The sequence below is a fragment of the Prionailurus viverrinus genome, chromosome B1, assembly GCF_022837055.1.
Source record: "Prionailurus viverrinus isolate Anna chromosome B1, UM_Priviv_1.0, whole genome shotgun sequence".
NCBI classification, from domain to species: domain Eukaryota; kingdom Metazoa; phylum Chordata; class Mammalia; order Carnivora; family Felidae; genus Prionailurus; species Prionailurus viverrinus.
The window spans coordinates 194,280,512-194,568,869 of NC_062564.1; the positions used below are offsets into that span (position 1 = coordinate 194,280,512).

A 288,358-nucleotide genomic window follows, 5' to 3' on the forward strand; every position below is an offset into this window, starting at 1 on the left:
AAATACTTTTTTTTTTTTTTTAATACTGAAGACTGCCAATTGTCCATCAGAATCTGTTCTGCTCCATGGACACAGAGTTACAGCTGGGCACGTAGCTGGCGGCAGTTGGGGACTACAATCCCAAGTCCTTCTTGCTGTTACTTGGGGCCTAGTGGCATTCTCACCAAGGGATGTAAGTCAAGGGATATGTGCCATTATGGACTCCCCTCCACCTTCTCTTCCCTTCCCACCGACTGGAGCCCAGAGAAGGTGTGACTTTGCCCCAACCAAGCAGGTCAACACGGTGCCCACAGGACGGCAGAGCCACGGGAGGGACGGATTCCGGGCCCCTGAATGCCTCTGTGGAGTAGAGCCGCCTGTCCACTAGGAACACTCAGCTTAGACCGTACATGAGAGAGAAATAAATGCCTTTGTTCCTAAGCCACTGAATCCAGAAGGTCAATGTCACAGCCCAAATTAACACACTAAGAAATCTGGAAGGGTCTATTTAGAGATCTTTACACAAATGGAGTGAGGTCTAAGACCTCGAAAACACACACTTCTGAAAACACTCTGGATTCTCATATGTACTCTGTTGTTTGTAGGGAAAAGATAAAGATGACTACGTCCCCCTCATTCAGAGGTGGCTCTCCCAGCACCCTTGGCCATCTCGAACTCAACTTTAAATTTGCTCATCAGTTGCGAAGTCCTGTTTGCTCATATACTCTACCGAACAGATATGCGTTGTCCCTTATCTCTCAGGAAATCGTGTACAGGAAGAGTAGATGATGAGTATAGTCTAACAGCACGGAGAAGTGGAGGCAAAGGAGTGAATATATCAAGAGAGCGGCAAAAATACGATCATCTGGGGCCAGTTTGAGGCAAATGGTTCCGTGCAAGTGATTGCTCAAAATATCCCTGTGTTCTGCTTCAGCATGATGTGTGTGGCATTCATGAGTGCCGGAGACATCTGGGACGGTTTCGCTTATGTCGAATCTGATCCGGTAGAAACGTCTACAGTTGAGGCGGAAGGGGTTAAAGAAATTGGCATTCGAAGGGAGTTTTCATGATCTGAAAAGTCTGCGTATAGGGAACACCTGATATTCAGCAGTGGGCCTTGCTGTCCTAAATTTCAGTAAGAAAAGATCATTAACACATATGCACAAGTCAGTAAAACTCATGTTTTGACGTCATGTAGTAAGGTTGTATTTGAAGTTCGATATTTGATGAAAAAAAAAGGGAGGTAGGCATCCACACAACATATTTCACTGTCAGCTTGCATCTCTTTTTGGCAGTGGGAAGGTAAGGGTGGTGGGGGGAGGAGGGTCCTGGAGTGCATGAGGCACCTCTTAAAAAAGATTGGATCGGGGATTATAGAATGTCTAAGCTCTTGAAGGGTGGCTTGCCTGCAATCGTTTTTGAAACTGCCGTTATTTTTAATAAGCATATTCTCATTTCATCTTAGATGTGTCTATGTAAGAATGTAAACACTGGGAAATTGCTGCAATGTCAAGGTTATTAACCAGATAAAGTGAGATAGAAGAAAAATGCATAAATATCTCGTAGGGCTTGATTTAACACATTAATTGCACAGTCACTGTGGAAAGCACAGAAGTGGATAAGCGCTGATCACAGAGCTCATCGAAGGTCTAGTGGGCAGACAGATGGTTGAACTGACTTGGCAGTTACAGTCCCATGAGTCAAGTGCTACCATAAACATGGGGACTGGCTGCTGCAGAGCTTCTCATTCAGATGGGGTCCCGCTGGGGCCCTAGCATCTATCTTGTATGATTCCCGGCACGTGCAGGTGGCCAATAAACATTGGATGAATAAACATGGGACTCTTTGTGGACAATGTGCACGGAAACTATCTTAAAAAGAGAGAAGGAATTAGATGGATAGGAAAGGAAGGGCAAGCCAGACACGGACGAAGGAGGAAAGCACACATGACAGCACAGGCTGCGTCCACTCACTGGGTGCATGTCTGAGTGCCTGTCGAGCGCCAACTGTCGCACTCAGAATACGAGAAGGAACAGCTTTGCTCCAGGGGGCAGTTGGAGAAGGAGGCAGGGTCTCGATCTGGAGAACTTTGAATGCCTTACAAAGAGTCTTGGGCTTGATCCTGCAGGCAACGGGGCTTACTTGGGATCTCACACTGGATCGTGGGAATTCTCAGAGAGGATAAATGGGGAACAAAAAGCTACTTGTAAACCGTAAAGAGTTAGGTAACCTGTCCAAGGTCACATGCGTAGCGCATATCAGAGCAGAAAGCCGAACCCCTTCCCGGAGAAGCCTGTGCCCTCTACCTCTGGGCTCTCTGCTGCTTGTGAGAGGAGAGAGAAGCAGAAACCACGAGACCCTTAAGAGGGCCACCACGGTCCTTCCTGCCAGAGGAACAGGACCTACAGGATGTGGCGACCTTTGGGATGTTGGGTGTTTGCCCCTCCGGGAAGTTCAGGGAGAGCCAACCGACTGCGTGGGGTTGGAGTCAGAGGGTTGTTCCGTGACACTGCACACCTGCTTAGCTGTCGATCGGGCTTGGTAACACGCACTTCTCAGGGTCGCTGGGAGGAATGAGAGGGTGTCTGACACTCGGTTTGTAAATGATGCGGCACTGTGCGAATCGAAGCTGTTCACTGTCGTCGCCCAAGTCCTCGTAGCCTAGATTATTGGCCCTCAAGGTGTGGTCCCCAACCTGCAGCATCCATCACCTGGGGACATGTTAGAAGTACAGATTCTTGGGGCGTCTGGGTGGCTCAGTCGGTTAAGCTTCGGCTCAGGTCATGATCTCACGGTTCGTGAGTTCCAGCCTGGTGTCGGGTCCTGTGCTGACAGCTCAGAGCCCGGAGCCTGCTTCCGATTCTGTGTCTCTCTCTCTCTCTGCCCCTCCCCCCTTGTGCTCTGTCTCCCTTTCTCTCTCAAAACTAAACATTTTTTAAAAATGTTTTTAATAAAAGAAAGGGTGGGTTTGCTTTCTTGAAATTGGACAGTCTGGGAAGACCTCTGTGTCAGCTGCAGCCTGAGCGAGAAGGAATGTCATGGAGGCAGACAGCCACAAGTTCAAAGCTGCTGGCATGAGAGCAAGCAGCGTGTATTCTACCAGCAGAAGGAAGTTGGGCAGAGTCGGAGGCCACGGGGGGGTGGGGTCCAGGCCGTCCAAGCCCAGGGACAGGAGTTAGGGTATTGCTGGTCCGAGGGCCAGGGAAGGAGTTAGGATGTTGCTTTTCTCTGACCTTGTGGAGACTGGGTCACAGAGCAGCTAACGAGCGGAATCAGGGAGACCGGTGACGGGACTGTTTCGAAGGGAGTTCACTGGGCTCAGGCCGGCCTGGAATCACACCAGGGCCGGGCCCGGAGTCCCCCAGACTGACCTGGCCCTGTCTGCACCCGGGAAAGGCAAACCATTGGCGCCTCTGCAGGAACCTCTAAACCTCCACTGGCAGTGCAGTCACAGAACAGAGGGCTCCACCTGGACCTGATCCCCTCGTTTCTTCCACGAGGACACAAAATCCGCTTTTGTCGGACTTCCTCGCTGGATGGGCGTGGTCACGAGCAGCCTCCGGAGGTGCTGCTCTGTAGAAATAATTCCCCGGGGCAGGCCGGGCTGCTCCCTGGCCCGAGACAGAAACCACGTTTCCTGAAGATAGTGGAAGGAAGCAGCGAGGGCCCATGCTGAGTAGCAGGCAACTGGGCTCAGCCCTCCCGCCTTGGACCCAGGCAGGGAAGAAGCCGTTGGCAAGTGAAATAAAGCCATGCACTTTCAGATTCTGTCCATCTTTAATTGCAAAACACAGCAGGAAAGAACATGACTTTCCCTTGTGAGTATAATGGGTTTCTCCTGCACCCCTGATAGGTTGTCATCTAGCTGGGATGGGAAATACCTATAGTAAGTCTCCCATTCTGCAGATGTGGAAACCGAGGCTACGAGGCTCCTTTCTCAAGTCACCCAGCTGGAGAGGAACGGGACCGAGATTTAAAGCCCGGCCCCTGTGATGGCAGAATGTCAGCTTGTCACCGAGGCACGGAGCCCAACACACACACGGTCTTTTTTCCTTGCATCCAGGAGTTCTCTAACAAAAGCATGCGTAGTTAACAAACTTTCCACCCCCTCTGACCTCCTTCGGTTCACCTTTCCCAGACTCTCATATGATTCTAATGCTCCGCAGATTGGCGCGGCTGAGTGTTATTTTTAGAATTTGGATTCTGAATGGACTGTTCTGGTTCTCTTTATTAGCGAATCACCTTTTTTCTCCCTACTGAATCATGACGAGGCATAACAACACGGATTTATGTGACGCCTGGCACTTTTCAAATAGTCTCTCCTTGGCTTCTTATTCACCCCTGCAAGGTGGGTACAATAGAGATCGAGATGTCCATGTGCCGACCAGGAAACCAGGGCCCTGAGTTTCCAGCTGCTTGGATGTGGTGCCTGGTCCAGACAGGAGGACTTCCCACCCAACACAGGGCACAAGGTCACTCAACACATGGTCATAACACGCCTAGCACTGCAGGCCCCAGACTAAGGAGGGAGCACTGGGAGAGCATATCCTTCCTGGCTGGGACAGTGGCGAATGCCACACATTTGAAGCTTGTATTAGTTTTGATCCTCAAGTAATATGTGTTCATTGTTGGAAAATCAGAAAGCCGTTAAGAAAAAGGTGGGGGTGAAAGGAGGAATTTCAGCATTTAATTTGATGCATATTCTTTCCAACTGTTCCTGCCACTATATACACAGGTACGGGTTTGTACACGTAAATATGTGTCAGTGACATTCTACGTGCTGATTTTCGGCACGCTTCATTTCCTTTACACGTGGAGGGAATTTTTCCGTGTCAACAGTATACAATACTTTCAATGCGTGCATAGAATTCCATGTACGGCCATATGACAATTTATCTGATCAATTCCTTCTTGTTGTACATTTGTCTGGTTATTTCTTTGGGATACATTCCTAGAGCTGGAATTGGGCAAAGGCTCCAAACCACCTTTGATGTGTTGCTCCAAAATCACCTTCCAGAGGCACAGAGTGTATGAACGCTCTCACCAGCCCTGGGCCGGGTAACTGTCCTCACCCTGGCCAATTTGACAAGTGGCTTAAAAAGGGGACCTAGTTTTATGAGTCTGATTAGATATTTTTAATATATTTATGAAATATTTTTCATTTTAGTGACATGCATATTTGTATCTTTAATATTTCTTCTCAGTGGTAGCTGGAAATAGGACAAAGAAATGGGGACCTGAGGACCTACTGATCGCCCTAGACCCGCGTTTTTCAACATTTTGGATAGAGACCCGTAGTAGGAAGACCCAAATAGGAAGGAGACCCATAATATATTTTACATCAAAACCCAGTGGACACACACATACATACCTGAAAAGTAAACTTTTACCAAACAATGCCTATCTTTACTCTGATTTTTTCAAATATTGTCTCTCTATATCTATTTTTTAACTTATTTAAATTCAAGTTAGTTAACATACAATGTAGTAATAGTTTCAAGAGTAGAATTTAGTGATTCCCCACTTAGATATGACACCCAGTGCTCATCCCAACAAGCGCCCTCCTTAACGCCCATCCCCCATTTAGCCCACCCCCCCACCCGCCTCCCCTCTAGCAACCCTCAGTTTGTTCTCCGTATTTAAAAGTCTGGTATGGTTTGCCTCCCTCTCTGTTTTTATCTTATTTTTCCTTCCCTTCCTCTGTGTTCATCTGTTGTGTTTCTTAAATTCCACAAATGAGTGAAATCGTATGATATCTGTCTTTCTCTGACTGACTTATTTCATTTTGCAGAATACACCCTACTTCCATTGGTGCAAAGGGCAAGATTTCATTCTTTTTGGTCACTGAATCGTATTCCATTGTATATATATATATATATATATATATATATATATATATACCACATTTTCTTTATCCATTCACTAGTTGATGGGGATTAGGGCTCTTTCCATACTTTGGCTATTGTTGAAAGTGCTGCTATAAACATTGGGGTGCATGTGTCCCTTCGAAACGGCACACCTGTATCCCTTGGATAAATGCCTAGTAGTGCAATTGCTGGGTCGTAGGGTAGTTCTATTTATATTTTTTAAACGCTAGTCATTACATATTAAATTGAGTCCATAATCTTGCCATGGATTGTGTCCCATAGTTTGAAAAACACTGGCTTAGACCCAACAGCGTCAGCTGCCTGAACATATTGGCCCTGAACAAAGTCAGGGTCTTATTAGCAAAGGATAAGAGGGAGGTAGACATCAAGCAGACATGTAACAGTCACCCTCAGACCTTAAAGGGTGGGCCGGGTGTAGGCAGGTGAAGACTGGGAGAGCCCCGGTGAGAGAGAGGAGGTCGGAGCAGGGAAAGTGTGCGTGTGCCCGGCACCACGCCAGCTGAGCTCTGGGATGTGTGGAAGGAGGCTCGCTGGGAAAGTTGGTTGAGCCCTGCCTGCCACAGAGGACCTTGGCTGCCAGGCTCCAGGAGAGCCTCTTGAGGGAGTGACTTAGTGCGGGCGCCATAATCAACACCACAGACTGGAGTTCAGGAGGCTGCAAGTGTCGGCAGGCCCGATAACTGGTGAGCACCCTCTTCCTGGTTTGCGGATGGCCGGCTTCTCGTGTCCTGGCATGGTGGAGCGCAGAGGGAGAGAAAGCAAGTTCTCTGCTGCCTGTTGATAAGGGAACTGTGATGGTCCATTTCACTCGTCAGCCTGGCTGGGCTCTGGGACCCAGGTAGCTGGGAAAGCATTATTTCTGGCGTGTCTGTGAGGGCCTTTCTGGAAGCCATCAGTGTTTGAGTCAGTGGGCTGAGGACAGATGTGGATGGGCATCACCTAATCCACGCAGAACCCAACTGGAACAAAACAGTGAAGGAAGGGTGAATTCTCTGTCCCTGAGCTTCGGTGTCCGTTTTCTCTCACCCTCAGAGCCCGGAGCTCCTGGTTCTTTTGGGCCGTCAGCCTCAGGGACTTAAAACCAGCAACTTCTTCAGTCCTCCGGCCTCAGTCTCAGACCGAATGATACCCTCGGCTCCCCAGGTTGTCCAGCTCACAGACCAGACTGTGGGGCTTCCTGCCCTCCATTCCCAGGTGAACCAAAGCCCAGAGTAGGCCTCCTCTTCTGGTAACTATGTATCTCCTACTGGTTCTCTTTTTCTGGAGAACCCCGACGAAGCCAGGCACTAATCCCATTCATGGGGCTCTACCCTCATGACCTAATCACCTCCCCAAGGCCCCACCTTCGGGGGTAAGATTTTGACATATGAATTTGGGATGGGGGAACACATTCAAGCCCTAACAGAGAGGGTTATCCCTGGGCAGGGATGCTCAGATGCCTGGCGGCCCTTCTTCCCAGGACTCATTTCTCTTAACAACAGGCTGACCCCGCTCGGGGCTGCTCTCCAGGTGCACTCAGGTTGGAACTCATTTGGTGAGTTATTTTTTTTTCACGTGAAATACATTTTCTTAATGTCTTTTCAACTGTACAGTCATTACAAAGGCTCCCCCGAAGTCTTCTTTAAACTCATCATCTGGCTGTTTCCCTAAGTGGCTTTGGACAACCCCGCGTCATCCAGAACATGTGTCACCTGCGATGGGACCCGCGGCACCGGGAGCCACGGCGCCCAGAGCGTCTGATGAACCACACCGGCCTCTGGGACGTGGCGCTCAGCGTTCTCTCACTGCCCCTCACTGTTGTTGCCCCGGCAGGCTGAGGACCCAGCAACTGGGTACGAAGTGATCCCCATGCTGTCTAGACGGCTTACCAAATTCCCTTCCCCCCAAAAGGGCTCTGCTCAGTTTCCTTCGTGTTCAGAAATAAAGCATCTTTGTTTTTACCAGTGATTCTTTCCCATTCTGTTGGACTAATGCTTCACCAGATCTTTTTTTTTTTAATGTTTATTTATTTTTGAGAGAGAGTGTGAGTGGGGCAGGGGCAGAGAGAGACGGAGACACAGAATCCGAAGCAGGCTCCAGTCTCCGAGCTGTCAGCACAGAGCCCGACATGGGGCTCGAACTCACAAACTATGAGATCATGACCTGAGCAGAAGGCGGATGCTTAACTGACTGAGCCACCTAGGCGCCCCTTCACCAGATCTTTGTTCTGATACTCACCAGAGTATCAGAAACTCACCAGAGTATCAGAGTATCCAAACGGCTCCCGTCCGTTTGGAGTGTCAGTTTCTTCATCATATAGGTGATGGCCAATGATGGCAGACAGAAAAGGGATGCCATTCCCATGATGCCTCTGTGACTGGCTTACGCTTAGAAGACAGAGGTTATCCAACTGGTTATCATGGACTGCAACAGTATGAGCAGACGTACCTCACTCGACTGCACTTTGCTTCACAGATACTGTGTCTTTTTGCAAATTGAAGGTTCGTGGCAATTGTGCCTGGAGCAAGCCTATCAGCGCCATTCCTCCAACAGTGTTTGCTCGCTTTGTGTCTCTGTGTCACATTTTGGTAGTCCTTGCACTATTTCAAACGTTTTCATCATGACTATTTGATACGGTGATGCGATTATGACTTAACCGAAAGCTCAGATGATATTAGCATTTTTTAGCCATAAAATATTTTTGAATCAAGGTATGTACACTTTTTAGACATAATGCAATTGCACGCCTAATAAACTACAGCATAGTGCAAATAGAACTTTCGTATGCATTGGGAAACCAAAAAAATAATAATAGTTTGACTTGCTTTATTGTGATACTCACTTTACTGCAGTGGTCTGGAACGAAACCTACAGCCTTTATGAAATATGCCTATATCCCTGTACAAAGGAATCTTACTAAAAGCTAATCTCAACTCATTGTTTTCCATTCATTCATTCATTCCTTCAACACAGCAAGTGGGAAGAAGATTCCCAAATAATCACTTTTTCTGCACTGTCTCACCTGTAAGAAACAGCCTCCTGAAACCCACTCGGGCATTTGTAGGAATGATGCTGTGTGTACTCCCTGTTTCTATGTGCCGCTTCAAGTCCTTGTTGGAAAATGGTGGTCAACAAAGAATGAAGGAACACAGAGACAAACGTCACCCCTCTCTGGTAACGCTGGGCTCCCCTGGACTGGTGACGAGAGAAATGGCGGCAACGGGATGGACTTAATACTTTCTGCAGTGAGTTCCCGGGTTTAATGGTTTAATGGTTAAATAGGTTTAATTGTACTCATTTTTCAGCGTAGGAAAAAGAAGACCAGCAAAGGTTGGAGAGCCTGACCTGGGTGCTCAGATGTGGCTGGTGATGGAGACAGCCACCCAAATTAGGTCTCTGACCTGCAGCTCTGACCTGTGTCCCTCTACACCCCTGCAGAGAGCACCCTACTGCCACTACAAATTAAATTCCTGTCAGTCCCTAATTAAAATGGCATTAATTAGCTGTCACTTTAACATAGATGACCCGATAGTGAAGTAGTCTTTCCTCCACTTTGCACATGTCCTTTTACTTCCAACTATTTAATTAGGCAGCAGGATCATCCCCCCTAGCAAGCTGCTGACCCGATTCAAAAAGCCGAGGCTGCATCTCAGTGTGGAAACAGTATCCCAACTGGGAATTAGATTCTTCTCTCTGTGCACTCATGAACTCGGTCCAGACTCGCAAGGCAGACTCCCAAGCCCTGGGTTTCATCCTGGAGTTGGCCCTTTTCCCTCTTCTGCTGTTTTGACCAAAAGGCAACAAGCTTTTATTTTTAAATAGCCATTTACAATTCCCCAGGAGCCCACATGCCATTATCTCGTGGGACGTTCGGGGCAGCCCCGAGAGATTATGCCCTATAGTGCCAGTTTGGGTTCGTGGGTGCTTTGTACCACATCTGGACATCTACTAAAGTAGAGCCCTGGGACGTTCACGCTGCACGTATTTTTTTTTTGACTGGGTACCGTTGCAGCCTAGTCCCAGCAGGTGAGACTCAGACTTACAGAGGAGACGCAAGTTCAAAGGAGTACAGTAAGGGGCAGGCAGAAGCAGGATTCGAACCCGGGCAGTCTGCCTCCAGACCCCACTGGGACCCACAATGCCACTCGGCTCTAACTGTAGCGTTTCCGCACACCGGGCCCATATTTGCCGGTTGGATCATGGTCCTGTCCACGGCGCAGACAGGGCCAGCAGAGCAGCGGACGGTCAGAGCATCGTACCCTCCTAGGGGCCCCTCCAGATGGCAGGGACATCAGTTGGTGAGCACAGGGAGCCAAGGGGGCAGAGAATGAAACCCGCTTCTGTTGATGACCTACTCAATGCCTGCAAGAGGGCGGAGCACTTGCCCCACACCATCTGGACCCTCACAGCAAAGAGGAAAGACTTATCTCAGGTTTATAACTGAGGAGTCTGTGGTCCACAGAGACCCCGTGAGCCCCTAGGATCACTCAGCAGCTGTGGAAATGTCAAACCACCTTGGCTGACCCCGAAGACCATGCCTTTGAGGCTGAATGAAAAACGGCAGCAGAGAAAACAATCCTGCCAGGCCTGGTGCTGATCATGAACGACAGTTAAGGAGCCTGTTGCCAGCTGAGGAGACTCCCAGTATAAATGGGGCTCAGCCAGGAGTCAGAGGTTCCTGAGTAAAACTTCAATAGTGCCAAGGCTTTTGCTTCTCCAGGCTCGGGGTCCAACACACACAGTGGACGGATACGCCTTCCTTAAGGGAGGCGAGATGTGGCTGTTTTCAAGAAAGATCGATGCTCACGTTGACCATGTTTCCTTCTGAGGCAGAAGCGTGGAACTCGGCCAGCTCTGTCCCACAGGGAGACTGAACCTGGTTCAGAGGGACCCACCCAGGAGACCTGGGCGCCCAGCAAAACCAGGCTATAGACCACACAATGGGGGGGGGGGGGCGGGGAGAAAGCGTCTCCCACGCAAAGAGGGCGGAGTTGCCGGTGGGGCTGGAGTGCTGGAAGAGGTGGTGATGTCAGAGACACCCCTCCCCAGAAGCACCCCCTCATGAGGTATGGAAGCAGTGGGGATGCGGGAACAAAGGTGGCAGGTAGAAGTTCCCACCTCTGTCCCAGCAGCCTACCTGGGGCACCCCGTGACCTTCCCAGAGGAGTAGTGGGGACAGCAGGTCTGCAGGTTCCCGAGAAGGGGTAGCCACCCTTGCGGAGGGGAATGGGAGGGTCCCCAGAGATCCCCCACCCCTGTGCCAGAGCCGAGCCCCCGCGCCCCGGGAGACCCTAGTAATTCCCTTCCCATCCTCCATTGGGTGAGAGGGACATCCCCAAAAGATCAAAGCAAGGGAGGCCCAGGAGCTGGTGGCAATTCTTTATCCTCTAGCAGGATGTTTTAAACTCTTCTCCAGAGCTCTGGGTCCCCCCTTCTCCTGTAGGAAGTGAGGGTGATGCAGGACGTCCAGGCACAAGAGTCTCATCTGAGAATCTGTAGCAGGCAGATCTCCCCTGGGGACTGCTCCTGGAGGGACCCCTCCTGGACCCGCTGTCACGTCCCCGCAGTCCAGCCACTCAAGGGCAGCAGCATCTGGCACAGCTAAGGCCTGAGTCTGTTCTGATGAGTGGGTGCCCGTGCCTTTGGTTTGTGAAATATTTCACATATCACCCTTGGTACTGATTGAAATTCTTTAAAATAATTTTTTTTTTACCTCTCTGATCTCAGCCGAAGCAATTTCTTACTCGACACATCTCCAAAGGCAAGGGAATTAAAAGCAAAAATGAACTATCAGGACCTCATGAAGATAAAAAGCTTCTGCACTGCAAAGGAAACAGTCAACATCACTAAAAGGCAACCGACAGAATGGGAAAAGATATTTGCAGATGACCTATTGGACAAAGGGCTAGTGTCCAAAAATCTATAAAGAACTCACCAAACTCCGCACCTGAAAAACAAATAATCCAGTGATGAAATGGGCAGAAAACATGAATAGACACTTCTCCAAAGAAGACATCCAGACGACCAACAGGCACACGAAAAGATGCTCAACGTCACTCCTCATCAGGGAAATACAATCAAAACTCAGATACTACCTCACGCCATTCAGAGTGGCTAAAATGAGCAAATCAGGAGACTATAGATGCTGGCGAAGATGTGGAGAAAGAGGATCTCTTTTGCATCGTTGGTGGGAATGCAAACTGTTGCAGCCACTCTGGAAAACACTGTGGAGGTTCCTCAAAAAATTAAAGATAGATCTACCCAATGACCCAGCAGTAGCACTGCTAGGAATTTACCCAAGGGATACAGGAGTACTGATGCATAGGGGCACAGTACCCCAATGTTTATAGCAGCACTTTCAACAACAGCCAAATTATGGAAAGAGACTAAATGTCCATCAACTGATGAATGGATAAAGACATTGTGGTTTATATACACAATGGAATACTACGTGGCAATGAGAAAGGATGAAACATGGCCCTTTGTAGCAACATGGATGGAACTGGAGGGTGTTATGCTAAGTGAAATATGTCATACAGAGAAAGACAGATACCATATGTTTTCACTCTTATGTGGATCCTGAGAAACTTAACAGAAGACCATGGGGGAGGGGAAGGAAAAAAAAAATAAAAAGAGGTTAGAGTGGGAGAGAGCCAAAGCATAAGAGACTCTTAAAAACTGAGAACAAACTGAGGGTTGATGGGGGGTGGGAGGGTGGGGAGGGTGGGTGATGGGTATTGAGGAGGGCACCTTTTGGGATGAGCACTGGGTGTTGTATGGAAACCAATTTGACAATAAATTCCATATCAAAAAATATTTTTAATGTTGATTTATTTTTGACAGAAGAGAGAGCACAAGAGGGGGAGGGGCATAGAGAGAGGGAGACACAGAATCCAAAGCAGGCTCCAGGCTCTGAGCTGTCAGCACAGAGCCCCATGCAGGGTTCGAACTCACAAAACACGAGATCCATGACCTGAGCCTAAATCGGACACTTAATGGACTGAGCCACCCAGGCGCCCCAGGACTGAAGGCAACTCTATCTAACAAAACGTTTCTACTGCCTTGAAACAATTGAAAACGTTTCTATTCCACCAACCCATCTCCGTCTACGCCCAAGGTTCTAACTGGGGCCCACAGTTGGTTTTCATCTACAAGTGTTTTCAGTTGCAGCCGTCAAAAGGTGTTTGAAAAATCCAAAAGTTTTGCCTAAACATGTGGTTTCGGGTTTTTAACTTCCTCCAGTCCCATCCTCCACTCTCCAGCTCAACAGTAGCCTTGAAAAGTAAGTCCACGTTCCCCGTATTGGATGGAGCAGAAGGGAGCTGGAATTCTCCCAAAATGTCATTCCCAAAAGCATGTCATTGTTTGACCTGACTGCTGGTTCCCTTGAAAACCCACTCAAAAGGATTGTCTTTATTTCAACTGACTCTGAGTTCATCCAGTAGAGAAGTCTCTCCCACGAGGATGGCTGTTACAAAAATAAATAAACCTTAGGAGTAAGTGTTGGCAGAGATGTGGGGAAATCGGACCCCTCGCAGGTTGCTGGTGCGAATGAAAAATAGTGCAGGTGTTGGGGAAAACAGTCTAACAGGTGCCCAGAACATGAAACACAGAGTTACCCAATGGTGCAGCAACTCTACTGGCCGTCTACACAAGAGAAATGAAAACATGGGTCTGCATAAAAATTTGTACATGGGAAAACCTGGGTGGGTTAGTCAGTGAAGCCTCCAACTTCGGCTCAGGTCATGATCTCGTAGTCTGTGAGTTCGAGCCCCTTGTTGGGCTCTGTGCTGACAACTCAGAGCCTGGAGCCTGCTTCGGATTCTGTGTCTCCCTCTCTCTCTGCCCCTCCTCCGCTCGTGCTTTGTCTCTCTCTCTCTCTCAAAAAAAAATAAATGAACACTAAAAAATAATAATAATAGGGGCACCTGCATGGCTCAGTTGGTTCGAGTGTCAAACTCTTGATTTCAGCTCAGGTCATGAGACTGAGCCCCATGTCAGGCTCCATGTGTGGAGACTGCTTACAATTCCCTCTCTCCCTGTCTCTCTGTCTCTCTCTCCCTCTGCTCATCTGCCCCTCTCACGAGCTCTCTCTCTCTCTCTCTCTCTCAAAAATAAATAAACAGATAAGACACTGAGAAATAAAGATCTGTTTTGGGGTGCCTGGGTGGCTCAGTCGTTCAAAGCGTCTGACTTCGGTTCAGGTCATGATCTCATAGTCTGTGAGTTCAAGCCCCACGTCAGGCTCTGTGCTGACAGCTCAGAGCCTGGAGCCTGCTCCAGATTCTGTGGCTCCCTCTCTCTCTGGCCCTCCCCCACTCACACTTTGTCTCTCTCTCTCAAAAAAAAAAAAATTAAAAAAATAAAACTTGTACATGGATTTTCATAGCAGCATTCTCCATAACAGCCAAAATTTGGAAACAACCAAATGTCCATCCATATTAAATGGATAGACAGCATTGCATAGGATGGAATATTATTCAGCCACAAAAAACAAATGATGTACTGACATGTGCCAGGCACAGGTGGATGAACCTGAAAAACATTAGGCTAAGTGAAAGAAGCAAAATCCAAAGACCACATAATGCAGGATTCCATTTCTAGGAAATGTCCAGCATGGGTTAATCCATACAGACAGTCGATTAGTGGTTGCCACGGCTGGACTGGGGGGTTTGGGGAATGGCCACTAATGGGTATGGAGTTTCTGGAGCCATGAGAAGTTTCTGAAATTAGAAAGTGGGGAGGGTGATACAGCCTTGGGAATATAATGAAAACCACTGAAACTGACACTTCTAAATGGTGAATTTTATAGTATGTGAAATATCTTAATGAAAAAAAAACAGTTAGCAAATAAATGAGGAGGACTCTGCTGTGATGTGTGCTGTATTCTGCTCCAAATTTCATTTCTGAGAGAGAGAGAGAGAGAGAGAGAGAGAGAGAGAGAGAACTAGCAGGGTAGAGGCAGAGAGAGTATTTATTTTCTCTGCACCAAATTTCAGCTCCAAATTTTTGTTACTGGCCTTCTATATCTGACATGTTTTCCGACCTTCTGTGACAGAGGGCAGAGAATATGGATATTTACTCTGGATTTGATCTCAGAGAAAGTAAAAGCAGGGATGGACTTTAAAGCATTTCAGGAGGCGCCTCTGAGGCTGGGTCGGCTTTCTGGTCTGTGGGGCTATTGCCCCCGTCTCGTGCCTAGAGGGGTTAGTAAGGGGTTGCTTTCAAAGTTCAACCCTAGAATTTCAATGAACAAATAATGGAAATTGTCAATGGAATTGTCAATAAAAAAGCATGAAGTGTGAAAAACATTTGGAAAGTACATGACAGCTGGGATATGGCTAAGCAAATCAATGCAAAGAAGATAAATGGCCCATTGAAAGAGAACAAAGGCACATGAAAAATCGATTCTTGAGAAAATAAATACATATAGCCAATAAGTATCAAAATAGACAATCTCTCAAGTAACAAAAATGATAAATCGAAGGGCGCCTGGGTGGCTCAGTCGGTTAAGCATCTGACTCTTGATTTCAGCTCAGGTCATGATCTTGCAATCGGGAGATGGAACCCGGCGTCAGGCTCCGTGCTGACTGTGGAGCCTGCTTGGGATTCTCTCTCTCTCCCTCTCTCTCTGTCCCCCACCGCCCCCCCCCAAAATAAATAAGTAAATAAATAAACTTTCAAAATACAAATTGAAACAAGAGCCCATTTGTTGGCCTATCAGATTAACGCACATACTACAAAGAACTGTAACACAAGCGTGGGTGGGGGTTGTGAGCACTTTCCTGCATTTTTCGTGGGGAGTATAGATTAGCATGAATTTTCTTGAGGGCTCTTTAACAAAAGGTATGGAAAGGATTAAAGATACAGGAACTGATTTGGTATGTTTAGGCATCAGAAATTATTAACGAGAATCAGATAAACCTAGGCAGCCTCGATCATTTGCTAGCTGTTTACCAGGCAAGTCGTTTCCTATATCCAACACCAGCTGCTCTACCTGTAAAATGAGACTAATTATAGGACTTGCCTTCTGGGGTTCTCTGAGAGTTCCTGAATCCAGACATTTGTGAAGGACTCAGTCACTGGCTCTTACTAACCACTCAACAAATATTCGTTATTTCATTGTCATTAAAAATTTACTCTGGGGTGCCTGGGTGGCTCAGTGGGTTGGGCATCCGACTTCCGCTCAGGTCATGATCTCACTGTCCGTGGGTTCGAGCCCCGCATTGGGCTCTCTGCTGACAGCCCAGAGCCTGGAGCCTGCTTCAGATTCTGTGTCTCCCTCTCTCTCTCTGCCCCTCCCCCAACTCGTACTCTGTCTCTCTCGCCCTCAAAAATAAAATGAAAACGTTAAAAAAAACTTAAAAATTTACTCTAAGAACATGTGATGTTTATCACAGTGTATTTATACTAACACAAATTAAGATGATGTCTGAGAATGTGGAGTGTTTAAATAAATTGTAGTTCATCTACATAATGGATTTACATGCAGATATCATAAAATGTAATAAAGTCTTTTTTGACCTAGAAAAATGTTTACAGCATGTTGCTGAGTGAAGAAAAACAGGCTAAAACCCTATAGCATGAAACTATTTATATAAGAAGTTTCTGTTTACAGAAACTGCATGCATATGGTCAGACTGCTGAGTGATCACGTATGTGTGATCAGACTCTGATTTCTTTCCCTTATGTGATTTTTAAATTTTTTTTACGTTTATTTATTTTTGATAGAGAGAGACAGAGCACAAGTGGGGGAGGGGCAGAGAAAGAAGGAGACACAGAATCCGAAGCAGGCTCCAGGCTCCGAGCTGTCAGCACAGACCCCGACGTGGGGCTCGAACTCACAAAGCAGGAGATCATGACCTGAGCCGAAGTCGGACGCTTAACCGACCGAGCCACCCAGGTGCCCCTCCCTTATGTGATTTTTTTTAAATCTTTTTTTTCAACGTTTATTTATTTTTGGGACAGAGAGAGACAGAGCATGAACGGGGGAGGGGCAGAGAGAGAGAGAGACACAGAATCGGAAACAGGCTCCAGGCTCCGAGCCATCAGCCCAGAGCCTGACGCGGGGCTCGACTCACGGACCGCGAGATCGTGACCTGGCTGAAGTCGGACGCTTAACCGACTGCGCCACCCAGGCGCCCCTAGAAACATTTAAAATAATGCAACTGTCAAACTCTGGGAGGGCCCTGCACCAACGATTTTCTGTCCTTTCTTTGAGTGCTCCTTTCCTTCCCCAGGAAGCAGTTAAGAGAGGACAGAATAAAAGCCCTTATGTGATTTTTAAAATATAGGCCTTAATTTTTTTCTATTCATGTATCTTCCCTTTACTTTTATTTTTTTATTCAGGTATAATTAGCACACACTGTTATACTTTCAGGGGTAAATATGATTCTATACATTACTCAGTGCTCATAATGATAAATGTACTCTTGATCTGTTCACCTATTTCACCCACCCCCTCACCCACCTCGCCTCTGTCAACCACCAACTTGTTCTCAGTATTTAAGAGTCTGTCTTTTGGGGGGCACCTGGGTGGCTCAGTCAGTTGAGCATCCAACTCTTGGTTTCTTCACTCTCTTGGGCTCACGAGTTTCCTTGCGGCCTTCTGTTTCCTTGCCTTCCAGAAGGTTACAGAAGCCATTCCTCATCCAATCGGTCAGTTCTACAGAAATAAAGAAAGCCCTCCTGTATTAATTAAATCATTTTATTCTGTGTTCCTGATGCTTTGACATCGTGGCCCTGGAGGACCATTCCTCCCCAGCATAGCTAATTCCTGGAAATATGAAATGGCTGACTTGTAAAAAAAAAAAAAAAAAAGTCTTTCCTGTGCAAACCAACCAATCCAGAGCCCCTACCACAACCACCTTCTCAATAAGGTCTCACCTCAGCCACAATCTACTTGACTTAATCACCAGAGGGCCAGGTACAGACAACAAGGGTCAGCACCCATGCCCCAGAGTCCGCTGAAATTATGCACCCTAGCCAATCCCAAGCCTGCTTGTCCTGTAGCACATTTCTTCCCTGCAAACTATGAGAAGGGTTCTTGTCCACACTTCCACTTGCTCACTCTACCTCCCTACGGACCCAGACACTTCCCTCTGTGGCCCCGCATAGCGTGCTGCAGGGCTCTGTGATGATAACACGCTTCTTCCTCCATGACAGTCCCTTCTATGCCCGTATGTCTCACCATACTTGATCGAAACAAATCCCAGCTACTCTTTAAACGCTCCTGGAGACCCAGTCTAGAACCCCTCACTCCTCAACAGCCTTCAGACGATTTTGTAAGCACTCAATTCCCTGTACAAAGTCTCTTTTTGCTTAGAAACCACTAGATGGTTTTTTAACCATCAGCTAATCCTGACAGTAAAGGCACTTACCCAGACTGCACAACTGGCCAGGAACAAAGCCCCACGCCATCCGCCTCGAACACCCAAGCCCTCACGCCAGAAGACTTGCTTGTTTACACTGGCATTTCTGTCACTATCTGCCATCTCACAGGTTTTCCCCCCTGAAAGCACTTCCCTGCCCCAGAGTGTCGCCCTGGCCAGTACATGACGTTTGTTGGCCAGCCTCCAGGTGAAGCAGTTGCCTGAGCAAGTGTTTGGCCATCCCTTGAGGTCTGGATCGTTTCCCTGCAGTGACCTGGGCTCTAGGTTAGGTTTCAGCTCTCGGAGTGGAGGAATCCAAGACTTCTGTGAAGCTGAACTGAGGAGGGTTCCTTCCATTTATGGAAAAGCCCAAGGAATGGCAGAGAATCCCAGAAAACTTTTGGCTGCCTCTCGCAGTCTGCTGGAGACAACTTCGGCACCCGTGGAGGCTTGGGGCCCATCCGCTATTTCTGTGTGTTTCCTGTGGGTTCTTTCCTAGTCCTGGCTCCTTGAGGCAGCTTCCCACATTAAGGTGGATCCTATGGCTTGTTCTGGTCATGTTCAGGTAGCAAAAAAAGATTCCAGTCCAACTTAAGCCAGAAATTTCTTTTCCTTTTTTTTTTCATCTCACATCTCATTCAAAGCAGTGCCTCTCCCGCCAGCTCAGGCAGAAGAGCAGCGGAAATGGAGCAGGGGGGTGTCCTTCGGCTCATCTGTTTCCTTTCTTCTCCCCACTCTGCCTTGTTATTCGGCTTCTCTGGAATTAGGGGAGAAGGGTAGTCAGGGGGACAGAAGATGTGAAGACAAGCCAGTCCTGCTGGACTCCTGTCGGATATTCCTCTGGCCACCGACACCTGCTGGGGTGGATCCCCAAAGGCTGGTCCTTATGTTAATTTCCTAGGGCTGCCATAACTAATTACCACAATCTGGCTTAATCAACAGAACAATCTGGCTTAAATCAACAGAGCTTTATTCTTTCACAGTTCTGCAGGCTAGAGATCCAAAATCAAGGTTTGGGCAAAGCCACGCTCCCCCTAAAATCTCTAGGGGAGGATCCTTCCTTGCCTCTTCCAGCTTCTGGTGGCTCCAGCCTCCCTTGGCTTGTGGCCATATCACTCCAGTCCCTGCTTCTGTCTTCAAATGCCCTGTTCCTCTCTGAGTGTCCAAATTTCCCTCTTCCTATAAGGATACAGTGGATTAAGGGTCTGCCCTACTCCAGTATGACCACATCTTAACTAATTACATTAGCCATAACCTCATTCCCAAATTAGGTCATGTTCACAGGTACTGGAGGGTTGTGGACTTCATCATATCTATTGGAGGGACACAGGTCAACCCGTACATAACAGCCCTCTTTGTCCTCTGTCTTTTAGGGAGTGCTTTTGTGGGTTCAAAGATACCCACCTGCTCACTCCCATCCCTGCACCCCCAGGACCCCTTGGCATGGAAGATACATCCCCTGAAGTTCACCATGGAGGTCCCCTGCCTCAGCAAGCAGCCCCCAGGGCAGTGTCTTCTCCAGGGTGACTCTGGTCTGGGTCCTTCCTTGGCAATTGCTTGGCCACAAGAAGACTCCCATGATTCTGGCCCCACTAGCCTCTCGGAATGCAGGACGCTCTCTTTGCTGCCCTCACTGTTCCTTGTGCATCCAGGGAAGGGGTGCCACTTGTCACCACACTGCGCTCTGGTCTTGTGGTGGCCCCTGGCCTGCTCTCCAGCAGCTCAGGAGACATTCAGTGCTGAGTCCAGCGATGCCAGACAGGCCCACGTGCACCCTTCACCTCTCCCAGCGTTTCTCCTCCCGTCCCCTGCCCCCTTTTGGGATGAGGAGCTTGCCTGTTTCTTTTTTCTTTGGGAGAGAAGGAGAAACACACATTCTCCACATCTGTGAATTTGCTTTAAGGGACAGACTGTGAGGGGCGCCTGAGTGTCTCAGTCAATTAAGCATCTGACTCTTGGTTTCAGCTCACATCATGATCTCACACTTTGTGAGTTCAAGCCCCGTGTGGGGCTCTGTGCTGACAGTGCAGAGCCTGCTTGGTATTCTCTCCCTCTGTCCTCTCTCTCTCTCTCTCTCTCTTTCAATAAATAAATAAACATTTTAAACATTAGGAAAAAAAAAAGGATAGCCTTTGATCAATCTCTGAATTGCTCACCCAGGAGGAGCATGGTGAGCCAGGGTCACAGGTTTTTGCAGATATGGGCATTCCTAGGGGGAATGTGCCTACCACCCCCTTACAGGACATGTGAGAACCCATTACCTCCAATTGGAGAAGTTCAGGAAACCTCTCCAGACAGTAGAAGTCTTATCTAGCATGCTGGAAGATGGATATAGTGCCTCGTTCACACTACTCAATAACAGGCAGTCTTAAATGTCCAAATTCCAGCATCTTCCATACCACTACTACCGTTTCATTTCTCATTGCTGTGCAGACATTTGCAGCCACAAAGGCTCCCCAAAAGCTGTATTCCTATGCATGCTCTATAAAAGACAAGCTACCAAATTTTTACTTTCTCCGAGGTTCCATAATATTGCCTACCAGCCTCCTGGGCTTGGATAGGTGGGGGTCTGTGTGTGTGGGATTGACATGAGCCAACCACCATCCCTCTCATTGCATTGCATCCTCCAAGAAGACTCCTCCAACTACTTTATTTTGAAGAGATCACCCCCCGCCCCTGGATCATCTCTGCCCCTTTACCCTTCCCAAGTACGCTTCAGAGTGGTTCTATCAGAAATTACATTAAATTGTAGTTTGTTTGTTTACCTCTCCCCCACCAGAATACAAACTTTGTGAAGCCGCACTTCCTGCTGTATCCAAGGTTTAGACAGGGTTAGAGTGTGTCACGTGGTAGGTATACTGGGTTGAATGGTGCACACCCTCCCACCACCCCCCAAAAAGATATGCCCACCAGAAACTATGTGTGTGGCCTTATTTGGAGAAAAGGTTTTTGGAGATATAATTAAGTTAAGGATCTTGGAATGAGATGATCCCAGATTAAGGTGGGCCCTAGGGGGCCCCTGGGTGGCTCCACTGGTTGAGCATTTGACTTCGGCTCGGGTCATGATCTCACAGTTGGTGAGTTCGAGTCCTGCATCAGGCTCTGCACTGACGGTGCAGAGGCTGCTTGGGATTTTCTCTCTCTTTCCCTCTGCCTCTCCCCTCTCTCACTCTCTCTCAAAACAAATAAACATTTAAAAAAATAGTGGGCCCTAAAACCATGGCACATGTCTTACAAGAGAAAGGAAGGAGACACGGACGAGATGGCCACATCAAGACAGACGCGGTTCAGACACATGCAACTATAAGCCAAGAACATTGGGAAGCAGCATAACCTGGAAGACACAGGGAAGGAGTCTCCCAGGGATCCCCCTCAGAGGGAACACGGCTCTGTGAGCACCTTGATTTTGGACTTCTTGCCTCCAGAACTGCACAAGAATAAATTTCCATTACTCTAAGACACCAAGTTTGTGATAATTTGTGATGGTAGCTCTGGGAAAAGAACACAGTAGACATTCAGTGTCTACTGAACGAATGCATGTATGCACCATCCACTGCAGGGGTACCCAGCCCCTTTCTATGAGATCCTGGAGAGCCCACTGCCTCCAACTGTCATGCCTAAAGGAGGACTAGGCGTCAGGAACATCAACTTTAAGTCCCAGCTCTGCTGCTAAATGTAAGTTCCCAGTTGTGGCCTCGGTCTCCCCAGTGGGAAGAGATGGGTCTCAGAGATGCCAGCGTTTTCTCGGATCCAACAGAGCGTTGCAGAGACCAGGAAGCCTCTATGCAAGCAGCTCTCTCCAGGCAACCCTGCATGCCCCGGGTCTGAGGCCTCAGCTGGCGGAAGGCCCGCGGGAGTCCCTCCAGAGCAGGACACAGGCTGTGTGCCCAGCCGTGGCAGCTGCTGTGTGTCTGCATCTGCCCACCCTTGGGGCTTTGTGGTTACCTTAGTGATCGTCTCTCTCCCAGGGCTCCACGCTGCAGATAGGACCAGCTGGCGGTAGGGCTGGGGGGGAATTGCCCTCCTGGCTAGGAAACAAATCTTGTGCTTCACAAAGGACTTTCACCTCTGGGTCAGGGTGGGGGACGAGTGGCTCAGGGAAGTCACCTAGTTGCTAAAGGCTTGTTTTCCATTCAGTGGATGTAGGATGCCCCCTGGTATTGCCATGTCTCCCAGGAAGACTGGCCAGCTTCCCCAACATAGAAAAGGGAGATTATTTTTGGAAACTTGTAAATATCTACAGAAATTTATCCACAAACTGCCTCTATACTCTCCTGAGAACACCAGTGGATGGCCAAGCCTTGGTTAATTTCAGCAGGCTTAGATGCGTTTTGAAACATTCACATCCTCTGGGAATGCAAGCTGGTGCAACCACTCTGGAGAACAGTATGGAGGTTCCTCAAAAAGTTAAAAACAGAACTACCCTACGACCCAGCAATTGCACTACTAGGTATTTATCCAAGGGATATAGGTATGCTGTTTTGAAGGGACACATGCACCCCCATGTTTATAGCAGCACTTTCAACAATAGCCAAAGTATGGAAGGAGCCCAAACGTCCATCGATGGATGAATGGGTAAAGAAGATGTGGTGTATATGTACAATGGAGTATTACTCAGCAATCAAAAAGGATGAAATCTTGCCATTTGCAACTACATGGATGGAACTGGAGGGTATTATGCTAAGTGAAATTATTCAGTCAGAGAAAGACAAATATCATATGACTTTGCTCATATGAGGACTTTAAGATACAAACAGATGAACATAAGGGAAGGGAAACAAAAATAATATAAAAACAAGGAGGGGGACAAAACATAAGAGACTCATAAATATGGAAAACAAATAGAGGGTTATTGGAGGGGGTGTGGGCGGGATGGGCTAAAGGGGTAAGGGGCATTAAGGAATCTATTCCTGAAATCATTTTTGCACTATATGCTAACTAATTTGGATGTAAATTTAAAAAAATTAATAAAAAAATAAAAATAAGTTAAGAAAAAAGAAAAATTCACATCCTCAAATATTTGAGGTGAATTTCAGATGACCTCCATCTCCTGACCTTTCCAGTGACTGATTCTTCTTGGAGTAATTCCTTCTTCGTGGAGTAATTCCTGCCCCTGGGCCTCTAGGTGCAGCCAAAAGGACATGGGGCTAGGTCACCCGACATGACGCCTCAGAACGATCTGCGCGACTTTGGGTCCGTCTGGGCCTCAGCTGAGTCATCTGGGAAACAGAGATCACAGCACCGGCTATGCTTACCTCAGGAGGCATCTAGAAGATCCAGGCAGCTAGATCCAGGGGCACCTGGAGAAATAGATGGGAAAGCTGGGGACCGCGTGGTGTGCAGTAACTAACCTTGCCCAGAGAAGGGTGTAGCCTTTGCCTCTAGCTCCTGGGAGGTAACCACTAAGCCCTTGGGATGTTCTGCTTGATAAGAAGGTCTTTATTTCCTGGGGGGCTCTTGAGCCGTGCCAGATGGTCTACATTAATACTGTGAACTCTGCCGGGGCCTCGGGCCACACAGTATCGGCTCAGCCTCCGGAGGGACTGGTTACTAAAGTCAGTCTTGTGGGCAGGGCAGTCAGCTGTGTCGACATGGTGAACACTCATAGAAACTCTGGCCACCAAGACTTGGGTGAGTGCCCTTGGCGTCAATACTCAGAGCATAGAATTGTCACACACGGTTGGTGGGAGAAGTAAAGGCTGCCCATAACTCCCGTGGGAGATGACAAGGGGAAGCTTGCTCCTGGAGCCCTCCTGGCCCCTCCACTGGGCTCCTCTTCTTAGTGATGATTTTAATCTATGAGCTTTCACGGTAGAAAAGTGTCAACGTGAGTATGTCCGCATTGCTGAACCTGAGGGTGGCCTTGGGGACTCTCCTGAACTTACATGTTGGAAAAGGGGCGACAGGAAGGAGTGGTCAGTAGCAGGGAATCCAAGAGCAGCTCCCAGCGAAACGTGGGATGGGACACTATCCCTGGTTCCCGCTGGACACTCACCTCTGCTCCATCTGGATCCTCGCCTCTGCCCCGGCCTCTTGATTCTGCCACTGCCACAGAGAAGCATCTCTGGGAGTCCTGCACCTTAAGAGTAATGCAAAAAAATTGAAATCCCTTGAGGAAGCATCTGATGAGCTAAGCTTGGATCACGTGTGTCCTTGGATCCCTGGTGTCCTGGGGGCTGGGAGAAGGTTTTCATGGTGGAGGGGCCATGCCTTCCACCTGCACCAATTCAGTGGGGGAATCCCTCCATCCCCCAGACAAGAGGGGTGGTCTAATACTGAACAGCAAAAAAAAAGCTATCCACTCCAAATGACTTGGATGGGGTAGAGCATCTCGAAGATTCTCTCTGAAATTAGAGGAGGAAACTGCTCGGAAGCAGGCGGGCTTCACCGGGCGTGCAACCTGTGCAGTCACACAGTACTTCACACATGTTCCAATGCTCCGCTGTCACCATCTTGAAATTCTTAGTCATTTTTAAGCAGGGACCCACATTTTGATTTCTCGTCAGGCCCTACAAATTATGTCGCCTGTCCTGCCCGGAAGGCACCAAGCATCATGCAAATGTAAGGGCTGGTTATAACCTTTGTTTTACTAGCAAATGGTCCAATCCATCAAAGTTATTTTCACAGCTGCCATTTATTTATTTATTTATTTATTTATTTATTTATTTTTACTGTTTATTTTGACTTAGACTTAGTGAAACCACCATCTGTCCCACTTGTAATAGCCCCTGAGCAACACCCTCGCCTGAATACCAGACCTACCCCCCTGCTCTGCTGCTGCCAGCCCCACTTGACTGACTTCTTGGTGCTTCCACTCCATTTCTCCTTCCCCCCAGACCTGTTCCTGCCCTTGAACATCTTACAATGCCCCGTTTGCCCTTCCTCAGGCTGCTTTCTTCTTCGTCTCTTCCATTGACTGAATCTCTCTGCTTCCTCTCTGCCCTTCAACCCAAGATGTGTTCCAGGGTGAGTTCCCTCTTGGGGCTGCCCTCCTTTGTAGATTCACCAGCTTCCTCTCATGCCTTCAAGCAAAACTCCCTGAGGAGGCTTCTGAGATGGCTGCTCTACCGGCTGCTGGGCATCACCACGTGGATGCCATCAGCTCGGACCATCCACCTCCCCTTCTTGTCCTCCTGACTCTGCCCATGTCACCATCAGCCTTCCAGCATAATTCGTCTCAAGTTCTTTGCTGCCTCCACATTGTTATCACATCTAACGCATGTCCAACGGTGACATCGTTCCTATAATTATTTCAGATAGGATGGGGGGGTTGTATTAGAATCTGAGTAGGAGGCTGGGCTGGAAAATTATGCAAAGTTACTGAAAGCTCCCTGGAGATTGCGCTCAGTGCCCCCAAATAGGGCGTGGCTCTCCAGTTCCAACCCCCAATCTTCCAGTTTAGATGCATTATCCATCTGTGTACGTTGTGATATTTGTTCAGCTGCTACAAGGGTCAAAAGAACAAAATCGGAGTTTATGTCTCTCTCAAAAGAAAACAGTCTGCTTGGATGCAAACCAAATCTTGTAGAGCTGTTCTAGGATTGTCAAGGACCTAGACTCCTTCTGTATTGTTGCTTCACACCCTTAATATATAGCTTCCACCCCATGGTCCAACATGCCTTCTGAGCTCTAGCAAACATTTCTGCATTCTAGCCAGCAGGAGAAGGAAGGAGGAAGAAAGGCATGCTCCTGTCCTTAAGGATACTTTCTAAATGTTAGACATGACAGTCTGTCTCCTTTCCATTGGCTAGATGTCTGAGATAGCTTTTATTTCACACAATTATGAACCCCGCTAAAAATGGGGATGTTCTGTTTCTAAGGAGGTTAGTGTTCGTGGACAAGAAGCATCTCTACAGCCATAACACAAACAAAAGTCTTATGTGGAACTTCCGAGAAGGCTCAGTACAAGGAAGAGAGTGTACCCTTTTGCTTCTTCTATTGTGCCTTGTTCTGGCCTCTGAACAGTCCGTCTCTAGGGTCCATTTACATAAGGAAGAGGTAAACATCTGTCTTGTTTAGACCACTGTCAATTAATGGTCTGGTCACATGTAGGGAGGCTAATCCTAAGGCCTAAATGATACAAATGTGAGATGAGTCACAGACATTGCAGGCGAGCTCCCGTTGTGATTTCCCTGTCTTTCTATGAACCAAAGGAGGGGTGGGTTTACACAGCCACCGAAAGTGCTGGAGGATACTTGCAAGAGAATTAAAAAGAGGGGTGGGATTTTGGCAAAACAAGTCAGATTCAAGACTTAAGCTACCGAGTAGAGTCCCGGGGACCTGAAAATAATTGGGAAGCTAATATTTGAGGTTCATTACGACCCAGTTACTATGCACTTTAAGGTAAGAAAGGCCCAGAATGTAAATGTAGACAAAAGCACTCCTTGCAAACCATAGAGATTATCGTCAGTGGGATCGTAAGTACAGCCTGGTGAGACTTGAAGACCTTGAGATAATGAGGGGGGTGTGTGTGTTCAAGTGTGTGCATTTTTGAGGCACAGTGATTAGGTATTTGACCAAATTATTTTATTATTATTATTATTATTATTATTATTTATTTTCGGGAGAGCACAAGTGGGGGGAGGGGCAGAGAGAAGGGGACAGAGGATCTGAGGCAGGCTCTGTGCTGACAGGCTGACAACAGCAAGCCAACATGGGGCTCGAACTCAAAAGATCAGGACCTGAGCTGAAGTCAGACACTCAACTGACTGAGCCACTCAGGTACCCCTGTATTTGGCCGAATTCTTAATTGTAAAATGGTAAAAATCAGTCTTTGGTAAAGCAAAAGCTGAACATTACACTCATAGTAGAATAAAATCAGGCAATAAAAAATAAATCTGATATTTTATCCAAAATACATTAATTTTAGGAGTGCCGGGGTGGCTCAGTCAGTTAAACGTCCAACTTCGGCCCAGGTCATGATCTCCCAGTTCATGGGTTTGAGCCCCACATTGAGCTCTGTGCTGACAGCTCGGAGCCTGGAGCCTGCTTCAGATTCTGTGTCTCCCTCTCTCTCTGCCCCTCCCCCGCTCATGCTCTGTCTCTCTCTCTCTCAAAAATAAATAAACATTAAAAATTTTTTTTGAAAACTAAAAAAAACAATGTTACATTTTTGTTAGTAAAACAACTTCGGAGTCAAGGAAGATGTGGGGCTCAAACTCGGGGGCAGTGAGATCATGCTTAGGCCTAAGACAGACACTTAACCAACTGAGCCACCAAGGTGCCCCACAACTTAGTAGTCAATTTTAAAGCTTGAAATGGTAGTGTAGGAACTCTGTATCATCACCCCCAGCTGCTGTGCAGCTGCTAAGTCACTATCCCGCACATTTGTTATACAAAATAAATGCTCACTTTCCACTATTGAGAAAGGAAGATATGTTAGGCCAACTCCGTCGGGAGAAGTATGGCTGACGTTGCCAGCAAATTAATTACCAGGCTTTTCCCAAACTCTGAGAGTAGCGATTAAAATATAGATTTATCATCTTTTCACCTACTTGAGTTGAGAGCTTGGTTTCTGATGCTCAGGCAACTTCACAGAAGCAATTTCACAAACCAAAGCTTTAGGCACTCAAAGAAGATACTCCCTCACAAATTTGATAACTTAGATGAAACAGACCAATTCCTTGAAAGAAACAGATATCAAAACTCACATAGGAAAATGGTAACCTTCATATCTTTATATTAAAGAAATCGAACTGATAATTAAAGCTCTTCCAGAAAAAGAAAACACTAGAATTTCACTGGTGAGTTCTATCAAACATTTAAGAAAAAAACATTACCAGTTCTCTACAAATTTTTGTTCAGAAAACTTCCACTCTCATTTTTAGAGAGCAGAATTACCCGAATACCAAAAGCAGATAAAAACATTACAGTAAATGAAAACTGTGGACCAATTATCTCTCATGAATATGAATGCAAAAGTTCTTAACAAAATATTGACAAATAGAACCCAGCAATATATAAAAAGGATAACACATTACAACCAAGTGTGATTCAGGAATCAGGAATACAAGCCTGATTCAACAGTCATAAATCAATGTAGTTTTTAAAAAAATTTTTAATGTTTTTTATTTATTCTTGACAGAGGGAGAGAGAGAGAGAGAGAGAGAGAAAGAGAGAGCATGAGTGGGGGAGGGGCAGCGTGATAGAGGGACACAGAATTGGAAGCAGGCTCCAGACTCTGAGCTGTCAGCACAGAGCCCAACGCAGGGCTTGAACTCACAAGCCATGAGATCGTGACCTGAGCTGAAGTCGGACGCTTTATGGACTGAGCCACCCAGGTGCCCCTCAATCAATATAATTTTAACAGACTTCAGAAAAAAACCCATACAATCGTGTAATAATGAAAACTCTTAAAAATCTAGGAATAGAAGGGAACTTCTTTAATACAATAAGGGAATATGAAAAAACCCTAGAGCTAACATCTTATTTGATGATGAGAAACTGAACTGTTTCCCCCTAAGACTGGAAACAAGACAAAGAAGTCCTCACTCACCTTTGCTGTTTAACATTGTACCAGAAGTTCCACCTAAGTGCAACATGACAAGAATAAGAAATTAAAGGCCTACAGATGAGGACCAAAGAAAGAAGATGCTTCATTAATATTTGCAGAGGTGCCCTTAAGGTTATTGCCTTTCTTGCAATTTCATTTGGGGGTGTACTTACTGCTTTACATCATCCTTTGAAAAAAATGTGTTCTCAAATTTTGGATCTAGGAATGTGGTAATGGAGCAATATTTTTTGCTCTCGAGGGAATAAAATCACACCTGATTGTCCAGCACACCTCCGTTTTCATTGCATGCACACAAATTTAGCCTTTTCTTCGTGTAGAAGGATAAAATGCATCTTTAAACAAGCTCAGAGATGCCAGATATGACGAAGACGTAGACACTTGGCTATTTAGCCTCCCAAAGGGCAAGGCCAAATGTAATCATATATGTGAACAAACACTGAGAACAAAGTCAAACTTCGTGACCCCTTTAGTGTTTCCCCAGGTATTCCCAAATTGCCTCAATCTACGAGAAAAATCTCCCCTTAAATAGCCAGGGTAAGGTCATGCCCCAAATAATCCATTTAGCAGGATACAGGGTTTCAATAGGTTCCCACCCAGAGGTCCCAGAGGGAGACAAGCGTGTTTCAAAACCTGCCCTACATGTCCCTTGTCACTTCCTCTCCCAACAACCTCTCCGAATCTAGCTCATTCCCTAGAGATATCCCTACTATTTTGTAACCGCTGCCTTCCCAAGCATGACTACTTCCTCCCTAATCCCCAGACCACCGCTGAGACCAGGCTCAGATAGTTAATAAATTATTCCTGTAGACAACATTCTCAGAAAGCAATCAAAACAAAAAAGAAATCACTTAAACAAGATACAAAATATTATGGCTCCAGAGATCCAGAGGCCAAGTCCTACCTGGAGGGATCCCTCGAGGGATCCTACCTCTTACCAGCTTGGTCTCCGAAATAGGATGACAGCCTTTGCCATTTCTCCCTGCTAGATCCAGGGATCTTTCATCTTCAACGCCAAAGAAAGGATCAAATGTGGATTTCCAAAAAAAATACAACACTGCCTTCCATGGACACATCTACCCATGTCACTTTGCAACCAGTGGGCTCCAACAACTTGCTCAGAATTCCTTCAGTTCAGAAGAGATTCTGACCTTTTCTGTTGGATGACAGGAGACTTATTACAGGGTCCTTGCAAAATCAATGTGCGGTCTTTGCCAAAAGATGAAGTCTGCCCTAGGGCGATAGGAAGACTTCAGCTTTTAGGCAAAAATAGTGGTTTGTTCCCACTTCTGTGCATCGAAGTTTCAAAAGTACTAGGTCCAATCTCAGAGCATCTTATTACACATATAGATTATGATAGGTATGGCTGGTGGCCTTCTCAGCATCTTTTCTCCCCTCCTTCCTTCCTTCTAACTATCTATTTAAGCCCTATATTGGTATATGTAGTCAAACCCATTCTTGTGTGTGTGTGTGTGTGTGTGTGTGTGTGTGTTTAGCAAAATTAACTTGATTAAACAAGTTTCCATTTCTGGAGAGTGTGATAAGGTGGATCTTTCTGCCACGAGGCTACCTCTCCCAGAACACCCGACCCACCTGGAGTCGAACTGTCCAGATGCCACCTCCTAACTAGAACAGACTCAACATTATCAGTGACATTCCCCGAGCCACACAGCAGGGCCAACACATTTTTGCTGAGGAAATAAACGAATTAAATGTTTCTTGCTGTCAGGGTCCATATTACCTAGTGGGGGAGGTAATAATCAGTATTTATAAGCTACAGAGTCAAATAAGAGCTATCATCACAGGGACCACATTTTCAGGATCAAACTCTGCAGAAAGAATTCTGATAAAGCAGTCTCTTCTGAGTTTTAAACATGTTTATATGGAAATCTTACAATGGTATCTGAATCTAAACACATCCAACTGCTTTCCACAACCCTCATGCCTCCCACCTGATGGGAGCCATATCGTCTTCAGCCTAGATATGACTGTCTCCCCCGTGATTCTCCCTGTTTCCATTCTTAGGGGGTGCAGGAGGTTATGTGCAGGCACTGGGCAAAAGTAACCCTCTCCTCTGGAGTCCCAATCCAGTGTCATGGGATGGGAGCCTTGGGTAGCCGGTGGTCAGGTTCTCTGCTACCTGAAGGAAGCTGGCCAGCAGTTAAGAATAAAATGAAAGAGACCAACAACACAATATGAGCCACCGGATTCAGCTGTTCCTAGGTTCGCCCCTATTCTGTCTAGATACCTGAGTCAACAACTTTCCCTTTGTGCTTAAACTCCTTTGGAACCAGGTTTCCGTCACTCGCAAATAAAAGGGCTCTGGAAAACGTAAGTTTCTAAGCTTCGGTTTCCCCCTTCTGCAAAATCAGCTGCCTCCTAGGCCTGTGGTGAGGATCAAATGAACTAGGATCGCATCAGAGCTTTGCAAGTCGGAAGCAAAAGTATCCATTGTCACGTACCCTCCAAAAGCACTTAGCAGCCAGGATGGTTTGGGTTGCAAGAAGTCAAGCGTGCAATTTAAATTAGTTTAAGCCGTGGCTACTTCAAGTGTGGTTCCTGGACCAACATCAGTATCACTAGACGTTAGAAATGCAAATTCATGGGCCTCACTCCAGCCCCATTGAGTCAGAATTTCTGTGTTATAACAAACTCCTTGAGTGATCCTTACACACACTGAAGTTTGGAAATCAATGGCTTCGGCAACAAAGGATTTGTTATCTAGGATAACAAGTAGTACAAAGATGGCTGGGAGCAGGTTGTTTAGTTTTGAGAGGTCAAGGGTGTGGGTACTTCCTATACCACTGCCACTAGTGCCACTAGTGCCACTTCCTATACCACTAGTGAGATAGTTGTGGCAACTATCTCACTGCCACAAGATGTGGCTTCGGCCTCCAATAGCTTATCTTTATAGAATCACGTCCAAGAACAGGAAGGGCGATTTCTCCTCACATCCTTTTCATCAGGGAGGAAACTCTTTCCCCCAAATCTCCAAAGGACCCCTCCTTTCACGCCAGAAGCTAGGATCGCCTCCCATGCCGGTGCCTAAATGATCATGGTCACGGGAAATGAAATGACCACAACTGGCTTAGACTTGGTCACCTTCATCACCTGTGGCCACAGAGGGGCCGGCTCCCCTGGACACATGTAACAGTGAATACCAGACCCAGTCAGAGCTTTGTCACCAAGGGAAGTGTGTGGACAGCCGTGGAATACAACCAGGAAGGTGTGCCACACGTATAATAGGAGTAGAGTCTGGAGTAGGGAGCAACTGTGGTCACTCTGATGCCTCAGTCAAAGTAAAGTCAAAGTTCTGGAAGTTTCTCCATGTCTTGGGGAGCCTCACCCATGGGTCATGAATGATGGAGATTTGTCAAGGTGTATCAGGTGAGTTTTTCATTAGCTCAGAAAGGCCCAGGAAAGAGGTCAGGTGGACAGAGACCACCTGAGGCATCGCACGCCCCTCATGTCTATCTGGTGTGGACATTCCAAGCCTTTCCCTGTGTCAAGACCACACCCATTACACCAACAGTGTTCCATACACATTTAGCCACCTCATCATCTAGTGGGTGCTTGACATTCCCAACGGATACATTCCAAGGCTTCTGTAACTTCTAAATTCAGGAACACAATAGCATGTAAATGCCCCCCACAAAATGCACCAAGTACATTTCATATCAGGTATGACCACAGGTGTAGAGAGGGGTGAACTGAGATGTGGGTGCCGGGCAGGCAGGCTGGCTCACTCACTTGTGGGTGATTCTTTCTGCACACAGAGTGGAAAAAAGATCATGGACACAGAAGGTTTTAAAATAAAACTTTAGTTATCTCATAAAAAGTCTGTGTGCCGGAAGAAGTGAGGGCTTTATCCAGTAGCGAGAGCCAAGTGACTATCCCTCAGTTTTATAGGTTCTGTTTTTCCCATGAGCAGGGCTCAAATTCTACATATCCTATGCCCTCCCCACACATGCACCTTTCCAGAAAGCTTTTCGTTGTGTTGAATTCGGGGACACACAGGGAAGGGCCTGGTACTTACAAGGGAATAGACGAATGGCTCACGTTTGACAAGCACTGTGAGCCTCTATTTTGAAAACAGGAGGAATAATGGTACACAAGGTAAGATATACATCTGAAAAGAGATTTGAATACACACTTTGAAAACCAGGGGAAAATGCATAGTGAACAGAAGAAAGCAAGGAAGATCAGGTTCCTGTCCGAGAAGGATGGAGTCGTGGTATTTGTTCACTGTGACGTCAAACTATTTTGATGGGTCTCTCTCATCACCACAGTTCAGTTCTTAGCTCAGAAAAAACAGGGAACTGGGGCGCCTGGGGGGCTCAGTTGGTTGAACGTCCAACTCTTGATTTTGGCCCAGGCAGGTCATGATCCTAGGGTCGTGGGATGGAGCCCTTCGTCGGGCTCTGTGCTGAATGTGGCGCCTGCTTCAGATTCTCTCTCTCTCGGCCCCTCCCCTTCTCTCTCAAAAAGAAGAAAAAAATACAGCAAGCTAACACATGAACTGCTGAATGCTCTGACACAAGGATGGAGTCTGTCTAGTCCAGGGTGAGGAAGAGGCAGGAGAGGGCGTGTTGAGCTCGCGAATCAAGTCCCCCACGGCCACCCACAGTTAAGAGACTCATGCCAGAAACTCAGCCCTGGCATTAGTTTATCCACAGATTCCGCTGTCAGCTGTGGTGTCTCCTGTGCTCCCTTCTCTTCATCTGACGTGGCTTTGGAACTAAACATCCTTGCCTCCTCCTCCTCACGAGCCTCTCATTTCTTCTCCCAACCGCCGAGCGTGGCTCCATAAGCCATCCCGTGACCAGCAGATCAATGCAGACTTGGACCTTCATGAAGACTGTGGGCTCTGGCCTCACCACCACCCCTGTGTGCTCTTGGGCACACAGCCATGAACCCCGGCTGGTCTCTCTGGAAGGTGAGGGTCACGAGAGTGTTCCCCTCATGAGTGCAGGGGACGGTGACGTGCTGGTCACTTAGGGAATGCCTGGCCCCAAACGGTGACAGTGGAAAGTGCAGAAGAGGCTTTCCTCTGGCACCTCTCGCCCTGACCTCCTAGGATCCCAGGGTGATGTGACAGCTGCCAGCTGGGTTCCACTGAGGTGGAGAGCGGGGCCCGCGGCCCCCCGGCAGTGCCAGCCAGGCTCCTGGGACTCTACTAGGAAGAGGTAGTAACGTCAGGAGGCTGGTGTCAGAAGGGTTCACCTGTGGGCGCTCTGGGAATCAGAAACCAGAAGGCCTACATGAGTCCAGGCCAAGCCCCAAACTGGAGGGCGCTTGAAACACCATCAGGGGGAGGGACATCCTTCCTCCAGATTCAGCTCCCGTTTGGCAGCTATAGGCGGACCGGGCAGCACCCCCAGATGGGGCTCAGTGGCCACGCCCAGGTGCCATGGGCTGCCAGGACCAAGGCGGCCGTGCAGGCCTCTCATCCAGGGTTCCCCACGAGGCAGGGCAGCTCCCACCGGTGTACGCTGTCCTCTCTGGGGCATGTGAACCAGGACTGCGAGCTCTGGAGGGATTTGAGCAGCCGTGTGAACCCTGGTCCCCATGCTCCTCCAAGTTGAATTATTTATGCTGCTGCATTGGTCGACTTGCAGTTTTAATTAGCATCCTGGGAAAAGGCTGCAGCCTCGCCATCCTCCTGTGGAATCTCAGGGAAAGCTCCACGGCCCATCGGCTTGCTTTGGCAACAGGATCCAATACCTACCACGGCGAGCCGGTGTTGTCGCTGGACAAGAAGCCAAGCCCGAGACATCTTCCTTGCTTTTCCGGGCCTGAGGCTCCTTTCCCTCTTGCTTCTGAAGGCTTCCCCTTCTCCAGGGAGTCGGGAGACTTTGATGAGATGGCGCGAGTAAAGGCAGGCCAGGTGCCTGGCCCCAAGCAGGCAGCAGCCAGGGTTTCTGGGCAAGGCATCACCCGAGGGCCTTGTACGGTCTCCGAGCAGTACCCGGCCAGCTTCAGCGGCAGAAACCCAGTGACTGGAAAGCCTGCTTCCTCAGCTCTGCTTTTTGGAAGCACTGCATGAGTGTCTCCAGTCACAGCCAGATGACGAGGGCGACAAGCCAGGCGGGAAGCCCACAGCAGCCCTGTGAAGCCAGGAAGGCGGAATTAGATGCTTGGAACCGCACAGAGGTGAGGGGACTTGACCGTGTGATTCTAAACCCCAGATTAGGGGCCTCTGATACACGGGATGTGACCCTGGGGCCAGATAGAGGAACGCCCAAGGCCTTCAGCCTAACTAGCTGTGTGACATCCGGAACACTTAACCGCTCAGGGCCTCAATTTCCTCCTCCGTGAAATGGAGCAGTGATGATGACTTAGCAAACATAGGCACTCAAAAAAAATATATACATATTTGCTTTCTTTTGGCAAGTTCTTTTGGCTCTCCCTTCCACAGATATGATACTTCCCATGTCCCTACATTGGGAAAAACATAACGGCTGAAGTGTAGGCATTGACTGAGCATTTATTCTGTGGCTCACCCCACTTTCCCTCCACCTGTAGTGTTCACTCGTTCCTCCTCTCAATAAACCCGTGAAGGAGGTACTGTCTCATCTGCATTTTACAAGTGAGGACATGAGACCGAGAGGTTAAGCCCAAGGGTCACAACCGGGCAAGCGGCCCAGATGTTCCTCAACATTTGCACGGGGGTAACATAGAAGGCTTTTCTCTGAGATACTAGCATCCCGATTGTGAAAGACGGGAGGAGGAGAGGCTCTTGTCAACGTCCAGGGTTTGCACCATGAAAAGCATCACTTCTGCACACACACAAAAGTCTCAACAAAGGTTGGGATCTATCAAAAGGAAAACCACGGTTCAACCGCCCTCAGCCTGATGCCCTGTAGGCCGTGGTACAATTCCATGCATATGAAATATCAGAACAGGTAGATCCGCAGAGACAGGTGCGGACTGCTGGTCGCCAGGGGCTGGGAGGGGGTAATGGGGGAAATGAGCTTTGTTCTGAAGAGGTTCTGGAACCAGGGACAGGGGTACCTGCACAGCGCTGCGAATGTGCTAAGTGCCGTGAATTGTACACTTTAAAATGGTTAATATTATGTTATGTGAATTTAACCTCAAGTTAAAAAAAAAAGGGGGAGAGTGGGATCATACATGTAGCCCGTTCCTGTCCAATAGCTGAATTTGCTGGAATGACCCTCCCTCTTCTCATCAAGGCAGGAGCTTCAGCTGAAAATTCCTTCTCCCGAAGCTTTTTGGGACCTCTTGGGGAGAGGCCAGCGCCCCTGTAATGGGCCCTGCTGCCCCTGGCGGGGCAGGAGGCATTTGACAGGCCTTTTGGAGTCTGGAGAGTCTTTCCTAGATGACAACCTTGTCCTCCCCACTTTGTTAAAACTGCCCCACGATGTGGCCCCCATTGGTCCTGGTGCAGCACCCCCCATGGCTGGCGGTGACGGGGGGCCGGGGGGGTGGTGGTGGTGTGGTACTGATTGAGTGCTGGGGCCTGCTCTGGACTTAATCATTGTTCTTTACCTCTGATGTAGTTATTCAAGGTAAATCCTTTTTGCCCATAAGCACCCTCTTCCTTTGAATCCGACTCCCTGGGTCCCCCTGAAGCACAAAACTGGAAACTTGATTTCACAGGATTAACAAGACAGAAATGCAGTGGTAGAATTTAGTAGCCCCCAAGCAATCTTATAACCTGGAGTTTTCTCCCTGCTCAGCTGCCTCTCGGAAGATAGTTCTGCAAAAGGATGGTGGTCGCACTGGACTTGCTTGGTGGTCTTGGGGGCCTCAGTGGCCAGACCGATGTGATCCCTGCTTTTGGCAACGGCTGGGAAACCCAGTTAGTGAGAGGGCCCTTAAGGAGAAAGGGCTCAGAGGAGCCAATTCCAGACAGTCTAGAAGGGCTGGCTGTGTTTACATTCTTCCTTCTTCCCTCGTACAAATAACAAGCGCTCAGTAATGATCTCCTGATGAATTCTATAGAGAGACAACACAAGCTTGAATCTCTGCTCTGGACACTAACTAGCTGGGTGCCTTTGGGCCGTTTCTCTGCTTCCTGGAACCTTAGTTTCCTTAAAAGCGGCCTGTGCCTCCCTCCTCAGGGTGTTCCCCCATCCCAGCCTGTCCATACCTGGAGGAGTTCAGTTAAATCAGAGCCTCGAGATGAAGACAACAGCCTGGGACAGGGGACAGCCGCCCACAGCCACCCATTTCACTTTCAAAAATTTCCTGTAGTCACCATATTTACTTTCCCAAGATAAGGCTCCTGGGTTTAGAATAAGGAAATACGCTGCTGGGCCTTTCTTCCCCCTGGCTGCCAGGAATCAGATTGCTTCAGAGAAACAGGAAATGAACAGTCCTACCCGGGGCACCCCAGGAGATCTCTGGTACCATTGTTACGCAACCACAGAAGGGCAGCGAATAATCATAATTACAGACAGAACCATCTCTGCTTACAGCACTAGGGTGCAGCTTGTTCCGGGTGTGGGAAAACCCCAGCCCACCTGAACCCCCCCACTGCCCTGACCAAAGCAGCTCTCACTGGGTGGTTTCCTACCATATTCCAGACAATTCCAAGTACACTCTTTGATGGACACGGGTCATGAGTTCAGCATAAAATGTCACAGTGGCCCAGAAACCTGGTTCCGTGAATCCTTCCAGACCTTATTTTCTCTTCCTCGACCTTCAGGCCTCTTTGCTTGCCAAGCCATCGAGTGTGGTGGTCAAAACCCCAAGCCCGGAGGCAAGGGTGGTCTGCCTTCCAACAACCCCCCTCACCGCCCCCCCCCCCATTCCCCAGCAATGGCATTTGCTCATGTCTCTTCACCCAGGGAATCAAGAAAATGAATCTCTACGTCTGGGGTATAATACGATCTTGAATCCAGTCTCTCAAGGTCAGATATATGCAATATCACTATACGCACCTGTGTTACAAGGCTTGGCATTTTTTTAGTCTTTTTTTCCCTGGCGGCCTCTCTGGGCCCCATTCTTTTTGTGTCCCATTTGAATTTGGACAACAGCTCTGGACCATTTGCTTTAGTACTTATGCTGTAAACAGGGTAAGACCTCCTCAGCCAGAGGCATGATGGTTGCAAGGAGTCATGTTCCCCACCCTCCCGAGACTCCTTCAGGACGTCCCCAGTGAGCCCACCACGACCACCACCAAAGACCCAGCTTCTGCTCAGGGAGGGCTGAGCCCCTGCCAGGCTCCCCGGCCTCCTCTGTGCTGGGCTGGTGGGTCGAGATGACCAGGCGGGGATTCCTGCCCCAAGCAGCTCAGGGGACCGAGTGCAGGTACAGCGGGTGGGGCTGTGAGGAGTCCCTCCCACAGGAATATCAGAGACCTTTGAATGACACTGAAGGGACAGTGCTCTGATGGGGATAAGCGGGGCTTCAAGCCTCTGGGGGCGGGGGGCAGGTCTCCCAGATGAGAGTGGACAATTCTGATGTCAGTGGGGCGGGGGTTGGGGGGTGGGGGAGAGAAGGATGCTGGGACAGGAAGTGGCTTGGAAGGCGGGTCTTAAACTGGTGAGGAACTGCCACCTTCTTGTCTGTGGGCCCCTCTGTGGGGACGTGGGCTCCGGGGGTGGGAAGGAGGGGTGCCAAGGGCTGAAGCATGGCAGCAGCTGCCCGGGAAGAGGCTGGGCCAGGCAGGGCTCAATGTGGATGGCCTCGAGGGTTCTGAAAGCAGTCATGTTGGTAGTAGTTGTCAGTTACTCTGTTTACGCCCTTTCGGTGCTCCAAAGACTCCCTATAAAATCTTGCTAAACAGCCCAGCCCCATCGCAGCTGGGCTGGGGAAAACTGAGGGAAAGTTCTGTGTTCAGGGTTGGGTCAGAGGGCGTAAAGAAGCAGGGCCTTGGACATCAGGGGTGTGATGACACCAGGCGGACCCCGGAGGGAAAGGGGAGTCTCAGAGGCAAGACTGACACGGCCCTCCTATGGTGAGAACCTCTCACCTGCTACCTACCTTGCAGAATCAAGGTGAGAATTTGCTGAGGACACTGGTGGGGGAGGCGCCCTTCTCTGTGGGCTTCCTTTCCCGAGACTGGCATCCAGGCCTGTGTGCGGTGGCCACATGTGGGTCAGGGGTTCCTGTCAGGACAGAGGGAGCCAGCAGGGGCCAGGAGAGCCTGTCCTGGAAAGCCCAAGCAGGGCCTTAAATTCAGGGAGAACCAAGCTCAGAGGGTCAGAACAGGATGAGGGTGAGTTAGAAAGCTTCATCTGTGCCTTCATACCTCTCTGGTCCCGTTTTCTAGCACTGCATTGAAATCACCCAGGCTCCTTACTGTTCCGTTAGCACACGAAGCAACTCCATATCCGGGCCTTTGCACATGCCCTACTTCTCCCAAAAACCTTTTGCCTGCAAGGACTCACTCGGGTCTCAGCTCGCGTATCACCTCAGAGAGACGCCCCTGACCACCCCTTAGAAAACAGCAACTCTTGTCTCTCCCTACACCTTCTTACTTCACAGCACTCCTTCCCTAAAATTATGCTCTACAAGATGTGTATTTGTTCATCTGATTACCATCTGTTTGCCCTGGTAGAATGTACTCTTGCCATGGAGGCAAGAACTGTATTTTTGCTCACCGGTGACTCCCAAGGACCTCAGGGCCTGGCACATAGTCAACACTCGATAAATACTTGCTGAGTGAATGATCAAAGGTGATAAATGTCTACTGAGGGGCGCCTGAGGGGGTACAGTCGGTTGGGCATCCGGCCCTTTGATTTTGGCTCAGATCATGATCTCACGGTTCGTGAGATAGAGTCTCCCCCAGTCACGGCGTGGAGCCTGCTTGGGATTCTCTCTCTCTCTGCCCCGCCCCCACTTGCGTGTGTGTGCGCTCTCTCTCTCTCTCTCTCTCTCTCAAAATAAATAAATAAACATTTTTTTTAAAGAAATGTTTTCTAAAAACCAGTTTTCACAGGTCTGGAGTAATTAGGACACAAACAGGTCTCTGCCCTCCTCATGAGACAGTGAGATCCTTAAAGCTGCGGAACAGGGTGTTGGCATCTCTCATACTTTCCCTGTAAGTGCTCAGTTAATGTTTGCCTAATGGAAAAAAGTTGGGATTGTCCTCTGACAATTGGCTGGAGAAAAGAAAGTAGATTTAAATATGCACTGTGTGCTATGCACTGTGCTAATAAATGCCATCACGTAGTTTATTTTCCAAAGTCCTTATTTCCAAAGCACAACCGTTTTACTGAATCTATTTTACTATCTCTGTTTTATAAGTGAGGGTCAGAGAAGTTGTGTGAGCTGCCCTGAGTCACACAGCTAGTAAGATATAGAACCAGGGTTTAAAGTCAGACTTATTTATTAAAAGACAAAATGGCTTTGGGGCACCTGGGTGGCTCAGTCAGTTAAACGTCCAACTTCAGCTCAGTTCATGACCTTGTGGTTGGTGGGTTTGAGCCCCATGTTGGGCTCTGTGCTGACAGCTCAGAGCCAGGAGTCTGCTTCGGATTCTGTGTGTGTGTGTGTGTGTGTGTGTGTCTCTCTCTCTCTCTCTCTCTCTCTCTCTCAAACACAAATAAAGATGTAAAATTTTGGGGAAAAAAAAAGACAAGATGGCTTATATTCAGTTAAATTATTTTAATCCTTATAAATTCATAGAATTCTGGAAGATGATGTAACTAGACACAAAGAGGCATGGGTTTGTACACCTGATTCTAACGTGCCAAAAAGTAAATAAAAACAGTGTGTCCTTTTTACACAAGGATGAAAATAACTTGAAATTGTCTTCTTTTTGTGTGAGGAGATTCTGAACTACACAGACACCTGCCCTAGATGAATCAAAGCAGTTGGCTTACAGTGAGGTCCCATAAATTGGTGATGCCTAATTCATAGTTTTCCAGAGGCCAGAACAGCTACTGTAGGCTCACTCAGGGCTTGAAAAGGCAAGACGGGTATTTATAGCAACAGTAACAGCTGATTGTGAGAATTTGGCAATTAAATTTATTCTAGGAAATCTTATAATTACTGAGTTCAGTAGCTATCACATGGGTTCATCAGCTGAAGCCACTGTTTAAAACTGATATTTTTAAAATCCCCATTGAAGCTAATAATAGAAAGATAAGAGAGTGGCCCTAAGTGGTATCATGGGGGCAAAGTTAGCTCACTGAATTTAGTTCAGTCCCTGAAGAAATAAATCTTTACAAGAGATTAAATGAAAAAAAAAAAAGCTATCCATAAAAAAGGTATGTTTCCAACCAATGCGCTCTGACGTTCATTGAAATTTATAAGAACATGACGATTGTCCTTTAAACCATTTCCATGAACTTCTTAAACTAAATACTTCCAGTGTGAAAGCTAATGAATTTTTTAACTTTCATGCTTTTTCCAGAAGAGCAGATTTCCAAAATGTATCACCCACAAACTTGAACGGTAAAAAAATTTTAAGAACCCCAAAAAATAATAAAAGAAGGATGGAATGGAGATATTTTGATACAATTGGAGTGATTTTTTTTCCTTCAGAGAACTCTTTATTCTTTTAATGATTAAAAAAAAAAAGAAAAAACAGAAAAAAGATTTTCTTTAATAGAAAATGTGGAAAAATTTTAAGAAGACTAGAAAAAAAAAAAGACTTTTGTCACACTCTTCCCTGAGACAATCATGGCTCACATGTTGGTATATTTCCTTTTGCTCTGCTCTGGTTTTTTTTGTTTTTTTTTTAAGCTAAGTTTTCATTGTTTCTGCGTTTGCTGTTGCTTATCTGACTCTTGTTTCGTCCTCAACAGTACTGGTGACCTGGGAAATGGAGGTCCCGGGGGCAGCAGGAGACTGAGTTTGCCATTCACACTGTGACTGTAGGTGAGTTCTTTCTCATCTCCAGGCCGGATGTTTATACAGGTGGGTTTTGAGAAGCTAAAATTGCAACAAAGCCTCTCTCGACAGAAACTAGACAGAAACTCGTATGAAAGTTCGGTACCCATGTCCAAACCCCTTAGCCAGCTGGGAGCCTCAGAGGCAACACTCCTGAAATAGGTGATTTTAAAGGCCGCCCCTGGCAGCTTACAGCTCATGCCCCCGTATATTTATTTACACCCCCCCCATGAGTTCTGAGTAGGAAGCAAAGGAGGGGAGAGCCTTTCCAGGACACTGCCTGGGCCTCCCCACCACAGATGGCCATCTCTGTGAACCTTGCCGTTGGGGTGCGGCAGGGGACTTTCCCCTCGTGATCCCGTGTCCACACTGCTGGGGTCACAGCCTATTTGTGTCAAGGGCAGAAGAAAAGAAGCCATCAGTCAAGGCTTAAGGAAGTGCTTTGTGTTTTCTGTGCCTGCAAAACACGCCCTGGCATGCATCTGATGCCGCCCAAGTATGATGGCCTCAGCCAAGCTCTGACCGCATAGGTCCAGGACAATGAATAGTTCTGAGCGGCCAGCCTCCACCCCCCCGTCAGCCTCCATGTGTGGTAACTGTGACACATCCCATTTCCTCTAGGGACACAGCCAAGCCAGCGTTGGGCAGCACAGAACGGGCAGGGCAGTCGGGGACGGAGCCTAGTGCTGGCAGGCAGAAAGAGGATCCAGGGGCAACTGGGGGCCCAGGGGTAAACGGCGCCCTGGGAAGGACTTCTAACTGGGGGTCTGGAAGGAGAGGGAATGGGGTAGAAAGAAAGAAGGAAGCTGCCACTAGCTAAGTCCTTGTTGCTCCCAGTACTACATATACAGCAATTCTGTTATTCGAGCTTCTCAGTGACCCCGCGAGATCAGTCTTGCTCAGCCATTTACTCACAAATATCATGGGCTGGCAGCTCTGTGTCAGACCCTGGGGAGAAGGCAGCAAGAAGATGCCCCCCACCCTGTGGAGCTTGCCCTCTAACGGGGGGAGCACACAAGATAGAATTGCGCGCACAAGTACAGGAGATGACAGGTGAAAGTGTCCCAAAGAAAACCTGAGCCACCTCAAGGGACAGCGAGGGGTGTCGTCAGCGAAGGTCTCAGAACCATGTGGGTGTCTGGGGCTGAGACCCTAGGCAGAGAGCTCAGTCCATGCACAGCCCAGAGGGGAAGTGCTCCCTGCATGCCTGGGGCAGGAGGGAAGACTGGGGGAGGTGGTCGAGGATTATAGGCGATAGGTCTAGGTCCCACTGGGCACTTCGGACGTGGTTCTGAGCACAGGTTGGGATGGGGACCACCGGGGATGCTTGACCAGAGGAGTGATGGGATCTGGCTTCCACTGTGAAAGCTTCACTCTGGCCCTACTGTGGGGAATTAGCCCATAAGTGGGCAAGAGAGAGAGCAGAAGGGGCAAGTTATGACCCGCATGTCCAGATGAAGATTCAGAGGCTCAAGAACGTCTCAAAAACCTGATGGCACCATGACCGTCTGAAATCTTTGAGTGACTTCCCTTTGCCTTTATAATAGAGCTCATGCATGCAGATGAGATCCCACATGGTCTGCCTCAGCCTCCTTCCCCAGCTCCCTCATGGCCATCATCTTTGGACTTGTCTCTTTGAGTCCTCAAGAGGCCCGAGTTTAGGTATTTCCCTGGCCTTTTTTTTAAATCTTTCCTGGTACCTGCAGTGCCCTCCTCCCACTTGCTCACCTGGCTAAGTCCTGCTCATCCTCTGAACCCTTAACCACAGCTGATCCTGTCTCCACAGACCAAGCCACGTGGGCTGGGTACCTCGGCAGGGTCCCCTCCACTTTGGCTGCAGTCCTCACCTTTGAGAGCCCCACTCTTTGTTGGTCTCCCCTCTGGGCTCCAGAGCACCCAAGTGCAGGCTAGCTTCTCTCTTGTTCACTCATCAGCACTTAAGCCAGGCACACGACCTGGCACCTAGTGTGAACACTTGCTAATTAATACTCTCAGAGTTGAATAGAAAATTTGCCCAAGATCACACAGCTAAAAAGCAGGAAGATCAGGGTTCAAATTTCTCTCCAACTTCCTGTGGCTTCAGAACTTGAACTCAAGTCTTGACTTTTTTTAGTGCCAGCTCCTGATGGCTCATGAAAGAGCCATTTCATTTTTCTGGTCCTCGATTTTCCAACGTTACAAAGAGAGCATCAGACATTGAGTGTCTTTCCGACTTCATGCCCTTCTGGTGTTCCCCAGATTCATCTGACCACAAGAAGCTCCAGGGCACTGGGCACTTCTTACGAACACGGATTTCTGGTCTCACACCAGCCGACAGAATCACGACTCCAAGATAGCCTTGGAATCCTGGTTCTGTGTGTTCGTCAGTTTAATCAAGAGCCCTAAGTGATTCTTATCACCACGTAAGTCTTGGAAACACATTTCACTGAGACTCTTTCTCAGAGAAGTCCCCAAAAAAGAAAGGTCAAAGAGGACATAAAAACACAATCACAGTGACTCTTTCAACTCTAATAACAGTTCCTTCTCAAATATCTCCTCTCTTTTATAAAAAGAAGCTGCAACTGAAGCCTGATATTTATTTATGTGAATTATTTTGGGGGCCTAACAGAAGGTTCCTGAATTTCCACTGAGAGTGTAATTTCCTGGACAACCTTAAATAGCACTTCTTTGATGAGCTTTGGCCAAGTCTGAATGACTCAAAAGGAACACAAGCAAAGGGGAAGCTCTCAACGGCCCAGCTCATCCGAAAATACACAGTGGGTAGGTGGTAGAGATGGAACCAGACCCAGAGCTCTGCACCCCTGGCCAGTATTTTCCCTTCTGAACCACAAGACTATGCCAGGGCAACGTGGGTTCTTTACAGAAAACTGTGATGTTCATACTTCAGGGCAACAGGTGCCCCAAAGACATCAGTGATGACAAACCACAAGGACAGCGCACGGCCCATAGGATACACAAGATAGATAGGGGTTCACTGATTGACCAACCCCACCCTCTTATCAATCCTGACCTGGAAACAGGGTACTTTCCAGACTATTTCATTCTCTGCCTCGTTGGAGTATATCTATGGAATACTTTAGACGGGTTCCCACTAGTCAAACAGATATAGACCTGATGACGAAAAAAATAATCAGTGCATGATCAAGGGAGGCAGCCTGAATTTTACTCTGCCATTTCCTTACCTCTCAGAACCTCGGTCTCCTCATCTGGAAGATGGGCATGATGCCAAAATCATTGCATTATTAGTGAAGACTAGGTGAGATGCTGCATAGTGCCTGCACAGCATCGGTCAGCGTTGGCTATATGAAAGGACAAATGAGTGGGGCTGGGGGAAGTGGCTTGTTCTGCTCTGGATTTGGAATTTGTTCCCCTTCCTCCCAGACTCTTGCTCTCTGTAACAAGTGTGTGGCACCTGTAGCTGGGCCTTTCCTGAACGAAATCTGGGGCTGGGGGAGAGCGTAAATCCAAACACACTAAACAGAAAATGAATGGCAATTAAAGAAGCCCCCACAGGACCCATCATCTTCCACTGAGTGTGGTATATTTGCATTTTCTTAGTTAAGAGGAAGTTTGGCTAGCATCACAGTAACCTAAGCCTTCTTAGGGTCTTTATTTATTTGTCAGTCATGATCACGGTGGCAGAGGGAAGCCAGTGCAGGGCTGGACTGATGCTCCGCTCTTGTTCCTGGGCCGTGCATGGCTTCTATTTTCAAGGTCAACTCATGGTCCAAGATGGCTGCTGGATTCCAACCATCAGTGCAAATTCTGGCCACCAGGTAGAAGGAAGAAATGAAAGAGGCTTCTTCTCCCTCTGTGATGGTTAACATTATGTGTCAACCTGACTGGCTGCCGGTGCCCAGATTAAACTGTTTCTGGGTGTGTCTGTGAGAATGTTTCCAGATGAGATTAGTCTTTGAATCCATGGACTCAGTAAATGAAGCTGCCTTCCCCATGTGGTGGGGCATTGGCCAATCTGTTGAGGGCTTGAATAAAACAAAAAGGTTTTTTTTCCTGCTTGAGCTGGGACATTTCATTTCATCTTCTCCTGCCCTGGGAGAATCTCCTGGACTGGGATTTGTGTCATTGGTCCTCCTGGTTCTCAGGCCTTCGGACTCGGCCCAAGTTCACCGCTGATTTTCCTGGGGCTACATCTTGCACGTGGCAGACTGTGGGACTTCGTGGCCTCCAAACCACGTGAGCCAGCTCCTGCTAATACCTCTTAGACATCCTATTCATTCTGTTTCTCTGGAAAATCCTGAGTAACACAACCTCTAAGGACCCTTTCCCAAGATTTCACACACCACTACTGCATAATTCCGTTTGATCAGAATTAGTCATATGGGCATGCCAGCTCCAAGGAGGGCTGCGAAACATATCTTTCCTCAAGGAGGCCGTGTATGCTGCTTAGTTCACGATCTCCGGGTGGAAGAAGGAGGGGAAGTGGAAATTGATGGAGGAAGAGAAGTCTGGGCTACATCCTCATTATTTGCATACTGCTTGAATACTCATCAAGGCCAGGGCTTTTCTTAGGCCTACCTTTTTTAAATGTTGAAAATGTTGAATTGAGGCTGAGAGAATAGAATGCTTTTTCTTAAGTGGGAATTGTATTCAGTAACCTAATACGTGTAACTGACGTCTGGGCATTTGCTGTCCTTGAAACAGGCCTTGGGAGTCTGGGGGACGTCCAGGCAAAGTCTAGGGCTCCATGTATCACAGGCAGAAAGCCACACTCTCAGACCGGAAGTCCTTAGAGACAAGGCTTTTGGTAACGAAGGCATAAATAGACTTTTATCGAGTGCTAGCTTTGTAAGACGCACATCCCTGTCATGCTCTGTTTTGCGGAGCAGAACCGAGGCTCCGAGAGGGCAAATCCCTTGTGCCGGGTCACAGAGCCAGCGGGCCCCAGACGAATACACCTTTCCATCCCCCAAGCTGCCCCCTCAGGCCATGATGAAGGGGCCCAGTGTGGTCTCTCCCCATATTCTGCTGTCCCCTATAGGATACCTCAGCCGAGGAACCCAGACTCTCGGTAGTCATCTTCTAGTAATTCTCTAGCTCTCGCCTCCTGACTCCTGCTGCTTCTGTGCCAGCACCAGAGCCACGTGACCGGGGAGTCCATGGAAAGCAGAGCTGGGGGGGAGATCTGAGCGATGCTTTGCAGGACGAGGAGGGCAGGGCACTACAAGGAAGGTCTGCGGGCAGACCCTTGCTGGGCAATGTTCCAGCATCCCTCAGGAGACGGCCACGATCACCACACAGGGCATTTTGGAGGCAGATATATAAGTGGGTATTGTGCCTAGAACGCCAGGGCGTGTTCAGGCAGGCCTAAAGAGGCAGGAAGTTCCAAGTTTATTTGGGTTACAATGGGTTGAATGGGGAAACCCCAGGCCCAGCTCTCAGTGATGGATGGGCCAGAGTTTGAGGACCAGGGGCCAGGTGTTTTCTGGGAGTCCTGTGGCCTTATTTACTCTATCCTGAGCAACTAGGGTGCCCGGAGCCAGGAGGCCCACAGGGGAGAACAATGTCCCGGGTTCTCCTCATTAACAGGAATGGTTCTGCAGCAATGGGGGCCTCCACAGCTTCCACTTGACTCTGAAGTCAGAGGCCCAGGGATTCCTTAAACTACATCTGGGAAACAAGAGTAGCTGAGCCCAAGCTCAGCACTGACCCTGAGAAGAGGGAGGGCATGCTTGATGTGTTTCAAGTCTTCCTTTCTTTCTCTGGCCTGAAAAGATGGAGGCACATGTGTCCCAGGCAAAGCGGTGGTTCTGAGTCTGAGAGCCCCAAGATTTAATCACTCACCCCTCCGGTGATCAGCACTGTGACCTTGGAGAAGATACCATCTAACACACGGCAGATTCGCAGTAAATATTTGCTGAGTAATACTATATGTCAGCCCTGTGCAAGTTCTTTGTCACCAAAACCTCACAATCTGACGCCATATAAGGTGCTAGTCTTAGCTACGACTTACAGACCAGGAAACTGTAGCACCAAGGGGGTTCCACAGGGTGTCCAGCAGACGTGGGCAGTAAATACCCAGCAGTTGGCCTCCAGAATGTCAGCACTGAACCCTTCTGATGGAAAAAGCCGAATGAGCAGTCTCTGGGAGTCTCAGTGTCCTCTTGTGTGGGTGGCTGCTGCGGTTGGGGGCATTTGCAGTGCTGGGACAGGATGAGTGCGGGCTGGCCAGTGAGGTGGTGGGAATGTCCCTGGGAGGCAGTGGCTGGAGGGTCAAGGCCTCCCCAGGAGGTAACTCAGACTTGGGATGGGGAGCCATGGGAGACAAGGTGGGCGGAGCGGTAGTCCCAGACAAGGATTGGACTGCTGGCTCTGTGGTCTTCTTCTTTGTTCCGTCCTGCCCAGTATCTTGTGGCCTCAGGTCTGCATCTCCAGAGAGGGGATTGAGAGGTAGAAACAAAAGGAACATTTCCCCCAATTGTCTTCAGGAGAAAGATATGCAGTGCTAGCCTGGGGCCCCTTTAACAGAGGGTTCAGAGGGTCACATCAAGGTGCCCCCAAGTCTCTGGATACCTTAAAGCTTGTAAGCAACCCTCACGGGCCCCAGGAAGTGACAGGGTGAGGCTGGCAATTCTTAGCCCACCTAGTCTCCCTGGGCAGGAAGGGAGGGATGCCAACCACCAGGTGCTGGGCCCCAACCATGGCCAGACCTTGCAGGGGAGCCGGGGACACACGATGGGGTGTCATGAGCACCTGATGAGATCACAGTGAGAAAGTCTGAACCTGAGCAATTTGGGGGAAATTAACTCAGGTTCATGGCTGTAGCCCTTTCGCCGAGGGTCTCCCCAGGGAGACAGAGGTGGTCCCCAGGTGTCTGAATGCCTTGGGCACTCATGCTGAACAGAAGGAGAAAGAGGGAGAGGCAGAGCTTGCTAAGCTGGGGTGGAGGGTGGAGAAAGCAGAGGAGTGGCAGAGCACCCCAAGAACACCACAGAGGTGCAGGCACCCAGAGGAGGCCCACAGGAAGTATCTATGGGCGTCACTGCGTCCTTTCATAAAACCCTTGTAGTAACTGTGAAATAAGCATCATTATTCCCATTTTGTCCGCAGTCAAACGAATTCTGAGAGATCGGAAGACATGCCAAAACCACACCAAAGGCCTTGCACGTAGTCTGTCTGGTCAAAGCCCACAGTTTTCCTCCCATGCCTACTTCCCGTTCTCACCTAGAACTGATCCTGCAGGGAACAGGTTCGTCATATCAAAGGGTTTCTGGAGCCCGTGTCACAGAGCAGTGGCTCCCAGAGCGCACGTTTACTCTAAACGTCTTTGAAACACCACGATCAAAGTCACCTCTAGTGTAGGGTGCTCTGAGGGGTGTCCGGAAACCTGGACGAGAATACAAGCTGGTTCAAGCAGATGTGAATGTAGGAAGCTCAGAATAAGCTCTTATATGCCTCTTAATGGTATCCACAGTCACACTGAGGGTCACCATGGGATTCCTGGCTTAAGTTTAAAACTCAGGATTGGGGGATGCCTGGGTGTCCTTGTTGGTTAAGTGTCTGACTTAGTTTTGGCTCAGGTCATGATCTCTTGTTTGTGAATTCGAGCCCCACATCGGGTTCTGCACTGACAGCAAAGGGCCTGCTTGGGATTCTCTTTCTCCCTCTCCCCCAGCCCACACACTCTCTCTCTCTCTCCCTCTCTCTAAATCAATCAATAAATAAGTAAACATTTTTGTAAATTTTTTAACATTTATTTATTTTTGAGAGACAGAGAGAGGCCTACCATGAGCAGGGGAGGGGGAGAGAGAGAGAGAGAAAGAGAGAGAGAGAGACAGAATCTGAAGCAGGCTCCAGGCTCCGAGCTGTCAGCACAGAGCCCGACGCGGGGCTCGAACTCACAAACTGTGAGACCATGACCTGAGCTGAAGTCGGACGCTCAACCGACTGAGCCACCCAGGTGCCCCATAAGTAAACATTTTTTTAAAGATCCCTTTAAAAAAATAAAATAAAATGAAACTCAGGATGGACCGAGGAAGCTGCCAAGCAGCAAGACAGCGTGTCTATTAAGTAATTTAACAGTCATTTCCTAAATTAAAATATTAAGCTCCCTACAAATCACAAACTGGCTCAGACACAGTGCTGGACTTGGGGAGAACAATGAATCACGGAAGTATTTGACCGTGGGAAGAAAGAACCTCAGAGACTCTGCACCTGGATGAGGAAACAGAGGGCCCCCAGCACTAGGTACTTCTCTAAGTCCGACGGACCATCAGGTCCAGAACTCCCAGCTCTTGACCCCAGTCAGCACGTAGCTTTGGTCCGTAAGCCCAGGGCAAAAGAAATTTCTACCCAAATTAAAATCTGGACATGGCTTCAGAAAAACTGCCCCCTCACCTCCGTGGTCAATTACTTCATTCAGTATGACTTTCTCTGTAGTTCTTAAGACCGTCTGAAATGGTCCACTTGGTTGATTTGTGTACAGATTTTTCTGTGTGTCTCAGAAACTAGACAGTAACCTTTGACCCTTTTCTGTCGTGGTTCCTGCCATGTCTTTGGGGCAATGCCTGGCACGTATAGAAGGCACTCAATAAATATTTGTAGGAGAAAGGGTGGAAGGGGAAAGGAAGAAGGAAAGGAATTTAGCATCTGTTAGGTGCCAAGCACTCTCTATATTGAATTTTCTTTGTGTATGTATTAGTTTACAATCTTTTTATTTTTAAAAATACCTTTATTTTTAAAATACCTGGAGGAATGTCTAAGCACTGGCAGGCCCATTTCCAATGAGGACGCTTAGGTTGGAGAGGTGAAATGATTAGTCTAAAGGGACTCAGCCAACATGTAGCAAAGCACATCTGAAGCCAGGTTAGGGTGCTTATACTAAACACTTTCAATAGAGGCATATTTATGGAGCTCCTACTCTGTGCCAGGCACAGTTTTAGGCTCATGGGATATTTGAGTGAACAAAGCTTACAGAGCTTACAGGTCATGGAAACCTATAACTTCGGTGATGTGTAACAGAGGAAGGGACAGCAGGCCTTGATGCGGCATCTGAAGGACATTGGCCTTCCAAGGCCACCTTCCTGGGCTGGGCTCCGCACTGGCTGTCTCAGGCTTCACCTTGAGAAGTAGGAAGCTGGAGCCCTGGAGGGCGATGGAAGAGGTGTCCTGGAGCCTCTTCCCTGCATCTAATTTCCTGCTTGGGGAGGGGAGAAAGTGGGGCAGGGCATGGAGTTTCTAACTGTGACCTAAGTGTAAATGAAAGTTTATTGTGTAGACCCAAGATGTTGAGGCCTGCAGACATTTGCTACACATAATAATTGCATTTTTTTTTTAATCAGCACTTGGAAGGAGAAAGGCAGCACAAGATGTTAGAGCTAATGGATTCTTCCAAAGGCCAGAGCCCTTCAACTTATAGGAAAAGGCTGGACTCCTTAATAGGACACCGAGGCTCTCACGAACCAGTCCCTGAGCACCCCCCAACCCAGGCAGTCTCCTGCCAGGCTCATCTGTCTGCACGCCGCACAGTTTTCTCCTCCCCAGTCCTCCTTCCGGGCTCACCTTCCTGAAACTAACATAACACCATTACCCCTCTACTTTACCACCTCACATGGCTCCCCCCCATTGCCTTCACATGGTCCAAATCCCTTGGTATGGCAATCTGACCCCTTCCATTCTCCTGCTCTAGATTTATCTCTCCTTATTCATTTTCTCCAACACTATGTTCCAGGCACATTACAATCCAGCCTCACGATATCATTGGCTGAGTCTGAACACACCTGGGGAGGTTACTCTTCTGCTCAGAATGTCTTCCTTATTCTCCACCTGATGAACATCTCATTCCAAAGGATTAGCTTAAGTACCAGAGCCCATGGTCAGAAACTTTTCCTGACCCACTCAGGGCTGAACTCAGTATTCACTGCTATCTTTAGGCCCATATTTACCTCATCCTCTCCCTCTGTCGGGCCACCTAGAATTCAGAGAGCCCTGGATTTGTTTCCCCCACAAGATGGTGACATTTTTGAGGGCTGGATTCGGTGTTAATCATCTCTGCACGCGTACAGCCTAGTATAATGGGGTGCAGAGCAGAACCCTAAAGAATTTTTTTAGTGAATGAAGGGAAATGTATAGGTGAACTCTGGTCTTGACCAGTATTGCATAGAGCCATGTAAAGGCTGGCACAAAATATAAGGAGGTGCCCCCAGAGCTCATTAATTAAGATAAATAATATTTTAATACAATATTTTCTAAAACTCCAATATCTATGCCCAACTCCATGATGAAAAAAATCAGTATGTTAAGAAAAGATGGGATCTGATCCTGCACCTTAGGAGACATTCACCTCCCCTGAGTCCTGGCCTAAACAATTTGCTCAGAGGGAATGACTGCCAACATACGTGCACAGTGGCTGAGTTAGCAACTGCCACCGTGAGACTGGCGAGAAGGACGTGGGTTAGAAAGTAAGGTGAAGGCGAAGGAGATAGTGGAGGTGGTGTATTCATCCATCAGACATCAGCAGGAAGCAATCCTGGCCAATCTTAGCCAGAGAAGGAATGTACTGGCAATGTATTGGGTGATTCTTGGCCTTGTCAGGAGGCTGGAGAGCAGAATCAGAACCAAGGACAGTGGGGACAGCCTGGTTAGGATGTGGCTGTTGGCTGGCACCTGCTACCCACCCGCACCACCATCACTGCTACCTTCTGTTGGTCTGATTGGCCCTATTTGCCATCTCACACATCCAAGAGTCAAAGTCACAGGTAAGAGTAGCCAACTGACCAGGCCTGGATAAGACAATGCCTTGGGTGCATGACAGGTCAATGGGAGGAAAATCTTTTGGCTTTTGTGGTGGAGATGTTGGACTGTAGCCCACTACTACCCCCACGGAGGGATGTCTGTTTCAGCTGGAAAAGAAATTGAGCGTTGGACAACTCTACAAATGGCAAATACTAAATACGGCTAAGGTTGAATTTCTCCCGAGAGATTGCGTAGAGCCATTAATTAAGATAGAAAACTCTGGCAAAGGGAAAAATACTAAATTGGTTTTACTTTCAGATATGTGTTCTGGTTCTACTTCACACATAGGTGAGGGCCAGTAGGACACATTTGGATTCTTTTCCATGGTGGTGAAAAGCTGTGGGGATGGGTGGCCCTCTTACACCTTCTAGTATGGTTTTAGTGAGCAGCTGCCTTCTTGCAGTGGGGATTAGGAGTGGGGCATCAGAGCCATCCTATGATCTGTAGCTCCCGTGTCTTTTTGATATCACTTTATCCAGTTAATCCAACCAGCCACAGACCCATGGGATGGGAAAAAGCAAGGTAGAGTAAAGAAGGATCATTGTTCTGCCCTAGATATAATCGGGGGTGGAGTGGTCAGGAGGAAAGGACCAGCTCTCCTTGGAACTCTCCGATGTGCAGATCTCCTTTAATGCTCTCAAACCCCAGTGGTACTACCGGTGTTAACTCCATTTTTCAGGTGCGGTAAACCAAGGCTCAGAGGAGTTAGGTGATACGTCCGAGGCAACACATGGACTTAGTGTGCCAGAGCCAGACTCAAACCCAGCCTGGTCTATTCCATGGTCCACTATTCCAGAATCCATGTCACTCCCTGGTTCATAACCAAGCGTGAGCAATTTGCATCCATCACTGCCCCTTATTTATTAAACTTCCCAGGCATTTGCCACATTCCCTCCATAAGAACTAATGTGTCAAAAGTAGCCAAGATGAGACCGATCTCTCCTAGCCTGCTGGCTGCACTTTCACCCCACATTCAACTCAGCCCCGGCAGCCATCTCATTCTCACTGAAGTTCAAGGACGGGCCCCAGGGCCCCTTCCTATTGGCCAATATTCCAGCCATTGACTTTTTTTTTTTTTTACCTTATTATAGTGGAAAATTTCAAACTGGCATGAAACAGAACCCCGGATACCTATTACTGAGCTTCAGAAATTTTACTGACTTAAATTCTACTTCAGTGCACGCTTCCAAAGTTCATTAGTGTTCCCTGAATCACTAGGTCTCCTTACCGGGGGACTTTTCCTTAGGATTCAAGCTTAATTTTACTTTTCTGGTTGCCTCCAGCCCCCACTTCTTCAAATGAGGTGCCTCGAAAAGCAGTAAACCCTCTTTTTGGTCTTATGCATCTTAGCACTTTTAGACAGGGTTAAGTGGCTTCTGAAATGCTTTGCAGAATGACCCCCATGCAGATATTTCTTTCCGCACGTCTGTAATTCTGTCTTTTGTCCCAGTTAAACTCTCAAATCCCCTAACCCCAGCTCAGTTTTTTCCAAGGCCCTGCTTCCCCAGGCTTATCATCATTGTTTTGTTGTATTGCAACAGATTCCAGGATTTTGTTGTTGTTCCTCTTACACCTTCTTTTTACATTATCTTTCTATCACCACTGTTATTTGCCGTGTGATAGAGTTTAATTACGTAACTACAGTATTTGGGCAGCCGGGTCCAAGCAAATTGTTTCTCATTGGGAAGGGGTTGAAGTCACCTCTGTGTCCCTACATTTCAACCTGTCCCTTGGCTGGCACAGGTTAGATGTTTATTTAAAGCTCACTGAGAAAATGTCTTTATTTTGGCCCTAGGTCTGAAAGCTGCCATCTGTATTTTTGTGGTAAGAGCTTCCAACTGGGAGAGGGAAGGTGGGAATTTGAAATGAATCATCCCACCTGTAAGTATTTGTTCATGTCTTTTTTCTCTCCTATACTATACACTTGATGAGGGCAGGGACTGTCTGCTCTCATGCCCCCGCTACGTAGCACCATGCTGGCACATCGTGTTCAATAGACTTTTGTTTAATATGCTTGGACAATACCTGCTTCCTGTGATTATCATAAATATTAAATGAGATAATGAGAGTAATCGTTACTTTGATAAATGGTAACTGTTACTCTTATTATGAAACCAATAAAACGCAGTCTTGGTTGGTGTGCCTTGATTCCTGGGAAGATAGGGGTAATAATACCCCCTTAGGAGAGTTCATTAGATAAGGGAATGAATGGAAAGTACTTTGCTCAGTGCTGGATAGATAGTACTTAGTTAATAAGTGACAATGAGTACACACACTGGATATGCTTTTTCTACCTTACAGCATCGTCTTGCAGTTACTATATTTATTTGTCTTCTTATGATGGGGTAATAGTTTCACCTGTTCCTCATGTTTTTCCCTAAGATTTATTGAAGCCCTGTAATGTGCCAGGCAGGCCCTTTCTCATTAAATCATGGCTAATATCATTTACAGTCCGATTCCCTTTTTTTGGATGCTTCTCTGCTCCAAGTTATAAGTAAAATGTTGAGTTTCTCCAAGCTAGGTTATACTCAGAACAAGCACCCAGTACCCAGCCCCCAGCGTGGGACATTTCTGAATGTCTCCGGGAGGAATACAAATAGGCAAACTGCTTTCCTGAAATGTCTCACATTGCAACTCCTCCAGGGCAGGTGTAGAGGTGATGTGAAGTCAACACAGGAGCTGGTTCTGCAGGGCCAGGTAGATAATATGAGTGGTTAAGTGACCTGGGTGCTGAATATGCTTCCGTTTATGTCCCAGATCCTTAGCATTTGCCAAATCTGCTACCAGGAGTCCTTCTTTAATGTACCTGATAAAATTCTGTCCAGACTCAATACTTTTTCCTATGCCTTAAAAAAAAAATCGAACTCTAGGTGTTGAATACTTGTGGGTGTCACAGCTGGGAGAAGGGTGCTACTTTTACCTGGCGGGCAGAAGTCAGACATCCCGTCGAACGTCCTGCACACCCAGGACCGACCGTGACAAAGAATTAGCCAGTTCGAAATGTTGAGAGGAACAAAGTTATAAAAAACCCTCATCTAGAACAATTTTCTCACTTTGTAATTTTTCCTCCTTCCATAATGAAAATTATTCTGGAATTCTCTCCCAGATTTTACCCATTGGAAGGGATTATCCCATCTCCAAGCATGGTTCCTGCACATACTCCAGTCCTTCATCCACATTCCCTGATCTTCCGTGGTTGAGGTGTCCACTTGAGTTCTGAGAATGGACCAAAGAACCTCATTTGTAAACATTTGAAACTTTGAAACTGCTTCCCAGCCACTTTCCTTGATCTTTAAGAACCATAAACCTATTGGGGCACCTGGGTGGCTCAGTCAGTTAAGTGTCCAACTCTTGATTTCACTCAGGTCATGATCTCACAGTTCATGGGATCAAGCCCCACTTCAGGCTCTACGCTGACAGCATGGAGCCTTCTTGGGATCCTCTCTCTCTCTCTCTCTCTCTCTCTCTCTCTCTCTCTTTCTCCCCCTCCCCTCCTTAAACCTATTAATTAAAAAACAAATTATTCTGTGTTCTCAGCTATCAGAGTTTATTGAAATCTTTTTGAAATCTTTCCCTTTGTCCCTAGCAATTTCTTGGAGTGTTGGGTCAAAGGCTGCTCTAAATGAGTTGGCTGTAGGGAGGCTTTGGGAGACAAGTTGGCAGGAACTTTAGTGTGACACTTACAGCATCTCTGTCCCACTGAAGAGGCTGTTACAATATTAGAACCTATGCAAAGATTTAGAGTTTCACCTTTCCGGCATATATTCAAATTTTAATTAACAGAATTAATTATTGTTAAAATTTGCCAGTTGCTACAGACCATAAGCTCCATTGGGGCTTCTAAATTGTAACTTTCGAGGAATTAAAAACATGATTGTCATGTAAATGTATAGTGGACACATACCAAAGATTGTACTCAACTCAGTAATTACTGAGGGGACTAGTAAGATGTTATGACTGGTTCCGAGGACACGTTGAAGAGCAGACATTTACACAGGCAATCAGCAACACTGAAATGAATATTTTCCAGTAGTTGCAAAACATGTCACTAGATGCTTACAGACTTGTAATATGACCCAGTCCATAGAAATACAAATAAAGGTATACACATCTATAGAAGCCGCAAGTTCCCTGAACGTCCCTTAGATCATGCCCCTCGCCACACCGACAAAATGCCAGTCATCTGCATTGCCCATTTCCATGTGTTGGACAACTTCTTCTGCAGGGCAGAGATTTGAATATGTCCTCAACATATTTTTTTCTGGTGTGAATCCTTGCCAATCTTTGGGATGAAATAGGTGAGTATCTGTGGGGTGAACATTTAGCTTGTGTATCCCACAGCCTCACTCTCCTAAGCTATGAAATTGGAAATGAAAAGGGGGTAGGGGTGAGAGAGAGAGTTTGACAAAGAAATAGAAAGAGCGGATAGAAGGGCACCTGGGTGGCTCAGTCAGGTCATGATCTTGCAGCTGGTGGGATCGAGTCCTGTTCCAGGCTCCGTGCTGAGCATAGGGCCTGCTTAAGATTCTCTCTTTCTTTTTCCCTCTGTCCCTCTCTCCTGTTCAAGCATTCTCTCTCTTTCTCTCTCTCTCTCTCTCTCAAAAAAGAGCAGATATAATAACTACCATTTATTGCCTACTCTGTGCCAAGGATGTTACATATGTCAGCTCACTTAATCTTCGCAAACCCCTCTATTTTGTACGTAAGGACACTGAAGTTCACAGAGGTTAAGTAACTTACTCAAGGGTATGCAGTGAACATGCTTATTGATTTGGTGGCTTCCATGTTTCATGTTGTCTCTAAGGGAGTGAGCTCTGGGAGGGCAAGGGCTTACCCCTTTGTTTTATTCTCTGCCATATCTTGCTCAGTCTGGCCCCCAGAAGGGGCTCAGTCAATATCCATTGAATGCATGGATAAGCGATGTATGAGCGAATGAATGAATGGATGAATGAGTGAATGAATTAAAGAGCAGAGCAAGGACTCATTCCCGTATCTGTTCAAACACCACATCCCATAAGTTCTCCACTATACTACATCACAAAAAACAGCTGTTCTTCTTCACTCCGTGGAGTAAGTAGCTGGATGGAACTATAATTTTTTTTAAGTTTACTTATTTATATGTAAAGAGAGAGAGAGAGCATGCATGCACAGGCAGACATTTATATAGGCAATCAGGAATGCGGAGAGAGAGAGATAGAGAGAGCGAGGGAGGGAGAGAGAGGTTCCCAAGCAGGACGCAAACTCATGAACCATGAGATCATGACCTGAGCTGAAATCAAGAGTTAGATGCTTAATCGACTGAGCCATGCAGGCGCCCCAGAGCTATAATATTTTATATTGTATTTCATAGTTTTTGTTTTATTTTGTTTTCCAGTTTTACTGAGAAAATTCTTTTTCCTTGTGATGAGAACTTTTAAGATGTAGTCACTTGGCAACTTTCAAATATACAAAACAGTATTGTTGAGTATAGTCGCCATGCTGTACATTACATCCCCAGAACTAATTTATCTCATAAACGAAAGGTGGTGCCTTTTGACCACCTTCCCCCTTTCCCCCACTCCCCAACCTCTCTGCCCCTGGCCACCACAAATCTGATCTCCATTTCTATGAATTGGTTTTATTAGATTCCATATATAAGTGAGATCACACGGTATTTGTTTTTTCTCTTCTCTGACTTATTTCACTTGGCTTCATGCCTTCAAGGCATTAAGGTGGGTGGGACTATAACATTTTAGTTACTCTGGCAAAAATGAATGTTTTAATGAGCAGACAGTTTATTGTGCTTAAAATAAATACCTGATTACAGCTCAAGTGGCAGATAAAGTATGAAGCAAAGGAGAATGATGTTTTAAAAGCCCCACAATGAATTAAAAAAAAAAGTGGGGTGCCTGGGTGGCTCAGTCAGTTGGGTGTCCGACTTCGGCTCAGGTCATGATCTCACGGTCTGTGAGTTCGAGCCCCACGTCGGCCTCTGTGCTGACAGCTCAGAGCCTGGAGCCCGCTTCGGATTCTGTGTCTCCCTCTCTCTCTGCCCCTCCCCCGCTCATGCTCTGTCTCTCTCCCTCTGTCAAAAATAAGTAAGCATTTAAAAATAAATGAATAAAAGTCTCACAATGAGAGAAATATACAAGGGGTAAATAAGAGGAGAGATAGCATTTGATAAAAGTTTTATTTTTTTTCCCCCAAGAATGTTCTGGATCAAAGGAAGTGGAATCTCTAGCTCCTGACCTATATGGTAGGTGCTGCATAAAAATTACTGAATGAGTGACTAACAAATGCCTTAAGGAATGCTTTCATATGATGGGCGGAGAAGTGCCAATTCTTAGAAGGAAGTAATAGTAGCAATTATTCCCAGAGGGGTAAAACACTTCTTAGCGTAGAGGTCAGTTTTACTGTTGGATGAATTACATGTCCCTGGGTGAGCCTTTTAGGGGATATGATAAAAACTGACAACTATAGAACCAGAAGTTGTGGAACTTTCTTGCCTACCCCCTTCCTCAATCTCAGTCCAAGCATTGAGACGAAGGCACCTCGCCCTCCTTGAGAAAATGAGATCAAGTATCCTAACGCTTTGTAATTCTCTGCCCTGTGCTGCTCGTTTTTTCCCATATGGTGACAAAAGGCAAATTATGAAGCCCCGTCTGAGTTAGTGTGCGTTAAAAACGATGTCGGCACAGATGAAAGCCAGCCCTAGAGATGAAGCATTTATTTGAAACCGTTACTGGAAGACAGATTCAGCACATAAAATATAAAACCACCCCACGCTGGCCCCCAGTGAAGGGGATGGGGTTTTCCAAATTCCCAAGTTCAGAATCCAAGCGCTGAGACACTGGTCTTGGCCCTGTTCTGGCCCTCGCTCTGTCTTTCCTCCTCTTTGTCCAAACTGAGGTGAAGTTTTCTTCCTCTGCCTTTGAATTCGTACACAATGGGCTTGATGAATGAGTTACAGATCTTACCTGAAGGTTCTTGAGGTTCAAGAAGAATGTTTTTTTGGCTTTGGGTTATTAAACATCAGCAATGCTATTTTTGGTTTCTAAGCCCAGAGGCAAGGGGAGAAAAAGCAAGATGAACGAACAGGAAAGTATGAGGTAAAACGTTTATGGGAGAACTCTGGCTTGCATGAAGCCATTCCTTTGAAAACGAGTGGCATTTCTATTTGGAACAATCAGTTTCTCTCTTTCTCTCTCCCCACAACTCCCACCTCCTGCCCCCGGCCAACTTCTCCCTCTCTCCTTAGCCGTCTCTTACACAAATTTCAGTCTTAAGACAGGGCAGCAGATGTTGAAATGACACAAACTTGTTTTCCTAAAGGGTCATACACTGTCATGTTTGTTGGTCATGCAAACACATTATTGGGGAGGGACATAGTTATTTATAGAATTAGAATAATTAGAATAATTATTAATTAGAATTAATCAGAATAATTAATTAGAATTATTAATTAGAACATTATACTGATTATTAGTATTAATTAGAATAATTAGAATAATATACTCACTAACCTATTTTATTTCAGTCTTGGGTGATTCAGAGAAGGCTATCCAAAGTCTTTGATAAGGAATGGCTTGTCAAAGATTGAGGAATGTTGAATGGCCAAGCGTTGTATACTCTCACAGTAATTAATGTCAACACTTCATTTCTAATGCCACAGAACCCTGATCATTTCCATGGAAACTTAAGTTTCTTATCCCATCCTGTTGTCATTTTTGCTTTATTACGGTTCACTATTTAAACCAATGCCATCCATTAGACCTTCCTGTGCTGATGAAAATGTCCCCGATCTCCGATCTCCAGGGTCCCAAATGGCAGCCTCGAGCCTTATATGGTCACTGAGCAAAGCTATTGGACAGATGAGGAATGTGAAGCCCAGGGCGGTTACATGACTTCCCAGGGACGACATTGGCAGTGAGTGACAGAACCTGAATGAATCTCCTGGCTCTCTCCAGCTGCCACGATGCCTCATGTTTTGATTTCATTTGGGCAGGAAAAATGAGGGGCGATTTCAGAAAGGAAGGCCTAATTTTTGCACCTAACGACTGGGTGGAAAAATGCGAATAATATTACCTCTCCCAGCCAGAGAAATTCACTTGTGCTAGAATTTCTAATTCGAGATTAGAAGACTAGCATGAGGACTCCAAGCTGAATTGAACAGAACAAATCATTAAGTCCTGCATTACCATCTGCCTAAGGCTGCTCAGAACCGATCTTAATATTGTGTTCTATGTATTACATATTCATTTAATTATTGAACCCCTGCAATGGTCCACATAGAGTAGGTGCTGGGGGGTGGGGGGAGAGTGTAGGAAAATGGATACAAACAGTTGAAGCATTCAGTGCCTACAGGAAGACAGATGGCCAACCATTTCAATGAGGTGCTAGAATGCCATGCCACATTGTCAATCAGGGGAGCACCGGTCAGAGGGTTTTATGTTATCTTCTGGTATACTGGGGTTAGGGCAATGATGGGCTCTGGAAGCCAGATCTGGGTTTAAATTCAGCGCTTCGCTTAGCACCTCCGTGACCTCGGGCAAATTACTGAACCTGTGTTTAGCCTTATCTTTAAGATGGAGATAATAGGCTGTCTTTGTCACTGAGATTATACAAAATAATGCACTTGAAGCACCTGGCCTAGTGCCTTGTTCAGGGCGAACATTCATTAGGTGTTAGCGCTCACTTCTACTACTGTCGTCATTGTTATTTTTACTATTATTGGTAAGAATAAACATGAGCCCTGTGAGGCATAATTGTCTTTATTTTGCAGACAAGGAAACTGAGGCTTGGGGGGACTAAGCAGCCAAAGTGACAGTGATAAAAAGGGACAGGGTCAAGGTTTTAGGCAAGTCAGAGATGGCTGCTGGCAGGAAGGGAGGACTCCCCTCTGGGCCCAGCCCTGTGAGGGCTGCCTTTGAGCAGAGGTGTTGGGAGGCCTCTGACCAGTAGGAGCTTCAGAGAGAAAACCTCAGGCCTGATCAGAAGACTTAAACTACCGCCTAAACGGGCTATGCCTGTAGTGTCATTTTCAGAAATGTCCTGAACTAGCACTTGTCGTCCTAGAAATATGCACATTCAAGATCAGTTTAAACTTTAAATCAAACAAACAATGCTCCTGCCAGCAGCGGTTTTATGCTAGATCCTGGGGTAAGGGCGAGCTACATTGGGAATGTTCCTGTCCATTCTTCCCTCCATCCGTATCGCAAACATTAAACTTCTATCGGCAACTATCCGGTAGCATCCCCATGGTGCTAGTCTTCCCTAAATCTTACCTTTCCTACAAGGGTATCTCAATTCGAGACAGGAAGTGGTGAGTGAGGCGTGAGGTGCCCGTTGGTGAGAGCAGTTAGGGGCGGGAGGGAGTGCCGAGGGCCGGTTTCCACCCGCTGCAGCTCGGGGACGAGGGGATGTCAGGGGACTCTCCGCCCCGCATCTGAAAAGAGCAATTACATCCTGCTTCGTGCTACAGCAGATGCCTAGACGCGTACAAGAGAGCAAGGACAGCTTTAGGCGGGTTTTCCAGGCTTTGTGATCCGTACAGACTAACGCACCAAACGATTTGGGTTGGGTTTTGTTTGGGTAAATTAGAAAAGAGGTCTGTTGGGGGTCGGCAATCGAAGATCTAAAGCTGGGGGCGGGGTCAACCGAGGTCCACCGAGCTGGGGCCAGAGAGGGGAGGAGTTTTCCGCGGGGTGGGTGCATTCCACCCGGAGGCTCGGCCCAGGTGAAGGGGGCGTGGGTACTGTGCGAGGGGCGTGCGCGGCCGAGCAGGACTCCCGCCTCAGGAAATGCACGCAGTCCTGGGCCGGTGGGTGCCTCGGGGCGTCGCGGCGAAGCCGCCCTGCCGACCCAGTCCGGGGCGCGTCCAGAACCCCAGGCTTAGTTAGCTACCTTTAAAATCCCGAGCCGGTCCCGGACCGGGAACCGGGCCGCCAGCTCAGCTCTCCCGCTTGGGGGGTGAGTACGCTCAAAATAGCACTGCCATTCCCGAGGCTCCATCCGCCAGTGCCCGCCTGGGAGCAGGGGGAGGCCGCAACAGGTCCCCGCGGACCCCGCGGGCCTCGCTCGCGCGCCTCCAGGGCCGGCGCCTTTCCCGGCGCGCCGCGTCCCGGGGACTGACCGGCGCTCGGGGCGGCCAGGCGGCCACTCCGGAAGCCGTCCCGGTGGTCCCCCAAGCGGCTCATAAATCATTCATGAGCCAGAGTCGGGCGAGCCCCGCCGCAGGGGGGAGGGCGTGCGGCGCTGGGGCCGAAACGGGAGCAGGACCCGGCGCACGGTGAGTAGCGGCGCCCTCATCCCGGAGCCCGGGAGGCGTCTGCGGAGACGTTGGGGGCCCGAGCGCACCCCCGGCCAGAAGGCTGGGGGCAGGAAATCGGGACCGGAGAGGCTCGCTGTGCGCCCTCCTCTTCCCGCTGGCCCGGCGGCAGGTAGTAGGAGCCCCCCCCCACCCCCCCCACCGAGAGCGGCCGGGAAGCCCGGGGGCTGCAAAGTGGGCGAGGTGGTCCGGGCGCCGGGGCCAGCGGGAGTTCCGGGCAGAGGGCGGACGCGCGCAAACTTTGCCGGGTGGCTGTGTGGCGGGTCTTCTTTCCATCCCCTGGAGGGGAGCCGGCGGCTGCGGCGCGCCAGGTTCCAGGGCACACGCCAGCGGGACCGGGACCCCCGAGGCCGGGGGCTCGCTCTCAGAGAGTGCGGAGGACCGAGGGGAGGCTCGTCAGGGAGTTGGGGAGCTGTTCTGCGGCGAGTGGAGTGCTGGGGGTGGCCAGGAGGTCGCGGGGCACGGAGCCTTCCCTGCTGGGGATGGAAAGGGGTCACCTCCCTCTGGCTTTTCCAAATGGAGTACGCGGTGCAAAGGACCGCAGCAAGAGGGGGACCCTGGGGGAGCAATGAGAGGCCGTCTCCCCGCGCCCATGGGAGAGCGCACGCACCCCTGGCTTGACGCAGCCCCCTGCCCCCTTGGGTGCACAGCTCGGGCACCTTCGGCGTTTGCCGCGTGGAGGACTGGGTGCTGCGTGCTCCGGGCGCACCTCGCCAGTACGGCGCCGGCTGGGACAACAAAGGGAAGCGTGGACAGAGGAAGGAGCTTCGAGGTGCGGGAGAGGCGGGGCCCGAGGTCAGTTTCCCCGAAAGCCCGCGCCGAGAGGGAGGGGATCCGATGGGGTGGCACACCGCCCCGGACCCCTTCCTCCGAGGCGACCCCGATGCAGCCTCCCCGGGGCGGCGGCGGGGAACCCGCGCGGACGCGCTCCGGCAGCCAAGTTACTCCGGCAACCCCCTCCCCCAAGCGGCGGCGGATTCCTTGACTCTCCTCGCTTCCCGCGCCAGCCCTGCAGCCCATTCTTTTGTGTCCCGCAGCCCGGGAGAGCCTCCTGCGGCGGAGGAAGAGAGGGCAGGAGGGGGCCCGGCCTGGCGGTGGGTTGGAGAGCAAGACTGGGGGAGCCGGCGCCCCAGGCTTCCTGCAGCAACAGGTTGAGCCTTAGCCCCAGGCGGCTCGCTGACCCTTCTCCCGCCCGGGCTCCCGGATCCCGAGAGGCTTTCCAGGCCGCCTGTGGGCTGCGGCTGAGTTTGTGAAGACACGCAGGTGAATGATTGGGGTCCTTGAACGCCCCACTGGAGACTCAAGCATATGCTTTTACATGTCAGGTTGAACCTTGCGAAATGGAGCCGTTTTTGTGGCTCAAAGACTTTCTCACTCTTTTTAGAGTATCCTCGGAGCTGTCCTGTCAATCAGGGTGAGCCCAGGGCCGCCGTGGGGTTTGTGGGATTGATCCTGGCAATGGCAGTAGGGACCCTTTATTGACTAGCAGCTGTGTGCCGGGGGGCTGTACCCATTCGGGGTCTCACCCTCCAACAACCTTCAAAACCCCACTTTACAGATGAGCAAAGCAAAGCACTGAGAAGGTAAGCAACTTCTCATGGCAAGGTTAGTGAGGGGAACTAGAGACTGCTGCCCTGTCTCAAGTGAGGCCTGTTGTCACTTCAGCAATGACCTTTAGTTTTGTTTTGTTTTCTTGATATGCCCCATAATTTTTTTTAAATGAACTTCTTTATGATTTCTGCCGTGGACTATTTCTGTGCATTCCCCGCACGGTGAACCAAACAAGTGTATCAAAGGACAAGTGTATCAAAATAATAAGGCTTTAAACCAAGTATTATTTTATTGGTACCATTTCAAATATGAAGGTTTTGCAGGGGACCAAGAGCTACCTCAGATATGTTAAGGGGCAGGATGCTTTGTTGCAAGTGACGGAAGCCCACTCTTGGTAATTTTAGCAGAAATGGGACTGAGGACTGGGTAGCTTAGAGAAGTGACAAGGAGGCTGGCTAGCCGGGCTCAGGAGCTCATGCGGGACATACAACAGGACCCCTGATTGCTGTGTGGCCACGGATGCCACCAAGGCCCTGGATATGGCTGCTGACACTGTGCCATCGTGTCTAGAATGAATTAGAAACTGCCCCTGCGTGAGTGTGCGCTCCAGGCACAAGCCCAGGAGTAAGCATCTGCTTGGTGAGTCTGAGGCACCCCCCCAGGGCACAATTTGGGCACCTCAACTGACCCCACCATGAAACCCAGGGGTGTTGCCCATAGGACTCACAAAGGTGGAGTCTGAAGTTGAGCAGCTCATCCCTCCCCCAAATCCCAGATGACCAGTTCCTACTACAAAGCTCCTTTTGAAGGAAACTCCATCAAAAGAAGAAGAAATGAAGGTGGATGGCCACCATATTTGTTTTTCAAACAGTCTTTGTGGAAGCGCCATCCTCCGGGCTCCAAGCTCACAATCATGTGAAATACTTGCTCCAACTTCGCATTCTTGGGGCCCCTTTCCAGTTTGAACTCAGTGTATTTGCAGTGGACACCAGGAATCTGCACCCCATAAATCAGAAAAATGGTGAATTCGACTTCTTGATTGGTCCAGTGCCCGTGTGAGGAGGTAGCCCCCGAGGGAACAGTTTCCAAGGCTTGCAAAGTTGAGGGTCCCAGCAGAAGGCACTGGATGGTAGACCAGTTGCTGTGCGATGGGTGAATCCAGCAAGGAGACAATCTGCTGCATATATTGTGGGAATAGCGACAAACACCCCGACACCTCCCTTCCAGAGGCTTTGGGACCACCGATAAACACTTGATACAATTTTGAAATAGGTAAAAATGACCACGTCATGTCAGTTCTCCCTCTACCCCTCACCACTGGATTTCAGCAATCCTTACTGAGTGCCTACTGTGTGCCCGACTCCGAGGTACAGAGATGAGTAAATCAGGGGCCCCACACAGCAGCTGGGATGGATCAGCTCAATGCAATAGAAGAAGGGCATTTGGGGAAGGCGTCATTGCCAACTGGCATGAGTTAGGTGAGGAAGCGCGCGGGAACAGTGCTGGTTCTCAAACTTCAGTTGTGCTGAGAATCAGTCACCGGGAAGAGTGTTAGAAGTGCAGATTAATGCACTTGGTGTGTGGCCACAGGTGCCACCACAAGGCCCTGGATATGGCTGCTGCCCAATAATTAGCATTTTATATAAATACCCCATTTTATGGGGATGCTGCTCTGGGGCCGGGAGAGCTGGCCTCCGTGTGTTCGGGCAGTTCCAGGAGCTGCCCTGAGATGCCCTGGCTGCCCCCTGAGCTTAACAGGTGAGGTCCCTGCCGAGATGCCTTTCGCCTTGTCTTTTATTAATTATCTGGGGTTTCCTAAGTCGTGAGATTTTAGTATTTTCCTCACATTCAGCCCACACTTAAGGGGGATGGCACGACACTTTGGAGCAAAGGGTGAAGAAATCTGGACGGTAGCCGCGGTCCTGGCTGGCTTGATTGGTGCTTCCAGCCTCACAGCAGTGAGTGGGGCCGCCTCTCATGTGCGATTTGCCTTCCCCCGCTTTTTCAGGAGGAAGGTTGAGACTGTTTCTTCCAAGCTCTCCCTCGGGCCTCCTGCCGTCTCTCTCCTTCCCTGGCTGAGGCCCGGTGGTGGCCTTGCCAGGAAGTCAGCTTTTCTTACCCGATGAGCCTCTAATCCTTCCAGCTGCTGTGCTCCCTGCCCCTCCCTTAGCTGCAAACAAGATAAGATGGGCGTGTGGTGAGTGTGTGTGCTGTGCGTGTGTAAGTTTCGGGCATGTATGGAGCGTGTTAGTGTGTGTGGTAGGCGTATGTGTGGTGTGTGAATGTGTAGTGTATCAGTGTGTGGTGTATCTGTGTGTTAGTGTGTGTTATGTGGATGTTTTGTGTAGTGTGTGTGTGTGTGTGTGTGTGTGTGTGCGCATGCCTGCCCGCTGGTCTATAGGACGGCGGCCAGCCTGAATAACACACACCGTCTCCTCTCCCCTCTCTCTCCCGCGTGGGGTGGCCCCGGAGACCCGCCCAGAGTGACCTGCAGAGGCCAGCTTGCTTCGTGTCTTTCTCATCTGTCCTCTCTGGAGACGATGGGAAGGTAGCACAGAGCAGGCCCGTGTTTGAGCGTACACACGGGTGGCTTCCAGTCAGGACCAGTGAAATGCTAGAGCCTGCAGCGCCGAGGACGGGGCGCCTGCAGCGCCGAGGACGGGGCGCCTGCAGCAGCCAGGCCTGGAAGGGCCAGTGCAAAGTCACCAGGGTCCTGGTGTACCCGTGGGTGCGATGGAGCGCAGACGCGGAAGCCCATACGGGGTTAACCCTGTTGGTGCCGGGAGCCAGAGGGACTGAGCAGCCCGTGATTAGATAGAGAGAGTGTTCGGGGTCATTCTGTTGGGAGCTCTGTGCAGAAGTAACTGGAGTGGGACGGGGCTTAGAAGATGAGGCAACATCCAGGGGATTAAATTCGAATTAACATCTTTCAGGAACACTCAGAGAGTTCCTGAAATCCCACCTTTGTTTGGAGCTTTCTTTGACTTGGGGGAATGCAGGCAGTGGGGCCTCCGGCCCCTTGTGCAACGCGTCACTGTCTGGACCCCCCTTCCACCCTCTCACGGTGTTTCAGGAGCACCCTGCCCTTACTCTGAAAGTTACTAAGTGTGTATCTAATGTACTAAATGGTACGCGATCAGGGCGTTCCTGACCCCAGTTCAGAGAGTACGAGCACCGCATCCCAGGTCTTCTGGTAGGTTCTGTTCTGGTGCTCCTAGTTCCTCGCAGTGGCACCAGCCACACCATCATTTTGATTTACATCCTGCAGCACTTACTGCATCTGACTCTGTGCCCTGTCCCGCGTTCACCGTTGGGGACAGAAACACAAAGGGACAGGGTCCACTTTGGAGACCTTCTAGGTCTCGTGCCCTCACGAGACACTGGCTTGGTAGCTGCTTCTAGAATTCCTGTTCATTTCTCCCGCCGACCCTTGGGGCGGGTGCCCTGTCTCTCATCACTGGGACCCCCAATTTCCAGGTAGTGACTTGGCGGCAGAAGTTTCCATCACGATTACCCAGTGGACGTGTTAGAAAGATAGATTCCAGTGTCATCCAGCCTTAGAGAGTTTGGTTCCTGCCCTTGAGGCCTTCTAGTTTGGGTTGAGGGTGGGGTGGAGAGGGGGATGCCTGAAATAAGGTCAGTGAGCAAAGGAGTAGAATAAAAGGCAGAGAAAATGAATCTCCAGAGGTACGGACAGCAACAGCAGCCTGCAGAAAAACAGTCTATGGCAGGAGGCCTCTGGACCCCTGAGACACAGGGCTCTTTAGGAAAGGTGTCCTGGTGTCCTGCTCAGAGCTTGGGCTTTCAAGGCAAAGTCCTGGTTTTGAACCGTGGCCCCACCGTTAAAACAGCCATCACCTTGGGCAAGTCCCCGGGAAGTCCTCTCTGTGGTTGTTTCCTTATCTGTAAATGGGGTCCAGCCAGCACAGCATGTAGAACATTGTCCAGAACAGAGTAAATGGCCGGTGTCAGTTTCTAAGCCTTCTCTACACCATAGGGTGTTTCTTGAACCCATAAAGGTCTGTGTTCTGCGTCTGGCCCCTGGGGAGGGACCTTCTGGCTTTCTTGCCCCAGCAGTGCTAAGCAGGCTCTGCGTTTGCCTCCCACACAGCGGATTAGGCAGAGTGCTGGCTCTAAAGCTTTGCAGGGAAGGTCCTGGGGCGGGCAGGCTGCATGCCAAGTCACTGCTGCCCTTCTCTCCCACCAGGGATGGTGCCTTGAGCCACGGAGCCAGACCCACACCCACAGAAGGCCCTTGGACGCTGTTCACTGCATGCCAGCCCAGCCAGGAAAGGGAGGACTCCTCACACCCCAGGCTCTCCGCACAGGAAAAGGAACGCAGACTCCTGTCTCACCCAAGGCTTCCAGAATCTCTGAGACAGGAGGCCACCAGCTCCACCTCATGCGTGGGGGACCTTGCTAGCGATGGCCCTCCTCCTCGGCTTCCTGCTGCTGCTGCTGGAGCTCTGCGGGAATACCCTCTCCCTGGGATCACGGTCATCTACAGAGGGTACGGAGGTCTTGGAATTGGAATTGCCTGCCACGAACTATGAGACCAAAGACTCCTACAAAGCTGGGCCCATTGGCGGTCTCTTTCAAATCGTGCACATCTTCCTCCGCGTGGTGCAGCCCAATGATTTCCCCGAAGGTGAGTGCCCGTTGCATAGAACAGAGAGGACTTGTCCCCAAATACGCTGCCGTGTGCGCACACGATATTGTTTGTTAATAACGATATAGTAAGTGTGTAATATACTTAGCATTTTAAAGCACGAGATTCAAAGTGATTGGACTGCACAGGAGCAGAAAGTATTGAGACAGAAGTTAAGAAAACTTGCACCAGCTTAAATAGACTGTCAGGAATGTGATTATAAGAAATGAAATCAAACTATGTTGCTAAGTTGGTTTTCCAATTCTTGATCTTTCTTCCCTCCCTCTTTTTTTTTTTCCTTCCTGGTTAGAGCAATGACTTACTCTCAGGTGCAAACTGCAGGTAAAAATGAGGGTAAAAATGCAAATTCTTTGACATCAAATAAGTTAATAATTACCTCTGGTGGCTAGACCTGCACTTACAAATTGGCCTCTCCTCTACCCACCACAAAGTGCAATTTCACATTGCTTAGGACAAAGACAGGCCTGGCCCAGTGTGTTTACCTGAGTAACTGTTTGCTTCAGTTCCAAGACCTTACGTGTGAGGAAAGGAGGGATGGCTCCTTGTTGGAGCCTTGATGGCATGGTGCCTCACACTTCGTGAGGACCGCTGTGTTTGTCCTACTCCCTGTACTCAGAAATCTCCGGGTATGTGTTTTCAGGAATGAGATTATGAAGATTTAAATGGTCTATGGGAAGTATGTGCTATTAGGGTTTGGCAGTCTAAATATTTATTGACTTAATATTAGATCTCTTCTAGGCTTGTTTTTTAAACTAAGAAGATTTGAACACTATTATTACCACAATATACAAATTAAAAATTTGTGGTAATCATTATCATCTTCCTTAACTGGCTAGCTGTTCATAAGAGAATTGTGTGTGTGTGTGTGTGTGTGTGTGTGTGTGTGTGTGTGTGTGTGAAAGAGAGAGACAGAGACAGAAAGACGGAGAGAGGGTGAGAGGGAAAGAGAATGTATTTAGTGGACTTTAACACTTGTTTGTATTATGGGCATTGGTAGATTTTCATTAAGACACATTTATATTGGAATTGTTTTGGATTGGGGCACCTGGGTGGCTCAGTTGGTTAAGCATCCGACTTCAGGTCAGGTCATGATCTCTCAGTTCACAAGTTCCAGCCCCGCGTTGGGCTCTGTGCTGACAGCTCGGAGCCTGGAGCCTGCTTCGGATTCTGTGTCTCCCTCTCTCTCTGCCCCTCCCCTGCTCATGCTCGCTCTCTCTCTCAAAGATAAATACAAACACTAAAATTTTTTTAAATAAAAAAAAGAAAATTTTTTCATTTATTTTTCTTAGATTAAGCAACTGAAACAGTTCGAAGTGTAGTTCTTAATTTTTTGTTAGTTTAAGTTTTAATTCAATGAAACAAATCACTCTGGGCCCTATCGTCATTGAAGAGAATCCTAAACAAATACTACTTACTATTTATGTGCCTGCTTAAGAAACTAAATCTGGAAATCCAAAAGACAGAAGTAGAAAATAAACAGTTTATTTATTAATATTGGATACAAGTTCACTATTCTTAGTAGATACCTTTTCATTTATTTGTAGCGTTGGTGTAAATATTATTGAATAAACAAATACCTACTAGCGTTTTTAGTCTTAGCTTCTTTGCTTTTTATGCAAAAGGAATAGAATTCAGTTATTTCATATGAATTTATAGTGACGTCTTCAAAAAGATTGTGAAGCATCCATGTGTTATTAAGGCATATCATGTAACTAGTTAATCCTATAATCTCTTTCCATATGTTGCTTTATTTTGCTTCCTCTAGATTTCATAGGGCAGCTTCCTCGCACTTAGTTTACAAGGGAAAGCCATATTTTTTAAAGTCTTCATTCAAACAATCAGGTCAAATGGCATTTTGCTTCCAATGCATTCTAAGATTTTGAACTCCAGCATCATTATTAGTCTGGAAGGAGGCGTCTGAAGAATTTAAATCCTGCTGTAATCTGAGGGTGTTAGCCTTGCTTGTCCCTTGGCCTTCATCAATACTTATTACTTTGGAAGAAGAAATTCCCAAAAGTCTCAACAGGAGATCAGAGCAGACCAGCAGTGCCCCTTTCAAAAAACAAAACAAAACAAAACGAAACAAAACTCATTAGGTTCCTTAAAGAATATTATATTGAATTTCACAGGTGACATCATGGAGTGTTGGTTTTTTCCCACCACCTCATTATTTAAATTTTTTCATCTAGTTACTAGATTTCATAATGGTCTCAAAGTGTCCATTAGGTGCTTTGTCACATAAAGGAAAAATACGAGACACATTTTTTCCTGCTGGGGCCAGCGCATTGCATGAGCACCAGATCTTAAGCAGGTGTCTTCATAATTGAAGATATAAAACAACAACAGTGGGAGAAAGAGAGAGAGATAGAGAGAGAAAAGGAATCCTATTTAGTAGCTTAACTAATGCAAGGCATTAACTGAAACAGATGACTTCAGGACAGGTCTTCTATAAAATAACATCCTCGCAGAAAAAATTATCCCCTAGGTATACTCTTTCATTCGGAAGAGTAGAGTGATTTATTTTTTATTTATTTAAAAATTTTTTTTTTAATATTTATTTTTGAGAGAGAGAGCACCAGCAGAGGAAGGGCAGAGAGAGAGGGAGACACAGAATTTGAAGCAGGCTCCAGACTCTGAGCTGTCAGCATAGAGCCTGACGTGGGGTTCGAACTCACAAACCGTGAGATCATGACCTGAGTCGAAGTCAGACGCTTAACCAACTGAGCCACCCAGGCACCCAAGAACAGAGTGATTTAGATTCAGAGTCGGGGTCCAGTGCAGGAGTGGGAGAGAAAGGAGGACCTTCCAGCCTGGGCTCCCTTTTTTCATGCCATTGGACTGGGAAGTTTTCCACTTTACCTCCTGTGTCCGAGCAAAACAGCATACCACATTTTGCATTTGTAACTCTCTAAAGCGAAGCCTGGGTTGTAGCCTTATAAATACAAGATGGAAGGTCTTGTTTAGCTGGGACTTGAGACAAAGGCCTACTTAACTTTCTGGGCAGACCAGAAATACAGGTAACTGCCATATGCCACAACAGAATATGCCCAAGAACCTGGTGTGGGTACTTCATAAATACCTGCCCTGGTCTGAAGCTTCAAGAAGGATACTGAGTCTTGGGCTTGAACTCACTAAGAAGAGAACGATGGCTTACATTTGGGAGGAGTCACTTGTCCATTCATTCAACTTAGAAAGGGTGTCAATGGCAGGATGACCAGGGGGAGTTGAGGGAAGGGTGTTCTAGCCATGGGGAATAGCATGCCCAGGGAGTGGCGGAGATAGTGGTTCATGGGGGACCCATGAGGTGGGTATTCATGGAATAAGTCTGCGAAGGTCAGAGAGCCAGAGCTAGAGGACCCTGACTGGCAGGCTGGGGAGTTTTGTAGAGAGAAGGAACCTAAATCAGCATGAGCAAAGGTTTCACTCATTTGGCAAGCATTTATTGAGAGCCCCTCCTTTCTGTTATATACCTACTAAGGGTTGTGAGCCAGGGTAGAAGGGGAATTGAGTTTTGGGAAAAGAATCTGATAGTGGCTGGTAGGTGACGTATTAGGGAGGTAGAGGTCCAGAAGGAGGTAATAATGGACTAACTTAGCACAAGGCAAAGGTAATGGGGGAAACAGAGGCAGGATCCATTTCATGGATTTCATTTCAAAGGACTTTGGTTCAAACATACTCTTGCCTATTACCTACCGAATGACCTTGGCCAAGTTAATGTTCAGAACCTCTGTTGTCATAGATGTATTATGACTGTAATCATACCTTGCTTTATAGCTTTGTGAGGCCGTATGTAAAGCCTATGTTTAAAACTGTGGCTGAAAGGCATAGATACAAATCCTCAATCAGTGTAGCTGCTATTAATATTATTTGAGAGGAAGAATTGACCAAATTTAATGCCAAGATTGGTGTCGAAAAGAGACGTGGGAAAAGGATGTCTCCAGGAGGGATCATTAAAATGTCCTTGCTGCTGCTCTATCAGGAATATTCTCCATGGAGTTGCCTTGTAAGAATTAGTTCCGTTACTTTTGAAGTTTAGCGGGCTGTGTCTCCTGGTAAAGCCCCACAGTAGCAGAATGGGGTCTAGAAGGCAGGGCTTGGGTGCAGTGCTTGTCTACTGAGTGGTCTTTACTCCTCCACAAAAACACTCACATCTGGTTTTGTTTCTTTGTTCTTCCCTGCTGTCCCCAGTATCTGCTGTAAGGAGTACTTTGCTAAGTGTTAGCTCATTTGACTCTCCCAACAACTTTGGGAGGTAGATGATGGTGGTAGCTGGTGGTCCTATTTCTATTCTATTCTATTCTATTCTATTCTATTCTATTCTATTCTATTCTATTTCTATTTCTATTTCTATTTCTATTTCTATCTCTATCTCTATCTCTATCTCTATTTCTATTTCTATTTTTTTTTCTATTTCTATTTCTATTATACCCACCGTTAGAGATTGGAAAGCTTAAGTCAGAAGGAGATGATATATTCAAGGTACACAACCATCCTCTGGCAGATGGAGAAACCCCTGTCTCCAGGAGTAGTTATTTCTCCTATATTCCACAGCCTACCTTGTGGGTAATTTATTTCCCTTTTACTTTACCAAAGTGCTTTAAAAGTGTCTGCGGGTCACTATAAAAAATGGTAATTTTTACACACTAAAAGCGTGTGCTGCAGAAGATCATCTGGTGTGGATGCTGACTAGTGCCTTTTCAGTTTCATGTGTCTGTGATGAATTTGGCATAAATCATGACCCAGATCAGAGCTATTCTATTGGAGCAAGTGGGAAAAAAAAAAGCATTCTCTGCTTTTATTTTTATAGAAAGTCTCTAAAATTATTCTCTGCTCTGTTTTGGTGTATTTTTAAATGAGACTTTAGGCCGGTTGACCTGTTTCTAACAGCGTTCTGGGCTAATCTGATTTGAGCCTGGGATTTGGTGCGTGCCCGACTGGAGCTGGGTGAGCAGGAGGCACGGGAGGAGGGAAGAGTGCATCTGAGATCCGGCAGGTTGTTCTAGTGAATGGGAGTTCCCTCCATTCCAGGTAACAGAAACCTGTTAGTTGAAGGAGTCAAAAAAGAGTTTATCACCAGGACTCCAGGTTTCTTCGTGGCACCTAGCCACCAAAGACTAGGTGTCACCTGGGGCCTCCTTGCCTCCCACTTGACTCTTCTCTGCACACAGCCACTTCATACTTCGCCTTCCCATCCCCCTCCCTCTGGGTTCTTCCACTCTTGCCCTACTCGTGGCAGAGAACCAGGATGCCAGCATCATAGATTTCAGGCCAACTTCCTGGAGAATGATTGGGAGTTCTTCTCTTTAAGTCCCCAGCCCCAATTCCAGTCCTGCCTGGGCCAGTGACCAACCGTGGACCCACTGAATAACAGTGGCCAGCCAGCATCACAGCTCATGGTCCTGTGCTGTGGGCCGTCAATTTACCCGTGGCATCACAGGTAGGGTGGTGCTTCCTGGGAAAGAGGATGGCTGGGTGGACGGCCCAATAGTTGTGTCTTGGCCAAAGTCCACTGGGAATCAGGATGTTGTATTATATCCAACACCTGTGTGTTCTTAGTTAATTCAGACAAAGCTGGCATTGTCTTCTTTCGATCACATGACTTGTATCGGCAACGGGCATGGCCATAAAAAAAGGTCATTGAGGGAAAGAACTAATATCTAGTGATCCTTCCTTCCTGGCGTCATTCAATACATTGGGCAGTCTACAACTGTCGTCGCTTTCCATCCTAACGTTTATAAGAGCAAACAGCTATGATGTGCCCACTTTCCGGGATTCGAACAACTCAGTAACTCTGTGAGCTAGGTACTCTTCTCATTTTACAGAAAAGAGAGCTGGGGTCCAGAGAATAACTGACTTGTCCAGCATCACACAACTAGTCAGTGGCAGAGTGAGATTGGAATCCAGGTAGGCTGGCTTTATTGTCCAGGCTCATAGTCACTGCCTGTATTTGCTGAACAGCAACTCAGGAGACTCAGGGACTGTCCCAAGGTTACACACATTGATAGGTAAGTGGTTAACCCAGGATTTGACCCAGGGCTCATGACTTGTCCCCCTCCCCCTGCCTGCCACCTCACCGTGCTGCACCCTGTCGCCTCTGTGGAGGAGCTCTGCTGTACAGATTGCATTTACATGTCCCCAGTGACCTGTGGGGCAGGGTTTGGGTGGGAGGCGACACGTCCATAGACTATCATGGGCACGACTCTAATCCATTCTACACGTCTTCTACTTCATAGAACAGCTTTTGCGCGAACCTGAAAATCTAGTCTGGTTGACTATATATTCCTGTAACCTTGTCTACAAAGTGCTGCTGGAACGTGCTGCTGACTTTCTGTGTGTAAACAGAAGAGGCAGGCTCTGCTCTTCGGGGAAATGTGTGCCAGTCCCACAAAAGACACAAGAAGAAAATCTTCCTACACTTCTGGTCTCTAGCGATGATGTCCTTTTAGGAAGCCTTCAAGTACATGCAGGAAATGAGAGCTTAAGTATGAATGTAAATAAAGATAGGCCACCCCAGCAGCTGCTGGATGAAGCTGGTGCGGTATTAAATACCACTTGTCCACAGGCATTGAGTGGGAGAGAAGTCCTAAAGTTTGCACTTGGAGGAGCAGCTGTAAAGTGCGGCCTGTGCTGGGAAGTCAGTGCCGGGTCAGAATCGCAGAGCAGGACGGACGTTAGCAGCAGAGACGAGAGGCCCAGCAGGCCTGCCATGTATCCTCTGCTTGATGGGGATCTAGATTCGGAAAGGAGCCCTACACTTGAGCCGTGGTGAAGAACTCTCATCCTGGAGCCACTGCCTGGGTTTGAATCCTGGCTCCACTGTTTACTAGCTCTGTAACCTTGGGCCAGTTACTGAAACTCTCTGTTCCTTAGTCTTCCCTCTGTAAAAGGGAGAGAATAATCAAGGTACTTTTGGGGGCAACATAATTCCTAAATGAATCATGTTTGTGAAGCAATTAGGACAGTGTCTCATACACAGTAAGTGCTAGGTGTGTGTCGAATAAGACAGGAGTGTATAAAATTCATATTCATTAAAAGCTTTTAAGTTAATGTCAGATTTGGGGTGGTCACATGGACAAAAGAACAAGTATTTATTTGACCCCCAACTGTATTGGTTTCCTAAAGCTGCCATAACAGATTATCACAAACTTGGTGGCTTAAAACAACAGAAATTTATTCTCTCATACTTCTGAGGGCCAGAAGTCCAAAGTCAAGGTATCGGCAGGACCACGCTGTCTCTGAAGGCTCCAGGGGAGAATCCTTCTTGCTTCTTTCGGCTTCTGGTGGCTCTAGGTGTTCTAATCTCTGCCTGTCTTCACATGGCCCCCTTCTGTGTCACTGGCTCCCTCTTTCCTTCTCTTATATGGACACCTGTCATTGGCTTTAGGGATCACCCTATATCTAGGATGATATCATCTCAAGATCCTGAACTTAATTAGGTCGGCAAAGACCCTTTTTCCAAATAAGGTCGCTTTCACAGATTCCTGGGGTCGAGAGTTGGACATGTCTTTTTCGAAGGCTACCTTCGAAATACACACACCCATGACAGACTTCTTTAGTCCTCCCCAAAGTCTCAGCAATATCAAGTAATGTGGCCAAGGTCATATTTCTGAAAAATGGAACCAGATTCAAACCTGACTGTTTGATTTCAAGTGCTCACATTCTAATCCTGCAGATAGGTAGTGAGCTCCTACTCGAGGCCACGCCTGGTGCTGTTTGGCAGAGATGGTGTAGACTGGGTTTCTCTGTTCTCAAAAGACTAACATTGAGTGAGGAGACCACCATCTGTTGTTATGCAGGGCATGCTTGTCCTCGATCAGTGTCAAGTGTCAACAGTGGGCTCTTGGCTGTCCAGAGGAAGACTTAGTCACGATGGGGCCAACGGAAGGCTTCATGGAGGAAGTGGCATTTGAACTGAGCCGTAAGGGTGTGGAAGGTTCAAGAAGCAGAGGACAACGTCCCAGGTGTATAAGCAGAGGCCTGAGTGATGCAGGTTGAGACGGGGCTCATAGGATGTGGCCTGGATATGAGGCTAGAGCTCTGTTTGCCTGAGAGATGGCCAAGCCATCAGCCTGGGGAGATGCCAACACATCTGCATGGGGATCTGCTGACAGTGAAGGGTGAGCATCGCTCAGTAAACCTGTCCCCCTGACCTAAGCTACAGGAAGGAAGCCATGGGGAGGATGCATTGTCCACTGAGCCTGTTCTTGGAAATTCTCAGCTACACTTGGACACTAGTGGCCTAGCTTAGTGCTACCCAAGGCATGGCACTTGGAACAAGAGCCTCCATATCGCCTGGGAGCTTATTAGAAACGCCAATTCCTAGGTCCCACCCCATATCTAGCAAATCAAAATCTTTCTTTTAATTCAAAAATTACTGAAAACATTTTTTGTGTTGAAGCGTAATATGCATACAGAAAAGCGCCCCTAAATCTACACCTTGATGACTTTTCACAGACTGCATACATTGGTGTAATTAACACCCAGATCAAGGAAAAGAACAAGGTCCCAGAAGAACCCTGTCTTGTTTCCTGCTCATTGTCCCCCAACTCATCCCAAGTGTAACCCCTCTTCTGCCTGTCAGTAGCATAGATTAGTTATGCCTGATGCAACACAGTATGGCCACTTGGTTTTTGGTTTCTTCAGCTCAACATTTTATTTGTAAGATTCACCCAGATTGTTACATGTAGTTGTAAATATTATTCTTGCTTTTGTATACTATTCTATCACATGAACAAACAGTTTTCCAAGGTGATCTAACAGTCAAATCTTCTTTTCTTAATTAATTAATTAATTATTTTTGAGACAGAGCGAGTTGGGGAGGGGCAGAGAGAGAGAGAGAGAGACAGAGACAGAGACAGAGACAGAGACAGAGGATACAAAGCAGGCTCCGCACTGTGAACGCAGAGCCCGATGCAGGGCTCGAACTCACGAATGGTGAGATCATGATTGGAGCTGAAATCAAGAGTCAGCCACTTAACCAACTAAGCCACCCAGGCTCCCCTCCTTCTGTCTCTTTTGAATTTATAGGATACTCCTCTGTGTCTTTTTCTTCCTTGCAGTTTGTTTGCTGAAGAACCTAGTTACTTTTCCTTTAGTATTTCTTACAGGTTGAACTTGACTGGTTCCATTTTCATTGGTGTTCTTAACATGTTTCTCTGTCCTCTTCATTTCCTGTAAACCAGTATTCATAAAGATCAGATACAAGTTCATTTGGGGCACAAAAGCAATTTATAGATGATATTGTATGGATATGGATACTATCTGTCTGATTGTCTTTCTTTTTATGATGTTAACAGCATTGATGATCACTGTCTGGTTTCATTCATTCATTCATTCATTCATTCATTCATTCATAATGGGTCCAGCCCTTTGAGTAGTATTTGCAAACATGCTCTCAAGTATCAAAAGTTTTGATACTATTAACTATCAAAACTCTTAAGAAACAAAATGGAATACCTTGCATATTCTGTAACTGCACATTTTCACTTAATATATTTCATGGACATCTTTCCATACCTGTTCCTGTTTGGGTGTTGCCCAAACTTGAAAGGTTTTTTAAACAAGGAACTGGAAACATTTATTCTCCAACCTTTTGATGTAGAGCCAAGACTGAAAAAAATTTTTTTTTATCATGAGTTAATTGTTTGAAGTTTCCTGATTAGTGTTTCTGATATAAATAGCAGCCAAAATGTATCCTCCATAATTTTTGGTTTCTTTGTTTTGATTTCTTTGAATTCAGAGAAAACACTTAGAGTTCATAGTTGTGTATTTTTAGTTTGTTTTTTCTTCCCAGACTTTTAAAGTTTACTCACACATAATTTCATCCAATTGAATGGTCTTTATTAAGTCTTTATAGAACATTTAGTTTTCTATGCTCAATTCTTTTTATGTGTATATTTTCTCAGTTTGTATAATATTTAATACACGTTGAACTTATTACACGTATAAAGAGGTAGAAAGAAGCTTGGGAACAAACTGGGTGTTATGGGTTGAATGTTCCCCCTGCCCCAAAGTGATATGTTGAAGTCCTAACCCCTGGTACCTCAGAATGTGACCGCATTTGGAGATAAGGTTCCTGCAGATGCCAGGAGTTAAGATGAGCCTCTAAAGTTATATGACTAGTGTCCTGAGGAGGGGAAACTTGGACACAGATATAGACAGAGGGAGGGTGTCATGTGAGGACCAGAGGGATGCTGCCACAAGCCAAGAGACCACCAGAATCTAGGAGAGATGGAGAACAGACCCTTCCCTAGAGCCTTCAGAAGGAGCATACTCTTGTCCGCTCTTTGATCTTAGACTTCCGGCCCCCAGAACTGTGAAACAAAACATTCCTGTGGTTTAAGCCACTCCATTTGTGGTATTTTGTTGCAACAGGCCTAGCCAACGTATCCACCCAGGAAGTAGATGAGTGAACTGGTGTTGGGTGGGTGGGGGGGCAGGGTACCCAGCAGAGGTGGTCACTTCACGGTGAAGGACAGCAAACAGCCATGTTTTTGAGGAAAGGAACTGATGGCAAGGTAATCTGGTCAGCTGGAAAGGAGAAGTTAGCTCCGCGAGTCTCTACTGTGCGTTTATATGTACATCTGAGTCACTTTAATTCATGAAGATTCAACAATATGTTCTGCAAAGGAACAAAAGGTCGAAATGTTTGTGTCTCTCCACCAATCTACAACCACATCACGTAGTTTTCACCTGAAGGACTTACTGCCTCCATCAGCGCTTAAAAGAAAAACTGGCATTGATGGTTGAGGCCAGAGATTTAAGGGATTTTCAGAGATAATTCCTCTCTATCTGCTTTTTGTTCACTGGTGTCCCTGCCTGATTCGAGGCCCCAAGCCCCTTCAAGATCAGATACCTCATTCTCTCCCCTCCCACCCTCCACATGCCTCCAAGCAAAGTCCTGTTTTTTCTTTAAAAACCTTCCCCACATGATTTGTATTCTGGAAATCTGGAACCTCTGACCTCATTATTTTGTCTGTACTATCTCTGTATGACTTTCTCACTGTGTTACGTGTTTAACACTGCCTTGTGATCGTTTGCAGTCCTAGATGATAAACTTATTGATGTCAGCAGTGCCTGGCATATCAGAGATCCTTCATCATATCTTGCTTTTTGTTCTGGGATTTCTGAATTTAAAAAAAGATTATACTTTTCCTTCCCTACCAAGTTTATTTACCTGACAAAGGTTGAGTATTTGCTATGTGTAGTTTCTTGAAATACTGGTGTCATGATGATACTGCTGAGCTATTATTATACAGTAAAACCCTCAGGGCCATGTGTCTTTCTAGAGTGTGTTGCTCACCTTTGAAATTTTCTTCTATAACTTCCCTTACTGTCAGGTTTGCAACTTTCTTCTTCTTCTTCTTCTTCTTCTTCTTCTTCTTCTTCTTCTTCTTAACATTTATTCATTTTTGAGAGTGAGAGAGACAGAGCATGAGCGGGGGAGGGGCAGAGAGAAAGAGGGAGACACAGAATCCGAAGCAGGCTCCAGGCTCCGAGCTGTCAGCACAGGGCCCGACGTGGGGCTCAAACTCACGGACTGAGAGATCATGACCAGAGCTGAAGTTGGATGCTCAACCGACTGAGCCACCCAGGTGCCCCATGCCACTTTTTCTTTTGTTTTTGCATTATCAGCTGTTAATGCAGCTCTGCTTTCTAGAATCCTAATGCTTCACTTTATACACTTGAGTTGCAGTGGGTGACTCCATTTTTCCTGTAGAATTCAAGGTGCATGGGCTTTATGATAGCTATATATATTTCGGAGACTTAATACTTTATTTCCAAGGTTATTGCTTTTTTGCTTGTTTGGGAAAACTCAAGTTTATAATGTTTTAGCCAACAGGATTTTCAAACTTAACAGGAATTAAGTATCTGTGAAGGCCTTGAGGTTGAGGAACATCATATGTGATTCAGACTAAAGGTGACAAGGAGTCCTGGAGATACTTGAACTGAGAAGGAATAAATATTGAATTAAATCTAAATCGCTACATGGGGCCAATTATATTCATTACTGTCAGGCCCAGTATTTGTTAAAATAATTTAAAGCTGAATTTATTTTTAAATGTAAAGGCAATATATACACATAAAAAGCAAATAATATTCAAATGTTAACAAGTTTTGTATGCAGCTGTTCATTCATTCAGTCAGTCAGTCAGTCAGTCAGTGTGTATTTTATGAGTGCTTATCAAGTACGAGGCTGTGTTATGCACTCTGGAAATAAACATCCAAAAAATGTTTTACACACACACACAGTTTCTTAAAGGAATTATTCAACATTTTCTTAGCCCCTTGCTTTTTCAACTTAACATAGCTGATGGATTATTCTAGACATCCATTTCATTTCTCTTTAACTTCACAAAATGCAGGAAAGTACAGAAAAAAAATCATGAAACATTGGTAGTTTTCTTATGCTCCCAGATTGAATAAGTAGTCAGATTGTTTTGAATAAAAGAAAGAAAACATAATTGACACAATCGGAATCCCCTTTACGTATCGTCGCTGATCCCATTCCCCTCCTGCTTTCCCTCCTTTGCTTCTCCACGGAGACTCGTTTCCTCTCAATGCATGGTTTTATGTTACTCACTCCACATACCCAGAGAGTTTTGTTTTGTGTGTGTCTTGTTTTGTGTCTGCTTATTTTTTTTTTGGGGGGGGGTGTTTTTTGTTTGTTTTTGTTTTAATTTTTTTTAATCTTTATTTTTGAGAGAGAGAAAGAGACAGAGTGCGGGTAGGGGAGGAATAGAGAGAGAGAGAGACAGACACACAGAATCTGAAGCAGGCTGCAGGCTCCGAGCTGTCAGCACAGAGCCCAACGCAGGGCTCGAACTCACAAACCACGAGTTCATGATCTGAGTTGAAGTCGGACGCTCAACCGACTGAGCCACCCAGGCGCCGCTGTTTTTGTTTTTGTTTTTACCCACTGTTAAGTTTTGGGTTTCTCTTCACGTTGAAACCCATCGATTCTAATGCATTCATTTGAGCTGTGCAGACGTCCCATTGAATGAGTAAGCCACGTTGTGTTTATTCTGTCCTCTGGTGATAGTTTTTAGTCTCTTCCTCATCCTTGTAACTGCTGTAGTGCTCTACTGATTAGACAGTGCGTTTCACTGTTCTTGGTGGATGCTTGGGTTATCGGGTCTTTTTGCTACTCCAAACGCTGCTACAAAGACTACTTTTGAATGTTTCGCTTTATGTTCCTGAGCAAGTAAATCCAACAGGAGGAACCTCTAGATGAGGAGTTACTGTGGCAAATGGTATGTGTATTTAAAATTTTGAGGGGCGCCTGGGTGGCTCAGTTGGTTGAGCTTCCAACTTCGGCTCAGGTCATGATCTCGCGGTTTGTGGGTTTGAGCCCCGCGTTGGGCTCTGTGCTGACAGCTCAGAGCCTGGAGCTTGTTTCAGATTCTGTGTCTCCCTCTCTCTCTGACCCTCCCCCACTCAGGCTCTGTCGCTCTCTGTCTCAAAAATAAATAAACATTAAAAAAATTTTTTTTGACTGATATTACCAAATTGTTCTCTAATTTGCATACCCATTTGCACTCCCAGTATTAGGACAAGAAAGTGCTTGGTTACCCACACATTTTCCAACTGTGGTTATTAAACCTTTTCTCATAACAAGTGTGACACGTTATAGGAAAAAAACATGATTCAGTTTGTGTCTCTCTAATCACTGGTGAGTCATAGCCTTTTATACATTTTTTATTCCATTTTTCAAAGAACTTCCTGTTTTTGCCTTTGCTTCTTTTTCTTTTTCTTTTTTTTTTTTTTTTACATTTATTTATTTTTGATAGACAGAGAGAGACAGAGAGCAAGCAGGGGAGAGGCAGAGAGAGAGGGAGACACAGAATCCGAAGCAGGCTCCAGGCTCCGAGCTTCAAGCACAGAGCCCGACGCGGGGCTCGAACTCACGAACCGTGAGATCATGGCCTGAGCCGAAGTCGGACGCATAACCGACTGAGCCATCCAGGTGCCCCTGCCTTTGCTTATTTTTCAGTTCAATTACTGGTGTTTTCCGCTTTGCTTTGTCCCAGTATCTCACTGAATTTTAAAAATACTTAATTTTTTGAATAGGTAACATATTTATATGGCTCAAAACGTCAAAGTACAAAAAGATACACAATGTGAGGCTTCTGTCCCCTTCTTGATTGTCAGCCACCCAGTTAGCTTCTTTACAGGCAATCGCTGGTCTCACTCTTATGTGTCTATTCGTGTGACTGTGTCTTTTTCAGATTTATTTTCTACCTATACAAGCCAAAAAGGACATTTGTGTCTTTTCTTCACAAATGATAACATATCATTAGGCACCTCGCTTTTTTTAGGTTTATTCATTTATTTATTTTGAGAGAGAGAAAGAGAGAGAGCAGGGGAGGGACAAAGAGAGAGGAAGAACAGGGATCCCAAGTAGGCTCCCCATTCTTGGTGCAGAGCCTGCCACAGGGCTCAGTCCCACAAACCATCAGAACACGACCTGAGTCAAGAGTTGGACACTGGGGCGCCTGGGTGGCTCAGTCGGTTAAGCGTCCGACTTCAGCTCAGGTCACGATCTCGTGGTCCATGAGTTCGAGCCCCGCGTCGGGCTCTGTCCTGACAGCTTGGAGCCTGGAGCCTGCTTTCGATTCTGTGTCTCCCTCTCTCTCTGCCCCTCCCCCATTCATGCTCTGTCTCTCTCTGTCTCAAAAATAAATAAACGTTAAAAAAAAAAAAAGAGTTGGACACTTAACTGACTGAGCCACCCAGGAGCCCCAATGCTTTCTTCTTAAACATACATCTTGGTCATTATTTTATATTAGTATATGAAGATCTAATTCTTCATCCTTTTTTTTTTTATTAATTTTTTTTTTCAACGTTTATTTATTTTTGCGACAGAGAGAGACAGAGCATGAATGGGGGAGGAGCTGAGAGAGAGGGAGACACAGAATCCGAAACAGGCTCCAGGCTCTGAGCCATCAGCCCAGAGCCTGATGCGGGGCTCGAACTCACGAACCGTGAGATCGTGACCTGGCTGAAGTCGGACGCTTAACCGACTGCGCCACCCAGGCGCCCCGCTTCATCCTTTTTTTATTGCTGTAAAAATAGACCAGTGCTTATTAGCTCATTTCCACCATTTGGCTACCACAAACACTGTTGTATGTCACTTTAATTACTTCATAAATGTGCAAGTATGTATGGAGGATGTACTTCTAGAAATGGAAGTGCCAAGTCAACATGATATTATGAATTTTTGCTTACAATAGATGTTGCCTAATTGCACCCCAAAAAGGTTGGTCCCGTTCAAACCTACACTGGTAATGCAAAAAAAAAAAAAAAATCTTACTGATGTTGTCTAGTGTCTTATAAGGTGGACATCACCTCTGTATTACATATGTGCAAATAGAGGCTCCAAGAGAGGAACTCACTTAGCCAGGATCACACAGCTTGTGAGTGGGCAGAGCAGGGGTGTGGACTCAGATCTGTCGGGCTTCAGGATCTTACTCTTCTTTAAAAAATTTTTTTTAATGTTTTTATTTATTTTTGAGACAGAGACAGAGCATGAGCAGGGGAGGGGCAGAGAGAGAGGGAGACACAGAATCGGAAGCAGGCTCCAGGCTCTGAGCCGTCAGCCCAGAGCCCGACGCGGGGCTCGAACTCACGGACCGCGAGATCGTGACCTGAGCCGAAGTCGGGACGCTCAACCGGCTGCGCCACCCAGGCGCCCCATCTGCTCTTCTCATCTTGCTTTTAGGCGAAGCTATTGCATGATACCTTTCCGTGGGATCAAACAGTGCACCTCACGGAAAATGTTCCGTACGTTCTACTTGCAAGAAGTCTAGAAAGGATAAGAAGTAGGATGACTTCAACTTTTGATATGAAAGTTCGGCCCAGTTATCACTCCTGGATGTGGGAACATTTCCAGGTGCCTTTTCAGACACCGCACAGCTTGTTTTCCACATCAGTCTTCCCTGCCGCAACAGGAATAAACTTCAAAACTAAGGACGGGTCTTAGCCGGCTCCCTGCGTGTTTTTTCAATGAAAAATGGGGGGGTCACCTGGGTGGTTTGGTTAGCTAAGTGTCCGACCCTCGGTTCCAGCTCAACTCACGGTCCAGGAGTTCAAGCCCGGTGTCAGGCTCTGCATTGGTGGCATGGAGCCTGCTTGGGATTCTCTCTCTCCCTCTCTCTCTGCCCCTCCCCCCTCAAAATAAATACATAAACATTACAATAAATAAACAATTATGTTTATTTTGTTCAATCTATTTTTAGTAATTCTTCCCTTCTGCATTGGGAAGTCTCCTTAATTTTCTAATTTAACTTAAAAAAATTTTTTTAAATTTTTATTCATTTTTGAGGGACAGAGAGAGACAGAGCACAAGCTGGGGAGGGGCAGAGAGAGAGGGAGACACAGAATCTGAGGCAGGCTCCAGGCCCTGAGCTGTCAGCACAGAGCCCAACGCGGGGCTGGAACCTACAAACCATGAGATCATGACCTGACCTAAAGTCAGACGCTTAATGGACTGAGCCACCCAGGTACACTTCTTCTTTACCTTTTTGACTTAAACATTTCGTTATGTCATTTTTATTCTCATTTCCTAACAGATACATTCAAATCTATTAAAGATAGTTTCAGCTGTATCCTGTGATTTGAAATATAGATGGTCATTTTAAATTTCTAATAATTATCTTCTGAGTTCCTCTTTTATCCCATTGGACTCATGTCAGTTGAGTACATTTTATGTTTTTGAAAAGGCATAAAGGACAAAGGCTACGTGCGAGTTGTTCTGGTCCGTTTATTTTTAAATGCTCCAATGGTACCTTCTGCCGCTGCCTGGGCTCTGTTCTGAGCTGTGAGCTGTGCCCTCTGATGGCTGGTGGTGAGCGCTCCTCTCACACATCTCTGCTCTTTGCTTTCTGGAACTTTCTGGCATTTCTTTGGTTACCAGCTACCGTCAGGATGTTGTTTAGGCAGCTGTTGATGGTGTCTCAGCGTTTCCTTTTGGTGAGAGCACGTGGGGGAAAAACCTGCTTTCTAGGCTTGAGTTTTTCCCGAACAACTGGTCTAGGTGATTGCAGGTGGCTTCTGGGCATTCTAGAACAGTGGCTCTGCCTCTGGCCACTGGTACAAGAGCCTCCCGTGTGCCCTTTGCCTCACGTCATCCTTTTCCACGAATGCCAAAAGCACGTGGGGGATGGAACCACTGGTCAGAACGTCTCTGTCCACAGGGAGCTAAGGAGTTTAGGCTTCTGTCCCTGGCCTGGTTCCTCTTTGTTCTTATTCATGCTGTTTTATAGGCCAAATAAGAAACCCTAAAGGCCAAATTTTTGTTGAGTGGGATTAAGAAAAATAAGAACTACCTCATTTAAAACTAGAGGAGGAGGGTTGGAGAAGACCTCCAGGGCAGCAGCTTAAGTGAAAGAAGTCTCTAGAGCTTTGCAGGGAGAGTGGTGGTTAGCTTCCAGATTGCAGCTTGAGAGACAAGGTGTCTGTGTATTCATTCTGTGGGGAGGAAGCTTTGTAGTCCACACTGAGAGCCGAAAGGTGGTGACAGAACTGTTTATGTTTGTCTGGCCTTTCTTTAGCAGTTTTACATCAGGCAGGAACCAGTGAGTTCTTGAATTTTAATTTTAAAATATTTTAATTTGATGGGGTCGCTGATTCAATGGCACAGGTTTATTAATTGAGAGGAAGGCTCCCTTCAAACCTGATTTGGAATTAAATAGCCTCGTATATCCTGGGGAAGAGGGGGTTGTATGTTGTAATATCCTCTTGGAAATTGGCTGACCCAGAAACTCAGCCTAATGAGATTTGGACAGCAGGCTGCTCGGAGAGGAATTATTGTGACATGCTGTGTTTAATGCCGCCACATCTCCAAAATGACTGGATGCCCTGGGTGCCTATGTTGCAAGGAATGACATTTCTCTAGAGTCAGTCCAGGTATAACTCATGCAGTAGGAGTAAAGCTAAGTAGAAATGAGTATCTACTGTGAATGTCAAGTCAATAGCTGACTTCAGAAGTGAGTGCCTCTTAAGTATCCCATTACAATAACAGGGACAGACCGGTCTTCTTGAAGACCGGTCTGTTCGCTGGTAAAGCCAGATGTTCTACTGTGAACTTATGTGTCGAATCTGTCCACTTCTCTGTGTCAGCACGGTGCTTCCCTAGCTGAGGCCACACATCACTGGGACCATTGCAGTGGCCTCCCGACCACTCTTCGGCATGGCTTGTTATTCACATCACTCAGGGCTTTGCTCAATTTCATCCCCTTGAAGAGATTGTCCCTGGTCAGCTCCCCACTCCCTTATCTTGCTTCATTTTTCTTTGTAACACGGATCTTGGTATTATAGTAAATCCTGGTTTATCTTGCTTATTAGCCTCTAAACATCTTCACGGAGGGGATGTTATTTTGTTCACCTCTTCAACACTGTATCCCCAGAGCCTGGGACAGCGCGTAGGATGTAAATCTTGGTTGCGTGCGTCAGTGGATTCGCTCTCGCATGGCCCACCTGTTCACTGTGTTGCAGTCACACTGGCCTAGACGGTTCCTACAGACAAGTTACTTTGTGACACCAGTGCCCTTGCACCTGCTGTACCTCCCACCTGCGTGCTCTACATCCTGTTTCTAGGAGGCCAGTTCCTTTGTATCTTCGCGATCTCTGCCCGTGGTTCCTCCTCAGTGGTGGTCCCCCGACACAACACGGCAAGCCTCCTCCTCAATTATTCTTCTCTGACTCTACACCCCCAGTTTCACTCTGAGAGCTCCTCACCTTCACTCTGTGAGCACCCACTGCCCTGCGTTGTGGACGCCCCCTTCCCCCCCGCCCGCCACCTTGATTCTCTTCCTACACAATTCCAAACCTGGATGCGCCATTTTCTCAGGCTGCTGTCAGAGCCGTTCGCTGTGCCTGCTGGGCTCACTTTAAATGTACGTTCGAGAGCACGTTCCCATTTCCCACTTACCTACTTTCTCTGCTCTTCTCCAGTTTCTACCCTACACCCTCCTCCACCAGCCAGTGACCTCAGACTCCATGGAGAAAATGGATGGAATCACATAGAAACTAATTCCTCCCTCCCTACTTTTATTTCCAGTTTTTCACTCAGGGTTATCCAGGCATTTAGAATTCTTTGCCCCAAGAAGAATGATTATTAGTGGAAAGATCTGATCATTTTCAGTTTTAGAAAGAATTACCAGAAGGTCCTGTGATGGTTTATGCCACCACCCGTAACGTGTTGGGCATTTTTTTTTTAATTTTTTTTTCAATGTTTATTTATTTTTGGGACAGAGAGAGACAGAGCATGAACAGGGGAGGGGCAGAGAGAGAGGGAGACACAGAATCGGAAACAGGCTCCAGGCTCTGAGCCATCAGCCCAGAGCCTGACGCGGGCGGGGCTCGAACTCACGGACCTCGAGATCGTGACCTGGCTGAAGTCGGACGCTTAACTGACTGCGCCACCCAGGCGCCCCAACGTGTTGGGCATTTTTAAGAATGAATTAATTGCAATGGATGTAGCATGTTAGTACTTTAATATTTATTTCTGACTACTAGTGAGATGGATGGTGTTCCTATGTGTTTGTTTCCTTTTGGAGGAGTTTTTCCGTGAAATGCAGAGTTCGTCCTTTTAGTATTGATTCCACGACATCAGAAACCCTTTGCCCAATCTGTCTACTGGTAATTGCCATTAGACCATTTGGAATTATAGAATTTGTCATGTGGGGAACATCATCTGATCAGAAAGCATCATCCAACCTATTACTTCCATTGTACGGATGAGAACACTGAGGCCCGGACATAGGAAGCTTGGTTGTTTAAGCCGGTACAGCCAATGAGAGCTGGTAGGATCAGCAAGCAGGAAAGGGGACAGGGATGTTGTTGCCTGGGATGGTTCTCAGCACGCGGGGAGGGGGAGGAAGTGCTGTCTTTGTTGTTCAAAACAGATTCCTAGTTCTTGGAGCACAGCCGGAGCTCTCATTGAATGACTGTGCTTCTTTGACTTAAGTAAGCAAATTGCATAATTATTTGCGATGTCATTCATTGCTAATGCAACAGACACACCTGTATTTATTTCCATCTTGCAGGTAGAATACATTCATACAGAGTACACAGAAACAGAAATAAAACAAGTATTCATTCTCCCATCCAAAGATAACCTCTGTTTACATTTTGGTCTAATGTTTTCAGACTTTTTTTTTCCTAGGCAAAGATTTTTTTTGTTGTTATTGTTTTATATAGCTAAAGTCACATTTTACCCCATATAGGATGGAAGCATGAAGTTATGACCTAGAAGAAAAACAGAAAGGGGTGCCTGGGTGGCTCAGTCAGTTAAGCGTCCGACTCTTGGTTTCGGCTCAGGTCATGGTCTCGTGGTTAGTGAGTTCGAGCCCCACATCCGTCTCTGTGCTGATGGCATGGAGCCTGCTTGGGATTCTCTCTCTCTCCCCCTCTCTTTCTCTCTCTCTTCTCTCTCTCTCTGCCCTTCCTCTGCTCGTGCTTTCTCTCTCTCTCTCTCAAAATAAATAAATAAACTTAAAAAAAAGATGAAAAATAGATATTTAGATCATCTGGTTTCAAACCGTTTACCCGTTGGTCTCTTGCGTATGCAGATTACCAACCTGACTGTGCTTGAGGGTTTAATAATTCTTTTATTAAGATAAATGAGACTTAAAAAATAGGTTGCACATTTAAAAACTAGACTGAATTAAGCACTTAGAGCTGCAGGGAAATCATATTTTGTCTGATGTTTTATGTACCATTGGAAGGACTGGGGTTTTTAAAGTTCAACAATAATGGGGGTTTGGAATTGTGTTTTAGTTTGTAGCAAGTCTTTGATTTTCCATCCCCACCCCCTTTGGGACTTAATCAAAAAGGAACTTCTTTAAATTTTTTTTTTTTTTTTTTTTTTTTTTTTTTTTAGTTTTCATTTTAGAGCGAGAGCGCTCGCAGGGGAGAGGGGCAAAAGGAAAGAGAGAGAACATCTTAAGCAGGCTCCACACTCAGAATGGAGACTCACACGAGGCTCATTTCCACGACCTTGGGATCATGACCTGAGCCAAAATCAAGAGTCAGATGCTCAACTTCTTATGAATGCTACCATGACTGTATGTGTAGATTCTTTTTTCAAGGAAAATATTCTTCCTAGAAGGATGTCAGCTTCTTGGGTCTCATTTAGGTGTCTCGTTTAGGGCATATAAGTTTTACTGAGCTCTTGCCACAGGTGCATAGCACCGGGTTAGGGGTCACAGGATCTATGTGGGAGAGAGAACTTTCCTGCTTTAAGGAAAGAATGGTTTGTAATTGAGGAGACAAATATATTTACAGAGAATAAATAGTCCAGGGAACACATAAGCTGGTAGATCATTAAAGGTCACAAGTGAGTGATGAGTTGTAGGTATTTAGCGATGAGGAAAGTCGGCTGAGAACCTCAAATTTTAACCTTAAAGGAGGGTTTTTGTAAGCGGAGAAATAGCATCAAGAAGACTCAAGGGGTCATGAGGAAGGCTCATTTTGGTTTGGGCACCAAGAAGAAATCTGGCTGGATTAAGGGCATCTTGTTTGGAGGGAGATATAATGATATCAACTGCCTATTGATTGCTTGATATGTGCTGGGCATCCTGTTCAGGGCTTTTTGTGTATTAGTTTTCAACAATGAGAGAATTGAGGGTCAAGAATATTAAGTGGATCGTGCAGCATTAAGTATCAGATCTTGAATTTGAACTTAGGATCACTCGATTTGGGTGACATTCAGTTTATCATTTAAGCCAGGGTATTTGAAGAGTCAAAAGGGAACACTGGTAATGATTAGTCAGGGCCATAAGTGTGAACCAGGACTGTCTGGGCAAACCAAGAACTATGTTTGGCCACCTTGTCTCCAAAGACTGTGCTTACTTTGATTTTAATTGGAAGGATAGGGTGACATAATGGATAGCTCTAAAGATAATTAATGGAGGCCACATAAAGGAGGTTATAGACTGATTCATCTGACGGCACTGTGTGGAATGGAATGGAGAGAAGAGAGATAGAGCCCAAAGGAGTAATTAGTCACTAAAAGCTTCACTGAAAGTGGGTTAGGTGTGTGATGAAGGGCTGGGATACCGGAGAGCGAGAGGAGTAAGATTTCCTGTACATTGTTTATAATGAAAAATTTCAAACCTACCCCAGACTGGAAAGAATGATACAATGAATCACCCGACCAATTGCCCAGATGAAAAATTATCTGATTTTCACATGTTTGCTTTATCTAATCCTTTTTTCTTTCCATTTTTTCTTTGCTGGAACATTTAAAGCAAACGTGGACATAATATCATTTCACTTCGCATCTCAATGTGCATTTCTAAAAAAATATAGGCATTTCTTACTATCCACAGCATGATTACCAACCGACAAAAATTAATAAGAATTTTTAATTTTTTATTATTAATTCTCATTAAGTTGAATATCCACATTCTTCCAACTGGCTTGTTACTGATTCCTTTCTTCCCTTGAGTCAGAATCCCAACAAGAAATAAAACATTGCTACTCTCTGAAACCATCAAAACCTCTGAGCTTAGTAAATAGGAAAATAGGTTAACTGGCTCACCGACTATTGGAAACAGTTTAGTAAAGGGAAAGTGATTATAGAGAATGATGGGATGAGATCTAGGGATGTTTCTCCTTCCAGATTTTTATTTTGAATAATTTCAAACCTTTGGAACTGTTATAAGAATCCTACAAACAAGCACCTGTAGAGCCCTTACCTAGATTCATCAGTTGCTAATATTTTGCCACACCGCTCAATACTCCAGAAGAAAAAGCCATTCTCCTGGGGGCACCTGCGTGGCTCAGTTGGTTAAGCATCTGACTCTGGACTTCGACTCAGTTCATGATCTCGTGAGCCTTGCCTCAGGCTCTGCTCTGACAGTGTGGAGACTGCTTGGGATTCTCTCTCTCCCTCTCTCTCTGCCCCTTCCTTGCTTGAGTGCTCTCTCTCTCTAAATAAATGAATAAACATTTAAAAAGATAAAATAGAGGAAGTTATGTAACAAGGATTTGAAACAAATAAGTATATGTTGTGCTTGTCTTGGGGTTTGGAGAGTTGTCTTTGGGGGCCACCGGGTTCCTGCTAATCCCAGGACTCTGGCCTCATGCCTGCCGTGAGGAGGAACTGGAAGTGTTCACGTGCAGGGCTCGCTAAGCCAGGGTCAGAGGTTGGGTCCTCACTGTGTCCTTTCTCCCTGAAGTTCCTTCCTTCCACTTAATACATGTCTACTTCTCTTTTAAGCCACAGTTCAAATATCGTCTGCTCGGGTAAATCTTTGTTTAGTCCCCACAGGCCCCTCCCCCGCACCTAGCCTGTTGACTTTGAACCTCCTAGGACCACATCTTAGCACCCCCATTTCATCTGATTCACTTCCATATCTTCCCAACAGACTGTGAGCCCATTAACAGGGTGGATTACATCTTTTCATCTCTGTATCCTTAGCACCCAGAACAGGGTCTGGGACATGTTCATTCCTGTTAAGTCTCTTTGTGAATATAGGGCGATCATGTCAATATGAGAAAACTGAGGGCCCGAGGCAGGTAAGGAACTTGCCCAGTGTGGAGCCTGTTTGGGATTCTCTTTCCCCTCCTCTCTCTGCCCTTCCCCCACTTGTACTGTCTCTGTCACTCTCAAAATAGGTAAACAAACAAACAAAAAACTTATATTAAAAAAAAAGAAAGAAAAGACAAGAAAAGCCCAGAGGTCTATCTTTTCATAAACTACCACTAGACCTACTGCTTCCTCCCCTACCACGGCCGCCATCACCGCCATCACCACCACTATTTGGGGGCATTTATTTTGTGTCAGGTACCATTTCCAAGTGCTTTACACATACCATTTACCTTGCTTAGGATAGTCGAGCAAGGTAAGTATGATTCCCCATTTCACAGATGAGAACATGGGAGCATAGAGAACTGAAGCCAGTGGCCTGAGTCAGTCTACGTGCCCTTGGGCAGCAAGGCCAGCCCTGGACTCTGAAGCTGCCCAGAGTTGTGTAGTGGAAAGTGATCCTGAGTTTGAATTCCTGCCCCACTGAGTGATGTAATGCAACCCACGCAGCCTTCCTAAGGCCCGGCTTCCCCATTTGGGAATAGGAATGGTGTCCCATCCCCTTCTACATTTGCTGGAAGGTGAGACGGCCACCTTGAGTCGTTCATGATCTCTTTGATAAGGTCACGAGTAGTTGCCGTCTGTCCATTTTACAGGTGCAGAAGTTGAGACCCAGAGAGTTTTTGTAATTTGGTCCACGTTCAAGCCAGCCACAGAGCTTCTAAGTGCTGGAGGCAGACCTTGAAGCCAGCTCCGGCTGATGCCAAGTCCCCGCGCTTCCTGCTCTGCCACATGGCCCAAAGCACTTAGCTCAGTGGGTAATTCATGGTGACAGCTAATATTCTCCTCTCATCGCCCTCTCTTTCTTCCAAGGCACACTGAGAAACTTAGAAGATAGAGTAGGGGAATACAATCCATAGGTTAGAGACTCGGATAGAGCAGGACAGGTTATCATAATTCCTATAGAATTGCCACTAGGGCTGATTTGTGGTAAAAAAAAAAAATCAAGACTAATTTAGGGAGAGTAGAACCCTCTTGTTCAACAATATAACTGGTAGTTAGTTGGTTAAAGTTGGTAAATATTGGGAATCCTAAACATTTTACACACTTTCCTGAAACATTTTATTTTACCCTGAGGTATAAATGTAAATTCCCCCCAACAACCTATGTTTAACTTCCTGTCAGAAAGTTCTCTACCATCTGAATGATCTCTGGGTCCGAATCTCTCTTGACAGTGGGTCATTTGTTTTTCTTTCTTGTGTGTGTGTCTTGTAATTTTTCACTGAATGCTGGACATCCTGTGTAGACTGGTAGAAAGTGGGGTGAGTTGTCTTTACCCATGGATGTGGACATGATTTCCATCCCATCAGGCTGTTGTGTGGGGGACTGAGTCCTTCTGGTTAGGAGTTGAGCTGGCCTGAGTCAGTTTGTTACTGCCATCACCTCCAATGGGCCACAGGCTTTAAATTCCTCACCTTGTGTGTGGTGTGGGGCCTGGTGTGCTGGAGGGTGTCACTCAGTGTTCTTGCTTCACCCTCAGCTTTCAACAGTCACTGCTTACCTGTGGCACAGAGAGCCCTGCTTTTTCTCCCATGGTGGAGGTGCCTGTCACTTGGTGCCAGGCTCATGGCAGGTCTCTGTTGAACTGGTCCAGCTTCAGGCATAGGCAGGCCATTGTGCCACTAAGCCTGGGGAGTGGGGCTTTCTCTTTGTTCCTGTACCTTCTCCCATGACAGCCAAACTCCTACTTGGAATCTGTACTGGTCTGGGGAGGAGCATGTTTTTGCCCTGGTCCCAAAAGTAGTGTGCCTCAGAGTGGTTTCATCCCCAGGCACAGAGGGGCTTTGCTTCTGCCCTGTCCCCCAGCAGCAATAAGCCTTTACCTGTATCCTATAGGTGGGAGGGTTTCCAGCCTCTTCCCCACAAGCAGATGAGTTTTACTCTTACCCCCATCCTAGGAACAATGGAGTTTTGCCTTGGCCATAGGACTGAGAGAGTTCCCTGCCTCTTACTCAGTGGCTCTAAATCTTTTGCTTTGTTGGAGAGAAAGGCCTAGGGAAGTATGCGGGCTCCGCGCCTGTCCTCAGCTGCAGCCCTCCACTTCCTGTATACCTATGCCACCAGGGAGACTTTCTCCTGTCACTTGCCCTGCCCCAGTCGCTCTCAAGAGCACTCACTGGGGCTCGCAAGCAAATGGAAATTCCTCATTATTTCTGAGCCTTCTGGGCCCACAGTGGACATGCCAGCCACACTCAGCCTTAAGAGCTTGTCAGCATTTTCAGTGATTTCTTTTCACCAGACCACCAAAAGGGAAACAGGTTGTGTATCCCTTGTCTCTCCTCAGAGGGGCTTGGCGCTCTGTGTGGAATTGACTGCTTTGCAGGCTCAGCTGTCTGGGGGGGGCCCATGAAAAGCCATAACAGGGGTTCTTGGGTGACTCAGTCTGTTAAACGTCCAACTTCGGCTCAGGTCATGATCTCACGGTTCATGGATTCGAGCCCCATGTCAGGCTGTGTGCTGACAGCTCAGAGCCTGGAGCCTGCTTTGGATTCTGTGTCTCCCTCTCTCTCTGCCCCTCCCCTGCGTGCTCTCTCTCTCTCTCAAAAATAAGTAAACATTAAAAAAATTATTTTTAAAGCCATAACATCGTCTTTCATCTAGCTAGTTCTTGCTGGTGGGAGGGACACTGCTTTGCAGATTCCTACATCCTTAATATCAGGTGAGTGTGAGTCTCCCGATTGGAATTTCCCTGTCAACACAACTTTTATGATTTCCAGTCTGGATTGTATTCAAGTAACGAGAATTTACGGTGTAGACTCAGTGCTGATATTTTTTCCCCTAGATTTTTGCTGGTTTTCACGCTGAGCTTTTTCAGTTATGTCCCCTACGTTGAATGCAACAGATCTTTTCTTTCTAAGACCCCTCTTCTTTACTGAGCTTTTAAAAACATTCAACTTAGAATTTATATAAACAGCAACGTTTGCTCTTTATAGTCATTCTTTATCTGTTTACATAATATTCAGTTAAGTGATGCAATTGCATCAAGGACAACTAGCAGAAAGCGCTCTGGGGACAAAGACAAGAGCGTCTTGGAGAACCTACAGCCTCACTGCACAAGCAGAGGGGGTGGACACACAACCACAAAAAAAGTTGGTTCTGGTACATTATTTTTTTTATTTTTTTATTTTTTATTTAAAAATAATTTTTTTTTAAATTTTTTTTTTCAACGTTTATTTATTTTTGGGACAGAGAGAGACAGAGCATGAACGGAGGAGGGGCAGAGAGAGAGGGAGACACAGAATCGGAAACAGGCTCCAGGCTCTGAGCCATCGGCCCAGAGCCCGACGCGGGGCTCGAACTCACGGAGCGCGAGATCGTGACCTGGCTGAAGTCGGACGCTTAACCAACTGCGCCACCCAGGCGCCCAAAAAATAATTTTTTTTTAACATTTATTTATTTTTGAGACAGAGAGAGACAGAGCATGAACGGGGGAGGGGCAGAGAGAGAGGGAGACACAGAATGGGAAACAGGCTCCAGGCTCTGAGCCATCAGCCCAGAGCCTGACGCGGGGCTCGAACTCACGGACCGCGAGATCGTGACCTGGCTGAAGTCGGACGCTTAACCGACTGCGCCACCCAGGCGCCCGGGTTCTGGTACATTATTAACAAAACAGTAGAAGAGTGTATGTTGCCTGAACCAAACACTTATCGGGACAAAATTGGGCTTCTCTAGATCTTGAATATCTCATTATTACTTTTCCAAAGACTATTTATTGGGAAGCATGGACAATTTTGCGGATTTCAGCCTCATTTCTTTTCCAGTTTTTTGGTGACAAACTGTATGTGTTTGAAATGCTGTAGAAGTGGCCCCAGGCTATACGAGATAACGGTAAAATCTGACTTACATTTACAGGAAGTAGCATGTTTAACTTGATAGTGTTAAGAATTATGGGTTTTTTTTTTAAGTTTATTTATTTATTTTTGAGAGAGGGAGGGAGCAGCAGAGAAAGAGGAGAGACAGAATCCCAAGCAGTTTCCACGCTGTCAGCACAGAGCCCGACGTGGGTGGGGCTCCATCCCATGAACCATGACATCATGACCTGAGCTGAAATCAAGAGTTGGGCACTCCACCGACTGAACCACCCAGGCACCCTAACAATTGTGTTTTTTAATGTCATTTTTGAGGGAGAAGGGGGTAGAAGAGCCTGTAAGTAAGAGTACTTTGTTTAAAAAATTGCTAAATATTCTCTCAGAAATTCCAGGGAGCTCAAAAAACCTTCGGGAAAACAAAAGTCCCCCTCTGCTCTGCCCCTAGTCCCTCTCTGTCCCCAGTCGGGAAGACTCCATTGCCAACAGCTGAGCCTTCTGTCACAAGGCAGGACAAAGTGGGGTTTAGCAGACCCACGTTCTCACGGGCGTGTATGTGAGATTATGAGGGCCCCGGTGCAGAACAAAAGATTTCAAGCACGTTGTGTTCCTTTCCAAGATTCTTGAGGCAAACTTTCCCCAACAAACAGCAGAGACAAAGGCGGCGAATGGAATTACGCTTTCCAGGAATGTCTCAGGGAAGGAAACGAACCAAAAAACTTCAGGAATCGACAGAGATTTTGACCATGTTCCCTGCTCCCCTCCCTGGATTCACGGGTGGTGGCAACACAGCCCCTAGTCCATCCCGGGAACAGAGACCCCTCCCCACACCCCTCCCAGCACTGAGGCCGGGGACCCACATGCAGCTTTATCGAGGGCCCTGGGCCCCAGGAGACCCCAGAAGTTTCCCTCCACCTGTGTGACCGGAGCTCCCACCTCCTCTAAAGGAATTCAAGGTGATTTAAGGGCAGGCCGGGCCACATGCTAAGGGTTAAGACGGAACCCCAGTGCACAATCAGTGTGAGCACATAGGGAGAAAGCTGCAGGGGCCAGAATGGTCCCAGATGTTTTCCCAAGAATAGCTTCCCGGGCAGCACTTTTCCCAAGCTCTTTTCTTGGAGCCTGAGTCAGTGCCATCAAATTCTACTGCAAGCCAACGTGCCTCATTGCTTCTGCGAGAAGCCACTCCAGTCAATTAAAGGAGAACCACACAGAGTCTTGTGTTGACAGCTGTAATGAAGGAAATAGCAAAGCAAGGGTGTTCACACTGTATTTTAAACAAAGGAAAAGGGGACTCACCTTCTGGAAAACTTGATTATGTACTCGGAGGCAGGGGGAGTACATTTAATAAGTTCCAATTGACCCCGCGGCTTGGCTCCCAAATTTCTGAAGCATCAATCCCCGTGTTAGAAACCAAACCAGAGTCTCGTCTTGTTGCCGGAGGACTGGAACCATATAATGAAGTGCTCCATGCAATTGAAAAGTACAGGACGGTTGCTGCACGAAGTGATTCTTCAAATGCATATCCCTGGAGCACTAAATTCAGACAGGCTCTTGGCAGCCATTCCAGAAGGAAGTGTGCTTCATTCGGGGGATCTGATGAACTCCCAGACCAGAGGCACTTGCATTGTTTAGGTCCCCAGATCACTTCTTTAGGCTCAGCCTCGCTCACATCAGCCACAGGAAGACGTGAGCCAAGCTCTGGGCAGAGGGTGTTCATCTCAGTGTCAGAGGACAGCAAACACATAAAAGCGACCAGGGCTTCAGGAAGATGGGCCTTGCTAGGTACACTCTTCAGGGAAGCAATTCACCATGCAAGTGCCAGACAGATTTCGTTCCGCTCCTTTTGATGGACATCTTTTCAAATGGCATTTATTTGCCTGCCTCGTAGTTTAGCGCACACCAACTTAAGTCAGTGTGGGGGCTGGTTAAGGAAAATCATTCAGGGTCAGTTGTCCTCTGAGACTACATGTGATCCCCTGTCCTTGCTCTCACTGGGCCCCCGATTGCGGTCCTTTGGCACATCTTGTCAGTAGTTGGCGTTAGTGACAGTGAGTCCCCCTGCTCTGTAAGAGGGCTGCTCAGATACGCTCGGTTCCGATACAGCTCTGGGGCGGGACCCTTCTATGGCTAACACAGCTGGCTGGGGCAGGGCTGGGGTCTTCTGGGTCCACTCGGCTGGGCTCTGGGACCCAGCGATTTAATGAAACCCTAATCGAGGTATTGCCATAAAAGTATTTCATTGATGTGATTAACACCTGCAATAAGTTGATTTTAAGTGAAGGAGATTACCCTCCATAATGTGGGGGGGGCCTCCTCCAATCAGCTGAAAGGTCTTAAGAGCAAAAATAAGATTTCCCCAAGAGGAAGAAATTCTGCTTTGAGACTGTAACATGAACCCCTGTCTGAGTTCCCAACCTGCTCTAAAGATTGCAAACTGTCTGCCCCCCATAATCTCTTTAAAAAAACCCCTCGGGGCGCCTGGGTGGCTCAGCCAGTTAAGAATCCGACTTCGGCTCAGGTCACGATCTCACAGTTCATGAGTTCGAGCCCCACGTCGGGCTCTGTGCTGACAGCTCGGAGCCTGAAGCCTGCTTCCGATTCTGTGTCTCCCTCTCTCTCTCTGCCCCCTGCCCTGCTCACACTCTGTCTCTCTCAAAAAGTGGATAAACATTCACCAAAAGATTAAATACATAAATAAATAAATAAATATCCTCCTCTCTCTCTATCTCTATCTCCTTGCTCATTGATGCTGTTTCTTTGGCGAACCCCGACTGACACAGGCAATCATTTTCAATGTCTGGGGACTGGGGGGCAGGGAATGTGTAGCTGGGGTAAAGCCTACCCCTCCACTCCCCATTTCAGTCACTGAAGAATCGAATCAGCCAGGTTCCCCCCTGACCCCCATATCTTGAGGCAGAGTCTGTGATCACCAAGTGCTTTCTCTGGAAGACCCACACTATGTGTAGGTGGTGTAATTTTGTGAGACAATGACTCCTCCTCATGTACCCTAAGGGTACAGTTTGGAGATGGAGTGGTTGGCATGAGTCTACCTTGAAATAAGAGAGGAGCTTTCTTTTACCGTAACTCATCTCCATTCTGGCCAGTGGACTCATACTCAAAAATGGACCTTGGCTTCACATCCAATTGGTATTCATGTGCCTTAAGTTAAAACATCTAAGGCATGATTATCCTGCTTTGTCTCTTTCGACCAACCTATCGGATATCAGAACTGATCATACTTACTGTGCTGGCTTAATGTATTTTTAAACATATTTCATGCAATGAGTTGTCTCCTTAAACATTTTTCTTGATAAAAGGTGAACTGAACCAAATAATCCAAATAACCAGAAAATTTCCGATTTGTTCACATTGAAATATTTCCCTGACACGAGAAGAAATAAATGTTCATTCATTGGAACTCTGAATGGAAGTTCTAAAACACAAAAACAAAACCCAGCAAGTTGAGCCCAGTGAGGGAGGACAAGATTCAACCACAGTGAGTTTCCTGTCTGTAGTCTAAAGACCCCTTCATGTGGGAGCTCTGGAGAAAGTGCAGGGGCCGCGTAGGAACCACATAAATGTTCACAGTTTCACCAGCTAACTTGTCATCTTGATGACAATCTGCCTTCTGCTCCAGAAAGAGCAGCCTGGCCCTGGGAGCTGGTGGTCTCAACCCATCTAAGCAGCCATGTTGTGCCCATGACTCTTGGAGATGGTCCCAAGATCTTAAGCCAACTTAGTCGTAACTCCTTTTCGATGCAAACTTCCCAGGATCACACTGTAACCTGAGAGCATTTTCCTTAAATATTTTGGCGGTAGACACACGCCTGAATCAGCGTGTTTTGAACATGTGTTTTGTAGATTAGGAAAATTCAGTTGGTAGTGAAGCTGTTGAAGGGCGTATGGAGATTTAAGGCAGGGCTGTGGATGTTTTCCAGAGCTTTTGTAGACCCACAGATGAGAAGCAGTTAGAAAGATGCTGTATCTGAGCTACCTTGTACCACGTTTTATAGTGATATTTCTGGGTTTGAATGCCTTGCCACGCATTCTCTTTTATAAACACAGAAAGCTCAACCTTTTAATGAAGATGTCTTTTGAAATCTGTCTCCATTAGTGCCAACATAATGGCTTCACCAAACCTCAGTCTGCTGTGTTATGTGTATGTGTACCTGCTCCTGAGAAAAACGAATTAACCTTTGTTTCGTCAAAGCTGGCAAGACAGGGAACAGGTAGAGGATGCCTGCAGCACAAATATGTTGGGAGTCTTCATTGGCTAAGGCTTTTTTCAGTTAGGGAAACTGACACCATTTTTTATAACAAACAAGCCCAAATTTTGATGAAAAATGCTCTCTGTCTAATGGTCTGATATAGAAGTGATGGAGTGGAGATGTCCTAGGACTCTGGCTCCCTCCATCTAATGGGCCTTCTATTACCATGGGCTTCAGGATTCTCTACTAGATCCTTCATATTTGGCTGGGAGACGGGTAAAGAGGGTGTGCATGCAAACCTCTTGTGGGAGGTTTTGGAGGCTGGGTCTGGAAGCGTTGTGCCCGCACACCTGCCCATGTTCCATTGGCCAGGACTCAAGTCATGTGTCCCATCTAAGTGCTTGGGGGCTGGGGAATGTAGTCAAGCAGTGGGCCAAGGAAAATGAGGTGACACATGGGTTCTTCTGGGCATTCATATTCTGTACCACAAGCTGAAGGACAGGAAAAGGCAGAGCATGAAAAGGTACAGAATGGAAGTAGGAGATGCTAATGTTTCCATGTTAGTGGATCATATACAAACACCATACTGAACATTTCTCATAGGGCAGAATGCCTCTGTCTCTTCCACACCTTGCGTAATACCAGCACATCTGTGAAGTTAATACTTTTGAACTGTCCAGGGTTGTGTTTTATCTGCACTTGTCAGGCATTCCACTTGGTGCCTACCTGCCTCTTGTCCCCTCAGGAATTTAGTCTAGAGTTGGGGGGGGGCAAGTTGTCAAATTGATGTTTAAGAGCTTACAGAGGGGCACATGAGTGGTCAGTCAGTTAGGCGTCCCACTCTAGATTTCAGCTCAGGTCCTGATCTCACAGTTAATGGGATCTAGCCCCACGTCGGGCTCTGCACTGTCAGCACAGAGACTGCTTGGGGTTCTCTCTTTCCCTCCCCCCCTCTCATCCTCTCTCTCTCTCTCTCTCTCTCTCTCTTTCTCAAAAATAAATAAATAAACTTAAAAAAGATTTAAGAGCCTGCAGAAAGTCTTTCGTGCCTGGAAAGAAATGACTAAAGTTTTAATTAACACTTAATCATGAAAGTTTTACAGTCACAAACTTAACTTTTGTAGGTTTCTAAGTTGAACTTGAATATCATTTTATGCTACTTTTAGTAAAAACTTGAACAATCTCTTTCAATTTGACAGTGTTGATTTCATGCACAAAATACTAGATTAAGTCACTCTTAATAGAGAGCCCCACACACTACTGGAGTTTGAGACAATGCCACTGGAGGTCAAAGAGGGACACTGTGGTGTCTCCACAAGGGAACATTTCACACTGTCTATGCCCTTAGTTATTCACATTTCCAAGAAAACACTTCAAGTGCCTGAAAGAGAGCTTACTTTGTGTGTGTGTGTGTGTGTGTGTGTGTGTGTGTGCGTGCGCGCGCAGCGCGCGCGCGCGCGCGCGCGCGCTCGCGGGCGTGAGTTTAATTTTCATTAATAAGAGTTCTGAGTACAAATACATCTAACTTGACATTTAGAAAAAAATGAGTCAGGGGCATCTGGGTGGCTCAGTCAGTTGAGCGTCCAACTTTGGCTCAGATCATGATCTCACAGCTCATGAGTTTGAGTCCTGCACGGGGCTCTGCGGTGACAGTTCAGAGCCTGGAGCCTGCTTTGGATTCTGTGTCTCTGTCTCCCTCTACCCCTCCCCCACTTGTGCTCTGTCTCTCTCAAAAATAAATAAACATTCTTTTTAAAAATTTAAAAAAGAAAAGGAAAAAAAAGGGTCATTTTTCTAAGATTTGTCCGCAAAGAAAAACCTGTTCTGTATGTTTTAATCTCTCAATTTTGATGTTTAACACCATAGTGCTTCTAAGTTTACCACTTAATTTTTGGTTTCATTTAAAAAATTCTAGTTAAAGAGACTAGAAAACATCAGGTAGAGAGGAGCAAAAGACTAATTAAAATGACCTGCACATAAAACTTTACTAAACTTTTTTAAAAGGCTTTAAAATAAAACAAGCCAAGATTAGAATACTTTGGCAAAAAATTACCAGCTATGAACAAAATAACATTCCAAAATATATTTTCTCAAGAACTGCATTACAAATAATATTGTTTTACATAGATTAAGAATGGCTTGCCATATACTAAATGTTTATTTATATCAGACATAAAAATCTCTTTAAAAAACTTTTAAATATAATTTAGCACCTTTGAGAGATTCTGTTCCCAGTAAATGGCAGGAACACACTTTAGAAGCTATCAGGTAGCGTATCTTTTTAATTAGAGACCTAGCCAGGTAAGTCTCATTAAATAGATAGCAACGAGATCTTTGTGAGAGCACGTAAGTTCGTCACAAATCTGACGAATCAACTGACAACAGCAGGTTTGGGGTTTTTTTGTTTGTTTGTTTGTTTTATGTTGTCTATCCAAGGGTGCCTGGGTGGCTCAGTTGGTTAAGCATCTGACTTTGGTTCAGGTCATGATCTTGCAGTCCGTGAGTTCGAGCCCCGTGTCCAGCTCTGTGCTGACAGCTCAAAGCCTGGAGTCTGCTTTGGATTCTGTCTCCCTCTCTTTGAACCTTCCCCACTAGCACTCTGTCTCTCTTTCTCTCCCAAAAATAGACATTAAAAAAAAATTGTCTATCCATTTTACAAGAGAACGTTCCAAGAGTAGAATTTTATTTTGCCTAGCTTGGACCAGAACCTACATGTGTATTAAAAGAAGCCCAGTTAGGAAACAGAAATATCTTAGTCAAAGATGTGTTTCAACTAAGATAAGGAAGATGGATTTTTTAATATATGGATCCTGCACAAGGCACTTTTCTTATTTTATCTTACTTGTATGGCTTCAGACATCAAAAAAAATTCATAGAGAAATTATTCATACACACACACAGCAAAAAACCACACAACCAACCAACCACACCCAAGCAACTTACTTTCTAAGTTGATGGTGTGACACAAGAGGTCAGAATTAGCCCTGGCTGCTACCTTTCTTAATTTCCATCATCACACGAAATTTAAAATTAAGTCCCAGGTAAGAGGGCATTGCACCATCTAAGAGTTGAATGAAGAGAGGCTCATAGCCACCATCATTCTGGAAAGACCCACAGAGCCCCTTTATGGGACCAGATACTGAGAAACAATCTACCATGACAAGAGCTTCTTCGTTCACTGGAGTCCATATTTCCCTCCTGCTATATCTTAAGAGACAGCTGTTATGTTGTGAAAAGAGCATGGGATTTCTATAGTGGAAAATGAATTGCCACATGGGAAAGGTGGCCAGATAACTCCCTGAGTTCAGGGCAGGGAGAATCTTTCCTTGGCCTCTGGGAGTTGTCTGGCCCATGCTAAGTGCCTATCAGGCTCTGTCAGAACAGACCCTCCCTCGGTTTAGGAAGGACAAGGTGGCCATTGTTGTCCACACTGAGGTCTCACAGAGGTCAGGATAACACTGTAGTGATCCAAATGCTACTGGCTACCTCGCTCACCAGGCGATACGAGGAACTAGTCACAGACCTCAGGGATCCCGTCTGATCTACAAAAAGGAGGCAACACTTTTTTTTGGATAATGTTATGTTTCTGCAGCATCAGTACCACAAACGGTGCTGGATCCCTGGAACTTTCTGGGAATGTAGGAGATCCAGAGGTAGAGATTGGTTCCATTGGAAGCTGGCCAGGAGGACAGAGACAAAGACAAAGGATTGTAGTGCAGCCAGACCCCCAAGCAGGGGTGGCGGGGGGTGGGTGGGTAGGGGAGCAGAAGTGGGACCCTGGGTCTTCCACACGCTTTCTGAGATGGACCATAATCGATTAAAAGTTCTCAACAGTGACGAACGTGTTAGAACTGAGATGGAGTTTCCTAGTGGCGGGGGGGGGGGGGGGGGGCTCATGAGTTCCCGCATGAGACGTGAACAGCAGAGTTAATGCCAAGACCTCACAAATGAAGATGCTGGGCTGCATCCTACAGGCCTTGTGCTGATGTTCATTTACCTGGATTGAGAGCCACTTAGAGATCCACAGGGAAGGCAAAGGAAAAATGGATATGGTGGATGCTCATTTTGTGTTCTTGTGACAGGGTACACTGTCACAGGGAGGGAGGGAGGATGAGCAAAAGGACTGAGGCCTCCAAGGTCGATGACCTACAGCCTCTAACCCCGTGCTGTCCAGTACAGAGGCCATGGCCACGTGTGGCCCCTGAGCACCTGAATTATAGCTAGTCTGAACTAAGATGTACTGAGCACATCTATACCAGACCTGAATACTTAGTGACTGTAAAACAGCTCGTTAATATTTTTATATTGATGGCATACAGAAATGACAGTGTATTGCATATATCTGGATTAAGGGCAGCATATTATTAAAATTAATGTAAAATAAACTAATCATCCATTTCTTTTCACTTTTTAAATGTGGCTACTAGGAAATTTGAAATTACTTGTATGGCTTGTAATATATTTCTATTAGGCAGCGCTGCTCTAAACCAGGGGGAGGGAGAACATTCCTGCCCCCAAATCTCAGATGGGTGCTTGGTCCTCACGGCAAAGATCAGTTTGGCAGAGAGATGGGGCCAGCTGGCAGACAAAGGGCAGGGGTCAGTTGTCAGCAAGGAGTGTCATTTGGTGTAGCTGGGACCCTTCTTCAGCACCCGGGACCACCGGAATCCCGGGTACTTGGGAAGGGCTGGGGATCTTCTGGCAAATGCTGGGAGCATCTGTTTTGGCACTGGAAGACTGGCACTGTCTCATTGGGGCCGCGGCCAACGTGTGATCCATGTGTCCCATATTCACTGGCCTCCACATAGTCTGTTAGAGACGCACCTGCTTCATGTGTTCAAGTGTGGTGAGAACGATGCGGTAAAATCCCACGTCTGTCAACCCCATGGAAGCAGATTTTGCAAAATTCTAATTTTTGCTTAAATGCTCTAATTTTATCATTGGCAACAAGTCCTGTGAGTCGCCCTCTCGAAGCTGTGGGCTCCACTCCCTCCATTTTAAGGAAAGTGTCTCCAAAATCCTCAAGTCTGAATAACCGTGGTTTGTCTCTCTTTCTTCTGCGTGAAAATCGCGCTCCGTGAGAAATGTGGTGAGTTTAGCTCCCAACTCAAGACCAGCACCCAGTGCTCTTTCTGGAGTCAGCTGGAAACGGGTGTGCAACAAAAGCACCTTACGCACACTGCCATTTCCTCGCACAGAATAATAAAAAGATGGCTGCTCACAGATTGAAGTTTAATTCAATTACGAGTTTTTAATGCTCCATCAAGATTATTCTCTTTTTAAAAAAAAATGTTTAGTTTTGAGAGAGAGAGTGCAAGCGAGTGAGCTGGGGAGGGGCAGAGAGAGTCGGGGACAGAGAATGTGAAGCGGGCTCTGCACTGACAGCAGAGAGCCCAAGGCGGGGCTCGAACCCACAAACTGTGACATCATGACCTGAGCTGAAGTCGGATGCTATGATTGTAATAATCATCGAGATCATTCTTGTGACTTGGGCTTCTAGTTCCCATGAGTTGATGGCAGCGAAGAATACAATGGATGCTATGTGGTTCCTGCTAAATCACAGCAGTCTTTGCCACCGTTGTTTTTGCAGCCTGAGTACAAATATCAACACCGTGGAAAGGCGGATCACATCTTCTGCTTCCTCCTCGTGGGCACCCTGAACATATCTTGACGATTCCAAGGGGTCCGCGGACCACATTCAGAGATGTGCCCACTGAGGCCAGTGGGGGATGCCCACCGCTTACCTGGTCAGTGTGACCTGAGAGGAAGGAGGGGGCGGCTCCCCGGAAGAGATTCAAAGTTCTCATTTGGGTTTTTTTTTTTAATTTTTTTTTTTCTCCGTTTTTGGGACAGAGAGAGACAGAGCATGAACGGGGGAGGGGCAGAGAGAGAGGGAGACACAGAATCGGAAACAGGCTCCAGGCTCTGAGCCATCAGCCCAGAGCCTGACGCGGGGCTCGAACTCATGGACCGCGAGATCGTGACCTGGCTGAAGTCAGACGCTTAACCGACTGCGCCACCCAGGCGCCCCACATTTGGGTTTTATAAAGATGAGCCAAGTGAATGCATAGTCCGTGGCCGCAAGAACCCCTTCCATGCCATACTTACCTTGCGTACTGCTCTGCAGCAGACATTTCCTAAAACCCTTTCACAGAACAGTGAAGGGCCCGCTGTGTGCCAGGCCCTGTACCGTTTTTCTTCGTCTGCACGATCTCACTTAACCCGAAGTGGTCCTTTGAGGGTGGAGACTAATATCAACCCGATTGGCAGATGAGGATACTTGTGGCAGGTAATTCTTCACCCAGGAGGAGACACCGTGGAAAGTAGCGGAGCTTGGACTCCATCCCAACTCTTAACTAGATCACGATCCCAAAATGCCACACAGGAACGTCACCTGTGTCATTAAATATATTGAAATAAACGGATGATTCTCAATTAAAAAAAAAATCATCGGTGGACATTTTCATCCAATGAAATCTAGAACAGAAGCCTAATCTGTACAACAAACCAAAGCAAAGTGGCTAGCTCAAGGCTGGAGGAGATCTGCGGGGTTGAGCAGACTCAGGTTTCTCCCGTCCTTGGGTCTCCCTGACGTCCCTTGGAGGAATGAATAACTAGGACTCCCAGTACCCTAGGGATAGGGTAAGCATCCCAAACCTACGAGTTTGATCCCTGCTCCTACAGCACACCTTTTAAAGATCTGCTCCATTTAGTTTGCAGGTCGTTGCATTTAGTCTGTGCAGGTCGGAAGTTGTTTTCCAAAAAGCCCTGCGGGGAGGTGGCCAGCATGTAAATCTATACTCCTTGCTTTAAATAAGCATTCACAACAAGTTTTCCTTTGCGCCCCTTGTAGTACACTTTAGAAGTGATGTATACAGGATACAGCCACAGCATTCCAGAAGCTCATTCCCAGGGTGAATTACAATGTGCAGCGTGGGAAGGACCCTGGGGCAGAAAAATGACGACCCGCCTGGGCCTTGGTCTGGCCTCCTCACACATCCCAGATTTTAGACAAGTTATTCTCTCTGTCTGGGCATCAGTCATGGCATATCATTGCTAGATTGGTGAGTCAGGATAAGAGGTGAATCCTAACCTATATGAGAATTTGGAAATGCCCAAAATGAACATGGCGGGGAAAATACCATTTTGCATGTTATTTCAGGTTTTCATGCACTGCTTGGATTAATTGTAAGGTTCTTTTTATTTGTAAAATATTATGTAAATGTAGAATTACCAAAGAATAAGTTGCATTTGTGGTTCCAAAAAATTAAGAGTGAGCAATTTCGGTGTAACGTTTTATCAGTAATTATTAATGGCCTATACGCTGGTAAATATCAAGGTGTCTTGTGAGAAACTGAAAACTCAAAAATGGCAACTGTCTGATTCCACCACTGCTAAATAGTAAGTCAAAAATATTTGCCCTCCATTCTTTGCTTCTGTTTAGAGCCTCATTAGCTTAATTATTTACCTACCTTAAGAAATAGAAATAAAATGATAAGAATACTACATAGAGGTACAATAATTTGTAAGCATATATAAAATTTATTTTCTAAACATATATGTTGTGTTTTTACTGTAAAAGTAACCTTGCTATTCTTTTGTGACTTTTTCCCCCAGATATTTTAAGAAAAATTCTACAGAAGAAGTTTGACCTCTCAACCGATTATGAGAAGGTAATTTTTATTGATACATTTGTTAGTAAAAATAAGTGTGAACAAAATTTTGGTTGACTTGAAAGTAAATCTTTAAGCAATCAGTTCACCTGTGAACTTTATAATTTTCTTTGACTAAGAACTTTTATGGAATATTGAAACATCTTATAAATCCCCTTTGATTTCTAAAGCAGAAATTCCAAAAGTAGCATTTGAAAAAACATTCACCTTTTAAGCTGGATGTATTTCTGTATTTAAAAACTGAAACTTCCTGGGGCGCCTGGGTGGCGCAGTCGGTTAAGCGTCGGACTTCAGCCAGGTCACGATCTCGAGGTCCGTGAGTTTGAGCCCCGCGTCAGGCTCTGGGCTGATGGCTCAGAGCCTGGAGCCTGTTTCCGATTCTGTGTCTCCCTCTCTCTCTGCCCCTCCCCCGTTCATGCTCTGTCTCTCGCTGTCCCAAAAATAAATAAACGTTGAAAAAAAAAAAACAAAAAAAAAAACAAAACTGAAATTTCCTTAAGGGAAGTAATGGGGTAGGGTTTTTTTAGCTAAGGAAGGAGAGAACTCCCAGACTAAGTAGAATTGTTTGACCATTTCTAGAAACAGGGATGTGTAATTTGTTTCAAAATACAGTTTGGTAGGGGTGCCTGGGTGGCTCAGTCGGTTGAGCTTCCGACTTTAGCTCAGGTCACGATCTCACGCTCATGAGTTCGAGCCCCGCGTCGGGCTCTGTGCTGACAGCTCAGAGCCTGGAGCCTGCTTCAGCTTCTGTGTGTCCCTCTCTCTCTCTTCCCCTCTCCCACTCGTTCTGTCTCTCTCTCAAAAATAAATAAAAACATTTAAAATTTTTTAAAAAATAAAATGCAGTTTGGTAAAAAGCAGCTTCACATTGGAACAGGTGTATTGAGAGCTCTGTGTGTGCACTTGCCTGGGCTAAGGATAAGGAAAATCACCCTTGATCTCGGGAGGCAAAGAGCCAGATGGCAGAGACCATACCTGATTGTTTAAAGAAGTAGAAGGAGAAGAAGGAAATAAGTAGATTTATAAGTAACAGGAAGAGGAACGTAGGTGAAAAAAACGTAATTCTGCCCAGGAGTTCTTGCATAAAAGGTGATTGGGGGGCCTGTTGTAAAAAAAGAAGAAGGAGGGGCGCCTGGGTGGCGCAGTCGGTTAAGCGTCCGACTTCAGCCAGGTCACGATCTCGCGGTCCGGGAGTTCAAGCCCCGCGTCAGGCTCTGGGCTGATGGCTCGGAGCCTGGAGCCTGTTTCCGATTCTGTGTCTCCCTCTCTCTCTGCCCCTCCCCCGTTCATGCTCTGTCTCTCTCTGTCCCAAAAATAAATAAACGTTGAAAAAAAAAAAAAAGAAGAAGGAGAAGCAGGGCTAGAGCAGGTGGGGAGGTGGCTTTGCTGGCATCCGAGGCTTCGGGGACCACGGGAGCCACCAGGACAAGGTGTGAAAGAGTGGAGAGGAAGGAAAGGCGGCCTGGGACCCTGAACGCTCGCTAATATGAGCAGATGGTATTTTCAGAAAGTATTAAAGGACCTTGCGTGCCTCTGCTGAATACCAAGGTGTTGCGCATTCATTCTGTTTGCATCTGTGATGGATTACCCAAACGCAAGAGTGCCCTTTGCTTTTGGTTTACGATGAGTGCAGGTTGCCAGTGAAATAAACAGATGTGTGTTGTACTGAAAGTTAGGATAATTAAAAAAAAAAAAAATAGTTGAATCTGTCAGGCTCTTAGTCCTGAAGGATTAAGTACTTTGTCCTCTCCTGAAAGTGGTTATCAAGAGAACAATAAAAGCAGACACACGGGGGACATTCTTGAATGGCCAGCACAGCAAACGTGAATGACAGCGTCCCAGTGTGGTGGGGGCAATGTATGGGGAGGGCGGTGATCTCTCGCCCAGTGAATGGTCACCTCAGATGCTGTGGTGACAGTGCCTCATATTCTCAGTTTGCAATAAAGTGATACCCAAGAGAAAACAAATACAGATGCCAAAGAGGAAAGCCTTATCTGAAGACCATTTACACGAATTAGTTTCTCTCTAGCGCTCACAGCCTTCCCTAGTACCGTGAAAAACATTTTCGTTATGAAATGCCCGTGGCTTCCTATGTCTCCCAAACGTGGTTGCTGATGTCTGCCTGCATCCCTGGGCAGAACAAAATGACCGTTGCTTGTATATTGATATCGAAAAATGGCATGCCATTAGCAGCCTGGCCTGAGTGCCAGCTAGTTCTGCCAAAGAATGGGTGGGGGTTGCGCTTCACCTGGTCCAGGCCTCGGAGGATGGGGTCCTGAGACCTTGAGGTGACTCTGGGCACCTCAGCCACTACCCGTGGCGAGATTCTTAGTTGGGCCAGTCCTTTATGGCTGGCTTGGTATTAGATTTGGAGCTCCTGTGAAATTGGGGATCTCCCTGGTGCCTGATTTCCTCTCCACCTCAGGTGCCTTTGCAAATGGACCAACACCATTGGCATGGGGGACAAGTGCACCGAGTCCTCATGCATGACCTGAATTCCCCCTTCACGTGGGATCGGGTCACGTTTTCCACTGTTGTCCAAGAAAGAGGGATTTGGTTAGGGAGAGACACTGGAGAAGCCAGACACCTCAGGAGGGGGGCTCTCTGATTGCTCGTAGTCTGACGTATGCCGGCTGTGTTGGGTTGGAGTCCTCTGAAGCAGACCCTGAGTCAAGGCCTCGCGGTCACGTCATTGGTTTGGGAGGTGCAGGGGACACTGGCGGGGAAGTGGAGAGGTAACACGAGGGAGAGAGGGCAGCCTGGAAAGGGTGTGGCATTAAGCCACCGGCCACAGGGGACGGCTGAAGCTTCATCCTGCAGAATTGCCGGGGCAATGGTGTAAAACCCCAGTGTCCAAATTAGTCCCTGGGAAGTGTGAGGGAGCTGAGGTTTCCAGACACCGAGACTGAAGGGGCACAGGTTAGGGGCGGTGTGGGGGCGGGGGACTGTGTTAAGCCCTAAGCACTTCTGACCTGCCGTGGTACCGGAAAAGGCCGTCAAGCACAGAGTGAAAGATGCCCGTAGCTAGAAGCTTGAGGAGGTACATGGAGATGATTGAGGCCTGAGAGATGTGGGAGCCCCAGCAGCGTCTTCTACACTGACCAGTGCCCACTTGCCTTGTAATTACTGCACTCGCAGTAAGGTCTGTCCAGGTGAGGGGCCCTGGGGAGTCTTTTCAGCTTTTGTCCTGAGTCGAGCATTTCCTCTTCTGGTGAGTTCTCAGGTGGCGGAGGAGCCTGGGCCGCGGGGTCAGTGACTTTCCAGCTGGGTGTTCTTTTAGTGAACTCTCTTCAGAAGGAGGTTCAGAAACATTCAGCTGACCTTTTGCTCCAAGCGCTGGGCCCGACTTTGGGAGGGAATTAGGACTCCTTTTCACAGAACTGCCTCCTCTTTATACTTGAGCTGAAAGTTAAGGGTAATATTTTAAGATCCTTGGCCCCTTCTCCTCCTTGACATTTTTTTATGTACTTCTCTCTTTCATGTATTCATTTTACAGAGTGCTGGCTAGGAGCAGTGCGTCGCAGGGGACAGACTTGCGAAAGTGTGGCCATTACTCCGCCAACTCTCAGCTGGTGGAAGGGAGGTTATGGGATTAGAAATACGCATGGATGTTATGGGCTGAATTGTGCCCCAAATTCATCCGTTGAGGTCGTAATCCCAGCACCTCGGAGAGGGATCGTATGAGACATAGTGTCACTACAAGGGTAATTAACTTAAAATGGGGTGATTAGTGAGTCCTAAGCCAGTCTGACTGGCATCCTTATAAGAAGAGGAGATTAGGACACAGACACACACAAAGAAAAGGCCGTGTGGGGACACAGGGAGGAGACGGCCATCTGCAAGCCAAGGAGGCCTCAGAAGAAACCAGACCTTCCCACACCTTGATCTCAGACTCCCAGGCCCTAGACCTTTCTGTTGTTTCAACACTCTGGTCTGCGGCACTTTGTGAAGGCAGCCACAGCAGACTAATGCAGTCCACAGCTGGACCGTAAGGTGGAGGGGGACACACATCACGCGAGAAGTTCTGATAGAGGGCCGTGAACGAGAACGTTCCGAGGAGGGAGAGTGGTTTTGCACCTGGGATGCATGTAAACTGAGACTTCATTAGGGCCCCTGGGTGACTCAGCCCCTTGAGCGTCTGACTCTTGATTCCGGCTCAGGTCATGATCCCAGGGTTGTGGGACCGAGCCCCACATCAGCCTCCACGCTGAGCGCAGACCCTGCTTGAGATTCTCTCTTTATATCCCTCTGCCCCTCTCCCCCGCTTATGCTGTCTCTAAAAACAATTTTTTAAATATTAAACAAATAAACGAACTGAGACCTCAAGGCATGTAGCGCAAACGAGAGCTACAGCCTTTCTTTATGAGCATGAGGCTCGAAGCACAAAGCTTCTCCACTGCCTCTGAAACTTACACTGGGTCATCGTCCTCTCTGTAATGACAACAGCCACTGTTTCTTGTCCACCTTGGGCCAACACTGGCTTATGAGCTGACATCGTTTCTTTTTTTTTTTTTTTTTTTTTAACGTTTATTTATTTTTGAGATAGAGAGAGAGAGCACAAACAGGGGAGGGTCAGAGAAAGAGGGAGACACAGAATCTGAAACAGGCTCCAGGCTCTGAGCTGTCAGCACAGAGTCCGACGCAGGGCTTGAACCCATGGACCTCGAGATCATGACCTGAGCCGAAGTCGGATGCTTAACGGACCGAGCCACCCAGGCGCCCCAACTTCACATCGTTTCCAACCCCCACAATGACACCTGTCCGAGGCAGAAGTATTTCTGCGCTGCACGTACAAGAAAATCCTGCCCTCGGAGAGGCTGGGGAACTTGCCCAAGGTCACCCAGTGACTAAGTGGTGAAGGTGGGATCCTTCCTGGGACCGGTCTGACTCCAAACCAACACACGCGCGGCCAACAAAAATTCAGCTCAACCCGGGCCACTGTACTGGAGTCCTAACGTGACTAATTTGGAAGCAGCTCACGTTGAGTATTCTGAGCTGTGTGAAAAGACCGTCACAGCCTCAGTGCCGTGCCTTTTATTTATTAAACCATAAAATGTTACAGTGGGTAATTAACCCTGGGAAGGGAAATGAGGGAAACAGAGGACCGGGCAGACGAAGCCGCGGAAATCCAAGGAACGGCTCTAATAACCGCCGGTTTCTAGCGTCTCTACAGCACGCACAGTGAGGCAGGTACCCCCGGTCATGATTTACGAGTATTAACCCGTTTAGACTTTACAGGAGTGGTCTGTCTTCACTCGAGGTGTTAAGGTAGAGATGACACGGGCAACTCATCTGTCCACTCAGCGTGTGCCAAGCGCCGTGCTCCAGATACAACCTGAGCCGCGCCAAGCCCCTGGGTGTCATTCCCTCGGGGATCAGAGTGCAGGCGGACCCCTTCCCGGGTTCTCTGAGCGCCGGCTGATGGAAACCCAGGGAAAACAGCATGACCTCCCCCTCCTCCAAGCTCACGTGGAGTTTCTGCAGAGAGAGCCCCTCAGCCTAGCTTGTTGGGTGGTGACCCCCCCCCCCAAGGAAATAAAAGGACACAATTCCTGTCTTCAAAGGATGCGTAGTGTGGAGTGTAGGCGGATGGCTTCCCATCGCTTCCCACCAGCAACCCCTAAGTGCCACCTGCACCTCTAGAAACCTTTCCAGGGAACAGTTGTCCCAGCAACACCCGTCACCTCCATCTTTTGATTCTGCACATCCCGGTCCGTCGGAATGGACGGCTTCTTTGCAATGACCTCCTGGATTTGTTTCCTTGTGGCCACAGTCCATCCCCACTCCTGCCTCTTGGTTGGCTGCCTCTTGGTTGGCTGGTTTGTATCTTCATCCTTCATTTCATTCCTCGGTTATTACCTTTCCCTTTCTTTTAATTTTTTTTTTACATTTATTTTTTTGAGAGAAATAGAGCACAAGTTGGGGAGGGGCAGAGAGAGGGAGACACAGAATCCGAAGCAGGCTCCAGGCTCTGAGCTGTCAGCACAGAGGCCGACGTGGGGCTCGAACCCATGAACCGTGAGATCATGACTTGAGCTGAAGTCGGATGCTTAACCGACTGAGCCACCCACCCACACGCCCCTATTTTTTTTTAACTTTTTAATGTTTATTTATTTTTGAGAGAGACAGAAACAGAGACAGAGACAGAGTGTGAGCAGGGGAGGGGCAGAGAGAGGCAGAGAGAGAGGGAGACACAGAATCCGAAGCAGGCTCCAGGCTCTGAGCTGTCAGCACAGAGCCCGATGCAGAGCTCGAACTCATGAGTTGTGAGATCATGGCCTGAGCCAAAGTGGGATGCTTACCTGACTGAGCCGCCCAGGCTCACCTTTCCCTTTCTTGAAGCTTCCTCTGGGGGCAGGTGCTGGGCCTGGGCCTCATCCCTGCTGCTTTTCTTGACCTCACCAGTGCTGACAGTCACTGGATATCGATTTGGCACTTAGGAAACGTCAGGTCATTATTCCAGATGGGTTTGTGGTGTTTGGAGCCCACCCTGCATGTCCGCGAAAGGTAAGTGAATGAGTTCCCTGTTTCCTGCCCTCCAGGAGAGCGAGGCATGCTGCCTGGAAGAGCACACTCCCCTTTCCCGGCAAGAGAAGCACCTTCCAGAGATCTCGGAAGCATTTAGAGAGCAAGCAGTGCACGGCAGTCTGTGCCCAGGATCATATCTGGGGCTTGCTGGAGCAGAGGGATGGGAATAATGCTACCGTGCGTTGATCGTTACATCTTCTTGTTAAACATCATCTTCCTGATGGTGATGACGATTGATTGAGCATGACCCTGGGACACCTGGGTCTGAGCACTTCACATGTATTAACTCACCTCGTATACATTAAAGCGTTTAGAACAGAATAAGGCACTGAGCATGTTGCTTCTCACTGTTTTCTCTTGTTGTCTCTGAAAAACTGCATAAAATAGAGTCTCTGCTGATCTAGATTCCATCAGTAAGGTAACCAAGGCTCAGAGTAGCATTGGCAACAAGGCCTAGGCCCGTCCCCCAGGGATTCTGATGTAATGGGTCAGGGCTGGCTGGTTATTGATATTTTTCAAAAGGTCCCCGGGAGACGATGATGGGTAATTAAGTGGAGTGGGGGGGTCGCTGACGCAAAGCGGCATAGCCGGATTCAAACTGCTGCACCACACGGTAATTACCTCATACTGTGTGATAGCCGGCACGAACAGGAGAAAGATGAAGATTCACCCAGCTCCAGCGGTGGGGGGGCGGTTGTTGGCACCCCATCAAATACATCAAACCAGACTGACTCCTGGGTGGGAATATTAAGTACCAAAGAATCAGCTGATTGTTGTAGCTTACAGGTGCTTCTGCTCTGGCCTTAGCCCAGCACCATCTGCCCTTGGAGCTGAGAGCAGGTGTCCCAAACCCACCTGATTAGGCCATGACACCAGGGTTGGTTTAAAGACAGGTTCCTGGTTTTACCCAAATCTCCTGATACCCGCTCTAGGGGAGGAGCCTGAAGTCAGTGTTTTTCACACGTTTATGGTGGTAAGTTGGGGAGACTGTGGGGCCCAGGCCCAGGAAGGGAGTCCGGGGTCATTCAAGATGCCCCATGTGACCCTGGGGGCATGTGTACCTGAACTGCCCACTCCAACACTTTGGATGCCTCATTTAACAGGTACTAATATCACAAACATTGTTCTCCCACCTCTGTGAAAATCTGCCATCTAAAGCGATAGTTTCCAAACTTTTGGATTTCCCAGAGCACACAGTTGCAAGAAAGTAACCCAGGGAACGACACAGAGTCTAACGTTTATTTTGCCACCCAAGGACATTTAACACCCATCATAACAACAACACCGTATTAACTTTGTCCCCTCTCACGCACATACCACCCCCCTCTCCCCACCAAAAGGATAAACTGAACAAATTTCACCTCATGGGAAACTCGCTGCACCCTACTTTTTCTGTCTTCCTTGCAGGGTGGCCCATCCCCATCACTGGACCACCGTTGAGGGAACTCCCTCGGTTCACCAGTTTACCTGCTTCCGACTGGGCACCTGTTGCATGCCGGGTCCCCGGGTGGGTGCTTGCCAGAGAACGGTGGGCGTGACCTCATGGTTCCTGCTCTCCAGGAGCAAACAACGCCGCTCAGGCAGGGCTCCTGTGGGAGCAGATGCTGACAACGGGCAAGTGTGGGCTCCAAGGCAGCATGAAGGAGGGATGAAAGCACACCCAGACCTGGTTATCAAGACAGATTTCCAGGAGGAGGCAACATCCAGGCAGACTTGAGTCCCATGAGCAGAGGAGTGAAGGGAATAACGTTCTGGGCAAGGAGGCATTGCCAGGGAGCTCGAGGCAGGAAGGGGGAACATGAGGCTTCTTCTTAGGACTAGAATGGCCAAGAAGAACAAGGCATGGGGCCAGGATTAAATAACAGGACCACATTAAGAGGTTGGAATTAAACATGATGGGAATCCAGGAAATGCAGGTAAGCAAGAGATGACCCCATCCGATTCTCAGTTTAGAAAGGACACTTTGGAAACTGTTGCCTTCGGCTGGGGTTCAGCGGCTGATCCTCTACTGTGTAAAGACCACACGTTTCGTGTGTCAAGCCTGTGTCACTTTCCCTCTAATTTCCCCCGTTCTGTCCACACCTGATTAGCATCCTGATAAGAACCTTTCAGGAAATCCAAATATATGTTCCAAATGTAAATTCCAGTTGTTTCTCTAATAAACACTCAAGTTTTATGTTCCTGGCTTGTGTGGATCAACCTCTCACTTGATTTGCGCTGTATGGAATGTTAATGTTCTCAGTTGTGGTTAATCACTCATGTAACTTTTTCTGTTTTCTTGATGCATGCTGCCTCTGCCTTACTCTCCTCAACTCCTCCACTGCCTTGACTTCCACAGCCAGAAAATGTAGTCTTGACCCTGAAGGTAAAGTCCTTGTTTGCTGTTTCTCGTGACTCTGTCTAAAGCCAAGGGGTATGAGATGCTTCTGCCAGAACTTCCTGTCCTTCCACTGTCGTCTCCGTTGTGATGGTGTTTTAAATAGCTCCTTTCATTTTTGTTTATGGAATCGTCATCAGTCTTCTCTTCCAGTTTTAGTAGTTCACCAAAGAATAGCGACCCACCTCAGCAACTTTCCATCTTGATCTTCTCCTCATAATCCACAGTGTTCTGGAGATCCTGGCATATCAGAAACTCAGGTCTTTGCCAGACCTTGGCCAGACTTCACCCAGAAGTGAACTCTTGAGATGACATATACCTTGACCCTGATACTGTTTGACATAATATTGAGTCAGTAACGTTGGAGAGGTTGTGTATAAAGTGTGAAAATTGTACTTGGAGGTAAACATAGTGCATTTAGAACATTTTGAAAACACCTTCTCTCCTGCATTTGTGTTCAGTGTCTTCTGGACTCAGAAAGGATTTTAAATCCCTTTTAAAATAGTAAATAATTGGGACACCTGGGTGGCTCAGTCAGTTAAGCATCCAACTTCGGCTCAGGTCATGATCTCACCGCTCGTGGGTCCGAGCCCCGCGTCAGGCTCTGTGCTGACAGCTCGGAGCCTGGAGCCCACTTCAGATTCTGTGTCTCCCCATCTCTCTCTGCCCCTCCCCCGCTGATGCTCTGTCTCTCTCTCTCTCAAAAATAAATAAATGTTAAAAAAATATTTTCAAAATAGTAAATAATTTAGATCATTTTCTGGGAAATGATAGGGAAATAGAGAAATAAGAGTTTGGAGTATCTCAATTGGCCGATGATGTGGGTCCTCAAGGGCAGGTTACAAGCACCAGTAGGTAATGACTCTCTGTGGCCATAGGGTAGGGCTTGGTTTAAGCGGGAGCATGTATTTGATGAATGAATGAAAAATTCAACCACTTTTTTTTTTTAGCATTTTATCCTTAATCTCAAAGTACATAATATTCAGGTGTCATGTGCACCTCGGTCCTCTTAGGCATTTGTCCACAGACTTAATTACTATTGACTGAATATTTGCTGTGTGCTGGGCACTTGGCTGGCTGTTTTCACATTCAATCGTTTAATTATCTGACCCTCACAATATGCTTTTGACCTTAATGCTAATTCCGGTTTAGGGAACCAGAAGCCCTCCCCCGCCCCTACCCCGTGTAATTTAAAGCAGGTCTTCTGACTCTCAGTTCAGTGTTAAGACTTCACATTTGTTTCTAGGAACAACACTTGTGTCTTCTTTTACTTCGCTCAGCTTGGCTTCAGAATCTGTTGTTAGCGAGCCAGTCCATTAGTTGTAAACAGCCAGCCTATAATTGTCATTCTTTAAAAAATGTCTTGCTTTATGGAAACATGAGTTGCAGTAAGCTCTAGTTTTGTCATCCAGGGGCATTAATTTTTTTTTTATCCCAGAATAAAGCCAGCAGTGATTATAAAAATATATTTAGGTCACATGATTGTATCCAGAAGCCGTGCTAGTTCCTAGGAACGTAGGGAACTGTCTGAGACACGGGCCGACAAGCCCAGCCTCACCCACACGGCACGAAAAGACCATTTATTAAGTGTCTGCTCTGGGCCACATACTTCCCCTGACACGTTATCACTGATCAGACACTATCTGTAATGTTCACAATGACCTTACAAGATGCGTATTATTACTCCCAGCATACGGATACGGAAACAAAGTGAGTGGCCAGTGATTAACATATCTGACTCAGAAAGTCTGAGCTTTTTTCCTAAATTTAGATATATTCCAGATTCTTTTGTAACTGTGGGTTTGTCATTAATTGATCTGATCTGAACTCCTTTGAATTCTTAATAACTTCTACTGTTCCTGTCTTTCTGGTGAAAAGCATCCTGTCATGTAGATTATTCATAATGCAAGTATTTCTGCCAAAATTTGTTACACCATTTAAACACAAACAAAATATCTTTGGGGTTTAAAGTAAGTCATTTGCAACTTGACCCTGCATTTGGACATTTTACTGTGAGTTGAAAGAAGATAGTAATGACTTGTTTACACATTCTGATAACTCCAATCTCTGTTACTCCTTTTTTTTGAATAAAAATATTTAATGTTTATTTCTGAGAGAAGAGAGAGACAGAACATGAGCAGGGGAGGGGTAGAGAGAGAGAGAGGGAGACACAGAATCTGAAGCAGATTCCAGGCTCTGAGCTGTCTGCACAGAGCCTGACATGGGGCTCGAACTCGCAAATGGTGAGATCATGACCTGAGCTGAAGTTAGACGCTTAACTGCTTAACCGACTGAGCCACCCAGGTACCACTCTGTTACTTCTGTTTCAAGAAGGAGCATCAAAATGGAAGCACACACACACACACACACACACACACACACACACACACACATTAAGATTCAACTCATGGTGGCAAGTAGGTTAAAAAAAACGAAACAGGTACACTGTGGAATGTTCTACTTGTTATTTTGTGTTAGAGGACATGCTGTTTCTTTTGTTTGACTTGCAGATTATCTACTATGAAATCGGGGTCATCATCTGTGCTGTCCTGGGACTGCTCTTTGTCATTCTGATGCCCCTGGTAGGGTTCTGCTTCGGTCTGTGTCGTTGCTGTAACAAGTGCGGTGGAGAGATGCACCAGCGTCAGAAGAAGAATGGGCCCTTCCTGAGGAAGTGCTTTGCGGTCTCCCTCTTGGTGATTTCTATATTTATAAGGCGAGTAGAATCTTGGGGGACAGCTGATTGTGTTTTGAACTGTTCAGCCCATGCCTTTAATACAAAACAACAACCACCACAACACAGCCATAAAACAGAAGAAGACAAAAATGCTTGTCCGGGGTGGTTCAAAACAATGTTACCATAACCAGAAGTTAGGGTTGTCATCAGGGTGCCAAGCCAACCCTTCGGTGCTTGTTTGTGTCGAAGACGAGCTGATAAATCTTGGCCTGCAGAAAGCCTTTACCCCGCAGAACAATAGCTCCTTCCTTTAAAAAAAAAAAAATTTAATGTTTATTAATTTTTGAGACAGAGAGAACACGAGCGGGGGAGGGGCAGACAGAGAGGGAGACACAGAATCTGAAGCAGGCTCCAGGCTCTGAGCTGTCAGCACGGAGTCCGCCGTGGTGCTCGAACTCATGAACCATGAGATCATGAGCTGAGCCGAAGTCGGACGCCCAGCCGACTGAGTCACCCAGGCTCCCCAGCAGCTCCTTCCTTAAATAGCTGTTTGGAGACAGGCGGCCTGCAGAAGGCAGAGAATTTGCTTGTTGATTTGTGCATCCAAAGGGATCCTGAAGGATGGGTGCAGTCCCTGAATCGGGGAATGTGAGAACACTGTAGAACAGAATTAACTTTCTAATAATAAACCCACTTTTCCTGAATTTGCAGTTAAGCTGCTACCCTCTGCGGAGGCCTGGAACACACTTCATAATTTAGGATGTGTTTCTTCTACGGTCCCTTCTGCTCCGTCAGCTTTCCAACTGCCTGACAGATCAGGAGTACACTGCTCTTAAGACAGTAGCATTTTGCCGAGTCCAAATCAGAATCCTCAGCTGAGGAATGTGCTGCACGTTAGGGGTCCCCTGGTTGCGATATTTGGTCATAGTTCCACATTTCCTCATTCATTCAGCCAATGAATGTCATGACATTTAGCGACAGAAGTAAAGTGCTTATGACGTGAATAGTGCTAGGCCCCAAGGAGGCACAGAGACCGTGAGGACTGGCATTCAGCCTCCTCCTCGCTGTCTCCTCCAAGCACCGTGTTTGCTCGGTAGCTGTAAGATTTTTCTGGTTTCACTAAATAACTGATGTTCGGGAATTTAAGCAGAAAACAGGATTAATCAGAACAATTTAAGCTGGCCTACCAGCTGAAGTTTTAGATGGAAATCAAGAAGAAAAGTTCTTCAATTGTGGCTATTAGTGGGATCCTGGTAAGACCTACGCTTTGGGGTGATCATTCATTGGAAGGCGGTATACCTAGGGATGCCTGGGTGGTTCAGTTGATTAAGCGTTGGACTTCAGCTCAGGTCATGGTCTCGTGGTTCGTGGGTTCGAGTCCTGCGTCAGGCTCCATGCTGACAGTGCAGGGCCTGCTTGGGATTCTCTCTGGCTCTCTCTTCCTCTCTCCCTGCCCCTCCCCCACTCACGCTTTCTCTTTCAAAATAAATAAATAAACTTAAAAAAAAAAAAAAAGGAAGGCAGTATTGGAAGGGACTGGACTGATCCCGAAGTGCTGATACGAACCAGTCCCCAAGAGAGATGAATTGACAGAAGCAACTAGCAGACCATGTATATATACAACATGGTCCCTACGACAAAAACAAAAAGGAGAGAGACACAAACACTTGGTTATATTTACACAGAGCCTCTGTAGTAGGCTTGCCAAGACCCTGACGCAGTGGTTGCCCCTGGGAAGGAACTATGGTGGTTGTGGAGGGTAGGAAGGAAATCACATCTCACAGCATATAGATTTTTTTTTTTTGTCTCTTTTGAATTACCTACCATGCCTCAGGTATTACCTACCGACTTCATTGCACCAAAAATTAAACTTGAACAACCAAACAAAATCTTCACAAAAAGCTTAAAAGGCAGTGCATTCCACTGACTCCAGGGCAATCGTTTTTTTTTGGAACAAAGACACACTGTTGCTGCAAATAGTTAAATAATAGACCTTAACGGTCTATGTGCAAACAGGACCCAAGTGAATGCATTGCTAATTTCATGCACCCTTGTTTGACCACCAGGGAGTTATTTTTGTTTTCTCTGTCTCTCTGTCTGTCTCTCTACTTCTGTCTGTAAATAATTTGTTTCTGCACATTGAATTCTGAAGAGCGGCTTGAGATCAGGTCAATGGTGATTTCAGATGTCCCTGTCTCTCTGCTTTGTGTTTGAAGTCTTTTCAGGAATGCACGGATCTTACAGCTATGGAAGTGGTTACCTCCTCCCAGCTACCAGGAAAGTGTTAGTTGCAGTCCAAAGAGAAGTCAGACCCAGCAGAGATCATTGTGCATTTCTTTTAAGCCTAAAACTTCCATCTTTCATTCATCCAGAGACTTGGACAGCCATGCTTCTCCCTCTGTAGAGGCATACCCTGAACATCCAAAATGAGGCCCACATGACAAAGTGTCATCTAAAAATACTCGCCATTAGGGCTTCTTGTTCACATGATTACTTAATAGTTAATAGTTTTCACTTGATATAAATACATGTGATATAATTTCAGGAAAAGTCTTTGTTGCATGTAGTTAACCTATTTACCCAGATAAATGTTTACATATGTAATAATGGACTTCCCAGGTTTTTTTTGAATGAAACACATATTCTATATTGGGTTTCTATTTTTATTTTTATTTTTTAAATTTAAATCCAACTCAGTTAACATATAGCGTATTAACGGTTACAGGAGTAGAATTTAGTGATTCATCACTTCCATATAATACCCAGTGCTCATCTTAACAAGTGCCCTCTTCAGTGCCCATCACCCATTTAGCTCATCCCCCGCCCACCTGCCCTCCAGCAGCCGTCAGTCTGTTCTCTGTATTTAAGAGTCTCTTATGGTGTGCCTCCCTCTCTGTTTTTGTCTTATTTTTCCTTCCCTGGGTTTCTACTTTTAAATTGGGCTTTTATTTACATTACGTATAATTATGTGTCACATATGTCATACTTCCCCCGGAACTGTTTGAATTATTTATATTATGTTTAAAATACCAAAATATAATTAACAATAAAGCTACAAAGTTGGAAATAAACTTGACTTTCATTTATATGTGAAATGAAGGTGACAGGTTTTTTTTTTCTTCAGAACTCAGATCCATCAAACAAATTTAGATAAGTGGTTTTTTTCTCCCCAGGGATATTTTAGTTTAAAAAATTCTTTTAAAAAATACATGCTGTGATTCTACAGCCTTGTATACATTCAGTTTAGATATTTTTCCCCACTCAAGTAAAACTTACTAAGTTAAAACCCATAACTTCAAATTTCAATATAATTAAAACAAAATTGATCACCTATTTGAGGCTAAGTGACAAATCTAAAACGAATTTTACATAATACATTGAATTTATATATGAATTATAGACAGCTCTAAAAAGGAGTGCCATTTGAGATTACTTAGTTTACTTTAAATTCACACTAGAAGTTTAAACTTCTTGGCTGGAAGTGTAAAACTTAGAATCACTATCATGATGTCTTTTGAAACCTCTATTTGTTCACAAGTATTTTCAACATCATGAGTCAAATACTAGCTGTATATTCTTTGCAAAGTAATCAGAACTAGCCAAAGAGGTTAAAGACCAAGGGAAAGTGAAGATTTCTGTTACAATTCGATAGAAAGGAGAGTAAGAGTATGTCCACGAAATCATAGGAGATAAAAATAATAGGGGAAAGAATGTCAATAAAGCTAGGAGGCAGAAAGAGAAGAAAAAGGAGATATTTGCTTCTGGCTTACACGGACCTCAGCAGAGATCGGGTCCTATTGATAAATAATCTTTGGATACGATTTTTTTAATTTTTAAATTTTTTTTTTTGATATGATTTTTTTGTAAACCCAGAGCAGTCTGCTTGCCTTTTATCAGGCTCAATTTCATTTTGTGGCATTCCACTACATCACAATTAATACTGACGTTGGTTTTTATTTTTTTTATTTATTTTTTTTATTTAAATTTTTTTTTTTTTACGTTTATTTATTTTTGAGACAGAGAGAACAGAGCATGGACGGGGGAGGGGCAGAGAGAGAGGGAGACACAGAATCGGAAGCAGACTCCAGGCTCTGAGCCATCAGCCCAGACCTCAACGCGGGGCTCGAACTCACGGACCGCGAGATCGTGACCTGAGCTGAAGTCAGACGCTCAACCGACTGAGCCACCCAGGCGCCCCCCGACGTTGGTTTTTAAATGCATCTTCAGTCCTCTTATTTTTCATCCATCCTTTTTTTTTTATTATTTAAAACAAATTAAATCTTTTTTTTTAATTGAGAAAGGCATAGGTGTTAAGGGGAAAGGTCCCCTAGTACATATGGAATATATGTGGTCATGTTCTCTCTCTGAGCTTTACCAGAGGCAGCTGTGGAATGTTAGAATTCATAGACGTTGACATATGTTTGTGTAAGTCTTTTTGACCATCAGCAGAATTGAATTTCCATCTCTCACTGTAGACTGTTGAAGCAGATGTGTGTTACTCCAGAAAAAGCCAAGTTTCCTCTCCCTTCTTTCTTTTACACTTTGTCATCGCTGCATTTTTTAGAATTCCAAAAGGTTATGGACAGTAACAAAAGAGGAACAAATAGCCATATTTATTTTTCCAGTATATTTCTAAGTTTCTGACTACAGCAAACCAGCTTTTCCAGTTGCCATGGTGAAAATTGAATTCCAGTCTCTTTCAGGAAGATGGCTGTTTTCAAAATTCATTTTTTTAATTAGGATTGTGATGGTCAATTCCTGGCATGGAGGCCACAAGGTTCTAGAAAAGAAACTGAGCATGCCTGAAAATCATGAGATTTTTCAAGATGTGAATGAGAGAGAGAGTTATTTAAAATTAAAATTAGGGGCGCCTGGGTGGCGCAGTCGGTTAAGCGTCCGACTTCAACCAGGTCATGATCTCGTGGTCCGTGAGTTCGAGCCCCGCGTCAGGCTCTGGGCTGATGGCTCAGAGCCTGGAGCCTGTTTCTGATTCTGTGTCTCCCTCTCTCTCTCTGCCCCTCCCCCGTTCATACTCTGTCTCTCTCTGTCCCAAAAATAAATAAACGTTGAAAACAAAAAAAAATTAAAAAAAAAAAAATAAATGTTTAAAAAAAAAAAAAATAAAATAAAATTAAAATTAAAAAACTATGTTTAAAAAACAAGAGATCAGTTATAGACTGAGAGCATTTATTTGGCAATTATTGGCTAATTTCATCAAGTCAGTGGAAATTGGTAAAAAAAATTGCTACAAAATTTTACAGGGTTAACCTCAGTTTTTAAAACTTTTAAGTTCACTTTTAAGTGTATATGCGAGAAGATTGGTCTGTCCATTAAAAAATAAAAATTAAAATTCCTATATTTGCCTAAAAAGTTCAGGAGATCTTGTTGTACCACATAAAAGCATATGTTCTTAATATTTTTTATGTCAAATGCCAGATTCCCCTTTTTGTGTGAGACCGTTCCCTCAGTGTTCTCCTATTCTAATAGTTGGCTGACACATGTGATTTTTTTTCTGCTTAAAAAATATATTGAGGGGGCACCTGGATGGCTTAGTCAGCGCGTGACCGACTCTAGATTTCAGCTCAGGTCATGATCCCAGGATCGTGGGTTCAAACCCCGCATTGGGCTCCGAACTGAGCACGGAGCCTGCTTATGAGTCTCTCTCTGCCCCTCCCCACTCGCACACACGTGCTCTCTCTCAAAACAGAACACTAGACAAAAAAAAGAAAACAAAACATATTGCGTAATAGGATTTTCTAAATCAAGGGCAACAAGAAGCATAACTTCTTTATTCTCTATTTGTGTTTAAATGAGAGTTTTAAATTAGAGATTGCAAATGGAGACTGTCAGTTGGTCTGCTTAGTATTTAGAGGTTTTTTTTTTTCCCTTAGTAGGTAAAATTTTATCTTTTTAATAAAGTCTTTTTATTTATTTTGAGAGACACAGAGACAGTGCAAGTGGGGGAGGGGCAGAGAGAGGGAGGGGAGAGCAGCCAAGGCAGGCTCTGAGCTGAGTGCAGAACCCCACTCAGGTCTCGAACTCACGAACCGTGAGATCATGACTTGAACCCAAACCAAGAGTGGGACACTTAACCGACTGAGCCACCCAGGCATCCTTTAGTTGGTAATATTTTAAAGGGGGAAATTTTACATAAGAATACAGATTTCTGGATTTTTGGAATGAGTGGAAAGTCTGGCAGTGCAGAGCATTTGCCCCCACCCCCACCTGCCACCTCCCAGCTCAAAGCGGTTTTGCCCTTTGTGGTTTCTGTGCAGGCATTTGAATTTGCCATCCTTCATATAAGATTTACAATGTGTTATGGGTCTGAAAATCAGCTCTGAAAGCTGCTGAATTTTATTCCAGAATTCTGTGTAGGACAGTTTGGTTTTTCAAAAAAAGATCAATGCTTTCATTTTAATTGGATTCATAACTGATTGGCAGAAATGTGGGTCTTTTTAAATATGTTGCATTGAAATTCAGTATTGTTTTGCAGAGTTGTATTGCATTTCATTTTACTGATTGATGATCTTTTGAGTAAAGGCATCTATCCAGTAAAGGAACACAGTTTATGACCAAGACTCTCCAAACATAAGGCTAATCTTCTAAATGGATCAAGTGAAATAAAGCCCAGTCTTTAAACCCACTTTCACTGAGCACCCCCCCTCCCCCCCACCCCGTGGACTAGAGACCCATCGTGCACCTAAAGTTGACAAAGAAGCAGTTCCCACCTCTTTCTAGGGAAATTAAATACAAGTAGAAATAAAGACAAAATAGAGTATGAAGTGAGCAATGGCCCATGAGAATTTCAGAGAGAGCGCTCTGGGAGTTCGGGGCCAGGAGGTTCTTCTTCCGTCTAGGGGGTTCGGTGAAAGCCAAGTGGACTTGGACCTGTGTGTTTCTCAAGTTCGTTCTACCTTCTTACATGACAAAATCGGTCTGGAGCATGATGGGTGACCATGTGGACACGCGGGGGAGAGGGAGAGAGAGCAAGGGGCCCCAGCGTGAAATGCTGGGGTGGGCAGGTATACTCAGGTGTTAGCACTGACTCGTCATGGGATGGAATGTTTGAAACTGGACCTGGTGCGTTGCTACAACCCAACTCTTTCCTTTATTTTTCTGTTCACACTACTCCAAAGTCCTTGCTTTGGGTCATTTGGCCTCATTTGGCATGGGTGCATCATTTGATAACTATTACTTTTATGCTATATTGCCTGCCTCATGAGTACAAAGGTAGACTTAAGACTGGCAAAGATGGATTGTAAGGTGATCGTTCCAAATGGCACAGATTATTGTTAATATGCTTTTTTTTTTAAATTACCATCCGCATGAACCCAAACCTTAGAAAAAATCCTGGAGGGGTGCCTGGGTGACTCAGTCGGTTAAGCATCCAACTTCGGCTCAGGTCATGATCTCACAGTCCGTGGGTTCAAGCCCCGCGTCGGGCTCTATGCTGACAGCTCAGAGCCTGGAGCCTGCTTCAGATTCTGTGTCTCGCTCTCTCTCTGACCCTCCCCCGTTCATGCTCTGTCTCCCTCTGTCTCAAAAATAAATAAACATTAAAAAAAAAAAAAAGTCCTGGAGAGCTTGTGGACATCCATTACCCCTCTCCTTTGCAACAAGAGAAGTACTTATCCAGTTTAATTTTCAGTTTTGCAGTACTGGCTGAAACTCAGAGAAGGAAAGTGACTTCCCCAAGCTCCCACGGTGTAAGTTAGTGGCAGTAGACGGACCAGAACCCGAGTCTCATGTTCCTACTCCAGTACACGTTCCACGGCAACTTGTTAACCGTAAGAAATACTTTTCAACACTGTGTATTCTTACAGACTTTTTTTGGCTTCATTTGGCAAACGTAATGTACCTGTGTCATACTGCTCAGGGCAAATACGTTTTTTGCGAGACCAGCAATGAACCAATGCTGTTTGGAATGAATCGTGACTATATATAGGGTGAATGATTATCCCCATTTCCCAAGATGGAGAAGTTGCCTGAGAACATGGGACTCTGGGTGCAAAAAAACAGGCACTTGGCCACAGTGTTTGTCTGTTACTTACAAAACTTTGTTCTGGAAACATATCCACATCTTCCACTGGATAGTTACAAACAAAAGATTTGTTGTACATTTCTGTAGGTTTACTGTTCTGTTAGGAGTTTGTGTAATTCCTTGCTGCCATCTAGTGGTGAAATGCACAAGAGCCTTAGTAATTCCCAATTTTCAATGTAACATTTTAATGTTGGAAGGCTCCAACACAAAAACCAGCTGGTCAAATTAACTTAAGTCAGGAGATTGTTAGTAACTAGTTAGCATTAAGAACGCTTAAAGTGATCAAATGCAGACATCTTAGATGAATTGAAAACTCTGTTTTTAATTTTCATGTCCAGTAGCTTTCCATGAGCAATGCCTTTCATAGTGTTTTTTAAACTCTTTTATTTAAGTCTATTTTACATAGACTGGAGCATCCATATCATAAGTACGTAGGCGTCAACTTCCATGTCGTGAACGTGCAGATGATGTCATTAGCCACCCCTCCCCAAACAGAACCACTGAGTTTTAGCACCATCATTTTCTCGAGGTGGTACATTATATAAAATAGAACGATACAGTATGTATGCTTTGTTTACAGCTTCTCATGTGGCATTTTAATACTAAAGTAACTCATGTTTCTTTTTAACCTGTAAAATAAAACTAATAGAGACAATTAGAGAGATCCCTGCCTTTGGAGGGAGCAGAGGTATGCATGGGAGGTGCGTTTATGCGTGCACTGTGCAGGAGGATGCGCCGCCATATTCACATGTGTGCAGGAATGGGACTCTGACGCGCTCTGTCTTATAACCTTTGTTCCTTCTGTTTCCTCCACAATTTCTTGGGAACATTGTTCCATTTATAAGATTTCCTATTCAACAGAACAGCATATCTTAAACAGGTATGTGCCTCCTCCAAGAGGACCGAGTCCTGTTTTGTGGCCCACGTGTTGGATTATGGGATCTTGGCAGGAAGGCTGTGGCAGGGGAAAAGCGCCTGGTGGGGAGGAGGGTCCCGCCGTCGTGGGGCCTCTGCTCAGAAGCCCTGCTCCCCTCCCATCTACAGAGCTGCTCTGTGCCTGGACAGGTGCCACGGGTCACACACTGAATGCTCTCCCCTTCTCTTCTTCATTTCCTGCAGCATTGGTATCATCTATGGTTTTGTGGCAAACCACCACCTGAGGGCCCAGATCGAAAAGACTCGGAAACTGGCAGACAGCAACTTCAGAGACTTGAGAACTCTCCTGAACGGAGCTCCAGCGGTAAAAACCACACTTGTGCATCCGTGATGCTTTGTGTTTGGGCCTCTCAGAGTCCCTGTATGTATCTGGGAGCCCCTTTGGATGTCTAGAGACCCAGTAAATCAGCATAGACAGGTGCTATCCTCATCTTATAGATGAGGAAATAAAGGCCCAGCAAGTGATTTTCAAAAGAGTATAAAAGCATAATTGCAGAACTGGTGTCATTATTTTGTTATTTTATTTATTTTACTTTATTTTAAGGTACAACAGGGGATCCTGGGTGGCTCAGTCGGTTAAGCATCTGATTCTTGGTTTTGGCTCAGATCGTGATCTCATGGTTTTGTGGGTTCAAGCCCCACATTGCACTCTGTGCAGACAGTGCAGAGGCTGCTTGGGATTCTCTCTCTCCCTCTCTCTCTGCCCCTCTCCCACTCACACTGTCTCTGTCTCTCCCAAAATAAATAAATAAACTTTAAAAAAGTTTTTAATTATTTTAAGGTATAACATAAGATTATAATACTTATTGTAAAACTGCTTAACTATCTTAAGGGTCTCGTGATTTTTTTTATTATTTATTTATTTATTTATTTATTTATTTATTTTTTAAACGTTTATTTTTGAGACACAGAGAGACAGAGCATGAACGGGGGAGGATCAGAGAGAGGGAGACACAGAATCTGAAACAGGCTCCAGGCTCTGAGCTGTCAGCACAGAGCCCGACGCGGGGCTCGAATTCACGGACTGCGAGATCATGACCTGAGCCGAAGTCAGCCGGTTAACTGACTGAGCCACCCAGGCGCCCTAGTGATTTTTTTAAAAAGAAAAATCTGGGTGCTATTGTCCTTTCCTTTGGGAATACCTGCCATTTGTGTGCAGTTACTCTTGTCATGAAAATTTTCTGCTTTATAAATACCCATTTGCTAGTATCTGTACAGTTGTGTAGAATTCCTCGGGAAGGGGACACTGAGACACATGCATGCACACACACACACGCATGCGCATGCACACACATGCACACACACACGCATGCACACACACATACACGCACACTCAGAAGTTGTTTTGGGGAGAAGGGGAACAGGATGGCTGGAGGGCACATTTTTTTCTGTATCCCAGAAGCATGTTAATGTCTTGCCTGTACAAAATACTGTTTTTAAAGATATCTGAGCAGAAAGCAGCTTAAATAATTGATGCTGAGCTGATGGGTACCAGAATGTGCAGAAGGATGCCTTCCTGTTGAATTCACTAATCAGAGCCCACTAGGATCTTTTTCACACAGAAATGCACTCTTCTAAGTTTATTCTACCAAAACAATACTAACACATTAAATATTGTATCGGTTTTTTAAAATGTGGTTGGAACTAGGGGCGCCTGCGTGGCTCAGTCAGTTAAGCGGCCGACTTCAGCTCAGGTCATGATCTCACGCTTCGTGAGTTCGAGTCCCACGTCGGGCTCTGTGCTGACAGCTCAGAGCCTGGAGCCTGCTTCGGATTCTGTGTCTCCCTCTCTCTCTGCCCCTCCCCCGCCCTGCACTCTGTCTCTCTCAAAAATAAATAAACATAAAAAAAAAAAAAAAGAGAGAGAGGTGGATCTGTTTCCAACCCCTTGAATCTGGTCTGTGCCTGTGACTTGCCATGGCAAGAAGAACGCAGTGCACGTGACCCTGGCCTCAAGCTCCCAGAGACTTTGCAGTGTTCACTCTCGTTCCCTTGCTGCCAGGACCATCATGTGAAAACACCCAGACTGGCCACTTGGAAGATGAGAGGCCATGTCAGGAGAGGGGCCCATTTGTCCCCAGGGGAGCCAGCCCCGCCCAGACTCTCAGAATCAGGAGAAAGTATAAATCATGCTTCCTGAGCCAAGAAGTTTTGGAGTGTTATTAGGAAGTCTGGGTATCAGAACATATAAGCGTCTTTAAGAACCTGCTTTATTTTTTTTTAATGTTTGGATTCAGGATAGTTTTTGTATGTTAAATCTCTTTTTACTGTGGCTTTGAACTTTAGAAGAGGTCTCATGCAATTTTACTTTATTTTATTTTATTTTTTTAGGAAATCAGCTATATCCTGAGCCAGTACACCACCACTAAGGAAAAGGCATTCTCAGATCTGGATAGTGAGTAAGACTTAAAATTGCCTCAAATTCATTTGTTTGTTTGTTTGTTTGTTTTGGCTAGAAGATGCGATGACCATCTCCCATAAAACATGGGCTAAGGGATAAAGTGTGCGATGTCTACAATGTCTTCATGAAAGTTGGAGCAAAAGAGAACAATTCCCGAGAGTGACAGTTTGCAGTTTGTTACCTGATGAGTAAAGCCCAGCTTTTATTGTAAAAATGCTTTTGCTTTCTTTAGTCAGAAGTGTTTGTTCTTCATTTCCCTTGTGACAGAGGAGATGCGTCTCTGTCAGGTCCCCTGTTACAGACAGCAGTGGGCTCCCCAGAGAAACTAGTGGGCTTCAGAAATCGAGGGGCAGGCAGTGCTGGTCCCTGCGGGTCCAGGAGGAGTTCACACACAGCCTGGCTCATTGGTTCTCAACCAGGAGCTGGTTTGCCCTCCAGGCGACATGTGGCAACATCTGGAGACATTCTGGTTGTCCCTACAGTGAGGGTGGGGACAGAGCTACTGGCACCTGTTGGTAGCAGCCGGGGATGCATCCAGACACCCTAGGACACACAGGACAGCCCCCACAACCAATTATCCAGCTCAAGACATTGATAGTGCCAATGTTGGGAACCCCGGGCCTTGCTGGAAAGATTAGAGATAACGGTTGCAGCTCAACTTCATCAACATTGTGTTTCCAGGACAGGTCCCGCCCCCACCCGCGCTAACCGCTAACCGAATGCTGAGCATTCCTGTGAATACTTTTATAAACCAAAAATGGCGTAAAGCAAAGAAACAATTACCGTTAATGTATACGGGAAATGTTTTGAGCGTTCCCAGACCCCCAAAATCACCTCTCTTAGGCCTTCCTGATACCATGGGGCACATCTTGCTAACGGATGCATACGACTGATGGAGTTACAGCCCAGATGCTCACAGACAGGGCTCCGAGCTCTGGTGCTTGCGCCTGAGATGCTGGGTGTGGTTCCCGCGGAAGACGCTGGGGGGCGCCACTCTTGCTGTCTCTGATTGGGCTCATCTCGCTGCAAAACCAGCAATGAGCGATGCTTTCATCCAAGCAAAAATCCTTTACCTTAGTGAAAACTGGTACTAACGTAGGTCTTTCATAAAGGCTAAACATGCATAATCTGAACTTCCGGAGAGCCGGGGACACCTGCGCGTTTAAATGCCGAGTCCGCAGGGATGGGAACTGCGGGTGTGGGAACTTTGAATAGCGTGAAGAAAATCTCGGCAAGAATCAGCACTTAGCGGGGGTGGAGGACGAAAAAAAGGGGCCTTCGGGGCAGGCGAGACCACAGATGGATGACTTTCTAGGAAAGGAAGTCCCACAGGGGGAGGAGAATGCAGGTAAGGGGTGGGGGGCAGAAATTCGTGGATCCTACCCTCATAGCCCCTTCTGCTTCTTGGGATTTAGATGTTAAATCATTGCTAGGAGGCGGAATTCACGAACAGCTGAGACCTAAAGTGATCCCCGCGCTTGATGACATCAAAGCCATGGCAGAAGGTAAGCACCGTGCCGGAAATGGGCGAGAGAATATCCCCCCTGGAGGTCTCCGGCTTCCCAGGAACCCGCTCCCCCTTTCTCGTTTTTCCTGGATGCGGACATGCCCACGGGCCACGTCTAGACACACGCCGTGGCAATGGTGTGGCTTGTTGGTTTGTTTGCTTAAAAAGCTTGTGCCTGAGAAGTTGTACTCATTATCTCAAAGTCCTTTGAAATAACAACAGCAGAATCCGATAGGAGCCTGCCACCTCTTTTCGTAAATACAGTTCTAGAAAGGCAGCCCCGCTCCTCTGGTGAGGTGGCATCTAAGGTGGCTTTCACACTGCGGCTGACAGCAGAGTTGAACATTGGCGGGACCCCGTGGACCACAAAGTCTAACTATCTATTCTCTGCCCCTTTACACAAAAAGCTTGTGGGCTTTTGCTATAGAAGATGAGCAGCCTAGAGAATTTTAGGTCTGGGGTGGGGGTGGGGTCTATTGGTTACTCTTTCCTTTTCCCTGGAAAAAAACACCTTTGGGAAGAAGAATCTGCACACGTTTTAAGACACCACAGACAGTGATATAAGTGAGCAGATGTGCGGATTTGAAGAAACTACATATTCAATTGCAGTGAGTCAAAGCTCTCCTAGACGCTTCCAAATGTTGAGGAGATGTCTGCGCTTAGTATTTCATAGAGAGGACAATGTCACCTACTTGCCACATTCGTCATTCAGCCACCGTGAATGTGGCTGTCATGAGCCAGTATTCCTGAGAAGACTGGCCACAAAGGAAGGAACAGGGTAGAAGTGAGAAAATTATGCCCGCTCGTTTTGGCGTTCCTCCCTGACACCCCCCACTTAAGAGTTCAAAGACTCAGGTGATGTATGGAAACAGGGTGATGTGCAGAACAGGCCAGGAGTTGGTAAGATTACTTTTAACCAACTGATCAGTCTTTCCTTGCTCTCTCCTTGGCCCTGCAAAAGGTCTACCTGCAACTGAAGGTGTGACCTCTGCTGTTGATGCCTTAGATGCTCCCCCCCCCCACCGCCCAACACCTGTTCTCCGCATCACCAACCATGTCCTACCAATGCAAGGAAACTGAGGCCCAGAGAAGGGATGTGACTGCAAGCATCCATGCCTCCTGCCTTCCTTTCTTAGAGTTTTACATGTAGCCCCTTCCTTCCTCCCTCCCACCTTCCCTCCCTTCCTGCCTTCCTTCCAAACCTGGCCCCTGCCTATCATTCCAATCATTTTTTGTCTCAACCCTCCAGCCCCCAAACCTTCCATTCCAAGCCATGAACCTCAGTGTTATTCTTCTGTGGGTCTCCAAAGGCATCATTCCCTCCCAGACCCTTTTACTGCGTGTACTTTCTCTGTGTGAAGTGCCACAGGACCTTCCCAACATCTTCTTACTACATACCAAACCACAGCTAAGTGTTCTGTTCTCTGCACGCTTCACCTCATGTCTCGTTTTCCCGGCCCAGAGCATGACAGCCTCCTAATTTCTGCTCCTTACCTTGTGACCCTAAACGTACAGCTCATTTGTGGTATTTACAGCACCGCCCCCTACCCGCCCACCCCCCACCTTTGATAGGCAACGAGCTCCTTAAGGGCAAGACGTGTTGATATCGCTCATGTCTCTATTCCCCTAACTTGTGTCTGGGGACAGCCCAGCAGAGTGTCTGGCCTGGAGTAGGTTCTCATTTCTGGAACGTATAAAGAAAGGCCTGAAGCCCTTACCTTCATTTTCCAAGTTTGGAATCCTGTAACTTCACTGGTTATAGAGTAGAAAATGGATTATATTCTTTCGTAGTCCTGCCTCAGTTGCGAGGCAACTCCTTTTGACTTCATGAGCTTCCTGATCTTTTACTTTTAATGTCTGTAATCATTTGATTTTTTTTAGTTGCTTTATGCAACTATGTGCCTTATGGATATATCTATTTATTCAAATCAGGGTACAGTTGTTTTCATTTGCTTTGGGAACTTTGCTGACAGTTCTTATACTTAGAGATCTTTGGGAGGTGCCATTGATGTGCTATCAATGCCAAAGATCGTTGAAGTGGCTTAAACAACAGGAAGCCTATCACACAGGACAAGATATTGCAGGTATGGCAGTTCCAAAGTTGGTGGATTCGGGGGTTCAGCATTGTCAAGGAGCCTTCATGCTCTTGCCCCGTCCTGTGGTTAGTAGGAAATATTACATCACCACCAGGATCAGACTACGGAAGGAGGTAAGGATCTATTGGCTCCTCATTTCCTCACTGGGAGAACCATCACTCCTGGAAAATGCCAACCTTCCACTGCCCACATCTCTGGCATTGCTCTTGCTGATGATCTGCCACACCCCCTCATTATAGCCTTGTATGTCTTCACCAATGGATTGAAGATGATGTGGGCTGGCTCTGTGACGTTGACAATCAGATGACTCCAGTCATCTCTCTTGTCTTATTTTAATATCTCTTCAGTAACTATGTGCCATTTCCCTGACACATATAGAACATCTGTCTCTATCTGGCTTCGAAGTAAGTGGATTATTTGCTCATGTAACTGATATCTGGCTTCAGGTAAGGCTTGATCTAGTGGTGAGATTCTCACCACCCAGCTGTTCTCTATAACGCCTGTATCATTCTAATGCAAACTCCCCCTGTAGTTGCAAGAGGGCTGACACCAGCCTCATCACTACTCCTCCTCAACCAGATTTCCCTCCAGTTGGGCCATCTGGGTTTCTACGGCCATCTGTGGACCAGTGCTACACAGAGGAAGTGGTTTGGCTAGAGGTAGTCAGGCCCCACTCCTTAAGCCAGAGGTGGGACCCATGTTATTGAAACACAAGTCTGCTGCAGCACAGGAGACAGGTGACATGGTTTCCGAGATGCCAACCACCAAAGTCCACAGCAAGTTTTTGTAGAAATGATTGGCTATAAAGTAGTATTTAGAAAGCTTTTGAGTGTTAAGGGCCTGCCACATTAGCAGGTACTTTTCCTAAACCCTCTTAGTGCTCCCAAGAGCTCTGTGCAATGGGTAGAGTCACCTCCATCGTACCAACTCAAGACAGTAAGGTTCAGAGATGATGTAACTTGTCCAAGACCAGGTACCTAGGAAATGGTGGACTGGGATTCAGATGCGGGTCTGCCTATAAAGCCTGTGTTGCCTGGTCTGCACTAGATGGTATTTGGGTACATTTGAGAGTGTTAAGATGTAGGGTGTTTCTGTGCTGTCCATGTAGGGTATTTCTGTGCACAGAGTAACTTTGGGAGAGGAGTTAGAAATCTGGAGTTCGAGTGTGCTGTGGCCACAGGATGATGCCAGGCATTTGGAAAATTGGTCTTCCAAGATCTCCTCCAGCTCCAAAATTATGTGATGGTAAATTCTGTGCAAAAATATATGAATGATGTAATGTGCTTGGCATGTACCTTTACTTGTGGCCCATCATTTGCCCAATCTTCAATGTTTGAATTAGAATTCTCTTTGGATTAAAGGCAATTAAAGCGGATTTTATTTTTCTCTTCAGTGCTTCCTGCAATAGGGTTAAAGTTTTATTTGTCTTTAAGACAGCCTGAGTAAATTACAGTTCAGCTTCTGGTGTTGCCAGAGCTTTTAAAAGTATGCTTAATAAACTGCTTTGACAATATATTTTTGTCCTTGAGGGGTCACTCTCCTGGAGGTAATGCAGGACCAGGTCAATGTATGGAGTAGACAGAGGAGACCCTTCTTCAATCTCCCTGCTCTAAAAATCCATTTAATCTATTACCCTCGGACAGGGGACATATCTGATACGAAGCTTCTAAGAACAGATACTACGCTGGATCTTAGCCAAAAGGCTGAGAAGCGATGCTTTGACAATTTTTTTGCTTAAAATTCTTTGCAGCTTTCCGTGTTTAGTGGCTTTGCAGAGAGCAGAAACATGCATATTGATTTGTGTAAATCTTATTTGAGCTTCAGATCAGGACCTACAAAGGAAATGTGCTATGAGCTGGTAAAATGCTAATTAACCAAGATTGAGAATCTGAAATATCTTTCCAGTGACTTCAGATGCATAATATACGTGGTCTTGCTAGGTCTGGAATGACTCCCGGATCCAGTAGATACTTTATGGACATAAAATGCTTCGAAGCCTTTGGGGAAAAACATATATTTATTACCTCTGAGTCTTTCTCGGGTCTGACAGAATAGTGCCCATAACCCAGAATGTCTATAGACCTCATTTCAATGGACACACATATTCTGGACCATCAATTTATTTTATTATCCATCATTTTAGGTTATTGTTTATTTCTTGCCTTAAAAATTTACCTTACCTCTAAATGGAAAGGACTATGAGGGGTAAACCACATTAAAATGTGAGGTATGTGTTGTGTGATGTGCAGTGTGTTTTGCCATACTCTTTTGCACGGCCATGAATACAGAGCTACACAGCTCAGAAAAACCAGGATAGCAAACAGTTATCAAGGATTTCCTAACGCAAGCACGTGTCCTAGGCTGTGAGGCTGCCCACATAGAACCGATGGACTCACTGCCATGGAGGAGCTCCTTCTGATCGATCCGACCCCCACCTTTCATGATGACTGTGGTGGTGGTTTCACCATTTTCAGATGAGGAGATTGCTAAAGAACATTCAGGATTCAGTTTCCGGTGACCAGAAAATAGCAAAGCTGGGATCTGCACCTACACCCGCCTGAATCCAAAACCACGTTCTTGAACTATTGCTCTGTGTTTGATTCCAGCTATTTGAATATTCCTAGCAAAGCTAGGTCTGGGCGTGATCAGTGTTTATGTGTGTTAAAACTGCTCGGGGCTGAAGATGCCATCTTGTTGGGGCTACAGCCCCTTTTCCTGCCGTTACTGCTCCTGTGCAGGCCACTTAATGCTACACCTACATGCCCTGTTGTGTCCCTGAGTTGGTTCTTGCTCTGTCTTTTTGTCTGAAAAGCGTGCAGGCGGGAAAGCTGAGCTGGTTGGAGTTGCTGGCTGAGAAAGCCAAGCATGTCCCTATATTCCCCTCTTAGGCTCCTCTGGTTGCCTTCCAGTGTCATCTAGAAGTTTGCCTCAAGTTCCTTTAGGGTACTTGGTAGATGAGAAGGAATTTTGCCATTGGCAGCCTAGTGGGTGCCTCTGTTCTAAAGCAAGGTGTGTTCCTACAGCAATCAAAGAGACCAAAGAAGCCCTATTGAATGTGAACAATACCTTAAAGGAGCTGAAAAAATCAAGCGCACAACTGAACACCAGCCTCAGTGACGTTAAAAGGGACCTGGAACAATCACTCAATGACCCCATGTGCTCTGTACCTCCAGTGGCTACCACTTGCAACAACATCAGAACGTCTCTAAGCCAGCTGGATGACAACACCAACATGGATCAGGTGAGGAGGTGACTCTGCTACAGAGCAGTGTCATTGGGACAACTGTGCAGGACTCAGTGTGGGTACACCTGTCCAGTGGACAGTGGCCTGGGTGTCTGTCAGCCTGTCCTGGTTATCTGATCGCCACATGGGCATGGCTGCAGCAGGAGAGGAAGGATAATGGGAAACCCCTTTTAAGTGTTCTCTGCAATAGATTTGATGGAAGCTACCAGAATGAATTCAGCTTTAAATGGAAAAAAGAGGGGCACCTGGGTGGCTCAGTCGGTTAGGCATCCGACTTCGACTCAAGTCATGATCTCACAGCTTGTGGGTTCGTGCCACACATCAGGCTCTGTGCTTGCAGCTCAGAGCCTAGAGCCTGCTTTGGATTCTGTGTCTCCCTCTCTCTCTGCCCCTCTCCTGCTCCCGCTCTCTCTCTCTCTCTCTCTCTCTCTCTCTCTTTCTCTCTCAAAAATAAATAGGCATTAAAAGAAAGAAAGAAAGAAAGAAAGAAAGAAAGAAAGAAAGAAAGAAAGAAAAAAAGAAAGAAACATGTGTTTTTGTAGACTTCTAAAAATTAAAATATATTTTCAAAGGGCATGCCTCCTACATTAACCATTTATATCTAAATAGAAGTAATTCTCCTATTCCAAAGAGAAAATTAGGGGGAAAAAAAGAATTTGGAGCATCTTGAAAATATAAAGTCCCAAGATACAGATAAAAGAATCACACCTACTCGTGATTTTTAATTTATCGAGATAGCGGTATATACATGCCACATTTTTTCTAAAATAATATTTTAATATATATAATCTACTCTTCTCACCTTCCTATTTCATGGGCCAATACTACGCAGACTCTTCATCTTCAGCCTCTGTGTCTACATATCTACCACCATCACTGTGGTCACCATTGAATAGCTTTTCAGAGACTGGGATTTTCACTTGCATTGAAATTGTTTGAACTCAAGTCTTTTGGGGAGGGAGGTAACTTTTTATTCTGTTGTCTTTTTAAACATGCAGAAAATTTGCAAGGATGGTAAGAAGAACTTCTTCACCCTTTACTCTGACTTGCCAATTGCCACCATTTTGCTTCATTTGCTTCCTTATATTTTCTTTGTTTCTCCATTTGTGTATCTACCGTCTACTCATTATCATGTATACATATAAACTATGATGCATGTTGTGTTTTTCTCAATCATCTGGCGATAAGTTGTGGACAATATGTCCTTTTACCCCTAACTATTTCCGTGCATTTCCTAAACGTACACAACCTTTTGGACAGTTATCAAAATTAGGACATGTAATGCTGACCCAAGACTCCTGACTAGTCCATGGTTTATATTCAAATTTTGTGGATGTTTTTAAAAAACTGACAGCTGTTTTTCTTTATCCCGTCTAGACACCGGTCCAGAGTCACACCTGGTCTTTACTTGTCATGTCTGTTTAGGCCCTTCAATCTTAGACAGTCCCCAGCCTATCTTCTTCTTTTTTAACACTGACATTTTTGAAGACCACAGGCCATTTGTTTTATGGAAGGACCCATGATTTAAGTTTATCTGGTGTTCCCCCGTGATTAGATTTGAGTTATGCATGTTTCCCGGGGGTATCACAAGAGTGATATTGTGTCCTTCTTGGTACATTGTGTCAGAAGATCCATGATGTTTGTCTCAGTGTTGGCAAGAGACAGAACACTTTAAACCCAGGTATGATGCTATAATGGAAACTTCATTCCAGACCACTCACCAGTATAACTATTGCCCATATTATTTACTACTTTGTTCAACAGTATTCGGTACCTGAAATTGTGAGGGCATCCACATTCACTCTGTTAAATTTCTTTCCTGCATTTTGAGCTAACTGCAACAGAAACCCACCAAACATCTAAAACTTGATGCTTGTAGAGGCCACCCTGAGCTAAATGTATCCCCCCCAATAAATATTCTATTGTTCAAAAGCAAGTTAAATATAGAGATTTGGGGACTTAAGAGACTTAAGAGACTTAAGTCTCTTAAGAGACTATAGAGACTTTGGATATAAGATGACTCCCTTTTTATGACACACAATGTTGGGAGTAACCACTTTGCCTTATGTTTTGTTTTACAAATTTCAGCTCCCATCTTTGGATAAGCCAATTGATAAGATTAATGATATTCTTCAAACAAATTTGTCCAGCCTGGTTCAACAGGTATGTATTGTGGGGGGAAAAACATACAGTAGTTTATACTGTAGTTTATTTTACATCACTTTAAAGAGTAGACAAGTACATAAGAAAATACGTAACCACAAAAAAGCAGTGAAACTTTGGAAAGGGGTTTGCCAAGAAGGACATAACTGTTATCTTCCAGATAATTATGCTCATTTCACTTCGAGAAATTGGGATTAAGCATCTGTTGTGTGCACAGCACCATGCTGGAGGTAGAAAGCAAAACCTGATCTCGCCTTCCTGGGATTCAGAATTTGCTAGGGGTGGTGCTGAACCCCATACTGACTCTGAGGCAAGGTCCCTCCCACTGTGCCGGGAGTCGCTCCCCTTGCTTTTGTCTCCTCCCCCTTCTGCACAGTTGCACATGCTGTGAGCTATGCCCACCATTCTCTCCTTTCTCCCTCCCCTTCACCAAACTACTTATGCTACTAAATACTAACTACTTAAAGCATTCAGTATCTCTTTCTTTTATTATGTTTTTAATGTTTATTTATTTTTGAGAAAGCAAGAGACAGAGTGCGAGTGGGGGAGGGGTAGAGAAAGAGGGAGACACAGAATCCAAAGCAGGCTCCAGGCTCTGAACTGTCCGCACAGAGCCCAACCCGGGGCTCCAATTCCTGAACCATGAGATCGTGACCTGAGTCCAAGTCGGGCGGACACTTAACCAACTGAGCCACCCAGGCACCCCTCGGTATCGCTTTCTTAATGAGACCTTTCCTGCGCATCTTGACCAAGTCAAACCCTTTTTAATACGTTCCTACGGTACAGCAGATATTCTCTGTTAACATCCTCCTGACTGTGATTATTGCTTTAATGTTTCTATTGTCCCACTGGAGTGTAAACCCTGAAAATGGCAGGGACCACGTTGGTCTAGGGCATCATCATTTCCCTGGTAGCCTATCAATTATTGCTGTTTATTCATCCTATATATTGAGCGCACAATAGATTGTAGATTATGATTCAACAAGAGTGCTGGGGCCTGCAGGAAAGGCAGAGAACAGTTTTATTCTTGCCTCTATGTCTTTTAGCAGGGGGTATAAAAAGATCATCAGGTATCTGTTAAATACTCATCTACTGACAAAGTTAAGTGTCCCCTTAAACAAGTCATTAAAAACTCTTGGTCATTTGTCCCGGTGTCCCCTCATTTGTTAAATGAGGGAATTGAACCAGGAGATCTGTAAGGCCCTCTCTGGCCGTAAAACCTCTTCCAGTGGGGGGCCTCCACAAGTCCAACTGCAGATAAATGTCGAAGGTCAGGTGGACAGTAATCCAAACGGGCTGCGAACTTAGTCACCGTCGAGGAAACAGAAGTGGTAGATGTTCTTCTTACGGCATTCGTGTTTCTAGACTAAACTGGAAACTTGCTGGCACCATAAATCTTATAAAGTCTGTCACTTACGCTGGACTGCTGTAAGAGAATATCATAGGCTGGTTGGCTTCTAAACAAGAGAAATTTATTTCTCACAGTTCTGGCAGCTAGATGTCCAAGATCAGGGGGCCGGCATGATCGAGTTCTGGTGAGAGACCCTTCCAGGTTGCAGACGGCTGTTTTCTCTCTCATTGCATCTTCATGTGGTGAAGACAGCTGTCTGAGGTCCCTTTTATAAAGGCACTAATCCCATCCATGGGGCTTCATCCTCATGATTGAATCACCTCCCCAAAGCCCCACCCCCTAATACCATTACTTACTTTGGGGGGTTAGGATTTCAACATACGATGCTAACTGTCGGGGGAGGTGGACACAGACATTCAGTCCATGATAAGTTGTAATCGATACCGTATTCCCTAGCATTTGGCTAAATACACCAGCAGACAGTAAAGAAACACAAATTAAACCTCTTCCAGAGGAAAAGCTGTATATTTAGTTGAGCTGCTTGGAGGGAAGTAATGACCTCTTCCTGTCACAGATCTAGCCCCAAAATGACAGAGCTTGGCATTGCTGTTTTTGTTTTCACTGGAGCCTCACTATAATTTATATTCTCTATAAGCTGTGTTTTGGGGCATTATTGTTTTCTGTAAGACGAGATCTCTAGTTTTGCTTCGTAATTGCATTGGAAATTACGATTCCAGTTCTGGAAGTTCACGTTATATCTGCACATGGTACACTGTACAGATCAGGTGTTTCTTAACCTCAGCACTATTAACACTTGGAGCTGGATAATTCTCTGTTATGGGGCTGTCCTGTGCGTGGTAGGGGACCCTGCTCACACAGTGCCACAGTTGCGATAACCAGAATGTCTCCAGACATTGCCATATGTCCCCTGGAGGACAAAATTTCCCACCATTGAGAAATGCTAATATAGATAAGTTAAAAGCTTAAAAGTAAAAAACTTTTGGGGCACCTGGCTGGCTCAGTCGGCTGGGCGTCCGACTTTAGCTCAGGTCATGATCTCACATGTGAGTTCGAGCCCCACATCGGTCTCTATGCTGACAGCTTAGAGCCTGGAGCCTGCTTCAGATTCTGTGTCTCCCTCTCTCTCTGCCCCTCCCCTGCCCATGGTCTGTCTCTGTCTTTCTCTCTCTCTCAAAAATAAACATTAAAAAGTTTTTTATAATTTTTTTTAATGTTTTTATTTATTTTTGAGATATAGAGAGACAGAGCATGAGCAGGGGAGGGGCAGAGAGAGAGAGGGAGACACAGAATCTGAAGCAGGCTCCAGGCTCTGAGCTGTCAGCACAGAGCCCCACACGGGGCTTGAACTCACGGACTGTGAGATCATGACCTGAGCTGAAGTCGGACGCTCAACCGACTGAGCCACCCAGGCGCCCCTAAAAAGTTTTTTTTAAGTAACAAACTTTTCATGGGAACTTCAGTGGATACAATTTAAAGAAAATCTTCTTTAAAGGGGAACTTTTTTGTAGTCTTTTAATGACCATATAGTGATCATTTCCTCCTTAAGATGACTGTTTCATTTTTAGTTTGCTTCTCTACTCCAAACTAAGCTAGAAAATGGGTACTTGTTAACTGCCCTCCCATTCACTATGTCCATCAATCTACTTTGAATTATTTTCTAGGGCTATAAATCCTTTAATGATATTCCTGAGATGGTGAAAAATCAAACCACAGACATCATATCAGGTGAGTCAGAGTTTGAAGTCCTTTTTTTTTTTCCTCTCTGTTAAGAAACGGATGATCAGGGCAAAAAAATGTATTGTTAAGAACTGTATTATTTTTCTCTCTTAAAAAAATCCTCTCACTGATCTTGAAAAGTAAATGAGAATCAGAGCTTTTTAATTGTGCCACTTTAACACCACAATTTTGATCTTAAGAACTAGGGGCGCCTGGGTGGCGCAGTCGGTTAAGCGTCCGACTTCAGCCAGGTCACGATCTCGCGGTCCGTGAGTTCGAGCCCCGCGTCAGGCTCTGGGCTGATGGCTCAGAGCCTGGAGCCTGTTTCCCATTCTGTGTCTCCCTCTCTCTCTGCCCCTCCCCCGTTCATGCTCTGTCTCTCTCTGTCCCAAAAATAAATAAAAACGTTGAAAAAAAATTTTTAAAGAAATAATAACCCTATTGAACGCTGATTAAGATGGTCCTGCTGGCCAGAGGCTGCAAGGTTGAGGACCACACTGTAATGATGAGCCCTCATCGTGAACTGTCAGCGCTAAAGACAGCTATTGTTTGGAAAGTCACATTTTGACTGGTTTCACTAGGGAAAAACTGTAGAGTATTATATGTTCTAAAAGAACATAAAATCAATTTTTTTCCAGAATTACTATGTTTAAGGATTGATTTTGTCTTTTTAGGAAGATGTACATCTGCCTTCTGATGCTGCTATAAATGTGTTTTAGGCTCGTAAGGTTGTTTACGATTTTGGAAAGACAACTGATATTGAGAGAATTCCGCTAGTCTTAAATGATTGAAGTATGTTGTATTCAGGTCATGGTATTTGGGGTGAAGGTACAGAGAAACAGTGCAGTATATGTAGTTTTGGGGGCAGTGATGGCAATAAATGTGGGTTCTTTGCTTAAAGAAGAAATCTCTGAAGCTATGTAAGATCTTCTTTTAAATCATCTTCTCTGTGCTTCTTTTTATCTGTTGACCAAGTGATTTTAAGATGTTGTGCTAGAAGTACTTGATTTTTCCCCCCAATAGTGTTCTTTCAACCCATTAAGACTTTGGGTAAAAAGTACTTTATCCTATTACATAATGCTTTAGATGTTTTGTGGGTTCCTTTTTGTTTAATCTAAGATTCTACTTGAAAATACTGATACTAAAGACAAAGTTCACGCTTTCCTGTGCTAGCGTCTGAAGGCTAACACATGCTGTACATCTAATAGCCACCTGCTTACTAATTTCTGTGTTTACTTTTTCTGTTCCCCCTTTCTGGACCTCTTCTGCCAATACATGCAGCCCTCCCTTGTAAGTCTGGCAAAGCGAGGTGTGCAGTATGTGTGAGCGAGGCCCATCACACATGGTGTCATTGCCTAAACACAAGCCAGAGTTTTCCCGGGTCTGGGAGAATATCACTCCATCAGCCTGAATATTAATTGCTTAGATTCATGCCCTTCCAAAACGAGTAAAAACCCTTACCTCCCACATTTTGATCATCCGGTCCCACCCTGCACACCTATTTTGAGTGCCTACTGTGTGCCAGGCTCTGCTGGGCTCTGGGAATGGGAGACGAATAAAGCGTGAGCCCCGCCTACCGCTCAGCAGGGCATGTTTACAGATGCCAGTTATCACACTCTGGTAACATGACGGGATACGTGCAAGAGATCCAAGGTGGGAGAGGGTAGCAGAAGGCTTCCTGGAGGAAGCAACATCAAAACTGAGGTCCGAGGGAAGCATTCAGTGAGAGAGGATGCCAGCCACATACAGAGTCACCCAAGCTGGCAAAGCCAGGGAGCCATGTTGTGTGGGAGGGCAGGACAGCCTGAGAAGCAGAAGGAACCCCATTCTGAGTTTCGGGAAGTGTTCAGAGGAGGAATCTGCAGACCACATCCCTACAAACTCCCAGAAATCCCAGAGTTAAGTATGAGACCCACCGAGTCACCTTGTTGAGGATCTTGAGGCCTTTGGGTGCACAATCCACTTGGAGGAGAACTGAGCCACTGTGGATAACGGCCTCCTCCTAGTAGCTCTGTCTCAACGTATCTGTGTGAACAGCACGCTTTGAAAAAGATTCCCACCCTTTTATGTAACTCCATCATGGGTCATGCTACCCGGTACCCAAAGTTCACCAGGAGCCCTGGGATCACACTGTGAGAACAGCTAACCTTGCCTTTGCTGCTGCAAAGAGGTTTATCTCCCTTCCAGGACCAGTGGATATTTAACTGATTAGCATGTTCTTAGTACATCCATGTCGAAAATCACACTTTGAGATAACACCAGCTTCAGACCTGGGTGAGCATTAAATGAAGTGACACCCGTGTCCTGAGTATCTTTGATCCCAGGACCTGTCACAAGGGACAAACACTTTTCAAAAATTGGAACTTACCTTCTCTCAGAAAGGTTAGGGTAGATATTAATAGAAACTCTTTGACCACTGGGAATAAATTGCTCTCTGCATATGAGATACACAGATGTACTTTAACAAGTCTCAATTTGTATGAGTCAAATAAAATTTTAAGAAAAATATCCCCTGGGGTCACTTGTTCAAAAAATTGGTCCTGGTGAATTACTGCATTCCTGAATGCTATTTCTTATTAAATTATTTTTTCCAAAATCACTGAACAGAAGTTTTGGAGTTAGATGAACCCAAGGTTAAATTTCATTTCTAGTGCTTTCTGGAAAAAAAAGACCTATGGGAAAGTAATTTAACCTCTATGGGCCTCAGGGTCACTGTTGGTAAAATGGGAATAAGAATATCTATTTCAGTGGAATAAATTAGTTAACCTTTATATAAAAGTGCGTGGCCCATGGTAGGCGCACCATAAGTTTTAATCATCAGATTCATTTTATTTTTTAGTGAAGTAAGAGAAGAAAACTCTGGCTTGAATTCAGCACCATATCATTAAAGTCAGCGCTCATAGCTTGCTGTTTCGTTGAGTAATTGCTTTCTGATGGTCTTGGCTACATTCGTGCTTGTTGTAGAACCTTTTCATGTTTTAACCACATACATAACATGGGGAAAACTAAAAGTGGTTGAAGCTTTTCATTTTGGCTCCAAAACAAAGTGTCTGTTTTCCCTGGGTTTGAAAATGCATAACCTGGGTATCTTTGTTTTCAGATGTCAAAAGTACCTTGAATTCCATTGGTTCAGATATTGAAAGTATAGGCAAACAGATTCCTATTCAGGATCAGCTATCGAATTTCATGGGTTACATTAATGACACTGAAACTTACATCCGCCGCAATTTACCCACGTTGGAAGAGTATGATTCGTACAGGTGAGTGCCCCCCTTGAGCTAGCAAACTAGAGAGTGAGCCTTGATCTAGAACAGGGTAGAAATCTGACATGATAAGCAGGATCATCTTGTGGGAGAAAATTGTACAAAGAAGCCGTAACCGGATATGTGTTAATCCTAGTTTATGTTTATTTAAAAAGTTGGAGTGCTCACTCTGGCAGCACATATACTAAAATTGGAACTATACAGGGAAGATTAGCATCGCTGCACAAGGATGGCATGCAAAATCATGGAGTATTATGTATGTTTTTTTTAATTGGAGATTGTAAGTTCTTGAGCCAAGTGGTCAATACTTTGCAATTTTTATGTCATTAATGGCTTCTATAATCTTAGTTATAATTATCTAACACATGGAAAAGGATTTTAAAGCCTTAAAGTAATTAAGGAGGGCATTTGGATAATATTCTTCTTTTCGTTGGCTTATAAAATAAACACACAGAGGTTGGTTCTTACAGAAAAACATCCTTGAAATAAGGAACTTGCTGGAAACCTCAGGTAAGCAGCTCTAGACCCCAGCTGTTGATTGCCCCATTAGACAATGTTAGTGATGGGGTCTGGGCCCTGGAGATGACAGTGGACATCTCAGGGAACAATAGGCTTGCAGACTTGAGTTATTCGACGACCATGCGAGATATAAGATGTGCTGTCGTCTCTGAAACACTCAGCCCCATGCCCTACCACTTTGAGTGGTAACGTTCCTTTGAGAGGAATCGTTCTTACTGTCCAAACTCATGGAGATTCCAGAGAGTTCCAGTCCTGCTTGGTTATTTATTATGCAAGAACTCAAGGTAAATAATAAAATAATAATAAATAATAAAATAATAATAAATAATAAAATAATAACTGCCAGCATTTCAGGAACAGTTACAATGTGCCCTCCAAGTGCTATACGTGTGACTTCTCATTTAATACTAAAAAAAAAAAAGAAAGAAAGAAAAGAAAAGAGAAGAAAAAAACTCCAGGGTTGTGTTCTATTTGTAATCTTGTTTCATAGACAAGGAAATTGAGGCTCGGGGGAGTAGAATGACCTACAAAAGGCCAACAACAGTGTGGCAGAGGTGGGTTTTCAATCCCCATCTGACTATACTCTTAATTATTGCCCTGTAATTAGTAAGCCATTTTCCTACCGTGTGGCTGGGACACTCTAGCAGGTATCAGGGCAAACATAAGACGGACCCTTTCTCTGGGGCACCCGGGTGGCTCAGTCAGTTAAGGGTCCAACTCTTGGTTTCAGCTCAGCTCATGATCTCATGGTTTCATGAGTTCAAGCCCCACGTCAACTCTGTGCTGGTAGCACGGAGCCTACTTGGGATTCTCTCTCTCTCTCCCTCTCCCTCTGCCCCTCCCCCACTCACTCTGTCTCTGATTCTCTCAAAAATAAATAAATGAACTTAAAAAAAAAAGACAGACCGTTTCTCAATGAATTCACAATCTCTTAAGAGGTTAGAGTTTCACAAATGGAAAGAATGATACAACTACTATCTACACGTCCACTCCCATTGCCCTGAGACTAGAAGGTTACTTTTAAAGGAAATCTAACTAAGCAGATGAAGCATGCATTCACTGTAAAAGATTTCTGAGGCCAGGTTCCATGGCTTGTTTAATTTGGCATCCCCAGTATCTGGAATAAAATGCCACAGAAAGGGTGCAGGTGGCCATTACAATTAGTGAAATTGCTCTTAATTTAATGAAAAGCTTCAGAAGCAGCTTTTGTCGCAGAAGTAAACGCTTTATTTTTTAGTGTTTTAATGGTTGGGCAGCATTTCTACCCTTGAATGCTCCTCGGCTGCTGGAAAAGGTTGTTGTACCTTCCGGGAATGCCAGTAAGACCTAATTGAGGCTCCATTATCCTAAAATGTCTCGCAGGACCATTACGAAATTGAGATTTGCGTTCTGCAGGCACTTGATTTAGGATGCTCATAAATTCCAAGATATGCAGCACGTTCCCCATGTAGAGTTTCTGGTTCAGCAAAGAACGCAAGGTCCCCTCCCAAATATTCCCATAACCACAGAGCATTTTAGAGGAAGACCCGGGAAAAGAGCTTGGTATTTCTGTATCTGTTGTCAGATCATGACCTGTCCGCCTGTTGTCATCAATGTTGCAATAAGCGCTCGCAGCAGCAGGAAACTTGACAGAACTTCCAAGTCTTAAACGGGTATTGTTATAAGTAGCTTTGGAGAATGGAGCAAGGGCCCTGCTTAGGACCCCTACAGAAATGAAGCAAGGGAAGGAAGCCATAGTGTCTCCTGACCAGTGAGCGAGCTAGATCTCTTCAAAACCAAGATAAAAATTAAGGTTTCCTGCTGGCTGGGGTGGAGGACTAGGGGTGGGAAGAGATCTTTTCACTACAACGTCACCCTCTGAGGAATCAGCGGGCCAATCAGATATTTGATTGCCAAGTATTACTCAATCGCCCCAGCCCCAGTCCGATAGCTGTTGCGTTATTGTGAGGCCACCTCTTTTATGTATGATAACACTGTGCTTGCTTCACCAGGTGGCTGGGTGGCCTGGTTGTCTGCTGTTTGCTGACACTCGTCGTGATTTTTTATTACCTGGGCTTGCTGTGTGGCACCTGTGGCTATGACCGGAATGCCACCCCGACCAGACGAGGCTGCATCTCAAACACCGGAGGCATCTTCCTCATGGTGTGAGTGTTTGCTCTTCCTTGCCACGTGGGGGGTGGAAATGAGGGGAGAAGAGCAGACTGATGACACGAATCTGGTGGCCTCTGGGCTGCACATTATGGATTATTATCCATCCATCCATCCATCCATCCATCCATTTATTCACCAGAAACTTGCTGAGGATTGGCCTGGTATCAGACACTGTTCTCTGTGGTCACCAGTTTCTTCAGCTTGTTTGCTTTGAAACTCTGGAAACTTGACTTAGAAAAGAGATTGTCAAGGCACGTGGGTGGCGTAGTCAGTTAAGCGTCCAACTGTTGTTTCCCGCCCAAGTCATGAACTCACAGTTCATGAGTTCAAGCCCCGCGTGCAGAGCCTGCTTGGGATTTTTCTTTCTCTCTGTCCATCCCCCACTCGCACCCTCTCTTTCTTTCTCAAAATAAATACATAAACTTTAAGGGGCGCCTGTTGGTGGCTCTGTTGGTTGAGGATAGCACAACAAGCCAAGAAAGGCCCATAAATCAAGGCACAAGAGTTTTACAAATAACTTTAAAACTAACAACACGGGAGCCTGCCAGATTTAGACTTCAGCTCAGGTCATGATCTCATGGTTCATGAGTTTGAGCCCTACATTAGGCTCTGTGCTGACAGCTCAGAGCCTGGAGCCTGCTTTGGATTCTGTGTCTCCCTCTCTTTCTGTTCCTCCCCCTCCCCCCGCTCACACTCTGCCTTTCTCTCGGTCTCTCAAAAATAAAGAGTAAAAAAAATTTTTTTAAAGAATTGACGCTTTAACAAAAAACAAATAAATAAACTTAAAAAAAAAAAACAAATAAACGTAAAAAATCTTTACTAGGGTGTGACGAGCGCAGAGGGCACCAACTGGGTGTGACCACACTTGGAGCCAGAAACATAAACCCGGAGGCAGAGGTTAAAGCTTTGAATGCTCCCCAGAGAGGAAGCTGTGTGGGTTGCAAACTGATATTTCCTTTTCCAATAAGTACATCAAGAATCGGCAGCAGGGAGTGTGATGGGTTTGGAGAGCAAGGTAAAGATTTGGAACAAGTCCTTGGAGCCATGGAGAATCAACACCTCAGCCATGGCTGTCATTGCTTATGTCACTAGTACCAGGCTGGGGGAAGCTGCAAGCCACTGTCATGCACTAACGTGCCTTTTCAAACATTGGGTCACCACAATAATGAATCAGACTTATGAGCTCTGATTGTAAAGCTTTGCCCTGAAACCTTTCAGCTCCAGGATAGCACAACAAGCCAAGAAAGGCACATAAATCAAGGCACAATAGTTTTATAAATAACTTTAAAACTAACAACACAGGAGTCTGCCAGATTTAGACAAAGTTGAACAGAACTCCGTGCACGGAAAAGCCTATTTGCTCACATGGCTACGCTTAAGAAATTCATGCAGCAAGGAAGAGTATATTGCCCCTCCTTTTGGTTTCAATGTATGCAGCTACAGATAGAAAATGAGTTAAATGTTCAGGATTTACTAATCCTGGGACTTGGCTGTTTTGTCAGTGTTTTGATGGTGGTTCTATAGATCACATCTTTTTAACTGCTTGATGGGAGGGCTTAAATTGTTCTGAAAATGTGCACTTTTCATAACATTCTATTTCAACATTTTTAAGGGACAAAACCAAAATATGTGCTGTCCCATTTCAAAGAAAACGGAAACAGGGGAGTCATGAGCAATTTGATGGAGGCTAAAATTACTTCAGTTTGGATATAATTTTTACCTCTGCAGAGGAAGGAATCTCCGAAGAGACAAAGTCACATGCAAGCATGTGGCTTGGGAACAAGGGGATTTATCACCCGATAGGAAACAAACTGGTGGCTGTGGGGTCTGTATTGTTGCCACCCATGGCTCAACATGGAAATCTTGCTTGGCAGGAGCTTCCATCTCTTGAGACATCTGGTAAACAACTCGAGAGTTGTAAAGGGGAAAGCATGATACAACTCATTAGAAGACTGTAATTTCTTAAAAATCATTTATTTACTTGTAGAAACAAGAAAGTATATTTTGTTCAGCTGCAACCACAACACCACCTGCCTTTAAAAACAGTAACACCATCCGTTGATGTTGACGTTGAAGAGTGTGGTCTCTTCAGAAACCAAGCAAGAATCCTTATCTCCCAGGGGGATCCTATCAGAAGGTCTAGGGGGAGGAAAGACAGAGACCCCTGGCTCTGCTCTGATCCTGTGTCTTCTGAGGGTCCAGGGGGCATTATGGGGGCCAAAGAGGATACAGTGAGGAATGTACATCTGTCTCAGGGGCACATAGGTTTCCCTGGAGGTAAGGACACCTAAACAAGGCAGCAAGAAAACAGTCTTGTACTGAAGCCCACTCTGAAACTTCTAGTTTTAGTTCTTGAAAACCATGCTCCAATTACCCAGAGCTTTGAAGAAAGACTAATACCCAGTATAGCCATGGGGTCACAAAATGGGTGCCCTTACATGACCAGTGGCCGTTCAGTGGTTACAAATATTTCAGAAAGCATTTTGTCATGCTGTAGCAGGGGCCATAAAGAGACAGTAATCTCCTTGGCCAAGTCATTCAATTTTAGGGGATCAGTTTTAAAGAAGTAGGACCCAACTATGGACAAAGTATCACAAGCAGAGAAATGTTTTTGCAGCTTTAGTTATAATAGTGAGGCATTGGAAATGACACAAACATCAGCCACCAAGGAGTGGGACATTCTGCGGCCAGTGAAATGTAACTAGGTTGGCTACCCTGGATTGTTGACCAAAGTCGCTAAGATGTTCAACAAGGGCTCACAAGACTATCGCGTATGGTCCTCACAGCTGTGTAGCTCGGGCAGGAGTCAGCACACGTTTCTGTAAAGGTCCAGATAATAGATATGTTCACTTCGGCCAGCCACATACGGTCTTTGTCACACGTTATTTTTCTTGTTCTTATTTTACTTCTCCTTTTCCTTTACAACACTTTCAACACACATTGGCCATTCTTATCTGAGTGACCTTACAAAAACAGGCCTCTGGCAGTGCTGCGTTCCTTGTCTAGATATAGGCATATTTAAGAAATAAAGGCTGGACATAAGCTCTTTAAGATTAGCAGTGTTGTTTTGAAATGCTCTATCAAAGTTTTCCAATTTTTTTTTATAACTCTAATATACACACATGCTCATGCACACGGTTCAAACCATGGTGACTAGCATATGCTTCCCACGTGTTCCCCTTCTTCACGCGCAAAAGCCTTTTAGGTCAGAGAAGTTCAGGCTGACAGAGGCCCCTCCAGTGGGCACATCTTGTTATTTATTTCAGCCAAACCAGGCAAATATTCGAAATTGTTCCTTAATGGTGTCCACTGGGCAGAATCATGCCCTTAGGAAGGGATGTCATTGTTACTAAGTACATCAGCCTAGTACACACTTCTGAGGGTCCTTCCTGTTTGCACCAGTGACGGTGCAATCATCAGTGATGATCTGGCTACTCCACCTAGACTGATTCAAGAGTTTGCTCTGTCTGTGTCTACACCAGAGTAACTGAGCACTCTAGAGAGAAGTCATGCAGTGGGCACATTGGTATCCCTACAAAATTATGATCCCCACCTCAAATGGATCCTTCACAGCCCTATAAGTTTCTTCCTTCCCTCCCTCCCTTCCTTCCTTCCTTCCTTCCTTCCTTCCTTCCTTCCCTCCTTCCCTCCTTCCTCTGCTCAGCAATGGCTTTTTCCACACTGATACATCCATCTCCTTATTCCTCCCTCGCTTAGCAGCTGGCTCTACCTCCTTCTTCACAAAGGAAATAAAAGCCATCATACAACTTCCCATCACCAAAACTCCAGTGCACCTGCATTCACACGTGTGCAGGGTCGAGTGCAGAGCAATCCCTCTCTTCTGGGCCCATCCCACCTTCCTTTCCCAATCTCAATCCCTGCGCACAGCCCAAGGGTGTCACGGATGAGCCCTTTCCTCTCCTGTGTCCTCAATCTCTTCTCCTCTCCAAGACTTGCTTCTCAATGCTTACCCGTGTTCTCTTCTCTCCTCTCTTTCACCATGAAAACCGAAAACCTCTCCCAACACCACTCCTTCCCTTCACAGACATCAAAAGTAATGATGCTTGCTGCCAGTTTCCTCACCTCCACGTCCTGGGCAAGGCCACGCCCCTTCCCTCAGGTCAGCAGCAGCCTCTTTGCCTCCAGCCATTGGACTGGCTTCAGATCCCCTGGAGTGTGCCCTGTCTGCAGTGTTTGGGACGGCTTCCCGCCCCCTCTTCCTGCAGACACGCCTTTGTTTCCCCAGCAGCAGCGCTACTGGTTTCCTTCCTACTTTATGAGTCTTCCTAGCGGTCTCATCCTCTGGCTGCCCTTCTGCCACCTGCTCCTCAAATGGCGAAGTCCCTAGGCCCGACCCCGGGCTGCTTCTCTCTCCAGTCTCAGCTCCGGGGACCGGTGGTCACTTCTAAGCAGCCGATTGCCTCGTGCAGGCCCGCAGCCCAGCTACGTGTGCTCCAGACGCAGCTGACTGCCCGCAGCGTCTCCACCGCCACGTCTCCCGGCAGCGGGACCAGATCCCGCCTTCTCTTCCCTTCCTCAGCACCCAGTGTCTCCTTTCCCTGCTGACAAGCCCTGGCTTCACCCTGGGCCCCTCCTTGCCTCCTCCTCCCGTGCAGCGTCCTCAGCACATCCCGTGTCTTTTCCGTCGGCTGACTTCTCACCACTGCCTCCGGCCACGTCGGGCCACCACCCCAGGATGACAGCCTCATCAGCCGTAGCCCCGTCCACGTGGGCATCTTTCCATCCCATCCTCGGGCTCTGCCTAGAGTGTTCTTCCTCAGAGAGAAACTGGGCTGTGTTCCTCCTGTGCGTCAAGGCCCTCAGCAGCCTCCCCTTACTGGACCAGCCAGACCCCCTCTCATGCACCCCGGCCTGCCTCTCGAGCTGTAGCCGTGCCGCTCACGGCCCTCCTTCCCCGAACCAGGCTGGCCCCCTTCGGACTCCCAGTGGTACCTCTCCTGCCTCAGAACCTCCCCACTCACTGTGTGCCCTGCGGAAGGCTAGGTTCACTCAAGCGACCCCGGAGGCTGTGTCTGCACCAAAGTACTGTGCTGCAGGGAGACCAGAGACCTAAGTCGAAGGACTCCCTCACTCTATGCCTGGGACCAAAGAGTCAACAGTGCTTGCTTACTGCTGTCTGTCTCCACTCCTGAGCCAATCGGCTCACTTAACCTGTACAAAGCGAAGACTCTAGGTCCATTTCCTACGTTGCATACATAGAATTAGTAAGTACTGGTAGGTAATATGGGAAGTGTAGTTTTTTTTTTTTTTTTAAGTAATCTCTACACCCAACGTGGGGCTCGAACTCAAGATCCTGAGATCAAGGGTCACATGCTCTACCGACTGAGCGCCAGACACCCCCAAATATTGAATAATCTACCATAGAAGTCTTAATTTTATGTCTGTTTTTCCTTTTTTTCCAGTGGGGCTGGAGTCAGCTTCCTGATTTGTTGGATATTGATGACCATCGTGGTTCTCACTTTTGTCGTTGGTGCAAATGTGGAAAAACTGCTCTGTGAGCCTTACCAAAACAGGAAGTTATTCCAGGTACGTATGCTTTCAGGGTCTGTTATGGAAAGGCTTGACTAGAAACTTTGATTTCCCCATATCTTGTGGGTGCAAAAAAAGATGAGCAGTTTGGTTTTCATTCAGTAAGTTAAGATCCCTTCACTTTGTCAGAGCAAAAAAAAAATAATAATATGGTGGTATTTTCTTTCTTTTTTAATTTTTTTAAATGTTTATTTATTTTTGAGAGAGAGACAGACAAAGCGTGAGTGGGGGAGGAGCAGAGAGAGGGAGACACAGAATCTGAAACAGGCTCCAGACTCTGAGCTGTCAGCACAGAGCCCGACTCGGGGCTCGAACTCAGGAATGGCCAGATCATGACCTGAGCCAAAGTTGAACCACCCAGGCGCCCCCATGGTGGTATTATTTGTCAAATGTCAGGTGAAATCAGCACCAGGAGTTAAGGCCTCTTCATCAATGTGGTTTGTAATAAGCTGGAGGAGAAAATTCCCAAGTTGGGGTACCCCAGGAGGTTTCTGACATTTTAAAGAGTTTCTCAAATGACAGTTGCCCACACAGATGGTTTTGAGGCCCTAAATTTGTAGTGAAAAACACCAAAAAATTCCACACCTTGTGGCCCAGTGTTGCCCCTGGTAGACGTCTGACGAGGCTGTTGGGACATGAATTCAGGCTTCACTTTCTCCCTCTGAAACCAAGTCTTGTGGACTCTAGGGACCTGTTCTCTGTTCAGCTTCACTAATTAATGAGGAAATTTTGGCCCTTGTTTGGGTCTTGTCACTCTGGCTTTTCAGTGCTTTTCTCCAGATGCTGTTTTTTAAGATATATTCTCTTTGGGGTGCCTGGGTGGCTCAGTCGGTTTAGCGTCCGACTTCAGCTCATGGGTCATGAGTTCAAGCCCTACATCAGGCTCTGTGCTGACAGCTCAGAGCCTAGAGCCTGCTTTGGATTCTGTGTCTTCCTCTCTCTCTCTCTGCCCCTCCCCTGCTCCCGCTGTCTCTCAAAAAGAAACATTTAAAAATAATTTTTTTAAGATATATTTCTGTTTTCTTGTTTTATTGCATATATATTTTTTTTGCCTCAAATCTGTTATGAAATCTGGTGAGTAGATACTAAGGTAACAAGTTGTCATGGTGTTCTATTTATTCAGCTGGTTGAGGAAAATTAAGTTGAGAGTGTCAATTTGTCAAATTTTGTCCATTTGGCCTCTTAATGAAAAATTATAGTGATACATCAAGCCAGACTTCATTATCTTCCATGCCGTATTAAATTGCTGAAAAGAACTTCTTTAAAAATAGGGGATATTTTGACACCCTTTATGTTCCTCAAGCATGTACGTGATCATGTACTAATGAGCCCATCTTATTATATATAACATATTACATTACATATGTTAGCCATCTTAAATATATGATATGAAGTGAGAGAGTATGAAAGTTTTAATTCATTTTATCTATAGAGAAGTAGTAGTGAAAAGGTGGGCCAGCTGCTTTATGGCTTTCTATTAGCTATTCTGAATCAAGTTGTCTATTCTTTGACAATTTCTTATGAGTTTATCTTACTAAGAGAAGTGCTCTCCAAAAAAAAAAAAAAAAGCAATTTGAGTCATTCTTATTGATGTTACCCAGTGGTCAGTCAGTTTTTTCCAATCATAGTCTTATTTTCTGGTTTTAAGTTGGAAATCAATGAGGAAAACCATGATCTGAAAAATCCCTGAAATATGTTTAACAGAATATTTTATTACATGCATGTATATTAGTGTAAAAGTATCTTTTTTTAAAAAAATAAGAGTCTTTTTTTTAACTTGTTCTAGGTTTTGGACACGCCGTATTTACTAAATGAGAATTGGAAACACTATCTCTCTGGCATGGTATTTAACAAACCGGATATTAATCTCACTTTTGAACAAGTTTACAGGTATACATAATTGCATTATGCATTTTTTGCTACCAAAATGTTGTTGTTCCAGAATGAGAATTTTACTTTCAAAGTGTCTTTGATAAGACTCGATAAGACTTTCCAGTTTCAGAATTAAGCTGTTCTCTAGTCTTGGCAAAGAGAGTAGAAATAAGACCAGAAAGAGAATCCTTCCCCCGAAAACCTGCTAGACTTCGGTGTGGTGATGTCTCAAAGTCCCTTTGTCCAGTAGGCACTAGACCTCACTGCTTAAGGTGACCCTAAGATGCATTAATGAGACCCTCTGAAAACTCCTGTACAGAAATCACCCTGCCCCAAGTGAATACCATGTATAACAAGAACTCAGCAATGGGTCCAAATCTCAGACACTCTGATCGTGAAGCAGCTGAAGGGCCAGGCTCTGCGGTCAGGCTGCCTGGGCTCCAGTCTTGACTCTGCCACCAGGGAGCAGGCCTTGGTGATCTTGGGCAGTTTCACGTCCTCTCTGTTCAATAGGGTTCAAAGGCTCCCCAGCTCCTCTAGCAGAGATAGCAAATGAGTAGCTCATGTGCCCACCCATTGCACCTGACCCTCGTGGTAGACATTGGTAGTCAGCTATGGTCTTGTCCATAGCCTGGAGAGTCTCAGAATCCTTCTCCACAACATGCAGGCGGACATTATCAAGCGATTGGAGATTCTACACACCATTGAACCTGGGCTGAAAGGACAAAACCAAGCTTCTTGGCCTGGCCTGCCAGCTCTTTGTGACTCTGGCTCCTGCAGAGTCTTACCTCTGCTGGTTCGTGTATTAAGCTTTCTGTTCCAACACCACCAGCCTACTCGGGGTTCCCTGGAGAGGAGTATCACATCTCCCAGGGATGTGGGAAAGTTGCGTCTCCCAGGCATCCCTCTTCTAGAGGGCTCTGGCTGCTGAACATGAAAGAGGCATTCCCAGGAAGTGGCTGTGTCAGCAACAGGGATATGCATCAGATAAGGCCGCCCTTCTTAGTTCAGTCGAGGAGGAATTTTGCACATGTTAGAGAAGCACAGAGAGGTGAGGTCAAGCTAGGTGTCCTCACCATCTGGGTATTTGTGGCCCCCTTCCCTGTCTCCATCCTGCCATTAGAATATACATCCAACCATATGTTAAGAGAGTGAAGCTCAACCGTGAAAATATGGAGGCAGATGGTCTGGCAGGGGTTTGATTGAAACTTATCCTAAACCCCATGATATGCTTTGTAACACACCTCTTTCTAGCAGGTGTTGCTCTTTGCTGTTTGTTTTTTATGAGAACTGATGTCTTCCCAATCTGTGAACTTGTTATCACTCATGGCTTTTTCCAAAGGCACAAAGGAGACAGACAGAAGGCTGATTTACCAGTTTTATTGTATCGGTTCCAAAGATGGGACATTTAGCGAAGTAGGGAACGAAGTTAGGAATGGGAGGCTCCCCGGGGCGGGGGGGTCCACTGGTGACCGCCTCCCACGTCGGCACTTAGAAGCTGCTTCTCTGCTCACAGATTGAAATCAAAGATAAACCGTGAACCTTTCTCTCCATCCTTAGCAGTGGACAGAGGCAGCCACAGCTGCCTTTCTAGATCATGATTTCTCTGTTTATTCCCACAGTGATTGCAAAGAAAATAAAGGCATTTATGGCACACTTAAGCTAGAGAATAGCTATAATATCAGTGAACATCTCAATATTCAAGAGGTAAGGACTTGGAATGAATCATGAAATTGACATATTTATTTACTAAATCCATTTATCTTTCATTTTTTTCAGAAATACTTTTTAAAAGTTTTTTTAATGTTTGTTTTTGAAAGAAGGAGAGAGACAAAGACAGAGCATGAGTGGGGGAGGGGCAGAGAGAAGGGGAGACACAGAATCCGAAGCAAGCTCCAGGCTCTGAGCTGTCAGCACAGAGCCTAACGCAAGACTCAAACTCATGAACCAAACCATGAGATCATGACCTGAGCTGAAGTCGAATGCTCAACTTACTGAGCCACCTGGAGGCCCCTTTCATTTTTTTTTTTATGGAGATAAAATTCATATAAGATAAAATTCACCATTTTCTTTTTTTTTTTAATGTTTATTTTGAGAGAGAGAGATACAGTGCGAATGGGAGGTGGGGGCAGAGGGAGAGGAGAGAGAGAATTCCAAGCAGGCCCCACACTGTCAGTGCAGAGCCTGACGTGGGGCTCGAGCCCACGAACCATGAGATCATGACCTGAGCCAAACCCAAGAGTCCGACACTTAACCAACTGAGCCACCCAGATTCCCCAAAATTCACTATTTGAAAGTGACATTTAGTACACTCACAAGATCGTGCAAACCTCACATCTGTCAAATTCCAAAACATTTTCGTCACCCCCAGCCAGTTGTCTTTATGGACGTATGAGTTTCTCTAGTCGACCGCACAATGCTCAAGAGGGGTCTTGCTGTGGGCACTACATAAGAAGATTTTATATTGCTGTGTGTCGCTGCTCCTAGAGGGACAAACCCAGGGGACATTGGCGTTCCAACACTGGCCAGCCTCTTCTGCCGGGTCCCTGAAGAGGGAACGAGGCACCGAGAACTCTGGTCCACACAGTCGTGGCCCCTCGTGACTCATGGCTGTGGCCCCTGGACTCCATGTGGCCTCTGCTGAGCTCTGCTGGCCCTCAGCAAGACAGCATGGCCACAATGATGGAAGCAGACAGAGTGGAATGATTTCCTCTTCTCCTTTGCCCAAGCCCACGCTCTAGTCTTGAGCCTTAAGACTCTGAGGAGAGGCTACTCCACAGCACACTTGACAGACGAAAGAGCGAGAGAGTTTCAGCTGCCCAGGCCTAGGGTGCCTTCAGACTGCACTGTCCGCCTCCCCACATCTGGAGGCCTTCTGGCCTTCTTGTAGGAAAGAACTTAAGGAGACTTCTTTCTTCTGGGCTTCGAAATGGAAGCAGATACCAAGAGATACCGAGGAAAGAGGTGATTCCCCAAACACCACAGCTTGCCACTGAGGCATCACAGAAGGCTTCCAGAAGCACCATGAAACCATGATGGCCTGGCAGTTTTCAGATATGAAGAGGTTTATTAAAAGCTGAATACAGGGGCACCTGGGTGGCTCAGTGGTTGAGCATCTGGCTCTTGATATCGGCTCAGGTCATGATCCCAGGGTCATGGGATGGAGCCCGGAGTCAGGTTCTGTGCTAAGCATGATGTCTGCTTAAGATATTCTCTCTCTCTCGGGGCACCTGGGTGGCTCAGTCAGCCGAGCATCTGACTTCGGCTCAGGTCATGATCTCACAGCTCGTGAATTCGAGCCCTGCGTCGGGCTCTGTGCTGACAGCTCAGAGCCTGGATCCTGCTTCGGATTCTGTCTCCCTCTCTCTGCCCCTACCCTGTTCACACTCTGTCTTTCTCTCTCTCTCTCTCTCTCTCAAAAATAAACATTAAAAAAAATTTTTTTAAGATATTCTCTCTCTCTCTTTCCCTCTCCCTCTCTTTGCCCCTCTCCCTCACTTGTGCTCTCTCTATGTATAATAAAAAGAAAAAAAAGCTGGATACAAAATTTTGTATTGCATTGTATTTTCTATTGTATTGATTATCCTTCTTAAATATTCCTTGCATGTATACATAAATAAAATATCTAGCCCTAACTAGATACCCTCTACTCATCTGACATCATGCCATGTTTCATTTTCTCTGTGGACCAGAGACAGAGCACTAGGGACACTCAGGCACTACACGCTGCCTAAAACTACTGACTGCCGCTTAGGACAACCCCAAGTCATCAACCGTGTCCCCATGATCTCAAGTGTCCCCCACCACCCAAGTCCAGTGTGTGCTTCCTCCTTCCCCTGGGATGCAGCCTGCCTGGCCCCTTTCAGCATCTGTATTTGCCAAGACTCATTCAGAAGCCACCTCCTCTCTGGTGTCCTCTCCTGTCCCCTACCTTTGAAGACTGTCTCCTGCGCCTGGTGTCCTGATGCAGTTCATGTGGCTTTATTATGACACTGCCTCTTCCTTTGAGGACTTTGAGGGTGGAGATGGAATATTATTTTGATTTGCCTCCGACCTCCTCACATAGTGCGTGGTGTGGGGCATAAGGAAGGAGCCAGGGAAGGGGTGGAAGGGAAGAGAAGGTTACCGGGAAGAAATGTCAGTCAGGGGCATGTCTGTGTATTTTGTCCCTTGTCATTTTACTGCTCTTTTAAAGCTCTAAGTATGTGACTATCTTGAAGAATGGACTTATTTATAACTTTTCTTTTTATCATGCAGCATGCTGGAAACATAAGCAATGACTTTCAAAATATGAAAGTAAATATTGACAATATCGTTCTGCTGGATGAAGCAGGAAGAAAAAACCTTATGGATTTCAGCTTTTCAGGAATAGACGCCATAAATTATAACATCTACTTGGCTGAGGTGAGACCATGAGTTCATGCTTGATCTTTTGGGGAAAATCACAGCAGATACCCGTGGGTTGGTTTTGTTTTGTTTTTCTGTTTTTCTTTTGTTTGTTTGTTTTTAATTTGGGCGTTTTTTTTTTAAGCTGAGATGAAATTTATATAACACAAATGAACTCTTTTAAGGTGAATAATTCATTAGTATATAGTATAATCACAGTGTTACACAACTACCATTTCCACCCAGCTCCAAAACATCTCCGTCACTCCAAAAGAAAGCCCCATTCCCATTACACAATTGTGCCCCATTCCACACACCCCCACCCCCCAGCCCTGGTAACCACCCATCTATTTACCTATTCTGAATATTTCATTTGAATGGAATCTGAATGGAATCCTAAGGCATGTGACCTTTTGTGTCTGATGGCCTTAAAAGGCCCCCTTTCACGTAGCCTAAAGTTTTTGAGATCCATCCCCATTATAGCACGGATCAGCACTTGATTTCTTCTTATGGCTGGATGTGGTTGGATAAAAATAATCCGGTTTTATATGTATAAATAAGAATGTAGCCGGAGTCTCCTGTGTAAGAGTTTCCAGCCTTTATGGCCATGGACGATAGTTCACTATGTTGTCTATCAGATTCCGTTAAGGCTTAAAAATCCCACGTTGATGACGCGGTTCTTTTCCCCTCTTTTGCAGCTGAGTAAAGCCCCCACCAAAGCGAACCTTTTATCCTTTGCAGATGATCTAGAAGTAAAAGCCAACCATCTGGTGAGTTCGAACATTCCGGTTTTAAATGCTGTAATCACTACAGGTGTCAAATGTCAGTACTATTCTTCGCTCCCGTACACAAGTAAGCTTTGGTTAAAGATGTGTCTCGTGTGCACGTCAAGACTTCCCACCAGCAGCCATTGCCGTGGCGCCCGGAAGTCGGTGAGCACATGGACGTTTCCAGGGTGGCATCAGGGTGCCCGCGCCTGCTCCCGACCTCTGCTGGTGGCGCGGGTGCCCTCACTGTTTAGCACCAGCTCTGTTTTCACCCCATCAACCCCTCTGCCACCAAACACATGTGCAAGTGCACGCATGCGTGCCATTTTTCTTGCAGTGTAGGGAATGGAAACTGAGGGCACGGGAGGGGGATTTCCATTTGGTGCTTTGCATCGCCAGTGACAGGTGGATAACGGAAGGCAAAGACGCCACCCAAGCCCCTAGGCTTCCCTTCCTCACTTCCCCTGCTGACCAGTGACTAAATGGCTATCATGAACGGAACAGCAGAGCATGGCCATGAGGAACCTGGGCTCAGGAGGAAGACTGGGATTTAAATCCTGGCCCAGCCACTTCCTAATTATGGGTACTTGGACAAGATGTTTCGCTCCTCCGTGCCTTAGTTTCCTCATCTGTAAAACGGAAGCAGTAAAGTTGCTCATTAATGTATTCATGAGCCCATTAATATGTCACGCGATAGTATATTAAACACTTTCTAAGTGTGGGTCAAATGAAAAATTTCTCAGTTGAGCCTTGCTGTTCTCATCTGCGAGACGGGGCTATCGCTGCTGTGAAATGGCTTTCTAGTGGCGTATTATGAGGAGGTGAGAAAGAGAGCACAGCCTCAGGCACTCAGGACAGGCTGATGGGTTTGGTGGCCACTGAGAGTTCACAGTCCTGTGACTTGAAATAGGGTGTCCTGGCACTGCCCCACGTCCGGTGGGCCCCACGCCCACAGCATACAAGGAAGGCTGCACGCCGCTCATAGCTACCTTGCCCCGAGCCCCTGTGGTTAGAGAGAGCGCTCCAAAGTCTGGAAAAGTGGTGTTGACCTTTGTTTCTTTTCTTCTCTTTGCAGCCCCACGGAAGTCTGAAACAGTCCCTGAAAAACAATGCACAGACAATTAGGACGATTCACCGCAGCGAAGTCATCCCTTTGGAACAGTCAATGGTAACGCTCGACAACCTCTGGTATTTCCCCGTGACCCGAGCAAATCCCATGTCACTAGTTGGCTTTCATGTAGCCTAAGGAAGCATCTGCACCTCACACGGGGGTCAAATCCAGTTGGCCTCAGGCTAAGGAATTAAAAATTAATGATAGTTGGTGCGGCTGGGTGGATCAGTTGGTTGAACGTCCGACTCAGTTTCAGCTCAGGTCAGGATCTTGTGGTTCGTGGGTTCAAGCCCGGCATCAGGCTCTGTGCTGGCAGCACGTAGCCTGCTTGGGATTCTGTCTCTTCTCTGTCTGCCCTTCTTCCCACTTCCTCTCTCTCTCTCTCTCTCTCTCTCTCTCAAAATAAATAAATAAATAACTTTTAAAAATCAATAAATCAATAGATGATAGTAGCTGGGCTTTAAACAAGACAGATTTTCAATGTTACCACTCACTCCTTTTGTGCTTTATCTCCTTGCCTTTTCCACTTGGGTGTGACCAGGTAGGTTAACCCCGTGCTTGCCCCACACACTATGCTCTGGTTCCCTGTGGCTCAATAAGCCCCCGAAGCCAGGCACCTGGCTGGGGTGATGATGTCTGTGTTCTGGACTCCCTCACACTTACTTTCAAATTCTTTCTCTCCACACCCTGCCAAGAAATATGGGAAGGCAAGGGTAAGTCCTTTTCCCCCTGCCTCATTTAGCTCCGTTCACTGAACTGATGGGCCACGTTCCCTGTCTCCTCTCTCGTAGCCTCTATTGTGACTTCCCCTTTCTTTTGCTTCCAGCTGCCTTCTGGCTTCTTTCCCAAATGCCGGAAAGGCAGTTTGTAGCAGAGAGAGAACACAGGCTCTGCACTCAGGTGGAACTGATTTCAGACCCTGCTTCTACCTCCCCAAAGTCTTAGAATTTTCCATTTTCTCATCTGAAAATGGGGGGAACGGTTCCTGCCCTCCTGTAAACCTGCTTCCTGGAGGTGAAAGCCCTGATGTCCCAGAGAGACTCTGTAAACAGGAGGGATTATTGTGACGCTGCTGTGAGAGACCTGTTACAGAGTCGGCTTGCTCAGGTTTGGAGAAGCACACGAGTCCACTTGACTTCAGCTTTGGAACCTCCTAGAACTAGTTTTTACCACTTCAATCTCTCTGTCTCTCTTCCTTCCCGACTTTCTAACTCATTGGAGCATTCAGAAGGAAACTGAATTTTCTTAATATGTGTGCTGCACTCATCATAATTCTCTGCTCTGTTTGTTTATGCCTAGCACAAGTTTGTTAACATTTTAAGCTTAACGGCTTTCCGTCAAGTAGACACAAGCCTCCTGGGCGTTTGCAGAGCCGAGGCAATCTGTCTACAAATAGGCAAATTGCTGTGTACAGGTGACCGATGATGTAAACCTAGGGTTAGCAAACTATGGCCCCAAAACTATAATCCAGCCCGTTGCTTGTTTTTGTAAATAAAGTTTTATTGGAACGCAGCCATGCCCTCTTATTTACAGATGACTGCAGCCGTTTTCTGCTAAAAGAGCAAAATTGAGTCTTTGGACATGGCGTGGCCCACAAAGCCTAAAATATTTACTATCTGGCCTTTGTTTTACCAATTCCTGACCTAAACCATTCAGATGGAACTACTCTGGGAAGTCAGGGTAGACTTTTGTAATTACCGCCTGCCACTTTGAGCCAACCCTACTCCGAGTGGTCTCTTGGACACCTCGTGTGGGATGTGCTGCCCTTCAAAGTTCTAGAATACAGATCCTGCTATTCTTCTTCCGCTTTTCTTACACCAGAGGTTTGTGTGGCTCACATGGTTACTTGCATCTATATTGCACAGTAAAGTCGTTATTTGATGGCTGGCTGCGGGGGGAGGGGCAGAAGGAGACACAATGTTCGTGTAATAAGTTGGAAAATATTATGTATGCTTGTTCACCAGAGCTCTGTATACCAAAGCATCAAGGAACTTCAACAAAAAAGCAGCGGATTGGGGGTAAGGACTTACTTTCCTTTTCTGCCACAGGGTCTTATTATAAAAGCACACACAGCCTTTCAGAGATAATGGTTTTACAAGTATTTAAGTTAAAAAAAAAAAATCCTTTGGGGCACCTGGCTAGGTCAGCCAGTAGAACTCATGACTCTTGATCTCTGGGTCATGAGTTCAAGCACCACATTTGTGAGTGGACTTTATTTCCAAAAAAAGTGGGCGGGGGGCACCCAGGTAACTCAGTCGGTTAAGCATCTGACTTTGGCTCAGGTCATGATCTCACAGTTCGTGGGTTCAAGCACCGCATTGGGTTCTGTGCTGACGGCTCAGAGCCTGGAACTTGATTGCTTCAGATTCTGTCTGTCTCTCTCTCTCTCAAAAATAAATAAAGATTAGAAAAAATTTTTTTAAAACCTTGGTTATCCACCCATTTTAAATGCAAACTGGGTTTTCCTACCATTTGCTTCCTGCAAGTACCTCTCACCTTGGCACACTTAGATACACAGGTGAAAGCCGTGAGTTGATGTGTAGAATGTAAGCTCAGAAGGTACACTGGCCACTCTCACTGAGCTAATGCTGCCTACAAAATCCAGTGCCTTTGACCACAGACTCATTCTCACCGTTGGGTTGACTCCGGGCTTGTCCGCCTACCTTCCTACCCAGAGACCCAGGCTGAGGGAGCAGCTCCTGTCTGGGCCACCTCATGTCCTCGAGGTAGAAACACTAGCTGCCCTTTAAGCAACTTCTTAGAACCGGCCGCTCCATCTACATTCCATTAGCCAAAGCAAGTGAGGCTGCCAGGCCCATCATCTTGGGCTGAGAAGCGAGAGCTCAAAAGGTATCAGCAGTCAGGAACAGTTAATACAGTCGACCACAGGGGGTCCTTCAGACTGCAGACACCCCCACAACAGAAACCGAGCTCCACGGCTACGATGTGTTTGGCTGGTACCCTCAGTGCCAACGGGCAACTCAGGAAACCTCTCTTTATTGAGCGGATTGGGCTGCCTGTGAGAGGTTGGGGATGTCAGCCCACAACTGAAAATCCCACGTTCCTCGTTCCTCCCTGCACTTTTCTCTGAGCTCTTTTTGCAGACCTTGGTCACAGGGCTTCTTGCCACGTGTGACCGTGTGACACGTGTCCCCGTGAACCGTGAGCTCCTCTGCTAGTAGTTAGCACACTCCCCGGGCAGCCCTGGGCCTGCTTCTTTGTTGGCACGGGAGACCCTGAGTTCCCCTGAAGGCTCTTCTGTGAGGTTTGCTCGGCTTGGGGACCGTCACTGTTCCTCTCGTCACAGTTGCCATTTCACACATGTGTGTCCTGGGCCAAGGGAGCCTGGGACAGACCGGTAACTGTGTGCGGGTCCCTTGCCATCCTGCGCATCTGGACGTTCATGGTGACAGCGTGAGCTGCGCGTTGCCCTTCACGAGGGGTCAGTGGGGGGGGGCGAGTTGGGGTGGAAATGCATCTTTGACCCACTGGCCAAGCTGGGTACCCTGAGGTCTCCGGGCAGAACAGAAAGGGCACCTTTTCTAATTTGCACCAAGCTGCCATGTCGGAGTTCTTACCTGTGTCAAGAAACTAGGTGCACATCCGGGCTCTTATGCCCCCAACCTGGTGATGTCAAGCAGGGTCAGCCACCTCCTCTGTGAAGGGGGCCTGATAATGCCTTCCTACAGCCTGTGAGTACAAGAGCCCCCCCCCCCCCGCACTATCCATGGGGGATACATTCAGCGGATGCCACGGGCAGTACTGAACCCCTGCGTGCATAGCTACGATAAAGCTGAATTTACAAATTAGGCACAGTAAGGGGTTAACAGCAATAATCAATAATAAATTAGAACAATTGTAAGAATGTACTGTACTAGAAGTTATGTGAATGTGGTCCCACTCTCAAAATCTCTGACTCACCCTTCTTGTGAGGATGTGACGTGGTAAAAATGCCTGACCAGGGGGATGAGGTAGGCATGTGAGGGAGCGTTAGGCTGTTATCAGCATTTCTAACCATCTATCAGAAAGAGGATCTTTGCTTCTGGACCCTGAGTAATGGAAACCGTGGATAAGGGGGACCTCCTGTACTCAGGGAGGCGATTTGGATCAAGGGCCCAGCCCAGTGTCTGCCACAAAGTGAGTGTTCAGTATGACATCTCTTGTCCCCCTGCCCTCAGAGGGCTGGGCCGGCTCAGTCGTCTTCTTGACTAGCAGGTCGTTGTGGGATGGGGCTGAGCTGACCACACGGGCACCGACAGGCAAACTAGTGAAATCCCTTCATCACGTGACACTTCTCGATTGCTGTTTTCCAGATGAAAGTGACCAATACCCTTTCCTCTTTGGATTCTGCTCAGGACTTCCTCACAACCCGTATTTCCTCGGTTATTGTTGAAGTAAGTTTTCTTTTTAAAAAATATGTATGGCCATGGGGAAGGGGAAGGAAAAAAAAAAAAAAGCCAGAGAGGGAGGGAGCCAAACCATAAGAGACTCTTAAAAACTGAGAATAAACAGAGGGTTGATGGGGAGAGGGAGGGAGCAGAGGGTGGGTGAGGGGTATTGAGGAGGGCACCTGTTGGGATGAGCACTGGGTGTTGTATGGAAACCAATTTGACAAGAAATTTCATATTAAAAAAAAATATGTATGCCAGTAAGTGGGCGTGTGCCCATAACTATAGCATCCTTTTAACGGTTTTCCTACCCTTTGATTTCTTTCCAGGAAAGTCAGAAGTATGGGAACACAATAGTAGGATACTTTGAACGCTATCTGCAGTGGGTCAAAATCTCAGTAAGTACTTTCTCTTTTATGAACACAAGACGGCCATGTGTTAGGATGGCCATGTTGTCGGATACAATCAGGAGGAGATAAAATTAAAATCCTAGTAATTGGGTAGGAGAGATAAGTCAAGGGCCTCGAATAGGGACCATGATGGGAGGTGGCGTAAGACACAGCACATGTTGTCCACGCTGGACCCCTTCTCGGGCCTGACGCCGAGCGGGAGAAAGTGCCCCTGACATCGTCCCTCAGCTCCCTTGCTCACCATTGTAGGAGTTCTGGCCACACTTGACTGTGTCTCCCCAGTGAACTGTGAGCTGCTTTGGCAATGGTGGCTTGGGCAGCGCTCAGCCTGCCATGCAGTTGGTGGATCAGTCGACTAGGGGTGTCTTGAGCTACAGAAATTTGTTTTCTCACAATTCTGGAGGCCGGGAGTCTGACATCAAGGTGTCAGCAGTGTTGGTTTCTTTAGAGTCCTCTCTGCTTGGGTCGTAGACCACCATCTTCCCCATGCGTCTTCACGAGGTCTGCCCTCTGTGCATGTCTGTGCCCAAATTTCTGCTTCGTTTATAAAGATGCCAGTCACATTGGATTAGGACTCAACCCTAATGACCTCATTTTAACTGAATTGCCTCTTCAAAGACCCTACCTCCAGATACAGTCACATTCTGAGATACCAGGAGGTAGGGCTTTAACACAGGAGTTTGGGGGAACACAATTCGGTCCACAACAGTTGGGTCTCCCTGAATACATTAGAAGAGGAAAGTCGAGGAGCAGAGTGAAGTTTCCGCTGGTTTCAAGGCAGCAAGTTGCTCCCAGCGGCCAGCTTGTGGAGAAGTATAGTGTCTTGGAAAATGCCTTTTGTCATCTTGGGCTCTGGGCCAGCTCCCCTCTGTGAGGATTATTCCACTGGGGCAGGGTTTGCGGGGGAGATGCTTGCCGCTGAGTTACTTGATCAACTTGGGCTGAGTCACTTGGGCTACTTGCTGTTAGGCAAGACGGGCTTTGAGAAGTCTGGGGACTCAGGAAATCTTCGACTACCTCCAAGCTGTCATGAGCTTCTCACATCTATTCCTGGCCCTTGGCCGCGTGAGCCCAGACTACCAACCATCTCCTGCCTCTTTGCTGCCCCACCCCGGATTCCAGCCACACCCCACTGCTTGATTCTCTGAAACGTTCACACTTCTCCATGTGATTTCCTCTGTGTCATACCCCCCTCCCCAGTCCCTACCTCTAGTCCCCACCATCTGGGCCTTGTGTATCTGGTTCTCCTTCAAGGCCCAGCTTCCTGATGTCTGTGCTGACGCCTCCCACCAACCAGATGGGAAGACCGCGGGGTCCTCTCAGTGCTGGCATGAGGCGTGTGCACACGTGGGTGAGTAGCGGCGGAAGAGATACATGACCGTCATTGCCGCCATGGCCACCGGACCCTGTGCATATCCTCCACCAGATCAAGGAACCACATTTTAGTCACATCCATACCCAGAATATGAAGCAAATACCCTGAAACCAAAGGGAATCTGGACAAGAATGGTTAAGTCACACGAGAGCCATGCTATGGAAATATTGGGTGACTGTTGGTACCAAATGGATCAGAGCTATGCTGTGGGGCTAGGAGAGATTTTCACAGGGTTATAAATAAAGGAGAAAAGCAAGATGCAGAAAGCATACAGAGTATGACTCCAACCCCAGTTTTTGTAAAAACCCAACAGTGAAAAAGCCTATGAAGAAAGAGGTAGGTTGGTTGAGCTTGGTGAAAATGAAGTTGGTAACATGGATTGCCTTGGAAGGTATAGGTGGTGGAAGAAAAAGGGAAGGTTTACCAACCAATAAAGGAAACGAGCTAACATCGAGCTCATTGTATGTACTCAAAGGTTCTTTTTTTTTTTTTTTTAAGATTTTCTTTTAAGTTTATTTATTTGTTTTGAGAGAGACAGAGACTGCAAAAGTGGGGAAGGGGCAGAGACAGAGGGGGAGAGAATCTCAAGCAGACTTCGTACTGTCAGCCCAGAGACCAACGCCGGGCTCGAACCCACGAAACCATGCAATCACGACCTGAGCTGAAATCAAGAGTCAGACGCTTAACTGACTGAGCCACCCAGGCACCCCAAAGTTTTTTAAAACGCATGACTATAGCTATCATAAGTCAATGGGATTGGAGCATCTGTTTGGGATTTATTAAACATGTTTATTTTAAACTCATTAATGAGTACATAGTTTTCTGTCTTCTTAAAAAAATGTATTTTTTTAATTTTAGAGAGTGTGTGTGAGTGGGGGGAGAGGGGCAGAAGGAAAGAGAGAGTGAATCCCAAGCAGGCTCCATGCTCAGCACGGAGCCCAAAGTGGGGCTTGACCCACAACCCTGAGATCAGGACCTGAGCTGAAATCAAGAGTCGGACACTCAACCAACTAACCCACCCGGGCGCCCCTATTTTCTTCTTATTTTTATTTTATTTTATTTATTTATTTCCTTATTTATTTTAGTTTTCTTTCTTCTAAAATGGGGTCTGCAGGTAGCACTGGTTTTTGTAAACACGGTTTTATTGGCACACAGCCACCCCCTTTGGTTTATACATTATCTGCGGCTGCTTTCACCATTTTTTTTTCAGAGTCCAGCACTTGCGACAGAAATGTCTTGGTCTGTCCTGCGAGGTAGAAAATATTTACTCTTTGGCCCTTTCTGGGAAGAGTTTGTCAACCCTGGTCTAAAATATATAATTATTGATTTATTAGCTTTCCATTTTCTTCCACATCCTTTGTCAGATCTCAAAGGGATCGGGTAAGAAATTCAGCCCGAGACCCTGGACCTGACACTTGTACTCCATTCTCCCAGGAGCCTGGTAAGGGTGGGTGTTATGGTTCCATAAAACAAGTGTAGAAACCAGAGACCGAGAGGCAGAGAGAATCAGCATCTTGCTTTCAAGTACCTGCTTTTAAACATTGTCAAACTCATCCATAGAAATCAGCATTCTGCTCCATATCAACGAGGGTGTAGAGATCCTTTTGGTGAAAATAGATCAAAGATAAATGGCATGTCTGATTCTTGTGGATTTTTGTGCGTGTGCCTCAAAGTTCACTCGTGTTTCTTACCCCCTAGATTACTGAGAAAATTGCAGCCTGCAAACCCGTGGCCACCGCTTTAGACTCTGCTGTTGACGTCTTTCTGTGCAGCTACATTATCGACCCCATGGTAAGAATGGTGAAATTTCATCTTTCAAAATAAGGAAACACAGTAAACTCATCAATCTTCATTTTTTGTTTGCAGATTGTACTACACCCTATGATATAAAATAGTTCTGTGCTTGGGTCTGTTAACAGCCGTAGAATCCAAGACCTGAAATCTAAAATTGAGATGAATGTGTTAGGATACTTCAGGGGCGGCTGGGTGGCTCAGTCGATTAAGCACCCGACTCTTGATTTTGGCTCAGGTCATGATCTCACAGTTTGTGGCATCGAGCCCCGTGTCGGGCTCTGTGCTTACAGCATGGAGCCTGCTTGAGATTCTCTCCCTCCCTCTCTTTCTGCCTCTCCCCCCACTCTCAAAATAAATAAACTTAAAAAACAACAACAAAAAGACCTGTCCCCTGCAACACCGTCAACCCCCTGAGCAGAGGGCCTATGCATTGCTGTGTCCCTGTCATCTGGCATATTGCCTGGCACAGGCAGTTGAATGAATGAAGGATGATCAAACAGCTGTCTGTCCAAGTGCATCTGTACTGCTCCGTCTGTCATCTCCCTGTCCCACATCCACATGCCCATCTATCTGCTGGACGGACTTTCACACCTGAATGGAGATGCTCCTGTCCTCTTCTAGCCATGCAGACCCCAAGGTTTGGCTTCCTGGCCGCTTCCCTCCTCCCCAGACCCTAACCCTTTTGTGCTGCTTCTTGGACCCCTGCTGATGGCTTTGTAGGTGTGTCCTGGGCTAACCTGGTTGATTCTTTTTTTTTTTAATGTTTATTTGTTTTTGAGAGAGAGAGAGACTGACAGACGGACAGAGCATGAGGTGGGGAGGGGCAGAGAGAGAGGGAGACACAGAATCTGAAGCAGGATCCAGGCTCTGAGCTGTCAGCACAGAGCCCGACGCGGGGCTCGAACTCATGAACCACGAGATTGTGACCTGAGCTGAAGTCGGACGTGGAACCGACTGAGCCCACACAGGTGCCCCTAACCTGGTGGATTCTGAATTGATCTCCTTGCCTTCAGTCTTCACCGCCTGCCCCCAGCCAGTCAAATCACCCAACTATCGATGCTTTTCCCCCAGTAATTGAGGACCAGTGGAAGGGAGGCCTAGAGGCTGGAGCTTTGTAGCGAGGTGGTTTAAATAGTAAGAAAGAGCTCTGGGCATTGATTTTGCCAGGAAAGTGGACCCCAGGCTGCCCAACATGTTTCTTTTATACCTTGATTGTTCCCGAAAGAATTATGGCAGCTTCCAGTAAAAGGATTGGTTGTCATAAAGCTCTAAAGCCTCTCAAAGCGAGGTTTGAAATGCACAGAAATCTACCAATAAAAGAACACGTGGGGAAAGGAGAACAAATTTACTGGAAATTCTGGGCCAAGAGGTGCCACTGCCATCCGACAGTGCGCTCTGTCCGGAGGAAGGCAGAACATCAGTCGCTGAGCTGTGAGGGTTGGAGGGCGGCATAGGAGGGCCGCTGTCACATCCAAGCTGCCTTTTGCCTCCCGGTAGGCTGGGGAGGCTGTCCTGATGTTACCTACAACATCACCCTAAGGCAGCGGCCATAGACCCAAACCTCTACAGGCCAAGGGTAAGACACTGGCTGGCATATGGTGTCATCGGGGTCTCCAGCTGCGTCTCTTCTGATTGGTGGATAAGGCTAAATAGCGTTGGGCGTCACCCCTGCAAAAGCTAGTGGTGTGGCCAGGCCCCAACCAAACGCGGACCTTCTTGATGGAAGAACCACCACTCAGTGGCCGCTGGTGTTGCCTTGTGGAGATGGGGGCTCAGTTTATGAGACTGAACTTGAAGACTTTTCAAGAAAGACGTGACTCCAGATTTCTGTGTGAAGCCTGACTTAGGAATGTTGGCAACTATCTTTTGAAAATACCTTCACATGCTTTTTAAACAAAATAGGGTTGAATGCAGCCTATGATCTGCCCTTAAGCTTGGTTAAGTTAAATGTGGAATGTTTGTTGAGAGCCTAGCAGGTGCCGAGCACCGATCCTGCCTTCTCCACACAATAGTGTTATGGGATAAAGATGCTACGGTCCCGCGGTTCTGATGCAGAGCAAAGCCAGAAAGGTGAATTAGCCGCGTCAAACAACTCAGAAAAGGGATTAAGCTCAGGTCTGCTGGTCCGACATGCTCCTGTGGTAGGCAGCAAAGGGACGCCATCTGGTGGGGTCCTAGATGCAAACCCTTGCTTCCCCACTTGCTCCCACTGGTCCTCATTTGTAAAATAAATAGAATAGGATCGAGTCAAGGTTTTCAGAGAGATTTAATGAATTGCAGCAACGTGTAGCCTTTCACACAGTAGATGACTCCCGTTGCATTTACAAATGGTTTCAATGAACAAAATTAAACCTCATTAAACAATGGCAGAAAAAAGAAAAAAGCAACCGCTGCTTTCCATTTTCCCGTCTTGAGGCATCCGATCCTCCTGATTTTCTTCTTTTCCCTAGAATTTATTTTGGTTCGGCATAGGAAAAGCCACCGTATTTCTACTTCCGGCTCTCATTTTTGCTGTAAAGCTGGCCAAGTACTATCGTCGAATGGATTCAGAGGATGTGTATGAGGAGTAAGTAGACAAGTTTCTACAGAGGCTAGGGGAGGGGGGTCATTTTCTAAGAGGCACTGACTTCAGAACGAGCTCTGATGAGATTAAACTTGGTCTTTTTTTAAAGTAGGGGGTCACTCTGGTCAGGTGTCTTCTTTGTACCTTTCTTATGCTTGTTTTAACTGTTCTCCCTCTTGCTTCATCTTCTCAGTGTCCTTAACCAGCCTTCTTATTTCTTGTTTGCAGATCCTCTGTCTTGGGGATTTGGCACTTTGCTTTATAGCTGTGTTTACTAGTTTTCACTTTGACTCTGTAGTGTATACCTTTATGCTTCATGTTTTACTCCACTCACCTCCTTCGTGATGCGTGTCTCTCCTGAATTTACTTGGGTAGTGTCTGTATTAGGGTAAAAAACAAATGTGGGGGATCCAGCTGTCGAGCTGTGATCGTAATTAAAAACAATAATTGTATCTCCCTTTTTAGTATTTTATAGTGCTGAAACTGTATCCGTCAAAAAGTAAGCCTTTTCTTTTTTTTAAAACCATATTCCTAAGATGGGACTGGGGAGGTCTTTATTATTATGTGATGGACTTTTAAAACGGAATTAATAGCATCTTAAAATTACATGACAATGTTAGATATGCCCAGATAAAAATCCGTGCTGATGCCTCTACAACAGGGCCGGCACACACAAGGCACTGAAGGAATACTTGTTAAATTAATGATATTTTTTTTTTAATTTTTTTTTTTTAAAGTTTATTTATTTTTGAGACAGAGAGAGACAGAGCATGAAAGGGGGAGGGGCAGAGAGAGAAGGAGACACAGAATCGGAAGCAGGCTCCAGGCTCTGAGCCATCAGCCCAGAGCCCGATGCGGAGCTCGAACTCATGGACCGCGAGATCGTGACCTGGCTGAAGTCGGACGCTTAACCGACTGCGCCACCCAGGCGCCCCTAAATTAATGATATTTTTATAGGTTAAGTTTATTAATATATAAAATGGCTGTTTCAGTGTTTGGTTTTTAAAGGGAGCAGAATGTGAATATAGCTTTTTTACTCTCTTTGTAGATTTAACAAATGCTCACGTGCTTTTCATGACCCCTTGCATTGCCTTTGTAGCTCACAATGTTAATACTTCATCTTAGAGATAACATGGTGTTTTTGGTGTATTTATTTTTGTTACAGTATGGAAAATGGTAATATTGGTTTTCATAGACATCATTCCACTCAGACTGTATGAACAAAGTTTTTAAACAGATCCAACGGTACGAGTTCTTGATCTACAGCGTCTCTGAATACTGGAAAAGAAACCTTCCCTTCCAGAGTTTACAGAGTTTAGTGATTTTTGTATGCAACACTCACTGATGCGCCAAAGAGTAAAAAGTGTGCGTTCACAGCTGTTTTGGTTTTTGTTTTGTTTTCTCTCCAGAAGTTTTGCTTTAATCATCTGAGCCTTCTATGAAAGTTCCAATATGTATTACATTCATTCATTTCCAGTTTAGTTTTCAGAACAAGGCATGAATTGTGTCACATTTCATTGCTTGGGAACCTAGACTTGTAGCTAGGCAAAATCCAGCAAATAGCAGTTGTGTGTGTGAACAATAAAAGTGATTTCAGAAATCTGACTCTAATCTTCTTATTGAAACACATACCTATATTATAGACATCGGTTATGTCACTGTGTCATTTGCTCAAGGCTGCTGTAACAAGTTACACAAGGTGGGTGGCTTAAAGCAGCAGAAGTATCTTCTCCCACAGTTCTGGAGGCTGGAAGTCTGAAATGCATTCATCAGCACAGCTGGTTCCTCCAAGGGGGATCGCACAAGAGTCTGCTCTATGCCTTTTTCCTAGATTCTGATGATTGAGATGATCCACGGCATTCCTTGGACACTCACTCCAGTCTCTGTCTCTGTCTTCCCATGGAGTCTTCCTTGGGTGCCTGTGTCCAGATTTCCCTCTGCTTCTAAGGAGTCATTGGATCAGGGCCCATCCTAATCAAGAATGATCTCATCTTAATTTCATCACATCTGCAAACAACCTATTGGCAAACATTCGCAGGTTCTAGGTGATATGAATTTGGGAGGGAACACCGTTCAGACCAGCACAGTCATCCAGCAGTGATAGCAAATAGCCAAAAAGATAGGGAAGGAAACTCAAAAGAGAGCAACACTATACACCCTCTACACACAGAAACTAAGTTAAATTACCAAAATCACAAAAGATAGAAAAATTATAAATTTTGTTAGGCACATACAAAAGAGTGACTCATCTCCCTCTTAATTTTATGTTCATCTCTTTATTTAAGAACATGTTAATACTCCACTGCTTGTGAGCATAAAGTGTCTCTTCATCTAACACCATGATGCCTGGCCCCTGCCACACAATGGATTCACGTGGCTGATGCTGAGGATCCACCCTTAGAGATTCGGATATAGTGGCCTGAACATGTGGATGCTTAAATTTCCTCAGATGATTCTAATAGACGGCCAAGGCTGAGAAACACTTCCCTGGATTAACAGACCACTTTCTGGGCTACACCCCACGCAGTTCTCGTGCAGCGTGGCTTCAGAACTACAAATAGAGTTCCATGTGCATTTCATCCAATTAATAGGTAACTACTTATCATCTGCTATGTCCCAAGCAAGTTCAAGACGCTGATGGAAGAGAGGTGAGCTAACAGATTGGCCCAACCTCCCAGAAGCTCAGTGTCAGTGTTGGAACCAAGACAAAACACTGGAGGTGTGTGAGAGACACAGAAGCCTGGGTGGTGGTGGGGATCAAGGGAGGTTTGCTGCCATTGAGTTTCTAAAATTGTATGAATTGGAGAAAGAAGATGGCAGCGTAGGAGGACACTGGGCTCACTGAGTCCTGCGGATCACTTAGATTCCACCCACACCTGCCTAAATAACCCAGAAAACCGCCAGAAGACTAGCAGAACGCACTCTCTGGAGCCAAGCGTAGACAAGAGGCCCACGGAAGAGGGTAGGAAGGGTGGAGAGGCGGTGCGTGCTACACGGACTGGCGGAAGGGAGCCGGGGCCGTGGAGGGGCAGCCCGCCGGCAAGGTGGAATCCCTGAGCCTGGCTTGCAAAAGCAGAGGGGCTGGACTCCATGAGTTATGACAGCCAGCGGGACTTAACATCTGGAATGTTATAAGTCAACAGCTCTGCTCGGAGAGCAGGAGGGCGAGAGGACACCGGAAGGGAAGGTTGTTGAGCCCTGGAAGACAGAGCTGGCCAGCGCCATCTCCCTCTCCCATCCCCCAGCCGAAATCCCAAAGGGAACCAGTTCCCATCACTGAACTTGCTTGCACCGCGAAAACACCCAACACTGTGCTTCTGTGGATCCAACCTTCTGATGAGTCAGCCTCCCTCCCGGTGCTGCAGGGCCCCTCCCGTAGGGGACCGCAGATGGCAAAGTGAGCTGAGCCTGCCCCTCCCGCCCCTGTGAACCTTGCAGATCCACCCTGGCTAATACGCCATTGGCCAGATCCCATCGAAGAAGCACCACAAGCCTGGCAGTGTGCAAGCAGCCCAGACAGGGGCCACACCACTCCACAGCGAGTCCCGCCCCTGGGAGAGGGGAAGATAAGGTACATACCAGTCTGACTGTGGCCCTAGCGGTGGGCTGGGGACAGACATCAGGTCTGACTACGGCCCCGCCCACCAACACAAGTTACTCCAGACAGCACAGGGGAAGTGCCCTGCAGTTCCACCCCAGAGACTACCCAAAATGACGAAACAGAACTCTCCTCAAAAGAAACTCCAGGAAGTAGCGACAGCTAACAAATTGATCAAAAACGATTTAAGCAATATAACAGAACAAGAATTTAGAATAATAGTCATAAAACTAATCGCTGGGCTTGAAAAAAGTATAGAGGACAGCACAGAATCTATTGCTACAGAGATCAAGGGACTAAGAAATAGTCATGAGGAGCTAAAAATGCTATAAATGAGGTGCAAAATAAAATGGAGGCGACCACAGCTCGGATTGAAGAGGCAGAGGAGAGAATAGGTGCATTAGAAGATAAAATTATGGAAAAAGAGGAAGCTGAGAAAAAGAGAGATAAAAAAATCCAGGAGTATGAGGAGAGAATTAGAGAACTAAGTGATGCAATGAAACAGAACAATATCCGTAAAATAGGAAGAGGAAGAGAGAAAGGGGCTGAAGGTGTACTTGAAGAAATCATAGCTGAGAACTTCCTGGATCTGGGGAAGGAAATAGGCATTGAAATCCAAGAGGCACAGAGAACTCCCTTCAGACGTAACTTGAACCAATCTTCTGCATGACATATCATGGTGAAACTGGCAAAATACAAGGATAAAGAGAAAATTCTGAAAGCAGCTAGGGATAAACATGCTCTAACATATAAAGGGAGATCGATAAGTCTAGTGGCAGACCTATATACTGAAACTTGGCAGGCCAGAAAGGAATGGCAGGAAATCTTCAATGTGATGAACAGAAAAAATATGCAGCTGAGAATCCTTTATCCAGCAAGTCTGTCATTCAGAATAGAAGGAGAGATAAAGGTCTTCCCAAACAAAAACTGAAGGAATTCATCACCACTAAACCAGCCCTACAAGAGATCCTAAGGGGGATTTTGTGAGTGAAATGTTGCAAGGACCACAAAGTACCAGAGACATCAGTACAAGCATGAAACTACGGACATCACAATGACTCTAAACTCATATCTTTCTGTAATAACACTGAATGTAAATGGACTAAATGCTCCAATCAAAAGACATAGGGTATCAAAATGGATAAAAAAAAAAAAAACAAGACCCATCTATTTGCTGTCTACAAGAGACTCATTTTAGACCTGAGGACACCTTCAGATTGAAAGTGAGGGGATGGAGAACTATCTATCATGCTACTGGAAGTCAAAATAAAGGTGGAGTAACCACACTTATCAAAAAAACTACACTTTAAATTAAAGGCTGTAACAAGAGATGAAGAAGGGCATTATATAATAATTAGGAATTAGCTCATCAGGAAGAGCTAACAATTATAAATGTCTATGCACCAAATACAGGAGCCCCCAAATATATAAAACAATTAATCACAAACATAAACAACCTTATTGATAAGAATGTGGTAATTGCAGGGGACTTTAATACTCCACTTACATCAATGGATAGATCATCTAGACACAGAATCAATAAAGAAACAAGGGCCCTGAATGATACATTGGATCAGATGGACTTGACAGATACATTTAGAACTCTGCATCCCAAAGCAACAGAATATACTTTCTTCTCAAGTGCACATGGAACATTCTCCAAGATAGATCACATACTGGGTCACAAAACAGCCCTTCATAAGTATACAAGAATTGAGATCATACCATGCACACTTCAGACCACAATGCTATGAAGCTTGAAATCAACTACAGGAAAAAGTCTGGAAAACCTCTAAAAGCATGGAGGTTAAAGAACACCCTACTAAAGAATGAATGGGTCAACCAGGCTATTAGAGAAGAAATTTAAAAATATATGGAAACAAATGAAAATGAAAATGAAAATGAAAATACAACAATCCAAACTCTTTGGGATGCAGCGAAGGCAGTCCTGAGAAGAAAATACATTGCAATCCAGGCCTATTTCAAGAAACAAGAAAAATCCCAAATACAAAATCTAACAGCACACCTAAAGGAAATAGAAGCAGAACAGCAAAGACAGCCTAAATCCAGCAGAAGAAGAGAAATAATAAAGAGCAGAGCAGAAATAAACAATATAGAATCTAAAAAAAAAAAAAACTATAGAGCAGATCAATGAAACCAAGAGTTGGTTTTTTGAAAAAATAAACAAAATTGATAAACCTCTAGCCAGGCTTCTCAAAAAGAAAAGGGAGATGACTCAAATAGATAAAATCATGAATGAAAATGGAATTATTACAACCAATCCCTCAGAGATACAAGCAATTTTCAGGGAATACTATGAAAAATTATATGCCAACAAACTGGACAACCTGGAAGAAATGGACAAATTCCTAAGCACCCACACACTTCCAAACTCAAACAGGAAGAAATAGAAAACTTGAACAGATGTATAACCAGTGAAGAAATTGAATCAGTTATCAAAAATCTCCCAAAAAATAAGAGTCCAGGACCAGATGGCTTCCCAGGGGAATTCTACCAGACATTTAAAGCAGAGATAATACCTATCCTCCTCAAGCTGTTCCCAAAAATAGAAAGAGAAGGAAAACTTCCAGACTCATTCTGTGAAGCTAGCATTACTTTGATTCCTAAACCAGACAGAGACCTAGCAAAAAAAGAGAACTACAGGCCAATATCCCTGATGAATGTGGATGCAAAAATTCTCAATAAGATACTAGCAAATCGAATTCAACAGCATATAAAAAGAATTATTCACCATGATCAAGTGGGATTCATTCCTGAGCTTCAGGGCTGGTTCAACATTTGCAAATCAATCAATGTGATACATCACATTAATAAAAGAAAAGATAAGAACCATATGATCCTGTCAATCGATGCAGAAAAAGCATTTGACAAAATTCAGCATCCTTTCTTAATAAAAACCCTTGAGAAAGTCGGGATAGAAGGAACATACTTAAACATCATAAAAGCTATTTATGAAAAACCCACAGCTAATATCATCCTCAATGGGGGAAAACTGAGAGCTCTCTCCCTGAGATCAGGAACACGACAGGGATGCCCACTCTCACCGCTGTTGTTTAACATAGTGGTGGAAGTGCTAGCATCAGCAATCAGACAACAAAAGGAAATCAAAGGCATCAGAACTGGCAAAGATGAAGTAAAGCTTTCACTTTTTGCAGATGACATGATATTATACATGGAAAACCTGATGGACTCCACCAAAAGTCTGCTAGAACTGATACATGAATTCAGCAAAGTCGCAGGATACAAAATCAATGTACAGAAATCAGTTGCATTCTTATACACTAATAATGAAGCAACAGAAAGACAAAGAAACTGATCCCATTCACAACTGCACCAAGAAGCATAAAATACCTAGGAATAAACCTAACCTAAGATGTAAAAGATCTGTATTCTGAAAACTATAGAAAACTTATGAAGGAAATTGAAGAAGATATAAAGAAATGGAAAAACATTCCGTGCTCATGGATTGGAAGAATAAATACTGTTAAAATGTCAATACTACCCAAAGCTATCTACACATTCAATGCAATCCCAATCACAATTGCACCAGCATTTTCTCGAAGCTAGAACAAGCAATCCTAAAATCTGTATGGAACCACAAAAGACCTCAAATAGCCAAAGTAATTTTGAAGAAGACCATAGTGGGAGGCATCACAATCCCAGACTTTAGCCTCTACTACAAGGCTGTCATCATCAAGACAGAATGGTATTGGCACAAAAACAGACACATAGACCAATGGAATAGAATAGAGACTCCAGAATTGGACCCACAAAAGCATGGCCAACTAATCTTTGACAAATCAGGAAAGAATATCCAATGGAAAAAGACAGTCTGTTTAACAACTGGTCAGCAACATGTAGAAGGTACTGGGAGAACTGGACAGCAACATGCAGAAGGATGAAACTAGACCACTTTCTTACACCATTCACAAAAATAAACTCAAAATGGATAAAGGACCTGAATGTGAGGCAGGAAACCATCCAAACCCTAGAGGAGAAAGCAGGAAAAAACCTCTCTGACCTCAGCCGCAGCAATTTCTGAGTTGACACATCCCAAAGGCAAGGGAATTAAAAGCAAAAGTGAACTATTGGGACCTCATGAAGATAAAAATCTTCTGCACTGCAAAGGAAACAATCAACAAAACTAAAAGGCAACCAATGGAATGGGAAGAGATATTTGCAAATGACATATCAAGGGCTAGTATCCAAAATCTATAAAGAACTCACCAAACTCCACACCCGAAAAACAAATAACCCGTGAAGAAATGGGCAGGAAACATGAATAGACACTTCTCTAACGAAGACATCCAGATGGCCAACAGGCACGTGAAAAGATGCTCAACGTCACTCCTCATCAGGGAAATACAAATCAAAACTGCACTGGGATACCACCTCAAGCCGGTCAGAGTGGCTAAAATGAACAAATCAGGAGACTATAGATGCTGGAGAGGATGTGGAGAAAGGGGAACCCTTTTGCGCTGTTGGGAATGCAAACTGGTGCAGCCGCTCTGGAAAACAGTGTGGAGGTTCCTCAAAAAAATTAAAAATAGATCTATGACCAAGCAATAGCACTGCTAGGAATTTACCCAAAGGATACAGGAGTGCTGATGCATAGGGGCACTTGTACCCCAATGTTCATAGCAGCACTTTCAACAATAGCCAAATTATGGAAAGAGCCTAAATGTACATCAGCTGATGAATGGATAAAGAAATTGTGGTTTATATACACAAAGGAATACTATGTGGCAATGAGATAGAATGAACTATGGCCTTTTGTAGCAACGTGGATGGAAGTGGAGAGTGTCATGCTAAGTGAAATAAGTCATACAGAGAAAGACAGACACCATATGTTTTCACTCTTATGTGGATCCTGAGAAACTTAACAGAAGACCATAGGGGAGGGGAAGGAAAAAAAATAAAAAAGAGGTTAGAGAGGGAGGGAGCCAAAACATAAGAGACTCTTAAAAACTGAGAACAAACTGAGGGCTGATGGGGGGGGAGGGAGGGGAGGGTAGGTGAGGGGTACTGAGGAGGGCACCTGTCGGGATGAGCACTGGGTGTTGTATGGATACCAATTTGACAATAAATTTCATATTTAAAAAAATAAATAAATAAATAAAATAGTATAAATCAAACACCTACTATTACACACTTATCAAATCTTTCCTTTTTTATTTTAGAGAGAGCATGAATCAGGGAGAAGGGCAGAGGGAGAGAGAGAGAACCTTAGTAGGCTCCATGCTCACCACGGAGCCTGACATGGGGCTCGATCCCATGATCCTGGATCATGGCCTGAGCCAAAATCGAGTTGGACACTCAACTGACTAAGCCACCCAGGCGCCCCTCAAATCTGTTTCTTATAAAGGCTCTGTGCCTTTCACTTGTCCCCTCATACTATCCTCATTATATCCCTATGAGGTCAGAACTTTTAATCCCAATTATAAATGAAGTGATCTGAAGCTTAGAGACGTGAGTTGTCTAACATCACACAGCTCATGTGTCTGGACCAGAAGAGGAGCCAGGTTCCCCAGAATGTAAACCCCTGGCTCTCAGTCCATGCACATCACAGGCTAGGGTGGGTTTGGGCACAAACCATTTCCTAAGCATTCCTAATATTTCAAACTAGAACCACATTGTAGCTGTCTGGTATTTTCTAATGACAAAATGCAATATAAATCAGTGCTACCCAAAGTATGGCCTGAACACCAGAAGCATCTGGATGGCCTGAGGAGCTGTGGGAATGCTAATTCTCAGACTCCACCCCAGATACACTGAATCCCAGTCTTTGAGGGTAACGCCCCAGAATGTGAATTCTAGTAAGCTTTTCCAGATGAGTCTGAAGCACAGTAACGCTGGCCAAGCAATATTTCAAGTCATCCTAAAGGAAACAGTCTTGATCCATTTAGAAAATAGCTATTGCCCAAGATGTACAGCTCAGTGGCACTGCAAGCTGCAGATTGTTGGCAGAGCATCAGCAGCTATGCACCTGCTGGGGAAATGGGAGAGGTGGAGCCGGTCCAGAGTGGTCATGGAGTGGGGGAAGGGTTACAGGGCTAACCACAGCCCCAAACCCCACTGTCCGTCCGAAATGCCCATCTCCATTCCTTCCTGGGTAGGGGCTCCTGTACCCCCGTGTGCCTTTCCTGAGCTACTGCTACCACCCCCTGCGTCTGATCAGACACTCCCATTCCTTCTCTGTCCTCTTCTCGATGAGCATTTATGTCATTTCTCTCCCCCTCAACAAGATTTCAAACGCGGTGCACAAAGACCATGTCTTTAGGTTGCTTTGATTCCCATGGTCCTTTAGAGGCAGAACGGGCTGGTATCAGACTCAGAAGCCTGGGTTCCCATGTGGCTCTCCCTTGAGAAGGAGTACAAGCTTCCTTAGCTACATTCCCCCTCTGTAAAATGGGGAGGGGATTGCACCCACTTTATTGACTGTATGATCAGCATCCAGCCCAGCACTGAGTAGGGCTCAGTAAAAGGGAGCCAATGTGACCTGCCCATGGCAGCCTTCCAGTAAATAGATCAAGTTTCTTTCAGAGCTAGTGATCTTGTCCCTGTGGTTCAAGCAAAGGCTGGTCAACCTATTGTGAGACGTCAGGAACAGGAGTCTTCACTCAGTTCAAAAAGGAAAGGAAAAGGAAGATGGCAGATTAAGAAGCATCAGGACCCACCTCCCTACTTAAACAGGAATTACACTGGCAGAATCTTTCTGATGAACTATTTTGGAACTCCAAATCTATTGAAGGCATGGCAAATTCCAAGGGAGTCTTGGATGGTAAATTGTGGTTAACTTCAGTAAATTTCATTTCTTAGCTCTGCAATTCCAACCCCCCTCATCCAAGTCTGATGACAGGTACCTGTGTATGTGTTCCTGGAGTGTCTGGTACACAGACTTTGAGTGCCAGGAGGGGCCATAAGGACCCTGTCCCTCAGACATCAGAGAGCTGTGTTCTGAGCACTGACCGCTGCTTCTAATCACAGAGGTGCAGTCGTGGAAGGGGGCAGCCATTGTCACACTCCCTCCAAGGACCAGCTGCATTATGTTCACACTGTCTTCTCTAAGGGGAGTCTACAATGCTGATAACATGATCTACCCAACAATATTTTCCAATCAAGTCTTTTAAAGTCCATTCTACTTCGTGTATAAAGAAGATGTGGTTTATATATACAATGGAATACTACTTGGCAATGAGAAAGAATGAAATCTGGCTATTTGTAGCAATTTGGATGGAACTGGAGAGTGTTATGCTAAGTGAAATAAGTCAGGCAGAGAAAGATACCATATGTTTTCACTCATATGTGGATCCTGAGAAACATAACAGAAGACAAGGGGGGAAGGGAAGGGGGAAAAAAAGTTACAGAGAGGGAAGGAGGCAAACCATAAGAGACTCTTAAACACTGAACAAACCTAGGGTTGATGGGGGGTGGGGGAGAGGGGAATGAGGGTGATAGGCATTGAAGAGGGCACCTGTTGGGATGAGTACTGGGTGTTATGTGGAAACCAATTTGACAATAAATTACATATAAAATAAAATAATTAAAAGTTGCTAATAAATAAATAAATAAAATCCATTCTACTTCTTGATAATGCCACCAGCTGAGAATGAAAAGGAATATATAATGTCCACTGAATGTCATGTCCGTTAGCCCACTGTCAAGGCCCCTCTGGCAGTATATGACTGTAAATATCCCAGATGTCCAAAATATGACAGAACCTGGTCTCAAGTGCTACTATAGTGTGGCCAGAATCTTCCACCCCCTCAGAATAGCAATTTCAGTTATTGTGTCACAGGCCACAAGAAGCCACAAGTTGCCACAAGATGGCAGCAGAGGGCACATGCAATCTATTTGCCTGGAAAGGTCATGGCCCTTGGAGCTCTAAGGATTCTTGTTTACTCTTAGGAAGTCAGATCAGCTGCAAACAGGTACTGCCATCCTGATAGGTAGGCCATTTCCCTCTGCTTGGCGTACAGATGGAGGATCGTCCTTTGGGCGCATCCAGTTAGTGGCAGGATTACTGCACGCGGTCCAACATGGATTGAGGTACCAATACTGTCCTTAGGGTACTTACAGGCTAGAACAGCCACATTGTTACAATCAGGCTCATCTCAGTTTGTGCCTTCTCATGGGCGTCCACATCGGGTACAAGAAGAGTTTCATCAAGCAACGGCTTTCCAGAACTCACAATTCCAGAGATGGGTGTTTTTAATATACGTGCCATTCTTAACCACGAACTAGGTTGTTAGGTCCAAGAACAGATAATACAGGCATGCCTGGTACTTAAGAGTACTGTCCACAGAAAGGGAAGTGGCTTTGAATTTAGCCCATCCACTGATGGGCTCCTACCACAGTGGGAGAGTTGTCCCTGGCCTGCAGGGCTGCTGTCACCCAGTAGACACATCACCTTAGAGTTGGGATGAGCCTTCAGTGACCCAGACCCAGGAATCCTCAAGACCTTCCTGGGAGCCTTCTCCAGGTAGCAAAAGGCTCCCGTGTGAGTCATCAAGGGAGATACAAGGGGTTCCTAGAGATGAGACACTACCTTCTTGTGTGAAGAGCATCTGTCTTTAGGACCTGACTTGCTGTTCTGGAATGTTCCATTTCCATTTTTTATGAGAAATCTATTTACCTTCCCAGAATCTGAGGGGGCCAGTGCAGGATGGGGACACCTGGACACAATGATAACTGGCAGTCCTCCCTAAAGCCACTCGCTCTCCACAAGTGCCCAATAGTAGGCCAGCAGCAGTGTGTCAGGTACAGCACAGCAGGGAGCCATATGGGCAGGAAGTCAGAGCCCAAGAAGTGACTCTGGGCAGAAGTGCCTCTACTGCCAGAGGTGCCACTCAACACACTTCCCAGGGTCAGAATCCTGGATTCCAGCATGGTCCTTGGGGTTTACAGGCCCCGGGGTAGGTGACCTGTGGTGCTGCCTTTAACACACCTGCTACCCAGGTCCCAGGAAAACTTGGCAGATTTTCTGGTCCATTTGTACACAGGGCTCAACCTCAACAAAATACCAGGATGAAGCACATATTGACTTCTATCCCCAGTCGAACTAAGTCCAGGCTTCCCACTTGGCTTGTGGGAGCTGTAGGGGGAGTAACTTTTCCTTTGCTGTATCAGGACCAGATCTTCAAGCCTCAGTCCACAAGTCCTCCTAAGACTGATTAGAGGCTGGTCCCTCAGGACTCTTCTCCTAAGTGGTTTCCACCTGCTCTTCGTGGGAGCCCATCAGCTTGAGGTCATCAGTGCAGTCACCCCTGAGGGAGGAAGACCTGTCCCATTACTGGCCCTGCCTTGGTGGCACCGAGTGTGAGCATCCAGGGTCCCTGTGGCAGGACAGGAAACATGTTTGCTGGTCCAGGTGAGCTTGCACACAAATGAGTTTTGACACTTTGGGCCAAAGAGATCGAGCAAAAGGCATTAGCCATATTCTAGACAGAATCTGCCAAAATGCATACTCTGTTTAGCTGCAGTCACAAAGTCTGACAAGGTTGGGCTTCTAGAGGCATCAACTGAATTTCATTGATGATAATCCACTGTGGAAACCCCCATTTGGATTCATGTGAGGAAGAAATGAGTTTTCAATGTGCAAAGCCCTGAAGGTTGGGATGTTATTGTTACAGCAACTGTCAGTACCCAGCTACCACACTCTGCTGGGTCACATATTCTAGCACCCTGTGAGTGGCTCATAATCTGACTAGGTATCGTAAAGGACTATCACCAAATATTTGTCAGATTAATTCAGTTGATGGATTCAAGGTGATGGTGTTGACCTCCTCATCTCTAATATATACTCTTCCTCTCACATTTGGTGCATCAAAGTTTATATGTTCATGGGACAGTTTAAGCACAGACCAGTTGCTTGCTTTTAACAATCATCCCACCATTTGCTGGAAGGATTTAGGACATGCCTTGAGGGATGCATATATTATGGTCGGGGTCTAACTGCCTTGAATAAAATAGCTAAGAAAAATGCAAGAATGAAAAATCCGTGTTTTGTGTCCACTTGCAAATACATCCAGGTCTGTGAGCTCCTGGAAAATTTCAGTTTATAATCAGCACAGAGGAACCCTCGGAGGGACTTCTTTCTGCCTGTAAGAGCTCAAGTCGGACGCCATCTGGGAGGCAGCTGGGAGGTTTTCTGACTGGTCCTTTAATAATATATATATTATATTATATATGTATATAATATAATATATATATTATATTGTTTAATGGTCTCCTGAAGTCATGCGTGCCATGCTCTAGAAGTTAGAGCTGGGAAAAACTTCAGACCTATTAAAGATAGTGACAATGTTTGTGTGGTCCATCTCCACACCCAATACCTCTCCATCTCCAGTACCACCCTACCACACCTCCAGGTATCCCTGTTCCCTTTCTGCTTCTCTCCCTCTCCTTCCCCTCTTCCCCTGGAGGCACTCCAGGCCAGGCTGAAAGCCAGAGTCTTACCAGCACTTCTCCTCCTGGATTCTTCCAGAATTCTGCACTCAGGTGCCATCAGGCTTGGTCTGGAGTTATGGTATCACTTTTCATCTTATTATATCAGAGCAGAAAGAAGGCTGCACCTGGAGCAGGAGATCTAGTGCAACTGAGAGAAATGAGTTTGGGACTTTAGGGAAGTCGTTTAGGTCAGTTAGCTCCTTGTTAATTCTGTTTGAAATAACAGCCATTCCTGATGGTGTTGTGATAAGGTCTCACACAGCAAGGTGCAGTGAAGGCTTTAGAAATGACACGGTGCCATGTGGGAGTGTAGTATGATCATCAATCAAGAGAAAAGATATGGAAATATTCAAGGGAGAGGAAAAGCTCTTTACATCCCAATCTGTTTTTCCAGTATATGATCATCACATAGCTATGATATAGAGTCACCAATGCTCGTGAAAACAGTGAAATTGGGTCCCCCAATCACACCAAGAAGGCCATCAGCCTAAATAGGCCTGACTTGAACCATAAATAATCTGTTACAGAAGGTGGTTAGAACAAGTTTAAATCTCAGACAAAATAAATCTTTGAATTCATTCAGATGCTTATTTATTTTTTTAAATTTTTAAAAATGTTTACTTATTTTTGAGATAGAGAGAGAGAGACAGAGCATGAGTGGGGGAGGGGCAGAGAGAGAGAAGACACATATCCCAACACAGGGCTTGAACCCACAAACCGTGAGATCATGACCTAAGCCAAGGTTGGATGCTTAACCAACGGGGCCACTCCTCCACTTAGCCACTTGATTTATATAATTCATTGTCAAATAAAGAACTATAATAGATATGCCCAGTGAACATAAATAAAGCACAAGGGCTTATAATATCTCTTTTGCAATATCAAAATGTGGGTGGCCAGGAATCTTCACAGAATGCAACAGCTTTGGTATTTCTGGCTATGGGTTGCTACTTCCCTACGGGAAAATATAGATGTACATTTTTACAGAATACAAGAAATTTGTCATCTAAATATCTACTAAATAGGATAAAACTGCATTCCCAAACATGAAAAGGCATATTTAAATGGGCAGCTGGCTACAATTAAGCTGGGTTGCTTGCAAGAATCTTGTCACCTGCAAACCGCAAAGACCATCCCTCTACTCACACATACATACATACATTATCTAGGCTGCTGCAATAAACTATTTTATTCTGTAATTGAAAAAAACTAATTAGTATTTTTAATACAATTTTTTTTTAGAAATAATTACACACAGTGAATCTTAGTATAAAATGACATGTGGCTGAGGCTTAAGCAGAAGCTACAATTATGGCTGGACTAACGCTCCACTTCCTGATACCTGCACTGGTAATCTGCACTGCTTAGAGCAAGGGTCCCATGCTCAAATGTCCAGAGATCCTTGCCAATTATTGAGAATGAATGAAGCAGGCTGGGGAGTGAGCCCATAAAAGAAGGAATGCCAGTTAGAACAATAATGTGGGAATTTGGCCTTGTGTTTCCACATCATTTAAGAGAAGCCAAGAGATCAAGATACCTAGAAGAAACTACCTGAAAATGTTTTTTTTTTCAAAATACTGTGTAAGCCAAACAAAATACTTCTCATAACAACAGATTTAGAGCATTAAACTCCCACCCTATAGTGGACATCAATTGCTCTTTTTCCTACTCAGTATCCCTTTTCTGATCTTCTGATAATAGTAACTCCTGTTCTCTGAGGGGAACCCCTTCCATATGGCTCATGTGGGGCCTACTGGAGGTCAGGGCCCATGACTTTGGCCCCTAAGTTCTTATTAGAACATTTGTGTTAGAGTCATGGATAAGGCGATATTATCTGCCTTATCAAGAGAGCCTCAAAACCATGATGATATCACCTCAGCCCCTGGATACAGCTATTTTGCCAGGTCTACTAGAATTTTCAGTCGCATGAACCAATAAATTCCCTTTTTTGCCTAAGGTAATGTATGTTGGTTCTCTTACAACCATAAGAGTCCTACCATGTCCCTAGAAAACTGTGTTGCATAATCCAGTCTACAGACTTCCAGGTATAGGAAGATCTTCAAGAACACAAGTACCTTTAGTCAGAAAGGCAGTTCAAATGCTAGTTTTACTTACAAAATGTAGGACCCTGAGCAGGTTAATATTTTGAGAGTCTGTTCTTCATGTGCACCTTACCTACAAGAACTAGATGTGAAATGTACCTAGCTTTTTATCAGGCACACAGTAAGCCCTAAACTAATGTTTGTGCTCTTTCTCAACTCGTTTTGGAAAACCAGATTAGAAAGTAAGATGCTTGGGATTTCACTACTAGAAAGAAGGAAGTGAACTGGAAACAGCTTCTAGGAATATCAACATTTTCTGTAAATAATCTCATTGGTGAACTGCTTAATAGTTTCTCCAACAGTAGAAGTGCTGTTGTCAATTGTTGAGTAAGTGACTGACGTAACTGAGCCAACAGGACTGGAGGAAGTGAGATCAAAGGAGAAGACTACTGATTATTACAAGGTTAAAGTTTTCCACGGAAGGCTAATTTCAACCAAATATCATTTTTTTATGAAAGCGTGTAGAGTCACAGGAGGAGATGCTAGAGATCTCAGAGAAAAAGTCTGTACAAGATACAAACTGAGTGGACTACTACTGCCTTACAGGAAGGCACAGGGAGAAATATTTAGCTCTCAATACAACCGCCAAATAAAATTTGGAATTTGTACATACTTCCGTCTTAGCACCTGTGATCTTAGGCTAAAGTATTCTCCTCATGTGCATCTGTACTATCAAACTATAAGCTCTTTGGAGGGAAGTTCTGTCTCGTAATCATCTTTGGTATACCACTGCCTGGCACACTGTAGGTGCTCTATAAATGTTGGATGAATTTAACTAAAACTAACACTAAAGTCACAAAGGGCTCCTGGTGTTTTCTAAGTGTCTTCAGATTCTAAATAAAGACATAAAAGATCCTTCCCATTGAGAACAAAGGAAGAACTCCTTTATAGGATGTGCTCTGGCCAACATCAGTACTAAGTATGACTAAATTAGGACCTAACAACAAGTTTATTCTAGTTGACAGAGAGGTCATATAGCAGAATCTGAATTTCACAGGCCCTTATAACCCAAGGAGTCACACCTAGGAAATGACTCTTGTTGGGACTAAAAATACTGAGAAATGAAACCAATGGCCTAAAAGGAGCTTCTGGTATCTGATCAAGGATAAGGGTAAAAGTGAAGTTCAATCCCTGCTGAAAACAAAGATAAAACAGTTGAGGAAAATCATTCATCCTTGAGTCAGAGGAATTATCAAAACAAACTACCCCTGCTGGCTGTGATTTATGCCTTGATTTTGTGAATGAGCGAAAGGCATTAATAATTATAAAGTGTGATAAGTGTGGCCTGGCCCTCATCTGACATTACATCTGGTCATTACAGGCAGTTGTGAATCAGCAGAGCAACAACTCTAAGAAGCTCTCCTGGCAAAGAATGAAGGGGCAAAAATGAGCTTTAGACCCAGATGTGGTACTAACTATAAAGAGTGTCTTTGAAGACTACAGAAATGACAGGATTAGGCCTAATGGCCAGAGGTTTATTCCAAGGGGGTGGAAATCTATTTGAAAACTGTGTTCAGTTCTGAAGACAAACCTGGATGGGCTGGTGACAAACTACTGGTCCCTTCACCTCCTCCCTGTCCAGAGTGCAGTTCCCAAGACTTTCCCATGTGAAGCTGGCAGCCTGTGTGGTCTCAGAGTTTTCTAACCACTGGACCCAAGGCCCCAGGGGAAGGGCTGTCAGGTGGGAGGAGTGGAGAGGATGTGGGGCTTGAAGGGAGGTATGACAGGGTACAAGAAGATCTTACTGATAATCTTGTAAACAGATGTAAACTCATGCTCAAATGACAATAGGTAGCATTGTGGTTAATCCAATGCAAACAGATTACCAAATTCCCATTTCCTTTGTGGCACCTTTTGACAGCAGCCTAGGGTAAGGGCAAAGAATTTGTTAGAGTCTCCATGACCTGATTTGGAACCCTGGCTTCACTAGTCACCAGCTGTCTGTGATCTTTCATTTCTTCCTCTGTGCATGTGGGTAAGACTAGCACCTCTCAGGACGCCTGGGTGGCACAGTTGGTTAAGCGTCTGACTTCAGCCAGGTCACGATCTCGCGGTCCTGAGTTTGAGCCCCGCGTCAGGCTCAGGGCTGATGGCTCAGAGCCTGAAGCCTGTTTCGGATTCTGTGTCTCCCTCTCTCTCTGCCCCTCCCCCGTTCATGCTCTGTCTCTCTCTGTCCCAAAAATAAATAAACGTTGAAAAAAAAATTAAAAAAAAAAAAAAGACTAGCACCTCTCTGCTAAGCAGGGACTGAGTGCGCTCACAACACAAACTGTGTGCAGTAATAGCTCTTGTGAGAGCTACTGCCACCCTCACCGAATTGTTGTTCCAGCACTTTTAGTAAAGTGTGGGCACTGTGGGGAGGTCTGCCCAGTCTGTGAGTGTCATAGATGGTTCTCACGCTTGGAAAGATTGGGAGCCATTGGTCTGGATGTAGCCTCAGGTGAATCTAGAATGCCCTCCTGCCCACTTTCTTCTCTACCTTATCCATAACTTTCTTCCAGTGCAGACATGAAACCTACAGAGTCCCTCCCTGCTGGGGAACAGCTCTCCACATCTTTGAGAACAATTGTTCATCCTGCAAATCCAACCACATGTTTTAGGTAACTGGGCCTTTCACTCCAGAATCCTGCTCTTTGCCAGGGTGGAGGGGTCCAATGGCATTGGAACGTGACTCAAGCCCAATTTATCAAAGTCTCAGCCTGAGATTTCCACACTGCAGCTCAGCTCAGTGCTGCTGACACCCATGTTTCCGACCACATGGAGACAAGCAGAAGAGAGAAATCAAAGCATGGATGCAGAGACAACTGAGATGTGGTGTGACCACAGAGTTTCTGGCCCAAACTCTGTCTGGGTGGTCTCCCAATGCATGCATCCCTGATTTAAGAAACTTCCACCAAATTCTCAACTTTCTTTGTTTTAATATGTTAAAAATAATTAGTTCCTATTACTGAAAGCAGAAGGTTCTTGAAAAACACAGAGTCCAAGTCTATCCAAGGAATATATGCTAAGTTTTTTCTAACGTGTCAAGCCAGAGATCTGGGCTGGAGATTCATTCCCAGGATGATGATAGTGGCAAGAATGTAAATGAACCCAATATAATGACAAGTCCGCTGTAATAATAGTGATGTCTGTAAAATTTTAGGGAAACCCAGGTAAAGAACCATGGATTTTGTGTGTGTGTGTGTGTGTGTGTGGGCACGGGAAATCAGAATGACTATTTGCCAAGCAGACAACGGTAGGATGGAGTTTTAGGACAAAAGTAACAGTGTGGCAGAGGTTGAGTCTCTGGAAATAGCCTGATATTTGGGCAGAAGAATGGATACTCAGGTGTAAATGGAGCCTAAGGATATGCCTAAAAGGAACAGAGGATACCGCACCAAATTTGGCTGGGATTAGAAAAAGTTCCTGTGTCACCCTCAGAAATCAGGACTTTATTTTGTGGAAAATGAAAATCATCTGTTGCTGAATGTTTGGATGTGACAGGTGTCATCACTAGAGCTATCATCTGATAGTGAGCCACAGACTAAACCAGCCCACCTTGAGGTCAGAAACCAACTCCTATTCACCTTTGATTCTCTAAACTGATATTAGCAACTGGCATAGAGCAGTTACTGAGTCAGCACTGAATAAACAACATTCCTTTTCCTCCAGCTGTTGAGTGTCCCTTAACCAGTTATAGGCTCTTAGGAAATTTTCTCTGCCTCTGGCTAGGTTAGGTGTTCCCACCCAGATCACCCCAGGGTTCCTTTCTACATAGCAATTACCTCTCTATTGTCATGGTTGAGATCCTTGTCGTTCCCCTTACTGTCTGCATCTCCTTGAGGACAAGGACCATGTCACCTTGACTGCATTCCAGGCAATGACAGAGAGAGCCTTGGACCCTACGTGTCTCATGAGTGCTCTTTGGATGAATGGAATAATTAGTGAATGATAGAATGAATGGATGATTCTGTGGCAGAATGAATGAGGTCTGGTTAGAGGCCAACCCTGTTCTTGCTGGAGCCAACCAGTGTCTTATTCCCCTGCCCATCCCTGACTTCCCCTAAACAGCCCACAGCATGTGAGAAAGCTTTGCTTTCTGGGTGTGTGATCCACTTGTCCTGGGTGTGCTTTTCAGCTTAACATCTTCATCTCTCCCTGTGACAGAAGCTGTGTTTCATATGCCCACATGCATGGTGGCTCACCAAAGTAACACAGAGAAAGGGCCACTTGTCCTCTCCCTCTGCCAGCTTTCCATGGTGGCAACTAGCTCTCTTTGTAACACATGAAAATTCAAAAGGGCCACTAGCCTCTTTCTGAATGTCTCAGAAATATTATTCAAAAAACGTAGACTTCTTTAAAGCATGCTTAACCTGTTTTACAATGTTCTCCTTAAAAACAAAGATACGAAAAACCTGGAGGTGATCAATGAACTTGCTTCCTGGAGAGTTTGTTATAAAACACTAAAAAAAAACTGTAATGACATATAAGGCTGAAACAGCCCTATTACTTGAAGGGGGGAAAAAGCCTGATACTCTAAGACTTTTGACTTACTACAAACAGCAATTTCATATGGTTTAAAATGGTATCAAAAATGTGCATTTCTTTTTAGATGGGTTTAGAATAGAAATGAAGCATTGTACATGACTTCTAACAACATGGGTTCAATATTATGGGGTGTGAATCTGGACGTCTTATTAAGGTAAACACTTTATAGGCTCTCAGTTCTCATTAATACCAAGTACTCTCAACCTTTCACTGTCTCTTATTTTTATAAAGGAAAACTTTAGCATTATGTATTATTTGATTTGCTGAACAGGAATTCCGAAATCTCATGACTAATGAGGATTTTAAATTTGGAATGCAAATACCATTCAGTTGAGCTAAGATAAACACATTTTGCCCTATTGGTTAGATCTTAGCTAAGATTTTTCAGACGATTTCCTCATATTCTGACAATAAATTTTTAGTGCACATGACTTGACCCAACAAATTAATATTGCTTTGATGCACTGACTCAGCATTTTCTTAGTGCATTCATGTAGTCACTTTTGAAGGACAGACTGTTTTGTTTGTTTTTGCTATGTTTTTGTTTTTGTTTTTTGTTTTTTTAAGCAAATTTGGCCTGGTATTATTGCAGCCAAAGCTCAACTCACAAACCAAATTGCACCCACTGAGGAATCTCTCGTATCTGCACCCTAAGGTGCCGTCCTCCTAAGTCAAAGAATGATATTGCAGTAACAAACACATAAGAGTTAACACTAGCTTTTAAACTTGAAGTCAACTGCCAGACCAGACTACACAAGACATGCATTCAACAATCAGCCTTAACCTTTGTGTGTTACCAATTGTATTCAGACTTTATGAAACCCCCCACAGAAACCTGACAACCATCATTTAAATCATTGATGAAAAGAATGACATAACACTAATCTGATCATGAGAAAAACACCAGGTGAACTCCAAAAGGGACACCTTCTCAGAACACCTGCCCAGTCCTCCTGAAAACTCTCAAGGTCATCAGAAACAAGGAACAGCTGAGAAACCATCCAGTCAAAGAAGTCTATGAAGGCAGGACTGCTAATTGTGATGTGGAACATTGGCTGGCATCCTGGACAGAAAAGACCATGAGAGGTTGAAAACTTATGGTCACAATAAAACCATGAGTGTTTATAACAGATATTTATTTATTTTTCCAAAACATGGGAGCAACTGAGACGTCCTTAAGTAGGTAAACATATAAGTGAACTGTGGTGAATCCAGATGTTAAAATATTATTCAGCGCTAAAAAGAAATCAGCTCTCAAGCCATGAAAAGACACAGAAGAACCTTAACATAATAAAGTTAGTGAAAGAAGCCAATCTAAAAAAACTAAATTCTGTATGATTCTGACCATATGACTTTCTGGAAAAGGCAAAACTATGGAGTCTGAAACAAGATCAGTGATTAGCAGATGTTATGGAAGAAGGAGGGATGAATAAGTGGCACACAAAGAATTTTTAGGGCAATGAAACTATTCTGAGACCATATTGGTGGATACATTATCATTATATCTGTCGAAACCCATGGCACGTAGAACACCAAGAGTGGACTACACTGTAAACTATGGACTGGAAACATTGACCATGATGTGTCAATGTGGGTTCAAACACTGTAACAAGTGTACACGTCAGTGCTGGATGTTGACAATTAGGGTGTCTGTATATGTGTGAAGATGGGAGGTATATGGAAATTCTATGTACTTTCTAGCCATTTTGCTGTGAACCTAAAGCTGCCTTAAAAAATACTCTATTAACAACTTTAAAAAGAATATTAAGGGGGTACCTGGGTGGCTCAGTCAGTTGAGCATCTGACTTCAGCTCATATCATGATCTCACAGTTCATGAGTTCGAGCCCCACGTTGGGCTCACTGCTATCAGTGCAGAGCCCACTTTGGATCCTCCATCCCCCTCTCTCTCTGCCCCTCCCCTGCCTGTGCTCTCTCTCTCTCAAAAATAAATAAGCATAAGAAAATAATAAAAAAGAACATTAAGTGAATTCTAAAGAGTTTGAATAATGTATGGACTTTAATAATAATGTATCAATATCAGCCCCCAAATTTTTATATATGTACCATAATAATATAAGAGAATAATGATAGGGCAACCTGAGTGAGACATGGGGCAGGGGTCCTATTTTTTCTATTTTTTTCTATAAATCTAAAACTTTAATTTTTTTACTTTAATAGAATAAGAGGACAACAGGGAGAGTTTTTAAACGTATAAGTACATTATTTCATTTTCAAAATACTGGAAGTGTCTATCATATACGAGATTTAAAATGTGAGTCAATCCACAGTCAAGGCACTTTCTGTACATATTGCATTGGAGCATAAAACAGTTCTATGAAGTAGGCATAATTCTCCCTCATATGCAGCTGAGATATTTACTTCCCAGGTTGAAGTAACTTGTCTAGAAAGATCCTTACCTTTGGTGTAGTTTAGTTCCTACATGTGTAAAATGGAGGTAATAATAGGGTTGTTGTACAAAAAAAGCGAGATGACCTTTCAAAATGGTGCTTGAAATGTAGAGGCGCTGTACCCATGCTTATACACCACCATCATCACCATCTTCATCATCATCATCATCATTATCACCACCATCACCATCATTAGGTAGCTATCTTGAGGGGAAAACACTCCATCAATATCTTTAACTTATCTTTCTGCAAAGGCAAAATGTGGACAATGTCTCACAAATTTGAGGAAAGAACGAGAGAACTTTATTAGAAGAATATTTTTAACTAAATCCCCAACAGAGACAATCTTGATGACATGGAGGCAGTGTTCAGATTTCTGGTCTCTCACACTCTTTTGTCTGGTTTCTTCTCTGTACCATTGTTTCTACTTCCCATCTCCACTGGGGGATTGGTTGGCCAAAGACAAAGCCTTTCTCAGATCAATGAAAGACACATGACCCTGAGCTACACATGCTATTTGCTTTCCTTTTTCCCAAGGGTTATTTAATCTGAATCTAAATGTGAAATCTTTAGTGTAAGTCCCATTCCTGATACAGGTTCACTTTCTTGTGTAAAGCTTGTGGATTCTCTAAGGTATGAGTTTGCTCACTCTTCTGGGTAAAAATACCAGAAATAGTCAAAAGCCCCATCTATGGCAGGAATGGCAAATAGATTTTGTCCTTCAAGTTAATACTGATAGATGATTAGTGGCTCTCTGGAGAACTGGGTTGAAATGACCTCTGAGGCTGTCTCTGAGCTCAGCAGGAGTGCCCTGCACAGCCTATTGGCAGTCTGCCAAGGACACTGGAAGGGAAAGTGAGGGATCCTGGGTTGAATTTTTGTCATCCTCAGCTTATGAAACAAAACCCTCAGCTTTGCACTCAAGACCTCTCTTTGACTTTGAGATCTGATCATCCACCTTCTCCTGTCACAAACCTTCTCCTTCTCCTGTCACAAACCTTCTCCTTAGGCAACTAGTTTACTTACTGATCCTCAAACAGATTAGGAACAGTTCTGTCCCATGAATCTGATATGGCTTCCCTAATTAGCGAAGTCGTACCTAGCCTGAAGGAAGTCATTCTCCAGAGGGTAGCCAACTAACCCACAGCTGCGAATTCCAATATAATTCATTATCTGCCTTTGTCCCCATTAAATGAGAACCTGCTGAAATGTAGATTGGTTGTTTTTTTCCACTTTTCACCTTCTGTGGATAACAGAAGCCCCTTTTCTTTTTTTTTTTTTTTTTTTTATAATTTTTTTTTTCAATGTTTATTTATTTTTGGGACAGAGAGAGACAGAGCATGAACGGGGTAGGGGCAGAGAGAGAGGGACACACAGAATCGGAAACAGGCTCCAGGCTCTGAGCCATCAGCCCAGAGCCCGACGCGGGGCTCGAACTCCCAGACCGGGAGATCGTGACCTGGCTGAAGTCGGACGCTTAACCGACTGCGCCACCCAGGCGCCCCCAGAAGCCCCTTTTCTGGTTGCAAACTGTCCATCCTCCACTCCCTGTGCTTCTGGTGGGCTGTCCACCACATGTCTCTGCTCCCTGCAACAGACTCAGTGAAATGTACCAGGGATGGTCTATCAGAGTTCTTCTGGGCATTCATATGGTGCTAGGGATGAAAGGTCATGTTCTGTTCTATGACAAATGGAAGGGACCTGCCTGAGGATGAAGCTAGACAGCAGAGAGTGCACAGAAGAGAAAGCAAGAATGTGAGAGAGACAGAGTCTGAGATTCAGAAAAAAAAAAATGGAGACACAGAGAAGAGACTTTTAAACCTTTGAATCTATGTGTATCTGAACCAACCTTACTCCTACAACTGCCCAGTCAAATGTTTTTGTCTTTGAAGCCAGTTGAAGTTGAGGGTTTCAACTCATTACTTCAACAATTCTGATGAAAGCACCTACTATACCTACTATATGCCAGGAACTTCTGTGGATAAAAAGGACAAGGAGGTACATAGGACAGCATGGCAGGGTCTTCTCCACATAATGTAGAATTGAGACAGATTCAGGTCTCAGAATCAGAAGACAATGTCCAAAATACTCTGCTGGGAGGTTAACCAACAACAGACCCACAATCATTTCAGGCTCTGCCATTCGGAGGTTGGCAAAAAGCACTTGGCCACCCAAACCTCATGTACATCTCTGTACCATGAGACTCCAAGGTGATCCCACATTTCTACTGTGGAAAAAAGGGGATAAGTCTTTACATAGTCAGTCTGCTGAAGGCAGGTTTCCCCTTGGTCCTGGAAGCACGGGGAGGTGGAGGGATTCTGCTGTGGACAGTCTTGCTCGGGCCCCAAACCTCTTCAGTCTCTCCAGTGCACTGTGATACAAGTGCACCATTTTCCCAGGATTTCCATGTGAAATAATAGCACAGCCTCAGCACAATGCTGGCACATTGTATACACTAACTGGGAGTGATGGTCTATTTCTCTCCATGAATATCCGCAAAAGGGTGGGGGGCATAGACAAGGATGAAGAGACCAATGACACCAACAGGGAGGTGATGACATTTGAGCTGGATCTTGAAGGATGAGCAGGTGTGTGCTTGGTAAAGCAGGACTGGAAGGGCATTCCAAGTAAGGGGAACAGTGGGATCAAGGCTGGAAGGGAGCAAACAAGTGCACCAAGTATTCAGGAAATGTTGGTTGGGGAGTTGAGTGTGGCCATATGTGTGTGTGTGTGTGTGTGTGTGTGTGTCTGTAAGAATTTGGAAAGACAGGCTGAGCCAACAGGGGAAGTTACACAGCCTGGTCTCACGTTGTGCCACCTGTTTGTAATACAAGATCAAGGCAGAATTTGAGATCACAGGAAGGCAGAAGATCCATGAGAAGCCATTGGATGAAGTTCCATGTTCTCTGCCAAAGCTTAGAGACCCTTCCCAGAAAATATCCTGGAGTCTATGTGTTTCCTTCTAAATTTGCTTTGTATTCTGACCTACAGTCTTCCTCCAGGCAGTATCTGATTGCCTTCTGTGACCAAGATGAATTTCTCATTTTTTAGGTGGTCACCTTGAACTATATCTTTCTTTGGAACAAAGTTGCTTTATGTTGCCCTTGTCCAAATAACCCTGCAAATCTGCCTTTATGGAGATCAGGGGTTTAAACGGTGGTGACCAAGATAATAGAGATGGCTCCTAATGAACAATTTTACAAAAGGCCTGGAGTTTGGGGACATAGCCACCTCCAGTGGAATTCATGAAGAGACTCTTTGAAAAACTGAGTGCACAAGTCAACATCCATGTCTCCATGACCTTGTAATTCTCAAACAAGTGAATCTTGAATAAAATAAAACCACAGTTATGACTTTTGATCTGTATATCATTAGAACATATTACTACATTAGGAAGATATGAGTTAAATGCCAACCCAATTTCATATCAACATCTGGATTTCAGGCATTTGGAAATTCAGAAAGTCTCACAATGCTGATCCCCAACCTCAAGTGTACTCAGCCAATGGAACTGAGAGTTGACATTTAGAGAGGCAGACGATCTCTAGTTCACCACAGTCCACACAATTCTCCATTGTGCTGTGTCAAAGAAAAAGATCAGATGTCATTTGCCATCAATTCAGTGACAGCTTAGGTAAAATGGGCATCACAGGACTTGGCAGCTATGATAATTCTGTTGTTTATAACTCTTCCCAGGAATATTGCTGCTGGAATCCTCATCCCATCAAGGAGGGCCTTTGCAAGGCTGAATTGTCTTCCTATTGTGGCCACTAGGGGAAAGAGAGGGCTTGAGGGAAGCAGGTCTAATGTCTGCGTGTATTCCCCCCCCCCCACCTCCCCCCCACACACACACACAAGATTACACCATCCACTTTCCCTGTAGGAACTAGCTCCCTCCCGAGGGGTGTGGCTAGGAGGAGTGTGATAAAGATTGATAGATATGTGTGCTGTAAAATCCATCTGCCTGGGCTTCTATAAGAAGGGCTGTCCCTGCCTGGCATGGCAGAGGAGACAGCTGTAAGCGTACAACTCACTCTCCCATCTGGGATTGCAGTGGACCTGCATACTGAGAACAAGGTAAGAGCCTGGCTCTTTTAAGAGTTTCACTACCTGCCCCCATCCTCCTTCTAGCTCCTCAGAGGACCTCAGGATCCTAAGTCTGGAGGCCATCAGGGACACTTAGGGGTTGAGTCCCAATACCCTGATGAATTAGGGGATATTCATCTGGTGTACTTGGTTCCCCACCAACCTTCATTCGGGAGCCCACGTACCTGAGACTGTCTCCCTTTCTCAATCCTCAAAAGACAGAAGACTGTCTCCCTTATGCAAACAAAATTCTGAATTTATTTTTATGGTAGAGCACTGTAAATGGATTTTAATGTATTTTTAAAGTGAATCCACAATAATATGGATCATCTTATCATCTAAACCAAAGCAAATCCTGAGTAGTTCATAGTTTTCTTATTTGTTGCCAATATTTTCTGAAAAATACAATAAGTTTAAGGCAACCATCAATCAAGTGATGGCATTCAGAACCAGAAAGATATGGTCTGGCTGCCTGTCCCATCTTTGTCACTTGTCCATTGGGGGATCTTGTGTGATATGAGCCTTAACTGTCATATCTGTTCCTTGGGGGTGATTTTTTATTACCTATGAGGCATAGCTCTTGAGTGGATTAAACAAGGTGAGAATCAAATGCTAGTCAAGGGAATAGCATGTAGTGGGTATCAAATACAAAGACAAATGCTATTTTTCTTCTTTCAAGTGTAGTTTTTTTACTGGCTACCTGATAAAATCCATGAGGTTTAATGTACTGTTTAAGGTGATGCATTTTTTTTTCCTATGTCACCCATTCCCCTACCCACCTCCTGTCTAGCAACCATCATTTTGTTCTTGGTATTTGAGTCTGTTTTTTGTTTGTCTCTTTTTTTCTTTGTTTGTTCATTTGTTTTGTTTCTTAAATTTCACATATGAGTGAAATTGTATAGTATTTGCCTTTCCATCAGATGTATTTCACTTAGCATTATCCCCTCCAAATCCATCGATGTTACTGCAATGGCAAGATCCCATTCTTTTTTTATGACTGTGTAACATTTTGTTGTATATACACACTCTATCTTCTTGATCCATTTATCTATGGATGGACACTTGGATTGCTTCCATATCTTAGCTATTGCAAATAATGCTGCAGTAGGAGCACCTGGGTGGCTCAGCCACTTAAACATCCCACTTCGGCTCAGGTCATGATCTCACGGTTCATGGGTTGAAGCCCCATGTCAGGCTCTGAGCTAATAGCTCAGTCTGGAGCCTGCTTCAGATTCTGTCTCCCTCGCTCTCTGCCCCTCTCCCACCTGTGCACACACTCTCTCCCGCTCTGTCTCTCTCTCTCAAAAATAAATACACTCTAGCTCCAACTGTCTCTGACTGACCTATTTCACTTATCATAATACACTCTAGTTCTATCCATGTTTTTGCAAATGGCAAGATTTCATACTTTTTGATTGCCAAGTAATACTCCATTGTAAATATATATGTGTGTGTGTGTGTGTGTGTGTGTGTGTGTGTATACCACATCTTCTTTATCCAATCATCCATCGATGGACATTTGGGCTCTTTCCATACTTTGGTTATTATAGATAGTGCTGCTATAAACGTGGGGGTGCATGTGCCCCTTTGAAGCAGCAGACCTGTATCCCTTGGATAAATACCTGGTAGTGCAATTGCTGGGTCATATGGTAGTTCTGTATTTAATTTTTTGAGGAACCTCCATACAGTTTTCCATAGTGGCTGCACCAGTTTGCATTCCCATCAGTAGTGCAAAAGGGTTCCTCTTTTTCTGCATCCTCACCAATATCTGTTGTTGCCTGAATTGTTAATTTTAGCCATTCTGACAGGTGTAAGGTGGTATCTCATTGTGGTTTTAATTTGCATTTCCCTGATGATGAATGATGCTGAGCATTTTTTCATGTGTCTGTTAGCCATCTGGATGTCTTCTTTTGGAAAGTGTCTATTCATGTCTTTTGCCCATTTCTTCACTGGATTATTTGTTTTTTGGGGTGTTGATTTTGATAAATTAAATATCTTCTCTCATTCTGTCAGTTGCCTTTCAGTTTTTCGAATTGTTTCCTTCGCTGTGCAGTTTTTCATCTTAATGAGGTCCCAATAGTTCATTTTTGCTTTTGTTTCCCTTGCCTCCGGAGATGTGTTGAGGAAGAAGTTGCCGCGGCCAAGATCAAAGAGGTTTTTGCCTGCTTTCTCCTCGAGGACTTTGATGACTTCCTGTCTTACATTTAGCTCTTTCATCCATTTTGAGTTTATGTTGTGTATGGTGCAAGAAAGTGGTCCAGGTTCATTTTTCTCCATGTCGCTGTCCAGTTTTCCAAACGCCATTTGCTGAAGAGATTGTCTTTTTTTTTCCATTGGATATTCTTTCCTGCTTTGGAAAGATTAGTTGGTCATACATTTGTGGGTCCATTTCTGGGTTCTCTATTCTGTTCCATTGATCTATGTGTCTGTTTTTGTGCCAGTACCATACTGTCTTGATGATTACAGCTTTGTAATACAGCATGAAGTCTGGAATTGTGATGCCTCCAGTTTTGGTTTCTTTTCCAAGATTGCTTTAGCTATTGGAGGTCTTTTCTGGTTCCATACAAATGTCAGGATTATTTGTTCTAGCTCTGTAAAGAATGCTAGTGTTATTTTGATAGGGATTGCATTGAATATGTAGATTGCTTTGGGGAACTAGAGTGTATAATGCTAAGTGAAATAAGTAAGTCAGAGAAAGACAAATGTCATATGACTTCACTCATATGTGGAATTTAAGATACAAAACAGATGAATATAAGGGAAGGGAAGCAAAAATAATGTAAAAACAGAAGGGAGACAAACCATAAAAGATTCTTAAATACAGAGAACAAAACTGAGGGTTGCTGGAGGGGTGTTAGCTGAGGGGATGGGCTAAATGGGCAAGGAGAATTAAGGAGGACACTTGTTGAGATGAGCACTGGGTGTTGTGTAAGTGATGAGTCACCAAATTCTATTCCTGAAATCGTTATTTTTTTAACATTTATTTATTTTTGAGAGACAGAGACCAAGCACAAGTGGGGGAGGAGCAGAGAGAGAGGGAGACAGAATCTGAAGCAAGCTCCAGGCTCTGAGCTATCAGCACAGAGCCTGACATGGGGCTCAGACCCACAAATGTGAGATCACGACCTGAGCCAAAGTCAAACTTTTAAACGACTGAGCTACCCAGGCACCCCTTCCTGAAGTCATTATTACACTATATGTTAGCTGACTTGGATTTAAATTTTTAAAAATTAGATAATAAAGTAATTTATTTCTCATAAAATAAATAAATAAAATAAAATCCAGCTGCTCTCCACAGGGATGAGATAGCACCACTAAGGTTATTTATTCAATCATGTTTCCATAGAACAATGCCAGGAAGCCAATTGATTCATTATAAATACTGGAAAAATGTCCAAGGTTTTTGGTAACTTAGCTTTCATTATTTTTATTATTTTTCTTTTATGATTGCTATCATTAAATAGGAACTTTGAGATAATCATATTTATTCCAGACAAACATGTTTTGTATAAACCATTGAGAGAATGTTTGACCATATTTAAAGAAAATAATGTAACCATTTAAAAATGTCTACATTGAGAGAAATCAATACTAGAAATTTTCTTTAAGTTTGAACATTTGTGTACTAATTAAATTTCAAAGTCTAAAATAGTGAGCCAATTTTTCTCTTAAGTATTTTGTAAGAGCCTCTGTTGCCTATATTTTACAATATCGCCAACAGTTTGGGGGTTAAATCATATTAATTTGACCTTTGTTTTGTTTTAAATATATACATGATATTATCTGTGAGTAATAAAGGTCTAAGGATAAAATACGAAAAGAAAAAAAAGACAACAAAGTGTTGGCAAGGATGTAGAGAAATTGGAACCCTTGCACATTATTGGTGGGAATGCAAAATGGTGCAGCCACTATGGAAAACAATTTTTTTTAATTCCTCAAGAAATTAAAAATATAACTACCATATGATCCAGCTATTCCATTCATTTCTGGATATTTCCCAAGAGAATTGAAATCGGGTCTTGAAGAGATATTAGGACTCTCATGTTCACTGTGGCACTATTCACTAGAGTCAAGGCATGGAAACAATCCAAATGTCCAACAGGTGAATAGATAAGGAAAAAATAGTGTATACATACTCTGGAATATAATTCAGCCTTGAAAAAGGACATTTTGCAATAGACATTAGTATCAATGAACCTTGAGGACATTATGTTAAGTGGAATAAGCCAGTCACAGAAAGACAAATACTGCATGAATCCACCTATATTAAGGAATGACACTACATCCTAGATATGAATTTCTCTGTTTGCAGGACTAGAAATGATCATGAGTGTCTGCATCAGTGAATTTGTTGCTCCCTTCCAGGAAGCTGCGTGGATCTTACAACTGATCATGTTTAACCTGCTAAATACCTTTGTGCTAAATTGATTTGTGACTTACATTTAGCAAATTTATAGGTCTTCATTAAATCTATTCATGCCAAAAATAATAACAATAAATAAAAAAGTAAACATTTTTTAAAAATCCTTTAAAAACAAACAATCCTGCAATAAACATAGGGGTGTATATATCTTTTCAAATTAGTGTTTTCATTTTGGGGGGTAAATACCCAGTAGTGCAATTACTGGATCATATGGTAATTCTATTTTTAATTTTTGAGGAACCTCTGTACTGTTTTCCATAGTAGCTACACCAATTTGCATTCCCACCAACAATACACAAGGGTTTCTTTTTCTCCACTTTCTTGCCAGCACTTTTCTTGTCTTTTTTATTCTAGCCATTCTGACAGGTAGAAGATGTAAGATCTGATTTTGATTTGAATTTCCCTGATGATGAGTGATGTCGAGCATCTTTTCATTGTAGGTCCTCTGTCCATTTTAAGTTCTTAAGGTCACCCTTTCTAGTCGATGGTTTATTTTTAAAAGCACTGGTTAAGAGCTTTCTACCCGCCCAGAACTGTACCAAAACAGGGCTCCAGAAATTGAGACGGCATCATCCTTCCCTTCAATTTCCTAGTCTAAACATTCTGGCAGAAATTCACCCCATCCACCCTGGTTCACTTAGCCCATTCAGATTAGATAAATTCTGCTCCTTTATGCCTTTCTTTGGGTTCTTACTATACCTCAAATGCCCAGCCTCACAAACCCATTTATCTCAGAGTGTCTGAACTCCACCCATGTTGAATTTTGAGTCAATCATCACCTTTCTTGTCACTTGCCATGTCCATTATCATTACATGGTCTAATGACATCATATAAACCTATACTACAAATCTAGTACACAGAGCTATAAGAGAGTCTCAAGCATTGCATCCAATACCTCAATATCCAGTTGACAAAACCAAGACCTGGAGGGGGAAGATGATTTGCGCAAGATCATGTTAAAGACAGAGTTGGGACAGACTTCCGGTTAATGTCATTCAAATTGACCAAAGAGTTCTATCTAAGAGGTTAAGATATGAGACTTTCTTATTCAACTTGGTTAATTCAACATCTGGTTTAGTGCATGGCATACAGTAGGTGCTTCTTAAGTGAATAAGTAAATGAAGAAGTGAGTGAGCAGATGCAGAAATAGTGAATGAGGGATGAGATTTAATTTGGCTTAGACATGGTGAATGAAGGAAGGAAGAGTGGGAGGTTTTGACATTCAGGACTCAAGCAGAAATGTGAATAGAAGGACTGCTGGTCTGGTAATTCCGGGGGCCAGAATTCCTGATCTCACTCCTAATCAGGCAGAAATGTGTCAGGGTGGAGAGAGGGTCATCTTGCAGCCCTGTGTTGCTGAACTACAGCCAGGCACTGACTCACCTGCTTTTGCCAAACAGGTTCCTGCCAAGCTGAAGCCATGAGGTTCCACAGCCTCACCCTGCTTTCCTTCCTCCTCCTGGTTGCTCAGGCACATTTAGTGGAAGGCCAACAGGAATTTTGGAAAAGGCAAAGCAGCACTGAACCCAAGGATGAATGGATCCCTCTGGGTAAGCCTCAAATTGTGCAGAGAAGATGGCCAGAAAGGCATGTGGTCAGGGGTGTAATTGTTACTCGAGACCAGGCCACATGTTATTTGACTGTGGCTGATCAGAAGGAAGGCATCGCCCTGATGGTGGAGTGCACCCGACTGGACCACAGGTTTTCTTGTGTCTTTGCTGGCAACCCAACCTCCTGCATATCATGTTTTAGAAATGACATAATCTACTGGAGGCAAATTGTCCAGAACTTACGCTGGCAAAACAACATCTGTGAGGACTCCAAGATGGTCCTGAGGACCAGGGTGTGCAGTTGGAGGTTTCCAGAATCCAATCTGAAGCTGGTGTACTCCTCTCTGATCCACGATCCCAGCTATTCTAATGTGGAGGGCAACCCCTGGTGTCGTATCTTTGTCAGAGGAGACACTGATGCAAGCTCCAAAGATGTCAAACACTACCATCCCATGCAACGGACCCAAACCATACCTCCTTTCCCTACCAAGGTGATCCCGGTCCCACAGACCACTCCCACAGTGCCCATTGTTAATGAAGAAACCACCACCCCTGAGGATTTGGTTGAGGAAGAGACCACCACTACACAGCAGACCACAGTCAGAGAGACCACCCCAGAACAAACCACCCCCACAGAACTGTTGGTTATGGAAGGGGCCATCACAACACGGCCAACCACGATCAGAGAGACCACCCCAGAACAGACCACTCCAAAACGGACCACCACCACAGAGCGGTTGATGGTGGAAGAGGCCACCACTACACAGCCAACCACGACCACAGAGAACACGCCAGAACAGACCACCCCCACAGAACGTTTGGTTGTGGAAGAGACCACCACTACACAGCCAACCACGACCACAGAGACCACCCCGGAACAGACCACCCCCACCGAACCGTTGTTTGAAGAGACCACTACTACAAAGCAGACCACAGTCAGAGAGACCACCCCAAAACAAACCACCCCCACAGAATCATTCTACACCGAAGAGGTTACCACCACCGTTCCAGTGGAGATACAAACCACTACCACCAAACCTAATTTTAAGGACGACTCTACCATCAAAATTAAGCCGAAGACAAGCCAGCAGACAGACCTGAATACTTTCCAGCAGACGGACCTGGATACGTTCCAGCAGACGGATCTGGATACGTTCCAGCAGTCCGACCTGGATACGTTCCAGCAGTCCGACCTGGATACGTTCCAGCAGTCCGACCTGGATACGTTCCAGCAGTCCGACCTGGATGCGTTCCTGCAGTCCGACCTGGATGCGTTCCAGCAGTCTGACCTGGATATGTTCCAGCAGACATACCTGGATACAGACCTGCAGCCATAGTAGGGTACAGTTCAGAAGACAGCACAGCAGGTACATCCAGTTACTGCCCAGCAGATGGCCCTTGATTATTGTGAGGAGTAAGAGTATCTTTGACAAAATTTTAGTCATTGAATTACAGGACAAATAATCATCATGAGGCAAAAGCAAATGGAGTCAGTTAAGAAATGTCATGTCCTTTGTCCCTCTGTATGCTGCAAAGCTCTCCAAGTTGTCCATGAATATGAAGTGTTGTGCTATGGGAGTATGGTGGAATATTTAGATTTTGTAATTTTTGTGTTCATGTTTTAAAGTTTCCTTCATATTCACTTGTGAGGTGATTTTCAGAGGCTGTTACCACAGAGTATAGTTCCATTACCTACAAATCTATGTGTATATGCCCAGGGAGGATCCGCCTTTGAGGTGAATGAGCCAGAGTGATGATTTCGGTGTGATGCTATTTCTGTCAAATTAACAAAGATAATAAAGTTCTGGGCATTTTTCAGAAATATGTCCAATAGTTGTTTGGCTTCTCTATGTCTGGTTCCAAATGAATTCATAAACAGTTCTCAATATATCACTGAAAAATATCTAAGAAATAGTATTCTGTTGCCCACCCATCCTAAGTTGTCCCCAAAGGTGACCCATTTCAGAATTCCTCTCTGTATACTTTCATCTATTGTTCTGAGGCATTTGATTATTTATGAACTATAATAACTAGGATCCTTGATTTCAAGTGGACACATGGGGTATGTGGTGATTAAGACAGTCGTCAGGGTCTCACAAATGGTAGGAAAGGCAGGATTGGAACCCAGGAGGTCTGTAAGCCAAGTCCACAGGCTGGAGGAATGCCCTTCACTGACCTAAGTCAGAGTCCATTATGCCCACCATATGTGGGTCCCGTGATCTTGAGAACGTTCATCTGGCCTGGGTGAGAGGAGCACGGGAAAATACAATGACCTGTGTGAAAACACCAACAGAAGGGGCCATAGTGGCATTGACAACAGAGGTGGAAACAATAGAAAGGCATCAACTGAACTTTCAGAAAAGTGGTAGGGGAGCTGGAATTTGGAAAGAGTATCCATAGGTAGGAAATGAGACAGAGTGAAGGCAGATGAGAGCATATGTGAAAGGAAAGAAAAGAGAAAATCTTAGAAGATGGGATGCAGGGATGACAATGCTTTTGGTCATTTACATGTTAGTGAGAAAGATCGGAAAGTGTTTTAATGCAAGAGTTACGGACAGAGGAAGATGTGATAATCAATGCCTTGTCACAATTCTACAAAGAACAAAGAGTCAGGGCAGTGGACGGTAAAAGCACTATTTTTTAGAGTCTTTCCTGGTGGCAGGGAAGAATAGCAGGTGGGGTGGAAGAGTGACTTTTTACACTCACCAATACCCACTGCCTACACTGAGGATTGTCAGTGGCCAATCCAGAGTGTGACAGCCTCAGAGTGACATTTGATGTTATCAACATCAACACTGACATTTATCTCTCCCTTGCCATGTACAAGGCACTATGCTAAGCTATTCCATGGAGCCGGCATGCATTCATTCACTCACTCATTCATTCAACACATAATTTTTTGAGCACTGACTTAGCCAGCTCATGTTATAGGTCCTGGAGATACAGCAGCTCAAAGGAGACGGACGCTTTGCCCCGTTGAACTACCAATGGGAAGCTGATGATAAAGTCACAAACATGCAAGTGATAGAAAGGGGAAAGGGGTAAAAGTGATGGACTAAAACCAGTCTTAAATGAGACAACAGGGGAGGCCACTCTGTGGAGGTGACTTGAGCCTACCTGAGTAAAACGAAATGCCAAGCCAGGTGACTCTCGGGCGTAAAGGTGTCCCACAGGGAGAAAGCATTCAGTGTAAATGCCTGGAAAATACTTAGTTTATTTATTATCTACTGTGAGCTCCTACTATGCACCAGACACTATTCTAGGGGTAGAAAAGGGTAGAAAACCAAGAAGAAGAAAAAAGTCACTCTCTTTATAGGGCTCGTACTCCAATGACTGGCTCATGTTTGGCACGTTCAGAAACATCTACAATTGTATAGCATGTCTGCATCTCTCAACGTTGCCCGGTGTTGGAGAGGTCTCTCCTCCCTCCGAAAACCACATTTCAGCACTGGCTTTGCACAGAAACCCACAACCACGGCAGTGCCAACACATCTCACTGGCCATCCATCAACGCACCTTCTTCCCCAGCCTCCCTATACAATTGTTTTGGGTCGCACAACAATAGAGGCCTGTCATCTAGCTCTTGGTGGCTGCGGACAAACATTGGCACACATTGGCTTGGAGAGTATGTCTCCAAAACTGGCCTCTTTCGCCACATGGAGTCATGTCCTGTGTGTCTTGTATCCAGATTTCCGTCTTCTTAGAGGGACAACAATCATTGGACTGGTGTCCATCCTCATCTAGTACAACCTCATCTTAATTTGATTACATCCGTAAAGTTTCTATTTCCAAATAAGGTCACATTCACAGGTTCCACATAGACGTGAAGTTTTAGGAGAAAGTATTCAACCCAACACAGTCACCCAATAGCAATAGCAAATAGCCAAAAAGAGAGAGAAGTGAACATGAAGGAGAGCAGCTCTAAACACTCAGAAAGTAAATTAAGTGAACAAAGTTGGAAAGGGCAGACAGTAAGATTTTATTATGCACATGCAAAATAGTGACTCACTCTCCTCCTAATTTTATTTTTGTCTTCATCTAAGAACAGGTTAGGAGTCCATTGCTTGTGTATGTAAATTGTCTTTCCAATCTGCCCAGTCCTGCTACACAGTGGGTTCACCTGAAGATTCTTTTTATTTTTTTTAATTTTTTTTTTAACGTTTATTTATTTTTGAGACAGAGAGAGACAGAGCATGAAGAGGGGAGGGGCAGAGAGAGAGGGAGACACAGAATCTGAAACAGGCTCCAGGCTCTGAGCTGTCAGCACAGAGCCCAACATGGGGCTCGAATCACGGACCGTGAGATCCTGACCTGAGCCGAAGTCGACGCTTAACTAACCAAGCCACCCAGGCGCCCTGAAGATTCTTTTTAAAAGTACTGATGTTTCGGTCCCATGCCCAGAGCTTCTGATATAATTGGTAGGAGATATGGCCCGAGCAGTGGATCTTTAAATTTCCCCAGGTAATTCTACAGGTGCAACCAAGGTTGAACACTGTTCTAGATTAATTAAATCAGAATCTCTGGAGTGTACCCCAGCAGCCATATTTGTATTTAATTCCCAGGTACTTTCCATGTGATACCCTGTTTGAGAACTGCTAATACAACTTCTGTATGTATTTTATACAATTAATATATATTTATTTATCATATAAGCACTGTGAAAGACACTGGATAAAGCAAAGGTGATCTAACACACAAGGCATAACCTCCTAGAAGCTCAGTGTCAGTGTTGGAATTAAGACAACCCATTGGAGGTGTGTGAGAGACAGAGAAGCCTGGGTGGTGGTGGGGTCACGGGAGGTTCGCTGCCATTGAGTTTCTAAAATTATATTAATCAAGCGTCTACTTTGGCACACTTATCAAATCTGTTTCTTATAAAGGCTCTGTGCCTTTCACTTGTCACTTCACATAATCCTCACTACATCCCTATGAGGTCAGCGGTTTTATTCCCAATTATAAATGAAGTGACCTGAAGCTTAGAGAGGTGAGTTGTCTAACATCACACAGCTCATGTGTCTGGACCAGAAGAGGAGCCAGGTCCCCCAGAATGTAAACCCCTGGCTCTCAGTCCATGCACATCACAGGCTAGGGTGGGTTTGGGCACAAAGCATTTCCTAACATTTCCTAATATTTCAAACTAGAGCCATATTGTAGCTGTCTGGTATTTTCCAGTGATGAAATGTGATATAAATCAGTGGTACACGAAGTGTGGCCTGAACACCAGAAGCACCCGGGTAGCTTCAGAAATGGTAATTCTCAGACTCCACCCCAGACATACTGAATCAGAATCTCGGAGGCTAAGGCTTAGGAATGTCTAATTTATAAAATTATTTTTTTTTATTGTGAATAAAAGCACAACATAAAATCTATCATCCCAACCATTTTTAAGTGGTTTAACTATTTCTAATTCAGTAGTGTTAAGCATATTCCCATTGTTGTGAAACAAATCTCCAGAATTTCTTCTTAATAAACTCTAGACCCATTAAACAACCCCCCTTCCCCTCTACCCCCAGTCTCTGGTAGCTGTCATTCTACTTTTTGTGTTTATGGATATGGCTTCTCTAGATACCTTATAAGTGTAATCCTACACTGTCATTTTATGACTGGCTGGTTTCACTTAGCATAATGTCCTCAAAGCTCACCCATGCTATACCATGTGATAGAATTTCCTTCCTTTTTCGGGTGGAATAGTACGCCATTGTATGTGTATGCCACAATTTGTCTCTCCGTTCATCCACATATGGACATTTGAGTTACTCTCACCTCTTGACTATTGTGAACAGCGCTGCTATGAATAAGGGTCTGCAAATATGTATTTAAGATCCTGCTTTCCAACCTTTTGTAAATATACCCAGAAATGGGAATGTTGGATCACATAATTGCTCTATTTTTAAGTTTCTGAGGAACAGTCATATGTCGTCAATAGAGATTGTGCCATTTTATAGTCCTCTCAACAGTGCAAGAGGGTTCCAGTTTCTCCTCAACCTTGCTAACACTAGTTATATTCTGGTTTTTGATAGAAGCCACCCTAGTGAGTGTGAGTTGATATCACATTGTGGTTTTCATTTTTATTCGTCTAGTGATAAGTGTTGAGCAAGTGATACCTCTTGCCTGCTATCAAGAGTGGAAGTTCAAGCATTTCTGCCCATTGCATCGTGGTATTGGAGTCGCCAAGGAAAACCATGCAGTCACACCCTGGATGGAAAGATGCTTTACTCACGTAGAAAAGAGAAAGAGCAAGATCAGTTTTAGCAGTGGGCATCATGGGCATCAGTTCCCTATGTCCAATGGGTCCTTCCTGGCAGCTGATTCAGGGCTATTAGCATATAGCACATCCCTCCTATGCCCTTGCAGAAGGACTCTATTCCCTCTCCGCAGAGAACAGATACAGTAATGAGATTGGCCCCATTGCCACATAATGTACATGTTTAAGCAGAACAAAGGAGCACAAATTGAAACAAGGAAAGATAATCCCACACAAGGTAATAAATCCAGCACAAGCTGTATACACTCCTTATCTCTTGGTGAAAAAGTGTTTCAGGCCCAAGCTCATTCTTATGAGGCCTCGTAGGGTCAAAACTATGCACAGACCACCTTTTTAAAAAATAGTGATGTTAAGCACCTTTTTATGTTTGTTGACCAATCATATATTACCTTGGAAAGCTGTTTATTCAACTCCTTCACCCAATTTTTAATTGAGCTATATCATTTTTGTTGTTGTTGAGCTGTAGGTATTCTTTATATATTCTGGGTATTAACACCTTGTCAGATATGTGATTTGCAAATATTTTTTCCCATTCCACAAGTTGCCTTTTCACTCTGTGGATTTTGTTGGTCGATGTACATATGACAGTCCCTTATGTCTATTTTGCTTTTGTTCATGCTTTTGCTTTCTTATCCAAGAAATCATTGCTGAATCCAATGTCATGAAACTTTTCTCCTGTTTTTTTTTTTTTTGTCCCCTGGAAGCTTTTTAGTTTGAGACCTTATGTTAAGTATTTAATTCATTTTGAATTAATAATTGTGTATTATGTAAAATAAAGGTCCAACCTCACTCTTTTACATGTAACTTTTCAGTTTCCCCACAACATTTGTTGAAAAGATAGTCCTTTTCTCACCAAATGGTCTTGACACCCTTGTTGATGATACTTGAACAATATATGTGTTGCTGTTTTTTTTACTGAGTTCTCTATTCTATTTCATTGGTCTATATATCTGTCTTTATGTCAGTACCACACTGTTTTGACTACTGTAACCTTGTAATATGTTTTGAATTCAAGAAATGTGAGCCCTCCAACTTTGTTCTTTTTTTTTTTCAAAATTGTCTTGGCTATTCTAGGTCCCTTGAGATTCAATATGAATTTTAGGATGATTTTTTCTACCTCTACAAACATGCCACTGGGATTTTGATAGGGATTGTGTTGAATCTCTAAATCTTGGGGGTAGTTTGACATCCTAATAATATCATGTCTTCCAACCCATAAAAATGGTATGTCTTTCTATTTGTGACTTCCTCAATTTTTTTCAGCAGTGTTTTGTAGTTTTCTGTGCCCAGCTCTTTTATTTCCTTGATTATGTTTATTCCTTGTATCTTATTCTTTTTGATGTTATTGTGAATGAAATTGTGTTCTTAATTTCCTTCTTGGGTTGTTCATTGTCTGTGTATGGAAACAAAGATTATTTTTGTATATTAATTTTGTAACTTGCAACTTGGTTAAATTTATTTGTGGTGTGTGTGTGTGTGTGTGTGTGTGTGTGTAATCTTTGGAATTTTTTACATATGCAATCATGTCATCTCCGAACAGAGCTAATTTTACTTATTTATTTCCAATTTAGATGACTTTTTTTCCCTTTTTTTCTGTTTCTTGTGTCATTGTTCTGGCTAGGACTTCTGATACTACTGAGAAGTGCTTTCAGTGGGCATCCTTATTTTGTTCTTGGTCATAGACGGAAAGCTTTCCGTCTTTCCCTATTGAATTTGATGTACACTGTGAGCTTTAATGTGGTGAGATTAATAATGGCCTTTATTATGCTGAGATAGTTTCCTTCTAATCCAAGCTTGTTGGGGATTTTTAAGGGTGTTGATTTTTGTCAGATGCTTTTTCTGCATCAGTTGAAATGATCTTGTGGTTTTTGTTCTTCATTTTGTTAATGTGGTGTATTACATTGATTGATTACCTTATTTTGAACCATCCTTGTATCCCAAGAATAAATCCCACTTGGCCATGATGTATAATCTTTTTAATGTGCTGTTGCATTCTGTTTGCTAGTATTTTGTTGAGGAATTTTGTATTGATAATTACCGGAAATGTTGGTCTGTAGTTTTAATTTCCTGTAGTGTCTTTATCTGGCTCTGTGTCAGGGTAATGCTGGCCTCATAGAATGAGTTTGGAAGTTTTCTTCCTCTTCAACTTTTTAGAAGAGCTTGAGGAGGGTTGCTGTTAATTCTTCAACTTTTTTAAATTTGCATTTTAGTTGGTTAACATACCATGCAACATTGTTTTCGGGAATAGAATTCAGTGATTCATCACTTACATACAGTACCCAGTGCTCATCACAAGTGCCCTCCTAATTACCCCTCACCCATTTAGCCCATCTCCCACTCACCTCCTTCCATCATCCCTCAGTTTGCTTTCCATCATTAAGCATCTCTTGTAGTTTGTTTCCTTCTCTTCTCTTTTTCTCTCCCTTCCCATATGTTCATCTCTTTTGTTTCTTAAATTCCACATAGGAGTGAAATCATATATTTGTGTTTCTCTCACTGAATCATTTCACTTAGCATAATACGTTCTAGCTCCATCCATGTCATTGCAAATGGCAAATTTCATTCTTTCTAATGGCTAAGAAATATTCCATTGTATATATATACCACATCTTTATCCATTCATCAGTTGATGAACATATGGGCTTTCTCCATAATTTGGCTATTGTTGACAGTGCTGTTATAAACATTGGGGTGCATGTGCCCTTTCAAATCAGCATTTTTGTATCTTTTGATTAATACCTAGCAGTGCAATTGCTGAATTGTAGGCTAGTTCTATTTTTAGTATCTTGAGGAACCACCATACTGTTCTCCAGAGTGGCTGCATCAGTTTTCATTTAACCAGTAGTGCAAGAGGGTACCCCTTTCTCCACATCCTTGCCAACACCTGTACAATTTTTAAAAAAAGGTAGAGTGAGTCCTTCCTTATCAGTAAAGCATAATCTAACTATATATTGTCTACAAGAAACTCAGATTACATCTAAGGACACATGTGAATTGAAATTGAAAGCATAGAAAAAGATATTTCACGCAAATGGCAACCAAAAAACAGCAGAGATGGCCACACTAATATACACTATAAATCAAAAACTGTTACAAGAGACAAAGAAGGTCACTATGTAATGATAAGGGGGTCAATTCACCAAGAAGAAAAACCAATATTTAGGCCAAACATCAGAGTTCCTAAATATGCGAAACAAACTTTCATTTGAATTGAGGTTATGTCAAAATTGAAGTCTAGTCAAAAGACTAGAATTGAAGGGAGAAAGAGACAACAGCACATAAATCCCACTTGGTCATGGTATATAATTTTTTTATACATTGTTGGATTTTATTTACTAATGTTTTGTTGAGTTTTACATTCATATTCATGAGACATATTGCTCTTGAACCTTCTTTCTTGTAATGTTTTTGTCTGGTTTCAGCATTCAGGTGATGCTGGCCTCATAAAATATGTTCAGAAGTATTCCCTCTGCTTCTGTCATCTGAAAAAGGTTATGGAGAATTGTATAATTTCTTCCTTAAATGTTTGGTAGAATTCACTGGTGAACCCATCTTGGCCTGATACTTTCTATTGTGGAAGGTTATTAATTATTGATTCAATTTCTTTAATAGATATAGGCCCAATCAATTGTTCTTATGTGAGTTTTGGCGAATGTGTCTTTCAAGAATTGGTCCATTTCATATAGGTTATCAAATTTGTGGGCATAAAGTTGTTCACAGTATTCCTTTATTATGCATTTAATGTGCATAGGATCTGGAGTGATACCCCCTCTTTTATTTCCGGTATTAGTCATTTGTGTTCTCTTTCTTTTTTTCTTAATTAGTCTGACTAGAGTCTTATCAATTTTAGGGACATTTTCAAACAATCCCCTTTTGGTTTCATTCATTTCCTATATTGATTTCGTGGTTTTAACCTCATTGATGTCTTCTCTAATAATAATACTTTCTTTTTTCCTTCTTAATGCAAATTTAATTTGCTCTTCTATTTCTAGTTTCCTAAGGTGGAAACTTAAATATTTTGTATTACATATTGTTTTCTTTTCTGATACATGCATTCACTGCCATAAGTTTCCCTTTAAGCACTACTTCCTCTGTATCCCGAAGTGTTGGTAAGTTGTATTTTCATTTTCATGTAGTTCAAAACATTTAAACATTTCTCTTGAGATTTCTTTGTTGACTCATTTATTATTTAGAACGGTGTTGTTTAATTTCCAGGTATTTGGGGCTTTTTCAGTTATCTTTCTGTTATTGATTTCTAGTTCAATTCCATTGGGGCCTGAAAGCAGATATTATATAATTACTTTTTTTTAATTAAAAAGAATGAAGAAATGGGACACCTGGGTGGCTCAGTTAGTTGAGCATCCAACTCTTGATTTTCACTTGGGTCATGATCCCAAGGTTGTGGGATTGAGCTCTGCATTTGGATCCTTGCTGAATGTGGAGCCTGCTTAAGATTATCCCTCTATATCCCTCTGTCCCTCTCCCTGGCTTGCACACTGAAAGAAAGAAAGAAAGAAAGAAAGAAAGAAAGAAAGAAAGAGAAAGAAAGAAAGAAAGAAAGAAAGGAGGGAGGGAGGGAGGGAGGAAGGGAGGGAGGGAGGGAGGGAGGGAGGGAGGGAAGAATGAAGGAAAGAAAGAAAGAAAGAAAGAAAGAAAGAAAGAAAGAAAGGAGGAAGGGAGGGAGGGAGGGAAGAATGAAGGAAGGAAAGAAAGAAAGAAAGAAGAAAAAAAGAAAGTGTCTATATGCAGCTAGAAAAAGAATCCAAAATGTATTTTAATGTGAAAAAATGTGAGGAACTAAGCAGCAAATTTAATCTGCTCTCTTTAATATAAATTTTTAGCATGTAGATGTATGTACCAGTATTTTCTTTCAGTTTTAATATGTACAGTTTATTGTATGTAAATTATACTTTTTAAATACATTTTTATTTTTTGGTTCCAGTATAATTAACATATAGTGCTATATTAGTTTCAGGTGTACAATATAGTAATTCAACACTTACATACATCACCCTGTGCTCATCATCATAAGTGCACTCTTAATCCCTTTCACCTATTTCACCCATCCGCCCACCCGCCTTCCTTCTGGTGACCATCTGTTCTCTATAGCTAAGACTCTGGGGCTTTTTTGTTTGTCTCTTTTTTTCTTTGTTTTATTTCTTAAATTCTAAATATGAGAGAAATCAAATGGTATTTGTCTTTCTCTGACTAACTTATTTCAGTTAGCATTATACCCTCTAAATCCATCCATGTCATTGTAAATGGCAAGATTTCATTCTTTTGTGGCTAAGTAATATTCCATTATACATATATACATATATACATGTGATATATATATATATGTGTGTGTGTGTGTGTGTGTGTGTGTGTGTGTATCACCTCTTCTTTATCCATTAATGTATTGATGGATACCTGGGTTGCTTCCATAATTTGGCTATTATAAATAACACTGCAATAGGCATCAGGGTGTATATATCTTTTAAAATTTGTGTTTTTGTTCTTTGAGTAAATACCCAGTAATACAATTAGTGGATCATATGGTAATTCTATTTTTACTTTTTTGAGGAAACTCCATACTGTTTTCCACAGTGGCAGCACTAGTTTGCATTCCTACCAACAGTGCACAAAGGTTCCATTTTCTCCCCATCCTCACTGACACTTGTTATTTCCTGTCTTCTCAGTAGTAGCCATTCTGACAGGTATGAGGTGATACCTCATTGTGGTTTTGATTTGCATTTCCCTGATTAGTGATGACAGCATCTTTTCATGTGTCTGTTGGCCATCTGTATGTCTTCTTTGAAGAAATGTCTTTTCACATCTTCTGCCCATTTATAATTGGATTATTTGGGGTTTTTTTCAGTGTTGAGTTGTATAAGTTTTTTATATATTTTGTTGTTTTTGTTGTTTGTAATTTTAGAGAGAGAGAGGTGGTGGGTAGAGGAGCAGAGAGAGAGAGAGAAAGAGAGAGAGACAACCTTAAGTAGGCTTCACGCCCAGTGCAGAGCCTGATGTGGGACTCGAGTTCATGGTTGTGAGATCACAACTACCAAAATCAAGAGTTAGACACTTAACCAACTGAGCCAGCCAGATGCCTCCTTTTTCTATATATTTTGGATACTAATCCTTTATTGGATATATCACTTGCAAATATCTTCTCATATTCAATACATTATCTTTTTGTTTTGTTGACTGTTTCCTTTGCTGTGCAGAAGCTTTTTATTTTTCTATAGTGCCAATAGTTTATTTTTGCTTTGTTTCCCTTGCTTCAGGAGACATATCTAGAAAAACATTGCTATGGCTGATGTCAGAGAAATTGCCTACATTCTCTCTGGGATGTTTTGGTTTCAGGTCTCACATTTAGGTCTTAAATCCATTTTTATAGTTTATTTTTGTGTGTGGTGTAAGAAAGTGGTCCAGTTTCATTCTTTTGCATGTAACTGAACATAGATGCAAAAATCCTCAACAAGATATTAGCAAACCAAATTGAACAATACATTTAAAAGATCACCATGATCAACTAGAAATTATTCCTGGGATGCAAGTGTGGTTCAATATTCACAAAGCAATCAGTGTGATACATCTTATCAACAAGAGAAAGGATAACAACCATTCGATCATTTCAACAGATGGAAAAAAATATTTGACAAAGTACAACATCCATTCACATTAAAACCCTTCAACAAAGCAGGTTGATAGGGAACATGCCTCAATATAATAAAGGCCATATATGAAAACCCCACAGTTTACATCATACTCAGTGGTGAAAAAATGAGAGCTTTTCCCCCAAGATCAGGAACAAAACAAAGATGTCCACTGTCACCAGTTTTATTCAACATAGTATTAAAAGTCCTAACCACTGCAATCAAACAAAAAGAAATAAAGGCATCCAAATTGGTAAGGAAGAAGTAAAACTTATGCTATTTGCAGATGACATGATACTATATATAGAAAACTCTATAGACTCCACCAACAAAGTACAAATAATAAATGAATTCAGTAAGGTCACAGGATATAAAATCAATATACAGAAATATGTGCATTTTTATACACTAATAATGAAATAATAGAGAAATTAAGAAAACAATCCCATTTATAATTGCACCAAAAATAATAAAATACCTAGGAATAAACTTAATGAAGGATGCAAAAGACCTATACTCTAAAAACATGGATGAAAGAAAATGAAGACAACACAAACAAATGGAAAGATATTCCATGTCCATGGATTGGGAGAACAAATATTATTAAAATGTCTATACTACCCAAAGCAATCTACAGATTTAATGCAATCCGTATTAAACACCAATGTCATTTTTCACAAAACTAGAACAAATAATCCTAAAATTTGTATGGAACTACAAAAGACCCTGAATAGCCAAAGCAATCTTGAAAATGAACAAAATGGGAGATATCACAATCTCAGATTTCAAGATACATTATAAAGTTGTAGTAATCAAAACAATATGATGCTAGCACAATAATAGATACATAGATCAGTGGAACAGAATAGACAACCCACAAATAAACCCATAATTATATGCCCGATTAATCTATGACAAAGAAAGCAAGAATATGCAATGGGAAAAAGTCTCTTCAACAAACGGTGTTGAGAAAACTGATGACTACATTTTTAAATTTGTTAAAACCTTGGTGAGTGTTCTAGGTCAGTTTGAGACTGTTGTATTGAGCTGTTGTTGGATAAAATAGTCTATAAATGTCAATTAGATCCAGTTCATTGTTAGTGGTATTGAGTTCAGCTCTGTCCTTACTGATTTTCTTCCTCAATCTTCCCATTTTTGATAGAGGTATGTTGAAGTCTCCAACTATGATGGTGGACTCCTTCCTCTCTTTGCAAATCTATTATTCTGTCTCACATAGCTTGATGCTCTGTTGTTAGGCATATGTACACTAAGGATAGTTATGCTTTCTTAGACCATTGCTCTCCCTCATTATGTAATGTCTTTTTTTTTATCCCTTACAACTTTTCTTGTTTAGAGCCACCTCTCTCTGAAATTAATGGAATTATTCTAGCTTTTTTTTTCTTTTTGATTAGTGTTAGCATGGTACATTGTTCTCCATCAATCTAATTTTATTTATAAATGTCTTTATATTTAAGGTGGGTTTCTTATAGACAACATATAGATGGGTCTTCTTTTTTGATCCTGCATGAGCTTTAAACTGTCCCATATTCCCTAAGGAGCTTGTTCCTGCTTCTTCTCAGAAGCCCATGGTCTCTTCCTCTCTTTGGTGGCTTCCTGTGGGACTGCATTCTAACTTGGCTAAGGTGCTCACTGTTTTCACTGGCTACCAAATTAAGCCTGATCCCATCCAGGCTTTGAGTCAGGCAAGACAGGAAACAGTACCTTTGGCAGCCCCCAGACATTCCAGGACATTGGGCACAGGTGTCTCCCTAGAGCGGAGCCCCAGTATGAGAGGCTTCCTCTTAGTTGTACCACACTATGCCTAGCAGCAGAAGGGGGCATAGATGGGAATGCAAAGTGCCATACAATTTTCTACTGCTTTCACAAGAATACATTCTTGGTTTTATTTTTATCTGGAAACTGTAGTTTCTCAACTGGTCTCTTGAGTTTTCATGACACTATTCTGGCTATATGTTGTTAATTCTGTTGGAAACAGAGGACATAGAGCATCCTAGTTTGCCAACATATTGATATCACTCAAGAATGTGTATTTTAACAAGCTTTCCAGATGAGTCTGAAGCAAAGTATTCAATCAATATTTCAATCAAGCCAATCAATATTTCAAATCAGCCTAAAGGGAAAGGTCTTGATCCATTTAGAAAATAGCTATTGCCCAAGATATATGACTAAGCTCCACTGCATACTATAGATTTTTGACAGAGCATCAGTAGCTATGTAACTGCTGGGGAAATGGGAGAGGTAGAGTTGGTTCTGAGTGTGTATTCATGGTGGGGTTGGGCAGGGGGGGTGGTTTACTGGTCTAACCACAGCCCCAAAGCCCACTGTCAATCTGAAATAACTGTCTCCATTCCTGTCCTCCCAGGGTAGGGGTTCCTGCACCCCCATGTGCCTTTCCTGGGCTACTGCTACCATTCCCTAGGTCAGATTGGACACTCCCACTCCTTTTCTGTAATCTTCTCAATGAGTCATTATTTCATTTCTCTCTCCCTCAATAAGATTTCAAACACTTGTGCACAAAGACCATGTCTTTAGGTTCCTTTGATTCCCATGGTCCTTTAGAGGCAGAATGGGCTGGTATCAGACTCAGAAGCCTGGGTTCCCATGTGGCTCTCCCTTGAGAAGCAGTACAGGCTCCCTTAGCCACATGCTCCCTCTGTAAAGGGGAAGGGATTGCACCTACTTTATTGGGCAGATGATCAGCATCAGGTCTGGCACTGAGTAGGGCTCATTAAAAGGGAACCAATGTCACCTGCCCATAAGCATCCTTCCAATAAATAATAGATCAAGTTTCTTTCTGAGGCAGCAAACTCCTTTTCACCAAGGGTTCAAACAAAGACTGGCAGACCTGTCCACTTCTGCACGAGATACCCTGAAGAAATGTTTCCATTCAATTCAGAAAGGGAAGGAAATTCTTTTCACCAAATGTTACTGACACAACTAGATATCCATAAGAAAAAAATATGAAAATTGACCATTGCCTCAAACCATATGCAAAAAAAAAAAATCTACTGAAAATGGATTATAGACCTAATTGTAAAAGGGATTCCCTACCCAACCAGTGGGTGTGTTGCCTTCCTTCCATGGTCACAACTTGTTTGTCCTGATACAGTAGCCACTACTATTTCCTTGTCAACCAATTATCCACCCAAAACTAGATTTTCCATCCAGATGGATCAGGGTCATGGAGACAGAGGCAAAATAAGAGAACTTTCAATGTTCAATGACATCCCCATTGCTTCCCTGTGAGCCAGTGTAAGACTACACTGGGGTTGCAAATTCAGCCAACTCATCATGATTCTAATTGCCTGTAATATTCCATATTAAATAATCAACCAGGGGCCATAGAAACAACAGACTAGAGTCAGTCTCTGTGTTGTGACTTATGATGCCACCTGCTACAGGCTTCAAAATCAGTATTGCCATTTGAAAACATAGACAGTAGTGGTTGGGGTTGTGAGGGTGGAATCATGGCTATGAAAAGCTGTCTCTCCCACCCCCCCACTGCTTCTGTCTTAAACTTATCCAAACACCTTCTCCGAAGAGAATGCTTCCTCTGAGCATCACCTGCATTACACTCATACTGCCTGGCCATACGGGTAGTCTACAATACTGGTAATATGGTCTATCCAGCAATCCTTTCCGGTCAAGTCTTTTAAAGTTCATTACTCCTCTTGATGATTCCACCATCCTCAAAATCAGAAGGGATATGAAATGTCCCCTGAATGTTAGTTTCTTAAGCCCACTGTCAGGGTCCCTTTGCTGTGATAGCATATGTGGCATTGTGGCAGCATATGACTGCAAATGTCCCAGATATCCAAACTATGGCAGAGCTTGGTCTCAAATGCAACTATGGTATGGCCAGAATCTGCCACATGCACAGGAATGGCAATTCTAGTTGTGGGGTTAAGGTCAAAGTCCACTAGATGCCAGAGCAACCATATGACAGCAGCAGCAGACCAATGTGCTCTATTTGCCAGACATGGACAGGACCCACCTTGAGACCTGAGAGTCCTTGTTCACCCTGAGACAGATCAGCTACAGGTACCACAACCTTTGGTAGACCATTTCAGTTTCCTTGGCATATAAAGGAGGCCTATCTTTAGAGCCCGTTGTATGCCGGCAGGGTTAGTATACCCGGTCCAATAATAGATGGAGGTACTGATGCTGCCACGTGGGCTAGGCAGAGCTGATCAACCACATCACTTCAGTCAGCCTCATCCAGGCTTGTACATTCCCATGGGCATCCACACAGGATCCAAAAAGATACACCAGTTGGTTGCTACCCTCTAGCAAGATTGCTAGCTAGAGCCAAAGAAGAAGGGATAAAAGGCTTTCTAGGTAAAGAGTATTCCCTAAGGGAAGGGGTTGTATTTAAATTTAACTGATTGGCTGATGGGCTCCTAGCACTGTAGGCACTAAAGAGTTGTCACTGGCACTAGAGGGTCACTGCCACCCCATGGACACATCACCTTGTAGTTGGGATGAGCCTTCAGTGAACCAGGCCCAGGCATCCTCAAGACCTTCCTGGGAGCCATCTCCAGGGACCTTCCTGGGACTCCACACTTCTGTGTGAGTCATCAAGGGAGATACAAAGGGTCCTTAAAGATGAGGTTCTACTTTCTTATGTGAAGAACACCTGTCTGTGGGACCTGACTTGCTGCTTTGGAATGTTCCATTTCCATTTTTAATGAGAAACCTGTTTGCCTTCCCAGAATCTGGGGAGGCCAATGCAGGATGGGGACCCCTGGACACAATGATAACTGGCAGTCCTCCCTAAAGCCACTCACTCTCCGCAAGTGCCCAATAGTAGGCCAGCAGCAGTGAGTCATGTGAGCAGGAAGTTGGTGCCCTAAGGGGTGATTCTGGGTGGACATGTCACCTCCACTGTCAAAGGTGCCAATCAACACACTTCCCAGTGTCAGAATCCTGGATTCCACCAAGGTCCTTGGTGTTTACAGGGTCTGAGGTAGGTGGCCTGTGGGGCTGCCTGTAACACACCTGCTACCCAAGTCCCTGGGCAAACTTAGCAGATTTTCTGGTCAATTTGTACACAGGGCTCAACCTCAACAAAATACCTGGATGAGACACATATTGGCTCCTATTCCCAAACAATCCAAGTAAGTCCCAGGCTTCCCACTTAGCTTGTGAGGACTGTAGGGGAAGTCACTTTTCCTTTCCTATCTCAGAACTGTATCTTCAAACCTCAGTCCACAGTCCTCCCAAGACTGACTAGAAGCTGTTTTCTTAGGACTCTTCTCCTAGGCTGCTGCCACCTGCTCTTCCTGGGAGCCCATCAGCTTGAGGTCATCAGTGCAGTCACCCCTGAGGGAGGAAGACCTGTCCCATTACTGGCCCTGCCTTGGTGGCACTGAGTGTGAGCATCCAGGTGTCCCTGTGGCAGGACATAAAACATGTTTGCTGGTCCAGGTGAGCTTGCACACAAATGATCTTTGACACTTTGTGCCAGAGATTGAACAAAAGGCATTAGCCATATTCAAGGCAGAATCCTGCCAAAATGCATAATCAGTTTAGCTGCAGTCACAAAGTCTGACAAGGCTGAGGTTCTAGGGGCAACAACTGAATTTAGTTCATGATAATCCACCGTGGAAACCCCCTTATAGGATTCGTGTGAGGAGGAATTGACTTTTCGGTGTGTGAAGCCCCCAAGACATGGGGCTGCATTTGGAACAGCTACTGCATCCCCTAATTTACACATTGTGCTATTCACAGGCTCTTAAGTCTTTGTCAGAGACACATAATCTGGACCCCATCTGGGATCATCAATAAATATTTGTTATATTCATTGAATTAATGAATTTAAACTGATGGTATTGACCTCCTCATCTCTAATACATATCCTTCTTCTTACATTTGGTGAGTCAAAGTTTATATGAACATGGGACACTTTTGGCACAGGCTGGTTCCTGACCTTTTTTAAAAACCATCCCACTGTGTGTAGGAAGGATTTAAGACAAGCCCGAGAGGTGCATATACTATGAGTGGAGTCTAACCGCTTTCAGTTGAACATCTTTTTCTTCAATAAATATCACTTTTATTGACAAGTTAGGGCCACAATGGACAGCTTCACTAAGCAGAAGAAATAAGACAGTCCCAAGAGTCACCAAAACAATCTGGGTCCCCATGGCTGAAGCCCTATTGTCTGTCCCTGCCCGCTGGCACACTCAGATGACACTGTCACTCTCAGAGCTCAGCTCTCCTATTTGAAAACTGTGTAAGTTCTGGAGACAAACCTGGATGATCTGGTGACAAACTACTGGTCCCATCACCCCCTCCCCATCCAGAATGGAGTTTCCAAGCCTTTCCCATGTGAAGCTGGCAGCCTGTGTGATCTTAGAGTTTTCTAATCACTGGACCAAAGGCCCCAGAGCAGGGGCTGTCAGGAGGAAGGAGTGGAGAGGGTGTGGGACTTGGGGGAGGTGTGGCAGGGGTAGAGGAGGATCTTACTGATAATCTTGTAAATAGATGCACAACTCTTGCTCAAATGACAATAGATAGCATTGTAGTTAATCCAATGCAAATAGATTACCATTTCCTTTGTGGCACCTTTTGACAGCAGCCTATGGTAAGTGCAAGGATTTCTTTAGAGTCTCCATGAACTGATTTGGGGCCTTGGCTTCACCAGTCACTAGCTGTCTGTGATCTTTCATATCCTCCTCTCAGCATGTGGCTAGGACTATCACCCCTCTGCTAAGCAGGTACTGAGTGAGCTCACAACACAAACTAAGTGTAGTAATAGCCCTTGTGAGAGCTGCTGTCACCCTCACCAAATTGTTGTTCCAGCACTTTTTAAAAAATGTTTATTTACTTTTGAGAGAGAGAGAGACACAGAGTGTGAGTGGAGGAAGGGCAGAGAGAGAAGAAGACACAGAATCCAAAGCAGGCTCCAGGCTCTGAGCTGTCAGCACAGAGCCTGCCGCGGGGCCCAAACTCAAGGACCGTGAGATCATGACCTGAGCTGAGTCATATACTGACTGAGTCATAACTGAGTCATAACTGAGTCATAACTGACTGAGATACCCAGGCATCCCTGTTGATCCAGCACTTTTAGTAAATGTGTGAGTGCTGTAAGGAGGTCTGCCCAGGCTGTGGGTGTCATAGATGGTTCTCACGCTTGGAAAGATTGGGAGCCATTGGTCTGGATGTAGCCTCAAGTGAATCTAGAATGCCCTCCTGCCCACTTTCTTCTCTACCTTATCCATAACTTTCTTCCAGTGTAGACATGAAACCTACAGAATCCCTCCCTGGTGGGAACAGCTCTCCACATCTTTGAGAAAAATTGTTCCTCCTGTAAATCCAACTACATGCTTTAGGTGACTGGGCCTTCCACCCCAGAATCCTGCTTTTTGCCAGGGGGGAGGAATCCAATGGCAGGAATGTGACTCAAGCCCAAAGTATCAAAGTCTTGGCCTGAGATTTCCATACTACAGCTCAGCTCAGAGCTACTGACACCCATGTTTCCAACCACGTGGAGAAAAGCAGGGAGAGAAATCAAAGCACGGATGCAGAGAAAACTGCGATGTGATATAAAGCAGGTGGTTCTCCTGCTTTTAAGTCCCCTGTTGTGTATGTCTGCGAGGTCCTGACCAATACTTGCCTCCATGATTCATAAGTAACTTTCAATAAATTCTCAACTTTCTGTGTTTTACTCTATTTAATAATTTTTTATTGCAAGAAGGCTCTCGGGTAATACAAATCCAATTCAATCCAGAAAATATTTGCTAAATACTATCTAAGATTCATGCTTGAGATCTGGATTAGATATGTCACTTCCCAGGATGAAGAAAGACATTGGCAAGAACGTAAATGAACCACAGTAAAATGACAAATGAACTGTAATAACAATGAAGTCTATAAAAAATTAGGTGATCCCACATAAAGAAACCATGGATTCTGTTGTGGGTATAAGAAATCAGAATAACTATTTGCAGGCTGGAAATTTTGGACAAAGATAATAGTCTGGCAGGGAGAAAGTCTTCTGAAATAGCCTAATATTTGGGAAGAAAAATAGACACTTAGATGTAAATGGAGCCTAAAGACATGTCATATAGGGGGTGATGATGCTGGACCTAATTTGGCTGGAATTTAAAAAAGCAAGTTCTTATATGTTGCCCCCAGAAATTAGGACTTTATTCTGTGGAAAAATGAAAAACATCTGGTGCTGAATGTTTCGAAGTGACAGGTGCCACCACTATAGTCATCAGATAATGAGGTACAGACTAGACCAGTCCACCTTGAAGGCGGGAGCCAAATCCTATTCACCTTTGATTTTCTAAACTGATATTAACAGCTGACTTAGAGCAGTTACTGAGTCAGCATTGAATAAATGACATCCTCTTCCTCCAGCTGTTGAGTGTCCCTTAACCAGTTACAGGCTCTTAAGAAAGTCTCTCTGCCTCTGGCTAAGTTAGGTGTTCCCACCCAGATCACCCCAGGCTTCCTTCCTACAAAGCAATTACCTCTCTATTGTCATGGTTGAGATCCTTGTCTTTCCTCTTACTGTCTGCATCTCCTTGAGGACAAAGACCATGTAACCTTGAGACCTTAGGTGTTTCATGAGTGCTCTTTGGATGAAGAATGAGTGAATGAGTGGCAGAAAGAATTAGGTCTCGTTAGAAGCCAACCCTATTCTTCCTGGAGTCAACCAGTATCTTATTCCCCTGCCCATCCCTGACTTCCCACAGCCACAGCATGTGAGAGTGCTTTGCTCTCTGGGTGTGAGTGTGATCCACTGGTCCTGGGTGTGCTTTTCATCTTAACATCCTCACCTCTCACTGTGACAGAAGGGCAATACACAGGTCCACATGAATGGTGGCTCAAGATAACACTAAGAAAAAGCAACTTGTCTTCTCCCCTTGCAGGCTTTCCAGGGTGGTAACTAGCTCTCTTTGTAACAAAAATAGGATAGAGCCTAAAAATTTGAAAGAGAGAATCTCTAACCTTACCTTCTATCCCCAAATACTGAGGCAGAATGGTGTGTGTGTGTGTGTGTGTGTGTGTATGTGTGTGTAGAGAATCACAGATATTCATGTGTCTTAGAAAATCTTATCCAATAGGAGCAGCTTTCTTTAAAAGGATATTGTGACTTTTTTCCCCCTTCCCCTCCCCCATGGTCTGTTAAGTTTCTCAGGATCCACCTATGAGTGAAAACACATGGTATCTCTCTTTCTCTGCCTGGCTTATTTCACTTAACATAATACCCTCCAGTTCCATCCCCATTGCTGCAAATGGCCAGGTTTCATTCTTTCTCATTGCCAAGCAGTATTACATTGCATATATAAACCAAATCTTCTGGGGCGCCTGGGTGGCTCAGCCGGTTATGCGTCGGACTTCGGCTCAGGTCATGATCTCGTGGTTCGTGAGTTCGAGCCTCGCGTCGGGCTCTGTGCAGACAGCTCGGAACCTGGAGCCTGTTTCAGATTCTGTGTCTCCCTCTCTCTCTCTGACCCTCCCCCGTTCATGCTCTGTCTCTCTCTGTCTCAAAAATAAATAAACGTTAAAAAGATGTGTATATAAACCACATCTTCTTTATCCATTCGTCAGTTGATGGACATTTAGGCTCTTTCCATAATTTGGCTATTGTTGAAAGTGCTGCTATAAACATTGGGGTACATGTGCCCCTCTGCATCAGCACCCCTGTATCCTTTGGGTAGATTCCAGCAGCACTATTGCTGGGTCATAGGGTAGTTCTATTTTTAATTTTTTGAGGAACCTCCATTCTTAAGGGCTGAGAAAAAGACCAATGGTAGATGGGGGGGGGAGGGGAAAGTGGGTGATGGGAGGAGGGCATTTGTTAGGATGAGCACTGGGTGTTGTATGGAAACCAATTTGACAATAAATTATATTTAACAATAAAAAATAAAAATAAAAGGATGTTGTAAGATTGATATCCCTAAGAACAAGGATATAAAAAACCCAGAGATAATCAATGGAGATTGATTGATTGTATGGGGAATTTGTTACAAAGAGCTAAAAATAACTATTTTTAATACATATAAGGTTTTGAAACAGTCCTATTGAGAAAAAAAAAACCTGTTGTTATTAGTTTGGTTCATTTAAGATTGTTGATATTCTACCATTTTTGACCCACTAAAAATAGCGATTTCAGATGGTTTAACTTAATACACAAACTATGAGTTACTATTTAGGTATATTCAGAATAAGAATAAAATCTTGCACATGGTTTCTAACAATATGGGTTCAATATATGGGGTGTGAGATGGGATATTCCTATTAAGATTAATAAACTTCATAACTTTCAATTTGCATTCATAGCAAATGCTGTACCATCAACCCTTCATCATTTTTCATTTTTCTAAAGTAGAACTTTAACACTATGCATCATCTGATTTGCTGAGCAGGAATTCTGAAACCTCATGACTAATGAGCGCTTTAAATTTGGAATGCCAATACTGTTCAGTAGGTCTAAGATTAATGCTTTTTGCCAGACTAATAAGACTTTGGCTGAAGTTTATTTAGCCAAGTTCCTCATTTCCTGACAATGAAAGCACTTTTAATGCACATGATTTGACCCCAAAATTAATATAATTTGATGTAGCAACTAAGCATTTTCCATTCCTGTTCATGCAGTCTTTTTTGAAGAAAGGACTGGTTTTGACCAAATTTGGCCTGGTATTATGGCACAGTTAAGGATCTCCTCAGAATAATGTCACACCCACTGTTGAATTTTGGTGACTGCACCCACAGGTCCCAACCCCCTAGGTCAAGGAACCATATTACAGTAACCAATACATGAGAGTAAAATCAGCTTTTAAACTTGAAGTCACCTTCCAGTGACGAGAGTGCCTAAGACATGCATTTAACTACCAACCTTAACCTGTGAGTGGTTACCAATTATGTTCAGACTTTAAGGAAACCCCCATGGAAACCTGACATCCATCATTTAAATCCTTGATGAAGAAAAGAATGACTAATGCCAATCTGATCATGAGAAAAACACAAGGCAAGCTCCAAAAGGGACAGTCTTAAAACACCTGCCCCATCCTCCTGAAAACTCAAGGTTGTGAAAAACAAGGAACAGCTGAGAAACTGTCACAGCTAACCTTGAATTAGATCCTGGACAGAAAAGACCATTAGGAGTTGAAGACTTAGGTACATACCAAAACTTGCATACAGTTATTTATAGTAGCTTTATTCATAATTGTCGAAACATGGGAGCAACTGAGATGTCTTCCTGAAAGCGAATGGATAACTGCACTGTGATACATCCAGATGACAATACCATTCCGTGGTAAAAAGAAATGAGCTGTCAAGCCATAAAAAAAAACTTGGAGGAACCTTAAAATTACAAAGCTGAGTGAAAGAAGCCAATCTGAAAAATTGAATTCTACGTGATTCCAACTATATGACATTCAGGAAGACAAAGCTAAAGAGGCAGTAAAATGATTGAGGATACCCAGAGGTTGGGGAGAAGAAGGAGGAATCAGTGGACCCCAGGAGATTTTTAGGGCAATGAAATTATTCTGTTTGATGCTTTAGTAGTGGATTCATGTCATTATATATTTGTCAAAACCCATGATTGCACAACACTAAGAGTGAACTATAATGGAAACTATCAACTTAGGATGGTAATGAGGCATCAATGTAAATTCATCAATTGGACCAAATGTGCCACTCTGGTAGGGGTGTTTACATGTGAGTGATATGCATGTATGGGGAAGCCATGTATGGAAACTCTGTGCTTGCTGATGAGCTTTGATGCTAACCTAAGATTGCTCCAAAAAATAAAATCTATCAATTTTATTAAACTATAAAAGAACATTAGGTGAAATTTAAGGAAGTCTGAATAAAGTCTGTACTTCATAATAAAATATCAATATTGGTTTAATAGTTTTTATAAATGTAGCTTAATTAGGTAAGAGGTTAATGATAGGACAACCTACGTGAGAGGTGGGGCAATAGAAGTCTCTTTGTAATATTTCTGTAAATCTGAAATTATTCTAAGATTGAAAAACTATCATAATAGAATGAGAGGAATAAAAAAGAAACAAAGGACAGGGGAATTTTTTGCAGTGTGGGTACAGTAGTTCATTTCTAATAAAAATGCCAGAAGTAGCCCTCATTTAATTCTTCTCTAATTGTGTAAGGCACTGTGCTAAGCACGGTTGTCATATCTCATTTAAGAATCATACAACCCTGCGAGGTAGGTACAAATTCTCCTCATTTGCAGATGAGATAATCTGACATTGCAGGTTTAAGTAACTTATCTAGAAGGTTTCTTATCTTAATTGTGCTTTTGTTTCTGTAATTATAGAAATGGAGTCATAATAGAGTTGTCATGATTTGAAGTGAGGTCACTTTAGACTGATGCTTGGAATGTAGAAGCACTATGTTATGATGCTACTATCAGGATCATCATCATTATCATCTAGATATCTTGAGTGATATTAATATGCTTAATATCACTTTCCTCAATTAGCAAATGGGGATAATGTCTCACAGTTTGATGAAAGGATAAAATGATTTTAGTTATGTGAATATTTCTAAACATCATATCCCCAACAGACACAGTCTTGACATCAAGGCAATGTTCAGATTTCTGGTTCCATGAACTCTTTTTTTTTTTTTTCAAGATTGTATTTTTAAGTAATCTCTACACCCAAAATGGGCTTGACTCACAACTCCGAGATTAAGAGTTGCATGCTCTACCAAATGAGCCAGCCAGGCATGCTTCCTTGAATTCATTTCCATGGTCTCCTCTCTATAGCATTGTTTCTACTTCCCATCTCCACTGGGGGATTGGTTGGCCAAAGATAAATCTTTTCTTAGATCAATGAAACACACATGACCCTTGGGTACACATGCTATTTGTTTTTCTTTTTCTCAAGGGTTATTTAATCTGAATCTAAATGTGAAGGAAAGGCAAATTTTCAGTGTAAGTCCCACTCCTGATACAGGTTCACTTTTTTGTGTAAAGCTTGTGGATTCTCTAAGGTATGAGTTTGCTCACTCTTCTGGGTAAAAATATTAGAAATAGTCAAAAGCCCCATCTATGGCAGGAATGGCAAATAGATTTTGTCCTTCATGTCAATACCGATAGATGATTAGTAGCTTTATGGAGAACTGGGTTGAAATGACTTCTGGGGCTGTCTCTGAGCTCAGCAGGAGTGCCCTGCACAGCCTATTGGCAGTCTGCCAAGGACACTGGAAGGGAAAGTGAGGGCTCCTGGGTTGAATAGTTGTCATCCCCAGCTTGTGGAACAAAACCTTCAGCTTTGCACTCAAGACCTCTCTTTGACTTTGAGATCTGATCATCCACCTTCTCCTGTCACAAACCTTCTCCTTCTCCTGTCACAAACCTTCTCCTTAGGCAACTAGTTTACTTACTGATCCTCAAACAGATTAGGAACAGTTCTGTCCCATGAATCTGATATGGCTTCCCTAATTAGCGAAGTCGTACCTAGCCTGAAGGAAGTCATTCTCCAGAGGGTAGCCAACTAACCCACAGCTGCGAATTCCAATATAATTCATTATCTGCCTTTGTCCCCATTAAATGAGAACCTGCTGAAATGTAGATTGGTTGTTTTTGTCCACTTTTCACCTTCTGTGGATAACAGAAGCCCCTTTTCTGGTTGCAAACTGTCCATCCTCCACTCCCTGTGCTTCTGGTGGGCTGTCCACCACATGTCTCTGCTCCCTGCAACAGACTCAGTGAAATGTACCAGGGATGGTCTATCAGAGTTCTTCTGGGCATTCATATGGTGCTAGGGATGAAAGGTCATGTTCTGTTCTATGACAAATGGAAGGGACCTGCCTGAGGATGAAGCTAGACAGCAGAGGGTGCACAGAAGGCAGAGATAATGAGAGAGACAGAGACAGAGAGATGTATCTCACCCCTTGGATCTATATATATCTGAACCATCTTACTCCTACAGCCCAGTCAAATAGGTCAATAAGTGTTTTCCTCTTCTATTCTTTTCAGTGGATGAAATTGAGTTGTTGAACTCATCACTTCAACAATTCTCATGAAAACACCCAGTATAAGCCAGGAACTGCTGTGGATAATAAGGACATGGAGGTACATAGGACAGCAGGGCATTGTCTTCTCCTCACAATGTAGGATTGAGAAATATTCAAGTCTCAGAACCATAAGGCAACATCCAAAATACTCTGCTGGGAGGTTAACCAACAACAGACCCACCGTCACTTCAGGTTCTGCCATACAATGTTCAGGGCATTTGCCAAGGGACTTGGCCCACCTAAGACTCAGCTTCATGTCTCTACCATGAGGATCCAGGGTGCACTTTCCTCCTGGGGTTTGTGTGGGGGCAAAAGTCAAAAGAGACTTTACATAGTTGTCTAGGAATCAGTGATCACCTTGATCCTGGAAGCATGGGGACGTAGAGAACCTACTATGGACAGCCTTGCTGGGACACAAATCTCTCCAGTCTCCACAGTGCACTGTAGTACAAGTGCATCATTTTCTCAGTATGTGGATGTGAAATACTAGCACAGCCTCAGCACAATGCTGGCACACTGTATACACTAACTAAGAATGGTGGTCTATTTCTCTCCATGAACATCCATGAAAGGGTTGGGGACATAGACAAGGATGTAGGAATCAATAACACCAATGAGGAGAAGATGACATATGAGCTGGATTTTGAAGGATGAGCAAGTGTGTGCCTGGTAAAGCAGGACTGGAAGGGCATTCCAAGTAAGCGGAACAGCAAGATCAAATGGTGGAAAAGAGCAAGCAAGTGAACCAAGTATTCAGGAGATGTTTGGTGAGGGGTTGAGTGTGGTCAGATTGGAGGGTGTATGCATGTGTGTGGCTGCAAATGAGTTTTGAGAGCAGACTGAGCCAATAGGGAAACAGCTACATAGCCTGGTCTCATATTGTGCCACCTGTTTACAAAGATCAAGGCAGAATTTGGGATGGCAGGAAGGCTGAAAGTCAATGGGAAGCTCTTGAGGGGAAGTTCCATGTTCTCTGCCAAAGCTTAGAGACACTTCTCAGAAAAAAGCCTGGAGTCCATGTGTTTCCTTCTAAATTTGCTTTGTGTTCTAACCAACAGTCTTTCTCCTTTGGCAAATATCACATCTAACACCTCAATATCCAGGGGAACTGAGGCCAGAGGGAGAGTCACTTGGTCAAAATCAAATTGGTGACAGAACTGGGGCAAACTCATCAGTGCTATTTAAATTCCCCCAAAAAATTGCCTTTAAGTTTTTAATACATAAGACTTTCTTATTCACTTTGGTTAATTCAATATCTAGTCTCGTGCATGGCACACAGTAGGTGCTGCATAAGTGCTTATTGAAGGAGTGAACGGAAGAGTCGGTAAGTGAGGGTTGAGAGATAATTTGTCTCAGAAAATGGTGAAAGAGGTTTTTGACATTCAAGACTCAAGTCAAGGAGAAATGTGAATACATGGGCTGCTGGTCTAGTGATTCCAGGAGCCAGAAGGATTCTTGATCTCCCTAAGCAGGGAGGCATGTGTCAGGGTGGAGGGAGGGTCATCCTACAGCCCTGCATTGCTGAATTACTTCTCAGCACTGACTCACCTGTCCTTGTCAAACAGGTTCCCACCAAACTGAAGCCATGAGGATCCATAGCCTCACCGTGCTCTCTTCCTCCTCCTGGCTCTCAGGCATTCTCAGTGGAGGCCCAACAGGAATTTGGGAAAGGGCAAAGCAGCACAGCAACCAAGGATCCCTCTGGGCAAGCCCCCAGTATGTGCAGGAGATCTGGCAACAAAAGTACATGGTCCTTATCATGACTGTCACTCCATACCAGGTTACATGCAGTTTGATTGTGATGTAGCATGAAGAAGGCACTGCCATGAAAACTGTTTTCTCCCAATTGGACTACAAGTTTTCCCGTGTCCTTGCTGGTAATTCAGCTTCCTGCATGGAGTGTTTTAAACCCAAGATGACCTACTGGAGACAAATTGCTCATTCCTTGAGCCACCAGAATAACATCTATGAGGACTCAAAGCATGTTCTGAGGTCCAGCCAGTATGTGGTGGTAGGTTTCCAGAATCCAGTCTCAAATTGGTGTTATCCAACAATATCTACTGTCCCAGCTATGATCATGTGGAGCCTAATCCCTGGTGGCCTATCATAGTCAAAAGAGCTCCCCCAACAAGTTTTAAAAATGTGAAACATTACTTTCCCAAGAAGCAGATATAGACTATTCCGCCCTTACCTAAAAAGGTGATTAAAGTCCTAAAGACCACCCCCCACAGTGCCTATTTGTAACTGAAGAAACCACAGAGCAGTTGACTGAGGAAGGCACCATCACTACACAGCAGACCATGATCAAAGAGAACCATACCAGAACAGACCACCGCTCCAGAGGTTACTGCCACCAAATCCAACTGTAGGGATAATTCAAATATCAAGATCAAGCAGATTTTCCATAGATAATCTGCCAGACATACCAGAATATATATGAGAAGACAGTCCACTAGAGATGCCTGAATTACTATCGTGAATCAGAGAGCTCCTTCTGCAAGATCTTCAGCCCTTTATTAAAAGAACAAATAATTGTAATGAGGTCAAAGTAAACAGAGACTATTAGGAGTTGTCATGTTATTATTCCTCTATAGGCTGTAAAGCTCTCCAAGTTCCCCATGAGATAGGAACTTTTATGCTATGGGAATATAGCAGATTTTTAAACAGGATTTGTAATTTTTTGTGTTTGAAGATTGCCGTCACACCTCCTTGTGTGTGATTTTCAGAGGCTGTTTACTTCAGTACATGTTTTCCTAACCCACAAAGTTGTGCATATAAAGGCACTGAGGATAAGTCTTTGTGCTCAATCATCATAGTGATAATTTCAGTGTGATACAATTTCTGCTGAATTAGTAAAGAAAATACAGCATTTTTCAAAAAAAATATAATTATGGCTGGTGCACCTGGGTGGCTCAGTCAGTTAAGCGTCTGACTTCAGCTCAGATCATGATCTAACAGTTCGTGAGTTTGAGCCCCATGTCAGGCTCTGTGCTGACAGCTGGGAGCCTGGAGACTGCTTCAGATTCTGTGTCTCCCTCTCTCTCTTCCCCTCCCCTGCTTGCTCTCTCTCTCCCTCTCAAAAATAAATAAACATTAAAAAAATTTTAAATACATAATTATGGTTTTATTTGGTTGCTCTGCATATGGTTCCAAATGAATTAATAGACAGGTACCATATTTCAAGTGAAAAAAATTTCTCAGGAGTGACTTCCTATTTCTCTAAGTCACCCCAAAAGTGACACATTACAGAATCCCTATTTTTATACTTCAAAGCACTGTTGAAACACTGAGATGTTTGAAGATTACTGAGCTGTAATAATTAGGATCCTTGATTTCAAGTGGGACACCTGTGGTATGGAGTGATTAAGACACTTCTCAGGGTCTCACAGATGATAAGAGGGGAGTCAGAATTTGAGCCCAAGAGGTCTGTAAGCCAAGTCAACAAGTTGGAGGAATGCCTGCCATTGACTCAAGTCAAGGTCCATTGCCACCTTCAATTCGTGGAACCCCTGACCCTAGGAAGCTTTTTTCTGATCTAGGGGGTAGGGTCCTGGGTGAGTACAGTGTCCTGATTTTAAGGTTCCTGAGGAAGGGTGGAAAGGCAGCATGGGAAACTGGAGAGAGGAGGTAGAAACTGCTGGAAGACCTCAGGTTGAACCTCACAGAAGAGGTGATATTAGAGCTAGAATTTGGAAAGAGTACCTTTAGGTAAAAAATGAGGAAGAATGGAGACACTTTAGGCAGATGTGTGAAAACAGAGATGAGAAAATCCTAGAACATGGGAGAGGCCATCACTAGAATATGGTGGGATGCAAGGATAACATTGCTGTTAGTAATTTACATCTCACTATAAAGTATCTCAAAGTGTTTTAATTCAAGAGTTGGGGAGAGAGGATGATGTGTCCCCCCAAATGCTTCATCACAATTCCACAAAGAACAAAAAGTGAGGAGCAGGAAATGGTGAAAGCACTATTCTGTAGAGTCCCTGTGGTGGCAGGGAAGATGGTAGGTGAGGTGGAAGGCTGGCCTTTTACACCCACCAGCCTACCAGAACTAATGCTGAGGGCCATCAGTGGCCAATCCAGAGTGTGACAGCCTCACAGTGACATTTAGATGTCATCAGCAGCATCATCAAAACTACCATTTACTTCTCACTTGCTATTTGCCAGGCATTGTGCTAAGCTTTTTCCATGGAGTCTACATACATTCATTCATTCAACACATAATTTATTGAGCACTGACTGTGTCAGACTCTGTTCTAGGTGCTAGAAGTACAATAGTGAACAGGAGATGGATGCTTTGTACCCACAAAACTACCAGTGGGTAAGGTGATAATAAACTCAGATATATACAAGTAATAGAGAGAAAAAAGTAAAGGAGAAAGCAGTAAAAGCAATGGAGGGTAGCCAGTATTAGATGCAATGGCAGAAAAGACCTCTCCCTAGAGGTGACTTTTGAGCCTACCATGAGTGAAGTGAGGAATCAACCCAGGTGTCTCTCTAAGGTAAAGATGTTCCAAACAGAGGGAATAATCAGGCAAATGCCCTGAAATTAATTAATTAGTTTACTTATTATTTAGTCTGAGCTCCTACTATGTGCCAATCACTGTTCTAAGAAGAGGAAATAGCAGCAAGCAAACAAACAAAAATCCCTCTTTTCATGGTGCTTATATTCCAATGAATATAAGCATGCTCCATGAATATGAGCATGCTCAAGTTCTGCATGTTCAGAAACATGAAAGGCTGAAGAACCATTGTAGGAGAGGGTCCATGACCTCTCCACACCACAGAGAACTGAGCCAACATCCCTGATCCTCCCCAAGCTTCTCCTAGGCACACCATAGGAAAGACATATTCCTTAAACTCTACACAGACTGTCATCCCTGTGGTTCCCCTCTTACACTCATACATCTCTGTCCCATATAGTTTAGAGATAATAAAAGATGGTTTAATGCTTCCAGGGGTCATTAAATAATAACCCTGGTCTGGTCTGGGTGATGGAAACATTGGAGAACCAACCAGACCAGATCCAAGGATTTGTTAAGATTCTTCCAGTCCATAAAGGTGATGATTCTTCTAGTTCACTCATGGTGTTTGGCCACTGGCAGAACTGGGAGATTTGTTTCCAATATGGTGGAGTCATCTAGACTTGGGCTGGAGTTTCGTCTCTAATACTTCGTGCACAGCATCACTGTGCCAAGTACTTAACTCTTCTGAACTCCAATGAACTCAACAATGGGGACAATGAAACCCACCTTTAAGGGCTGTTTTAAGACTCACATTGGTCAATAAATCTCAAGCGCCTAGTACCCCACTGCTTGCTCAGGAGATGTTCAACACAAGTGACTGTCTAAAGTTCACAGCACAGAACCAGTTGTGGAGGGAGATCAACATTTCCTGATGTAAACTCTTTAAGTTAATGGGGATCTTTTCTTAGTACAAAAGGGAATGGAAACCACTATATTGATAACCTACTACATGCCACAGTGGCTTTGCCTCTTCTCTTATATAATACCCCAACAACTCTGTCTGGTAGGTGTTATCATCCTTGTTTACTAGATGAGGAAACTGAGGCTCAGAAAACCTGAACAACTTACCAGGGTTACAAAGCCTGAAGTGGCAGAGCCTGTAAGTGAGAAACCAAGGCTATAAGTCCCCCAGGCCTTTCTGTGTCTGAAGCTCATTATTTTCTCCACTTGGTAGGAGAAGAATGAAATTTGTGGTTTTAGATGTGGACCAAGCTGTGAAGTGAACAGTATGCCTCAATCTCTTCCATGAGTATATCCCTTTCCATTTTCGTACAAAGAGAAGGTTCCATAAACTTAAGTTTCCCTTCCTGCTCAACCTTCTCATCATGTCCCATCTTGAAAGTTTCCTCTAAAAACACAGTACAAAAAATAAATAAAAAGAAAGCTACAACACAAACTTTGCATTACCTTGCACAACTTGGCACTCCATATTTTTTCTCTGAAGACTTTCTGAATATGAAGTGAAAAAGACAGTGTGTGTGTGTGTGTGTGTGTGTCCCTTAAAGAATAATCCCCCTGGATACCAAAAGATTGGAGGTTTTCAGGTAGGTAAGAGGTACTGAAGGATGGCATGTCTGCATCTCTCAACACTGCTCAGTGTTGGAAAGGTTTCTCCTCCCTCAGAAAACCACATTTCAGCACTGGCTTTGTGCAGAAACCCACAACCACGGCAGTGCCAACACATCTCACTGGCCATCCATCAATGCACCTTCTTCCCCAGCCTCCCTACACAATTGTTTTGGGCCACACAAGCAATAGAGGCCTGTCATCTAGCTCTTGGTGGCTGCGGACAAACCTTGGCACACCTTGGTTTGGAGAGTATGTCTCCAATCCTGGCCTCTGTCACCACATAGAGTCATGCCCTGTGTGTCTTGTATCCAGATTTCCCTCTTCTTAGAGGGACAACAATCATTGGACTGGAGTCCATCGTCATCTACTACAACTTCATCTTAATTTGATTACATCCATAAAGTTTCTATTTCCAAATAAGGTCACATTCACAGGTTCCACATAGACGTGAAGTTTCGGGAGAAAGTATTCAACCCAACACAGTCATCCAATAGCAATAGCAAATAGCCAAAAAGAGAGAGAAGTGAACATGAAAGAGAGCAGCTCTAAACACTCAGAAAGTAGATTAAGTGAACAAAGTTGGAAAGGGCAGACAATAAGATTTTATCAGGCACACGCAAAATAGTGACTCACTTCCCCTTAATTTTATATTTATCTTTAAGAGCACATTAGGAATCCACTGCTTATGTACTTTAGTTGCCTCTCTATTTAGTCAAGTGATGCCCATATTACACAATGAATTTACGTATGAGAACTTTTAAGAACTACTGATGCTTGGGTCCCCTCACCAGAGATTCTGAAGTAATTGGTAGACACGTGGATTTTTAAATTTCTCCAGGTGATTCTAAAGCACATCCAAGGTTGAGAAACACTGCCCTAGATTAATTAAATCAAAATCTCTGGAGTGTACCCCAGGCAGTGGTATTTTCTTTTAATTTATAGGTGATTTCCACATGAAATCTGTTAAGAAATACTAATTCAACCTGTACATGTATTTTGTCCTTTTATGTTATGATCTGCTATGATGTATCAGACTATGTCTAACATCCTAGGAACTCAGAGTCAGTGGTGGGACCAAGACAACACATTTGATGAGTGTGTAGAGATACAGAAGTATGATGGGTGAGGGATAGAGGACAGAGGAGGTTTACTGCCATTGAGTTTCTAACAAAAATATACAACCATCTATTATGACACACTTATCAATTCTGTTTATTAAAAAGGCTTTGTAACTTTCACTTGTCCCTAATATAATCCTCATCACATCCTTATGAGGTTAGCAGTTTTATTCCTAATTATAAACTATACTCTAGCAATTTAGAGAGGTGTGAGTCGTGTAAAATCCAACAGATCGTGAGGTTTTACACTAAAAAGGGGAATTAGGTCTGCCCAATTCTATAGCTTGTAGCTTTTAATACATAAACATCACAGTCTGGCATGAGTTTGGGCACCGACTGCTTTATGCCCTACTTCAAACTCACTAGAACAACTCTCAAGGAAAAAAAGTACAAAGAAAAACCACTATATAGCTGCCTGGTATTTTTTTAAAGATGAAATGCACTTTAAATCAGTGCTACTCAAAGTGTGGCCTGAGGAGCAGACACATCTGCATCACTTGGGCAGCTTGAAATGCTGCTTCTCAGGTCCCAACCCAGACATACTGACCTAAAGTCTTTGAAGGTGAGACACACAAATGTGTATTTTAACAGCTTTACAGGTGAGTCTTAAGTACAATGAAGTTGGCCAAGCAATATTTTAAATCACCCTAAAGAGAAAGGTCCTGATCCTTTTAAAAATTAGTATTTGTCCCAAAGCTGTGGCTCAGCCCAATCAAAAATGACAGATTGCTGACACAGCAATCTATGCATATATAACTTTTGTACAAGGAAAGGGAGAAGGGGGAGGAAATCCTAAGAGTGTTTCCATGGGAGAGCTTTACAGGACTAACCACCATGATCAAAGCCCACTCTCAGTTGGAAATGTCTGTCTCCATTCCCATCTTCCTGTATACAAGTGCTTCTGCTCCATCTTGTGCCTTTCCTGAACTACTGCTATGCTTCCCCAGGCCAAAGCAGTTGTTCTATCACTTCTCTCTCTTCCCTAAAGAAGCACCTATTTCATAATCTTCTCCCCCAACAAGATCTCAAACGCTTATACACAAGGCTTATATCTTAAATTTCTTTGATGCTTTACCATTAGAGGCAGTATGAACAGATGTTAGATTCAGAACCACATTTTAAATATGAGTCTCCCATGAGAAATTACACAAAATCCTGTCTTGTTTCCTCTTCTGAAAAATAGATGATTGCACCCACTTCATTGGGTAGATGTGATGGCCTATGTGATGTTGGGCACAGAATAAGGCTTAATAAATATGGGCCAATACCACTTGCCTATACTAGGCTTTCAATAAATAACAGATCAAGGTTCTCTGTGATGCAGTGAAGTCCTTATTACTGGAATTACTGGAATATCCATAGGTTGGCTAATCTATCATGACATATCATGAAGAAGTGTCCTCATTCAATTCAGAAAGGAAAGGGAAGGGAAGATGGCAGAGTGGGAAGCACCAGGTATCTATTTGTCTCTCACCCAGTCAACAGTTATATTAGCAGAATCTGTCCAGTGTACTATTTTGGCACTCTTCAGTCTATTGAGAGCTTGCAAATTCTAGGGGATGGCTTGCACAGTCAGTTGTGATTGATTGAAATCAATTTCCTCTCTTAGCTGGGCAGAGGCTATGCATCTTCTACCTCAGTCTTGTGGCAGGCAGCTCTAAACATGTTCATGAGCCAGTTTGCATGCAGCTTGTGACTATCAGTTGGGAAATAAGGATTCTATCTTCCAAATATATGGGTTTATATTTTGATCACAAATTGCTTCTTCTAATTACAGAGATACAAACATAGAGACACCAGCCATTATTTCACTTCTTCCCCATGGTTGCAATTCACTGCATCTCTGGCTTGAGAAATTTCCAGGGTGCTTAGAGAACCAGTGCCTTTTTTGTATTTTTTAATTTTTCCCTTTTTCTCGTTTTCAAAGCCAGATATTAAAAACTAGGACATTCCAAAGCAACTGCACATATAAGAGGAAATTACAAAGTCATTGGCACACCCAGTTACAGATGCAGATTCAGAAAAGAACTGAGAAGATTTTAGATTTACACCCCAGGCTGATACATGGCATGAAGACAGGCCACAACATTCAAAAAGAACAACAATAAAAACAGCAAGCCCTGAGAAATGAGAATAATCTAGATTCCACAGTTACTGCATTATTAGATTGAAATGTCCAATTTTCAACATAACAACAACAAAAAGGCATATAAAGAAACAGAAATTATGTCCCATTCAAAGGGGGGGGGGGAATAGGCAACCAAAACTGTGCCTTAGAAAGAGGAGAGGACAGATATCCTAGACAAAGACTTAAAACAGTTGTCTTAAAGTTGCCTGGGAGCTGAAGGAGGTTATGGAGAAAGTCAAAACAATATATGAACAAAATGGAAACACCCAAAAAGTGATAGAAAACCTTTAAAAAATCCCAAAGAATTCTACAACTTAAATATAACTGAAGTGGGAATTTTGCTGGAGAGAATCAAGGCAGATTTGAGTAGGTAGAAGACAGAATCAGCAAACTTCAGGATAGGACAATACTCAACAATTGAAATTGTTGAGTATTAGAAACAGGAATAAAAACTATTTTAAAAAAGTTAACAGGGACTAAAGGACCTATGGGATCAACAAGTGGACAAACATACCTTGTGGGAGTTCTAGAAGAAAAGGAAAAAAAGAAAAAAAGAAAAGAAGAAAAGAGAAAAAGGCAGAGAGATTATTTGAAGAAAAAATGGCCAAAATGCATTTGATGAATGACATGCATACAAACATCCAATAAGCTCAACAAACTCCAAGTAGGATGAATTAAGAGACATACCCTTAGACACATTATAATCAAATTGTCAAACGACAAAGACAAATCTTGAAAGTAGCAAGAGAGAAGCAATTTTTCACATACAAGGGATCCTCAAAAAAGATTATTTACAGATTTCCTATCAGAAACTTTGGAAGCCAAAAGACAGTAGGTTGATATCTTTGAAGTGCTAAAAAGAAGAAAACAAACACCCTGTCAAGCAAGAATCCTATATTCAGCAAAACTATCCTTCGAAAGTGAAAGAGACATGAAGACTTACCCAAATAAAGAAAAGCTTAAGGTGTCCATTACCACTAGATCAGCTCTGCAAGAAATATAAATGGAAGTCCTACAAGTAGAAATGAAGGACACTAGACGGTAACTCCAAGCTATATGAAAAAATAAAGATCTCAAGGTAAATAATTGAGCAATTATAGGAGCTAGTATAATTGAAAGAAAATTGTAAGTCTACTGTCAGTTTTTCCTACATGATTTAAAAGACTAGTAAGTTTAAACAAAAGTAATTATTTGTCTAAAACCTAAACAAACATTTGCAAATAGTATGTGTGATAAAGAAGTAGTATCTAGAATATATGAATATTCAGAGCCAGAATGCATAGAGGACTCCTAAAACTCACAACAACAAAAGAACAATACAACACAAAAATGGGCAAAGATCATGAACAGACATTTCCTCAAAGAAGATACGCAAATGGCCCATAAGCACATGAAAAATGTCCAGTATCACTAATGAAAACCACAATGATTTACAACCTCACAACTATTAGGACGGTTACTATGTCAAGAAAAGATAGAAAATGACAAATGTTCATAAGGTTGTAGAGAAATCAGAACCCTGTGTACTCTTCATAGAAAGGTTAATAGTACAGCTCTGTCAAATACAGTATGATATTTCCTAAGAAATTAAAAATTAGAATTACCATATGATCCAGAAATTCCTCTTCTAGATATATGTTCAAAATACTTGAAAACAGGATTTTTGAGCATTATTTATAATGGCCAAAATGTGGGAGCAACTCAAATGTTCATCGACAAATAAATGGACAAGCAAAATGTAGTATATACATGCAATGGAATATTATTCAGTCATAAAAAGGAAATTCTGACCTATGCTACAATATGAATAAACCATGAAGACACTTACTAAGAAAAATAAGGCAGGGGCAAAAAGGCAAATATTGTATGTTTCCACTTACATAAGGTACCTACAGCAGTCAAAATCATAGAGACAGAAAGAGAATGGTGGTTTCCAGGGGCTACAGAGAGGTGGAAGGTATTGTTTAATGGTCATAGGTTTTCAGTTTTGCAAGAAAAGAGTTCAAGAGATAGAAGTTGTGATGGTTATATAACACAATGAATGTATTTAATACTACTGAACTGTTAAAAATGTTTAAGATGGTAAATTTTATGTTATGTGTATTTTACCAAAAATTTTTAAAAATTAGTTTTTATGTAAATGTAAAGAAAAGAAATTACATTGGAACAACTAGATATATATGAGGAAAAAAAATTAACATTATTTAAAAAAAATAAAAATTTAAAAATAAAAATTTACCTCACTCCACACATAAATGTTAACTGAAAATGAATTATATGCCTAAATGTAAAAGGTGTTCCTTCCCCAGGAGTTAGGTATGTGCTTTCCCTTCATAATTATGTAATCTGTTTGTCCTAATCTAGCAACTACTACATCTCCCTTTGCCAACCCATGATTCAGTCACCTTCAGACTTTTCATCCAGATGGGTCAGAACCATAGGGGGTAGGGCACCATAGTAGAACTTCCATTGTTCAATGGAATCATCTATTGCTTCACAACTGAGCCAATGTAAGAGTACTCCAGGCTTTACAAATTCTGTCTACTGATTATAATTCTCATGCTGTGTGATGCTTTATATCCAGTTACCAAAACCAGGTAGTGTAGAAGCAACATCCTCTCCATGTTTTCACCAATGATGGCACCTGATGATGAAAAGAGTCATGCTTCCCACACTTTCGGGTTAGTTGGAAAAAAAAAAGAGCAGTGGTTGGGTTATTAGGGTGGATTCATGGATATGAAGAGCCAATTTTCCCATACCCCTGTATCTTCTGCTTTAATCCTTTCCAAGCAATAGCTTCAAAGGGAATGTTCCTTATAAGCATCACCTGAATTAATGCTCACACTGTCTGGCTATATGAGTAGTGTGCAGTACTGATAACATGGTTTATCTAGAAATCTCCTCCAATCATTTCTTTTAAAGTTTATTCTACCTCTCGATGATGCCACCAGCCTCAGAATGAAAAAGAACATGAAATGTCCATCGAATTAGCTCACTGTCATTAGCTCACTGTCAGAGCCTCTTTGCTATGAATGGAATGACATCATGTGACCAGAAGTGATTCCCATATCTAAAATATATGGCACAGTTTAATTGCCGGTGCTACTCTGGTGTGGCCAGAATCCACCCCATGCACCGGGATGGCAACTCCTTATAGGGTTGTTAAAAGCCGAGAGATGCCAGAGTAGCCACATGGTGGCAGTAGAGGACAAATGTGTTCAATTTGCTAGACATGGGCGGGGCCAAGCAGAGACCTGAGTCCTGGTTCACCTTCAGACAGACAGATCAACTGCTGACAGGAGCCAGTCCTGGTAAGCCATTTCAGTCTCCTTGGCAAGAATAGGGAGGCCCATCTTTACAGCCTATTGGGTTATGGCAGATTAGTACGCCCAGTCCAATAATGGGTGGAGATACTGATGCTGCCACATTGCTCCAGTGAGTCTGCTCCAAGCTTGCACCTTCCCATGGGCATCCACATGGGGGGACAGAAAATGTCATCCAAGCTTGCAGCAACAGCTTTCCAGAGCACTTAATTCCACAGACGGGTGTCTACTGAAACTGTTATTGTCACCTACTGACAAGATTGCCATGCCAACCAGAGCCTAAGAAGAGGGGATAAAATGCTTTCCTGGTAGTTGAGTGTTGCCTAAGGGCTGTGTCTTTGAATTTAGCTGCTTGGCTGATGGGCTTCTACCACAGTAGGTCTTACAGAATTGTCATTGGCTTTAAAAGGTTGCTGCTACACCGTGGACACATCATCTTATAGTTGGGATGAGCCTTCAGTGACCCAGGCCCAGGCATCCTGAGACCTTCCTGGGAGCCTTCTCCAGGTAGCAAAAAGTTCCCGTGTGAGTCATCAAGGGAGATACAATGGTCCCTAAAGATGAGGCACTATCCCCTTGTGTGAAGAGCACCTGTCGGTGGGACCTGACTTGCTGTTCTGGAATGTTCCATTTCCATTTTTTATGAGAAATATTTGCCTTCCCAGAAGGCAATGGGGAGGGGGCAATGCAGGATGGGGACACCGGACACAATGATAACTGGCAGTCCTCCCTAAAGCCACTCGCTCTCCACAAGTGCCCAATAGTAGGCCAGCAGCAATGTGTCAGGTACAGCACAGCAGGGAGCCATATGGGCAGGAAGTCAGAGCCCAAGAAGTGACTCTGGGCAGAAGTGCCTCCACTGCCAGAGGTGCCACTCAACACACTTCCCAGGGTCAGAATCCTGGATTCCAGCATGGTCCTTGGGGTTTACAGGCCCCGGGGTAGGTGACCTGTGGTGCTGCCTTTAACACACCTGCTACCCAGGTCCCAGGAAAACTTGGCAGATTTTCTGGTCCATTTGTACACAGGGCTCAACCTCAACAAAATACCAGGATGAAGCACATATTGACTTCTATCCCCAAACAGTCGAACTAAGTCCAGGCTTCCCACTTGGCTTGTGGGAGCTGTAGGGGAGTAACTTTTCCTTTCCTGTATCAGGACCAGATCTTCAAGCCTCAGTCCACAAGTCCTCCTAAGACTGATTAGAGGCTGGTCCCTCAGGACTCTTCTCCTAAGTGGTTTCCACCTGCTCTTCGTGGGAGCCCATCAGCTTGAGGTCATCAGTGCAGTCACCCCTGAGGGAGGAACACCTATCCCATTACTGGCCCTGCCTTGGTGGCACCGAGTGTGAGCATCCAGGTGCCCCTGTGGCAGGACAGGAAACGTGTTTGCAGGTCCAGATGAGCTTGCACACAAATGATCTTTGACACTTTGTGCCAAAAAGATCAAACAAAAGGCATTAGCCATATTCGAGACAGAATCCGCCAAAATGCATAATCAATTTCGCTGCAGTCACAAAGTCTGACAGGGCCATGGTTCTAGAGGAAACAACTGAATTTAGCTCATGATTATCCACCATGGACACCCCCATATTGGATTCTTGTGAGGAAGAATGGACGTTTCAGTGTGTGAAGCCCCCAAGGTTAGAGTGCTATTGTTATAGCAATGGGCAGTACTCAGCTACTACCCTCTGCTGCTTCACAGACTCTAGGACCTCGTGAGTGGCACATAATCTGTCTGGGCTTTATATAGGAATATCAGTAAATATTTGTCAAATTAACTGAATTGATAAATTTAAACTGATGACATTTAACTACATTATCTCTGATACATATTCCTCCTCTCACATTCAATGATCCAAAGAGTATTTGAACATTGGGCACTGGGACAGTTACTGACCTTTTGAACCACCATCCCAGTATGTGAGGAGGATTTAATAAATGCCTGAGAGAGGTATTTATCACAGATAGGATGTTACTGCTTTGAGTAAAATGGCTAAGAAAAGTATAAGCATGAGAAGTCCCTTGCTATGTGTCTATTTGCAAATATATTCAGGTCTCTGAGTTCCAGAATGACTGCAGTTTATAATCAGCTAAAGAAACCCTTTGAAAGATTTTTATAATTTTAATTCCAGTATAGTTAACATACAGCGTTATATTAGTTTCAGGTGTAGAATGTAGTGATTCAACTCTATACATCACCCAGTAGTGTTCATCATGATACGTGTATTCCTTAATGCCCTTCATCTATTTTACCCATCTCCCAGCCATCTCCCCTCTGGTAACCATTTGTTTATTCTCTATAGTTAAACAGCCTGGTTTTTTGGGTTGTCTCTTTTATTTCCTTTGTTTGTTTTGTTTCTTAAATTCCACATGTGAGTGAAATCCTATGGTACTTGTCTTTCTCTGACTGACTTATTTCATTTAGCATAATACTCTCTAGCTCCATCCAGGTCATTGCAAATGGCAAGAAATCATCCTTTTTGTGGCTGAATAATATTCCATTGTGTATATATAACACATCTTCTTTGTCCATTAACTTATTAATGGACACTTGGGCTGCTTCAATAATTTGGCTATTGTGTATAATGCAGCAATAAACCATAGGAGTGCATATATCCCTTTGAATTACTGTTTTTGTATTCATTGGGTAAATACTCAGTAGTGCAATTACTGGATCATATAGTAGTTCTATTTTAATTTTTTTGAGGAAACTCCATACTGTTTTCCACAGTAGCTGCACCAGTTTGCACGAGGGTTTCTTTTTCTCCACATCCTCGCCAACACTTGTTGTTTCTCGTGGTTTTGACTATAGCCATTCTGAGGTGATATCTCATTGTGGTTTTGATTTGTATTTCCCTGATAACAAGTGATTTTGAGCATCTTTTTATGTGTCTGTCGGTCACCTGTATGTCTTCTCTGGAGGAAATGTCTGTTCATGTCTTCTGCCCATTTTTGATTGGATTATTTTCCTTTTTTGTGTGTCGAGTTGTATAAGTTCTTTACTTATTTGGGATACTAACATTTATTAGATATGTCATTTGCAAATATCTTCTCCCATTCTGTAGGTTCCTTTTAGTTTTCTTGATTGTTTCCTTTGCTGTGCAGAAGCCTTTTATCTTGAAGCCATTATTCCATTTTGAGTTTGTTTTTGTGTATGGTGTAAGAAAATGATTTAGTTTCATTCTTTTGCATATAGCTATCCAGTTTCTCCAACACCATTTGTTGAAGAGACTGTCTTTTTCTCCATTGCATATTCTTGCCTCCTTTGTTAAAGATTAATTGACCATACAATCATGGGTTTATTTCTGGGCTTTCTATTCTGTTCCATTGAGCTATTTTGTCTGTTTTTGTGCCAGTACCACACTGCTTTGATTATTATAGTTTATAGTGTAAGTTGAAGTCCAGAATTATGATACCTCCAGCTTTGTTTTTCTTTTTCAAGATTGTTTTGGCTATTTGAGGTCTATTGTGGTTCCACAAACATTTTAGAATTGTAGTTGCTAGTTCTGTGAAAACTGCTGTTGGTATTTTGATAGGAATTGCATTAAATTTGTAGATTGCTTGGGATACTATAGATATTTTAACAATATCTGTTCTTCCAATTCTTGAGCATGGAATGTCTTTCCATTTCTTTGTGTCATCTTCAGTTTCTTTTATCATGATCAAGTGGGATTTATTCCCAGGATGCAAAAGTGGTTCAGTATTTGCAAATCAATCAACATGATACATCCTCATTAACAAGAGAAAGGATAAAAATTATATTATCATTTCAATAGATGCAGAAAACGTATTTGACAAAGTACAATATCCATTCATAAAAACCCTCAACAAAGTAGGTTTAGAGGGAATATACCTCAATATAATAAAGGCCATATATGAAAACCCCACAGCTAATGTCATACTCAATGGTGAAAAACTGAAAAATTTCCCCTAAGGTCAGGAATAAGACAAGGATGTCCTCTCCCACCAGTCTTATTAAACATAGTATCAGGAGTCTTAGCCACAGCAATCAGACATGAAAAAGAAATAAAAGGCATCCAAATTGGTAAGGAAGAAGTAAAACTTTCACTATTTGAAGATAACATGATACTATATATGAAGGACTTTTTCCTGCCTGTGGAGCTCAAGTCTGATCCTGGTGGCATCTGGGAGGTCTTGTGACTGGTCCTTTAATAGTATTTTTTTTTACATTCCCCTGAAGTCATATATCTATCAACACTTTAGAAAATAGAGTTGGAAAAGACTTCACATTTATTAAAGACACTGATCATGTCTTTTTTTCCTTTCCATTTCTTTTTTCCTAATAGGTTTTTTTTTTCATTTTTATTGAAATATTGTTAACATATAGTATTAGTTTTAAGTGTCCAACATAGTGATTCCACAATTATGTACATTACAAAATGCTCAACACAATAAATGTAGTTACCATTCTGCAGCTATACATAGTTATTACAATCTTATTGTCTGCATTCCCTATGCTATGGTGTTCATTCTTGTGATCTATTTATTTTATACCTGAAGTTCAAACCCCTTAATCCCCTGCACCTATTTTGCCTATTTCCCCAAGCCCCCTCCCTTTGGCAACCACCAGTTTGTTCTCTGTGTTTGTGAGTCTGTTTTGTTTCTTTGTTCATTTGTTTTGTTCTTTGGATTCCACATATAAATGAAATTATATGGCATTTTGTCTTTCTCAAACTTATTTTACTTGGCATTATATCCTCGGTCAATTCATGTTGTCATAAATGGAAAGATTTCTTACTTTTTAATTGCCAAGTAATATTCTATTGTGTATCTATATACCATACCTTCTTTACCCATTCATCTACCAGTGAATACTTAGGTTGCTTCCATACCATGGTTATTATAATTAATGCTGCAATAAACATAGGGGTACGTATATGTTTTCAAATTAGTGTTTTTATTTTCTTTGGGTAAATATCTAGTAGTAGTATTATTGGGTCATATGGAGTTTCTAATTTGAATTTTTTGAGGCACCTCCATGTTGTTTTCCATATAGTTGTACCAGTTTCACCAACAGTGTTTCAAAGGTTCTCTTTTCTCCACATACTTGCTAATACTTGTTATTTTTTTTTTGTCTTTTTAATACTAGCCATTCTCACAGGTTGTGAGGTGATATCTCATTGTGGTTTTGATTTGCATATTTCCCTGATTATGAGTGATGTTGAGCATCTTTTCATGTGTCTGTTGGCCACCTGTATGTCTTCTTTGGAAACATTTTTATTCTCTGCCCATTTTCAATCAAATTATTTGGTTTTTGGTATTGAATTGTATGAATGTATATATTTTGAATATTAACCTCTTATCAGATATATCATTGGCAAATATCTTCTTCCATTCGGTGGGTTGTCTTTTCTTTTTGTGATAGTTTCTTTCACTGTGCAAAAGCTTTTTAGTTTGAGAGTCGCAGTTGTTTATTTTTCCTTTTGTTTTCCTTGCTTGGGGAGATATATCTAGAAAAATACTGCTAAGGTCAATGTCCAAGAGTTTATTGCTTATGTTTTCTTTTAGAAGTTTTCTGGTTGCATGTCTTAAATTTAGGTTTTTAATCTATTTTGAATTTATTTTTGTATATGGTATAAGAATGTGATCCATTTTATTCTTTTGCAAGCCCAGTTTTCCCAACACCATTTATTTACAAAACTGCCTTTTCCTCATTGTATATTCTTCCCTCTCTTTTTATACATTAATTGACCATATATGTATGATTTATTTATGAGCTTTCCATTCTGTTCCATTGATCTATGTCTCTATGTTTGTGCCAATACCATACTGTTTTGATCACTACAGCTTTACTATAGTTTGAAATCTGAGATTGTGATACCTCCAGCTTTGTTCTTTCTCAAGATTGCTTTGGCTATTCGGGACCTTTGTGGTTCCATACAAATTTTAGGATTATTTATTTTGGTTCTGTGAAAAATACTATTGGTATTTTGATAGGGGTTGAGCATGCTCTATTTTTCCATTTATTCATATCACTTTCAATTTCAATTTCAATTTCATTCATGTCTTACAGTTTTCAGAGTACAGGTCTTTCACCTCCTTGGTTAAATTTATTCCAAGTATTTTATTATTTTTGATGCAATTGTAAATGGAATAATTTTCTTAATTTCTCCTTTTGCTAGTTTGTTATTTGTGGATAGAAATGCAGCAGATTTCTGTATATTGATTTTATGTCTTGCAACTTTACTGAATGCATGTATCAGTTGTAATAGTTTTTGGTGAGTCTATACTGTTTTCTATATATACTATCATGTCATCTGCAAATAGCTTTACTTTTTCCCTACCAATTGGGAAGCTTTTATTTCTTTTTCTTATCTGATTGGTGCAGCTAGGACTTTTAACACTCTATTAAATAAAAGTGGTGAGAGTGAACAATCATTTTGTTCCTGATTTTAGAGGAAAAGATTTCAGCTGTTCACCACTATGATGTTAGCTATGTGTTTGTGATATATGGTCTTTATTATGTTAAGTATGTGCCCCCCATAGCCATTTGTTGAGAGTTTTTATCATGAACAGATGTTGACTTCCATCAAATGCTTTTTCTGCACATTTTAAGGTGATCATATGAATTTTATCCTTCATTTTACTAGTGTGTTGTATCATGATTGATTTGTGAATATTGAACCATCCTTACATCCCTGTAATAAATTCCACTTGATCATATGACTGTTTCTTTTACTATTTTTTGAATTATTTTAGTTAATAATTTATTAAGGATTTTTCATTTATGCTCACCAAGAATATTAGTCTGTACCTTTCTTTTTCTGTAATGTTTTTGTCTTGTTTTGGTATCATGGAAATGCTGGCCTTGTAGAATAAATCTGGAAGCATTCTTCCTTTTCCTATTTTTTAAAATAATCTGAGTAGGATAGGTGTTTCCTCTTTTTTAAATGTTTAGTAAAATTCACCTGCAAAGTCATCTGGTCCTGGACTTTTGTTTGTTGGGAGTTTTTTGCTTACTGATTCAATTTCATTACTAGTAATTAATTTTTTCAGCTTTTATTTTTCTTCCTGTTTCAACATTGGAATATTGAAATATTATCCATTTCTTCTAAGTTTTATATTTTTTGGCATTTATTTTTTGTAGTCTCTTATAATCTTTTGTTGTGCTGGTGTAACTTCTCTTCATTTCTGATTTTATTTACTTGAGTCTTCTCTTTGTTTCCTGATGAGTCTGGCTAAAGGATTATCAATTTTGTTTCTCTTTTTGAAGAACCAGCTCTTAGTTTCATTGATCTTTTTTATGTGGGTTTTTTGTTTGGTTGGTTGGTTGGTTGGTTTTGGGTTTTTTTTTTAGTCTCTAATTCATTTATTTCCATTCTGATTTTTATTTTCATTCTTGTATTAACTTTGGGCTTTGTTCTTTTTCTGGTTCTTTCAGCTGTAAAATTTGATTGTTTATTTGAGACTTTTTGTTTCATGAGGTAGGCCTGCTTGCTATAAACATACCTCTTAGAAGTACTTTTGCTGTGTTCCAAAGATTTTGAACCATTGTGTTTCCATTTTTAGTTTTCTCAAAATATTTTCTCATTTCCTCTCTTATTTCTTCATTGACCCATTGGTTGGTTAGTAGTATGTCATTTAGCATCCATGGGCTTGTGGGTTTTTGAGGTTTTGGGTGATTTTTGTTTGTTTGTTTGTTTGTTTGTTTGTTGTAATTTGTAGTCTTCTGTGTGTGATATAAGGGATCACATCCTTGAATACTGATTGCCCAGTGCTTAATGAAAAAGGAAAAGAGGAAGATCATTTGGTTCCTGCTCTTCCTGAAACACCTGAAGAGGCTTCTCACCTGGACAAAGTGTTTGGGTACTCCTGAGTTCTCCTGCTTATCAACGCACTAAGAGCCTTCTCTTACAACTAAATTGTTTAAAAATAAACCTAACCAAAGATGTAAAAGATCTGTATTCTGAAAACTATAGAAAGCTTATGAAGGAACTTGAAGAAGATATAAAGAAATGAAAAAACATTCCGTGCTCAAGGACTGGAAGAATAAATATTGTTAAAATGTCAATACTACCCAAAGCATTCTGCACATTCAAATCAATCCCAATCAAAATTGCACCAGCATTTTCTCCAAGCTAGAACAAGCAATCCTAAAATTTGTATGGAACCACAAAGGACCCCAAATAGCCAAAGTGATTTTGAAGAAGAAGACCAAAGCAGGAGGCATCACAATCCCAGACGTTAGCCTCTACTACAAAGCTGTCATCATCAAGACAGCATGGTATTGGCACAAAAACGGACACATAGACCAATGGAGTAGAATAGACATTCCAGGATTGGACCCACAAGAGTATGGCCAAGTAATCTTTGACAATGCAGGAAAGAATATCCAATGGAAAAAAGACAATCTCTTTAACAAATGGTGCTGGGAGAACTGGACAGCAACATGCAGAAGAATGAAACTAGACCACTTTCTTACACCATTCACAAAAATAAACTCAAAATGGATAAAGGACCTGAATGTGAGGCAGAAAACCATCCAAACCCTAGAGGAGAAAGCAGGAAAAAAACCCTCTGACCTCAGCCACAGCAATTTCTTACTCGACACATTTCTAAAGGCAAGGGAATTAAAAGCAAAAATGAACTATTGGGACCTCATGAAGATAAAAATCTTCTGCACTGCAAAGGAAACAGGCAACCAACGGAATGAAAAAAAGATATTTTCAAATGACATATCAGACAAAGGGCTAGTATCCAAAATCTATAAAGAACTCACCAAATTCCATACCCAAAAAACAAACGATCCAGTGAAGAAATGGGCAGAAAACATGAATAGACACTTCTCTAAAGAAGACATCCAGATGGCCAACAGGCACATGAAAAGACGCTCAACGTCACTCCTCATTAAGGAAATACGAATCAAAACCACACTGAGATATCACCTTATGCCAGAGTGGCTAAAATGAGCAAATCAGGAGACTATAGATGCTGGCGGGGATGTGGAGAAATAGGAACCCTCTTGCACTGTTGGTGGGAATGCAAACTGGCTTTGGAAAACAGTGTAGAGGTGCCTCAAAAAATTAAAAATAGATCTACCCTATGACCCAGCAATAGCACTGCTAGGAATTTACCCAAGGGATACAGGAGTGCTGATGCATAGGGGCACTTGCACCCCAATGTTTATAGCAGCACTTTCAACAACAGCCAAATTATGGAAAGAGCCTAAATGTCCATTAACTGATGAATGGATAAAGAAATTGTGGTTTATATACACAATGGAATACTGCGTGGCAATGAGAAAGAATGAAATATGGCCTTTTGTAGTAACATGAATGAAACTGGAGGGTGTTATGCCAAGTGAAATAAGTCATACAGAGAAAGACAGATATCATATGTTTTCACTCTTATGTGGATCCTGAGAAACTTAACAGAAGACCATGGGGGAGGGGAAGGAAAAAAAAGAGGGAGGGAGGCACATCATAAGAGACTCTTAAAAACTGAGAATAAACTGAGGGTTGGTGGGGGGTGGGAGGGAGGGGATGGTGGGTGATGGGCATTGAGGAGGGCACCTGTTTGGAGGAGCACTGGGTGTTGTATGGAAATCAATTTGACAATAAATTTCATATTAAAAAAATAAAAAATAAACTCAGGATTCTGCCACCATTGCTTTCTTTTATGTAGACCCCAGACCCTCTGAGGTTGACTGGGACCCCCTATTAAGGAAGGCTGCCAGTCCCAACCAAAGCTACTCAAGACCACCAGGAGCTTATTGGATAAATACCCAGAGAGGGGGAAAAAATGGTCCTCCAGACAGGAGAGGAAAAAAAAAAAAAAAAGACAATTTTAGTCTTCTGGAGATATGTCATTCTAAAATATTTTGTTTAAGAGAAAAAAGAGGGAGTAGAATGAAAGGGATGATTAATTTGCAGGCAGAGCTGTCACAGGGGGAGGATGCTACTTGAAGGCACTGGCCCCTCTCCTTTCCCCTTTTTCTCCCGTCAGCCAGAGACAGAAACTGAAAACTGTGGCTGTAAGCAACTAAAAGTTTAAACAAGCAAACCAAAAAATCCCTAAGTATAAGTGGAGAGAGAAAAAAGGGTAATTAAATAAAAAATATATATGTATTGTTATGTATTGGTGTAATGGGATTTCGAACCCATTTGTTCATGACAAAGACAGAAAGATGAACTTGTTTTTAGAAGCAAAGTTGTTCCGATACAAAAATGAAGTAAGCCGTATGAGATTGTCATCATCTTATCCTTTGCCCTTGATAAGAAGTCAGTAGCTCATGTGGCGAGGGGCCCCACTGGGGTTCTATCAAGAAAAACATATGAAGAAACAATTGTGGCAAGGGGACACTTTAACTCAACACCAAGAGTTTGTGAGGACAATCTGAGAGTGTTTGGTCTGGGCAAGGCTACACTTTGCTGATATGAAAGAGCTTTCCAAAGACATGGGGCAATGAGTTCCTGCCACAGTAAAGGCCACTATTTACCTGCAGTGGCAAAAGCCTTGCAGCAGCCTGGCTCTAAAAAGACACTTTTGCCTGTCAACACCAGCACCATTGTTCCCTAGCAACGTGTCTAGCAATGAGAGACTTTTACTTTGTACTGGCCGTTGAACTTCTCTCTCTAATACCAACTAGTATAAAGGTCCACCCCAACTAAATTTGGACTTTATTCCTTTCATCGCTCCTTGCCTGAAATGACAATATGATTAATCAGTCATTGGCTTGGGGTATGTTATTTCTTTACAGCCTATTAAAAGACATTATCTGGGGTGCCTGGGTGGCGCAGTCGGTTAAGCGTCCGACTTCAGCCAGGTCACGATCTCGCGGTCCGTGAGTTCGAGCCCCGCGTCAGGCTCTGGGCTGATGGCTCAGAGCCTGGAGCCTGTTTCCGATTCTGTGTCTCCCTCTCTCTCTGCCCCTCCCCCGTTCATGCTCTGTCTCTCTCTGTCCCAAAAATGAATAAACGTTGAAAAAAAATTAAAAAAAAAAAAAGTATGCTTATTGCCTTGTAAAATTCTTGCACCCAACTTGAGTTAAATCATTGGCAAAGACAATCCCAGTCTCTGGAAGTTAATCTGCCTCTCAAAACAAAACAAGGGCCAGAGACTTATTTTAATTTTAATTGGATAAGTGGCTCTATCTTCATATTTGTTATAAACCGTTGGCCCATTGCCTAAAAATTGTCCCCTTCAGGTTCAAGAACTCGGTATTCTCTTTTCTCACGGATATCCAAAACATCAATGAAAATCATGACTCTGTGTATACTAAGGCCACAACCCAAGGCCATGCCAGGGCATTCTACATTCCTGTCAGAGTTACAGGCTTTACAAATACTAAGACACACATTTTATTTCTCGGAATACACAATGCCGGGCTCCTGGAATTAAATAAATAAATAAATAAATAAATAAATAATAAATCTGCTATGTCCCCGACAGTTCCCAAATAACCAATGTAATTGAGAGACACTTCTCAAATAACTGGTTTTACTATTCCAGACTAGCAAATAAACCTCTAAAAGAGCTTCTATTTTGTACCAGGCCTTAATCTATTTTAACAGATTTTCTATCTTGTCCCCAGCCCCTAAGGTTTGGAGGTCAGATCCAGGGCGCATATTCTTCTGAAACCCATACACCATACGTTGTTCCAAAGTCAAGTGGTTGCTCATGTGACACAGGAATGATTTGAACCTATACTTGCACTGAACACAAAACTGGTCTAGTGCAGCTGTATACCTTCTATGGATGGTGGTTTTATTACTCCTGGTCTCGGGGTTTTCCTGGGTATAGTCTAGAGGTCCAAATACCCCAAATAAGCCAATTTTTCAATCAAACATGGAATATGCTCAGACCCATATCAATTCAAGTGGGTTCCTACTCAGAAAGACATCCCTGTCCCACATCCCAGACGACATCACCTGGCCCAGCTCATCCCTGGAAATGACACGGCCTCAGTTGACATCACCCTACCCAAGACTTCACCTTAGACTCCAATCCAACCCCTATGCCACAGACAACTTCATTTTAATCTGAAATCTATGCCCATGGGCTGCCTATCCTAAGGTACAAATTGAACACGGTACATTTTTTTCTTTTCTTCCTTTGATATTAGGAATCTATTGTGTTTCTGAGCTCATGTGTTTAGCTCATGATCCTGTTATACTCCTTGCTCTTTGCCAAAATGAAACCCCTCCCCCCAGTATCTAAAGGGAAGTCTGGTAAAGGTTATTACTGCCTGTGCCATTCAAGAAATTAATGAAAATTATGGCTGTCACCCGGAGATACCTGCCTCTTGTCAGTCAATCCCATGACCCACTGGGTAAAGGACCACCCACTCTTCAGTGCCTTCTCCTACCATCCTCGCCAGCTTAGCACCACTGCCTGCTGCTTTGGTCTCCAATCATGATCACCATACGAGTCCTTCCCCTTAGTTACACACAATCCCACTAATATTTACATATACTTTACTAACTTATCAGTTCATACCCTCCAACAACATAACTGCTGGACTTGCCACCTTGACCCAAAAAATGCACCGAGATATTATTGTCAAACTTACACTTTTTAACAGCTCCTAATTCCACCAAGGTATTGTTGTTAGAGACCTCCCAAAACTCTAGATCTATTTTCTTGGATTATGCCATATAATAAAAGGCATATTTATGGGCTGGCCTACAAGGACTCCATATACCTCTACTTGTGTTCCTCCATACTACCTTCATAATAAAATATTTTCTTTGCTATTTGGGGCAACTTATGCCCTACTCCCTAAAAGTTTCCATGACCATCATACCAAGATTTCTTTAATATGATGTCAAAATATCAGATGATAGATTGAATTAAGTATGCTTTAATATTCTGTATTTTATGACGTTTTGATATCTTGGAGGGCATTACAAACTTGAGGATGGACTGCCCCTCCCAGGGCTAGTTATTTCCTGATGATAGCAACTGGGAGAATACTTCTCATGTGCAAGTTAAGCACTTCTTTTATCCCAAGCAAGATGGACCATCACATAGCCAGCTCATATTCACCCCACCCTAAATCCACCCAAAGACAAGTACCTTACAGCTAGGAACACCTGTAGGCCCCAAAGCCCCCCTGAAATTATTCAAACTGGCCAATCCAAAACTGTTTACTTTGCCCAGCCTGACCTTTCCCCTGGAAACCATAATAAGGGCTCTGGCTCCAGCTTCCCCCTCCCTCTTGATTCTACTTCCTGTCCAAACCAGATGCTTCCCTATGTGGCCCTGCATGGCATGGCATGCCCCCTTCTCTTGGGAAATGTAAGCTATAATTTTTTCTTTCAATTGCATTAGCCTCTCCTACAGCCATTTAGTCACTCCCATAAATTAAAATCTCAAAGGTACATTTTGAGACAGTAGTCCTACACAACTTTTACCCTCCATGAGTTATAAGAAACTTCTAATGAATTCTCAATTTTGTTTCTGCTTTTTTCAGTTTTCTTCCTATTATTACAATCAGAACAATATGATAAATGCAAAATTCAATTAGATCTGATAAGTATGTACTAAATGTTTTCTAAGCTTCATATTTGAGCTCTGGGCTAGAGATGTCACTTCCCAGGATGATGGTGGCACGTACATGAATGAACCACAACAAGGTGACAAATCAACTATAATAATGGTGAAGTCTGTGAAAAATTTTAAGAGAACCCAGATAAAAGAATATTGAAATCTGTCAAGGACACAGGGAGTCAAGTACTGGGAGAATTTGCCAGGTAGATAAGGGTGGGATGGAATCTTAGGCAAAGAGCAGTTGGGCAGAGGTAATGTGTCCTGAAACAGCCTGATATGTGGGGAGAAGAGTGGACAGTAAGATACAGCTGAAGCCCAAGGACATGTGTGTATAGTGTAGTGGGTATTGACCTTGAAGCTGACTGGGATCGAGAAGGGAAAGGCCACATATATCAGACTCAAAAATTTGGACCCCATTCTATAAGCGGATAAAAAACTATCAGAAGCTTGAGGCTAGGAAGTGACACTATGTCACCACCATAGCAATCATCAGATAGTGAGCCAGAGACTAAGCTGGCAGTCTCAAGAGTAGGAGACAAATCACACTCATCTTGCATTCCCCACCATGACTAATATTGCATTTTGCATAGGGTGGTTACTGAGTAATGACTGAATAAATACTGTTCTTTTTCCTCCAGCTCTTGAGTGTCTCTTAGCCAGTTTCAGGCTCTTAAGACATTCTCTCTGACTCTGCTAGGTTAGATGTCCTCACCCAGATCACCCCAGCTTTCCCTCCAATATAGCAATTACATCTATATTGTCATGATTGATATCCTTGTCTTCCCCCCATTGTCTGCCATCATTTTAATGAAAAAGACATGTCACTCTGAACTGCATTCCAGCCAATGACAGAGAGAGCCTGACACCTTAGACGCTTCGTGAGTGCTCTTTGTGTGAATAGAAGAATAAAGGAATGACAGAATGAATGAATGATTGCATGGCAGAATGAATGATGTTTGGTTAGAGGTCAGCCCTGTACTTCCTAGAGCCAACCAGTGTCAGCATGTGAGAGTGTTTGGTTCTCTGGGCATGGGTGCCATTGGCCCCAGGTGCCTTAAAGTCCTTTTCAGAGCTGTTTTCCGATGACTTTCATCTAAATATCTTCACCTCTTCATGTGACAGAAGCAGCAATTCCTTTGCCCAAGTTCATGGTGACTCACAGCAGTAACACAGAAAAAGGGAAGCTTGTCTTCAACCTTTGCCAGCTTTCCAGCGTGGCAACTGGCACGCTTTGTAACAAACATCAGTTAGAGAATGGAAATTTAAAAAGGAGAATTTTCTGCCCCGAGATACTGAGGTGGGAGGTGTGTATACATGTGTATACCCACATGTGATATAGGTGTGTGTGCATGTATGTGCATGTTTCATAGGTGCACAGCCATCTGTGTACTTTGGCAATTTTATCCAAAAGGATCAGACTTTTTTAAAAGATGTTTGTGATGTTTTAGGGTTCTATTCTGTTTTTTTCAAGGTATGAAGAACACAAAAATGATCAATGAACTTGCCTTCTATGGAAAATTTGTTATAAGACACTAAAAAAAATTTTAAGAAACATTTGAAACAGCTCTATTACTTAAGGTAAAAGCCCTTAACTATTATTATTAGGTCTATCTATTAAAAATTGCTGTTCCTCTGCCAATTTTACCTACCACGAACAGCAATTTCTTTTGGCTTAATTTAATACAAAACGATGAGTTACTTTTTAGATGGATTCAGAAAAAGAACCAAGTTTTGAACATGGGTCTCAAAATTCTGTGACAGGATTTTGGTCATTTCCATTAAAAAGTACTGACTAAAAACTAATAATTTAAAACTGCCACACACACACACGCTCACAAATGGTCCACAAAACATTCTCTTTTCCTTTTGAAGGTTTTACAACACATTGTCATCAGTAACCAGTCTCTTACTATCAAACTTAAATGGCCAATTGACACAAACATTTCTGAGACCATTCTTCCACCACTGATTAAGACGAGGGTGTCAGGTATGGGGGATAATATTAATTTAGCCTTCTGAGCTTTCTGGGCAGACTTGGTGACCTTGCCAGCTCCAGGTGCCTTCTTTTCCACTGTTTTGATGACACCCACAGCAACCACCTGTCTCATGTCACAAACAGCAAAACAGCCCGCAGGAGGATAGTCAGAGAAGCTCTCAACACACATAGGCTTGCCAAGAACCATATCGATGATGGCAACATCACCAGATTTCAAGAACTTGGGACCATCTTCTAGCTTTTTTCCAGAACAACGATGAATCTTTTCCTTAAGTTCAGCAAACTTGCAGGTAATGTGAGCTTTGTGACCATCCAGCAGAGGTACCTATCCAGCACTGACTTGGTCTGGACGATTCCAGATAATCACCTGTGCCACGAAGCCAGCTGCTTCCATTGGTGGGTCATTTTTGCTGTCACCAGTCACATTGCCACAACGAACATCTTTGACAGATATATTCTTGACATTGAAGCTCACGCTGTCCCCAGGAAGAGCCTCACTCAAAGCTTCATGGTGCATTTCAACAGACTTTACTTCAGTTGTAACATTGACTGGAGCAAAGGTGACCACCATGCCTAGTTTAAGAACACCGGTCTCCACTCGGCCCACAGGAACAGTACCAACACCACCAATTTTGCAGATGTCCTGGAGGGGCAGATGCAAGGGCTCGTCAGCTGGATGAGTTGGTCCAGAGCTTCAAGCAGAGTGGTTCCATTGGCATTGCCCTTTGTACGGTGACTTTCCATCCCTTGAACCAAGGCATGTTAGCACTCGCTCCAGCATGTGGTCACCTTTCCAACCAGAAATTGGCACAAACGCTACTGTGTCAAGGTTGTAGCCAATTTTCTTAACGTAGGTGCTGACTTCCAGGGGCTCAGTGGAATCCTTTTATTAACACCAACAATATGTTGTTTCACACCCAGTGTGTAAGCCAGAAGGACATGCTCACAGGTCTGCCCATTCTTAGAGAGGCCTGCTTCAAATTCCCCAACACCAGCAGTGACAATCAAGACAGCACAGTCAGCCTGAGATGTGCCTGTAATCATGTTTTTGATAGTCTCTGTGTCCCCGCACACCTATGATGGTCACATAATACTTGCTGGTCTTGAATTTCTACAGGGAGATATCAATGGTGTTACCATGATCACATTCAGCTTTCAGTCTATCCAAGACACAGGCATACTTGAAGGAGACCTTGCCCATCTCAGCAGCCTCCTCAAATTTTTTGAAGTTCTTTTGTGGATCCCACCACATTTGTAGATCAGATGACCAGTAGTGGTAGACTTCTCAAAACTACATGTCCAAGGGCGATGATGTTGAAATGAGTCTTTTCCTTTCCCATTTTGGTTTAGGTTTAGTGGTGGCTTTCATGACACCTGTGTTCTGGTGGCAAACCCACTGCAAGAAAGCTAGGATTAATAAACTTTAATAGATTTTCAATTTGCATTCATACCAAATGCTATCCCCTATCAACTCTGCAGGTTCGTATTTTTCTAAAGTAAACCTTTAGCACTATGCACCACCTGATTTGCTAAATAGGAATTCAGAAATCCCATGACTAATGAGAAGTTTAAGCTTGGAATGCCAATACTGTTCAGCAGGTCTAAGATGAATGTTTTTTGCCACCTAATTAGCTTTCAGCTGATGTTGTTTAGCCAACTTCCTCCTTTTCTGCCATTGATTAAGTTTTCAAAGCACATGATGTGACAGATTAATATCACTTTGATGCAGCAACTCGGCATTTTGTCTAAACATGAGGTCACTTTTGACAAAGGGACTGATTTTCTACCAAGTATGGCCTGGAATCACTGCGGAGTTAAGATTCAGCTCAGAACAAAATCGCACCCAGTAATAGAATGATGACTGCACTTACAGGTGCCAGCCTCCTATGTCAAAGAACCATATTGTAGTACCAAACAAATAAGAGTAAAAATTAAAATCAGATTTTTAACTTAAAATCACCTGCCAGTGACCAGAATGCATGAGGCATGCATTCAACTACCAGCCTTAATCTGTGGGTATCACCAATTATGTTCAGACTTTATGGACCCCCCCCCCGTGGAAACCTGACATCCATCATTTAAATCTTTGATGAAGAGAAGAATGACATAACCCCAATCATGAGAAAAACCCCAGGCAAGCTCCAAAAGAGACACAATCTCAAAACACCTGTCCAGTCCTCCTGAAAACTCTCAAGGTCATCAGAAAAGAAGGAAAAGCTAAGAGTCATCACAGGCAAGAGGAACTTGAAGAGTCATGATGTTAACTGTCATGTGGAATCTTGGCTGGGATCATCCATTAGGGGATGAAAACTTATGTTCACATCCAAATCCCCACATGAATGTTTATAACAGCTTTATTCATAACTGCAAAAACATGTCAGAAGAAACCGATATGTCCTTTAGTAGGAGAATGGATAAACTGTGGTCCATCCAGACAATAGAAATATTATTTAGTGCTAAAAAGAAATGAACTATCAAGCCATGAAAAGACATGGCAGGAATTTGAAATCATATTACTGAGTGAAAGAAGCCAATCTGAAAAGAATAAATTTGGTGTGATTCCAACTGTATGATATTTGTGAAAGGCAAAACTATGAAGACAGTAAAAAAGATTGAAGATTACCAGGGGATGGGGACAGAAGGGATAAATAGGCAGCACACAGGATTTTTAGGGCAGTGAAAGTACTCTGTATGATGCCATAATTGTGGAAACATGTCATTATACATTTGTCGAAAGACATAGATTGTACACCAAGAGTGAGCTATTTTGGAAACTGTAGACTTTGAGTAGTTAGAATGTGCCAAGAAAGGCTCATCAACTGTAATAATTGTACCTCTTCAGTGGACGATGTTGTCAAGTGTCATTAGCTGTGTCAGAGAGTGACAGAGTATATGTGGTAATTCTCTGGGAATTTTTCTGGAGGGCTGGACAAAGGATGAAGTTCAACTAGTAATAATATATCTATATTGGCTCAATGGTGTTATAAATGTAGCACTATAATGTAAAAGATGAATGATAGAAAAACTTGGGTGAGAAGTGGAGCAAGAGAACCAACTTTACAATTATTTATAAGGCTTGGGGTGCCTGGGTGGCTCAGGCAGTTAAGTGTCCAACTCTCGATTTCAGCTCAGGTCATGATCTTGCGGTTCATGGGTTCAAGCCCTGCATCGAGCTCCGAGCTGACAGCACTAGACCTGCCTGGGATTCTCTCTCTCCCCTTCTCTCTGCCCCTCGCTTGCTCAGGCATGTGTTCTCTCTCTCTCTCATAAGTAAATAAACTTAAAAACATACCAATTATTTTGTAAGGCTAATAATATTCTTATATTTGAAAATACGTGAATTTAGAATGAGAAGAGAAAAAAATGATAGTTTACAATTTACCAAAGTTTGAGAGCATTAATTTCTTTTTAATAAGAACATTGGAAGCAGCCTCCATTTAATTCTTCTCCAGTGGTGTGCCAGGCATGTGCTCTGCCCACCTGAGCCTCAGCTCCATGTCTATACCATGAAGATCCACATGTACTTCCTCCTAGGGTTCATGTAGGAAAAAGTCAATGAGCCTCACATATTTCTCCAGGAGTCAGTAATCCCCTTGGTCCTGGGAGCATGGGGAGCTGGAGGGAATCCGTTGTGGATAGCCTTGTTGGGGCCCCAAGCCTCTGCAGTCTCCCCAGTGCACTGTAGTACAAGTAACATTTTCTGAGTATATCAACATGTGAAATAATAGCTCAGCCTCAGCACAGTGCTGGCACACTGTATACACTAACTGGCAATGATGGTCTATTTCTCTCCACGAACATCCATGAAAGGGTGGAGGGCATAACTAAGGATGAAGGGACCAATGACACCAACAGGGAGGAGATGACATTTGAGCCGAATCTTGAAGATAAGCAGGTATGTGCCTGGTAAAGTAGGACTGCGGGCATTCCATGTAAGGGGAACAGCAGAATCAACAACTGGAAGGAAGAAGCAAATGCACCAAGTATTCAGGAAATGTTGGTGGGGTGGGGGGGGTGTTGAGTGTGTCCAGAATGGAGAGAGAGAGAGAGAGAGAGAGAGAGAGAGAGAGAGAGAGATAGTGTGTGTGTGTGTGTGTGCGCGCGCGCGCGTGTGTGTGTAAATGAGTTTGGAATGACAGGCTGAGCCAAAAGGGGAAGAGCTACACAGCTTAGGGTAATACTTTCCATCTGGTTGGGAAAGAACAATCAAGGCAGAAGTTGGAATGAGATCACAGGGAGGCTGAAGGTCCATGCAAAGCCAGTGGGGGGAAGTTCCATGCTCCCTAGCAAAGGCCAGAAACAATTCTCAGAAAAATATTCTGGGGTCCATGTTTCCTTATAATATACTTCATGTTCTGACCTACAGTCTCCTTCCAGAAAGAATATGGCTGCCACCCGAGGATCAAGGCAAATTTCTTGTTTTGCAAGAGACCACTGTGGTCTATAGCTCCCTGGGAAACAAAGCAGTTTCATTTTTCCTATTTCCAAGTAATCCCCCTAAATACCACATTGTGAGCGTGTGTATATGGAGGTCATGGTTTAATAAGGTGTATGGGGATGGATCTTGGGGTGATCTCATTTTATAAGAAGCTTGGAGTTTGGGGGAAAGAGCCACCTCTGATGGAATTCATGAAGAAACTCTTTGAACCTCTGAGTGAACCAGTCGATATCCCCATCTCTGTGACCTTGGAATTCCCAAACAGGTGGATTTTGAATGGAAACCAACTATAGTTGTGACCTTTGGTATCTTTATTGTGGGCCAGGACAGTGTTTTTAGAAAATTTCTATTAGATGCCAACCCAATTTCATATGTACACGTCTGGATGTTAATGTACCTCTTAGAAGTACATGAAGGCTCCTCTTTTATTTTTACAAAACTATATGTGAAAAGAATTCATGAGATCTGAAAATACTGACTCTCATGCCAACATGTTCTCAGTCAACTGTTGCTGTGTGTTAACACTTAGATATCAGGAACCATCCAGTTTGTCACACTCCCTACTGTTTCTATTATCCCTGTCCCAAAGGCAAGGGTCAATTGGCATTCACTATCACTCTGGTGTTATTGTTTCCTTATACCTGACTTATAAAAATAAATAAATATTTTTTTGTGCCCAAATAGCATGAAAAGTGGGGTGACAACATGTAGCAATGTCCACACCTTCTTTATGAAATGAGTCTCCTTCAATATACATATTATAAAAACCAAGCATGTCTGTTTTTAACGAATACAACTTGAAACCCCAATATGAGCCAAACTTACTCTGCTTCACTTTCTGCGAATAGCTCAACCCCATAAAATATTTAGCATGTAGCCCCAAATAAACTACTGTTATTGTCAGCAATCTGTAGATGAATAAATGGAGATTCGGAGAGGTTATTGTTTGGGGTAAGGTCACAGAGCTAAAAGAATGCCATCTCCAGATTCCACATAGGTCATTCTGGTACGAGACCCTGCCAATAGAAGGCCAACCAGAGAGAAGTCCTTTTGTGGGACCTGAAAGTGAATATTTTCAGCAGAAACCCCCCAGACCAGGAACACACTCTCTATCAGCCTCTCAGAGCCCATGGATTCCTCTGCCCACACAGTAACTTCAGGTGCCTCAGTGAAAATGGGCTCAAACTGAGATGGCTTTCCCAGCCTCAGTCAATCATTCACCAAGTATTTCTTGAGAGAGACAGGTAGGAAAGTTCAGACAATGCATGCTGGTAGTCCCAGGGTTCAACTCTGGGTTCCTCATCCTCCCAGCTCTGTGACTTTGGACAAGCCCTGAATTATCAATATACTCCAATTTTCCAGCTGTAAAATGGTAAGAATCCTAGTTACCATATCTTGGGGGTGGGTATGATGGGAATTCAGGGAGAGCTTTAGGTAAAATGGGCAGCACAGGGCTTGGAAGCTATGACAGTTTTTGTTATTGTTTATCACTCTCCCACAGATACTGCTACTGGGGTCCCATCAAGGAGGGTCTCTGCAAGGCTGAGCTGTCTTCCTATCCTGGCCCTGGGGGAAAGGGAAGCACTTAGAAGAAGTAAGTGTAATGCTCTGCATGTACCCCACTCACATAGGATTACATCAACCACTTTCCTTGCAGGAACTGGCTCCCTCCCAAGGGGCGTGGCTGGGAGGCGTGCGATAAAGATTGACAGGTGTGTGTGTGTTATAAAATCCCCTTCTTCCAGGGCTCCCTAAAAGAAGGGCCTTCCGTGGCTGGCACTGCAGATGAGACAGCTGAGGGCCAGCAAGCTCACTCTCACATCTGGGATTGCATTGGATCTGCATACTGAGAGCAAGGTAAGAGCCTGGCTTTTTTAAGAGTTTCATTCTCCACCTTTTTTTCTCATACCCCTGAGGACATCAGGAGCCTGGGCTATGGATCCCATCAGGGACACATGGAGGCAGAGTCCCAATGCTCTAATAAACAAGGGGGTATTCACGTGGTATACCTGGGCGCCTGTCCGCCCTTCATTCAGGAGCCCACACACCTGTGACTGTCTCCCTCTCTCAGTCTTAAGGAGAGGCCACATGCCCAGGGTGGAAATAAGATCTCAACCATTTTCTGGGCCTGCTCCTTATACAAGAAAAATCTGTGTTTTCTTTTAAAACGGAGCAGGGACAATATGAATCATCTTATGAACGACACCAAATGAAACCCTGAGTAATCCATAACTTTTCTTATGTGTTGTCAATATTTTCCAAAGGACAGAGTAAAGTTGAAAGGCAAGAGGTGAGCAAAGTTGGTTGTATACAAAAGACCAAAGAGATCAGGTCTTTCTTCTTTCCCAGCCTTTTCACTTGCCCAATAAGGGATATTGAGCAATTTATTTGCCAGGATGAGCTTGAACTGTTACATCTGTTACCTGGGGGTGATTTATTTTTACTTACCATGGACAGCTGTTGAGTGGATTAAACAAGGTGAGAATCAAATAGTGGTTGAGGGCATAGCACATAGTAGGTGTCAAATAGAAGCACTATTTCTCTTCTCCCCTCAACATTTTTTTTAATGCTAACCTGATAAAATCCATGCAGTTTAGTGTAGCATTCAAGGTCATCCTAGTTATTCAGTTATTTATTTTTAAAAGCATTGGTCAAGAGCTTTCTACATGGTCAGCACTGTGCCACAACAAGGCTCAAGAAATCAATTAGGTATCACCCTTCCCTTCAACTTCCTAGTCTAAGTGCTGTGGTAGAAATTCACCCCATCCATCTGGTTTACTTTGTACAGTCAAATTGGATTACCTCTGCTCCTTCATGCCTTTCCTTAGGCTCTTACTGCACCCCCAAATGCCCCCTCTCACAAACCCATCTATCTCAGAGTGGCCAAACGCCACACATCTTGAACTTTCGGCCAATCATCACCTTTCATGTCACTTTCCATGTTCTTTCTCGTTGTGTGATCACCTGAGTCCATGTAGAACTGGGTTAGAAATCCAGCACATGGAGCGAGAGGCGACTTTGGCAATTATTTCACCTAACACCTCGATATCCAGGGGAACTGAGACCAGAGAGGAGAGTGACTTGGCCAAGATCAAGTTGGGGGCCAAATTGGGCCAGACTACTTGTCAATGCTATTTAAATTCCTCAAAAAGTTGCTTCTAATCTCTAAGATGCGACCTCCTCATTCACACTGATAAATCCAACATCTAGTCTAGTGCATGGTATATAGTAGATGTTCCATAAATGCTTGTTTAATGAGTGAATGAAGGAGCGAGTGAGTGAGCAAATGCAGGAGTAAAGGACTAGTGAGCAAGGGATGAGAGTTCATTTGGCTCAGGACGTGGTGAATGAAGGAAGGAAGAGTAGGTTTTTGACATTCAGGACTCTGGTCAAGCAGAAATGTGAATAGATGGGCTGCTGGTCTAGTAGTTCCAGGAGCCAGAGGATTCTTGACCTCACTCTTAAGCAAGGAGACACATGTCGGGATGAAGGGAGAGTCATCTGCAGCCCTGCATTGCTGAACTATTGCCAAGCACTGATTCACCTGTTCTTGTCAAACAGGTTCCCACCACACTGAAGCCATGAGGATTCATAGCCTCACCCTGTTCTTCTTCCTTCTTCTGGCTGCTCAGGTGTCACTGGTGAAGAGCAAAAAGGAAGCAAAGAATAGGCATGTCAGCAAAGGCACCACAGAGAAATTGCATACTCTGGGAGAGCCCCAGATTGAGCCACCCAAGCGCCTGACCAAAGGCAAATTTGTCACCCAAGACCATGCCAAATGCAGATGGGAGGTAACTGAGCAAGGAAAGGGCATAGTGCTGAAGGTCGAGTGCACCCGACAGGACAACAAGTTTTCCTGTGTCTTTACGGGCAATCCAACTTCCTGCCTAGAGTCAAACAAGAAGAATGTCTATTGGAAACAAATTGGCCGGAACCTGCGCTCTCAGAAGGTCCTCTGTGGGGACGCCAAAACCATCCTGAAAACCAGGGTGTGCAGAAAGAAGTTTCCAGAATCCAATCTCAAGCTAGTGAATTCCACTCTGATTTGGAACAAGAAACCCAGCCAGGAGTTAATGGAACCCTCATCCAGGGAGCAGAGCAAAGCCAGTGAAGCCTCCCTCATGGAGCCTAACAAAGCCAAAGGGTTATCCCTTAAGGAGCAGATAAAGGTCAAAGAACACATCCCCTCTGGCCCAGCAGAGATCCAGACCACAGCCACCAAGGATCCCAAGTGTGCAGAGGACCCAGACTTGATAAAGCAGAAGATGGCCCTGGACTACTGTGGGGAATCCTGGAGCTCCATCTGCAAATTCTTCATCACCATGATCCAGGACAATACATGCTAATGAGATCAAAAGAGAACAGAGTCCTTTAGGAGGTGCTATGTAAACCTCTCTAGCATGTGGTAAAGCTCTCCGAGTAAGATGAACATTTGTGCTGTGAGAGTGCAGTGGAATATTTAAACAGATTTTATAATTTTTGTTTGTGTTTTGGAATTTGCTTTATATTCATTTCCTTAAATTTTATTTTCAGGGGTTGTTTCCCTCAGCATATGTTTCCATGGCCCACAAAGCTATGTGTAGACGAGTACCATTTTCTGAGTTGAATGAGCCAGAGTGATGATTTCAGTGCAATGCACTTTCTGGTGAATTAGCAAAGTTAATAAAGCTCTGGATGTTTTTCAGAAATATGTTCAGACAATTTTTTTGTTTCTTTATGTCAACTTTCAATGAACTCATAAACAGTCCCCATATATCCATGGAAAAAAATATCTAAGTAATGATGTTTTGTTTCCCACCCATCCTAAGTCATCCCCAAAGATGACCCATTCCAGAATCCTTATCTTTGTCTTTTCATCCATTGGTCCATGGGGTTTGTGGCTAACTGCACTGTAATAATTAGGATCCCTGATTTCAAGTGGGACAAATAAGGCATGGTATAATTAAAAACACAAATCAGGGTCTCACAGATGGTAAGAAGGGAGGCAAGATTTGAACCCAGAACTTCTGTACAGCCAAGTACACAGCTAGAGGAATGCCCTCCAGTTAGGTCAGGGCTGGACATTAACTTCTTGCTATATTTGGGACCCCAGATTTTGAGAAGCTCATTTCTGGCCTGGGGAAAAGGGACTTGGTTAAGTACAGTGTCTTGTGATGAAAATTCCAAAGGAAAGAGGAAAAGGCAATGTGGAAAACCAGAGAGAGGAGGTGAAAGTTACTGGAAAAACTCTGGTTGAACTTCATGGAGGAGGTATTATGGAGCTGGAATTTGGAAAGAGTATCCTTGGGTAGGAAATAGGGCAGAATGGAAGCACTTTGGACAGATGACAGCATGTGTGAAAGCAAAGAAACGTAAAAATCCTAGAAGCTGGGACAAGACATGTGGCTGGAATATGGTGGGATGTAGGGAAGACACTACTGTTAGTCATTCACATGTTAGTAAGAAGGATATGAAACTGTTTTTATTCAGGAGCTGGGGAGAAAGGAGGATTGTAGCTCCAATGTCTTGTCACAATTTCACTAAGAGCAAAAGGAGCAAAAGATGGTTAAAAAAAAAACCCTGCACTTTAGAATCTCTGAAAGTTACAAGGAGGAATGGCATGTGGGATGGAAGAGTGGACATTTACACTCACCAAATTACCAGGACCTACCCAGAGGATTGTCAGTGGCCAATCTAGTGTGACAGCCTCAGAGATACATTTGAATGTCATTATTCACATTATCACCACTAACATCTCTCTCCCACTTGCTATGTTCCAGACATTGGGCTCTTTCCATGGCGTCTGCATGCATTCACTCATTCACTCCTTCATTCAACATGTAACTTATTAAGCACTGACTCTGCCAGAGTCTGTTCTAGGCACTGGAGATACATCAGTCCACAGCGTGGATATTCTGCATCACCCCCCATGCAGCTACCAGTAGAGAAAGTGATGAAAAAATCAAAAACATGCAAGAGACAGGGAAAGTAAAGGAGAAAAGGGTAACAGTGATGAAATGTACCCAGTCTTAGGCAAGATGGTAAGGGAAGACTTCTCTGTGGAGGTAACTTTTGAGACTAGATGTGTATGAAGTGAAGAAGCAAGGCTGGTAACTCTCTGAGGTAAAGATGTCCCAAACGGAGGGAACAGTCAGTGCAAATGCCCTGAAATTACTTAGTTTATTTATTGCCTACTGTAAGCTCCTGCTATAAGCCAGACACTGTTCTAGGGCTAGAAAATGGCAGCAAACAAAAAGAAAAAAAAATCTTTCTTGTTCATGGTTCTTATATTCCAATGACTAGCTCATGCTTGGCATGTTCAGAAACATCAAAGGTTGCACAACCATTGCAGGACAGGACCCAGGACCTGATTTATGAACCTTACCCCCATTTGCAAGAGAACTGAACCACCACCCCAGTCTGTCCCAAGCCTCTCCTAGCCACTCCATAGGAGGGACACAGGTTGTGAGCTTTCTGGATCTTCTCCCCTACTCATACACTTCGGTTCTACATAGTCCTGTTGAACACTTCCGGGGGTCATTAAAAAATAACACTATGTTATGAGTGACATAAACATTGAAGAACTGACCAAACTAGATTCAAAGACTTTTAAGGTCATTTACAGCCCAGGAGGTGGTGGTTTTTCTTGTTCACTCATGGACTTTGGCCACTGGAAAAACTGGGAGGTGGTTTGTTTCCAACATGGTGGAGTCATCTAGACTTGGGCTGGAGGTTTGCCTCTAATGCTTCCTGCACAGCATCACTGTGCCAAGTATTTAACTCTTCTGAACTCCAATGAACTCATCTCAACAATGGAGACAATGAAACCCACCTTTAAGGGCTGCTGTAAGACTCACATTGGTCAATAAATCTCAAGCACCTAGTGACCCACTGGTTGCTCAGGAGCTGTTCAACACAAGTGATTGTCTACAGTTCACAGCACTAGTTGTGGAGGGAGTTGAAAATCCATCCTTATTTCCTAGATTAGGAACTTGAAGCCCAGAAAAGCTGAGCAACTTTCCAGGGTCACAAAGCATGAAATGGCAGAGGCTGTAAGTGAGAAAGCCAGGTCCAGAGGTCCCCCCGCCCTTTCTGTGTCTGAAGCTCATGATTTTCTTCGCTTGATGGGAGAAGAATGAAATTTGTGGTTTTAGACTTGGACCAAGATGTGAAGTGAACAGGATGCCTGTCACTTCCATGCACATATCCCCTTCCATGCTCTACAAAAAGTAAGTTCCAGAAGCTAAAGCTTTTGTTCATGCTCAGCCTTCCTTCATAGTCATATCCCAAGGCAATGTTTTAAAAACACAGTAAAAAAGAAAAACAAATTTAAAACACAACAAAGATTTTTCATTAGCTTCCATCCAACTTGCCACTCAATATTTTCTCTCTGGAGACTTTCTGAATGTGAAGCGGAGAGGCCAGCTTGTGTGTGTGTGTGTGTGTGTGTGTGTGTGTGCGCGCGCGTGTGTGCACACTTAAGATACGATTCCCTCTTAATAGCAAGAGACAGGACACTTTCAGATAGGTAAGAGGTGCTTCAGGATGGCATGTCTGCATTCTCTAAGCAGCTCAGCAATGAGATTGTCTTGTATTCCTCTCAGCAGGAAAACTACCTCTCAGCAGAAAGAGAGCCTCTTCCCTGCCTCCAGCACTGGCTCTGTGTAGTAATTCACAACCATACCAGTACTGACTTGAATCTCTGGAGTCCAGCCCATCTCACCTGGCCTCCTACCCATTCACCTCTTTCCCCAGTCTCCCTCTGGAATTGTTCTTGGCAGAACAAGGAAAGGAGGCAAAAGTGTTTGGAACCGACAAACGCGAGGATAGCCGTCATCTGTGGTGTTGGTTCTCATAATGCCACATACACAGTACTCCCCGTGAAATGTCTCTCATGAAGTGAGACTTCATGAACAATGTGCAAGAAAACACCCATCAGGAACCCTGCTAAATGAGGGATCGGGATGAAAAATGGAAGAGATTCCAGAAAAAGGGTGTTTCAGAATCTCATGAATTTGAAGTGGGTTATCCAAGGGGAATTTTCATCAAGGCAGTTGGATATGTGGGAAATCACACAGCAAAAGTGGTCTCATCTATCACTACAGCCCAGCACTTAGGTCACCGGCCAGCATATAATCGATCCTCAGTAAATACTGGTTGAGTGAATAAAAGAGAAGGAGAAAAATCAGGGCGAGGGCAAAGATTATGGACTTCAGAGTAAATGAAACTGGGTTTGAGTTTCTAGTTGTGTGACCTGAGACAGGTTATTTTTTCTTAGTCTCAGATTTCCTGTTTATAAAAGGGGTCTGAGTATCCATCCAATAGGAATTAGACATGATTTAACTAAAGTCTAAAGTGAAATCCTTACAACATTAGATTTTCACTAAGATTTGGTTATCAGTGAATGAATGAATGAATGAATGAGCCAATTAGATGAGAGAGAAGACAAGGAGGAAATGTTCTAGGAAGGCTACATGAGACTCAAGACTCACTATGCCGGCCAAATGGAGCCTGGCTGCTCCTTATCACCTCCCAAAGACCACCCTCTACCTAACGGCCCTGGAGGCATCCCACACACACGGACGGAAGCACTTTCCAAGAAATAGGAGGAAGAAGAAGGCAAAGCTGTTCTTTGGGGCAACCTTTGAGACTTTCTCAACCTGCCTTTCAGTGACCCACCACGGTGCTATCCCTTCATCCCCCACACGTCTACAGCTTGAGTGCTGCAAGCCCCAGTGCACCACTGGCTGCCTGGGTCCTGTCCCTGGGGCAAGCTGTTCCACACGCCACGTGCACACCAGTGATTCCCACATTTGCATCTCCAGCCAGACCTCTCTCTTGACCTCCGGCCTCATTCAGCTTCACTGCTTGAATACCCAAAAGGTGCCTTCAACATCATATACAAACACTCTGCCGATCTTCCCCCCACCTCCCCTGCTAATTCTTACCCTTCCATGTCCTTCCCAACTTAGTTTATGGTAACTCCATTCCTCCCATGAGTCAAGTCAGAACGGTTGCTGGTCATACTTGACTCTTCTCACTGAGCTCATCTAATTCATCTGCCATCTCCACCCACAGAGGATATTCTGAAACATAACATTTTGCCACCTAATCGCTGCCAGTCTGGACCAAGCCCCAACCTGTCCTCTGGATAATTGCAGTAGGGTTCTAACCCATCTCTCTTCCGCTGGCCTTGCCTCCTTGGGTCTGTTCTAGCACAGCAGCAGTGATATCCCTTCCAAAGTACTTGTAGGAGCACCCCCTTCTCTGCTAAAACTACCCAGCTCATCATCTCACTCAGAGTAAATGCCAAAAATTGTCGCAAACCCTTACAGAAGGCTATAAGCCAGACCCTCACTACTTTCTGACCTAATATCCTATGATATAATCCTTGGGGTGCTCTGCTCCAGCCATCCTGGCCTTGCTGTTCTTGGAGTTCACTCTGTACTCTCTTGCCTCAGGCCCTTTGCACTTGCTATTCTCTCTACCTAGAGAACTCCCTTCCTTCAGATGTCAACTCAAATGTCACCCTGGTCCTCAATTTTGCTTTATTTTTCCCATACCACTTCTCTCCACCCGACAGGTAACTATATTTACCTGTTTCGCTTGCTTATCGGTTTCTTGCTGCCTCCCCTCAGAATATAAGCTCCCTGAGAGCAGACTTTATTTTGGTCACTTTATTTTGCTGTTCCTCCAGCATTTTGCAAAAAGTGTAGCTCTAGATACCTGTTTAACTCTAGGGCAAAACCTTGGTTTGCGAGCATAATTCATTCCGGAAACGTGCTTGTAATCCAAAGCACTTGTAGAGCAAAGAGAATTTCCCCATAAGAGATCATGGAAACTCAGATGATTCGTTCCACAACCCAAAAATATTCATATAAAAATGATTACAATACTGTAAAATAATACAAAAGAATAAGAAAATACAAAATACAAAGAAAAATAAACACATTAACATGTACTTGCCTTTGAAAACCTTTGTGGCTGGTATGAGGGAGACAAGAGAGGGGAGGGTTACTGCATAAAACAACTTTCACTTTCGCTAATGGAATCACTGCTATCTATTGGCTCAATGGAATCTTTTTCTTTTTGTGCAGCTTTAACAAGGAATCTATCCAATGACACTTGCTTCTGCCTCCTGTTGCGGATTTCATGGAAGTGTGACATCACATTGTCGTCAAATAGATTCATCGCTCGCACGGCTACAGCCTTATTCATGTGGTGCTTTTCTACAAAATTTTGCACGGTTTCCTACATTTTACACATCTCCCTAATCTCATTTGAAGTGAGGGATTCCTCTGCCTTTTTCTCCTCCTCCTCTGCAGACGAGATGCCGACGTAGACTTCTTATAAAATCTTGCAATTTCGGCCACTCGCCCACCTCGTTCATACCTCTCGATGGTTTCCTTCTTAACTTCCACCGTAAATCATCTCCTTCTTCTTACTGCCTTTCTTTTCAAACTTTTTCTGCATGGGGGCCGTTGTGTACTCTTTCATAGATGGTGACCTCACTCCAGTATTAACAAACTCTTGTCATATACTGTTATTTAGTGTAACTGGCAATTAGAGGAAACAGCAGAGGAAAGGGTCTATATCTGCAGGCATCACCTGACCTAAAACGAAGCAAAGCATTCTTAAGCTTCCTCTTGTATGGAAAAGCAAAGGACTGTCCGAGGTGCTTTGAAGCGACAAAAAATACACTACTGCCAGTTGTGGAAACCTTCCGACGTTCTGAAAAATCACTGATTTCTGCCAAACACTGTGGTCTGAGACTGAGTATCCGAGCACAGAAGATAATCACCCACAATCCCACAGAGAGAGAAGAACCATTGGCTCAGTTGTGATCATGTGATATTTGGCATCAGCTACTACTCGTATTATAAGACATCGCTCGTTTCTCAAGTTAAAATTTATTAGAAATGTTTGCTCATCTTGCAGAACACTCGCAGAGCAAGTTACTTGCCATCCAAGGTTTTACCGTATGTTTGAAAAAACAATGTAACCACAAGAGAATCAAGAGACAAGATCTCTGTCTGTCAGACAGCCCTCGGCCTCAATTCCCGTTCAGGTGAAAGGTGATTGAGGTTAAAGTGCTTCCGTTAATAAGTCTAAGTGTCCTTATCTGGAGAATAATACTTAAGAAACTCTTATGAATTAAATGAGTCAATAAATATAAAGTAGCAACCTCTCTGCTGGGAACAAAGTCATTGAACAACTATGCTGTTGTTCTTGTTTTGCCGAGATTATTATTATTATTAAACATCATGCCTTCTAAAGGGCACGTTGCCTGGTCTCTGGGTTCCTGCCAAAGATGGAAAACTCTGTATTTCTCCCAGCTTATGTGCGTTAAATTATTATGAAGACGCTTTCTTTGTGATTTCCATTCCACTAACCTGATTAGACAGGGGGTTTTGATTTTACGAAAATGTTTTGAAAGGATAAGTGAAGGAGGGGCACCTGGGTGGCTCAGTCGGTTAAGCGTCCGACTTGGGCTCAGGTCATGATCTCACAGTTTGTGAGTTCAAGCCCTGCATCGGGCTCTGTGCTGACAGCTCAGAGCCTGGAACCTGCTTTGGGTTCTGTGTCTCCCTCTCTCTCTGCCCCTCCCCCACTTGCAATCTGTATCTCTCTCTCTCAAAATTGCTGGAAGCCGAGCTACCCAGCCTGAGTGGCAGGGCTGGGGCTGTGGACGGATTGGTGACTGCAGGGCGGCCCGCCGACAGTGAAGCTTCTGGTACTCCCGCTTTTAGGTAATTTGGCCTTAAAACTACCTGGGGTGTTGTCTGTTGGGGAATTGCCTTCGGCAGACCCCCTGGGAAAAGAACAATTAGGAAGAAAATAAGGTTCTGCAAGAAATTGTGTGGCCTTACATTTAGCCCTTGCCATCCCCTATGGAGACTCCTCTACTTACAGGAAGGATAGCCTCATCCCTTTGCCAGCAAAGAGCACCTGTGAAGGAGAGACATATGGATTTGAAAGCCCCACTCCGACAACTAAGGAGTGTATCTCTGGGCACAGGTGACTTCAACCCCTAGGCCCACCTGGCCCCCCGGAGGCATTCCAGATGATGACTGAACCTAGTGGGTTAAGCTACAGAATGGTTCATTGGTTCCTAGATGCATTGTCTCTCTCGGAATGTATGAGGCACGGGTTTCTAAGGTTTTCTCAGCCCCTTTCTGGCACCTCAGACCGAGGCCAACACATTGTTCTTCTGGCCTCATGTGGTTAGGAGGTCATGTCCCTGTAACTGTCCCACTTGAGGTGTTGAGAAATGGAGGGCCTTTCACGAGAACAGCAAAGCGAATGCTTTGTACATTATAGATAAACGCAGATGCATAATGGGATAATGTAAGAAATTAATCTATAATCAAAGGGTATGCGGGAAAGTTAGGGGAAAATCGCCATGTTATTTCTTAAAGGTTGTTTACACATAGGAACATTCTCAAAATTAGGTAATGTAGAAAAACACAGATGGCGTATGTTCCAAGGAAATTGCTAGCAAATATAATCCCACGTTTGCTACAATAAATCGGCCAGTTCAACACACTGCCGTTGCCTGTGTCCATTTTTATTTTCGTTTTAGTTTTTTATTTTAGTTTTTTATTTTCCAGTGTTTTATTTTATTTTATTTTATTTTATTTTCACCGACGCCGTTCTTCCTTCGGGAACCCCTGGACCTGCTGGAGCTGGCCTCGGGCAAAAAATAAATACACATTAAAAAAGAAAAAAGGATAAGTGAAGGAACACATCAGTGTAGCGTGGACCCCAGATAATCTGATTGCTGAGAACAGGAAAGACGCTTAGCCAGCAGAGGGGCCAGGACAGAGTGGGGGTCTGCAAGGAGAAATCAGAAAGGACCAGAGCAGGCTGCCTTCTCTGGTAGGCAAGAAGCAAAGGGCCCCGTTTTCCGGAAGGGGTGCCAGTTCTGCCCCGTGGTTCAGAGCTCTTGCCGGGCTTACCATCTCCTCCGGGTGAGTTGAGGGGGGTGGGATGAGAGGCTCAGAGGAGCTGTGCATTTGCAGGCAGACCGGCTTGGAGGCAAGAGCCTGGGCGCTGGTCCCTGAGATATGGATTTGGATCCTGACTTTGCTGCTTACTAGCTGTGCGACCCTGGCGTGTTCCACAACGTTTCAGAGACCCCGCTTCCTTCATCCAGCAAGTGCGACTGAGTGCCTTCTGTGTGCTGGCCACCAGGGGCAACGGGATAAGTCACCAGAATAGCCAGTGTTTACGGAGCGTGGACCGCAAGCCAGGCCCTGCTCTGCCCATGTGTATTATCTCCTTTAATCCTCAGAATCCCTCACAAGGAGGCACTACCCTTCTTCCTCTGAAGGAGCCGAGGAAGTTAGGAAACTCGCTCGAGGTCATAGTATCAGACGTGGAAGTCAAGTCGAAGCGTTCTGGCTGCAGGGGCCCTTCATTTGGCCACTAGAGCGCTTTCGAAAGCTGGAAGCTCCAGTGTAAACATGCCACGGGGCTGGAAGCATGGTGTAGGGCCAACTGGTGGGGTGGGAAGTGCAATCAGCTTAGGCAGCAAGTGTAGCCGGAGGAGGGGGAGGAGTGGTCGCAAGGTCAGAGAAGCCTTCCCTAAAGACATGATGGTGGAGATCAGACCTTTAGGGAAAGGGGGTTCCCTGGGCAAACCAAATGTGCACAGAGAGTGGCCCCTGCGGAGCTTGGAGAGACTCTCTCAACCGTCATCATAAAAGGACCAAAACATTGCTCAGCAGTCCTGGCCACACAGGGGTCTCTGATTCAATCCCTGGTCTCCTGCAGCCTCGCCTGCACAAAGAGGCAGCACGCCTTTAGGTGTGGGGGTCCTAGGTGTCCTGGGGACAGACTCTCCCCTATTAGAGAACAACTGGACAACAGGGAAATTGTGACACATCCTCAGGGTGCACAGTCCATTCCACACCGCGGAGGGCCTGGGGTGGAGACAGAAGTGTCCAGGTGAGAATGCAGCAGGTGGTCTGCAAGGGTTTCCACGCGATGTGGAAGAGGTGACTTTGCTGTTACTCTGTCACTCCCAGTGTTGAGAATTATCCTGTTTATTTCAGCTTTAAATGCAAACCAATGACTTCTTCTGGCACTCCGCCAAAGAAAGTCCATAAGGGCATTTTTTTTTTAAATAATAATTTTTCAATGTTTTATTTATTTTTGAGAGAGAGAGTGAGAGTGGGGAAGGGGCAGAGAGAGGTGCAGAGGATCCAAAGCAGGCTCCGTGCGGGGCTTGAACTCAGGAACTGTGAGATCACCACCTGAGCCGAAGTCCGATGCTCAACTGACTGAGCCACCCAGGCGCCCCAAGGCAATTTTGACTAAAATGAATTTCTACAAAGCAGGTACTGACCCTAGAACCTGACCGCCATGTGCAATGTGACTCGGCAATGGTACTGGTGTGCTGTATGCAGTCAGAACTGGCTTCCAAAGTCAAGTGACAGCCCCCATAATGGCCAGCAGGGGAGGGGGTGTGTCTGCTGGACCACGGAGGGTTTCCGGAGCATCTAGGGTGCTCAAGCCTCAACACCTTCTGCACGCTCTTCTGGCAGCACAAATGCTCTGGAATTGTCGTTCCCAGAACTGGGCAGGGGGGTGTCTCTGAGCCAAGTACTGGGAGCCCCAGGGCAGGCTGGGGTTCAGCAAAAGCAGGAGTCCGAGAACCCGGATGGGTTCCAGAAGGAGCCTAAGAACCCAGAAGAAACACACCACTGTGGTCCGGGAAGCTTGAGCCTGGAACCTCGGACTCTGGGAACCAGGCAGGGCCAGACACAGAAGCAGGTGTGCTTTCTGATACTAGGGGCTGTGACTCCCAACCCTGTCTGCAGGTCAGGATCACCCGGGGAGCTTGAGAAAACCGCACTGCCCGGGCTATTCCCAGACCAGTGTCATCGAAGCACAGGGATTTTTCAAGCTGCGCAGATGATTGCGATGCCTGGTTAAGGTTGAGATCTGCTCCGCCCAGCACTGTTCACCGTGCTTTCCCTGCATGATTTCATTTCATCTTAGTGACCACCCTGTGGTCAAGACCGTCCTACAGATAGGGAGCCGGGGGTACAGGGAAGTTCGCCATTTACCGGGGTCAGAGTGGGAATGAGGCAGAGCCTAGAATCTCCCTCAGGCTGCCTGCCTCCAGAGCCCACACCCACAGACAAAAATACAGGCATGAAAGCACCTACCACATAACGGAAAGAGCGAGGACCTCGGTTTGAAACCCACTCCAGCCCCCCTAGTGCCTGGGCGGGGTGGGGGGAGTTGCTTGGGGAAGTCAGTTCATTTCTCTGCTTCTTTCAGTTTCTTATCTGCCAAACAGGGGGATGTTGTCACTTTTACAGAGCACTGGTGATTTAATGAGATGGTGTTTGTGAAGCTTCTTATAGTCTTTCTGGCGCATCAATTATTTCTTGGTTCTTTATCATTATTAGACTACAAAAATGGGTCAGCAGGTGGGATGGCAGATATCAAGAAGAGAGCATCACTCGAAACAGGAGGCATCATGTGCTGAAGGGCAAGCAAAGGCAAAACTGAAACCAATCCCAGGAGGGGGGACCAGTAGTCTGATAGACAGAGGCATGTAAGAGGGAACAAGGCCAGCATAGCCAGGATCATGTGATGGGGCCATGCCAGGCAGTGTCTGTCCCTGTCATCCCCAGCTTCTCACCCCTGAGTCCCCGATCACAGGTGTCAGCCAAGTGTGGAAGCCACTGTGGTCGCCCCCATCTCCCTTAGCACCCACTGTTCTCTTCCCTCCCTCTGTCCCCAAACTGCTCATTTTCTCCTAAGCCCTGCCTGGCAAAGGTTGACAGATAATTGGCATTTGCTAGAAAGAAGCTAAGGTGTGACCCCCCCTTCCGCTCCTTATCACAATGAGTGCACGCACACCTTCCATCCAGGGCAGTGTCCATTTGAAAGGGGCCATTAAAAAAAAGAAGGGGCTGGGGTGGAGGGGGGCAGAGAAAGAATGTGCTAGTCATTTTTGGTAATTCCGAAGTAGTACATCATAACAAGAACAATAACAAATGAACCAGAAAGTGCACACAAGTAAGGAAGAAAGAACACAGCCCCATCTGTCAAGAGACAATACTGATTGGGGTACCTGGGTGGCTCAGTCAGTTAAGCATCCACTTCTTGATTCCAGCTCAGGTCATGATCTCACAGTTTATGAGGTCGAGCCCCACATCAAGAGCTGGGCTCTGTGTTGACAGCATAGAGCCTGTGTGGGATTCTCTGTCTCTGACCTTCCCAGTCACCCCACATTTCTCTCTCTCTCTCTCTCTCTCTCTCCTCTGCCTCTCTCTCTCTCAAAATAAATAAATAAACTTTAAAAAGAGAGAGAGAGAGAGAGACAACACTGATCATACTTGGGTATGGATCCCTCACATCCTCCCTTAGACACATGTAAAAATATTTTCATTGGGTTACAATATCTCATGCTTTTATAACTTGTTTTTTTTTTTACTTAAATCGTCATGAAACAAAAAAAGGCAAGAATATCTCTGATGATAGACTTGTTTCTGCAACATCTTTTTTAAGCTTAAACAGTTTGCAGTATGTGATATATTGAAATTACAGTAGAACCTTTCCACTGTTGAAAAATTAGATTGTTGCCAATTGTTTATTATAAACAATGCTGTTAAAAACTATCCTTAGAGGCGCCTGGGTGGCTCAGTCTGTTGAGCGTCAGACTCTTGATTTTGGTTCAGGTGATGGTCCCAGGGTCATGGGATTGAGCCCCACAACTGGCTCTGTGCTGAGTCTGGAGCCTGCTTGAGATTCTCTCTCTCTCTCTTTCTCTTTCTGGCTCTCTCTCTCTTCCCCTCTGCCCCCCTCCCCTAGTCTCACTCACTCACTCCATCTCTAAAACAAACAAACAAAAAACTATCTTTAAAGATATTTATTTGTCTTTACATTGAGGAACTTGTTTTCTTTAGGATAAATCCCTAGAAAGTAGACTGCAATGCCCAAGATTTGCTTTTGAAAGACACTTTTTACTATTGAAAAATTCAAACATTCACAAGGAAGGAGATGGGCGTAATGAATGTCTAAGTATCCTTCACCCAGTTTAAACAACTATCAACCCAAATCTCATTTGGTCTACACGATGTCCCAATTATTCTGGATTAGGATTGTTTAGAAGTCAGTGACAGATGTACATCATTTCATTCATAAACATTTCAACACATATCTCTAAAAGATAGGGCAAGAGCACACTCATTTTTAAAGCTCTTGGCCCATATTGCCAAACTGCCTACCAAAAAATTTTGCAACTGTTTCATTCTTCACAACAGTATAAGAACATGGCCATTTCTCCTCACTTCTGCCAACTCTGGGGGTGCCGGTTCAGTGTCCAGTTAAGGGGTGGGGTGGCAGGAAGGAATCAAACACACAAAACTAAAGCAAATAATTCAATAGAGGTGATTTAGAATGGGGAATTAGTTACGAAGATATTGGAAAAGCTAAAAGGACAAACAAGGCATAGTGAGTCCAGGAGCCAGGGCACCCATCTGGAGCTTGGACCCTGGAGAAAGGAATCCTTCGGGGGAACTAGCATCAGTGACTACTGGGAATGACAGCAGAAATAGACAGAGAGAGCGAGGGAGCAGTGTCCTGGCTTCTTCCCTCTCTCTGCTCCACTGGCCAATCCTAACAGGAGCCAGTGGGCAAGAGAGTCTAGAAGATGAGTTTGCTTCAGCCCCCCATGCCTTCGCTTCTCTTATGTTGGAGAGAATGTAAATTGTATAAGCCATTTTGAGGGGAATTTGTCAGGATTTCTCAAAATTTTAAATCTTAAGCCCTTTAGTCTAATAATTTCCCTTTCAGAGATTTAAGCTACGTCTACTTACACGTGACAAAGATGCGCATGTGTGGATGTTTGTACAGCATTGTTGATAATAGCAAAACACTGGAAACAGTGGACATATCCATAGGCACAGTTTAAAAACATGAATGAGCTACCTGGAATGACTTCTAAGAGATGCAACCAAAGAAATAAAGGTTTAATGAAACAGCATGCTTATCAGGCCTCCATATGCTTATAAACTAACATGTGTGTAAAGCATGTCTCAAATTGTATCCAGTGGTTTCTCAAGTCACTAGCAGCAGCTATGGCCTTTGGGGAGAGGAAGCAGGTGGCTGGAATAGGAGAGAGATCTCTTTACACTTTGTACTTTAAAATTCGTTCACTGTGCTTTGGAATAATATAAGCCACATGAAATTGCCAACATTCCGTCATTTTTGACCCACAAAACAGCAATTTCATGTGGTTTATGGTACTATTCCTTTATGGATAAAAGAAGTAACTAATTTCTAAATGGTCAGGAAGAGCTATTATATTGGAATGCGACTTTGGAGTTGACATTTTTCAGTAAGAAGGTGACCAGTGATATATCACCCCCTCCAGTATCAGGGCGATTTGTTGTCCTTTCAGAGTTAAGACGAAATTCAGGCAACATCCCATGAGCTCGATTCTTTCAGAAGAGTCTCCAAGAATGGCTTCTTGATTCTCAAGACTCTATGGAGTGTTAAATGCACTTAAAACGAAGGAGAGTTGAGAGCCAGGCCAGGTCTGCTCTCCCGTCAGCTCCACATGCTGCCGAAGGCACAAAACAAACCAAACTTGGAAGCCAATCATCCCTCCGCCACTGATTGAGGTGGGAGCTATCTGTTCCCAGGGCTTCTGTGCAATCTTTTTTTTCACTTGAAGAGATAAGAAAGAAACTTAAGCAATCTCGGCAGCATCTGATGAAAAACAGCCCGAGGCTCTTCACATTCCAGAGCCTGCCTGGGACTTGGAGGGCCTCTCACAGATGGCTGAAATTGTTCTGATTCACCAGGAGCATGTCATATGGGTGGGTGTTGCAGCTGGGACACCACAGCCCTGAGGCTATAACTATAACATCAGGAAAAGCAGGAGACAACCGAGAGCCTTAGCACATTAGCTCATAACATCTCCCTCAGGAAGGTACAGGACCTTGTGCCCATTTTACAGGGGAGAAAAATGAGGTTTGAGCAAGTCCAATAACGTAGAACCTAAGTCCGTCTCACTCCAAAGCTCCTTCTCCCAACGGTCACCCTGGATGTGACAAATGTCAAAGATGCTAGCTGGTGACAGATGATGCCGGCTGGGAGAGGCAGACGCTGGGCAGGTGTTGTTTGCTTGGCATGGACTGCTCAGAGACCAGGAAGGGTGGTGGGCAGCACATCTGGTCAGGTCACTCCCTTGCTTCAAACTCCTCTATGGTTCCCCATCGCCTTCAAAATAGAATCCAAATGCAGTGCAGCATACAGGAGGTGCTCGGCCCCACCTGCCCTGCCAGTATCCCCTCTTCCCACGACCTTCAGCTCTTGCTAGATAACCGTCCAACAAAATCCAACCACTTTCCCTTTCCAGAGTGCCCTGTGCCCTCTCAAGCCAACTGCCTCTGTCCACTGCCCATGCTTGTGTCTGCCTGGAGGACCCTCCCCCTACACTGCGCCTGTGGCCAACTGTAAGAGTCCTTTTCTAATGCTTCTCCCCGCCCTCTGTTCCCCTCCCGTCTCCAGCTGAGCCAGGATTCCTTTTCTTGACTTCTGGTGCCCTTGTGCTTCCCTCAAGTCTGGCATCCCTCCTTTTCCTCTCTCTTTTTTAACTTTTCCCTTCTTCCTCCCATCTTTTATTCCTTCTTTATTTCAACAATTTTGCATTGAGCACCCACCCTATGCCAGTCATTAAATCACATCTGGGCGACGAAAGTTGACCAAGTAAAGATCCTTTTCTTCATAGAACTGATTCTCAAGGGCAAGAGGCAGACATCGGCTAAAAGCTCACAGTTAGCGGACATTGCTACGTGCCCGGCATTGCATTATGCATTCAGCGTGTGTAACTTCACTTAAACGACACGGCAATCCTACAAGGGAGGGACTTTTGATTTTCAGAGGGAAAAATCGAGGCAGGATGGGGGTTTGAACCCAAGCTATCTGTCATTAAATCCGATGCTCTTAAATGTCAAGGTAAAAGACGAGTTTAATAAGAAAGCGACAAATACAATGAAAACACACAGAACCTTAAACCCAGCTTGGACACATGGAAGCCTTCTCAGAGGAGGTGATGCCTCAGGACTTAGACATGGGGTTAGCATGGGCAAGGACATGGTGGTAAGTGAAAGCGTGGCTCCACGGAGAGCCTCAAGCAGCGGGATGTTGCTGGGGGGCAATGCCTGCGGATGGAAAGGAGAAGATGAAGCAGTGGCCAGCCTACAGAAAGGCTCATTTGCCACCAATCGAGTGAGTGCTTGCCAGATACAGGTGTAAGATGCATGTAAGATGCAGGGCAACAAAAGGGAGTTTAATGAAGGGACTATTGCAAGATGTTGCCAGAGTTGAGGGAAATCACCAAGGAGTAGGGGGATACCTGGGCCGGCAACTCCGAGCCAGGCAGCCAGCACTCACCCAGAAGGAGCAAAAAGAGAGGATTTTACTAGAACCCAAGGTGGAAATGGTGACTTTGACCCTAGAGACTCCACCACCCCCCCCCGCCGGATGTGGAGCCTTTGGTAAGAGAACCTCTGGCCACTCCAGAGGGAAGCAGGAAAATATCCAGCTTCTTTCTTCTCTTGCCTCCTGACATCTTTCTGGTGCTTCCCCATGGCCAAACCCAAGCAGAGGCCAGAGGGTGAATGAGCCCAGCTGAACCAGTCTATGAGGTCAGTCTCCTAGGTCAGAGAAGGGTAGAGAAAGGTGGCAAGTCAATCTGGAAGGACAAATGGAGACCACCCAACACTTCCAGGTTAAGGAGTTTTATCCCATTAGTGATGAGTGCCATTGAAGGGTTTTGCATAGGGAGGCAATCTGGTCAGATACGGGTTTTCACAAAGACCTCTATGGCAGTAATTCAGTGGACAGAGCTGCAAGCAGTGTGGCATGAGCTAGGGAGACCTTCTGGATCAGGGAAAAGAAGGGCCAAGGTGAGAGATGGTGAAGAATAAGAGACAGAGATAGAAGGAGATGGAATGTATCCAGGTGAAAGATGACAAGGAGCTGGAAAAGGGCATAAATAGAATAAAAGAAAGAGATTAAGCTTCGATTTTAAAAACAGAAAGATAGAAATTGGTGGTTCTTAGTGAAGACAAAAGCCAGGATCCTCTTGGATGACCAAGATTCATTCAGGACAAGTTGAATCTAAGTTGTTTATGAAAAATCAAAATGTAGATATCTAGCAGATATTCTGATTTGCATCCAAATACTGATTAGTCTCTATCTACAGCCTTTTTTTTTTCTATCTACAGCTTTAGATAGCAAAGCCATCAGTAGATAAATTCTAGTTTAAAACCATGAGAGTGAATAAGATGTCCCAGGAAGAGGGAGTGTCCAGAGAAGAGAGCCAAGTTGTCTGGGAGTATTAGCACCGAGAAGCAGGTGGAGGAGAACCACTACAAAGGAGACAGACAAGGAGAAAGACCAGAGAAGACAAGGAGAGCCAGGAGAATGAAGCTGCTGAGAGCAGAGGCTAGAGGACCAACACCATTAAATACTGTAGAAAGAAAAAGATATGTGCAGCTGCTGGTCAGAACATAGTAGGTCATGAGTCTTTAGAAAGAGCAGTAATGGGCCTTGCGGACACTGCCACCCCAGAACCACCCACGCCGCCCAGGCATGGTCAACCCCACTGTGTTCTTCGACATCGCTGTGGACGTCGAGCCCTTGGGCCGCATCTCCTTCGAGCTGTTTGCAGACAAAATTTTAAAAACAGCAGAAACATTTTGTGCTCTGAGCACTGGGGAGAAAGCACACAGGTCCTGGCATCCTGTGCATGATGAATGCTGGACCCAACGTGACGGTTCCCGGTTTTTCTTCTGCACCACCAAGCCGGAGTGGTTGGATGGCAAGCACGTGGTGTTTGGTAAGGTGAAGGAGGGCACGAACATCGCCAAAGCCATGGAACGTTTTGGGTCCAGGAGCCGCAAGACCAGCAAGAAGATCGCCATTGCTGACTGTGGACAAATCTAATAAATTTGACTTGACTTTTATCTTAACTACCAGAACGTTCCTTCTGTAGCTCAGGAGAGCGCCCTTCTGCCCCCATCTGCTCGAAATCTCCTATAATCTTTGTGCTCCCTCTGCAGTTCCACGGTCCCTTGTTTTCCTCACTCCCCTCCAAGTTCAGTTGGATTGCAGAGCGAAGAGTATGATCATGAAATAAAAGCTAACCAATGATAACAACAACAAAAGAGCAGTAATGACTGAAGTTGGTGAATGGATTGCCATGGGTTGAGGAATGAAGTGAAGAGGTGGACACTGAGAATGCAGATTCTTCTGCTTACAAGTCTGAATGAGGAGGGAGAAAAGTAGAATGATACCTAGAAGGACCACCAGCTCAGTGTGGAGTTTTATGATA

General features: G+C 44.5%; 2 protein-coding genes, 1 long non-coding RNA gene, 2 other non-coding genes and 1 pseudogene across 16 annotated transcripts; 3 read left to right on the top strand and 3 right to left on the bottom strand.

The window, feature by feature from the left end:
• Positions 1-32,788: 32,788 nt before the first annotated feature.
• LOC125164143 (uncharacterized) lies at positions 32,789-36,970 on the bottom strand. The gene is made up of 2 exons (XR_007151651.1): positions 36,841-36,970; positions 32,789-34,834 (listed from the first exon to the last, which is right to left on the bottom strand). It is a non-coding gene; the product is annotated as an uncharacterized LOC125164143 (long non-coding RNA).
• Positions 36,971-38,219: 1,249 nt separating this feature from the next.
• PROM1 (prominin 1) lies at positions 38,220-174,905 on the top strand. 11 transcript variants are annotated; one of them, XM_047857005.1, is made up of 26 exons: positions 38,281-38,692; positions 39,628-39,738; positions 41,450-41,561; positions 68,351-68,791; positions 108,043-108,098; positions 119,514-119,719; positions 128,841-128,961; positions 130,989-131,052; positions 132,474-132,563; positions 137,685-137,902; positions 139,994-140,068; positions 143,102-143,165; positions 146,257-146,416; positions 148,930-149,082; positions 154,513-154,636; positions 156,426-156,529; positions 158,134-158,218; positions 160,769-160,915; positions 161,596-161,667; positions 162,740-162,832; positions 164,740-164,793; positions 167,089-167,169; positions 167,493-167,561; positions 170,647-170,739; positions 173,193-173,308; positions 174,471-174,905. In XM_047857005.1, exons 4-26 carry the CDS (start codon positions 68,569-68,571, stop codon positions 174,523-174,525), a joined length of 2,523 nt encoding a protein of 840 aa, XP_047712961.1. In that variant the 5' UTR covers positions 38,281-38,692; positions 39,628-39,738; positions 41,450-41,561; positions 68,351-68,568; the 3' UTR covers positions 174,526-174,905. The 11 variants fall into 11 exon arrangements, with proteins under 11 accessions (XP_047712960.1, XP_047712961.1, XP_047712958.1 ...); XM_047857002.1 differs by having other exon boundaries at positions 41,450-41,522; XM_047857004.1 differs by lacking the exons at positions 38,281-38,692; positions 39,628-39,738 and adding an exon at positions 38,220-38,237 and having other exon boundaries at positions 41,450-41,522.
• Positions 136,187-136,376, bottom strand: LOC125165099 (U2 spliceosomal RNA). Its single transcript, XR_007151984.1, has one exon. It is a non-coding gene; the product is annotated as a U2 spliceosomal RNA (small nuclear RNA).
• LOC125165016 (U6 spliceosomal RNA) lies at positions 146,580-146,683 on the top strand. The gene has a single exon (XR_007151924.1). It is a non-coding gene; the product is annotated as a U6 spliceosomal RNA (small nuclear RNA).
• Positions 174,906-261,408: 86,503 nt separating the features above from the next.
• Positions 261,409-262,912, bottom strand: LOC125164914 (elongation factor 1-alpha 1-like; annotated as a pseudogene).
• A 6,679-nt stretch (positions 262,913-269,591) lies between these two features.
• On the top strand, positions 269,592-270,356 carry FGFBP1 (fibroblast growth factor binding protein 1). 2 transcript variants are annotated; one of them, XM_047854799.1, is made up of 2 exons: positions 269,592-270,113; positions 270,180-270,356. In XM_047854799.1, the coding sequence occupies exons 1-2, from the start codon at positions 269,592-269,594 to the stop codon at positions 270,354-270,356; spliced, it is 699 nt and encodes a 232-aa protein (XP_047710755.1). The 2 variants fall into 2 exon arrangements, with proteins under 2 accessions (XP_047710755.1, XP_047710754.1); XM_047854798.1 differs by having other exon boundaries at positions 269,592-270,356.
• The last annotated feature ends 18,002 nt before the right edge of the window (positions 270,357-288,358 follow it).

Excerpts from the sequence above, each read along its gene's own strand:
- PROM1 (XM_047857004.1), top strand. The coding sequence starts at position 68,569 with ATGGCCCTCCTCCTCGGCTTCCTGCTGCTGCTGCTGGAGCTCTGCGGG. Across the intron at positions 149,083-154,512 it reads GGAGGCATCTTCCTCATGGT|TGGGGCTGGAGTCAGCTTCC; the intron begins GTGAGTGTTTGC and ends CTTTTTTTCCAG. Across the intron at positions 164,794-167,088 it reads AAAAAAGCAGCGGATTGGGG|ATGAAAGTGACCAATACCCT; the intron begins GTAAGGACTTAC and ends GCTGTTTTCCAG.
- FGFBP1 (XM_047854798.1), top strand. The coding sequence starts at position 269,592 with ATGAGGATTCATAGCCTCACCCTGTTCTTCTTCCTTCTTCTGGCTGCT.